Raw genomic sequence first — 247,709 nt, forward strand, 5'->3', positions numbered from 1 at the left:
TAGTAATATCATCTAGCTCCATGGCTCTAAATATTATCTATATGTTATTGAATCCTGTCTTAGTCTGTTTTATGTTGCTATAACAAATTATCACACACTGGGTAATCTGTGAAGAGAAGAAATTTAGAATTTAGATCTGGATGCTGGGAAGTTCAATATCAAGGTACAGGCATCTGGGGAGGGCCTTCTTGCTGGTCATAGCATCATACAGGGAATTACATGGCAAGAGAGCTACAGCATGTAAACTTAGGTCTCTCTTCTTATAAATCCACTAATCCCAGCATGGGGACTCCACCCTCATCACCTCCTCTAACCCTAATTACCTTCCCAAAATCCCACCTCCAAATACTATCAACATATGAATTCGAGACATTTTAGGGAGATGTATTCAAAGTAGAGCAGCAACGCCTGAAATATTTTCATTTATTTATTTTTCTTCTTTTTTGTGGTGCTGGGGATCAAACCCAGGGCTTTGTGCATGCTATGCACTCTACCACTGAGCTATATTCCTAAACCCTCAGAATGGCACTCAATGGACAGGGGTCTGAGGAGTTTCCTCCAAGGAGGCAAGGGAACCTTAACCAGATCCAGGGGGGTTCTTGATTTACACCCCTGAAGGGAATTTCAGGATACTTTAAAAGCAAGGCATGAATAACAATTTATTAAAGGACAGCAAAGCAAATGTAAACACACCCCAAAGGCATGGATGCCCTTCATCTTTCAGAGAAGACAAGTGACGCCCTCAGGGTTGAGCGTCTGACTGTATATATGATTTTCCTGGGAAGAAAAGTGCAGGTTCCCAGGCAAGCTTTTGTGAAAATCAAATCCCCTGTCAATCATTCAATATTTGGGGTTCAGAATGTTTCTTCTTGATTATTCAGTCTAGCCATAAATCAGTTGTGGGTACATTGAATCTGGTGACACTGAAATTGATTGTTTTTGTTCTAATTGATCTGGTACAAGCATATCTGGAGTTTTGTTTCTGTAACCAAAGAGACAAGCAGGGCTGGTCCTGCTCATAGATCTGGGTCTCCATCCAGAAAGGGTATCTTTCTCCCTGAAAGCCCACCTGTCTCAAAAGTGTATGTGTGTGTCTGTGTGTCTGTGTGTGTGTATACACACACATATATATTTTTTAATGTGGTGCTGAGGTTCAAACCCAGTGCCTCAAATGTGCTAGACAGGTGCTATATACCACTGAGCCACAATTCCAGCCCAAAAGTATATTTTTAGACCAATCTTTCTCCTGAATCTATTCTGTTATCTCTGTATCTACTCAGTTTCTTCATCTGGTCATGTAACAGGCACCTCAAAATTAATGTATTCAAAATGTACTACTAACCTTCTGCCCTAAGAACCTGTATCTATCAATGTCTCCTTCATCTTAATAAATGCCCACTTACTAATAAAGAAATATGGATAAAACTCTTTTCAGTTGCTCAAACCTGTTTTGAGTTTCCCCAAAAGCAAACCCTGAGATAAGGACTAATGTATAATAAGTTTATTTTAAAGATACAGAAGTCACTAACAGGAGAGTAAGGAAGTGATATGTGGGAGAGAAGGCAGCCAATAAGGAAGGGCTATTAAGCCAGCTACCACTGATTGACTAGATTTTTTTTTTTTTTTTAGTTGTAAATGGACACAATGCCTTTATTTTACTTATTTATTTTTATGTGGTATGGAGGATCGATCCCAGTGCCTCACACATGCTAGGCAAGTGCTCTACCACTGAGTTACAGCCCCAGTCCTTGACTGGATCTTAATCCTGCAGGGAAACAGTATAAAATTCATGCCTCGCCTGAGGAGGAAGGGAGCTGGAATATTTATACATCAACTCCAGAGAATTGCTGACTGAGAGTTTCTTCACGTCAGGATTAATTTCTCAGTACTTTCAGTCTAAAGTAGAAATTCTACTTCCGGGAAAGGCCTCAGAGATGCAGATAACTGTGGCATTGACAGACTGAAATTTTGGAACTATCCTTAATGGCTGTTCTTTTCTCATATGCCATATTTATCCCATCAGAAAATTCTGTCAGTTCTATGTTCAAAACATAGCCAGAATTTGCTGCTACCGTCTTTTTTCAGACCATCATTAATACTTCCTGAGTCATCACAATAGCCTGCTTCTTGGTCTTCCTGTTTCTACCCCTGCTTCCTGTATTGGTTTCTTAGAGTTGCTAAAACCAAGTGCCACAAAGTAGGTGGCTTTAAACAATAGAAATGTATTATCTCACATTTCTGGAGATCAGAAGTCTGAAATCAAGGTATTAGCAGGGTCACACTCCCTCTGAAGCCTGTAGAGAAAACTTTCCTTGCCTATTTCTACTTTCTGGTAGTTTGCCAGGAGTCTTTGGCATTTCTTGGCTTGCAGATCTATCACTCAATCCTCTGTCTTTAGATTTTGTTCTCTGTGTATTTCATCACATAGTCTTCCATGCATATCTGTGTTGATTTCAAATTTCCCTTTTTAAAAGACACATTGGATTAGGGCACACCTTAATGACCTTGTCTTTTTTTACTCTTTATTTGTTTTTTGTTGTACAAGGGATTGAACCCAGGGATTGAGCACTCTACCATTGAGCCACATCCCCAGACCTTGTTATTTTTTGTTGTTGTTGTTTTGTGACAAGGTCTCACTAATTGCCATGGCTATCCATGAAGGTGTGATCCTCCTGTCTCAGCCTCCCAAGTTGCTGGGATTATAGTTGTGTACCACCACACCTGGCCTCAACATACCTTTTTTGAGGGACACAGTTCAACCCATGACACTTTCACCCATCCCTAAAAAGTCTATTTTGATTCTTTTAAAATTCAAGTGATATTATGGTATGATACTTCTGCTCAAACCCTCTAGTGGTTTCTGAATTATTTAAAGTAAAAATCCTAGTTCTTAAAATGGTCTATAAAGCCTTAATTGTCAGCATGACCACCATCTCTTCTCCAACTTCATCTTTCATTATTCTCCTTGTTCAATCAGTTTCAATCTACAGCCCTCCTTCCTTCCTGTTCTTTACAATCCTCTGGTAAGCCATGCTCAGAGGATTAAGTGGAAGTCTGTATATCAAATGATGTTACCCTCAGCCACCTCACTCAGTTCTGAGGATAATAGCAGCCAAACGCATTTCTGCTTGGAAATTAGAGGATCCTCCCTAGGGAAATTGACTAAGTCAAGAGAAAAACTCAGATTGTTGTAGGCCTTCCAGTGAAAAGATTCAAACAGATCACCACATGAGTAAAGCCCACCAGAAAATAAGCCATGCCTTGTGTACATACAAAAATTCCAATTAAATTTATATAATTAAAACTTATATAAATAAAAATTATATATACTTATTTATCTCTTCAGCCCCAGTTAATTGCTTTACTCCAAAATTTAAACAAATAATGAAGTACCACCAAACATGTAAGAGAGGCAACTAAAATAGAAACAGATCACCCCCTAGGAGGAAATTAGAGTAAACAGAATCAGTGCAGGAAGCAGGAAAAACATTCAAAACTATGGTGGAGTACTGGGGTTGTGGCTCAGTGGTAGAGCACTTGACTAGCATGTGTGAGGTACTGGGTTCAACACTCAACACCACATATAAATAAATAAATTAAATAAAGGTTCATCAACAAATAAATTTTTTTAAAAAAATTATTTTAAAAAGATATTATACCCCTTAAAACTGGTACATGAAACTATAAACAAGCCCTTAAAAGTTGTATAGTGACTGAAATTCTAAAAAAATAAATAGAAATGTTGGAAGATACAGTTGAGGAAAATTCCTAAAGAGTAGAACAAAAACTTACAGAAAATATAAGAAAATGAAGATTAATCTAGCAAGTTTACTAATCAAGTAAAAGGAGGACCTGAAAGAGAAAAAGGATAAAAAATGGGACAAGAAATTATCAAAGAAATAATTTTTTTTTAATTCTGCAATTTAAGAATAAGATTTTTAGAATAATAGGGTTAGCCAAGTGGATGATTACTTTAAAAATAGAAATCCACAGCCAGGGATATTATATTGAAATTCCAGCACACCAGATCTAAAAAGAGGATTCTATAAAAAGTTCCAGAGAGGAAAATAGGTCACATACAAAGGATCAAGAATCAGAACGGCATCAGTTTTCTCAGCAGCAAAACTGGGAAACAGTGGAACAATGCCTTCTACATCCCTCAGGAAAATTATGTCTAACCTTGAATTCTATATCAAGCCAACTATCAGGCAAGCATGAGAATGGAATAAAGATTGAGAAGAGAAAAATGCTGAGATATCTTAACTTTAGTTTACAAGGGTCAGAGGATGTAGAGAGAGAAAGATAGGAAAGGTTAATAATTAACAAGCTATAGACTGGAAACAAAAGACCATTTCACATTCCTTTCTTGTTTTAAAATTTTTTTCTTGTCGTTGTTTCTTTCTTTTCTTTGGTTGCAGATGGACACAGTACCTTTATTTTATTTATGTATGTGGTGCTGAAAATCGAACCCAGTGCTTCACAAATGTGAGGCAAGCACTCTACCACTGAGCTACAACCCCAGCCTCACATTCCATTCTTGTCAAACTCAAGTCAGGTGCAGTAGCACATGCCTGTAATCCCAGTAGCATGGAAGGCTGAGGCAGGAGGATTGCAAGGTTGAGACTAGCCTTAGCAGTTTAATGAGGTTTAAACTTAGTGAGACCCTGTCTCAAAATAAAAAACAAAAAAGCATTGGGGACGTAGCTCCATGGTAAAGCACCCATGGGTTAAACACACACACACACACACACACACACACACACACACACACACACACAACTTAAATTCCATCATAATCACCTAGGTAGCACCACTTCCTGCTTACAATCCCAACCAATCCAGAAGCAACAATAAATTCTCCTTATGGACTTCACTCTTACCCCTAAACTTTCCCTGCCTTAGTATAATCCCACCCCTTATGTTTAACTAATGTGGGTTAATGTAAACAATATGTCTTCCTTCCTCAATTTCTCATTAAAAATTCTCTTGGCTCTTGTCTAGCAGACATATTTCCAACTGCTCACTAGCCCTGCTGCTGGTAGTTGTGGGAACTTGTCCTAGAACCTAGTCCTTCTGGCTAACATTTGCAATAGTCAATAAACCCTTTCACTTCAGAGATCCTTCAATCTTAAGAGTTTGGCTTAATGAGACATTTCCAGAATACAAAATTTAAAACAAAAGCAAGTCTTCTAACTTGCTCCCTTTTTCAGGTAGTTCATGAAAGATGTGCTCCAGATAAATAAAAGAATAATTCTAGACACAGGAAAGACAGGATTTAATAAACACTTGTTTATTATAAATAAATACAGGAGAGGTCCACAGTATGGCAGTACAGATTGGGGCAAGAAAATAGAGCTCTCGAAGGAATGTGCTGCCTAGAAATTCAACTAATCACTTATCAGATATTTCTGACCACAAGAAAATAGTATTAAGAGGAATTTTATTTTATTTTATTATGTTTTTATTTTATTTCTATTTTTTAGTATACAGGATTGAACCCAGGGATGCTTAACCACTGAGTCACATCCCCTACCCTTTTTATTTTTCATTTTGAGACAGGGTCTTGCTAAGTTACATAGCGCCTCGCTAAACTGTTGAGACTGCCTTGAATTTGTGATTCTCCTGCCTTTGAATTTGTGATCCTCCTGCCTTAGCCTTTCCAAGTCACTAAGATTACAGACATGTGCCACCATGTCCAGCTTAAGAGGAATTTTAAACATTGAGTGTATGGACTGACACTGACTTGTTTAAAGTGACTAATTTTCTGTTGTGTGAATGTCATCCCAATAAATGTTTTATTTATTTATTTTTTAGTGTTATTTCAAGTCAGGCACAGTGGCACATGCCTTTAATCCCAGCAACTCAGAAGGCTTAAGCAGGAGGATTGCAAGTTCAAGCCCAACCAGGGTGATTTAGTAAGACACTGTCTCAAAATTTAAAAATAAAATAAAAAAGGGCTGGGGATGTAGCTTGGTAGTAGAGTACCCTTGGGTTCAGTTCCCAGTACCCACCCCCCACACAAAGGTATCTTATAATTGTGTTGAACAGTTGGGAGGAATAGAAATTATTACATTGAAAACTATACAAATGAGGGGAAAGTGGGGATGGGAATGGGAAAGACATTAGAATGACTTGGACAACTTTCCTATGTTCATATACGAATACACGATCAGTGAGACTCCACATCATGTACAACCACAAAAATGGGAAGTTATATGCCACATATGTATGATATGCCAAATACATTCTACTGTCATGTATAACAAAAAAGAACAAATAAAAAAATAAAACTATACAAATGAAAAATAAGGCAATTATTAACTCTAACAACAAAAAGTTAAACAAGAAAGAAGATAAAACCATAGTAGATAGGTGACTTAGTCCATTTTGTGTTGCTATATAAGACCAGAGATTGAGTAATTTTTTTTTTTTTAAAGAAGTTTTTTTCTCAGTTTTAGATACAGGGAAGTCTAATATAAAGGTGCTGACATTGCTGACATCTTGAGAGGGCCTTCTTGCTTCTTTACCCCATGGTGGAAAGTGAGAAAAAAATCAAGGGATTAAGTATGCAACATTAATCCAATCATGAGTACAGAACCATCATGGCCTGTGGCCTCTCAGATGTCCCACCTCTTAACTATGAATCAAGTTTTCAATATACACATTTAGGTTACAGGACACATTCAAACAATAGCAGTAGGTAATTAGGCTAATGTAAAAAAATGAGGCAAAAATTTTAACAAAAAAACATGGTTTTCTTAGCCTGCTTTCTGTTGCTACAACAGAACACCCAAGACTGGGTGATTTTTAAAGAACAGAGGTTTATTTAACTCAGTTCTGGAGGCTGGGAAGTCATTTTGGTGCCAGCCTCTATGAGGGCCTGAGGCTACTTCATTTCATGTAAGACAAATAGAAATGCAAGTTGGGTACATGTGGAAGAGAAAAAAGAAAAGGAATAGCCTAGTGCTACAACTACTCACTCTTGAGATAACTAACCCACTCCTTCAAGAATTAATCCACTCCCTCAGGAAAGGCATTAATCCCTCTTAAAACCCCACAACCTCACCACCTCTCAATACTATTAACACTGGCAATTACATTTCAACATTTTGAAGGGGACAACCATATTCAAACCACAGCAGTGACATAACTGTAATGGGCAAATGGAAGGAGCAAGAGGGTAGTTAGTATTAAATTCACATCTTCCACAATGAGTCATTAGATAGGAATTAGTAGAAAAGTATTGTAAGTGCATTACTTCACAGTTCTTAGACATGATAACCAAAAAAGCAGACAGAAAGAAAATATAAACTGAACCTCATCTAAATTAGAAGCCTTTGTACTTCAAGAAACTGTTAAAATCATCATCATCATCATCATCATCATCCACAGAATGGAGAAACTTTTGCAAATCACACATCTGATAAAGGACTTGTATTTAGAATACATAAAGGACTCCTGTAATTCAAAAAAATTTTAAAAATATATAAACCAATTTTTAAAAGGCCAGATAATTTGAATAGACGAATAGCCAATAAGCACATAAACATAAATCCAACATCATTAGTTCCTAGGGAGATGCAGACATAAACCACAAAGAGATATCTCTTTGTACCCACAGGAATGGTTATACTAAAGGAAAAAAAAAAAAAAAAAACCCTAAAACTATCAAAGGTTGGCAAGAATGTGGAGAATTAGAACCCTCATTTATTGCCGGAGGGAACATAAAATTGTGTAGTCACTGAGAAAAACAATTGAGCAGTTCCTCAAAAAGTTAACATAGGGGCTGGAGTTGTGGCTCAGCGGTAGAGCCCTTGCCTAGCACATGTGAGGCACAGAGTTCGATCCTCAGCACACATAAAAATAAATTAAGACACTGTGTCCATACACAAATAAAAATATATATTAGAAAAAGCTAAACTTAGTTACTATATAACCCAGCAATTTTGACCTAAGTTTATACCCAAAATAATTGAAAATTTATGTCCACATAAAACTTAGTACAGAATATTCACAGCAGTATTATATTCAAAAAGTGTAAACAACTCAAGTGTTTACCAGCTGATGGATGGATAAACAAAATGTGGTATATCCATACAAATGGAATATTAGCTATAAAAAGCAATAAAGGGGCTTGGGTTGTGGCTCAGCAGTAAAGTGCTTACCTGGCACGTGAGGTACTGGGTTCCATTCTCAGCATCACATAAAAATAAATAAATAAAACAAAGGTATTGTGTCCATTTACAACTAAAAATATTTATTTAAAAGCAATAAAGTCCTGATACATTCTACAATATAGGTTAACCCTGAAAATATTATGCTAAATTGAAGAGAGCAAATACAAAAAGTCACATATTATATGATTCTATTTATATGAAATGACTGGAATAGACAGATCCACAGAGACAGAAAGTAGATGAGTGTTTTCCTGGGTTGGGAGGAGGAGAGAGTGGGCAGTGACTGCTACTGGATTCAGGTTTCTTTTTAGGGGAGATGAAAATATTCTAAAATTTGATAGTAATGATGGTTGCACCTTGTAAATACAATAAAAGTCACTAACTTGTAAACTTTAAAATGGTGCATTTTATGGTATGAGAATTATATCTCAATAAAAATTCAATGAGCTAGGTGTGGTGGCACATTCCTGTAGTCCCAGCAATTTAGGAGGCTGAGGCAGGAGGATTGCAAATTTAAGGTCACCCTCAGCAACTTAGTGAGGTCTTGTCTCAAAGAATAAAAAGGGTTTGGAATGTGGCTCTCTGGGCTAAATCCCCAGGAACAGAACAAAAAAATGGAAAGAAAAGAAAAAATTGCAAATGAGCAAGGCTGCCACTGCAATAGGAGCTGGTGGGCAGTAATTCCATTTAGATGTCAGGGAGTGGTTATTGGTAAGCTAACCTAGTTAGATAGTGTTCAGTATGGGTCCCTGTACTTCTAGCCAGAATAGCTTATCTTTAAGTTCCACTTAAATTTTTTTGTTTGTTTGAATAAGGGGTTCCCCAGCCAAAGAAGAGTGAAAGTTGTTGGATACAATGGCATACACCTGTAATCCCAGCAGTTTGGGAGGCTGAGGCAGGAGGATTGAGAGTTCAAGGCCAGCCTCAGCAACTTAGTAAGACCTTGTCTCTAAAACAGGGCTGGAGATGTGGCTCAGTGGTCAAGTGCCCCAGGGTTCAATCCCAGGTACCCCACCCTCAAAAAAAAGTGAAAGTCCATGGCCTGCAAAGAAGTTTTTCCTCAACTGTTAAGCACCAGACTTTGAGAATTCTGATGTGAAGAAGGGCTGGGGAGTCAAAGCACCAACAGACAGTAGCCCAGACAAGAAATGGAGGGCCACGGGCAGCACTGGTGGCCCAAGTCCTACCCTTTGACCCAAGCATCCACCAGTGAGGCTCCCCCTGGCACAACCTGGCCTCAAGACAGCACTGACACATTTGAGAAGTTCAGTTTCATTCATAAACTTTGACCAATCATGTTCTCTGTGTCTGGCTCTCACCTCCAGATCATGAGTTGAGTCTCTCTCTCAGGTGGTTCAGACACAGAATGTGTAAACATGATTAGTCCCTGATGGCTCTGCTCTCCTCTCTTGCACTGAGTAGAGATCACTAGCTCATTGTCTCTCAAGGGACAGCAAGACAGCAGCAGGGGAGCAGAGACATAGCACATTGTGGCTTTTAGCTGGGGGGAAGGGTGAGAAGGAAGGAGAACTAGTAACTATTGGGCACTTGCTTACTCTGTGCCAGACACACAAGAGCATGCACATATAGGATTTAATTTCCTTTTCAAGACATCCTTGAGCAGGTAAGGGAACATGCCCTAGGTACTTGGCAGGTGAGCTGTGGACCTGGGATTTAAACCCAGGACCATCTGATTCGAAAGTATGTGCTTAAAACAAGAAATAAAAGTAAGAATCAATAACTGGGATAGATTCAAACTAAATAGCTTTCTCTCAGCAAAGGAAACTATCAGCAATGCGAAGAGAGAGCCTACAGAGTGGGAGAATATCTTTGCCTCTCATACTTCAGATAGAGCACTAATTTCCAGAATATATAAAGAACTCAAAAAACTCTACACTAAGAATACAAATAACCCAATCAACAAATGGGCTAAGGAAATGAACAGACACTTCACAGAAGAAGATGTACAAGCAATCAACAGATATATGAAAAAATGTTCAACATCTTTAGTAATAAGAGAAATGCAAATCAAAACTACACTAAGATTCCATCTCACCCCAATTAGAATGGCGATTATCAAGAACACAAGCAACAATAGGTGTTGGAGAAGATGTGGGGAAAAAGGTACACTCATAAATTGCTGGTGGGACTGCAAACTAGTGCAGCCACTCTGGAAAGCAGTGTGGAGATTCCTTAGAAAACTTGGAATGAACCTACCATTTGACCCAGCTATCCCACTCCTCGGCCTATACCCAAAGGACTTAAAATCAGCACACTACAGAGATACAGCCACATCAATGTTCATAGCGGCTCAATTCACAATAGCCAGACTATGGAACCAAACTAGATGCCCTTCAATTGATGAATGGATAAAGAAACTGTGGTATATATATACAATGGAATATTACTCAGCTATAAAGAATAATAAAATTATGGCATTTGCAGGCAAATGGATGAAATTGGAGAATATCATGTTAAGTGAGATAAGCCAATCTCAAAAATCCAAAAGAGGAATGATTTCACTGATAAGTGGATGATGACACTTAATGGGGGGTGGGAGTGGGACAAGAATGGAGGAAGGAGGGACTGTATAGAGGGAAAAGAGAGGTGGGAGGGGTGGGGGGGAGAAAAAAATAATGGAATGAATCAAACATCATTACTCTATGTAAATTTATGAATATGCAAATGGTATGCTGTTACTCCATGTACAAACAGAAACAATATTTATCCCATTTGTTTACAATAAAAAATAAAATAATAAAAAAATAAAAATCCAAAAAAAAAAAAAAAAAGTATGTGCTTTAGAGATATTTGCACTTCACTCAGATGTTTTCACCTAGATCCCTCTACTGGACCATTTTTAGTTTCTACCATATACAAATTCACTTGCTCATACATTCATTTCATAAATGTCCCTCCCAAGGCATACAGTGCCTGGTAGGTTGTTAAGCAACAAACATGAATTTCTGAATAAAGCATGAGCCCTGCCATCAAGGATTTAAGGTACAACTGGAGTTGGGCCTGAACTGAGATATAAGACCAGGAGCTGAGTTAATTACACCACCAAGGGAGGCTCTGTGTTGGTTTGGCCAGGTGGCAAGTGGTTTAATATAAAAATAATGAGTCAACATTTGGCACACAGTGGGCAAATATACTGCCAATTTTCTACCCACCCCCTACCATATCCTGGAGGCATATGAGGTACAGAAGAATGAGCAGCCATAGTCAGAGAGAGCTGAAGAGGAAGTGGTATTCTGGGGCATGACTTCTTCTCAGCCACAGCAGGAAGTGGAGGGAGGGCTTGCTGAACAGACCAAGGAGCAGGGAAGTTTGTTGACTATACAACTTTGATCTGGGAGGGCTCAGTAAGGAAGGGTTTCCAGGAAAGGGGCAGTAGGTGCCCAAATAGGAGTGAGTTTGGGAATGAGAATGGAGATAGAGTGGTCAAGAATGACAGGACTGAGAGACATGGGTGAGTGACATTGTGGTCCTAACTGACACTACAGAATAAATACTGCACACTTCATGCTCTGGTTTCTGAAGCTAGTGGTAATGCTATTTTTAATCCAGAGAAGACTCTATGGTCTCTGCTCAGAGTACCAAAGAGAGGGCTGGGAATATGCTCAGTGGTAGAGCACTTGCTTAGCATGCATGAGGCCCTGGGTTCAATCCACAGTACTGGGATGGGATGGGAATAAGATAAGAGTACCAAACAGAATAAAGAGAAAATATGTTAGAAAGTGGGCCTGGGAAAGTCAGATTCAAACCAGGTTATTTGAGCCACCGACATTGTTAAAATTGTGTGAGGAACTTAGTGTGGGGTGAAGAAGGTTTAACTCAACACTTGAGCTCTAGCTGGCTGTTCTTTTCATCTTTAGTTGTATAGCAGTCTGTTCATTTAGTTAATACTTTCTCTCTTTTCAACTTTCTGTCCCCAACTATTGTTTCTAGTTAACCTTTGGTTTAGCAGAGATGCCCATGGTGCTTTGGAAAGAATATAGAGTATGGTATCAGTAGACTGAATGTCTACTAGATTAAAAGTCCCCATTCCATATCAGGGACAGAATCATCCAGGACTTGAATGCAGGATCTAGAACTCCAGTGTTTCCAGCTTCACTGAAGCATAATACATAATAAAGAATCTAACTTATTGTGCTTCCCTGAGCTTCTGTTTCCTCATGTGTATAAACACCTTCACTAATAATATCTATCCTACAGGTAGCTCTAAAGATTAATGGCTGAAGCCTCTAATACAGGGTCTGGCCATGGTGTGACCTTAATATTTTTAAATAATTCCATACAAAAATTATTGGTTGCACATGGCAGATGCTCAAATGAATATCTCACTACAAATGGAATGGCCTAAAGTGAGCCCCCAAGCTCATATGTTGAAGTCCTAATCTCAGTACTTCAGAAGGTGATTGCAATTGGAGACAGGGTATTTGAAGAAGTGTTAGGTTTAAGTGAGGTCATTAGGGTGGGCCCTAATTCAACACCACTGGTGTCCTTATAAGAAGAGGAAATTTGGACAGACAGTACAGAGGGAAGACTATGTGAAGACACAGGGAGAATACAGTCGTCTACAAGTAAAGGAAAGAAATCTCAGAAGAAACCAACCCTGCAGATGTTTTGATCTTAGATTGCTAGCTAGCCTCAAGAACTGCGAGAAAATAAATTTTTGTTGTTTAAGCCACACACTCTGTGATGCTTTGCTCTGGCAGCCCTAGAAAATTAATACAATAAGCATATACCATACTGTTTTAATTGGTGTACCAGGGCTCCCTTGTTCTACAGCTAGAAAACTGCTTCTTGACCTGTTATCCTGTTCTCCAACTCGAAGTCCCAACTGAAAGTCTTCCTGATGCTGGATCTGCTTGGGATGATCATACTGCCTTGGCGAGGTCTACTAGCTTGGCTCTTGGCTGCTGAGGTGACTGAAGACTTCCCGACCAGAGATGCTTGCCATGGGAACCTACCTACATGAGGAAAAGTAACAGGTGCGTGGTGTTGAATGAAGGAATGAAGGAGGACTGCTGTGTTTGAAGTGACCCAGTGTTCTCTGTCCCAGGAAAAGACAGGAGAAGGAAGAGATCTGGGGTGAGGAGAGAGAAGTACCCGAGGTGAATCTCGGGACACTTTCCACCAAGAGAAGTAGAGAACTGCCCCTGTGGATCAGCAGGGACTGGAATTCAGATCTTTTGAGGGTCGCTGCTCATCCTGACACTCAGATGGTGGTCCCATGTAGCCCCCAGAGCCGTTTGCCCGGATGACCGCCTCAAACGCACAGGGCAGAGCTGGCCGGCGGGCGCGTGCCCGACACGTCCTCTGGGCACTGCCCCTCCGGGCGCGCGCCCGTCCCCACCGCAACCCACCCCCTGCCCCGGCCGGCCTCGGCGGACCCCGCGCCCGGGGCCGCGCACGCCCCCTCGGCCAGCCGGGACCCCGGGCCGCGCGCGCCCGGCGCCCCCTCCCCGCCCGGCAGGCGCGCGCGCTGGCTCTGGCTCTCGCTCCCGCTCCCGCTGGCAGCGGCGGCGGCGGCGGGGATTGTTTTTGTTGTCGCTGAGGCCGGAAGAGCCGCGGAAGCCGGGTCCCTGTCCCCGGGCCGGGCGCCGCCGCCGCCCCCTGCCCAGCGCCCGCGTCTCCGCGGCGCCCCCCCAGCGCCAATATTCCGGAGATCAAGCGTTACGCGGCGGCGGCGGCGGCGGCGGCGGGGCCCGGAGCGGGAGGCGCCGGGGACCGGGGCGAGGCGGCCCCCGCCGCCGCCATGGAGGCGCTGGGACCCGGTGAGGAGCGCGCTCGGTCCAGGACCGGACACGGGGCCTGGGACAGGCGGACGGGCGGGAGGGCGGGACTGTCGCTGCCCCGTCGCCCTCGCCGGCCCGTGCATACCCGGGTTCGGGCCTCCAGGCCTTGGGGAAGGGGACCCCTGCCCTCCTGCTCAAGGCGGAGAGAGCTGACCCGGGCCTCGGGGGGCGGGGACCGCGCCCCAGCCTCGAGACTTGGGCCGGATCTCGAGGTCTAGGGGAGGGAGGCCCAGGAAGGTGACCCGTGCCCCCGGTGCAGTGGAGACCTGACCCAGTGTCAGGAGATGATCTGTGCTCCAGGGTTAGTTTGGGCCTCATGAGGGACAATCTGAACCTGGTGCATGCGGAGGCCTGGCCCAGTCCGGGAAGGGCCCCCCATCTACTACCAAGGATATTCTTGGTTCGGGCCGCACCCCTGTTTTTATTTCTGATGGGAGGTGGCCCAGAGCCCTCAGCTGAAGGAGAACTTCCCCAAAACACTTCTCATGACGCCTGAAGGCCAAGGGACAAAATGTCCAACCTGAAGTTTGGGTTCTGTCAGTCTGTGTCATTCTCAGAATGGTGGGGGTTAGCCCTTGAGTGACAGGAGAGTTTCTAACCAGCTTGCCCCAGCACTGGCATCAATAACCTGAGTTCCTTTTTAATTGGGTTATGAGTGGTTGTGAGGATCAAATAAAGGAGAAAGTGCTTTGGGAACTGTAGTTCCAGGTGGGTAGGGGTGGAGTCTGGTTATCGTCCTCACTCTGCCCCGAGAACCATTCCAGGCTGCCCTGTGTTTGGAGTCTGGTGCACCCACCTCAAACCCTCAACAGGTTTCTAATGCCTTGGCTAAGTAGGGCAGGGTTTAGGGCCCTGGTGGAATTAATTTTAATATTCAAACCCTATCTGCATAAATTGTAGAATATTTCATTTTTTTAGTGCATAGAAAATTAGGCTTAGGATTGGAGTTTAGAAACTTTGCACATTTGTTTACTTAGAACTTGTTTGCATAGCTGAATGATTAAACCACACCTTAATTTGTTGCTTAAGTTTACTTTTTTAAAGTCCCTCATAATAAAATTTCATATGCCTTTGAAAAATAAATTGGTTGCCACATTCACATTGTTTGATAAACTTCAGTGTGTTATGGTAAGTTACTTCACATATGACTCCCAGCTAAAGGCATGATCAGGACTTCAGGAATGTAACAGACCTCTGTACAAATTCAATCTAGTAATTTAATAGTTGTATGACCCTGGGCAAATTACTTAATTCCTTTGAACTTCCATTTCCTCATCTATAAAGCAAGGGTAATAATAATTATGTGCTGTAAAGTTGTTGTGAGAATGAAACGAGATAATGTACTTGAGAAATTTTATTGTAAAGACTAATGCATTAGAGATGCTCAACAAATGTTTCTTCTCTTCCTCCCATGAGTAACTCATAATTGAAACAACTGTTGCATTATGAGATGATATGGAAAGAGACTATGTAACTGTCACAAACTTGAGTTTCATGAAAAGAATCAGCCTAGTGATGTTAGAAACTGCCCAGGAGACATCCTTCCCTCTGTTTGATTTCAGCTGTTGTAGGTTTGAGAACTTATTCACCCAGGATTGTTAAAGTTGTGGAAAATTCTCACTAACCACATTTATTTATAAGACATGATTAAGCCAAAATGTTACACAAATTTAATTGGGTTGATTCAGTATGCCTATCGCTTCTGACATTATACAATGTTTACTTCTTACCTTGTTTCTTATCATACCCAAGGTAGATCCCCTCAAAAACCCAAAGGGGAACAACTCTAAGCAATAATGTTTTTAGGCTGGGCTCAGTTGTGCATGCCTGTAATCCAAGCGGCTTGGGAGGCTAAGACAGGAGGATGGAAAGTTCAGAGCCAGCCTCAGCAAAAGTGAGGTGCTAAGCAACTCAATAAGACCCTGTCTGTAAATAAATAAAATAGAAAATAGGGCTGGATTTGTGGCTCAGTGGTCAAGTGCCTCTGAGTTCAATCCCTTGTACCCCTTTCCCCCAAAATATGCTTTTAGTATAAGTGTCCCTGGGTTCAGTCCTCAGTAATATTTTACTATCTGCCAAGTAGCAGATGTCTTTTTTGGTTATCAATACCTCAGAAACCTAATTAATAATAAGAAACTGCTTGTTGAGCACAGAATCAGAACAAAGGCAGTTCAGAGTCTTGTGGGATATTTCATCCAGGCCATTTCAGAACCTAGAGAAGGCATTGCTGCTTCTTTGTTAGAGCATACCTAGACCCCATTACTTGAATCATCACTGAAGCCTACTTAGTCTTGCTCTTCCCACTCCCACCATGCAGATTTGGTTCCTAACAGTAACTCAGAAATACAATTAATTAGATTACCATTTATTTTGGTTCTATTGATTGTAACTTATTTTTGCAGTGCTTTTTGGAAAGTGCTTTCATAACTACTAGCTGTTTTGATCCTCTGGGAGGTAGAAAAGGCAGATATTTCCCCTATTTTACAGATGAGAAGAGTAAGGATGAGAGAGCATAAATGACTTCATCATTATCTGAAAGCTGAGTGGTGAAGTGAGGACCAGAGTGTGGGACATCTGACTCCTCTTTTAATACCCTCCTCATATAAGGTTGATCTCATCTATTCTGGGTTAAGTCATATGTGTTTCCCTTTTGGAGAATGTAATTATTTGACTGTTACCAAATTTTGGAAATGCCACTAATATAAAACACAGGAGCTTTGAGCATTAGCTATACCTTTATGCAAGTGCAATAATAATAGCTAACGTTTATTGAGCATTTACTGTTTAAGCCTTTTCTGTACATAATTTCATAGAATCCTCACTATATCCTTATGAGACAGATCCTAGTATCACACACCCCTATCTTATAGATGGGAAACTGAGGTACAGAGAAACCAAAATCTGGCCCCAGGTCATGAGTTAGGAAGTGGTAAAGCTAGAACTGAAACCCAGGTAATTTGGTGCCAGAGCCCACTATGCTTTATTGCATCGTTGAGTAGACAGTTTACCAATTTAAAAAAAAAAAAAAAAAATCAGATTTTGGAATAAAGATTTTAGCCAGGTGAGGTAGTGCACACCTGTAATTCAAGAGGCTGAGGCAGGAGGATCACAAGTTCAAATTCAGCATCAGCAATTTAATGAGATCCTTTCTCAAAATAAAAAAATAAAAAGGGCTGGGGATGTGGCTTAGTGATTAAGTGCCCTGGGTTCAATCCTCAGTACCCCCAAAAAATTTTTTTTTAAAAATACAATTTATAAATAAACCTTCCAAGTTTATTAAAAGAAATGATCATTCTCTAACTTTTCTCATTAAAAAAGGAAAACAACAGTGCAAGCGGTTGAACCCAGGGCCTCCTGTGTCCTAAGCAAACACTGTACTAAGGTATACCCTGACCCTCTACTTTTTTTTCTTTTTTTAGTTGTAGATGGACACAATACCTTTATCTGATTTATTTGTTTTTATGTGGTGCTGAATATCAAACCCAGTGCCTCACACATGCTAGGCAAGCACTCTACCACTCAGCCCCAGCCCCAGCCCTCAACCCTCTACTTAATTCCTTTTCTTTAAATCCCTCTGCCTCTGTCCCTTAGATATCAAGCACTTCAGAGAACTATCCAGAGGATTGTGAAGAATATTGGAGGGAAAATGCACTGATGATTGGAGTTAGGAGACCTAGATTCTAGTTATTATTTAAAATCAAAGTCATAGGCAAGTTTCTGTTTCCAAATGTCTATTATAAAGCTGAATTTCTTCTAATTTTATGTTACAATGATTGCTTAAATGTGTCTTGGAAAATGCAGGGCTGGCTTATCTGTCTGATTTAATTGGGTTGATTCAGTATGCCTGTCACCTCTGATATTATTTATGGTTTACTTCTTACCTTGTTTGCAGTCATCACACCCAAAATAGATCCCCTTGTACACCAAGAGTGGAACAATTTTAAGCAATAATGCTTTTAGTATAAGTTATGTGCTTTTGCTTTATTGAAAATTAACTCTTGTATGTTAGGGATGAGGTTTCTGTTTAGTTTCTATCTGGGATTATTGGTGTTGTTCAGTTTAACATTTATTGAGTTCTTACAACATGCTGGATGTTGAAGTAGGTGTTGAAGAGATTATGAACTGTAGCTCTATTTCTTCTAACAATTTACAGTCTAGAGGAGGATACAGGGTAATTTAACAAGTGGTTTCTTATGCTTGTGCTAAGTGCTTCCCTGTACAGAGAGACTTTGGAATGCAGAAGATGGAGCCTCTAGTGTAGTGCCATCAGGAAATAGTTTCTGAGGAGGTTGCACCTGAACTGTGTTTGTTTGTTTGTTTTGATTTGTGTTTTTGGCACTGGTGTGTAAACTCAGAATCACTCTAGCACTAAGCCACATCCCCAATCCTTTTTATTTTTATTTTGAGACAGGGTCTTGCTAATTGCTTCAGGCTTCACTAAATTGCTGAGGCTGGCCTTGAACTTGCAATCCTTCTGCCTCAGCCTCCCAAGTAGACAGGATTACAGACATGAACCACCACATCTAGCACCTGAACTGAATTTTGAAGAACAAGTAGAATTTAGGAGGAAAATGAGCAATGGATTTAATAGGTGAAAAGATTTCAGTACTTTCTTAGTATATTGTGATCAATCAATCACAAATTTAATTAAAATATTTGCTCTAATTTTCCTAAGAGTTGTTGGACCAGAACAGTTTATTCCATCAAAACCTTCTCTCCTTACTGAATTCTTTATTCTCAGTGAAATGTTATTGCAGAAAAACTCATATCTTTCCATTGTCACTGCAGCCCACTTTGCTCCACCCCTACTCATAGCAGAAAAGATGCTCCATTTTAAGGCCTGTGTTCACTTGATATTCTCATCAAAAGAAGTAAAGGTTTATCTAGACAAGTATTTCCCAGATTGTAACACAAAATCCTTTCCTGCTGAAAAGTTGTAGCTGTTCACTTAAGGCATGTGGTGGTGGTGGGGATTCTGTGGAGATGGGATGGTAGAAGCATACTAAATTATCATTTTCTATATAAACTAAGAACAAACATTACAAGCTGTTACTTCAATATTTAGAAGTAAATACCAGTAGACAGCAAAAATGGTTTAAAAGTTGATTTTTTTTTTTTTTTTTTTTTTTGTACCAGGGATTGTACCCAGGGGTACCTAACCACTTAGCAACATCCCCAGCCCTTTTTATTTTTTATTTTGAGGCAGGGTCTCACTAAGTTGCTTAGGGCCTCACTAAGTTGCTTAGGCTGGCCTTAAACTTGTGGTCCTTCTGCCTCAACCTACTGATCCACTAGGATTACAGGCAAGTGCCACCATGTCCAGATCTCTGTCTAATTTTGATGTCTCCTATATTCAAAATAGTAATATGGTAAAATATTTAGAAATCTGGAGAACCTCAGGTGGACAAACACCCTAAATCTGTATCAGAGTATATTCAGTGAATAGTAAGAGCTCAATAATTGCAACTATCATTATTTTGATGATGATGAAAGGCATATTCTCCTTGACAACTAAATAGCTCAGTAAATGTCTTTCTGTGTCTTTAGGACCTCCAGCCAGCCTCTTTCAGCCACCTCGTCGTCCTGGCCTTGGAACTGTTGGAAAACCAATTCGACTGTTAGCTAATCATTTTCAGGTTCAGATCCCTAAAATAGATGTGTATCACTATGATGTGGATATTAAGCCAGAAAAACGGCCTCGTAGAGTCAACAGGTAAGGATTAGAAAGAGTAGACCTCCATATATATAAGTGCATACGGTTTGTTTATTATCATCTTGCTATCTGAATTTTTTCAACAGATATGCTTTGTTCCTAATCCAGGATGGTAAATTTCTTAGGTAGTTATCCTCCTTGATTATTCTAACAAAGTGCTGGATATGTCATCAATCAATCAGAAAATACTTACTGAATGAAAAAGATCACTCTTTCTTTAACCAAGGATAGCAGAAACTTATTTTAATTTTTTTCTGTACTGGGGATTGAACCTAGAGGTACTTTACCACTAAATACATCCCAGTCCTTTTTAATTTTTATTGAGATAGGACCTTACAAAGTTGCCTAGGCTGACCTCGAACTTGTAAAATTCCTGCCTTAGCATCCCAGATCATTGGAATTACAAGTGTACACCACCATGCTTTACTTATTTTATCTTTTTATTTTGAGATGGTTCTTGCTAAATTGCTTAGATTGACCTTGAATTTATAATCCTCCTGCTTCAGTCACCCGAGCTGGGATTAGGAGTGTGTGCCACTGTGCCCAGCCTAGCAGAAATTTATAAAAAAATAGATGATGACAATCATGTCTGTGGGAAATAGCTATATCTAGAAATTCAAATTTTATTACTAAGTGTTTCATTGGACATGAGAAATATTAAGTGAAAGAGAATTATCTTGCAGCATTGAAAAAAGTAAGCTTACAGAGAACTCTATTTCTTGCATTATCCAAGAGGGGGGACTGATGAGGTGATATAAGTTTTCTTGTTGGTATATCATGAATTTACCAGATATGAATATATATGCTGTAGCAAAAGTGAATGTACACCCACTTTACTTTTCTCTATTTCCATGCAGTGATATTGAAGCAGTCTTTGATTTGTTGTCTTGCTTCTTAAGTATGCTTTTGCTGTCAAGTGAAATATTTTGTGCAGCTTAACTTTTTTTCTCATTATAGATTAATCATGTGGCTTTCTGGTACAGTTCAGTGTCATGTAAGACCATAATTATTCAACTATAGTATAGCTGAGATCAATGGTAATAGAAGTGATGATAATGGTTAACTTTGATTCATTCAACAAATATTGTTATGAGTGCTTGCTCTGTGCCAGATATTGTTTTGGGCTATGGGACTGCAACATGAATAAAATAGGCACGGACTGGGGATGAAGCTCAGTGGTACTGCGCTTACCTGGCATGTGTGAGGCCCTGGGTTCAATCCCCAGCATTGCAAAACAAATGAACAACAATCACCAGGACAAAAGTTTCTATTCTGCCTTTTGACCAGAGCTGTAGTGTTCCAGTAATTTGCTAAAGTGATGAACACAAAGGGAAAGAAGAGAGGTACCAGATATATGTTCTCTATCTAGGCTTTCTAGAAAACATGGCATTTTTCCTTTGGCCGCATACATGTGAATCTATAGAAAAGGTGTTTCTATAAACATCAAATTTGAATGGATACTGTTCAAAAAGGAATGCCCCAAAGTGTTTCCATGGTAAAACTGGACAAGTCCTCTGTGTTGGCCGGCATGCTCTTGGCATCGTTGTAAACAAACACGTTAAGAGCAGAATTCCTGCCAAGAGAACGAATGTGCATATTGAGCATATTAAGCACTCTATGAGCTGAAAATAGCCTCACAAAACGTGCGAAGGAAAATGATCACAAAAAGAAGGAAGCCAAAGAGAAAGAGACCTGGTTTCAGCTGAAGTGCCAGCCTGCACCATCCAGAGAAGCGCACTTTGTGAGAGCCAGTGGAAGACCTGAGCTGTTACAACTTATGCCCTATGAATCCATAGTGTAAAAGGTGTAGAGAAAAGCAAAAGACCCTGAGTCTGTAAAAAATATTATACCCTGGGGAAGTTTCTATTCAGTTTCTGTTCTGATGGGGAAGACCAAAAATAGATAAATAAGATGGTGATAAGTATGATGAAGAAAAATAAAGCAAGGGGGAGGATAGGAAAATAGGAATAAGGATGGAAGCGAGCCACTGAGATGTATTCATGTATGTGTATATATATATGCTAGAAGATAAGGTTAGAGAAGCTCTAGAAAGCTCCTTTTTGTGCATTCTTGTAGGCCATGCTCTACCACTGAGCTGCGTCCCAGCCTGAATTTTTCTTTTCTTTTTGTTTTTAAAGTGCTGAGGATTGAACCCAGGAATATTCTACCTCTGAGCTATATCCCCAGCTATTTTTTATTTTAATTTTTGAGATGGGCTCTTGCCAGTTACCCAGACTAGCCTTTTATATGCGATCCTCCTGCCTCAGACACCTGAGTTGCTGGGATTCTGGTGTGTGCCAGGGTGCCCAGCCTGAGTTAAGTTATTCTTTTTTTCTTTTCCTTTTCTTTTCTTTCTCTCTTTTTTTTAAAATATTTTGGTTTTTGATGGACACAATACCTTTATTTTATTGGTTTATTTTTATTTGGTGCTGAGGATCCAACCCAGTGCCTCATACATGCTAGGCAAGTGCTCCACTACTGAGCCACAACCCCAGCCCCTGAGTTAGGTTATTCTTGAAAGGTTGTTTGTCTCAGGAGAGGATTTGGGAAAGAGGAACTTGAGAGGATACAAAGAAGATTATACTTTTTTCCCTTTTATTCCCTCCCACTTGTGTTATCATCTTGCAGTTACCTTTGTTCACTTGTTGCTACCTTTCTTTAGTTAACTAATTTTTAAAAGTTATTTGAAGCTGGGTACAGTGGCACACACCTGTAATCCCAGCAGCTGGGGATGCTGAGGCAGGAGGATTGCAAGTTCAAAGCCAGCCCCAGCTACAGCGAGACACTAAGCCACTCATTGAGACCCTGTCTCTAAATAAAAATACAGAATAGGTCTGGGGATGTGGCTCAGTGGTCAAGAGCCCCTGAGTTCAATCCCCAGTACCAAAAAAAAAAAAAAAAAAAAAAAATTATTTGAATCAGTAGCGACTGACTCTTACATTTTCCAATTAGTATTAGCTGAATTTAGGTGATGAAGGTACAGTGATGCTTCCCTTACTGTTCACCCTTTCACAAAGCTAACTGCTGCTATCTCCATTACTGTTAAGGGAGGTAGTAGATACAATGGTGCGACACTTCAAGATGCAGATATTTGGTGATCGGCAGCCTGGCTACGATGGCAAAAGAAACATGTACACAGCACATCCACTGCCAATTGGACGGGATAGGGTAAGTGTTCACAGCAAGAAACACTTAGGTCAGGTAGTAGTAATTACATATGACAAAAATGTTTCCCTTTCTAATAACACTTCAGTTCTTAGAATTGTTTTTCATAGTAATGATGCATGTGTTATTCTGTCCATATTCTGTTATCTCTTGTTAACTGATAAATTGAAGATGAGATGAGCATTAGAATTTAGGTTGAAGCCAGGTGCAGTGGCACACACCTGTAATCCCAGCTGTCTAGGAGGCTAAGGCAGGAGGATTGCAAGTTCAAGTTCAGCCTCAGCAACTTAGCAAGACCCTGTATTAAAATATAAAGTATGAAAATGATTAGGGATGTAATTAGAGGTAGAATGCTCCTGGGTTCAGTCTCCAGTACTGCAAAATAACAATAACAACAACAATAATAATCTAATAATAATAATATAAATAATTTAGGTTGATTTTGTCTTTTCATCTTTACATATATTTTATTTCAAATTGGTCACATTAACAATGTACTTTAATGAAATACTACCTGTATCTGAACAATGGAGTTGTTATGAATAGATTCATAATACCACAGTACTTTTTTCAACATTTATTTTTTAAAATTAAAACAGCAATATGTGAATATATGCTCATTATAAGTTTATCTAGACAGTCTAGAAATGTTGGGGCTTCTTGCCTCTCCCACCTATTTCCACCCCTTAATTCCATTTTGGCATATATGTTTTTTAATATATATATTAGCTATTTGTGCATATTTATAGATATGCTTTTTTCACATATATTTGTGATTTATTTTTTCATTCAGCAATATGTCCATGAGGTCTTTCCATTCATATGCATTTAGATCTACCTTATTATTTTTTCAAATTAAATTATTTTTATTATGGTAAAATGTAGCTAACATAGACTTTATTATTTTAGCTATTTTTTAAGTGTACGATTCGCCATCATCTAGTATGCTCTCATTGTTGTGCAGTCATCACCTCCACCCCATCTCCAGAACTTTTTCTTCATCTCAAACATAAACTCAGCAAATGGCAACTCCCTAGACCCTACTGCCCCCAGTCCCCAGTAACCACCATTCTACTCTTTCTCTGTGAATTAGGTATTCTAGGTGCCTCATATAGGTAGAATTACATAGTATTTGTCTTTTTGTGTCTGACTTTTGTTGTTGTGGTGGTTGTTGTTACTAGGGTTTGAACCCAGGAATACTTCACCACTGAGCCACAACCCAGTCCTTTTTATTTTTCATTTTTAGTTTGTTTTAATATTTCTGAGTTGTAGATGAACACGAAACCTTTTGTTTTATTTATTTATTTTTATGTGGTGCTGAGGAACAAACTCCATGCATCACTGGTGCTAGGTGGGCACATTACTACCGAGCCACAATTCCAGCCCCTTTATTTTTTATTTTGAAACAGGGCCTCACTAAATTGTTAAGGGCCTTGCTGAATTGCTAAGGCTGGCCTTGCTCTTATAATCCTCTTGTCTCAACCTCCCTAGTTACTGGGATTATGGCGACACATGGCTGTGTCTGGCTTATTTCACTTAGCATAATATTTTCAGAGTTCATCCATGTTGTAGTGTCTCTTATTTTTAACTATTGTATAGTATTCCACATTAAATTTTGATGGACACTTACATTATTTCCGATGTTTTACAATTACATAAAATGTTAAAATAAATACACTTAAGCATGTATCATATTAAATATTCTTAGAATCTTTCCCACAGCCTTTGTGAACATGTATGTTTGTATATATGTATTTTTTCCTCTAGGTTGATATGGAGGTGACCCTCCCAGGTGAGGGTAAAGACCAAACCTTCAAAGTGTCTGTTCAATGGGTGTCAGTTGTGAGCCTTCAGTTGCTTTTAGAAGCTTTAGCTGGGCACTTGAATGAAGTCCCAGATGACTCAGTACAAGCACTTGATGTTATCACAAGACATCTTCCCTCTATGAGGTCAGTACCTTGGTTTGGATTCTTTCCTATAGATGTTTAGGCTTTTTGGTAGGTTACATTTAACCACTAAAAGGTTTCTGTGTAAGTCATAATTCAAACTTATTTTCAGTTCACAAAGTTCAGAGTGAAATGAAAGACCTTTCAAGTTTTTGTTATGAAACATGCACTCTTATTTCTCTAGGTACACTCCAGTGGGTCGTTCCTTCTTCTCACCTCCTGAAGGTTACTACCACCCTCTGGGAGGGGGCAGAGAGGTTTGGTTTGGTTTTCATCAGTCTGTAAGACCTGCTATGTGGAACATGATGCTCAACATTGATGGTAGGATGGCACTCTCTTTATTCATTAACTCTTTGGCTGTTTTTTCTTTGTTTGTTTGTTTGTTTTTCTTTTTGGTTCTTACCTTTTCCCTGAAGCTAAACATCTTTCCTCTCTGTTAGTATCTGCAACTGCTTTCTACCGAGCTCAGCCTATTATTGAGTTCATGTGTGAGGTTTTAGACATTCAGAACATCAATGAACAGACCAAACCTCTAACAGACTCCCAGCGTGTCAAGTTTACCAAAGAAATCAGAGGTAGGTGTTTCCATTAATGTAGTTTTGATGAGGCAGCTCAGCTTGGTGCAAGTGACCTTGGCTTTGAAGAAAGAAAGACTTGGGCTTGCATCCCAGCCTAGTTAGTTGTATAAATGGAACCTTAGGCAAGTTCCTTAACCACTCTTAAACACTGTGAGTCTTAGTTTATTTAAATTATTCATCTCAGAGGAACAGGAAATAATCTGCAGAGCTGTGAGAATTAAATGCAATTAGGTTTACAAAGTTCTCTGGTACAGTATCTGTCATATGTCAGTCTCTCAATAAATATTATCCTTGGGCTGGGGTTGTGGCTCAGTGTTACAGCACTTGCCTAGCATGTGATTCTCAGCACCACATATAAATAAATGTATAAAATAAGGGATTATCAACTCCTAAAAAATATATTATCCTTACCTACTTAAAAATTTCACCAGCTAGGTGCAGTGGCACACACCTCTAATTCCAGCAGCTCAGGAGACTGAGGCAGGAGGATCACAAATTCAAGCCAGCCTCAGCAACTTAGTGAGACCCTTTCTTAAAATAAAACACAGAAAAAGGGCTGGGGATGTGGTTTGATGGTTAGGCGCCCTTTAGTTCAATCCCTGGTACCCCCCCCCCAAAAAAAAAAAAAAAGTTACCTTTTAATAAAAAAATGCAAGTTCATTTGTTATCCTTTTGGAATTTCTTTTCTTCTTGTAATTAGCTATATTCTCTCACTAGAGTATAAACTTAATGAGGGTTGTCTCCAGAGCTGAGAATAAATGTCAGAACAAAGTTAATGCTTATTCAATGGATCAATGGATTAATAGAGTATGTTGAGCATCTTAGATCATCTGTTCTAATTTATTCTACTTAGTTGAGAGTTTTAGGTTGTTAAAGATTTTTATTTTTATTTGTTTATTTGATACCAGGGATTGAACCCAGGGATGCTTAACCACTGATCCACATCCCCAGTACTTTTTATTTTGTGTGACAGGGTCTCACTAAATTGCTTAGGGTTTTGCTAAATTGCCAAGTCTGGCCTCAAACGTGCAATTCTCCTGTCTCAGCCTCCTGAGTCTCTGGGATTGCAGGCGTATACCACCACCCTGCCAGGTAATGTCATGAATTTTTGAAAACATATTCGACAAGTTCTAGGCTAGCCTCTACAATTTAGTGAGACCTTGTTTCAAAAGAAAAATTGAAAAGGGCTGGAGATGCGACTCAGTAGTAAAAACAAAAGAAAACAAAAAATGCTCCTGGGTTTGATTCCTAATATAGCAAAAAATAAAACAACAATATTTGGATCTGTTTTTGTCATGTTTTGGTTTTTTTTTTTTTTTTTTTTTTTTTTTTTTTTTTAACTTTAGGTCTCAAAGTTGAAGTGACCCACTGTGGACAGATGAAACGCAAATATCGAGTTTGTAATGTGACTAGACGGCCAGCCAGTCATCAAACGTATGTTACTGACATAACATTTTTTGGTAACAGAGGAAGCTACTAAAATAATTTGTGAAAATTAGTATACTATAGTGTAATTTTCAACATCACCAGAATTTTCACTTCTAAAACCAAAACTTTAAAAAATGTTTGAAAAGTTTTTTAATAGATATATTTTTTGTTGTAGATGGACATAATACCTTTATTTTATTTATTTATGTGGTGTTGAGAATCAAACGCAGTGCCTCACACATGCTAGGCAGGCTCTCTACCACTGAGCCACAGCCCCAACCAACCCCTGATATATTTTTGATAGAGAACTTGTTTCTTTTTCTGTTCTTTTGAGCTAGATCTTACTCTTTTGCGCAGGCTGGCCTGGAACACTTGGACTTAATCAGTTCTCCAACCTCAGCCTCCCAAGTAGCTGGGACTATAGCTATGCACCATCATGCCAGCCTGGTACAGATTTTTGTAAAACACATTTCCTGCCTTCAATTCACCTTTTAAACTTAGTATGTTAAACACTGGTCAACTTGTATTTAATGATGCAGAGTCACCATTATCAGTATTATTTATCATACTGTTGTAATTCTATTGAAGTAGAACTTCAAGTTCTATTGAAGCCTAGAAGTCATACAGTGCTGTCATGGGAAGACATATATTTCTTTGTATTTTTGTGTAGATTTTTCTCCCTCCCTTTGCAGCTAGCTGTTCCTTCTCTTCCTCCTCCTCCTTATTCTTTTTTGGTACTGGGGATTAAACCCAGGGGCACTTAACCATTGAGCTACATATCCAGCTCTTTTTATTTTTTTTATTTTGAGACAGGGTCTCACTAAATTGCTGAGTCTGATCTTGCACTTGTGCTCCTCCTGCCACAGACTCCCAAATTCCTGGGATTACAGGGATGTGCCACCATGCCTGGCTGTATTGACCTCGTTTTCTAGGGAAAAAAAAATTACCAAACCTTAAGAAGTCGATTTTGAGAATTGTAACATTTATTTCAAGATCTGTACCTTTTTAATTATATAATTACTTTACAAAATCCTATCAGAATAATTAGATGTGTGGATCTATATTATCTTTGCTCAAAGGTTTAAACATATGGATTTAAATGTCACATAGGTGATCCTCACTGCATTGTTACTTTGGGGTCTGTAACAGTTAAGAAAGTGAGATTAAATTATCATTATGTACTTGAGATAATATACCCACTGAAACAGCCAATAGTCTAAATCATGCTCCCCTTTTATATCAAATATTCTAGCACAATCTCCACTTCATGTATTTGGTTGTATTGCCTCCACATCTGTATATATTTGTCCTGGCTTAGGGATCTTAAAATGTAGCCAAAATAACTGTAGTACAGTCATTTTATACAGAATTCTCTTAAGGAAAGAAAACTCCTTTGTGGATGATTCTAAATCCTTATTTGAATTCAATCATCTAAAAGAAACCCACAAGAGATTATATTTGTAGGTGTTAACTGACTTCAACTGAGTATTTAAAAAAATTTTTTTTGTAGTTGTAGATGAACAGCATGCCTTCTATTTGTTTATTTTTTTTTTAATGTATTGCTGAGGATCAAAACCAGGGCCTCACACATGCTAGGTAAACACTCTGCCACTGAGCTCCAGCCCCAGCCCTCAACTGAGTGTTTTTATTTTAGGTTTCTGTAGCTGCTCCTGTTGTTACTGCTTCTCTCTCCTTCTCTCTCTCTTTCTCTTTGATACCAGGGATTGAACCCAGAGGTGCTTAACCAGTGAGCCACATCTCCAGCCCCTTTTATTTTTTATTTTGAGATAGGCCTTCTCTAAGTTGCTGAGCTGGCCTCAAACTACCAATTCTGGGGCTGGGGTTGTGGCTCAGTGGTAGAGTGCTTGCCTGGCATGAGTGAGGCACTGGGTTCGATCCTCAACACACATAAAAATGAATAAATAAAATAAAGGTATTATGTCCATCTACAACTAAAAAAATATTTAAAAAACAAAAACTTGCAGTTCTGCCTCAGCCTTCCAAGTTGCTGGGATTATAGGTGTGCAATACCATATTCATCCTATAGCTTATTTTAATTTCTTTTTAAAAAATTCTTTCGATTTTTGAATCAGATTTTTTTTTCATCCTAGTTTCAACAAACAGAAAATTTCAATTTAATTGTTTTTTTCTGGTTCAAGACTAAAGAGATCTGGGTTAAGCCTGTAGCTCAGTGGCAGAGTGCTTGCCTCGCACGTGTGAGGCACTGGGTATGATCCTTAGCACCACATAAAAATAAACAAAATAAAGCTATTCTGTCCATCTACAACTACAAAATTAAAAAAAAAAAAAAGACAAGAGATTTAAGTGAAAACACTCAAAGATTGGTCTTGTTTGTTTTGGGCTAGGGGTTTGGTGATGCCGAGGTTTGAACCCAGGGCCTTATACAAGCTAAGCACATGCTCTGTCACTGAACCACACTCCCTGCACTGACCTTTGTTTTTTTAAGTGACTGATCAAAGTAGAAAATGTTAGTAGGTTCTGTTTGTTTAGTTCTTTAGAAAAAAAAAATAACTTATATTTCTAAAATTTGAATTTCTAAAATTCTCTTCTATAGTTTTCCTTTGCAGCTAGAAAATGGTCAAGCAATGGAATGTACAGTAGCTCAATATTTTAAGCAAAAGTATAGTCTACAGCTGAAATATCCCCATCTTCCCTGTCTCCAAGTGGGACAAGAACAAAAGCATACATACTTGCCACTTGAGGTAAGTTAAACTACATTTTCTTTTGCTAATATGCCAATCTCTTGAATTAGTTTTTTTTTTTTTAAGGGTAGCATTCTAAACTGATGGTAGAATTTAATCTTTCTGAATTATTTTGAGTAGATTATTTTACTGTTTCACAGTTTTTATTTTTTTCTGGAAATGGAGAATGTTACGATAATTTGGCAAAGGCTTACAATGCAGAAACCCATTACTGCACATAATTTCTCTTTGCCTCTTGGCAGGTCTGTAACATAGTGGCAGGACAGCGATGTATAAAGAAACTCACAGACAATCAGACTTCCACGATGATCAAAGCCACAGCAAGATCTGCTCCTGACAGACAGGAAGAGATCAGTAGACTGGTCAGTAAGGTCTGGTCTTCAAGATCAGCCAGCTAAGATGAAAGAAACGAAAGACTAGAAGATTCCCGATGGGGCACAGTTACGCTAGTTTTTATATATGCAAGCTTTCCTGTTTTTTTAGGTGAAGAGTAATAGTATGGTGGGTGGACCTGATCCTTACCTGAAAGAATTTGGGATTATTGTCCACAATGAAATGACAGAGCTCACAGGCAGGGTGCTTCCAGCACCAATGCTGCAATATGGAGGCCGGGTAAGCTTTTATTTATTTGTTTGTTTGTTTATTTATTTATTTTTTATCCCAGCAAGCTTCTGCCACACAGGTCAAAAGAAGATTATAATCCAGAATTTTTCCACTTCACCACATTGAATTTACCCATAGTTGTACTTACTGTTGCTTTTTGTCTTCTGGCTCATGCCAGATAGAATTTTGTTTATTCCCTCCTCAACATTAAAATGGCCTTAGATTGTAATGTCTTTCTCTTTTCTTTTGTTTCTTTTTTTTTCTTTTTTTTTTTTTAAAGAATAAAACAGTAGCCACACCCAACCAGGGTGTCTGGGACATGCGAGGAAAGCAGTTTTATGCTGGCATTGAAATTAAAGTTTGGGCAGTTGCTTGTTTTGCGCCTCAGAAACAATGTAGGGAAGATTTACTAAAGTGAGTATCTTCGTATTTTCAGCCTAGTAGTATCCCTTCCAGATATGAAAGTACCATCCTTATGTGAATGTGCTGTGTACACTGGCACTAAATCCCTGACTCCTGTAGTGATACCATCTGGCTCTGTGTAAAAGACCTTGCATTATAGTAAATTGCAATGTGGGAATTACGTTAAGAACCCGACTCAGTTTCCGTACATTGAGAGCAGAACTTTGTGAGTGACAAGGCTGAAGCAATGCTACTTGGCAAATTCTTAGTTCAGATTCCTTTCCTGTTAATTGTGTCTTTTTAGCCAAGATAAAAACTCATTTATTTTTAGCCATTATAAGTTACTAGTGATCCTGTTCTATGGCAAGGTCACTAGCTGGGAGCGTTGGCTCACATCTTACAGATGCTTCTATCTACATAAAGGAAGTTAAGAGGAAGGGTGAAAAGTCCAGAAAAGGGACCTGCGATGAAAGAAAGGAATCCTACAAGATATTGGCAAAGAATTTATTCTAAAATCTTTAGAAATTGAAGTAATGCCTTAAATCTGAAATTTAAAACTTCAAAGTGAATTTCATTTTTAAGTGATATCTTTTGATACTACAATTGAAACAAATCTGTTACAAATTTGACTGTAATCTTAAATACACTGGTTTTGTAATAGCAAGTTTCTGTGTTCTCAGTGGAGCACAAGCTTACCTAACTCTTCTTGTACCAGCCTTACCAAAATGTTTGTTACTTGAAATTTTGACCCTCTTTTCTTCTGAACAGAATTACTAATTTCAGTATTTTTAAAAAATATTTGAACAAGAGTGCTATTCCAGTCTTGGGGCCCAGCTGAACCATAATTATTGAAAAATTCAAAATGACGTAGCTGGCAGAGCATTTGTCTAGCAAGTACAAGGTTCAGTCAATCCCTGGGTTCAATGCTTGGGTTCAATCCCCAGCATTGAAAAAGTAAAAATAAAAATGATAATCTGATGGTTTTAATACAGATTCTTTTCTGTTATAATTGCAATAATATAACTGCCAGTCTATCTTTGGCAACCAGTTAAAATTTGTTTGTTTGTTTACTTGTTTGTTTCTAATTTTAACTAAGTATTTTAAGGGGATTTTCATGCTAAGAATGTGCACTAAAATGAAAGCACTGTGCCCCTGGTTTTTTTCTCAACAGAAGTTTCACTGACCAACTGCGTAAAATCTCCAAGGATGCAGGAATGCCCATCCAGGGTCAGCCATGTTTCTGCAAGTACGCACAAGGGGCAGACAGCGTGGAGCCCATGTTTAAGCACCTGAAAATGACATACGTGGGCCTACAGCTAATAGTGGTTATCTTGCCGGGAAAGACACCAGTATATGGTATGGATCCTAATGCTGGTTGAGGGATGATTTCAGGTAGTGGGTGTGACAGGCAGGATAAACTAGGTAGTGCTACAGTCCCAAAAAATCTCAAACTCTTGGTGATTCAAAACGACAAAATTGTGGGTAGGGCTATACTCAATGGTAGAGCCCTTGCCTAACATTCACAAGACCCTGGTTTCAATCCCCAACGCTGGGGGGAATCATTCTCTCTTGTTTCTGCTTTGTATTCATTGAGGGTAGATGGTGACTTCTGCTCCTTGCCATCATGTCATATTCACTCTGGGACCTGGATCAGCAGAGCAGTCACTATTTTTAATGTTGCTAGCCCACCCCTCTTTTCTGTCTGCATCTTCTTGGCCACAGTCAACCATATGTGTAAAAGGAAGACAAGTGGGGATGCAGGCAGGAAATGCAGTACAATCCTATCACAGCCTAGGAAGCTGGGAGAACTGGAATGCCTGGAGAAAAGCACTTGGGAATATCAGAGTGGGGATGAGCGGGGGAGCCCACCACTTCCAGAAGAGGATCTGCTTATTTTGTATCTATTTGATACAAAGTTCTTTTGGTTATCAACTAAGTGAAGGTTGTAGGAGTCACAGACCAGCCCTTAAACTTTATAAACTGTCTTCAACCTTCTCTGGATTAGCTTCTTTTGTTACTTTCTGTTTATCCCTAGTGTTGGGAGTGGGGAGCAGAAAAATAAAATTCAGAGGGCTGGGAGGGAGGAACAGGTGGGAGAGGATTGATTCCTTTGCCAGACCAGTCATGTGGGAGAAGAAACCTCAAGGGACTGAGCAAGTGGTGGCAGACAGCACCAAAGAATAAAGGAAGCAGGCTGTTATCAAGGCCTGCAAGAAAGAGAAAAGGAGCCCACAGGACCAATTCAAATGGGCGGCCCGGAAAACTGCGTTGGAGGATGAGCAGATGAAAGGACCATCTAGTTCAGCGCTAAGCATCTTAGCACTATTTACAGTGTATAATAGTTGCTCTGTTAATGTGTGGGGTCTTTTACTCCTGGTAAAGGAAATTAATTAAATTAACTTATTTTTGTAGCCGAGGTCAAACGTGTTGGAGATACCCTTCTAGGTATGGCCACACAGTGTGTCCAGGTGAAAAATGTAGTGAAGACTTCACCCCAAACCCTTTCCAATCTTTGCCTGAAGATAAATGCAAAGCTTGGAGGAATTAACAATGTACTTGTACCTCATCAAAGGTAAGATTCTAACTTCCTTAATTTCTACTTTTGCTTAAAATCTAACTTACATAATTTATGGTGAAGCACACATATCTCAAATATGCATCTCGATTACTGTTTATTTTATATGTGTACACCCATGTATCCACCACCCAGTTTTAATGTAGAACAGTTCCAGCACTTAGTTAGGCTTCCTATGGCCCCTCCAAATAGATAGGGGGTGTAGCTCAGTGTTAGAGAACATTTCAGACCCTGAGTTCAGTTTCCAGCACCACAAACAAAAAGCAAAGCAAAACAAAATATGTGTCCCCCCCACCCAAAGGTAACCACTCTTCTGAACTCTATCATTGTAGGTTAGTTTTGCCTGATTTTGACCTTGACATAAATGGAATCGTTTAGTATATACTGTATTGTGTATCTTCTTTTGCTCAACATTATGTCTATGAGATTCACTTATGTTGTTGCATTTTCATAGTAGTAGTATTCTTTCTCATTGCTGTGCATGATTTCGTTATATGAATAAATCACAAGATTTTTCTCTCTTCTACCATTGGATGACATTCTCATATATTCATATATATTCATATATGCAATTTTGGTGAATGTGAGCATTATTTCTTTTGTGTGAATTCTAGGTGTGGGATTGCTGAGTTAAAGAAAATACAGTTATAGGGCATACTTATGTTTTGCATCAATAGATACAATCAAGTCCTTTTCCAAGTTCCTATACCAGTTTACATTCTACTGAGAGTTCTAGTTGCTCCATATCCTTACCAACACAGGGAAGTACCAGTTCTTTTGATTTTAGCCATTTTGATTGGAGATCAAAATAGTATCTCATTATGTTTTTAATTTGCATATCCTTCATGACTAATGATGTTAAGCTTAATATGCTCCTAGGCCATTTGGACATCTTTTGTGATGGATCTGTTCTATCCTCCCCCCCCCCCCCTTTTTTTTTTGAAATGGGGTCTCTCGTTGTTGCCTGGGCTAACCCTAAATTCCTGTGCTTAAGAGATCCTCATCACCTCAGCCTCCTGAGTAGCTGTCACTACAAGTATTTCACTGTGCCTGGCTTCTTTTCCCATTTTTTAATATTGGGTTGTGAATCTTTTTCACTAGTAGGTCTTTGTGATTTCTGGAATATAAATCCTTGCTAGGATATATGTATTATGTAATGTCTTTTCCTATTCTGTGTTTTTCCCTTTTCACTCTGCTACAAAGTGACTTTTTTTTGTTTGTTTTCTTGTGGTACTGAAAATTAGATCTAGAGCCTCAGGTATACTAGGCAAGTACTCTATCTTTGAGCTACATCCTCTTCCCATTTTAAAAACTTTTATTTTAAAATCAGCTGCAGTTGACAGACACACACCTGTAATCCCAGGCACTCCGAAGACTGAGACAGGTGGATAACAAGTTTGAGGCCAGCCTCTTGTGCTAGTCAAGAGCTCTTCTACTGAGCTACATTCCCAACTTCCACAAATTCTCATGAAACTGAGTTTATTTTAATTTTTTAAATTTTTTGCAGTTCTGAGACCTAATGCATGGTAGGCAAGTACTTTACCACTGAGCTACATCCCCCAGCCCTGATCAACCTTTTTATGTCCTGTTAAGTAACAGCCTGAGGGCTGGGGCTATATATAACTCAGTGGTAGAGCATTTGCCTAGCATGCAAAAGGCTGTGGGTTTGATCCCTGGAACCTTAAAATTAAGAAGAAACCTTGCCTGTTCTTATCCCATAGGGTTTTCGTTCAAATTTGAATTTGTCAGACTCATTCTAGAGTAACCAAATGCCAAATAAAGATAGTGATATTATATGCAAAGTACTGGCTAAAAGTTAGGAGATTTAGCCAGTTGTGGTGGTGCATGCCTATAATCCCTGGTTTGGGAGTCTGAGGCAGGGAAATCACAAGTTCAAAGCCAGCCTCAGCAACTTAGCAAGGCCCTAACCAATTCAGTGAGACCCTGTCTCTAAATAAAATATAAAAAGGGATGGAGGTGTGGGTTAGTGGTTAAGTGTCCCTGGATTCAATCCCTGGTTAAAAAAAAAAAAAAAAAAAAAAAAAAAATATATATATATATATATATATATATATATATATATATATACACACACAACACACATATGGACATATGGGATTGGGGTTGTATCTCAGTGGTAGAGCACTTGCCTAACGTGTGAGTCACTGGGTTGGATTCTCAGCATTGCATATAAATAAATAAAAATAAAGGTCCATTGACAACTAAACAAAAATTTTTTTTGAGTATTGGTGCCCATGTGAACCTTTTTGTTCTTTCTTTTCCTTCTTTCTTACTTTTCTTCTCTTTTCTTTCTTTTTTTTTTTTTTTTTTTTTTTTTTTTTGGTATTACTGGGCAGCAAACCTCACATATGCCAGCAAGCTCTCTACCACTGAACTGTATAGCCCAGCCCCTGAATTTTTAAGACTTCTGGGACTCAGTTCCTTATCTATCAAGATAATAATATCTGCCTTATCAAGTCTAAAATGTTGTTTTTATATGAAATCCTACATGTGAAAATTATTTGAAAAGTTAAGTTTAGGACTGTAGCATTAGTCATTGCCATACTTGAAAAGAAGGTGAAGTTGTTGTGACTTGAGTTTATGCAATCTTATCACAATTCTCATTTTTGTTCTTGAATGAAACTTCTGGGTAAATAAATCCCTTTTGAAACACTGGTGATGAGGCATAGAGGTCATAGGGAAAGACAACCTAAGATCTAAAATCATTTGTTTTTCTTCAGTCATTTGAGATAATACAGTGGCTTAGAGTGCAAACTTTGGGGTCAATTTCTTGGGTTTGTATTCAGGCTTTATCACTCCTAAGTCTGTGATCTTGGGCACATTTTCTATTCTCTTATGCCTCGTTTTTTTTTTTTTTAATCTAGAAAATAGAGATAATTTTACCTCTCTCATAGAATTGTTGTCAAGACTAAATTAGTTAATATATGTAGAGTAGCAGGGTAGTTGTCACATAATATTCATGAGCTGATACTATGTTATTCATATGCATGACATATAGGTTTGTTGTCATTAACTGCTCTATGCTGGGCCTGTGTTTCCTGAAGATAGAGAAATACTACACAGCCTCTGCCTTCATGGAATCTCATCTTTAATACCTTTTACATGAGATTGTTAGATTTGTGATGGCTGCTAGATTATACTTTGAGAATGAATACTCTCAGTCCCAAGGCCTACATTTAAGAATTTAAAAAATTTTATATCATATTTTATCTTTTTTTTTTTAACCAGAGAAGCATGGAAGCCATTTTTTCTCCTTGTTTCCTTAGAGAAATTAGTACCAAATAAGTGAGTTCATTCTTTTGATAAATATTTAGTCAATGCCAAGTATGAGCTAAAGCAGCATTCTAAGGCACTAGGAAACAGCAGTCACCAAAACAAAACAAAACATCATTCTACCCTTATAGAGCTTACATTCACAAGTGTATTGACAAAAACATAAAATAAATAAGTAAAATATATGGCATAGGGGGCTGGGGAGATAGCTCAGTTGGTAGAGTGCTTGCCTTGTAAGCACAAGGCGCTGGGTTCGATCCCCCGCACCCAAAAAAATAAAAATAAAAAAATAATAAAATAAAATATATGGCATAAGTGATAAATACTATGGAGAAAAATAAAAACCAAGAAAAATATAGACTTGATTCTATTCCTGAGCCTTACATCTTAAGAGAATTGGGGTTTTGTATTTCGTGTTGTCTCCCAGTGGGCACAAATTCTCTCTTAAGATTATATCTGTGATTATCATCTAGTGATACAGTTTTTCTAGACCCAAACATTTTCACCCATATGTCAATGTGCTGCTATTTCTTTGTATCTGAGCAGGCCCTCGGTGTTCCAGCAGCCTGTCATCTTCTTGGGAGCAGATGTCACTCACCCTCCAGCGGGGGACGGGAAGAAGCCCTCCATAGCAGCTGTGGTGGGCAGTATGGATGGGCACCCCAGCAGGTACTGCGCCACAGTTCGTGTACAGACTTCCCGACAGGAGATCTCCCAGGAGCTCCTCTACAGTCAGGAGGTCATCCAGGACCTCACTAACATGGTTCGAGAACTTCTGATCCAGTTCTACAAATCCACGCGCTTCAAACCGACCCGCATCATCTATTACCGCGGAGGGGTGTCGGAGGGACAAATGAAACAGGTTCTCGGATTAGCCCACTATTGCCCTTTGGAGCTTCTAGGAATCTAAAGGAGCTTCCGCCCAATCCGCCCCTTAGTAAATCAGCTCTGAAACGTGATTGCTTTTCTGTCTCTTAGGTAGCTTGGCCGGAACTAATAGCAATTCGAAAGGCATGTATCAGTTTGGAGGAAGATTATCGGCCAGGAATAACATATATTGTAGTGCAAAAGAGACATCACACAAGACTGTTCTGTGCAGATAAAACAGAAAGGGTAAGAAGACGGTAGTGTAAATTTCATTATCTGACTCTGTGGCAAGGAAATGTGATTTTGGTTTTTGATTTTGGTTTTGGTTCTGGGGGTTGAAACTAAGGCTTTGTGCATACTAAGCATCTGCTCTACCATGGAGCTACACTCTCTGCCCCTGAATGTCTCCTCCCTCCCTCCCTCCCTCCTGTTTTTGTAGTACTGGGTATTGAAACCAGGGGCACTCTACCACTGAGTTACATTCCTAGCCCTTCTTATTTTTAATTCTGAGACAGGATCTCTCTAAATTGTCCTGGCTTGTCTTGAATTTCTGATTCTCTTACCTCAGCCTCCTGCCCCTGAGTTGCTGGGATTATAGGACTGTGCCATCACACCCTGCCTGAATCTTTTTGAAGTGGGGATATTTATATTTATTTTCCTCAAAAGCACAAATACCTAACAATAATTTAATAAACATAGTAATTGCAGTTGAGCTTACATGGCCAATTCTGAATAAGTTTCAGGAATGAATTTTCTTTTGGGTGATAGAAATGCTGTCTTCTAAAAAAAAAAAAAGAAAAAAGAAATGCTGTCTTCTAGGGCTTTATTGGGGGGTGGGGGTGGGGGGAAACACAACCAGGTACTAGGGTGATAAAGGCAACCTTTAAGGGAGAACTTTATCTATTTGAACTTCATTGCCATTTGCTACTTTTTACTGCCAATGATTGAGTCACAGTTGGAGATACAAAGAATTTCTCTCCCAAATTATTTTATATCAGTGCAAAGAATTCCTTATTTTAGTGTAGAGTTTTAAAATTGATACAAGGGTCTTGCTAAATTACCTAGGCTGCTTTTGAACTCCTAAGCTCAAGTGATCCTCCTGCCTCAGCCTCCTGACTTGCTGTGACTACAGGCCTGAACCACTGTGCCCCCATAATTTTGCTTCTTTGATATATTATGACGTTACTTGATCTTGTCCAGGCCCTCCCTGATCTATTCCTAGAGAGATCACACCTTTTTGTTCCTAATCGTGAAATCTGGCGACATTCCCATTATTTTCTAGTACAGCCTTTGCTTCTTGTCTTTAATCCAAGACTGAGGTCTCCTTTTCCTCTTTTTTTTTTTGGTGGCACTGGGGATTGATCCCAGGGCCGCTTACATGCTAGGCAAGTGCTCTACCACTGAGCTCCATCCCCAGCCTTTTTCATTTTGTTTTGAGACAGGGTCTCACTAAGTTGCTCATTTGGGCCTTGAACTTGTGATCCTCCTACCTCAGCCTCCTGACTAGCTGGGACTACAGGCCTGAACCACTTGTGCCCCCACAATTTTGAGTAGCTGGGATTACAGGTGTGAGCCACCACACCCCACTTGTTATTATTTCTGAATCTTTAAAGAATCAAGGTTCTTTTCTCTGTGGGCCTGACAATCAGTTTAGATTAAAAGTATTGTCTTACCAGGTACAGTGGCACAGGCCTGTAATCCCAGTGACTCAGGAGGCTGAGGCAGGAGGATGGCCAAGTTCAAGGCCAGCCTCGGCAACTTAGGAAGACTGTCAACAACTTAGTAAGACCTTGTCTCAAAATAAAGAGGTCTGGGGATTGGCTAAGTGGTTAAATGCCCCTGGGTTCAATCTCCAGTACCAAAAATAAAAAAAATGTAAAAAGGGCTAGGGATGGAACTCAGTGGTAGCGTGCCCCTGAGTTCAGTCCCCAGTACCTTAAAAATAAGTAAAGAAAATAAAAGTGTTATCAATTCCCCAAACTCTGACTCAACAGTACTTTTTAGATTTTGCTAGATTTTGTTAATACAAATTCTCTGAACACTTACCTGAATGCTGGGCACAAAATATCCTGCCACCCATCCTCAATAGCTGGGGTCGCCTCTCCATACCTCTATGCTCTTACTATCCTTGTAGCCTAAGGACTTTCTTAAGTCCCAGACTCTCTCCTACTTCTGTTCTTTACCATCCAGTGTCACTCTTCTCTTTTCAGTATCGGTAGTTGCAGTTCTTGGTTTACTTCATACACCTGATCTTTATCAACATCTCCAGTTCTCTGAACTTGCCTCTTGCCAGTCTCCAAATCTGAATTACTTCACTTGCCATTTCCTTTGCTTCTGCTCTCTGGCAGATAAGAGTTACTGGGGAGAGAAGATAATTTGTTCAATTGTGAACCATATTATAAGTACATGATAAATTGCAAATCTCAGCCAGGCCTTGGATTCTGTGATTTTTTAAAATGTATCCTGTTCTCCTTATCATCTGTTCCAAATCTTTAAACCCATGATGCCTTCACTGTCAACTATTTCGCCAGAAAACAAGATCTGGAAGATGTGAATCTCAGATGCCCTTATTGTATCTTAGTTAAATTTTGTGTTTTGTTTTTGTTGTTTTGTGGTGCTGGGGATCAAACCCAGGATCTAGCACATGCTAGGCAGGCATTCCACTACCAAGCCACATCCCCATCCCAAGTCTTGTGCTTTCTTATCTTCTTCCCATATCCCAGGCTGATTTCTCCATCTTTGCTTTTGACCCTAATTCTTTCTGTGTTCTCTAGAGACTCACTTCATTCATGACCCTCTCTGTTTTTAGAATTGCAGCCTTTCTCATTCTGTGACCTCCTTCTCACCCTATACACTCGCTCCAGTCTTCCTCGATTCTTCTATTAAACATCCTTCACTCTGCTTCTCCCTTAGTTTGCCTGAGTCCTTATTTTTTTTTTTTCTTTCGTGATGTAACTTGACTTAATCACCTGACTTTCTGCCTGTACTTTCTCACATCATATTCAATTCTCTAGACTGACTTTAATTTCAGGAAGTCCAGAGTTCAAGAGAAGTGTTTCCTTCCTGAGGTTGTCCCCTCAATGCCTTGTTCATCTCTAATGGGGTCGGATTCCCACAATGATCTCTTCTTACAATTTCAGGCAAGGTGTGCCTTTTTTGGAGTTAGCAGTCTGCCATTCCAGGTTTGCTACCCACCTGTATAATCAGGCTTTCTCTGACTCCTCTTTCTCCTGTATCCATGAAACTCTGCTGTTTCCTGGCATTTCATACTTCTCCCTCTTCTCTTCTCAACTTTAACTCTCTCTTTAGTCTTATCCCCTTTTCTGGATTCACTTATTTCCTTATCAGTTCCTAAGTATGTATTTCCCTCCCCCAAACACTCTATACAACTGCTGATCTGTATTTCTAATTATCTACCAGACATATTTGCTTAGATGCTTTGTAGGTGTTGTATCAGCCAAGATAACCTAGACTGTGCAGCAGTAACAAACAACAACAAAGCAATCTTGTGAGCTTACAAAGATTTATTTCTTGCTTACATTACACATTCACTGGTTCTGCTACAGCTGTGACCCTGCTGTACTCCCTTTGGAACCCAGGCTGGCAGAGATATGTCTATCTGGAACATTGCCAGTCATGGTGGCAGAGGGGGAAAAAGATATATGACAAGCCATGTGTGGCTCTTAAAGCTTCTGCCCAGTAGTAACACATTTCAGGACACACTTTCTCTGCCAAAGCAAATCACGTGGCCCCTCCTGAGATAATTGGGTGGGGATGTCTAATCTTTCCCCAGGGAGGGGCATAGGAATATTTGGCACTGGCAATACAACCTACCATAGGCATTTCAAGCAAAACACAAGTAAACCTTCCATGTACTGTTTCATCTCCATCCACAGCCTATTCCTCCCCCAGTTTTTTTTTTTTTTTTTTTTTTTAATTCTGTTACTTGGCATCACTGTGTATCAAATCAGCCAAACTGGAAAGCTTAGAGCTGTGTGTAAATGGTTCTCCTCCCTTGTTGTCCCTGTGTCCAGTAGGTCAAATAGCCCTCTGTGTTCTGCCCTAAGTTGTCTTCTTTCAGTTTTTCCTCTTGTGTATCCCTGCTGCCTTAGGCAGAACTTGTCTGTATCATAGGAGGCTCCTACCAGTCTCCCTGTCTACATTCCTCCTCACAAGTGTCTTTTCCACCCTGCTGTCAGGGCTAGGTTTTTAAAACACAGATCTTATTGTGCCACTCCACTACTCAAAAATCTTCAAGCATTCCCCCATTGCTTACAAACACGTTCCTCTGCTGTTCAGTGTTTTCCCAAAGGAGCCAAAACAACATTTAAAATTTTTTTTTTTTTAGTTGTCAATGGGTCTTTTATTTTATTTATTTATATGTGGTGCTAAGCATCGAACCCAGGGCCTCACACATGCCAGGCAAGCACTCTATTGCTGAACCACAGCTCCAGCCCTCGCAAAACAACATTTTCATTTCCTCTTTTGCCATGACTTCATGCACTTCTCATTTTCCATGTACACTGCACATTTTATTTTGTGTGTGTGGTGTTGTGGATTGAACCCAGAGCCTCACACATGCTAGATAGCCCTCTACCACTGAGCTACATACCTGGCCCTTTTTATTTTTACTTTTTTTTTTTTTTTTTGCGGTGCTGGGGATTGAACCCAGGGCCTTGTGCTTGCAAGGCAGGCACTCTACCAACTGAGCTATCTCCCCAGCCCTATTTTTACTTTTGAGACAAGATCTCACTAAGGAGCACAGGCTGGCCTTAAAATTGTAATCCTTCCTCAGCCTCCAGAGCAGCTGGGGTTATAGATGTGGGTCAGCATACCTGGCTACATTGTGCATTCTCATCCTTGGAATGACTATGTCCATTTTACCCCTCTTTCCATTATTTTGATTAAGACACAATATACATTTTGATTAAGGTATAATATATATACAGTAAAATTTACTTGGAGAATAGTTTTAGTTTAGTGTATAGTTTAGACACGTGTAGTTCTGTAACAACCACCACGATAAAGATTTATAAGTTCCTTCACACCAAAAAATTATCACATACCCTTCTGTAGTCTCCTTTCCATTATCCTTAACCCCTGGCAACTGCTGATATGAATTTTGTCCTATAACTTTACCTTTTCCAGAATGTCATATAACTAAAACATGAAGCCTTTGACCAAGTTTGTCTTCTTTAACTTAGCATAATGCATTTGAGATTCATCCAAGTTATTTTGTATATTGGTGTTTCTTTTTACTGCTGAGTAGTATTTCAGTATATGGACAAGCCACAGTTTATCTGTTTCTCATTTTAGGGATATTTGGAGTGGTTTGAGTCTTTATCCCAGCTCCCTTTGCAACTCCTACTTATCCTGTAAAGCATGGCTCAACACTCCTCTCCCCAACCTTTTCCCAGTGCCTTACACATGCCCTTATCACATTGCATTACTACTTGCATTGCATATTACTTTCAGGAAGGCAAGTTCATTAGTTCTTTTTGCCTCTGGCTCTCATCCCTAACATCTGTTGCAGAGCCTAGCACATGGGTGCTCAAGCAATAAGTGTTGAATTGAATGTTGCTGAATTGCCTTTTTCCCAAGGCATCATCTCTGGATTTTTATCTGTAAAACTTAAGACTTTTTTTTTAAGAGGCTCAATGGTGAAGTAATTTTGAGAAAAAACATATATTCTATCATCTTATTAAAGATTATACATGAATAAATAATGCTTCAGAAAAATTATACAGTAGAAAAGCCCCCCCCCCCCCTTGTCTCTTTCTGTGCTGGAGATCAAACCCAGGGCCTCACACATGCCAGGAAAGTGCCCTGCCACTGAGCTATATCCCTATAACTAAGAAGTAAAACTTTAAAAAAAAAAAAGTTTTTTTTTTTTTTTTTTTTTTTTGCAGTGCTGGGGATTGAACCCAGGGCCTTGTGCTTGCAAGGCAAGCACTCTACCAACTGAGCTATCTCCCCAGCCCCCCAAATTTTTTTTAAATTTATTTTTATTGTAAACAAATGGGATACATGTTGTTTCTGTTTGTACATGGAGTAACAGCATACCATTTGCGTAGTCATACCTTTACATAGGGTAATGATGTTTGATTCATTCTGTTATTTCCCCCCCACCCTTCCCACCCCTCTTTTCCCTCTATCCCTCCTTCCTCCATTCTTGCCCCCCTCCCTCCCCCCATTATGTGTCATCATCCGCTTATCAGCAAGATTATTCAGAAGTAAAACTTTTTAAAGTTTGATTTAACCCTTGTGAGGCTGAGGCAGAAGAATTGTATGTTTAAGGCCAGCCTGGACAACTTACCAAGATCCAGACTCAAAATAAAAAAATAAAAAAGGTTGGGGAGGGCTGGGACTGTAGCTCAGTGGCAGAGTGCTTTGCTAGCATGTGTGGGGTACTGGGTTTGATCCTTAGCACCGCATAAAAATAAATAAATAAAGGCATGTTGTGCATCTAACTACAAACAATTTTTTTTTAAAGGTGGGGATATAGCTTAGAGGTAGAGCACTTGCCTAACATTTGCCCAGCACCGCCAAAATAAATAAATAAATAAATAAAAATTAGCCACAGTAAGAGATTAATAACAACAATTACTAATTAAAGTAGAGCCATATACTGTAATAAAACTTATGTGAATGTGGTCTCTCTTTCAAATATCTTAATTGCTCATTGTACTTTAGTAATATTTTTGGATCCTGATTGACTTCAGACAACTGAAACTGTGGAAAGCAGAACATAGGATAAGGGGGAACTACCACAACTCAATTATACTAGGTATTCAAGTTTACACATGAATTTGATGGAAGGAGGTTTTTTTATACTCAGAATTATTGCATGCATTGTTGTATGGTCTTTAGCCCAAGGTCACAGCAGTTAGAATGGAGCCAAATAAACTCCTATCAGATTTTATACTTCTGTGCTAAATACACTTCCTCATATTGAACTCTACTATACAGCTGAAGAGGGTAACCAAATAGTAAGATTTAATTCCATTCCTTATAAATGCATGTCTGAATTTCCCTGCACTGCTTTCCTAGAAGTTTGAATTTAGTATTTTTACCATAGAAAAACCTTAGAATCTTAGTAGTGCAAAAGATCATTTCTAATTTCACAGCTGATTAGATTAAGGCAAAGAGATATGCTTTATTCAAAGTGCGTAGTTGCAAGGCTAATCCTAGATCTGAAACTGATTTCTTAATCCCCATTTCAGTTCTCTCTTGATGATAATTATTTACCAGTGACTTCTTTTAGTGATCCCATATAAGTATTAGTTTTGCTGAACCTGGTCAACCAGTTGAAAGATTCCTTCATTTTAACTTTTAATATTTCCCAAGTTTTTATTATTTCCCAAGTAAGGAATAAAACTTTTGATTTTTTTTCCTCAAGAAACTTATCTATCATTTTTTTATTTTTGTTTTGGTACTGGAGCATGAACCCAGGGGAGCTTTACCATTTAGCTACCCCAGTTCTTTTCACTTTTTAAGACAGGGTTGCTGAGACTGGTCTCTAACTTGGCAATTCTCCTTCCTCAGCTTCCCAAGTAGAATAGGTGTGTGCCACCATGCTTAGAATTATCCATTTTTTTTGTATTATTTGTTTTAGTTGTTGATGGACCTTTATTTTATTTATTTGTATGTGGTGGTGAGAATTAAACCCAGGTCCTCACACATGCTAGGCATGTGCTCTACCATTGAGCTACAACCCCAACCCACATTATCCATCTTGAATATTAATTTTTCCCCTAGTATGGGAGATGGAAACCAAGGCCTTGCGCATGCTAGGCAAGCGCTTTACTACAGAGCTACATCTCCAGCTCTTAAATGTTCATTTTCCTCCCTCACATCAGTATATCATCTATAAGTAGGTGATAGTATGAAGCACAGAGCCACAGGTAAACTAATTCTTTGTCAGGACTTCCCTAGAGAGATCCTGAATAGGTATTTGTTTCAGAAAATACTTCAGGATAAATGGTTGGGCTAAGAAAAAGGTAGGTGGAATTCAACATCTTGGATAAAACTGTTTTTCAAGACTTGACTCAAGAGCAGTTTACCAACTTGTTACCAGTTAACACATCAAAGAAGAAAATGGCCTGGGTGTAGCTTGGCATATTCTGACTAATTACTTTTTTTTATATATAGGTGGGGAAAAGTGGCAATGTACCAGCAGGCACTACAGTGGACAGTACCATCACACATCCATCTGAGTTTGACTTTTACCTCTGTAGTCATGCAGGAATTCAGGTAATTGGAAAGCTGGTTCAGATCATTGATCTGATAGGAAGATGTTTGCAAATTTAGCAACTAGCTTGAGTAGACTTGTTATTAAATACTGTGCTTAACTTTGTTAATGCTTATATCCTAAAATTGTTATTGTTTGGTCTAGATATCTGCTTGTAGGTATACTAGGGAGTAGTACTTCTGAGTGTAAGGATTCAGTTTCAGTTCTCTCAGGTAGTCCAACCATGTTAGAAATATATTAATCCTAAAACTCTCTCTCCAGGGAACCAGCCGTCCTTCACATTACCAGGTCTTGTGGGATGACAACTGCTTCACTGCAGATGAGCTCCAGCTACTGACTTATCAGCTGTGTCACACGTATGTGAGGTGCACACGCTCAGTCTCTATTCCAGCCCCTGCATATTATGCCCGGCTTGTAGCATTCAGGGCAAGGTATCATCTGGTGGATAAAGATCATGACAGGCAAGTTTCTTAGGCACAATAAAATCTTTTTCTATTTTATCAGCATGTTAAAAAAAAAAATGAGCTACTACAGAAAACTCTGGAAGATTTAAACTTCCTTTTAGGATTTAAATCACAAGGAACAGATAAAATTGCCTAAACCTGTGAGAGCTTATAATGTGACTTTTGGTCCAAGAAGGGCTCAGTCTTGTTTATACTTGTATTGTGTCTCTACAGGAGTCTAGTTTGGAGCAACCTGTGGTTTTCCCGTACAGTCAAATACATTTCAATTCTGCTTAGGTCTTGAGTAATCTCAAACAGTACCGCACGGTGCTCCTATCAGAGCAGTCACAAGCCTGTGGATTTCATTTCATGCAAGGGGGAGTCCTGACTAGTTCACTTTGCTTTCAATACCATCTGGAAGAATGCACCAGAGTGAATCTGGGTGTGTGTAGGAGAGGGGCCAGACCATTCTCACTCCCAATCAGGGATCTGAAGAGAATCAGACATTTTGACCTGTTACTGAGCTACTATTAAATATCTAAACAAGCTCTTTGCATTAATTTTCTTTTCCAAATGACCATCTGTGAAGTGTAGCCCTTTCTGGGCTCTCCCCCAAGTCTGAATTCAGCTGCTAAATAGTAGACATTCCACTGCAAGTCTATTTCTGTAAGAGTTGAAAACACACTGTTAGGGAAAATGTCCAGCTGTGGCTTTGTATCTTTCATTCTGTAACATACATTCATTCATTCAACATATTTATTAAGTATTGACTGTGTGCCTGGTACTCTGCTAGGTACTAGAAATACCAAGATGAGTAAGACAGGCTTCCTGTCCATGGGGATTTTATATTTCAGTATGGGAGACAATATAGGCAAATATAGAAGTGCAGCCAGCCTGAATCAGTATAGATAAAAGTGCAACAGGAGATTTATAGCTGGCTGGGTAGAATTTGGCTGTACAAAAAAGAGAAGAGGATTTTTCCAGGCAGTGAGAACAATGGATGTAAAGGAGAGAAATCAAGTGGCATGTTTGGACAATAGCAAGTTTTCTTTGTCTGGAGCATATTAGAGGGGAACAGCAAGCATGAGGCTGGAAAAACATGTTAGAGCAAGATTGTCTTTGTTAAATATAAAAAGGTCTTCCTGGGATAGAATACACAGGATTAATGGTATTGAGTATGAGTGACAGAAGAGAGGAAAAAATAAAAGATGATAAGATTTTGAACCAAAATGATAAGGATAATAATGTGAAGAGAAGTTAGAAGAAAGTTCTATATATCACATGATACTCTTAAGCAGTATATTTACAAGTTGTTATTGCCCCCAGAGACCAAATTTCAGAGGCATCTCTACTTGTCCAAGGTTGTGTAGCTAGTGAGGGGAAAGCAAGAAGAGACGGTGATGCAGTAACATTTGCAGTGTCTACTACGTTCCAGCACTGTGCTAGGCACACAGATTCATTCATTGAACAGTTATTGAGACTATATTATGTGCTAAGCACTAGGGATACAGTGGTGTGTAAAATGGACAAAGTTCCTACTTTCTTTGAGTTTACATTCCAGTGGATAAAGAAATAATTATCCAGTTAATTTCATTTCAATGGTGTTTAGTACTCTGAAAGAAAAGTACAGAATTCTGGAAAGGCATGTTCCAGATGACCCTGACCTGGACTTAAAAAGGCAGGAAAGATTACTTTGTAGAAAATGGCTTTTAACTGAAGTCTAGTCAGAATTAACCAGACATAGTGGTCATAGAAGTCCTTATATAGGTATTATTAAAGATTTGAGTCTTACAGACATTATTTTATTTAATTCTTGCAACCACCCACTAAATAAGTTGCATTGCATTTTTTTCAGTTGGTGTTTAGAGAGACATAAATTATTTAAAGAAGCCCAAGCTTGAGCCTAAGATCTTCTTGAACCTAGTGCCATTTGTGCTATTTGAAATAGGTGAAGTTTGAAGCAGTATTGTCATGTGTGTTTTTTTTTCCCTTTATTCTTGTTACAGCGCGGAAGGCAGTCATGTGTCAGGACAGAGCAACGGCCGGGATCCTCAAGCCTTGGCTAAGGCTGTGCAGATCCACCACGATACCCAGCACACAATGTATTTTGCTTGAAAGTCTCAGAAAAAAGAACTCAATCAGTTTGGCACTCCATACAGCCTCAAAATGTTTCAAATGCCTACCGCCTCTAGATAGAGCCAAGTTGACTTCAGTTGGTCTTCTACCAGCAGCTCGGAATAGTTGCACTGAATCTATACTTTGCAGCACTGTCTGATGCATCAACAAATTGAGCCATTTTTTTTAAAGTAATAGACACTCATAGATTATCTTTTTCTGATGCACTGGACAGAATCTTTACCTCAACGTGCAAAGGCTGATCAGCCTGAACTTTCTAAAGGACTTTACAAGAAAGGTTTCTATGGAATATTTTGCTAGCTGTGGTGTTCACCACATCCCTCTAGTCTTATAAGAGAAGACTATTCCTTTCTTTCTGTGTTCATTGAGTGGGGTGTATGCATAAGTGGGAGAGAAAAACCAAACAAACTACTTCAGTTCAGTGTAACTACTTAATTGGATGAGCCCATAGACTTTTTAATGGAGATTTCTGACTTTGCCACTGTAAATGCCTTTAACGAGCATTAATTTTTGAAAGTTTTACAGAGTTTTATTAGTTTTACTACTTTATCTTACTGATCTCTGCAGACTTGTGCTGGTGCAAGTATAGGCTGCTAGGCAATTGCACTATATTTGGCTGCAGATTCAAACAGGCAGTTCTCTTATTCAGTTGACTTTTGTGAATGTGTGACATAAACAGATGAAATGCATGTCACAGTGACAGATAACACTGCCATGGCAAAAGTACACATTTCTCCCTATTTGAAAAAAAAATTAGCTTTTAGTATTTTTCCAAGTTTTCAAAAGTGCCCATTTTATGCTGCTGTGTGATTTGTTAGATCTCAATGATTTTTAAACTTTTCTCATAGAAAGTTAACTTTGGCAATAAGCATTTTTTTAAGGTCCCTCCTCTTCTTCCCCCAATGATGTAGTTTTCTAGATGAGATTCCAGTATGATTTTATCAGCTATTTCTTATATATCATAATCTGGCAATTTCTGAAACCAGTCAGAAAAGACATATATTTCCATGCCTTTTGAAAGAATTGTTTTTACCTATTTTGTAATCACAGTTGGTGTCCTATCACTTTATTTTAAAATAAGGTAGAACCAGGATGCTTCCTTATTGGATAGGCTTTGCCAGTGATGCTGCACTTGCAAAAAAGTACCAGCATTTAACATTTCCCCCCGCCCCTGGGAATCAAGGTTATTTACACAGTTACTTGCAGTGCAATTTTTTTTTTCTTTTTGTTTCTCTTTTAACCTAAAATGTACTCGGATTTTTCTTCCTTTTATTCAACTAAAACTGTATAGAAAAGGTTGATTTTTCTCAACAGATTCTGGATTGCACTCACAGGGAGACAGGATAGGATTCCTTTCTTGTCCAAACAAAGGGAGTTTATCTAAATCAAGCATCAATTAAAATGTAAGGGAAAATATAGTCTGTATTTAGTGTAGATAATACTTTGTAATGGACAACAGTTACATAGAATCTTGGTAGTTCCAGCCAGTGTTTCCCAGCCCACGTTTTACTGACTTCTTATTCTCCACCCTGGAACCACAGGAGTGAGAGATAAAGGGCCCAGAGCCATACTCCATTGGCTAAGGAAGATGCTGGGGGAAGAGACAGACACAATGTGGTGAAAACAATTTTGCCGCTTGTTTGGAAACTGCTGGTGGGAAACACTGGATCAGATGGTGAAGGATGTTCGCTTGAACTCATTAGTTGGTCCAAATCTCTTAAACTGGCCTTCTCAAAATCCCAGCAATATAAAGCACTGTTTTTCTTCAATTTTTTAAACAAGCTTGTAAATACATTGACGTTTACATTTCCATATGCTGTTGCTCAGCGGCACCACCAGTGTTTGCTGAGACTGGTCTCCGAAAGCGTTTTATAATGTCTATCAAGTCCTATAGCTCATTACGATGAGTGCAGATGTCCTTAATCTCTGCAGATAGTGGGAAGAAAGCAAGTTCTGTGACTGAAGCACAACATAGGCAGGAGAGAAGAGATGGCAGATGTTAATTTCTTAAGATTTTCCTTTTTCGCAAATACCTCACTTGGATAATACAAATCAGGACATGTTGGTGAGGGGCTGGCTGCTGCTTTTATTCACACTTGTTCAGGGAGAGCACAGAAAATACCCTTCAGCATGGCCGCTCTGGACCCAAGAGGAGGAAAAAAAATGGAAGCTTTTTAGGAGAAGAAGGACTCTCTGGAGTCCAAGATACGAAGAACTCTTGGTGGCTGACTGGCTGGCCAGTGGGCACCACACCTGCACTTGAGTGCCTCGGGCTTGCTTGTTAAAAACGCACAGATCGCTCACCATCTCCTGGCATCTATGGAGCAGGGAGCAAGGCCGAGTGCCCAGAAGCCCTGATTCGCTTGCCTGCAGTTGGGCTCTATGCTCAACCTCGACCTATCCCCTTTGCAGACCTCAGTCAGTCCTGGTACACTGGGGCCAATCAGCGTGGTGGTGGAGGAAAAGCCGGGAGGCCTATTTTTATAGGAAAACAGTACCATTAAGGGTGCAATGCTGTCATTTTGGACAAAAGGAAGAAATAGGATTATTGGAAAAAAACTTGCTGAGGGGTGAATCTTTCAAAGATAATTACTGCACAATCAGAATTGCAGCAATACCATTGCAAGCAAGTCTGAATGCATAGTTTTAATTTAATTTGGCTTGACAAGCCAATAGGGAAACCCCCTTGGGACTGACTGAAACGTTATGCATGTGTCAATCAATGGGAGGTGTGCATTCTCTAGAAGTAGTGATAGGCTGTTTGGTTTTTTAAAAATGCAGCCTGGTTAGGCACTGTCATGTGGTGTGAAAGATTTAAATGTAGCAATGCTAAAGACATTTTGGGGATAAGGAACAGGACATTAAGAGAGTGGTGAAGACCCAAATGTTGAACCAATTATGTTTTGTTGTTGTTATTGTTAGCTGTTATAAAGTGAACCAGCTGGTGTAATGCAGCCAGCGTCTGGGCAGGCAGAACATATTCATTCTTACTGTAAATTCTATTTGCTGCTTCCAAAGGTGATGATTTACATGCAGACATGTTCTATATAGTCTGTATTTTAGGATCTGGTGCCCAGCCTGTATCAGAGCTTACCTACCTGGCAGAGGTACCTATCCCTTCCCATGGGAAAAGGTTTAACCAGGCTCACCCTCTCCACCCTGTCCTAGCAACACTTTGTGGATGTGCTGTAAGGTTTTCTTGCTCAATAGCAAGGTGGTAACTCTGCTTTCATTTTAAGAAGGTGGAGACTGAGGGCATTGTATCAATACTGCTTCAACTCCAAGAATTTTTCCTTGTAAAATTAAAGGAAAAAACTCGTTATCTACAAATTAACCATTTTCTTATCCCTTGCTATTGACATATTCATGCTCTTTCATGTCTAGTGGCTGAAAATGTTTGCATTGGTTCATTTGACTAATGGTGTGACTTTTGTTCTTCTGCTGTTAGACTTGTAATGTTTTAAAATGTATTTTATTAAATTTGGATCGGATGTATGTCTCTAGCAATACGAGGTACTTTCTAAGCTATTAAGGGAGTGGTTGTATTCCCATGTGGAGATAAGATAATGGTTGTTTAAATTTGCATTTTTTTTTTTTTTTTTGGCCTGCAGGGATATTTTGTGTTCATGTGTCCAAAAAAAAAGAATAAATTGGCATTCTTGTGCCAAAAGTTGTTTTTCTTGTCAGTTGTCTAATAACTATGAAGTACATTGTAAAGGTACACATGTTGCTTTTTTTTTTTTTGGGGGGTGCTGGGGATTGAACCCAGGGCCTTGTGCTTACAAGGCAAGCACTCTACCTACCGACTGAGCTATCTCCCCAGCCCCCACATGTTGCTTTTTAAAACCAATTTCCTCAGCTTGAGAAATTTGACAAAGAAGAAAAATGAGAAAACTTTGTTTTGAACTGCTGGGTTACCATATTTTAGGAATTGCTATATGAGAATTTTAGAAGAGTTTCTCAGCAACATTTCACAAATGGAAATTTCTATAAGATTCATCCGAATTCTAGATTCAGCTCTTAATGGGAAGATCTATTTCAGTGATGCTTTAAGAAAAATTTAAGTCCCAAGACGTGTTGTGTCCACATAGTTACATTTAAAAGACTAAGTTCTCTAGGAAGCTTCTAAATCCAGCCAACCTGAGGTTTTCCAGTCTCATGGCTTTTTAAAAATATTTTTTATAGTTGTAGAAGGACACAATACCTTTATTTATCTTATTTATTTATTTTCAAGTGGTTCTGAGGATCAAATCCACTGCCTCACACATGCTAGGTGAATGCTCTACCACTAAGTCACAATCCCAGCCCTCATGTCTTTTTTAAATTGATTAATTTACTTATTTATTTATGTTACCCTATGTTACCCTGTCTGACTTAAAACTCTCTACCCCCTGCCTCAGCCTCCCAAAGAGTGGGGATTATAAGCATGTACCACTCTGCCCAGTTCATTTCTTTTTTTTTTTTTAAGTATTTTTCAAAATATTTTTTATTTGTCAGTGGACCTTTCATTTTACTTATTTTTATTTTTATGTGGTGTTGAGTATCGAACCCAGCACCTCACACATGCTAGGTAAGCACTCTACCTCTGAGCTACAACTCCAGCCCTGCCTGGTTCATTTCTATTTAGAAGTTCTCACCAGAAAAACCCTTTTGCTAAATCATGGTAAGGACAATATGGCCCTTACTCTCAAGGAACTTTACAGTTTACCAGAGAAGAAAGTCCTGCATACAACTAACTAATAGAAGGTAGGTTTTCTTTTTTGTTTTCTGTCTCCTTCATATTTGTCATCTATCAAACATTTATCATGAACTTGGTACATGCCAAGCTCTACTTAGGTTCTGGAAATACTGAAGAATAAAAGCTCTTTTTTTATTTCTGTGTAATATTGAACACAGGGGGCATTATACCACAGTCGTTTTTTCATTTTTATTTTGAAACAGGGTCTGACTAAGTTGCCCCGTTTGGCCTTGAACTTGACATTCTCCTGCTTCTCAAGTATCTGTGATTACAGGTGTGTACCACCACACCCTGCTAAAAATCCCTAAGAGTTCATTCTAGCATTTTTCCGGCTATGGTGCTATGGGGTGAGAAGTTCTCTAAACGCCCAGCCATGCAGTCAAACTACCCACTGCAGTCAGTGCAAGTCTTTTGACATAAGAAGACTGTCACGATCATGGAGCACTACAAATTAGCAACTTGGCTCAGTAAGTTTAACTGAGGGCTGCTGGAGATGATCGAGCCACTGTGCTGCAGTTGGTTCCTGGAGCCTGTTCTGCTTCAGTGCAAGGAGCCATTTGCTGGCTGAACATCTGGTCCTGTGAAGGGTGGTGGTATGGTCCAGATTTACACTATAGGTCAGTTCATCTCCAAAGCTCTGATAGTCTATTACCAGAAATATGTGGATGAGACTTCCAAAGAGGAGATCGAAGACATCCTCATCCAGTATGATGGGACATGACAGTTGGCTGACCCCTGTTGCTATGAATCCAAAAAGTTAGGAGGCCCATTCTCCCTTCCAGAAATCCTACAGGTTAGCCCATCACAAGGATCAGGATTCACTTTTGTAATAATGTAGACTTTTAAGGTTAAAGAAAAAAAAGTTCATTCTAATATGATATGGGGTGGTGGAGAAGAAGCACTGAGATTAACAGTACTGGAGTACCTAGTACAGGTCAGTCACTTTATATTGACATCTTTAATACCAGCAACAGTCCTTTGAGACTGACAGTAGTATCCCCTTTTAAAGATAAGGAATCATGAGACCAGAGGTCTAGCTTGATGATAGAGCACTGGGCTCTCATCGGTCAAGCCCTGCCCAGCACCTCCAAAAAAAAAAAAAAAAAAAAATCTGAATTTTCAATAGGGAAGTTACAGGTGACCCTGCGGAAAGCAGTGCCTGTCGCTGGAGGGGACAGACCTTGACTTTAGAGATCTGAGGAAGCTATAGTACAGACCCGGTAGTTCATTTTTCAGAATGGGAGAAATTTGAGCACATGCTCACAACGGGGACGGAGCACATAAAGAAGTAGAAATCGGAAATACTGAAAAGGAAAAAAAATGATGGAGAACTTGAAGGAAGTTGGAGGGAAAGATCCAACACATAAGCAGAAAAAACTGGGAGAGAAAAAAGTGGGAGGAGACAACACATCATAGCATTTTCTAACTTTTTTGAAGTATAATGTACATACAATAAAGTATACAAATCTTAAGTGTGTCAGTTCAAATTTTTTCAAAGGAAAGACACTCATGTAATTCCCAGCCAAATTTAAAAAGAGAAACCTATTAGTGCTCCAGAAGGCCCCAGGACCACTTCTTAGTCACTACCTAAAACTTATTCTGCCTAATCACACTTAAAAACAATTTTAATGAGGTTAGTTGGTATACATAAGGCTGCACATATTTAATGTATACATTTTAGTGGGTTTGAACATATATGTACATCTAAGAAACAAACCCTGCAGCCAAGATTATAAACATATTCATCAATAGCCACTATCCTTTTGTCGTTGTTGTTTAGGTACTGGGGATTGAACCTAGAACCTGGTGCATGCTAGGGAAGTATTCTACCATTGAATTACATCCACAACCCTTTCAATGTTTTATTAAGAATCTTGCTAAGGGAGCTGGGGAAATAGCTCTGTTGGTAGAGTGCTTGCTTTGCAAGCACAAGGCCATGGGTTCGATTCCCCAGCACAAAAAAAAAAAAAAAAAAAAAGAATCTAAGTTGCCCAGGTTGGCCTCAAACTTGTGATATTCCTGCCTCATCCTCCTAAATTGCTGGGTGTACTGTTCAGGACTTTGTGTATTCCCTGCCATTAGAGCAAACAGGACTTGTGATTTGGCTTCGTACTGACAAATATGGCAAAGGAGCTGGGAGGCCCTTGTGATTACAGTGCGTTCTATGAGGCTCTGCCTTACTCTCTCTGGAGTCTCTCCTCTTCCTGTCTTTCTCCTTGCTGGCCACATTAGATAAGCCCATGTGGCAAGGACTTGTGGGGAGGCTCTAGGTGTTAAGGATGTCCCCCAGCTACCAACCAACAAAAAACAAGTTCCCGATTACACAGCTGCAGCAGACTGAATGCTGCTAACAACCATGTGAGCTGGAGAGTGGATTGTTTCCCAGTCAAGGCTCAGGTTGAGAACCAGTCCTGGTCTTTGACCACTTGATTTTCAACCCAAGTGCCAGGTTAAAGTGAGTGATCTTTTCTACAAATGATGCTGGAACAATTAAATAAAACTAGACCCTTATTTCTCACCACACTAAAACATTAGCTTTAAATGTATCATAGACCTAAATGTAAGAGCTAAAACTATAAAACTTCTGGAAGGAAATGAAAGAATATCTTAGTGATCTTGAGTTTGACAAAGATTTAAAAAATGTAACACAAAAGCATCAACTATAAAAGTAAAATATCAATAAATTGGATTTCATCAAAATTAGATTGTTTTCTTCAAGAGACCTGGTATGAGTTGGGCAAGGTGGCACACACCTATAATCCCAGCAACTCAGGTGGCTGAGGCAGGAGGATCATAAGTTCACAGCCAGCCTCAGCAATTTATGGAGAAGCCTTGAGCAACTTAGTGAGTCTGTGTCTTAAAATAAAAAATAAAAAGGACTAGGGACACGGCTCGTGGTTAAGTGCCTCTTAACCTCTTAAGGGTTCAGTCCCTGGTACAAAAAAAAAAAAAAAAAAAAAAAACAAAAACAGATTGAGTGGGGAGACCTATTATGATATTATGAGCTGGGAGTTAGCACAGGAAAGGGAGGGAGGGAGGGAAGAGAGGGGTAAGTGCTGGGGAGTGATATGGGCCAAATTATATTGTTATATTGTGTGCATGTATGAATATATAACAAATTCCATCCATCATTATGTATAACTATAAAACGGTCGTGGTGGCGCACGCCTGTAATCCCCAGCGGCTGGGGAGGCTGAGGCAGGAGGAGTTCAGTCAGCCTCGGCAAAAGCGAGGCGCTAAGCGATTCAGTGAGACCCTGTCTCTAAATAAAATACAAAATAGAGCTGGTTATGTGGCTCAGTGGTTGAGTGCCCCTGAGTTCAATCCCCGGTAGCCCCCCAAAAATGTGCAAAAATATTTTAAAAAGTTATGTGCTTACCCTAATACTCAAACATTTCCCTCCCTAGGTGTTTATCCAAAAGAAATTGAAATAAATATCCAAGACTTATAGACAAATGTTCAAAGCAGTTTTATTTGTAAGTCCGAGAGTCCATATGTCCATCAACATTGTGAAGTAAGTCCCAGAGTCCATGTGTCCATCAACATTCCATACAATGGAATACCACTCAGCAATAAAAAGGAACTACTAATACACCCAAGGGTGAATCACAGAGTAGTTGAAGAGAGTGAAAGAAGCCAGGTTTCCTTCCCCCGCAAAAATATTCCGGTAAGAAAACAAATCTATGGCAACAGAAAGTTTATCAGTGGTTGCAGAAGGGAAGACGAGGAGGGATGGGAGGTAGGAAGCAAAGGGGCGGGAGGAAACTTTAGGGGGCAATGTGTATGTTATTATCTTGATTTGGAAGTTGGTTGCATTGCATGTGTGCACACTTATGGAAAAACTCATCAGATTGTACACTTTAAATATGTCCTGTTTACCGAGTGGCAACTACAGCTCAATAGAATTGTGGGATTAGGGAAGAGTAGGAACTCCAGATGTCTGCAGACCGACTATCTCAAAGTAAGGGATGGAGGGAGGGACTAGGTCGCGCATGCTCAGTTCGACCTCTGCGTTCACCAATCAGATACCCGATGCGCGACACGGCGGGGCTGGCGTCGAATGCAAACCTGTGAGGACGCTACCGCGGAAGGCGAGCTCGCCCGACTCTCTGGTCCCTCTGCGTGCGCAAGGGTCCACCGGACTTTGCGGCTTTAATTCTGAGGGCACAGTGCAGGGGGCAGCGATTGAAGGACTGCATGCAGGCAAGTGATTTAATCTGCAAGTGATTTAATCTGGAGATCAGTTAGAAGCATTTTGGAAGCGTAGAAAACGGGCTCAGGAGGGTGGGAAAAGACCTCTAGGCAGGCTGCGGAGCTATCTATATATAATGAATTAATTATTGTCAGTCTTTCCATTCAACCGTGAGCCCTGCAGAGAAAGGACTATCTCATTCTTTTTTTTTTTTTTTTTTTTTTTGGCGGTGCTGGGGATTTGAACCCAGGGCCTTGCGAGGCAAGCACTCTACCAACTGAGCCCCCTAGGACTATCTCATTCTTAACCGCCGTAGCGTCCCTTCCCTACCTTTATCTCTCTGCCCCCGTCGGTAGTTCAGACTTTTTTGTCCACGGAGTTGGCTAATCTCAAGTCACACAGTTTGTAAAAATCAGGATTCAAATTCAGGTCTTTTTAGCACCAGAACTTTTTTTTTTTTTTTTTTTTTTTTAAATATTTTTTAGTTGCAGTCGGACACAGTACCTTTATTTTATGTATTTATTTTTATGTGGTGCTGAGAATTGACCCCAGTGCCTCTCATACCTGCCAGGCAAACGCTCCACCACTGAGCCAGTCCCAGTCCAACACCGAATCTTGACGTCTTTGGTTTGCCACTTGCTCAAACGAGAATCTAAAAAGATTTGGTATTTATTTTAGAATTCATCAGTTGGATCCATGCAATGATGTTAGCGCTAAAATAACTGCGGTAAGTAATGGAGGATTTCTGAGGGTACAGGGAGAACTTTGTGTTTTCAGAAACCACACAGGATCTATTGAATAAATGTGACCCACTCTTTTACAAGAACTATGCTTGGCACAGGATATATCATGTGAGGAGGTTGGACATTGTCCCTGCCCTTGCATAAAACAGACAACGAAAGGGTGTACTTAATGCTCTGATGGGAAACTTTGAGGTCTTCAGTTTTTATTTTTCCCAAAAGTTTTGATATTTTGGGATGGAGAGCTTGCCTAGCATGAAGGAGCCCTGGGTTTCATACCTAGTACCACAATGAAAAAATAAATAATAAAAATTTGAAATTTTATCACGATGAACTCTTATGTGTATTTGTGTATTTTTGTCTCAATGTACTAAGTGCAGAGTGGAGTCACTTTCTCTCTAGTTTGAGCAGATTTTTTTGTACTAGATCTTTGATAAATTTTTTTCCATTTTTCCCCCTCTGGTTAATTGGATATTGGGGTGGAGTGTACTTGGAATTGAACCCAGGAGAGCTTTACTATTGAGCTAAATCTCCAGCTGCCCCCTACTTTTTTGCTGGGGCACAGAATCTCCCTAAGTTGCTGAGGCTGGCCTGGACTGGTGATCCCCTGCCTCAGCCTCCCTAGTAGCTGTGATTAGTTGTGCACCACTGATCCAGACTCCAAACTGGATCTTCTGTTGGTCAGATGGGGCCTAGTGAATGGCTCCTCTGATTTTCTTTTATTTTCTTGTCTACATTTTCCATTTCTGCTTTTTGTCCTACTTTCTGGGATAATTTCCTCAATTTTGTTTTTCATCTCATATGTAAATTTAAAATTTTTGCTATTTTATTATTTTTCTTTAAATTTAAAATTTTATTATTTTCCTATTGTCATAGTCTCTTATTTAATGAAATCAGCATCTTTTATTATTATTATTTTTATTTCTTTGGCCTCTGCTAGAGTTGGATTCCTTTTTTTTTTTTTTTTTTTTTGGTATGGGGAATTGAACCCAGGGACGCTGATCCACTGATCACATCCCCCCTTTTTAAAATTTTTCACTTTGAGACAGGATCTCACTAAGTTGCTGAGGGCCTTGCTAAATTGCCAGGATTGGCTTTGAACCTGCAATCCTCCTAATCTTCCTGCCACTGCCTTCCAAACTGCTGGGATTGCAGGTATGTGTCACCACACCTGGCTTCTTTTTATATTTTTGAGGCTATAAAATATACTTTTGGGACAGGAAAAATATTTCTTATCTTTGAGTGGCCTGTATTTCATCTGAGTTGTATTAACTATTGATTTTGTCCTCTGACTTTCATGTTGGTTACTTTCCTCAAATAATAACAGCCAACATTTATTGAGCACTTATTATGTTATGGGCCAACATTTTTCAATATTAATTTATTTAATTCTTATAACTAATGAAGTAGGTGCTGCCTTCTCCAGTTTATAAATGCTGTAATGGAGGAAGTAGAGCTTGAATAATTTAACAAAGGTCGCACAAGCTCTAGAGTTGGTGAAGCCAACTAAGTGCAGTGACACATTCCTGTGGTCCCAATTACTTTGGAGGCTGAGGTGGGAGAATCATTTGAACCCAGAAATTGGTGATAAGACTGGACAATTTAGCAAGACCCCCTGTTTTAAGTAATATAAATAAATAAATTTAATAAATAAATAAATAAACTATTAACTGGTGTGATCTGAAACTAGGACATGGGATTTTAACCAGTATTCTTTCTACACTGCCTCATGTTGAAAAGTGAGACCTAGCTTCTGGTTAGAGGTGGTGGATTATACACCCACCTTTATTTTATCTATTTTACAACAATAATAAATGGATTTTTTAAAAGGCAGGGGGTGGGGGGACACAAACCCATCAGCAAAGGAAAGGAGAAAGCAGGAACAGATTTTTGGAAGTTGGAAAGTCTGTGGACCAGCAGTAACTGACTTAGCACATTCCAGAAAGCTAAGTCTTAAAATGACCTGGGAGAAAGCCAAAAGGCAAAACAGTTTTCCCTGTAGACTAACTCTCTCCTTTCTACTTCTCTCCGCCCCTCTCTTTCCCTTACCTAGACACAGTCTCAGACGTAGGCACAAATTCAGAACTGAGGCACCAAGAATCTCTGGACTCAGTCAAGAAGATAGGGCTTAAAACAGGAGAATAGATTGGAAGAATGATAAAAATCTGTTTGATTCTTAGATCCTCCATCTTTACAACATTCAGATCACAACACCCATCTCTGCTACATCTAACCTGTTAGAAGATTCAGTTTATTTTCTGGAGAGGATAAAAAAATATAAGAGATATTTAGCTGAGGTCAGGAGCACTGCACTAGAAATAGGTATTAAGTGAATTTTTTTTTTTCAGTACTGGGGACTCAATCTCAGGGCTCTCGACACTAAGGTACAATTTCCAACCCTTTCTATCTTTATATTGAGTCAGGGTCTTGCCAAGTTGCCCAAGTTGGGTGTAAATTTGTGGCCCTCATACCTCAGCCTCCTGAGTAGCTGGAATTAGAAGCCTGCAACACTAGGCCTGGTTAAATGACGGTTTCTACACTTAATGTTGAGGTACTGTTATAAGCACTTTATATGTGGGAAACAACTTAATTTTCCTAACAGTCCTATAGGGATAAGTACCATTTTTTGTTTTTGTTTTTTTTCTTCATGATTTATAGAGAGAAAATTGAGTTCTAAAGAGGCTAAATTAGTTATGTAAGGTCATATAGACAGCCACAAAAGAATATTATAACAAATGTGTATTATTAAGCAGAAAGATGTAACAAACAACTACAGTCTACCATTTACTCTACTCAAGGGGGGAAAAAAGAGAATATTTACTTTCACCTTTTTTTGTTTGTTTTATTGACTTTACCTTTTGAAGTATTCTGTATGTTCCTTCAATATCTAGTCCCATTCTTTTCCCTTCCAGGTATAACTACTATTTTGAAGTTTGGGTTTACCATGTCCTTGGTTTTCTACATTGTGGGGTGCCCCCCTACCTTGTGGTACTCGGGATTGAACCCAGGGGTGCTCTACCACTGGGCTTATACTGCAGCCCTTTATTATTTTTAAATTTTGAGATAGAGTCTCACTATGTTGCTGAGACTGGCCTTGAACTTTCCAGTCTTCCTGCCTTAGTCCCTTAAGTCTCTGGGATTATGGGTGTGTGCCACCCCCAGCCCTACTTGTATGTCATTTAATCCCTATGTTTGTATTCTTAAACCAAATTTACTTTTGCATATTTATTTTTAGTACTGGAGATTGAACCCAGCGGTAGTTTACCCCTGAGATATAATCCCAGTTCTTTTAATTTTTTATTTTGGGACAGGGTCTTGCTGAATTGTCCAGGGTGACCTTGAACTTTCAATCTTCCCACTTTAGCCTCCTGAGCAACTGGAATTGTAGGTATTTGCTAGCAAGTATTTTTGAATTTTATATAATTCAAGTCATACCATAAACATTTTTTTTGTTTTTGAGATTGATGTATCACAATATCATGTTTCTGAGATTGATATATATCACAAATTTCAGTTTTATTGTGAATGGGTGTATTGTTGTTCTCATGATCTTTGCAAACAGTGCTACTTAGATCATTTCCATGCACATCTCCTCCTGGCAATAGCAGAAGTTTCTTATAGTTTCTTTATAGAGCACATAGGGTATGTGAATCTTCAACTTTACAGAAGAATGTGTTGGTAGGGCCAACTTACTCTCTTACCAACAGTATCTAAGAATTCTTATTACTACATGTCCTTAATTTTTGTCTATTTTAATAGTTGATAGTGATGTCTAATTGTGGTCTCACTTTGTATCATTTTGGTAGTGAGATTGAACTTTTTTTTTTTTAACCAGGGATTGAGCCCAGGGGCACTTAACCACTGAGCCACATCCCCAGCTCTTTTTATTTTATTTTATTTTTTTAATCAAAATTTTTTATATTTTTACATACTGCATTTTGATTCATTGTACACAAATGGGGTACAACTTTTCATTTCTATGGTTGTACACAATGTAGATTCATACCATTCATGTAATCATACATATACATAGGATAATACTGTCTGTTTCATTCTACTATCTTTCTGTCCTCCACCTGCTTCCACCCCATTTTCCTCTACACCTTCCAAAGTTCCTTCATTCTTCTCTTCCCTCTGCCACCCCTGCTTGTTATATATTGTCATACACTTAACAGAGAAAACATTTGGCCTTTGGTTTTTTGGGCTTGGCATATTTCACTTAGCATGATATTCTCCAACTTCATCCATTTACCAGCAAATGCCATAATTTTATTCTTCTTTATGCCTGAGTAATATTCCATTGTGTATACATACCACAGTTTCTTTATCCATTTGTCAATTGAAGGGCGTCTAGTTGGTTCCAAAATCTAGCTATTGTGAATTGAGCTGCTATGAATATTGAAGTGGCTGCATCACTGTAGTATGCTGGTTTTAAGTCCTTTGGATATAAACCGAGGAGTGGGGTAGCTGGATCAAATAGTGGGTCCATTCCAAGCTATCTGAGGAATCTCCATACTGCTTTCCAGAGTGGCTACACCAATTTGCAAATCTACTAGCAATGTATGAGTGTGCCTTTTTCCCCACATCCACGCCAACACTTATTATTATTTGTGTTCTTGACAATACCCATTCTAATTGGAGTTAGATGAAATCTTAGGGTGGTTTTAATTTGCACTTCTGTAATTACTAGGGATGATGAGCACTTTTTCATGTATTTGTTGATCGCCTGTATTTATTCTTCTGGGAAGTGCCGTTTTCCTTAGCCCATTTATTGATTGGGTTCTTTGTATTTTTGGTGTAAAGTGTTTTAAGTTCTTTATAAACTTTGGAAATGAGTGCTCTTTCTGAAATGTGTGTGGAAAAGATTTTCTCCCACTCTGTAGGCTCTCTTTTCATATTATTGATTGTTTCCTATGCTGAGAAAAAAACTCTTTGGTTTGAATCTATCCCATTTATTGATTCTTGCTTTTATTTCTTGTGCTGTGGGGGTCTTGTTAAGGAAGTCTGGTCCTAAGCCAACATGATGGAGATTGGGGCCTACATTTTCTTCTATTTGGTGAAGGGTCTCAGGTCTAATTTCTAGATCCTTGTTCCATTTTGAGTTGAGTTTTATACAAGGAGAGAGATAGGGGTTTAATTTCATTTTACTGCATATGGATTTCCAGTTTTGCCAGCACCAATTGTTGAAGAGGCTATCTTTTCTCCATTCTAAGTTTTTGGCACCTTTGTCTAATATGAGATAACTGTACTTATGTGGGCATGTCTCCTTGTCTTCTATCATGTACCATTGGTCTACTTGTTTATTTTGGTGCTGATACCATGCCGTTTTTGTTACTATTGCTCTATAGTAGAGATTGAGGTCTGGTATTGTGATACCTCCTGTATCACTCTTCCTGCCCACGATTGCTTTAGGTATTCTGGGTCTTTTGTTCTTCCAGATGAATTTCATGATTGCTTTTTCTGTTTCTATGAGAAACATCATAGGGATTTTAATTGGAATTATGTTAAATCTTTATAGCGCCTTTGGAAGTATGGCCATTTTGATAATATTAATTCTGCCTATTCAAGAACTTGGGAGATCTTTCCATCTTCTAAGGTCTTCTTCAATTTCTTTCTTTAATGTTCTGTAGTTGTCATCGTAGAGATCTTTCACCTCTTTTCTTAGATTGATTCCCAAGTATTTTTTTTTTTTCTTGAGGCTATTGTGAATGGAGTTGTTTTCCTCATTTCCCTTTCAGATGATTCATCACTTATAATTAAAAGCATTAGACTTATGTGTGTTGATTTTATATCCTGCTATTTTGCTGAATTCATTGATTAGGTCTAGAAGTTTTCTGGTGGAGTTTTTTGGATCCTCTAAATATAGAATCATGTCATCATGATTGACGTGATATCAGCAAATAGTGACAGCTTGAGTTCTTCTTTTCCTATTTGTATTCCTTTAATTTCTTTGGTCTGTCTAATTGCTCTGGCTAGTATTTCAAGGGTGATGTTGAATAGAAGTGGTGAAAGAGGGCATCCCTGTCTTGTTCCAGTTTTTAAAGGGAATACTTTCAGTTTTTCTCCATTAGGAATGATGTTGGCTGGGGGCTTAGCATAAATAGCTTTTACAGTGTTTAGGTATGTTCCTACTATCCCTATTTTTTCTAGTGTTTTGAACATGAAGGGGTGTTGTATTTTGTTGAATGCTTTTTCTATGTCAGTTGAAATAACCATGATTTTTATCCGTAAGTTGTATTTTGTTGAACGCTTTTTCTATGTCAGTTGAAATAACCATGATTTTTATCCTTAAGTTTGTTGATATGATGGATTACATTTATTAATTTACAAATGTTGAACCAACCTTGCATTCCTTGGATGAACCCCACTTGATCATGGTGCCCTATCTTCCTAATGGATGCGGTTTGCCAGGATTTTGTTGAGGATTTTTGCGTCTATATTCATTAAAGATATTGGCCTAAAATTTTCTTTCCTTGGTGTGTCTTTGTCTGGTTTGGGTATGAGGGTGGTATTAACTTCATAAAATGAGTTTGGTAAGGTTCCCTCCTTTTCTATTTCCTGGAATACTTTGAGAAGTATTGGAATGAGTTCTTCTTTGAAGGTCTTATAGAACTCAGCTGAGAATCTGTCTGGTCCTGGGCTTTTCTTGGTTGGTAGGCTTTTGATGGCTTCTTCTATTTCATTGCTTGATATTGATCTGTTTAAATTGTGTGTGTCCTCCTGGTTCAGTTTGGGAAGATCATATGTCTCTAGAAATTTGTTGATGTCTTCAGTATTTTCTATTTTGTTGGAATATAGATTTTCAAAGTAGTTTCTCATTATATTATGTATTTCAGTGGTATCTGTTGTGATATTTCCTTTTGCATCACACATTTTAATAATTTGAATTTTTTCTCTCCTCTTTGTTAGTGTGGCTAAGGGTTTGTCTATTGTTTACTTTTTCAAAGAACAAATGTTTTTGTTTTGTCAGTTTTTTGAATTGTTTCTTTTGCTTCAATTTCATTGATTTCAGCTCTGATTTTAATTATTTCCTGTCTTCTACTACTTTTGGCATTGTTCTGTTCTTCTTTTTCTAGGGCTTGGGTGTAATGTTAGGTTATTATTTGTTGACTTTTTATTCTTTCATTGAATGCACTCCAGGCAATGAATTTTCCTCTTAGTACTGCTTTCATAGTGTCCCAGAGATTTTGATATGTTGTATCATCATTCTCATTTACCTCTAATAATTTTTTTATCTCCTCCCTGATGTTTTCTGTTATCCATGCTTCATTCAATAGCATATTATTTAGTCTCCAGGTGTTGGAGTAATTTCTGTTTTTTATTTTGTCATTGAGTTCTAATTTCATTCCATTATGATCTGATAGAACACAAGGTAGTATCTCTATTTTTTTGCATTTACCTAAGGGCTGCTTTGTGGCATAACAGATGGTCTGTTTTCGAGAAGGTTCCATGTGCTGCTGAGAAGAAAGTGAATTTGCTCGTTGATGGATGAAATATTCTATGTATGTCTGTTAAGTCTAAGTTATTGATTGTTATTGAGTTCTATGGTTTCTTTGGTTGGTTTTTGTTTGGAAGATCTATCCAGTGGTGACAGTAGTGTGTTAAAGTCACCCAGAATTATTGTGTTATGGTCTTTGTGATTCCTGAAATTGAGAAGGATTTGTTTGATGTACATGGATGCACTGTTGTTTGGGGCATAAATATTTACGATCCTTATGTCTTCCTGATTTATGGTTCCCTTAAGCAGTATGAAATGTCCTTCTTTATCCCTTTTGACTAACTTTGGCTTGAAGTCCACTTTATCTGAAATAAGGATGGAAACCCCCACATTTTTTTACTGAGTCCGTGTGTGTGGTAGGTTTTTTCCCATCCTTTCACCTTTAGTCTGTGAATGTGTTTTTCTATGAGATGAGTCTCTTGCAGGCAGCATATTGTTGGGTCTTTCTTTTTAATCCATTCTGCCAGTCTATGTCTTTTGATTGATGAGTTTAGGCCATTAACATTCAGGGTTATTATTGAGATATGATTTGTATTCCCAGTCATTTGGGCTTATTTTTGGTTTTTAACTTGACTTGGTTTCTCCTTTGAATGGTTTTTCTTTTAAGGTAGTTCCTCCCTTTGCTGACCTACATTGTTGTTTTTCATTTCTCCTCATGGAATATTTTGTTGAGAATATTCTGAAGTGCAGAACTTCTGTTTGTAAATTCTTTTGACTTTTGCTTGTCTTGGAAGGATTTTATTTCATCTTCAAATCTGAAGGTTAGTTTTGCTGGATATAGGATTCTTGGTTGGCAACCATGTTCTTTCAGAGCTTGAAATATGTCAGGCCCTCCTAGCTTTTAGGGTCTGTGCTGAGAAATCTGCTGCTATCCATATTGGTTTCCCCCTATATGTAATCTGATGCTTTCTCTCACAGCCTTCACAATCCTATCTTTATTTTGTATGTTAGGCATTTTCATTATAATGTTCCTTGCTGTGGATTTGTTGTGATTTTGTGCATTTGGTGTTCTGTAAGCCTTTGTATTTGACTTTCCATTTCATTCTTTAGGAAATTCTCTGACATTATTTCATTGAATAGGTTGTTCATTCCTTTGGTTTGTATCTCTGTGCCTTCCTCAATCCCAATAATTCTTAAATTTGGTCTTTTCATGAATGTCCCATAGTTCTTGGAGGTTCTGTTCATGATTTCTTACCATCTTCTCTGTTTGGACAACTTTATTTTCAAGATTGAATATTTTGTCTTCATTGTCTGAGGTTCTGTCTTCCAAGTGGTCTATTCTGTTGGTGATGCTTTCCATTGAGTTTTTTTATTTGGTTTATTTTTTTCCTTCATTTCAAGGAGTTCTGTTTTTTTTTTTTTTTTTTTGAGAATCTGTTTCTTTGTTGAAATGATCTTTTGCTTCCTGCAGTTGCTCTTTCAACTGCTTATTGGAATGATCATTCATTGCCTGCATTTGCTCTCTTATCTCATCCTTTGCTTCATGAATCATTTTAATTATGCATATTCTGAACTCCTTTTCTGACATTTCTTCTACCATACTGTCACTGGATTCTATTACTACAGAATCTAGGTTTATTTGGATCATTTTCTTCCCTTGTTTTTCCATGTTGTTCTTGTATCTTCCCCTCTAGCCGTGCAGATCTGGAATATTGCAGTTTACTCCCCTATAGTCTTACAGTGACCTTATAGGTTTCCAAAATCTTTTCTTTAAGGGAGAGATCAATATTAGCAGTGCCCAGTGCAGACAATGTGCAACCCTAAACCAAATAGTCCCTATGAGAATGCTAATAATATTGTCATAATAAACAGAATGAGTTCAATTATTATCTACAGTATAACAAATAGATTTGCAATAAGGTCTGCAGTTTCTAAGGAGGACAAAGAGGATGTGGAGGAGTGTAGGATATAGCTGTTAATGGAATAAGCAAAGAATATATAGAAGTTCTAGAAGTTCTAGATAATAGAAAGAGTGAGAGTGTAATCAAAAGAAGTTAGTTGTTAGCATGCGAAAAGGGAGAAAGAGATTCTGAGGGAACAGGTAAACAAAAGGAAAATAGAGCGAGAAAAGTAAAGAAATAAAAACTTAAAATTTTTCAGTAAGGAGAAAAAAAAAATCTACACTATAACAGTCATATAGTATTCAAACCTCCCCGTCTTCAGTAGCCTGATGTATGAGAGGTACCTGACAATGAGCTTCCAGTCTGCATCTCAGGATGATATTTGCCCCACCTAAAGATGGGAGATACGTTTCCAGGATTATCCAAGATGGCCTCTCTGGCTTCCAAATGTGTTGACAAATGGGGAGCTGCAGCTCAGGGTGTGGGCGTGGCCAGCTGGAAGTCCTGGAGGCGGGGTGCTGTTGGGTAGGCAGGGGTCCTGGTGGCAAGGCATGGTCAGTTGGTCTGGGGGTCCTGGAGGTGGGGAGCAGTCAGTCAGTCTGAGGGCCCGAGGGCCCTGGAGGCAGGGAGTGGTCGGTCGTGCTGAGGGGTCCTGGATATGGGGCTTAGTCAGTCTGGCCAGGGGTCTTACAAGTCCTGGCTATTGTCTCAAAATGGCGGCAGCCATGTATAACCAAACCTGCAGGTACTGTGACAACAGCAGGCTGCTAGTGCTCCACTGGCTGTCTGTGGTCAGTCTGCTGGCTGCTGTTGGACATTCAGCAGGTGAGCCTTGGGCAGTGGGTAATGGGTAGGTGAAAGGCAGGTGATGAAGATAGAAGAGGCAGGTAAATGGCAGATGGTAGGTGCCAGACAGTGAGCAATCTGCACTCAAAAAAACCTTTTTTATTTTAAAAATAATGTTATTATCTTTTATTTGTTTGTTTATTTATTTATTTAATGTGGTGCTGAGGATCAAACTCAGTGCCTCACACATGCTAGGCAAGTGCTCTACCATTGAGCTACAACTGCAGCCCACTTTTTTATTTTTTATTTTGAGTCAGGGTCTTACTAAATTTCTGAGGCTGGATTTGAACTTGCCATCCTCCTGCCTCAGCCTCTCAAGCTGCTGGGATTACAGGTGTGTACCATTGCACCCAGCAGAACTTTTTATTTTTTTGTACCTGGGTTTGAACCCAGGGGCACTTAACCACTGGGCTATATCCCCAGTCCTTTATTTTGAGACGGATCTCACTAATTGCTTAGGGTCTCGCTAAATTGCTGAGTCTGGCTTTGAACTCACAATCCTCCTGCCTCAGCTTCCCGAGTTGCTGGGATTACAGGTGTGCTACCACAACCAGCTATTTATAACATTTTTTGATGAATTTAAGTCCTCAATTTTAACCTAGTTGTATTAATAGTTGTTAATAGTCAGTCTCTCTCTCCCTGCCTCCCCCCCTCCCCTTCCCCCCCCCCCTCTCTTTCGTACTGGGATTGAACTCAGGGCGTTTTGCTACTGAGCCACATCCCCCAGCCCTTTTATTTATTTTTTTGTTCTGAGACAGGGTCTTACTAAATTGAAGAGGCTGACCTCAAACTTGGAATCTTTCTGCCTCAGCCTCAAGAGTCCCTGGGATCACAAGCATGTACCACCACTCCTGTCTTTTCGATGGTTACTATGTTTTGGTGCTTAAGAAATTCTTCCCTATCTCAAACCTTACATTTTTTTCCCTACATATATTTAAGACTGCCCACTCACAAGAGTTGGTTTTCATGTATGGGACGAGGTAGGGCTCCAACTAATTTTTTTTCCATATCAATAGCGAGTTGTGCCTAGGGCAGTGACATGTGCCTGGTAATCCCAACAACTCTGGAGGCTGTGGCAGGATTGCAAATTTGAGGACAGCCTCAAATTTGCAATTTAGTGAGACCCTGATTTAGAGTAAAGAATAAAAAGGGCTGGAGATGACAGTGTAGATTAGTGGTAGAGTGCCTCTGCTTTCAATCCCCAGTACTGCCAAAAAAAAAAAAAAAAAAAAAAGATAACCAGTTGTCCCAGTTCCACTATTGATTAGTCTGTACTTTGGTATCCTGCATTGCCACCTGTGTCATGCCAGTACTGTTTCCATACATATATAGGTTTATTTCTACAGTAGTACTCCCGTACCCTGGCCTCACTTTCCATGATATCAGTTAACCTGTCATCAACCATGGCCCAAAAATAATAAATGGAAAATTTCAGAATAAACAATTCATAGGTTTTATATTGCATGCCATTCTGAGTTGTGTGATGAAATCTCACACTGTGTTTCAATGTTTAGCCTGTGGTGTGAGTCATCTGTGTCCGACCCAGCATATCCTTGCTTATATGCTGTGTATATTAACTGCAAGGTAGTCACTTAGTGACTTTCTCCGTTATCAGACTGACCACAGTAGTATTGCAGGACTTATGTTCAAGTAATGCTTATTTTACTTAGTACTGTTTAGGATGTGTAGAATTGTGATTCTCACAATTCAGATATACCAGAGAAGTCATAAAGTGCTTCTTTGGTAGGAAAAAGTAAAAGTACACATATTTTGAAAGAGAGAGAAACTACATTCACATGACTTTTATTTCATATTTGTTATAATTATTCTATTTTATTATTAGTTATTGTTAGTCTCTTACTGTGCCTAATTTATATATATATGTATATATATATTAATTTCATCATAGGTATGTAGGTATAGGAAAAAAACAGTACATATAGGGTTTGATAATATCTGCAGTTTCCAGCATCCTCTGGAGACCTTGGAATCTATCTTCTGAGGATAAATGAGGACTACTATATTCTGTTATACTAGCCAATTTAGCACTAGGCCACTACTCCATTGTCTTAATTATTATAGGTGTATAATAGAATTTGATATTGAGTAAACATATTCATCTTATTCTCTTTCTTCATAAGTATCTACTATTCTTTGGGCTTTGGTTTATCTAGTTACATTTTAAATAAGTTTCTCAAGTTATGCATGCAAACCTGATCACACTGAATCTGTAAATGAATTTTAGAATACAGTAATGAGACATTACTTAGAAATTTTTCTCCATATATTTAGGTCTTCAATATTTTTCAATAAATTTTTATAATTTTTCTGTATAGGTATTGCACACCTTTGTCAAATTTATTCCTTATGCCTTATTTCTGAGACTACTGTAGATTATTTTTTAATGCAATGAATTTTTAAAAATATTAATCTCAGCCGGGTGCAGTGACACATGCCTGTAATCCCAGCGACATGGGAGGTTGAGGCAAGAGGATTGAGAATTCAAATCCAGCTTCAGCAATTTAGCAAGACTCTAAGTAACTCAGCAAGACCCTGACTCTTATAAAATATAAAAAATGGCTGAGGATATGGCTCTGTGTTTAAGTGCCCCTGGGTTCAATCCCATAAAAAATAAAATAATAATAATAATAATAATAAATTGTTTAAATAAATAAAAATGAAAAATATTAATCTCATTGTTCTCAATCTTGCTATACTGTCTTTTTAAATTTTTTAAAATTTTGTTTTTTGATTCATTGTACACAAATGGGGTACAACTTTTAATTTCTACCGTTGTACATGAAGTAGAGTCATATCGTTTATGTAATTGTACCTGTACAGAGGGTAATGATGTTTGTCTCATTCCATTATCTTTCCTTCCCCCGCCCCCTTCCCTCCCCTCACTTCCCTCTACGTAATCCGACGTTGCCCCATTCTTCCCTTACACCTTCCCACCCCATTGTGTATCATCATCCACTTATCAGAGAAAACATTTGGCCTTTGGTTTTTTGGGATTGGCTTATTTCACTTTTGCTGTACTTTCTTATTTCACATGTAATAATTTGTCTATAGATTACTTTGGGTTTTGTTTGTAGAGAATCTTATCATCTGTAAATAACAGTTGTATTTCTTTCCTTTCTAATCTTCTTTTTTTTCCCCCTCCACTGTGCGGGAGAAAAAAGTTCCTAATTTGTCTTGCTTCCAGTTTTGAAGAGAATGCTCCTAATGTTTTACTATTAAGAATAAAGGAGGCTGGGGAGATAGCTTAGTTGGTAGAGTGCTTGCCTTGCAAGTACAAGGTCCTGAGTTCAATCCCCAGCACCACAAACAAACAAACAAACAAAAAACCAAAACTACAAAAGAATAAATTTGTAGGCTGGGTGTGGTGGCGCATGCCTGTAATCCCTGCTAAATTGCTGAGGCTGGCTTTGAACTTGTGATCCTCCTGCCTTAGCCTCCCATGTGTCTGGGATTACAGGCATGTGCACCCATACTCTGCTCATTTACAAATTTTTCTAATGTTAAACTACTCTTGTATTCTTGGGAGAAATCAAATTTGATCAAATTTTATTTTTAATACTAGATTTGGTTTCCTGTTAATTCAGGATTTTTGCATCCTTATTCATGAGACTGGCCTGTAATGTAATTTTTTTTTTTTTGGAGGGGTACGAGGATTGAACTCAGGGGCACTCAACCACTGAGCCACATCTCTAGCCCTTTTTGTATTTTGTTTAGAGACAGGGTCTCACTGAGTTGCTTAGTGCCTTGCTCTTGCTGAATCTGCCTTTGCACTTACTATCTTCCTGCCTTAGGCTCCTGAGCCACTGGGATTACAGGCATGTGTCACCACGCCTGTCTAATATATCTTTCTTTATACAGTCCTTGTTGGTTTTGGTATGATGATTATGCTGACTTGAGAAATAGTTAATCTTCTGTTCCCTAGGAAAACTTGAACAAGATTGAAATGATCTATTATTTCTTCAACATTTGACAGAACTCACCTGTACATTTGACTTTTTTCAATGTGTGTATGGAACTGTCTTTAATCATCCTAGAGCTATTTTTAGATAATGATTTGAAAGTTGTAGTCCTGTTTTTTCTATTCTATTTATTCTCTTAATTGAATTTTTTTGACATTTTACCATGTATGCTTGCCAAAGTCTAAAGTGAATTAATACCTTTATCCTTGTCTGGAAAGTGTAAGAATCTTTAGGATACTTTAACTCTGATTACTCCTCCTCCCAATTAAATGTACCATTGACCAGTATTTTAGTTCTGTCCTATTAAAAAAACAAACCAAAACCAAAACCAAACAAACAAATAAAACCTGAGTGGGGCATAGTGGCACATGCCTGCAATCTCAACGATTTGGGAGACTGAGACAGGAGGATCACAAATTTGAGACTAGTCTAAGCAATTTAGTGAGGCCCTAAGCATCTTAGCAAGACCCTCTCTCAAATAAAACATAAAAAAAAGGACTGGGGATGTGGCTTAGTGCCCCTGGGTTCAGTCCCCAGTGCCATTAAAAAATTAAGTAAGTAATAAAAAATAAAAATAACCTCCACCCTTCTTTAATTTGTTTTTAGTCCTAGATGGACATGATACCTTTATTTAATTGATTAATTTATTTTTTTATGTGGTGCTGAGGATAGAACCCAGTGCCTCACGCATGCTAGGTGAGCATTCTACCACGGAGCTACAACCCCAGCCCCACCTCTACCCTTCTTGACCACTCATATCAAATAGTTGCCATCCCCAATTATTGTCTGTTTCTGTCTCACAGCAATCTATTATTTATTTTAAGATATATTTTATTTTTTACTTGTTATTGTCTGTATCCCCTGCTAGGGGTACTGTAGTCTTCCTGAGGGCAAAGGAAGTATCTGCTTTGTTCACTGATGGGAGTTCAGTGAATATTTGTTGAATGAATGGATGAGTATTTGTATTTTAGAAAGTCTTCCTTAGATGCAATTTTAGAATGGATCTGAAGGTGCAAAACTAGAGAGATAGGGAGTTAGGAGACTACATTGTATGTATGCTAGGAAGAGTTAGTGGTGACCTGGACTTGGGTAATAGCGGTAGGGTTGTAGAAAAGGAGTGAGGATTGAAAGATTTTTTTTTTTCTTTTTTCTTTCTTTCTTTTTGGTGCTGGGGATTGAACCCAGGGCCTTGTGCATGTGAGGTACTTAGTACTGAGCTATATCCCTATATCCCTAGCCCAGGATTGAAAGATATTAAGAGGCAGAACCCACAAAATTTTATTATCATTTTGATATGGAGATATGAGTTAAGTGATCCTGTTTTAGGCTTCAGTTGATGCCTATGTGATGTCTTGACCACATTCTCTGTTCATGCAATGCATCCTCTTTGAGGTTTCTCATCGATACCCTTGGTTTCAGTTACTACATGTATGTTTGAAACTCTTAAATATGGATCATTATGTGGGTTCTGTACTACATATCCAACCATGTAGACATCTATAATACTAGGATATCTTGCAAATACCCCAAGCTCAATATGTCAAAACCACATTTATTACCTTTCTTTCTAAACTTCCTCCTCTAGTGTTTTTAATCTCAAAAAATGCTACCATCAACCTTCTGTGTGTTAAGCCAGAATCTATTCAGGGTGGTTCATAGAGCCCAGCCTAGGAGGGAGTAGAGACATAATCACCAGCCCTTTAAAGAGTGACTAATTTGGCTGGGCATGGTGGTTCACACCTGTAATCCCAGCAACTCCGGAGGCTGAAGCAGGAGGATCATGAGTTCAAAGCCAGCCTCAGCATCTTGGCGAGGCCCTAAGCAACTTAGTGAGACCCTGTCTCAAAAAATACAAAGGACCTGGAATGTGGGCTCAGTTTCAATCCCTGGTACAAAAAAAAAAGTGACTAGTTTTCTTGGCGTGGTGGCACACACCTGTAATACCAGCTACTCAGAAGGCAGGAAGGATGATTTTAAGTGTGAGGCCAATGTCAGCAATTTAGTTTGAATTTGTCTCAAAAAATAAAATGGTTGTGGGGTGGACAGTGTGAAGAAATGGGGATGTAGCTCAGTGGTAGAGTGTCCCTGGGTTCAGTCCCTAGTACCACACACACACACACACACACACCCACACACAGAAAGAATGACTAGTTTGTTTTCCTCTTCATTTTATGTTTTTATTTACAGTTTTTAAAAGATGAAAGGAGAGCAAAGCCATGAGATTGAATGAGTTGATAAATAGAAAATAAAAGGACCTGCCCCAGGAACAGAGCAGAGGGCTGTGGGAATTATCATGTATATAGCACTTATAAGTGCTAAACTCTGGGCTTTACCTTTTCTATTCATTCATTAATTTAATCTTCCCACAACCCTTTGAGGTTCTTATAGATAGGAAATTACAGTTTGTATTAGGACTATGGCTTGCTTAAAGTCTGCATGTGGTAGAGCTGAGATTTTACCCAGGCTTGTCTGATTCCAAGTGTTTCAGTATGTAACAGAGTGCAACTATAAGTCCAAGAGCAGAAACATTGTTATGACTCTTGATAAATATTACCAAATTGCTTTATAGAGGAGCATACTGGTATAAAATGCCAGTGTACCAGTTCCATCTTGGTATCTTGATCACTAGTATGAAATAACAATTTTAAAATTATTATGAGTGAATGGTAATGATATGGTTGTACTTGTGCAGACTTCCCTTGTCCTTGGCCCATTGATAATACTGAGGCCTATACCTATCAAAAATATTTACCGTTTAGTTCCCTTAAAGATTTTTTCGGGGAATGATACTGGGGATTGAACCCAGGGATGCTCTACCACCTAGTTCCAACCCCAACTCTTTAAATTTTTTAAAAAATTTTTGATACAAGATCTCACCAAATTGCAGAGTCTGGTCTCAAACTTGTGATCCTTCTGCCTCAGCTTCCCAAATTGCTGGGGTTATTGGTGTGTGCCACCACACCCAGTGAGCCCCCTCTGAGATTAATAGACAGGAAAGAAGATAACAGGAGTTAATTCTGCACCTATCCTTTCCACTAGTCAGCATCTTGGTAGATTCTGGGTTGAAAGCTGAGTTGTTAATTCATGTTCTCTAAGAGGTCGAGGTTGACTACCATCTTTGCAGTTCATTTAGTATAGATCTACATGTATCTTTGTTTTAGGGAGGATGACTTTCTGACCATAGCTGACCTTAAATTTTAATATCCTAGAATTATGTTCCTAGATTTCAGTGTTCTTAAGATTCTCCAACCATTCAGGGATAGCCTGTCTGAAGCTTCTAGGTTATTCTGTTCTGCCATGCCAAATTTAGGGCATGGGGGCTTCCATGTGTGCTGCAGAAGATTCTGGAAAATAGGCTTGCTCTGGGTCAGTTCATTTCTAACCTGGGTGGAAGTTAACTGTGACTCTGGGTGGAACTATACTGTGAATCTGCCTTGGGTGTCAGAACCAGGGACAGCTCCCCCTGTTGCCTTTGCTGCCCCTCCCCTAACTTGGGCTAGGGAGAGAATGGGTGTATTTGGTTATAGAGTTCTGTAGTCTCTTTTCTCATTGCTTCTTGCTTCCATCTTTATACTAGAATATTGCTGATACTGACAGTTCTTGTCATGTGCTGTTTCTCACATTATACCCTATGTTAATGCTGCTTTGTAATACCTCTCTCTTCCATCCTTCCTTTGCCTGGCTGATTCTTGTTTATGCTCCCAGGCCTCTGGGATACCTATGCTGATTACCCAAATTAGATTAGACATCCCTCCTCATAGTTCTTGTGTCATCTGTGTGCATCTGTCATTACACTCAAAGCTGCATTGAAATTATCTGTGTACAGTGTTCAATAATCACACGTTTAAACCCTTGGAATGTGGGGAATGTGGCTGGTCTGAATTGAGGTGTATTATAAGTTTAAACACACACTAGACTTCAAAGATTAAAAATATTAATAATTTTTATACTGATGTTATTGAAATGATAACATTTTGGGGTGAAATAAAATTTTAAAATTAATTTCATCTGTTTTGTTTTTACTTTGTTTTTCTTTTTTCTTTAGGGATTGAACCCAGGGGTGTTTTACCATTGAGATACATCCCCAGTCCTTTTTTAATTTTTTATTTTAAGGCAGGGTCTCACTAAGTTGGTGAGATGGACCTCAAACTTGCAATCCTCCTGCCCCAACCTCCTGAGTCACTGGAATTGCAGAGATGTGCCACCATGTTTTTCATAATAAGGCTAATAGAAGTTCTAAAATTACATATGTGATACTCATGTGATATTTTGGTGAATAATGCTAATCTATGTATTTGTGTTTTCTTAGGGGTAGGGCTAGCTCAAATTCTTAGAGGAAAAAGAACCTGTTCCTTTCCTTAAAATTAAGGATCCTTGTATCTTTGTTTATCTAAAGTGCAGTACATGGTAATGAATGAAAATACCTGATGCTCATTCTCAGAATTTAGGGGGAATAGCAAAGACATTATATTATTTCACTTTTCCTTCAAGGAACTTGGCCTCTCTATGTCACTCAGGTTTTTTGTATGTTTTCTTATTGGTTCTTGTAGATTTTCTCATATAGACCACAAACATGTCATGAAATTTGTTTACTTTTTAAAAAATATTTTTAGTTGAAAATGGAAACAATACCTTTCTTTTATTTATTTATTTTTATGTGGTGCTGAGAATTGAGCCCAGGACCTCACAAATTCAAGGCAGGCACTCTGCCACTGAGCCATGACCTCAGCCCATGAAGTTTATTTTTAAGTATTTTAAATCAGTTTTTGTGTGTGTGTGTGTGTGTGTGTGTGTGTGTGTGTGTGTGTGTGTGGTACTAGTGATCAAACCCAGGGCTTCATGCATGTGAAGCAAGCACCCTACCTCTGAGCCACATCCCCAGCCCTAAATTAGTTTTATCATTGTCATTTCTAATTAGTTATACTGGTGTAAGTAGTGAATGCTATAGATTTTTGCTTATTTTCTCAAGTCTTTCCACTTAGTTTGTTAATTATATTATATTGGTTTCTTTGCTGTTTTTAATATTAAAAAGAGAAAAGTATAGATGGGGATACAACTTTTTTTCAAAAAAAGTGTTTTTAGTTGTTGATGGACATTCATTTATTTGTTTATATGTGATGCTGAGAATCGAGCCTGGTGCCTCACACATGCTAGGCGAGGGCTCTACCACTGAGCCACAACACTAGCTCTGGATGCAATTTTTTTTAGGACATTCTTATTAGTTGGCTCCAGAAAATTCTGGGTATAAAGATGTATATAGAGAAGGCTCTGATCTTCACAGCAAAAGCAGAGGCTTTTTGTAATATGGATTAGCTATGGACCAAAATGCAGCAATCATCTTCTCTTCCTTCCTTTGCTGCTGCCTCTTCCTCTTTCTCTTCTTTCTTTTTTCTTCTTTTTGATAGTAGGAATTGAACTCAGGGGTGCTTTACCACTGAACTAATTCCCAGCTTTTTTTTTTTTTTTTTTTTTTTTTTTTTTTACTTTTTTATTTTGAGACAGGTCTTGTTAAATCTTCCAGGCTGGCCTCAAACCTGTGATCCTCCTGCCTCAACCTCCAAAGTTGCTGGTGTTATAGGCATGTGCCATCACACCTGGCTTGAGCCAATAAGTTTCTGGGAACATCAAAAGTTATTGAAAGAAATCTGTTAGCCTCAAAAACAAAATCCTATCTGAATTTCACTTATACTCTGTCACTGCTTAATCAAATTCCTGATGATGGGGACACTTTCCAAAAGACCCTTAAAAACAGGGCCAGGCTTGACTCTAGTTGCCCTTTTCAAGATGGGTCAGAATAGTGACAGTTCCTTTCCTCAAAGTTAAGTAATGAGGCTAATTATTTAGAACAGAGGATTCAACCTCTTATGGAATGCTGAGCTTCCAGTTCACTTATACCAGGGCAGAGTTCTTGCTATTTCTGTGAGTTTTTAATGCCCTCTGTTTAATTCAGGTAAATCCAGATTTATAGATCATTCCAAGCACAGCTTGTTTCAGACAATAAAAAGGGACAAATACATCTGATATGGTCTCCATCTTTAAGGAACTTAGAAATTAAAGTATATAATGATTATGATAGCAGTTACACTTTGTGTTCATTCTTTCAGGTACTGTTCTAAAGCCTTTTATATATTAACTCTAATCTTTGTAAAATTCCAGTGAGGTTAGAACTATTATCACCACTATTTTACAAAAGAGGAAACAGATACAGAGATATTAAATAATTTGCCCAATGTTACACAGGTAGCAAATGACAGGGTCAGATTGAAACCAAGACAATCTTGCTCTAGAATCTTTGTTCTTAAACATTACTTTATTCTGTGGATCAGTAGTTCTAAAGTGTGGTCCCTAGGTCATCAACATCAACCTCATTTGGAAAATTGTTAGAAATGCACATTCTTGGGTCTAATGCAAGTTCTACTAATTATGAACTATGGAGGCAGGTCTCAGCAATGAGTGTTTTATCAAGCCCTCCAGGTGACTCTGAATGTTGCTGTTGGAGAATTTCTGCTGAAGAGAAGCTAGGCATGTTAAGATAAGTGTCAGAAGTTAATCTCCACATGGGTAAAGATTGGGTGTGATCCATCTGTTAAGCTCCCATATCCAGTATCTGGTGTGAAGCAGGCATCAAATAATATTTATTTATACTGGGATTTGAACCCAGGGCTTTCTACTTTCTAGAAAAGCACTTTGCCACTGAGCTACATCCCTAGACCTTTTAAAATTTTTATTTTGAAACAAGATCTTACTAAATTGCCCAGACTGGCCTCAAACCTGTGATCCTCCTGCCTCAGCCTCCTAACTGTCTGAGACTACGGTCGTGCACCAGTGTGTCTGGGAAAATACATATGAACGAGTACATATAAATGTGTATATGAGAAAGTGATGTTTGAGTAGATTCTCTATCACTATGCTCTCAGTGCAACCAAATGGCCAGGTAGGTGGTAGTGGTGGTGAACTTTCACAGACACTGTGAGACTAGCAAGGAAGTAGGTGTGATATTTTTAGCAAGATGTGGTAAGGGTCTGCACCAGCACAAGGAACCATCAGAATGGCAGGGGAATCATGTGGAAGTAGTTCAGGAGGTAAAGATGTCAAGATATGGTGAATAGCTTAATGGGGAAAGGAGCAAGACAGAGAAAGGAATTGTCATTTCTGGTGTGAAGATTCCATTCACTGAGACAGGAAGGACAAGTACATGTTTGTGGGCGAAAGATAAAGGGTTTGGTTTGGCCTCCTTAAATTTGAACTTGGTAGAATATCCAGGTGGAGCTGTCCAGCAGACACTTGGAAGTATGAATCTGAGATGTTGTTGGAAATAGATTTGGAAGGATAGTTGGGCCATAAGAATGGATGAGATCGTCAAGGGGAGGGTGGAGAATGGAATAAAAAGAGAACTGGGTTTGGAGCCACAGTGAACACTTGCTTAATGGAGCAAAAGCAAGAGGGACCTTTGAAGAAAACTGAAAAGGACTTAGGCATTAGGAGACTTCAGGAAATGTGAAAGCCAGTAGAAGTCTTTAAAAAAAAAAAAAAAAAAAAAAAAGAGGCACAGTGTTAGATGTGTCAGACGGAGAAATAACTGAACATTATTCTTTGGATTTGGACACAAAAAAAATCATTTAAGGGACATGGTGAGAGCAAAAGCAAATTGACAGGGAATGAGCTGTAGAGGCAGGTGCTTCCCAGGTCCAGCAGATAGAGCTCTGTAGCGGCGCTTAGGTTGAGACTGTGACATCTTACAGTCTTTCACATATCTGTGGTCTAAGCGCCCAGCACACGGCCTGGAAGAGAGGGTGGCGTCAGTGAGTTCAGTGCCTAGGGACGGAGAGACTTCGCGGAGCCTGTCTCTTTGCAGCCAAGGCTTGAAGAATGAGGGTGATTGGGAGGAGAGGTGGGAGGCAGGGCCCCTGGGTGATGGGGTGCTGGAACGTGAGAGGGTCCGGGAATGAGGTGGGGTTCCTGTAGTAAGCGCGCGGGCTCCGCGCGAAGGGTGGGGGCTGTGTGTAGGTTCAGAGGGACCTGCTTGGGGAAAAGACAGGGCCTGAGGCGGCTGTAGGGGGTGTCGCCACGCCCCGCCCCACTTACGCCGGCGCTGCGCGGTTCCCCGGCGCCTCTACCCAAGCCCTCCCGCCGGGCTGCACGGCGACGGGTGACCGCCAGGGGCCGCTGCCTCCGGTCCCGGTGCCCCCGCCCCTCTCCGTTGGCCTTTGTTGCCGTCGGAGCGCCCCGCTTGACTCGTTCCCGTCCGCCCCCTGGGCCTGGCGGTCGCGCCTGCGCACTGGCAGCTGGCCGGGCGCTCGCAGGGGGAGCTGCTGCAGGCTCCGCGGCGGCGGCGGCAACGGAGGCTGCGGGGGCGGCGGCGCGAGCGGCCGGGCTTGGTGGGGGAGCCGAGCCCGGCCCGGGAGCCCGAGCAGCGAGAGTGCAGGATACCTAGGCCCCTCACATTGGACTCCACAGTCTCCGGGCCGCCTGATCTCCGCACGGGTATATGGGATGGAAGCGGGACCCTCGGGAGCAGGTAAGGGCCCCCGGGAGGGGGGAACGGTGCGTGCCCCAAAGACCAGGGGGTTCCTGCGTGAAGAGAATGGTTCCTGAGTGTGGGATGAGCTCTTGAGTGAAAAGACGGTCTCTCATGGGATGAAGGGCCCAGTTTGAAGGGGGCTATGTGCAGTTCCGGGGGAGAACCATGTGAAGAGCCCTGAGATGGGGCTGTTTGTCCAAGGAGGCTGTATGCAGTCCTGGTGGTGGGAAGTAATCTGGGAGAAGGGCCTGAAAGCACGGAAGGACTCCTGGACAACCCAGGAGGCCTACAGAGAGGCCCGGCAGGTGGCAGGGGGCGGGTTCCAGGTGTCCAGGCGAGGAGGGGGGCCAACACAGATGGGCCTGGAGCTACCGCATGCCGGGGGCGGGGGCTTAGTCTGGTTGGGCTGGGCTAAGCTAATGTCTCTTGGGAGAAGGCGCCAGAGCTGGCTGTGAGCTCCGCCTCAGCCCGGCCTGACGCGGGGGCGAGGGTCAGGGGGCGGTGGGTGGGGATCCAGCCCTGGGATTTCCCCCCCGTGAGGCTGGGGATTCTGAGAGGTGGCGCCTGAGCATGCGCGGAGGTGGCAGCTGGAAGGGGCTGCCCGACGTGGTGGGGGCGTGGCTGCTTGAATACCCCTACCCCTCCCCCGCCCAGTTTGGCTTAGAAAACCCAGCGCGCTGATGGGGTGCATTCTCTCAGGTTGTGCGAGCGGAGTGCAAATGGAAATTTTCCCCTCCTCTACCGTGGGGGAGGGGCCTTATATTTGTCCCTGAAGCCCCTCTGATCACAATTTGCCAAGACTGGTTTGAGGGAAACTGCCAAAATGCCTTTTACTGCCACATAAGGAAAGACTGGGACTGAAGCCATGCTTCGGGGGCACGTTGTCTCTGAAGATAGGCCTCAGCAAAGGTGTTGGTTACTGAGGGACCAGGTCTACTTGTTTGCAGGTTTCTGGTCCAATTCTACAGAGATGGAAGTTTTTAAGCCAAGGATAATGACCTTTTCCATTGAATTGTTTCTTGAAGTTAGTCTAACTTCTTATACCGTAACATTTTCATGACTCCTGTCTTCCATTGGATATCTTTCCTTTTTCATCTCTACTTCCCAGAAACTGTCAGGGGCATGTCATTAGAACCAAGGTTGCCAAGCAAGTGTGTTACAGATGAGTAGTTTGGGAAGGGGAGAGCTTATCACCATTGCTTTGATGAGTCCCAGGTAGTAGCTTTAATTTTCTCTTTATATTCTCAGACAATCAAGAGAAAACCAACTAAGAACAGGAGAAACTGAGTCAGGGTTTTCCCCCAGAAGAGAAGTCCTTGGGGGTGAGCTGTTGGCTGCTAGTATCTCTTGTGTCTGAGGTCTCTTATCCTGTGATTAAAGAAGCAGTCTGGACCCAGGAATCCTTTGGGGACATCTCTCACCATTACCTTCCATTTGATTTGGGAATGGGAGTAGAATTTCTGTTTGGAACATGAACTTAATTACTGGTAGAAAAATCTTTTTCTAACTAGACTTGACAACCTCCCTCTATCCCTCCCCCCCCAGGTATTCCTCCTATTAACTCTCCAAATCACTCACTCAGTGATCTATAAGTACTTCATGACTAGTTTCCTCCAAACAAAAAAGCTCTAGGTCCTAAGGTGGACTGCAGAGATCAGCTGACCTAGTGCAAACTGCTTCCTCCCTCTCTCCATCCCAGAAACCCTTAGTTTTCTAGGCTGGAGAGTGTTTCCATCAACCTGTGGACTAGAATAGGGTGGGTAGGTCACTGAGGTCCAGATGGATTGCTGAGAACTGACACCCATTCCAGACTGTTAATGATTTTGTCCTGATGAATTCCTAATGTACTCTAGAGTAATGAAAAATTTGCTTTTTTCTTTGTTAAAATAAAGAAACTAGGGGAAGGGCTGGAACCTGGTGTTTGGAGTCAGACTTGGGAAAGTGGGATAGGCTTTGCCTCATCAAAGGATGTAATTGAATTTCAGTCTGAAAGCTGCTGATGGAGGGACCCCATAACTGCTTCCTTATTAGGCCTGGACTACTATTCTCTTGGAAGAGGTCAGAGTGATGTCCCAAGAAAGCCTAAGGATATAATACACAAAATGAAGGCATTGTTGCTTCTGTGCCTGTGTCTAGCACATGCACTAGACTGGGAGTTCCCTGAGGGTAGAGGTAGTATCCAGTTTATTTGCAGAATCAGCAGTTGCTTAGTGTATAGTCCCTGATATAGAATACATGTTTATTAATTCAAATTGAATCATGTTCAAGTGTGAACATATGGTTAAGCTCATATGTGCATATTTAATTACTTGTGTATACTCATGTGAGTATTTAATTTGTGGGGAAATCCTTTCTGGAGATATTTGCCTCTTAGTCTTTACTTATCCACTACCTAACCTAGCCTAAGTTCATGTCTTTTAAATAGGCAGTCTAGCTCCTTGGGAGGTGTGTAGGCCTCTGAACTGCAGGGAAGGAATCCTGAGCCAGAGCTTTGAGCTCTTGTTACTTTTCCTTCTCTGGGCTGGTTGAGGATAGGGGGAGGGGGAGTGTCCTTTGCAGGGCCCCTCCCTTCTTGCTTTTGTCTGGGATGTGTGTTAGGGGGTGCTGCCCCGCCCCTTTCCCTTTAGGCTGAGCTTTGTCCTCTGTGCTGGGGCCCTCATCTGCATCACAAAGTGGCCGTCTGTCCCTGTCTGAGTCTGAAGGGAAGTGTCTCCCTTTCTCAGACTAAAAGCTGGGGGAAGGGTTGGGTAGAGGGGGGACTTTGTACAGTTGTGTGGCTGTCGGGGATAGAGTGGGAGAGAGGTTCTTGCTTCCTTCTACCCTGCCTAGTTTGGGGATGAAGTGGATGTATGGGCTCCCCTATTTTTCTCAAAGCCTCCTTTGAGAGTAGGGTGCTCTAAAGGCTAAGTCTTGGTGTGTTGTCTGTCCTGTTTCTAGGGAAGAGAAGACTTTGAGGCTGGTGTGTGTCCCATTCGCTGCCCTTTCTACCCAGCTCCTAGCTCTAGGGGGATGTCTTTCTCCCAAGGCCCCTAAGATTAGGCATGGGAATCTAGGGATGTAAATAGAATCTAAGAACTTGGGGAGGGGAAATATGTCTCTTAAAATTTTCACCCACAGGGGTGCTCATTTGTCCTGTTCAGGGTTTATGGTGGTTTCTGAGCACTTGCAGATGTTTATATATTTGTGTGCTTGTGCATTCTTGTGCTGTGCCTGTGCATATGTTTATTCATTCATTTCATATCTGTATACTCAACACCTGTGTGTGTGTGTGTGTGTGTGTGTGTGTGCGCGCACACACACACGCATGCACATGCGCGACATAGGCACTGGAGATTCAACTGTGACCAAGGCAGGTGCAGACCCTGCCTTTGAAGAACTCAGAGTAGTGAGAGAGTAGTGAGGGAGATGTGTATAAAGGTAAACTGTCAAGGTCTAGGTTGTGTTTGGATGTATGTGACAGGAATGTATGTCTTTGTGGGCTTGTGTGAAATTTCTGTCCAGCTGTTTGCTGAGTAGATGGCCAGGGGTGTGTAGTTAGCTTCCCCTTTCCCTTGTAACCAAGTTCCGAAGGTCTTTTTCCTTCAGGCTGGGCCTACATTTCCCTGTCTGCAGAGTGGGGCTGGACTTGACAGGTGGTTAGAGGGAGACCAGCAGCTTAGCTCTAGGAAGTATACCCCTCCCACAAATGATTCTGACCTTTTCCTGACCTCCTAGCTGAAGATATACCCCATCCCCCCAGTCTCTCTGACTGTGAAAGCAGAGTTCTGATAATGGGAAGTTCTGGGCTGGTTTATCCGTTTCTCCTCCCACCTGGGCTGGTCTTCTACTGGCAAGAACAATAGTAGCTGAGGACAAAGACTTATCTTAGGCAGTTTCCCTTTTTCCTCCCTTTCCCCCCAACACTAGAAAATAAGACTGAGGGTAGCAATCAGGCTGGCTCTGCCCTAGACCTTTCCCAAGGGCCCCTTCTGTCTTGAAATTGATCCCTTCTGCTGTCTGGACCCTCTGTGTGGAAGGATTTGTGGGGCATGGAAAGAATCCTATGTTCTCTTTCCCAAGAGCCAGTGTCTCCTCCATGGCATTCTGATTGCTGTCTTTCCTTCCCAGCATCTTCGTTCTTTTTTATTCAAGTTTTTTTTTCATTGTCTTCTCAACTGCAACTTTCCTGAAGCTCCTTCCCTAGCCCCCAACTCTAACCTATCCTGCTCTGTCCCCCAAATCCATCTTTCCCTGGCCAATTCAAGCCTTTTTCTGTTGCAACCTCCAACTGTGGCTTTTTGTTCAGCCCTTATTTCATCCTTTCTCCTCTACTTAGTTATCTAACATGATCCTTTTAGACCCCCCCCCCCCCCTTTTTTTTTCTCCTAACCCTGGCCATTCAGTTGCCTTACTTTTGTCTCAAACCTGACCTTTCCCCCTCAGTCTGACCTTCTTGGGTCTTCCTCCTGCCTGCATTGTAGAAGAATATCAAAATATGTAGCTGAGCCTGGTGACACACACCTGTAATCTTAGCTACTTAGGAGGATCACAAGTTTGAGGTCATTCTGGGCAACTTAGCTAGACCCTGAGTCAAAAAAAAAAAAAGTGCCATCAGTGTTCAGGATGGTGTGGCGTGTGCATTCAGGTGGCATAGAATAGGACATTCTTGGTCTGCTAAATACCTGATAGAGATGGGTGTCTTAATTTAGTAGAAGGAAGGAGGAAGAATTTTGTTACTGGGAGCCAGAGTTTGCTTCTTCACTTAAATATGCAGTAGGAACTTATTAAGCATTGACTTGATGTATTTAATTTAGATATTTCCCTAACTGAAAGAGGTTTAAAAATGGGAAAGAGAGAGAGAGAGCACGCGCATGAGAGCATCTGAGAATGTTTGAGCTAGTGGAAGCCCTAGCTAGGTTAGGAAGCAGGAAAGAGGCTTCCCCTATACTCTTCTGTTCCTGTTCTGGGAGGCCTCATGTCTTCTCTGATCAGAATAGTTAGGAAATTGTCAGGCTCAGTTCTCACTGGCCTCTTTGTCTTATAGCTGCGGGCGCCTACCTGCCCCCCCTGCAGCAGGTGTTCCAGGCACCTCGCCGACCTGGCATTGGCACTGTGGGGAAACCAATCAAACTCTTGGCCAATTACTTTGAGGTGGACATTCCTAAGATCGACGTCTACCACTACGAGGTGGACATCAAGCCGGATAAGTGTCCCCGCAGAGTCAATCGGTAAGTGATTTATATCTTTGCCACCATGGGTCTTTGTTTTCCTGACTCCCAGAACCTTGAAAGAGGGACCAGAAAGGTAAAAGAAAAACCAGTTGAGTGTGGTATCACCAAATCCAAGAAAACGTTTTAAGGAGGAGATGCCAGGTAAGGTAAATGCTGAAAAACACTGTTGGATTTGGTTATTAGGAGATAATTGGTGACATTTTCCAAAGTAGTTTCAGAGAAGTAGTTGGGCTAGTTAACCCTAGCTACAGTGAATTAAAGAATATGTGGAAGGTAATGTGGTAGGAGAACAGATAGCTTTTTCCAGATAGCTTGGCAGTGAAATGAAAAAAGAGGGAATATATTAACTGGAGAGGACTATAGGGGCCAAATAAGTGCTAAGCACATTTCAGTATTTGTTGAAAATAATGAATGAGGAACTTTTAAGAATGAAGCATGGGTATGTTTGTAGATTAAGGTAAAGGAGTTAGTAAAGAAGGAGAGGTTAAAAGATATAACTCAGAGACAGGAGGAATGTGAGTGAGACGTCCTTGCTAAGGTAGGAGGACATTACAGGATGTGTATTTGGGCAATTAGCTGTAGACAGAAAAAGTAATACTTTTTTCTAAAATTAATTTATTACTATTTGAAAACCTTATGCACAATATAAAAATAAATCAAGACTTACAAAACAAGTAGCTATAAAAAAAGTCTCCTTTCTTTTTACCCTTGTTCCCAGAGGCATTGATCTTTACCTTTCCTGAGTATGCTTCCAGATAGTTTTCTGTGCACATGAAAGCATATATACATACGTAATATTTTTTAAAAGCACACAAAATATAGTGTCTTATATATCTTGTTATTCTATTTTTTCCACTAAACCATCTACTTTAGGAAATAGTGTGAATTAATACATGCAAATACAAATTTAAAACTGTATTTGGGCCTCATAACTCTATAGGTATTTCCTTGAATGACTATTTAACTTATTTAATCTATTGAGGAACTTTTAGGTTGTCTAAACTTCTACAAAAATGAAACTGTTTAATATTATTATATGTAGATACATATTTGCACTCAAATGTGAGTGTATCTGTAGGATAGATCCCTAGGAGTGGATTTGCTGGCACAACACATTTTAAAGTATTGAGATATAATCAGCTTTTAAAGGTAAGTTCTACCAATTTATGCTCCCATCAGCAATGTTTCAGAGTGCCTATTCCCCTTACCTGCACCAATTCAGTATATCCATTTGTTTTTGGTTTTGGCTTTCTGATAAGTAGATAATTATATCTTGGTCTAATTTAAAATTGTATTTTGACTGGAGTTGTGGCTCAGTGGTAGAGCGCTTGCCTAGCATGGGTTCAACGCTTAGCACCACATATAAATAAATGAATAAAATGTGTATCACCATCTAAAAATTTTTTAAAAAATAAAAAATAAAATGGTATTTCTTTAATGAATGAGGTTGAATAGATTTTTGTATGTTTAAACATGGAAGAGGCATTTCAAATGTGAGAGGAGAAAGATGCAAGCATGTATAAATATGTTTGTGTGTATGTCTGGGAACTCAAGAGTGCCCTTGTCTGCTCTTTTCAGAGATACTAGAACTGCTTTCTGATGGGAGGCAGGAGTGGATTTTGGAGTGAGAGTATAGTGGAGAAGGGTTGATATAGTCTATGAAGGATGGAAGTAATCAGGGACATGAAAAAGATTGCTGTGCAGCCCTGAGCCTAATTGGGATTAAAACTATGTGCTATTCCTAAGGTACCATTCTGGGTGTGTTTTATGCAGTAGTACTCAAGCTTTGATTTAGAAAGTGGAGAGATCAGGTGGTTGGATGGACTGGGATTTTGAAAGAATGAAATTTAAGCAGCAGAGATCAAGAAGTGAAATCAAGGAAGAGATGATAATGGGGAGAAAACAGTGTGGTGGGACTAAGTACATCAGAGAGAGAGGAGAGAGAGAGAGAGATATGAGGTTCTACAGTTTATTCTGTTCTAGTTCAGACCTTTTCCCTTTCTACCTTTTTCACTTATCAGACTGGGATTAGAGATTGGAGTGCTTGGATTCTGGATAGATCCTGGGATCAAAGCCCCTCTTCCCTCAGATTCCTTCTTCTCAGAAGGCATTCACACCTACTCTTTCAGGCCTTGGAGAAGCTCAGATCTGAAAGCCAGCAGGATCATCTGGGAGCATGTTAGAAATGCAGAATTGCAGTATGCACTCTAGACCTATTAAATCAGAAGCTGCATTTTAATAAAACCTCCAGGTGATTGATAGGAATATTGAAGTTGGAGAAGAACTGCCATAGACAAAGATGTTAGGAGTGAATATAGTTGATGGGACATTACCTGACTTTGAATGACTTCCAAAAGCTTGAAGTGGTAGTCTCTCAGCTTCCACAGGCCACTTCTATCCCCCACAGGGAAGTGGTGGAATACATGGTCCAGCATTTCAAGCCTCAGATCTTTGGTGATCGCAAGCCCGTGTATGATGGAAAGAAGAACATTTACACTGTCACAGCACTGCCCATTGGCAACGAACGGGTAAGGTTGGGAGTGAGACTAGGCCTGTGTCAGGGGTCTGGAGTGGAACAGCTCATGTAAACCCATTTGGAATCTGAAGTCCAGAGATCCTTTTTGTCTTTTGTGCTGAGAAAATGTGTTTTAGGTTGAGGGGTGGGTAGGTACTCATGTTTATTTGGCCTGTTGTATGTCTGTCCCCTAAACAAACTGAGATTAGAATTAAAGGAGACCTAAAGGACTTCCTACTAGGTTAAGAGGGATAGAAGCACCAGAGCAATGTAGCTAGAAACTGAGGGACTGGATTTACCCTGGGTTCTTTATTGTGAGCTCCTGTTAACTTAAGAGCAGATTCTTGGCAAATCTTGGGGAGCATTGGGGGCAGGGCAAGGAATGCAGGCCTGTGGGAAAGTGATGACAATCCTTCACTCCTTTCTCTCACCCTCCTGAAGGTCGACTTTGAGGTGACAATCCCTGGGGAAGGGAAGGATCGAATTTTTAAGGTCTCCATCAAGTGGCTAGCCATTGTGAGCTGGCGCATGCTGCATGAGGCCCTGGTCAGTGGCCAGATCCCTGTTCCCCTGGAATCTGTGCAAGCCTTGGATGTGGCCATGAGGCACCTGGCATCCATGAGGTACTGGGTGTAGTTGGTATCTGGGCTACTAGTGTTGACAGAATTGCTGTGGAGGGAGGAGGGAAGTGACCACATATTAAGGTCCCACAATGTGCCATTGAAAAAAAAACTGAAACCCTACCATGAGCCAGGCAGGTGTGCATATACATTTAGGTGGTTTAAAGCCCAGCCCTGTCCTTAGATATCTTTGGACCTCACCCCATCTGTCCCTGCAGTGCAGAGAAAAGGTAGAGACTTGCACAAGGTCAGTCATACAACTAGTAAAGGATCAGAACTGGCATTAAAGCCCTGGTGTCCTGCCTTCCAGGCCAGGGCTCCTCCGTGCCCAGGATGCCTCACAGGGTGGGGGCCTGTGCCCGAGGGACCAGTTCTCTGCCTGTCCCTGCCAGGTACACCCCTGTGGGCCGCTCCTTCTTCTCACCGCCTGAGGGCTACTACCACCCGCTGGGGGGTGGGCGCGAGGTCTGGTTCGGCTTTCACCAGTCTGTGCGCCCTGCCATGTGGAAGATGATGCTCAACATTGATGGTGAGTGGGGAGAGCTATGGAGCCAGGGGCACCCCAAGTCCAGTTGCCACACTCCCAGCCTCATCCCTCCCAGCTCTGCAACCACACTCCTAGTCTAATTCCTACAGCCCTGGCACCCCTTTGTCCCCCATCCCAGTACCCTATAAGGAAGAGGGTATAAATTACAATGCCTGCACTTAGTCTAGAAGACAGAACCTGAGCTGAGCTATCTCTACCCTGTCCCCACAGTCTCAGCCACTGCCTTCTACAAGGCACAGCCAGTGATTGAGTTCATGTGTGAGGTGTTGGACATCAGGAACATAGATGAGCAGCCCAAGCCCCTCACGGATTCTCAGCGTGTTCGCTTTACCAAGGAGATCAAGGGTGAGGACCCAGCCAGGTGGGGAAGGGAAATAGTGCTGCTTTTTCTTTAGCCCTAAGAGGAAATCCCTTTGGGAGATGCCAAGCCTGGGCACATGAGCAACCTATTCCAACTCTGACAAGTAGTGTGTGTATCTCAGGCCTGAAGGTGGAAGTGACCCACTGTGGACAGATGAAGAGGAAATACCGTGTGTGTAATGTTACCCGCCGCCCTGCTAGCCATCAGACGTAAGTTGGCAGGGTTGCTTAGTCATACTCCACTAGTGGAAGAGGGTTGAGATTTCAAACGTTCCCCCTGATCCCCTTCTCTCATTGACCCTGAGAATGAGTCTTGGACTTAGCCCTGTTTTTGAAGATAAGCTGTGGGAATTTGGCATCCCTCCTCGACCTTCCCAGATCCATTGATTGTCTACAATTTTCACTTTCTTAATCTTTCTTCCTTGGGCTTTTACGTAGAACACGTATATTCCACTGATTTCAGTTATTGTTCTATAAACATTAGAATCTTTCTCAACTTAATCTTCCTCCTAAAGAAAGCAATCCAGGCTCCTGGGCTTATCCTTGGGAAAACTGTACTTGATTTTAGCCCCCTTCCTGACTTCTGTCTATGCTGGACTACATCTATTCTGTGTCAGGCTTTATGCTCAATGTTAGAAATACATAAGGGTCAGATATGCTCCTGACTGTGGTGGATCTTGTCCCTGAAATCTTTGTCTGCCTCCGTGGTGCTAGCATTGCCTGCTTTTCCATGAGTGGCAGTGCTCAAAGAGGTTGTGTAGGAAGAAGCAATTTCTGAAACTTTCCATGGTTGTGGGTCTACAAAGGTGGGATCAAATGTTGGGTTATGATACCGCCTTCCTTTTCTTCAAACAGGTTTCCCTTGCAGTTGGAAAGTGGACAGACTGTGGAGTGCACAGTGGCACAATATTTCAAGCAGAAATACAACCTTCAGCTCAAGTATCCCCACCTGCCTTGCCTGCAAGTTGGCCAGGAACAAAAGCATACCTATTTGCCCCTAGAGGTGAGGCTGCCAAATAATGACTGGGCTGGGGAACAGGCATTGTACCAGAACACTGATTATTAGAGGTCTTTTGATCCATTCATCATCTCTCATTCTCATTTTCAAGTTTATAATATTGACATTCTGAGAAGGCATTAGGTAGGTCTGTGAAGTATAGGCCTTCGTCTTACCTGCTGAATTCTTTTCTTATCCCTAGTTCTATTCTTATGTTCTTTTAGGATTGCTAGGCAGAAGGACAAGGTGTATTTACTGTTTAATAAGTAATTAGTTCAGTTGGGTGCAGTGGCACATGCCTGTAATCCCAGCAACTCAGGAGGCTGAGGCTGATCACAAGTTCTAGGTTAGCCTGGGCAATTTGTGAGACTGTAAGTAACTGAGTGAGACCCTGTCTTAAAATAAAAATCAAAAGGACTGGGAATGTAGCTTAGTGATAAAGGGTCTCCCTCCCCCTGCAAAAAAAAGTAATTAGTTCATTCAAAACAGATTTTCAGATACTTATAATCATGTTATCTTTCTCTTATTATTTATGTTGTAAATGGACACAATACCTTTATTTTATTTATTTTTTATGTGGTGCTGAGAATTGAACCCAGTGCCTCACATGTGCTAGGCAAGCACTCTACCACTGAGCTATAACCCCTGCTCCTCATGTTATCCTAATTTCTTTTTTCCTGCTTTCTGGAGTTAGGGATCTTACTTGACCTCGCATACCTTATTCTACGAATGTGCATTATTCTAAATAAAATGGAGATGAATATTACTAAATTCTCTTTTCCCAGTAGTTAATGTGTTCCTTTTGAAAAAGTGTTTTCCCCAAGATTTTTTTTTTTTTTTTTTTTTTTGAAGTGCTGGGGATTGAACCCAGGGCCTTGTTTTTCTGAGGCAAGCACTCTACCAACTGAGCTATATTCCCAGTTCCTAGCCCCAAGATTTGTCATATTTTTATACTTTGTTAGAAAATTGAAATCCTGCAGTTAAATAAAAAATAGTAATGCTATTTAAGTCATAGAATTCAATGCAGAATCCCTGGGCTGTATTTGGTTTGGTATGTGCTAGACAAAATGTCTTCTGGAAAACTTCTTCTGACAGCTTCATTGTCTAGTCCAATGTTACTGAAAAAGTAAGATCAGTACACCAAGAGGATAGGCATCACCTGGGAGTTTTGTAAAATGCAGACTCTCTTTCCATACCTACTGAGTCAGAATCTGCCTTTTAACATCTAGAGGGAATTTATATTTATATTAAAGTTGGAGAGGCAGTAGCCTAGACTAATTTTTTGTTCCAGATAGCTGGAGTCAGATAACTCAGACCAAAGCTCAAGCTTTTGTGAGATTCTAGAATTGTGGAACTAACTCATGAAAATGAGACCGAAGGGGAAAGAGAAACCAAAACCTATAATTCTGACTTACTTATTAGCTGCTGATGCACAGAAAGTGGGTGGAAAGCATTATGTTCTTTAAAGAATAAACAGAGATTTTTAGGGATAGTTCTAGCTAAATTGATAGTGAGTGATAATATACTATAGGCTGAAATTTACTAGCAAATTAACATTTCTGTTATAGTTTTCAAGGAGAATAACTTTAATGATGTATATCTTAATCTTTATTGTTGTTTATTTAACAAGTAATTTATTGGGCTTTTACTATGTGTTGTATATTCATTTATATCCCAGGAATATAGAGATTAGCAAGACAGACAATGTCCCTGTTGTCATGAAACTTACATTCTGAAAGGGGAAGAATAATAAGTTGATAAACACATAAGGTAGTTTCAGATGGTAGAAAGTGCTGTAAAAATAATAAAACAAGTTAACTGGGCTCAGTGATGCATGCCTTTAGTCCCAGAGACTAGGGAGGCCAAGGCAGAAGGATCCCAAGTTCGAGGCCAGGGCTGGGGATGTGGCTCACTGGTAGAGTGTTTGCCCAGCATGCATGAGGCCCTGGGATTGATCTCAGCACCACAATAAATAAATAAAAATAAAAATCTTACATCTGGCATTGTCCAGGAAAAACAAACAAACAAAAAAAATTGGAAGTCAACCTCAGCAGCTTAGACCCTGTTTTAAAATAAAATATAAAGGACTGTTGGTAAAGCACGATTCAATCCCCATTACCAAAGATGGGGAAAAAATAATAATAAAGCAAGTTAAGGGCATAGAAGTAAGTGTGTGAGTGGGTAGGGAACTACTTTAGTTACTGCTGTCAGGAAGGCCTTTTTTTTAGGAGATATTGAACTAGGTCTTACCAGCCTGAGGGTGGGACTTTCCAGGCAAGGGGACTACCAAGTGCAAAGGCTCTAAAGTAAGGTGGAGTTTGGTCTCTTTTGAGGGTCAGACAGAAGACCCTAGTGGTGGGAAGGTATCGTTGAGGGGGAAAGTATTAGGAGATGATGCTGGAGAGAGGTGCAGAGTCAAATCATATAGGATATTGTAGCCAAGTGGGATTTTTTTGTTTGTTTTTTTTAGAATAGCTTCCTCAAGATATAACTAACATACCATAAAATTCATCCTCTTAAAATGTGCATTTAGTGGTTTCAGTGTATTCACAGTTATGCAACAATTACTACTAATTCCAGCTATTTTCTTCACCCCCCAGAAAGCCCATACTCAGTAGCAGTTATTCACCATCTTTTCTTTCCCCAACAGCTGCTGGTAACCACTACTCTATTTTCTGTCTCTGAATGTTCCTCATCTGAACATATCACATAAATAGAATTATACAATATGTGGCCTTTTGTGAATGGTTTCTTTCACTTAGCATAATTGTTTGAAGGCTCAGCTTGTTATTTTCAGGGTTTATCTCTGTTGTTTCATTGCATGGATATGTCACATGTCACATTTTGTTTCTCCTCCAGTTGATGGGTTGTTTCCACTTTTTGGCTATTATAAATAATGCTTCTGTGAACATTCATGTACATGTTTTTGTGTGTGAACATGTTTTCATTTCTCTTGGGTATGTAAGATTGAAATCATTTATAACTTTAACCTCTTGAGCTGCTGAGTGTTTCCATTATGGCTGTGCCATTTTATTCTTGTGAATGAGAATTCTAATTTCTGGTCAGTGCAATTTTATTCGAATTATAATAGGAATCAATTGGAAAGATGTTTGTTTGTTTTTGCAGTACAGGATATCAAATCCAGGGCCTTGTGCATACTAGGCAAATGCTCAACCACTGAGCTACATCTCCAGCCCTGAAAGATTTTAAGTAAAAGAAAAACATGAATTATTTGAATCACCACAGCTAGAAACTAGTAATAGCCACTTCCTCCAGTCCAAATGTTCAAATCATTATTCATTCCTGCTTTGGTTTTTTTTATTTCAAAATATGGTAAAATATATATAACATAAAATTTGCCATTTTAACTACTAAGTTTAGAGTTCCATAGCATTATATATACATATATTATTGTACAACTATCACCACTTTCTAGCTCCAGAAATTTTTCATCATCCCAGAATGTAGCCGTACCTATTTAATAACAACCTTTCCTTTGCTCTGTCCCCTTAGCTCTGGCAATTACCATTCTGCTTTCTATCTCTATGAATTTGACCATTCTAGAAACCTCCTATAAGTTGAATCATAATATCTGTCCTCTTATTGGCTTATTTCACTTAACATAATGTCTTCAAGATACATGTCATAGCATGTTAGAATTTCCTCTGTTAAGGTTGAATAATATTCCTTTGTGTATGCCACATTTTATGTGTTCATCCATTGATGGACACTTGAGTTAACTCTACATTTTGGCTATTATGAGTAAAACTACTGTGAAAAGGATGTACAAATACTTATTAAAGTCCTTGCTTTTACTTCTTTTGAATACATACCCAGAAGTAGATTGCTGGTTCATATGGTAATTCTGTGTTTAATTTCTTGAGGAATCACCATACCATTTTCCATAGTGATTGTACTATTTTGCATTCTCACCAGCAGTGGTTCTGGTTTCATCACTTTCCTGCTTTAGTTTTTGCTAGTGTTAATTCTGCAACACCAGAATCAATAGAAAGTGCTGTGACTCTAAAACATCTTTAAGACAGCAAGCAAACTCACACATTTTAACAATGCTGGACTTCATTAGGTAAATTGTGGATATTGTGTGTTTGTTAAAATACGGAACTTAAAAACAGGTGACCTTGACTTGGTTTTCCTTCCCATTGTTTAGCATGAACTTGAAAATTAGAATGAGAACCAGCATGTACAGAATGTTGGTATTAGGGAGCAAGTTAAACATTTCATGTCACCTAAATCTTCACAACAACATCATGAAACAGCTAGTGTTTTCCCCCATGTCTCAGATTAAAGAAGCTGAGTCTCAGGTTAAGAGACCTGCCAGAGGTAACATCACTTAGAAATGCCAAAGCTGGACTTTAAGCCCAAGTTTCTCAACCTACTTGCTCTCTATTCTGCTACAAGCCTTCCCATTCTTTCATGGCATCCTGAATATATTGGGCAGTGACAGTCTTATACATCACTACACATTCTTTTTTGGTCTTTATTGTTTTCTCTTGGAGCCAGAACAGATAAATCACATGGCAGGATGTTCCTCACAACAATAGTGGACACTGTTGACTGACAGATAGTGATTTCTGTAGTCTGGGGGCTCAAGCATTTAAAACCATACCTGGTCCTCCTCATTTGTCGTAGGATGGAACAACTGACTTCCTGCCATCAGTGGCAAGCTGCTGTGGGAATTTGTTTATGTTGAGTTTCAGTATTCAGAAGAGCTCTGTACTTGGTTCTTGGGTAAATAATCTATGTTACAATTTATTGAGGGTTTAATGTGTTCTAGAACTGTGCTCAGTCCTTTAAATGCTTTATTTCCTCTCCAGCCAGCCCTATCAGATTGATATTTTTCTCCTCATTTAACACATGCGACCTGAGCTCAGATCTGGCTCTGGATTCCAAGGTCCTAATCACAAAGTGGTATTATCTTTTGTTTTGCATGAGAATATTTTGTAACTTATGTATCAAGTAAAACTGGAGAGGCGAATACATGTATGCACAAGGGCTTCTTCCTACAGGTTTCTTATGGGGCGGATTGAATTCAAGCCAGAGCTGCCTATCCTTCTCATTTCCTCAGGTCTGCAACATTGTGGCTGGGCAGCGCTGCATTAAGAAGCTGACTGACAACCAGACTTCAACCATGATAAAGGCTACAGCTAGGTCAGCCCCAGACAGACAGGAGGAGATAAGTCGCCTGGTCAGTGGGGCTACAGAGAAATGCATGCTTATTTACTTAGTCATTGGGACCCTTGGTAACATAGATGTTTTAATGCCCCAAAAGACCCTCCTTCAAGAGAATCTAAGGTTGGATTTGGTTCCAGGGACTTGACAGGGCTGTTTTTGCTTCCTATTTTCCCCTCCTGATAACTTTACTGTTAGCCACTTCCTTCATTTTTTACTCCTCCCCCCACCTCCCTTTTAGGGCTATTTCTTGCCAACTTCAGCTTCTCTTCAGGGCTCTTTCCTTGGGACCCAAAGGGTGAGTGGTATTACCAAGTTGTTCTCCTGAGATCCCCTTCTTTTGCCTGCAGATGAAGAATGCCAGCTACAACCTAGATCCCTACATCCAGGAATTTGGAATCAAAGTGAAAGATGACATGACGGAGGTGACGGGGCGAGTGCTGCCGGCGCCCATCTTGCAGTACGGCGGCCGGGTGAGCAGGGTCAGGGCCACACAACATCTCTGGGGCATATGAGGGTGGTTGGGTTGTATAGCCAGGGGCTTTTGCTCCCTACCCACTTGGTTCTATTGAGGCTCACCAGGGTGCCCCCCTCTGCCTATCTGCAGAACCGGGCCATTGCCACACCTAATCAAGGTGTTTGGGACATGCGGGGGAAACAGTTCTACAATGGGATTGAGATCAAAGTCTGGGCCATCGCCTGCTTCGCACCCCAAAAACAGTGTCGAGAAGAGGTGCTCAAGTAAGGAGGGTTGGTATGTGGGGTTGAAAGGGTGGGAAGGACCCCAGAGCTACTGCTCCCTGCTGCCCAGAGGTCAAGATTGATCTATAGTCTGTTCTTTCTGTCTGCCTGCCTCATCCTTTCTGGCTGAGACTTCTGCCTGTTCCTTTTTTGTCCATCGGTGGTTAGGAGACTTCAGTAAGGAGCTATACCTATACTAGAGATGATGATTTTAGGATGTGAGTCTCTTAAGAGAGACCTTAATTACTTTAATGTTGCAATTGTTATTATTGGTAATAAATAGTGGTAGTGATGATTATGTTTATGACAACATTGTATTTAAATATCTAATTTATGTTCTCTCATTTCATTTTCACAGTGAGTAGATGGTGCTCTTTCCATTTTTAGGAGACTGAAGCTCAGAGAGGTTCATAAGTAACTTGTCTAAAGTTTACACATCAAGAAAGTGTCAGAGTTGGGATCAAATTCAGATCTGAGCTTCAAAACTTGTGTTCCTAATTGCAAGCAAACAAGCAGTTTGTTTAGCTGGTCATCTGAGTGGTCCTTCCCTATCCTTAGAATTTGTTCTGTGAGCTCCAAGTGACCTGCCTGAGTGACTGGGAGTAGATGGAAGCCGTGGGGAAAGTGAAATAGCCAAATGGCTTAAAGAAACAAGCTAGGGGAATAATGACTTGAATGACTAAGTGAAGTCACTGACCCTTTCTCTACAGTCTTTTTTTGTTTTTAAACAAAAAACCGTTTTGAGGTACGTTTCAAAAATCCCACAAAACTCATACTAAAAATATACACTTCAGAGATTTCTGCTATCTGTGTGTGTGTGTGTGTATGTGCGTGTGTGAGAGAGAGAGGTGGGGGAATGTATTTGTGGGTCCTAGGGGATTGAACCCAGGGGCGCTCTACCACTGAGCTACAACCCCAGTCCTTTTTATTTATTTTGAGACAGCGTCTCGCTAAGTTGCCAAGGCTGGCCTTGAACTTGCTATCCTGAGTTGCTGGGATTATAGGCATGTGCCACCACCAGGCCCAGTCCTTCTTATTTTTATTTTAAGACTGGGTCTCACTAAAATGCTAAGACTGGCCTCAAACTATGATCCTCGTGCCGCAAGCCTTCTGAGTTGCTGGGATTTACAGGTGTATGTCACCATGCCCAGCTTCTGCTGTCTTCACATGCAGCTTTCTGGAGGGCATCAGTGTACTCTGGGTATGAGTTACAGTCAGTTGAACTGGTCATATGGGGTTGTGATGAATATGATGGAGACATGTGCCTTCGTGGGTTCAGGTGACCTTGGAGTCTTCATAAGAATTAGTTCCAGCAGTTCCTGATGGATCCAGTGACCCTAGATCCTGCCCTTGTCCTTCTTCCCTCTACTTATTGCTTCCAGATAAACAACCACCACTCTTAGAGTTGTGGTTTCTCTTAAATAGTTTTTTTTTTTTTTTTTTTTTTTTTGTCCCCTTTCTTGGGTTCTTTGGATTTTAGCTCCATTTTGGATAAACTGCTCTTGTACGTGGCCTAGCATTGGAAGACTGGCTCTTAGCAGTATTGGAAGGGCTCCCAATTTTTTGCCTTTGAATCTGGTCATCTCATTGGTAGCTCTATTCTCTGGGTACTTCACTCTTGCTCCCATGTTCTTTCATTGTCTAGTTCTTTTGTGTGTGAAGTAGTCTATTGTTTGGGCCATTCTGGGATATCAGGAATTGGTAAAACTACAATCTCAGAGTTGGAAGGGATCAATTTCATTGGGCATTTTCTTCTCCAAGTGACCCCTGGGTATAGGGGATAGAATGTGATTTGTGCATCTGAATCAGTGATACCCAACTTATAGGTGATTTTGGGCTAAAGGTAAAGACTTCCAAGTCTTCAACCATGGCACTGGATGAGATTTGTCCAGGGAGAATGTGCATACTAATCAAGAGGCTGAAAATAGAACTCAGAGATTCTGGAAAGTAAACAGAACAATGCCTCCAAGTGTAGAGGAAGCAGTGAGATTCAGAGCACAAATAAAGAGCCTCCTTTTCACTGAGAATGTGGGAAGAAATGAAGTAGAGTTGGAGAAATTGGAAGTTAGGAATGGATAAGGAAGTTCTTTGCACTCTGGATTTTTCTTCTGGCTAAAGAGATTCTATCGCTGTTAGGACAGATTTCAGAATCTTCCCCCTCTTAGATGTTTCTCAATACTTTTTGGTCCCTAGGACTGGGTATAGTATTCCAAATGTAGTCTGCTAGTTTAGAGAAGATTGGGAATATCCGTTCCCTTGATGTAGGGAAACACTATTAATGAAATCTGGTAACACTGGCATTTTTGGTAGCTAAAGTGCAGTTCTGTGCAAGGCAGAGAAATGGAAGCAGTGATGTTAGTGGATCTGTGAAAGCCCTACCTCTTGTTACCATGAGACAATGCTTAGGTTGTATTTTTTTATTCTAACATTTATTCTGGAAAAAAATTAAATAATAAATATACAGAATAATATACCAAATGTTCATATGTCCATCATCCAGAGTTTTGTCATAGTTACCGTATCCTTTTTTCAAAAGTAAATGTAAATAAATCTGACATTTCTTTATGTCCTCCATTCTAGTCCCATTTCTCCCTTCTGATGTGGCCACTGCCATAAATTACTTAACCTTCCTACCTAATTCATATATTTTATAGACCTATAGTATATACATTGATTTTAAATTTTACATAAAAGTAACATACTGTACTTCCTATGTTTTAACTACATAGGTGAAAAAATACTTTTCTCACTATAGTATTGGTATTTACATGCTGTGTAATAACATCTAAACAATCATTTTTGTTCTCTATTTGTACATTATTGCATTTTGGTGTGCTGTGGATCAAACCCAGGACCTCTCACATGCTAGGCAAGCACTCTACCACTGAGTGTATTTAATTTAAATATAATATTTTTAAAAATTAAATTCCCTGCTGCCTGTCAGTTTATTTATGTAGATTGATTTTGTTTTTTCACTGTACTGCATGTGTATCCTCTCTGACCAACTTTGTTTTCCTTTCCCAGGGTAAAGCCCTAAACTAAAGGAAAGAAGCTTGCTTAATAATTAGCTTGAGGTATCAAATAACCAGTAGGGGAGGAAGAAACTCATTTTTACTGAGCATCTCTTGAGCTCCCATCACTGTGGAACCTCATTTATTTTGAGCAAAAGGCTTTATAATTAGACATATGCTGATTTCTTTGGACAAAAGAAGCACAGGTCTCAGCTGCTTGAATCAGGGACAAGGTGGGAGCCTTGGGAATACCTACAGGTCCTTTCTCTGGGGCTCTCTCCATTTTCTTGGTGTCCTCTCTGTTGAACACTTAGAAAGCTCTGTCTTGTCTTATTCAATGTATTTTTTTCACTGTCTGATCATGTCTCATTCATATGCCTCTCGTGAGTGGTTAACACCTAAGATGGAGACTATTCAGGTCGAGTTTTAAACTGTCTCCTATCATGATCATACTTGTTCTACAGGAACTTCACAGACCAGCTGCGGAAGATTTCCAAGGATGCAGGGATGCCCATCCAGGGTCAGCCTTGTTTCTGCAAATATGCGCAAGGGGCTGACAGCGTGGAGCCTATGTTCCGGCATCTCAAGAACACCTACTCAGGGCTGCAGCTTATTATCGTCATCTTGCCAGGGAAGACGCCCGTGTATGGTACAGTTCTCTTGGGACAGTGATACTCATGATAGGACACTTCTCAGGATAGTTCCTTGGGGAATTTTAGGGAAGAGTTAGTGGAGTTTTGACTTTGGCTAAAGGTGTTCCTTAATGTTAGTGTTCCTCTTATCAGAGAAATATCAGCTTGTATGAACTATTGGGTCATCTCAGATTTTATTTACCTGTTCACAGTCACTCCCAGTAACATTTACTGGGATCCTTGTGTGCTGGGTTTTTTTTTTTTGCCAGGCTCAGATGGCCAGATACAGAGATAGGTCAGTTGAGATTCCTGTCCTTCGGAGTGTGTTTCTTACTAGGATATTGTGCAGCTCAAGCAGAGGGTGCGGTAGTTCTGCTAATATTCTGTTGCCTGGTAATGGCATGAACTTTTTTTTTTTTTTTTTTTTTTTTGGTATTAGGGACACTCCACCACTGAGCCACATCCCCAACCCTATTTTGTATTTTCTTTAGAGACAGGGTCTCACTGAGTTGATTAGTGCCTCTCTATTGGTGAGGCTGGCTTTGAACTCGTGATCCTCCTGTCTCAGCTTTCTGAGCTACTGGGATTATAGGCATGTACCACTGCACCTGGTTGACGTGGACTTTTTGAGAGGTTACTCTCTGCTGTTTTTCTCTTTTACAGAAGAAATGACCATATATGTCTCTGTTAGCTCTTTTCTCTTACTCCTTTTGCTTAGCTGCTCTGTGTTCTTGCTCCCATCTAGTTCTGCTATCTTTGAGACTTCATACACCTTTCAAGCTTCAAACTTTTTTAGATTTCCTCCTCATGGAACACATTATTACAATCATTTTATTTTTATTTTTTTGGTGGTACTGGGGATTGAATCCACACCTTACGCATGCTAGGCAAGTACTCTACCACTGAGCTACATTCCTGGCCCTTTTTAAAGTTTTATTTTGAGATGGTCTCACTAAGTTACCCAGGCTGGCCTCCAACTTCCTGTCCTTCTGCCTCAGCTTCCCAAGCAGGTAGGGTTTCAGGTGTTTCCTTGTATGCCCAGCTATGTTACCACAATTTTGCCATCTCTTTCAGCTTTTGCCTTCCTATTTTCTTGCTCTTTTTCAAATGTTTTGAATGCGTTCTCTGCATTCTGTATGCCCACTTCCTCACCAGCCATGTACTTCTTCCTGTTTCATCTATCTTGTCTACTTTTCCACTCAGTCTCCTCTGTGAAGAGTCACCATGGATCTTTCCCAGTTTTCTTCTTCCTTTGACTTCTGGATATTTTCTCCTGTCTCATTTTTTTGTTATCAGGAATGTCTGGTATTGTCCAGGGTTCTGTCCTCTGCCCTTACATTCTGTTGATACTCCCATTCATTCCAGTTGCTTAGATTATCACCTCTTGTTTATAAGTTATAGTACTAAAATCTTGATCCAGCCCTTAATTCTCTGCAGTTACCCTCTGTCCTTTTGGCCTCTTTCTTCTGCAAGTTATTAATCACTTATTCTCACTTATTCTAGACTTTATTCACAAATCTTTCTTGAGTAGGTCACCAGATAAGACTTTTTGTGACTGTCCTACCAAAAACATCTTCATTGGTTCCCATTCACTACTACATGAAGGACTGTGTGGGTCCTGACCTTAGTTTAACTTCTTCAGCTTTATCTTACACTGCTTACTTGCTATACATACTAGAAAGATTGGGAATTGGAACTGAATTTTAAGTCTTGGATACACCAGTCCACTGGCTTAGACAAATTACCTAACTTTTCTGAGCTTCGTCAACTAATTATATAAAAAGCAGCATCTAGCAGTATGCTTGGCACATAGTAGACACATTTTAAATGCCCATTCCTTGTCCGTGCTATTTACTTTCTGGTTTTGCTCTCATCATTTTGTCTTTGCCTAACTATCTGACTACTCTTTTTTTTTTTTTTTTGCAGTACTGGGGATCGAACCCAGGGCCTTGTGCTTGCAATGACTACTCTTCTTCTTGTTCCTCTCTCTTGCCCTTAAAATTTTCTCTATCCTTTGAGACTCAATATAAATGCTATTTATTCCTTACTCCTGTCATTCCACCTGGAGGATGAACTTGTCTTTCTGGATTCTTCTGATTTTATCAGGCCAGTGATCATTTACTACCTTGCTTGAGTGTGGAATATATCTGACTGTGCTCTGAAACCTTCTTGCCTCTGCACATGTACACCTAAGATACTCTCTGTTGCTGCTATGGTACTCAGTAATTTCTTATGAAAGGAATTGGTTGATCTCCAGGCTATTTCTCTTTTGGACCTTAAATTGATAGCCCTTGAATGAAAGATAAGGGTGCTTTTTAGGATAACTGCCTTGAGTTAATTATCCCTGTTTGTGGTTACCTCTGTTACAGGAGAATCCATTGTTTTGGCTTACCTTGGGAATATAGTACAGCATGCTGGGGAGGCAGCACTTGTTCAGAATTTTCTCCTTGTTGGGCTCAGTAATATTACACTTCTCCCCAGCCTCATGCCTTTATTAGGTCCTTGGGTTTGTTCCATTTACATAGATTCCTTGATTATACTGGACCTGGGACTATCTGCCTGAAAATTAAGCCAGCAGATAAGAGAAGCATTCAGATTCTGCTAAAGACCCTTTACCCTCCCTCCTGGGAGACTGGATGAAATGACACTCTTCCTGTGATGGTCAGATCAAGGTCCTGTTGACATTGTAGTTGCTCTGAGAGTGTAGATGGACAGTGTCAAGATTTGCTTAGTTCTGATGTGGTACCATATATATCCAGTTTTCAATACATTTTACTTTTTTCTCTCCACAAAATTGATATCATTGACTTTTAAAAAATGCAACTTTTTACTTAATCATACTAGATACATAGAACTCTGAAGTGTTTAGCTCAATGAATTTTCACAAACTGTCACAATAGTGTAACCAGTACTTAGCAGAACATTATCACCACTCAAGTTACCAGTCATTACAACCCCTCCCAACCAAGGGAACCACTATTTTGATTTCTAACACTATAGATCAGTTTTGCATATTCTAAAATTTCTCATAAATGCAATCACACTGTATGTATTTTTTGTGTGTCTGACTTCTTTCAGGGCACATTAAATTTGTGAGATTCATTTGTATTGTTTAGTTGTAGTCTGTTATAGGTTTTCCATCATGTGAATTTAACACATTTTACATGTATTCTCCATTCTACTGTTAATACATATATTTGAATTGTCTTCAGTTTTGGTTGTTATAAATAATGCTTGTACATATCCTTTGAACATTTATGCATATTTCTGTTGTGTGTATATACCAGCTTATACTTGCACCAATAGCAGTGTGTGATAGTTCTAGGTGGTTCAAATCCTTACCAAACTTGGTATTGTCTTTTTCATTTTAGCCATTCTTTAGGGTTTTAATGATGTTATTTACATTTAATTTGATTTTCTAGTAACATAAATTTGAATATCTTTATGTCTTGACTAATCACTAATCTCTTTTGTAAAGTGCCTGTTTAAGTCTTTATATTCTATTTTTTTTCCTTTGATATCATTAACTCCAGAGGACATTTCTGGTCCTTGTTTTACCACTCTGTTAGATATATTTGACTTTAGCTTCTTTTTTTTTTTTTTTTGATAATGGGAATTGAACCCAGGAGCACTTAGACATTTCCCCATCTCCGTTTTATTTTATTTTTTTTAAGTTTGAGACAGAGTCTCGCTAAGTTGCTTAGGGCTTCAATAAGTTGCGTAGGTTGACTTTGAAATTGTGATCTTCCTGCATCACTGGAATTATAGGCATGCATCACCACACCTAGCTTGCATTTGACTTTCTTGTTTACTTATTCCTTCTTGACATACTATTTTCCCTTAGTGTTTACCATGTAACACCATCTTTTCCTTCCTTCTGACTCTGTGAATTTTTCTCCTTTGCAGACCCAACTTCCTGTTCTGCAAATTCTAGAAGTTCCTCAGGATTCAGATCTAAGTCCTCTTCTCTTTTCACTGATTTTAGTGATCTCATCAATATCATGTCTTCAGTTACTACTTATACTTAAATATTGCACACATTTCTTTTGAGCTTCCAACCTGTGTGCCCATTTGCCTAATTGATAACCTTAGTGGGATGACAAAAAACATTTCTAACTAAACATCTCTCTAAAAGAATTTGTGTTCTATTTCTGTTAGAAAAGTTAGAAACTTAAAATTTATTCTTATAATCTCTTCTGTTTTACATGCATCTTTTCTATAACTGAATTCCTCAAATCAAATGTTTCTTGAAAGCTCTCTTTAATTTTTTAAATTTTATTTTAAAAGTTTTTTTTTTTTTTTTTTTTTTTTTTTTGTGTGTGTGTGTGGTGGGGACCAGTGCTGGGAATTGAACCCAGGTCCTGGTGCATGCTAAGCAGAAGCTGTACCACGGTACTATGTCTCCAGCTCAACTGTCTCCTTAACCTCATAGGTCCCAAATTTTCAATTCTGTGAATATTTTAATGAAATTAACACAGGTACATTAAAATAGGTTGGAAATCATATAGATCTCATTATATAATTTATTATTTAGTATTAATGACAATAATATTAATGAATATTATCACTAATCATTCATTTACTACTTCTTTCAAAAGAATAGAACTCTAGAAACAAATATTTATTTCAAAGTTACCATGACACATTTTTTGCTCAATTTAAGTTTTTTGTTGTTCCACAAATGGGATGGTGGGACATAATAGGTTAATCTAAACTATCCTCATCTCTTCCATAGATTAGCCTAATCACCGCGTTTTTTTCTATTACAATATGGCCCCTTGCTCTCCTTTTTAGTCAATATGGCCTTTCAATTTCTCAAATATACCTGTATCTTACTTTCTCTAGCAGAGTACATTTTTGAATTCTGTTCCCTCTACCTGAAATGTTCCTCTCAAATCCCTCCTCTAAGCCCCTTGCTCCTTTCAGATTTCATTTCCATCATTATTCACTTGAGAATATTTTCCTGACCAGTATATTATCCCCTATAATGTTCTCTCATAGCTCCATGAGGTTTTCTGTTGTAGCATTTATCAATATTAGAATTTTCATGATTTTTAAAGTTAGTTGCTCCACAGTAAGCATTATAAGAGCAGTGTTTGTGATGTGTTTCTGGTCACCTTCATGTTCCTTAGCATTTCGTAACACTGCCTAGTATCCAGTAGGCACTCAGTAAATACTTGTTAAGTGTGCTAATCGTTTCTCTCCCTTCTTGTAGCTGAGGTGAAACGAGTTGGAGATACACTTTTGGGAATGGCAACTCAGTGTGTGCAGGTGAAGAACGTGGTCAAGACCTCACCTCAGACTCTGTCCAACCTCTGCCTCAAGATCAATGTCAAACTTGGTGGCATTAACAACATCCTAGTCCCACACCAGCGGTATGAACTCTGTTGACCATTTGATCTTGTCGAGTTACCCTGCTGGGGATTGGTGCCTTGGCCAGGCAGAGTTAATCAAACACAAGAGGGAGAAGAACAAAGTAGGTGCTGAATGGTGTAGACAGAGAAGATCCAATTCCTCACCATTTTGTTTTTTCTTCCTTGCTTAGCTCTGCTGTCTTTCAACAGCCAGTGATATTCCTGGGAGCAGATGTTACACACCCCCCAGCAGGGGATGGGAAAAAACCTTCTATCACAGCAGTGAGTTGTACTCTTCAGTTTCCTCAAAAGGTTCTCCTTTTAACTCTTCAGTCCTCAAGACTGCACATGATTTCCTTCCCTCAGCCTAGGCTCTTGACCCTTGATAAGACCCTGCAGCTCACCATCCCTGTTACCCTTAAAGCTCTGTGTGATATCTTATTTGGGGAAAGATTAGTGAGAATATGGTCTAGGGACAGAAACGGAACCAGCCAGTCTCCCATCACACTTGTTCTGCGTTTGAACTTTTCTCTTTCCACACTTGCTTTTAGGATGTGGGGAAGTATATATCTTCTCTGAAATCCCTCTTAAGGTAGTTATTTAGTTCCTGGGATTGTCCTTTCCTCTGTTCCTCCCCCACCACCCTTAATCTATATAGTTGATTAGATGTCTCTCCAATTCCTCTCCTGACTTTTTGGCTCCCTGTCCCTTAGGGGCTTCCAAATTGCTAGGGATCAGCAATTCCTTCTCACTTGTATTTCTTCAGCTTTCTTATTTCTTTAGGTAGACTTGTCTGAATTTGGTAAGACAGGCAAAACCCATAATGTGCTTATTCTTATTTTGCTTGTGGCCATCCCTCCTACACTGTGGTCATTGTCCCCTTTGAAATTGACATACTTTAATCAACTACAAGATGGTCGTAGTTCCTGGGTAGATGACATTAAATGGAGAAAAGGATAAACTTGCCCTGAATGTGGTCACTGGTTTAGTAGTGTCAAATCTTCACATGTTCTTCTGCAAGGGATAGGGCTGGGCTTTTTGTGAGATGCATTGTATGTACCACAACACCATTGAGAGCAGGTATTCTTATCAGATGGATTAAGTAAATTCTGAAAGTACAGTAGAACAGATCAAAACCAGGGCTTATTGAATCCTAGGCCCTACTCATTTTGTTGCACAGTTTTCTTGTTGAAAAGCCTTTCCTCAAACCCACATTCTGACAGTGAGGGAGGGTGATATATTGGCAGCTGACTGATCCTTTCTTCTTGATTGTCAGGTAGTAGGCAGCATGGATGCCCACCCCAGCCGATACTGTGCTACAGTGCGGGTGCAGAGACCACGGCAGGAGATCATTGAAGACTTGTCCTACATGGTGCGGGAGCTGCTCATCCAATTCTACAAGTCCACCCGCTTCAAACCTACACGCATCATCTTCTATCGAGATGGGGTCCCTGAAGGCCAGCTTCCCCAGGTAGGGCCCACGTTGAGGCCAGAGGGCTAGGTGCTTTTCTCAGCTGTTGGCACTGGGAGGTGTCCCAGTTCTTTGGGAGCTTTGCTAAACAGGGTAGGCTTGGGGGCAAGAATCACAACTGAGAGATGGAGTGTCTAAGCATCTATACACTTTTCTTATAACGGAAAGCTCTCAGTGCCTGTTTACTCATTGGTTCATGTTGGAGACTGCTTTAGACCAGTCTTTCTCATTCCAATTTGCCCCAGACCAATGGTCCTCAAATGTTAGCATATATCAGTGTAACCTGGAGGGCCTATTTAAACAGTTTGTGTCTCTACCCTTGCAATTTCTGTTTCAGTAAGTCTGGGATGCAACCCTAGAATTTGCAATTTTTTTTTTTTTTTTTTTTTTGGTACTGGGGCACTCAACCACTGAGCCACACCCCCAGCTCTGTTTTCTATTTTATTTAGAGACAGGGTCTCACTGAGTTGCTTAGCACTTTGCCATTGCTGAGGCTAGCTTTGAATTTGAGATCCTCCTGCCTTAGCCTCCATAACTCCTGGGATTATAGGCATGTGCCACTGTGCCAGGCTAAAATTTGTAATTTTGACAGGTTTCTAAATGATGCCACTGGGCTAGAGACGACACTTTGAGAACCATGTTGTTGATCTTTCTTCATAATGTTACTCCTGTTTATTCTCACTAGCAACCCTTCATATTCTGTTGCTTAGACTAGTGTACTGAACTGCTCTTCTTAATTACCGTGTGTGTGTGTGTGTGTGTGTGTGTGTGTATGTGGTTGTGGATCAAACCCAGGGCCTTATATATGGTATGCAGGTGCTGAACCACTGAAATATATCCCCAACCCTTGACTACTTTTGGATAGTATTATGACTATAGTATATTGGGCACATCTTATGCTGTGAATTGTGCTGAGCACTTCATGTATATTCTGTTTGAATGCTTACAATTGCCTGGGAGAAAGAATAATTTTATCATTCTCATTTAACAGATGGGAAAATTGAGGTTTAGAAATGTTAAATGAGTCTTCATTGTCAATCAAGCTGATAAGTAGTATTTGAATTCAGACACATTGTTCTGATTCCAAAGTCCATGCTCTTAACCATTACACTCAGTTTCTCCAAGTCATCCTTTATCTCCTAAATGCCAAATTTATCATAGCACTTTTTAGTTCAGAAATGTCTGGTAGCTTCACATAGCTATGAGTTAAGATTCAGTTGACTAGCAAAATTATCAGCTGTTATTAATTCATACTAGATTTTTTATGCCTTTACTTAATTATCTTAAGTCTTCACAATGGTTTTGTGAGATAATTCTTATTAGTAATAATATATGTATTGAAAGTGAGACTTAGAGGGGTTAAATAACTTGCTGAAAGTAATACAACTATATGAAGCTTGGGTTTTGGCTTAGTTCTAGTTGTTTCCAAGTTCTATCATTTTCTACTGTCTTGTGTTTGTGTATGTTTAGGGGTTGTTGTTGGGAATTGGATTGAAGGCCCTGGGCATACTAAGCTTGTGCTGTACCACTGAGTTATACTCCCAACCCCTTCCATACAATTTTCACTTCCTTTATCTGACATACATGGTCACAGGCAATATTATTGCACTGTGATGACTTCTTTACTTCATTCATTATCTTATAATCCTGCATCTTTATTGGACTGGATTCATCTACTCCCTCTGCACCCATTCAGAAACTTGTATGTCTGCTCTTCTTTGGTGGACCAAGCCCTGTCTGCTCTTGGAGCTCACAGAGGAATTCCCATTATCTTCTTGATCATGAAATCAACTAGGATTTTAGTGATTGCTCTGTGAACTTCGATTCTGTGTCTTGACATTGGGTCTTTTTACGCATGGGAACCAGGTGGGTACTGTCTTCCCAGCCAACGTGTTACTGAAACATATCAGGTATACTGAGTTTAAGGCTGATTTTGGCAGGAAAAACCCACCATCTCTTAACTGATAAGCATCTGTTTATAAAGGGAGACTGGGTAAAAAGCCATATTGGAAGTGACAGTCTTTTAGTTCAGGAAAGCACATGAACTCAAGAGGAGCTATGTGTCTTTGTCTCTCTCCTCACCCTGTGCCTAGATCCTCCACTATGAGCTACTGGCCATTCGCGATGCCTGCATCAAACTGGAAAAGGACTACCAGCCTGGGATCACTTATATTGTGGTGCAGAAACGTCATCACACCCGCCTTTTTTGTGCTGACAAGAATGAGCGAGTGAGTGAGGGATTGAGGAGACCACTGATACCCTCATCCTGTCTTCCTTGTCTTGAAAGGGGAGAAGCTCTTGAGTCTGGGGAGGATTTAGTCCTTGTCCTGTGCATCTCCCTAACTCATTCCTTTCCCCTGGCTCTTGTGGTCCATCCTCTACCACCTTTTTCCTTTGGTGTCCCCCATCTCCCCTCCTTCCCTTATACTTCCTCTCCATCCTCCTAGCTCCCTGGCCTAGACCCCATATATAGACAACTCCCAGAGAAAGGAAAGGGAACAACCATTTATTGAACTTCTCCTATGTGCCAGATACTGTACAAGGCGTCTTCCTCACAGCAGTCCTGTGAGGTAGGTACTATTATTATCTCCAGTTTAACCTCAGAAAGGTTAAATCTTACAGCTAAGATTACACAGGTAATAAATGGCAAAATCAGGACTTGAATACAGTTTTTGATTTTAGAAGCCTATTATTTCAAGAGATAGTACCCCCTGGGAACAGTAATTTCTGTCTTGCTCTTGGGGTTCTGGTAGAGTCAGTAGAATTCAGCCAAGGTCCTTGTTCGAGCCAGGCAGGTCTTGGGATCTTGGTTGTGTTTCTCTCTATACAGATTGGGAAGAGTGGTAACATCCCAGCTGGGACCACTGTGGACACCAACATCACCCATCCATTTGAGTTTGACTTCTATCTGTGCAGCCACGCAGGCATCCAGGTAGCTGGGCTGTGCCCTGGGGTTTCCACTGGGTCAAAGATTAGTTGGTAATTTCTACTGCCTACAGAATATGTGAGTTATCACTAAGTGGTGTTCAAATCAGGATTGCTTTCTTTTTTATAAATTTATTATTTTTTTTTGTAGATGGACACGGTAACTTTTTTAAATTATTTTATTTATTTTTATGTGGTGCTAAGGATTGAACTCATTGCCTCACACATACTAGGCAAGCACTCTACTATTGAGCAACAACCCACAGCTCCAGGATTGCTTTCTTAATAACCCTGAATATACTCGCAGGTTGCCCATAAAAGGGTGCTTTATGACACTGTTGGTTTTGTGTCTGCCTGTTCATGTGTGGGTCATCCATCCTAGCTACTCTTAGTAGTGATCCTGTTCTTATTATCAGCCAACCCCTTTACCCAACCTGGGGCCCCTCAACTTCCTATCTTCCTAGGGTACCAGCCGACCATCCCATTACTATGTCCTTTGGGATGACAACCGTTTCACAGCAGATGAGCTTCAGATCTTGACATACCAGCTGTGCCACACTTATGTACGATGCACACGTTCCGTCTCTATCCCAGCACCAGCCTACTATGCCCGCCTAGTGGCTTTCCGGGCACGATACCACCTGGTGGACAAGGAGCATGACAGGTGAGGCCTGGAATCAGCCTGGCTTCCTTTTTGTTTCAGCCTGTTCAGACTCTCCTAATTTTCCTTGGGTGGGTGCTGCTCAATTTGGTGTCCTTGAGCTCATTCGTCCAAACCTGGGTTGGGGTGTTCTCTTAAGTTGGTATGGGAATTGGCACCCCAGGGATGGGTGAGGGAATTAGCAGTAGCTCAGTGTACCAGGAAGGACTTCTTTCATTTTTTCCTTTTCAGTGGAGAGGGGAGCCACATATCGGGGCAGAGCAATGGGCGGGACCCCCAGGCCCTGGCCAAAGCCGTGCAGGTTCACCAGGATACTCTGCGCACCATGTACTTCGCTTGAAGGCAGAACGCTGTTACCTCACTGGATAGAAGAAAGCTTTCCAAGCCCCAGGAGCTGTGCCGCCCAAATCCAGAGGAAGCAAGGAGGAGGGAGGTGGGGTAGGGAGGAGTACAGGAGGCCTTGTTTCTTTCCTCAGAGGGGTTGTAACATGGGGAACAGGGCCAGCAAGACAGACCACCAGCCAGAAATCTCTGATATTAACCTCATACTCCCCACCCCTCACCTCATCTCGTCACATCTGGCCCTGACCCCACTGGACCAAGAAGGGCAGCACTGGTGCCCACCATATACACAGGTGTCTCATGTGACTCACAGTGCTAACTAAAGACTCATGCTTGACAGCTTGGTAAGGTCGGCTCTGCAGCCCTGTGGACAAAAGCTGGTAGGTTTGGGTTTGCTACTTTAGATGGGAAAGTAAAGGGCTTGAGAAAGTGGGTGGGAGGAGGGAAGGATTTTTTTAGGAGCCTTAATCAAAAAAGGTCTAGATTTGTCTAAGAAGAAAAATGAAACCAGACCCAGATCGATATTTTAGGATACTAGATGTTCAAAATCCAGTTTGTAGGAAGATTTTTAATGCTAATGGTTTTGGTTGCTCCTCCCCCAGCTGCCACCCCCACCCACCGCCCTTACTCCTCTCCACATTTTCTACCCCACCTTACACCTCCTTCCTGACAGTCATCCAGCCCCTCTAGCAACACTTAAGGCACTATGGCACTTAGCTCTGAAGTGACACTACCCTGTCTTCCTTCCGCCTGCTGGTGGGTAACCAGTGCCTTCCCTGTAATGGTAATGCTGCAGAACTGCAACCTTTTGTACCTTTCTTTGGGGGATGGGGTGGGGGTGGGAGAGGAGGTAGGTGGGGAATATCCTGAACACAACAAGCCTCCAGCCAGAATGCCAGCTATTTTGCATTTGAAGGAATTGACTTCCACATTCATTGAGCTTTTAAAAAGATCACAACCTCAAGATGGTTAAAATCCATTGACATTTGCACTTTCAGACGTGACAAGTCTTGGAGCTGCTGAGATGACTGGCCCTTGGCCTTTCCGCTTATGCCTCCTTTTTCCTCCTGTCCCCATACCTGCCACCCTGCCCTGGTCTGGAATTACTTTCATAGCATTTTTCATTCTTGGCTTCTTTTTTTTCCCCCCCCTGATGGTCAAGTCTCTTGTGTTTCAATATTTCTTAACTGGGGTGTCTTATAAAAGATCCTTAGGTTTAAAATAAGAAAAAGAAAACTAAATGTTATTTTTATACCATAACTTGAGTCTATTGCCAAAATCTGGAAATCGCTCCCATGCCTGATGAGTTTACATCCCGGAAACATTGAGCCATCAGAAGGAACTGTGTACCTGACTTGTTCTCTGGCCTGGCTAGGTAAGGGGTGGTGGTCTCCCCAAGGTGGGGCTCAGGCTCTGTCCTTCCTCTGTGCAGAAAATACCTTTTTCTTGCTGCAGGCTCCCTCCTCTGCACTGTTCTGCACTCTTTCCTGCAAGTGCATCTTCCCTTCCTTTGGACTGGACTGTCCTTTGACTCATCCCAGATTCTAGCATGTCCTGTGGACACACTAGGAATTTTGCTGCTCCCTAATGCTTCTGTTTACACAAAGGAATTTTTCCTGGTTTCCCACTAGGGCATGTGAGTGGGTGGCATGGGTTTTGGGGTTTTTTGTTTTGTTTTGTTTTGTTTTTGTTTTTGTTTTTGGTCTTGAGATATGGGATTTGGCTGTCTCGCAGGACTGGAAATGAAGGGGGTTCTTGTGCTGACCTTTAGCAAGGTCCCCTCTTTCCTCGACTGTTTTTTTTCCCCCCTCTGTCCTGAGGAGTTTCAGCTTCAATGGGGAAATTCCTCTTTTTGAGGATCTTGGGCTTGGGTGTCCCCCTCTGGTTGTGAAGCCATGATACCTTAAACCTAGCCCTGGCTTGGAGACCAGCTGGGGGAAGGAGGGTCTGAATCCTGGCCTGTGGAGTTAGAGCTACCCTTTTCTTTCCAAGGCAGCCCTTGTACAGACCCAGATTTGCTATGCAAAACAATTTATCCCAGGTTCTGTTCTGGTTGGCTATATTGTTCAACAACTTCATAAAACGTAGCACAAACATTCATTATGGAGAAAGCAACAGGACTGTTGAATAACTCCTCCTGTATTTTTTTCATGCTGGCTACAGCATGGGGTGCCCCATGGGCACAAGCCCAGCTGAGGAACAGAATGGAGGGCTCTGGGAGGAGGCAGCTTATTGGAGAGCCTACATTCCTTACACAAGTGCCTAAAGAGAGTGATGCCAACACTCCATCTGCCCTGTCCATCGCCTTCATATACAGTCTACTTCATGTTCCGTCACCCTTTGGGGAGGGAGCTCTCCTAGGACAATGGGCTCTGCATGTTCTCTATTTGGGTACATTTTGGGACTGTGATAAGGGCACTATTCCTGGAGGGTCTAGTCATTCACCAGCATTTGCAAATGTCCATAGGAAACAGGTGGCAGTCACTACTCACAGCAGCAAGTTTGTGTTCTCTCCTCTCTCTTTGCCTCACTCTCTCTAGTTGGGTTTTAAGCTGGGGCTTGAAAGGCATTTTTAGTCCTTTGGCATTGCACATACCTTTCAAGAAATAAAAGCAAGAGAAGCAGTTTGGGCAATGATAAGAAAATTACTTCTTGCCTAATGTAAGGGAAAAAAATGTTTGAGATTTGAAAAATACCCTTGACAATGTTGGTCATTCTAGTTGGAAGGGTGGTACACGCCCAGTGAGAAGTGGTATTGCAAGCAAGCCAAATTTCTTGATTTAAGCAGCGCTTCTTACCAAGCTCCAAGGAAGCACTGAGAGGGCCCTGGTTCGACTCATCCTCAGACAGGCCTCTCGCTCCCTTTGTTTCACTGTTTTGCCTTCCTTTTCCTATTCTCACTTTCCCTGGCTTCTTTTTCCTTTTTTCTGTTCACTCAGCTTGCTTGCTGGCCAGCCTGCTTGCCCGTCTGCCTATGTGATGATGAATTCTCTGCATGGCTGCAGTGATCTCACTGTTAGTTGACAAAGTCAGGCTTAACTCTTTGTCTACAGAAGACCAGGAACCTGCTCCTCACTCCGAGCGGTATTAACCCTGGGTTGGACTTTCCTCAAGCTTACCCTTGGGCAGATCAGCAGGCCTGCCCAACTGGCATGAAATCAGGAGGGCGTCAGTCAGTTCCATGTTTATCCACTTCTTGGAGCTGGTTTCTCTCATTGTTTCTAGTTCTGCTTCCTTTTCTCTCTACCTGAGATCTCCTTTTGCTGAGGATAGCCTCGGGTTGAGCTATTTGGGTATTTAGGGTTGGAGGGTTAGAGGATGGATGCAGAGGAAGAAGGGAGCGTACAGAAGAGAATGGAGAGAGTTTGGATAAAAGATGGGAAAGGAAAGCACTGCTCTTTGTTTATCCAGTCCAACATAACCCTTTGGTGTTGAGGTGCTACTGCTGGCTTCTGGGGTTAAACCTGGGGCTATTGTTGCTGGGAACACTGAGAATAAGGCTGAAGAAGAAGGTACCTAGAAGTTTGAAACCTCCCTAAAAAGCTCCTAGCCCCCACCTGTGAGATAGCTCCTTTCTGGTGTCCTCTTTGGCTGAGAAGCAATGTTTTTGGATAGTTTCTTTTTTTGTCCAGAATGATGTGAATGAGGCTGCATACATGATGAGCAGCCAAGAGGACGCTGTTTTCTTAGCTTGCAGCTTGCTGATGGGGTATCTGCAAGGCTAGACCTGGCATCCTGTGTGACAAAATAGGATGGAAGCTCCTTCCTTTTCAGGGTAGAAAAGTCATCTCAAACTAGCCAAAAGGCAGTTTTCAAAACTACGTTGGGGAAAGTAATTTTAATTTATTTACTGGGTTTGGGCAGATCCAGGATGGTAGCTGGGAGCCTTTCTTCTTCAAGTCTGATCATGGCAGGGATATGCAGGGCACTCTTCCCTCTTGGCCTTCTAAGCAGACTGGGGAGGAGAGATTCTCTGGTTTTCTCTTTCCCTCCACTTACTAGGACTTGCCTCCTCCCTGGGCTGGGAGAGAGGCTGGGTTGGTGCTCTCCCCTTATTCTACTCCTACTGATTTAGAACCTCTGGCTGCTGTTTGGGAGCCCAAGAAAAGGAGTGGAAGAAATGGACTCAAAACAAAACAATGATGTGGGGAAAGCAGATTTCCTACTTTAAAAAGGAAAATGGGAAACTCTCCAAGAATTGTGCAAGTAAAGACAATGTTGTCCAAATGCACTGAGTCCCCTGGTGTAGTAGCAATAAGGAAAAATGAAATGACTTTCCTGTACACACAGTCCAACCTGATTGGTGTGTGATGTTGCACTTAGCAGCCATGTGGTGGGCATGTGTGACTACTCTGGGTTTCACTTTAGTTTCTAAACTTTTTATCCCTCTCAAGTCCAGCATGGATGGGGAAGTGTCCCTGGAGCCCCACAGCTGTGTACTTGTTTGCATTTGTTTCTCTTTGAGACTTGTGTTTGTGTCCTGCTTTGAGCTGTACCTTGTCCAGTCCATTGTGAAATTATCCCAGCAGCTGTAATGTACAGTTCCTTCTGAAGCAAGCAACAGCAGCAGCACAATTCTGTGTTTTATAAAGACAACAGTGGCTTCTATTTCTAAAAGTGCAGTCTCTCTCTTTTTTTTCCCCACCAACCCCCCAAAAATCTTTGGGATTAATTACATCTCTGATAGGTTTTAGGATGGAGTAATAGATTGCTATGCAGTCATACTTCACAGGGCCTTCCTGTATTCATTCAGTAAACATGCAAAGCACTGTGACAGCAGTATTGTGGGAGAGAAGGCAGGCACAATTCAAGAATAAGGAAAATGGGTTGGGGGTGGAACTGAGTGGCACAGCACCTACCTAGCAAGCATGAGGCCCTGGGTTCATTTCCCAGCTCTGCACAGAAATTTTAAAAAACACAAAAAAGAGTAACATAGGATCTCCTTAAGGACCCTCAAGTTCAGTAGATGATTGTGATTAGCCATATAGTCCCCTGGTACAGGAGAAAGATATTACAGGACTGGAACAAGGCTGTGTATCAAAAGAGAGAAGAAAAGGCAGATTCGAGATAGGAGATAGGATTAGTGGGACACTGGCTGAGGAAAGGGGTAGAGCGGTAGAGGCTACTGCAGAGGTTCTACTGGAACATGTGAGTACATTGGGATGTTATTCTAATCCAGATGGGATGTTGTGATGAAAGACAGCTAGCTAGTATAGTCTGAGTTTTGAGGCACTTCTGAGGCAATGAGGTTCAAGTTTCCAGTAAATCTAGTTTTGGTGCCAGACAGAACTACAAAACACAGCTATAGATATTAGAGTCATACTTACATAAATGGTAGTTATAGTTAAAGTCATAGGCATGAAGAAGACAACTGAGAAGAAGTTGAGAAAAACAGTGTACAACCCTAGGAAAATTCATTTTAAGGGGTAGAAGAAACAGAAGCTAAGGTGACAGTCAAATCATTGTTAGACATCTTGGTGGGTGGGTAAGGGACTGGTTTAACAAGGTGGGAGAAAAGTCAAGAGAGAAGATGGTCCAAGAAGTGACTGACAACGTGAACTGCTGCAGAGGGGAGTATTTTTTTTTTTTCTTCCTCATTTTACTATCCTACTCTTTGAGACCTTAACAACAATATTACTTACTTAGGTCATTTTTCAGTAATTCTTAAAAGTGAACTTTGGGGGGGTGGAAAATTAAGACTAGGACTACCAAGTTGTTCACCACGACCAACGCCTCTCCCACCTCCACCTTCCTCCTGTCCTTAGGAGATACTTGTAAAAGAATAAATAAAACAAACAAAAATTGTTTTCCAACAGTATCTTAGATGATGTACTAGCGCACTGGATAACACTTAACTTGCTACATTTATTCTTATGACTTTTCTTCTCCAGAACCTATGAATTACTAGAAGTAGAAACTACATTCTGTTAATTTTTGTCATCTCAGAGTCGTAGCATATACAACCATTTGAGAATGGAAGTAAAATTAAAGAGAAATCTGTGTTTCATGAGTATGGGGTTGGGGTCAAGGAGTGATATTGAGTATTGCAGGATGGAGCAGCATTTCTGAGGCAGCATTCCTGAATCTTCAGGTAAGCAGAAACTTCACCAGCTTATCATTTCCCACTCTTGCCCCAACTTCAGAGGTTCTGTGGTTTTGTACCTTTTGCTGGAAGTACAGTTATCAAGCATGTTAGTTCTGGCATTTCTCCCTGGTACTGCATTGTTCTATTTGTACACTGGGGGAAGATGGTTCAAGGGAAGGATTCTGGCACAGAGCCCAATAAGAAATCATCACTGGCAGCCGGTGTGTGTATAATGGGCCTAGCATTCCTCTGGAGGCCAAGTGCTGTGACTTCAAATTGCAGAGCTAACCTGTGGCTACCACCTGCCAGATTCCCTTGGGAAAGAGCCAGTGAGACCCATGTTCTTTTTTAGCAGCAGGGGTTAGGGAAGTTGGTTGAACTGAAAGAGCAAATTGGAACATGGAACCGATTTTTCCCAGTTGAAATAAGACAAAATAAATTTATGATCTTGAGTGAAACAAAGAATTTGGCAGGACTGGTAGTATAGCTCAGTGGTAGAGTACTTGGCTAGTATGTGTGAGGCCTTAAGTTGAATCCCCAGCTCAGGTCAGGTGGGTTGGGAAGGATGATCATTATAACAAAATATTGCAATAAGCATCAGTTTTAGAAATGAGTGATTTTGAAAGGGCTCCAGTATTTGTCTATTGGTTGTTTCTCAAAGAGACTGGGAGCCCAGGGCCTATACTGTCTGGTCCTAGAGCCCAAGGTTTTGAGTGAAGTCTTGTCCCTGCACCCCTGGACATCCCTTTTCAGCATTGATTGAACAGGCTTGCTTCTGCCCTATGAATTGACAAAATATTACACAGCTCCATTCTTGTCTAGCAGATAGATGCCTTGTGGCAGAGTAAGGCTGGGTATTATTGGGTCTCTCTTGGCTTAGCAGACCCAAGAATCCTGTGGTAATTAGGGTTTGGGGGCTAAAGGAAAGGATTATAGTTTGAGAAGATGTTTAAAGTTGTGAATCTGGTCAGTCCCCAGGCTACTGTGTGTACTGCTTTAATAGAAAGTATTGTTCAGTTGGAAAGTTAGCTCTACCTTTTTGCTTCTAGCTTTCCATTTATTCTTCTTGTCTAGAAGCTGAGGAAAGCTTGCTGGCTTAGAAGGTATACACAGATGACAGAAGCAGTCTTTCAAAGCAGCAGTGTTGAGGAGGAGCTGGGAAGATGGAGTTGCTGGGGAATAAGGTACATTTAGAAATCCTCCTCTTATGTGACACACCTGCCTTGCCCAGGACACCATAGCAAGGTTTTTTAGGCCTTTGTGGCTTTCCCTGCAGGAACATACTGTTGTTCTAGACAAGTCTTCTACAATAGTGTCACCATCATCTTCTTAGCAACGTCTTTTGGGGACAAAGTAATGTTGAGAGCCCTTTCTAGGGAGTGAGCCCTTAGGCTCTCTCCCATCTTCCACAGGCTGGGAGATTTCCTCTCAAAAGGGGTGGTATTGGGCTTGCTTAGCACGTATGAGGCACTGGGTTCAATACTTAGCACCACATAAAAATAAATAAATAAAATGTTAAATTCTTGGGGGGGGGGGGATGGTGGGGTGATAGAATCTCCCAGTCAGTTCCCCACCTCCCCCAGTACTGGGGATCAAATTTGGTGCTTTAACCCTGAGCTATATTCCCCAGCACTTCATTTTTTATTTTGAGGCAGTGTTTCAAACTGGCCTTGAATTTGTGATCCTTCTACCTCAACTTTCCCAGTAGCTGGGATTGTAGGCCTGCTCCACTGTGCCAGTTTCTGACTAGGTTTTTGGAAAAGGTCTGTGGGCTGTTAATGGAAGTGAGCTGCAAAAAGAGGGACTTGAGTACTTTGAAGTATTTGCCTAATTTGTTTAAACAGTATCTTTTATATAACATATAACTGCATTTTCATAGTAATCACATAGTTTATCAATTATCTTTAATCATTACAAAATTCTGATTAAATTGGTACAAATCAGGAAACCATCATTTCACATGCCAAGAAGTCCTGATTTAAGTCCTCCAAGGGTTGGTTAACAAAGTGAATAAATGACCATATAACCAGATTGCAATCTTTTTGCTCTGCTACCCTTTGTCCTCATACTAGCAGTCCTAAGATGGCTACTATAATTCCAAGAAGATGCTAGCAAAACAATGTCTACCAGAAGAGGGACAAACTGTCACCAGTGTCACATTTCCAAAGCAAGAAAAATCTTTCACAGGAATCCCTAGCAGATCAGCCTCATGTCTTACTTACTAGAAATGGCTCATCTTCTTACTCCTATTCTGTCATTGGCAAAGCAAACAGGATCATCCTTCACAAGTGGCTTAGAGTAATCAGGAGTTAACCTTTGAATCATGTGGACTAGGAAGACTAATCGTGTCTAGTAGTAAGAAAGAAGGGATAAGGGATATTAGGCATCCAGGAGCATCTGCTCTCTATGTTCCTCTGCCTTTTGTAGACAAGGTACTTGAATCTCAGAGTGACTTTCCTAGAGTTCATTCACATTGAATAGAAGAGGGCCTTCAAGCTTAGCTGTCTGTCCCTGAAGTTCATGTTTTATATTGTGTTTGCTGTAGTACAAAGTTGCTTGCTTTCTGCCTTGCAGAAGATGCTGATGGATACCATCCTTATCAGTGATATTTCTTATCGAACACAGGAAGCCTAGGAGTATGAAAGTGCTGAGTGGAGTAGAATAATAGTGGCAGTGAGGAAGGAGATGGGCTTGTTGGACTTAGGACCTTAACATCTGTTAAAAGTAGGCATCAGGGCACCCTCTCTCCTGAGTGCACTGGGTAACTGGTTATCTTGTGCCTTTCCCTGATGACCACGTTTTTCTCATCTGCTTATTTGCTATCCTGATCTATTCATTAAAATTGTTCACATATTTTACTCTTTTAAAAATTGGGTTCATTCATCTTTTTTAGCTGTATTCTAGACACTTTTGTTGTTGGATATATGTTTTGCAAATATTTTCTCCCAATCTGTGGCTTGCCTTTTCATTTTGAAGAGCTGAAGTTTTCATTTTTCATATCTAATTTATTAATTTAAAGCTCAATTTATTGCCTTTTTAAACTTTTCTAGTTTGTGCTTTTTGTATCATATTTTAAGAAATTTTGCATTGGGTGACTGCAGAGGTACTCATTCAGAGGGCATTGACTTTCCTGCACTGAGATTTTTGTATCATTTTATAGTTTTTCCTTCTGAGAACACATCAGTGCCATCAGGAATAAGATCAGAATTTTAGCTTGCTTCCTGAGCTCTGTTCTTGAAACCCATTTATTTACTCATCCATCCATCCATTTGTCCAACAACTATTTATTAAATGCTGTTGTGTTCCAGGCACTAGCACTGTTTTAGGCACTGGGGCAATGGCAGTTAAGAAGAAACTGAAAAGACCTTCCTCTGTACCTCTATGAGCAGACTCAGTCCGAGAATGACTCATCCAAAACCAGGGTATATTGCCAGGAGAGAAACTCTTAAGCTTTGCCTTTGGCAGACTCATCCAAACCTTTTTGCTTTCCCACTTCTTGATGTTATAATTCATGAGCCTTTCATATGGACTTAATCTGAAGAGGAGGGATTCTGGAGAGCAGAAGTAGCCTAGGCATCAGAGTCTAAATCCTGTCCCATCAATGTCCAAAAAGAAGACAAGTTTCCTACGTTGAGAATTCACCATCATGTCTTTTCTGGGAGAAGGTAAATAAGGTTTGAGGATGTGATAGGCCCTTGCACAAGAGTTGGTGTTTACCCTGTCAGATCCTGCAACCAAGATTTGGATTGTGTACAGCCAAGGACTGAAAATGACTTTCAAAATGCGGTGTTTCATCTGGTGATATTTAATTTCATATTTTATAATTGGGGAGTGTATTTTCAGGGGTAGGGATGTGAAGGAAGAATAAAGTGAAGCAGAATCCAAGTCAGATGTGGTTAGTCCATTCCAGTTATTCAACATTTATTATACGGTTGGTCAACCTATTAAGAGCTTTAAGATTTTAACTATAGTGAATACTTTTGTTATTAACATTGAAGGAAGGGTTTCCCTGCTTTATGTACATTCCCTAACCTTAGAACTTTGAAAGGTACATGCGATTCTTTACATTTTTCAGATGAGAAAACTGAAGCCCAAAGAATCAAGTGACTAATCCCAAATCTCACTCTGTGTGTGTGTATGTGGGGAGGGGAGGTAATGCATACACTAAAATTAGGGTACTTTTTCTCATTTTCCAGAAATAATTTTGATTTTTTAAAAAGTTTAAACATTACTGATGCTTAGGGGCACAGGGAAAAAAATCATTAATCCTTGCTCAGCCTGCATAAAGTAATATCAGTTTTCACTAGAGCAATAAATATTTTTTTAAGGATCTATTATTTGCCTGACAATGTGCTGGACCTAGTTTACTTATAAAATTTACATTCTACTGGAGAGGGGGACATACAATGAAGTATTCAACTAAACGAGCTACAGACTGGGAGAAAGAAGGGTTACCAAGGAAATATAATAGCAGGGGCGCACCCCCATTGGCTGGTGGTCCAGAAATGGCTCTTCGAAGATGCCTTAGGTGGAGGTTTGAAAAGAAGGGGCTGCCGGACTTAGGGTGGTGAGTAAGGGGAATGGGGGGAGAAGGGGATTTCTGGTCAAGGGAGCCAAAAACAGCCTCCAAGTCGGCAAAGAGAAGCTCTTGGCCCGAGGGGGAATTGGAGGCTGACCAGTTACGAGAAGGGGTCTTTCTTGAGGAGAAAGGCAAGGGGCCCCTTTCCGCCAGACATTTTCATCCTGGAAAGGAGTTTGGGTTTTTCAGTGTGAGGAGCCGCTATTAAAGAGTTTGAAATGTGGAAATCATTCCATCTGATGTTTGTGTAATGTCCTGTTTCTTAATCATCTGTTTTCACACGATGTTGTGCACGCCTTCCCGGTGTTGCTAAAGCAACGCTTCGTAACTGGAGAGACCGCTCGCGGTGGTCACTCCCCAGCTCCGAGGTGGCCCACCCGGGGCAGTCTCGGCTCGCGGCCTCGGGCTGCAGCTCGCCTCCGCCGGCAGCCAGCGCCAGGTAGGCTGCCGCTCAGGTAGGCTCCGCTGGCCGGCCGCACTCCCGCCCGGGCGGCGCGGGAAGGCCGGCCCCTCGGGGCTGTCTCTGGCTGGCACCGCCGCGCGCGCCCGCGGCCCCGCCCCGGCTCGGCGCCGGCTCCCTGACACCTCCCCGGCGTCCTCCGCGCCGGCCGCGCCCGCACCGACGTCGCTCCCGCACGGCTCGGGGCCCAGAGGCGAGGCGCGGACGCCGGGAGAGCCGGGCAGCGGAACTGACGCCGGCGGGCTTCCGGGGCGGCCCCGCGGAGCTCGGCGGCGGCCCGCGGTGGTGGGGAGCGGCAGGAGCATCAGGGACCACGGGCGACGCAAGTTCCGGACGGGGCTCTCCTCTCCTCGCCTCACTCCTCTCCTTCCTCTCGCCTGGTCCGGGGCTGTCTCCCGACCGTGGCCCTTTCGGCCGAGCGCTTTCAGAGTGCGGTCGCGGAGGGGAAGCCGTCGTCATCCCCGCCTTGGGGCCGAGTGAGGCGCCCGTCGCGCCGCGTCGCCCCCTCGCCGCCTCCTTGCCCCTGTGGCGGGCGCCGTTCTCGTCCCAAGCACTCCCCCCAGCTCCATGAATGGAAATCGGCTCCGCAGGTGAGTCAGAGCTGCGGGGCCCGGTAGGTGAGGGTGTCACCCCGCTCTTGTCCCCTGAGCATCGTCGCTCCCTCCGCCCCAGGTGCGCGTCGTGCGGGCGTCGCTGGTCTTGCGGCCCCGCCGCAGCTCCCCAGGGGCCACTGAGTTGAGGACGTTGCTTGGAGGGCTTAAGTTTGGGGTTATCTGGGCGTCGTTACTTTTTCCGCCCCCTGGAGTGGTTTTTCCGGATCCTAGTGTGGTTTGCCTTAGCTTTTGTTATTCCAGTTGAAGGCGTAACGATGTGCGTGTCCTTTAACCGGGTTGTGTGCCCCCTGGAAGCTGGCCGGCCGGCCTTGTCGCTCACCTACCTGGTAAACTGCTGGCGAGGACGCTGAGATAGCGGGTGAGATTAAGTTTGAAATAGCTGTCAGTGCGACGTCAGATGCAAAATGGCATTGCGTTCGTCCCCGAGTTCTCTTCCGATCTCTGTGGTAGAGTGGTGTGTAGTTTCCGAGGAGCTTGGAAATGTCACGTCAACCTAGATCTCTGCTTATAATGAGAAGGTGGATCCTCAGTCTGCTGACAGTGGTTTGGTTTGGTTTGGTTTCCCATTCTCTATTTCCTAGAGAAGCAGTTGTCATAGTTCTGGAAATTTGGAATTTAGGAAAACTGCTCTTTGAGAAGAGGGGGAATGACAGTCTTGAAAAATGGCAACATGGACAATAGTGATCTTTGAAAAAAGGAAAAAATACTGTTTATGGTCCTAGAGAAATTAATTAAGAGACATAAAATAGGTGTTACATAACAATTTCCTTACCAGATGATTGTGATTGTATGTTAACTTTGCAAGTACACTTCATCCAGTCATTCATTTATACTTTTCAAAATATTGGGAGGAGTGGTGTCTTTTGTCACTGATATTACAAGTCCCAGAATTTCACATCTCTTTTTTGCCAATTTGAGATATACCTAAATACAAGAAAAACTTATATAAAAGTAAGACACTGAGATAGTGGGTGAGGTTACGTTTGAAATAGGTGACATAAGAATTTTGTTGAATAGGTTAGGAAGTGTAATTTTCACATGGATACAAAAGGGAACTCAGAAATTATGAATATGGATTTTTTTTAGAAGTTTTATTACATGGAATTTTCTCTACTCAATTTCAACCATTTCTCATTTTTGTGCTCCAGTTTTTGCCTTCACTATATCTTCTTAGAAACAAACGTTGGTCTAGTCTGTGAAGTTTTAGACTCTTCTTTATTATTATTTAAAAAAATTTTTTTGGTTGTAGATAGACACAGTACCTTTGTTTTATTTATTTATTTATTTTTATGTGGTGCGGAGGGTTGAACCCAGTGCCTCACACATTCTAGGCATTCTAGGCACATTTCTACCACACAGCCACAACCCCAGTACTTTTTATTTTTTAGTTTGAGAAATGGACTGCCTAAGTTGCTGAGACTGTCCTCAGATTTGTGATCCTCCTGTCTCAGCCTCCCCATTCACTGGGATTACAGGCAAGAGCCATTGTACATGGTTGCCTTTTTTTTTTTTTATTTACATTTTTTTACTCTTTGTTTTTATTGTACTGGAAATGTGATGATTTGGAGCTACAGGCAAATTTTACTTAACTGCCCTGTCATCAAGCCTGAAAAACTAAACATGAAAGTTAAATGTTTTACTAATCATCCTAAAACTTTTGAGGATATTTTAAAAAGTGTTTTTAAAGTTTTTTTTTTTCTTTTCATCCTTTAGATTTTCATATGAACATATGCCCAAGTATGTGGGCAATACCTTAGAAAATACTTGTGAACTGAGCATAGTAGCACATGCCTGTAATCCTAGCTGCTCTGTCAGCTGAGGCAGGAGGATTGCAAGTTCCAGTTGGGGCAATTTAGTAAGACCCTGTATCAAAACAAAAATTTTATTAAAGGGCCAGGAGTGCAGCTTAGTGATAGAGCTCTTGCCTAGCTTGCCTGAGGGCCTGGGTTCAAGCCCCAGTACTGCAAACAAAACAAACAAAAACTTATGACTTGAAACCGCCTAGTCAACTACTACAACTAGCTAAATATGGCCAGAAAATGAGTTTTACTTGTTCTTTTTAGGTGTTCTGTTGCTAAAATATGTATCCATTTAGCTGTCATCACATTGGGGGAAGTATAGTTAGATTCGACTGTACACTTGGCCATCTTTCATTGTAAAGTTCTTTCTTCAGTGCAGTTAGTGTGATTACAAAGTCTAATAACAAAGATAAGCTGTCATTTCACTCAGGATTTCACCATTACAAACAAAATTTTCTTTTCTTCCTGAGACCATATATATATTTGTATATATAATGCTTAATGCTGAATGTAAGGTTGAAAGCAAAGTAAAATGTGCAACTCTCTCTCTCTCTCTCTCTCTCTCTCTCTCTCTCTCTCTCTCTCTCTCTCTCTCACACACACACACACACACACACACTTACACCTAAAAATTTTTAGATGTTCTCTAATAGTCTATTGGGTTTTAATATTGAATCTTGGCTCTCCAATTCTGTTAGGTTTTTCATTTGGCTAGAGTCTCAGAAAAAAAAATCTTATGAGATAAGATTGTTTATTTTGCAGTGCTGGGGATCAACCCAGGGCCTTACTCAAGGAACTGTGTTGCCTTCCCAGAAATGTTCTTTTAGATGCCACATCTCCTGAAGACCTATTTTTTAGAACAGTACTACTCTAGTCTGTATTTTTTAGGTGCTCAGACTATTGTTTAGGAAGAATTTATACTCAATAATAGAAAGAAAACATTTACTTTTATCATAAATTAGTGATATACAAATTGGTTTGACATGTTTAATAGTAGTTTTATACAGTACTGCAAAAGTGAATAGACTGTTTCTTAAACTTTTAAATTCATTTCTGAATATAGTTGTCTTGGAGCTCTGCATTTTTTTAATAATGAAAATTTTAAAGTTATTTGGGATTAAGTTTCAAAGGAGCCAATGTTGCATGTATAGAAGCTAATACTAAACCAAGAATGAGGTTTACATGAGAAGGATTAAAGCTGTGGAATCAGAATATTAAAGCAAATAATGCCATCAGGTTCTCAATGTAGGATTTAGTATTTTTTTGTTTGTTTGCTTGTTTTGCAGGATTGAACCTGGGTCCTTATGCATGCTGGGCAAGCACTCTACCCCTAAGCCATATCCCGAGCCCCTTAGCATAGTACTTAAAACAAACAATCTTTATCACTTTGGAAGTCTTTTGTATTGAAGGAAAAAATGTCAAATTGCTGCTGTTTGGTGGACATGAATTTTGAAAGCAGTAAAGGATTTTCTACTTAGATTTGCTTAGATTTTAGCTTATGCTGCCCTGAAGTGGCCATTAAAACTTTTTTCCTTTCGTATATGTTTAGAAGTGGGACTTACAGAAATGTGCAAGATTATTTCGATTTTTATTTTAGAATTTAATTTCTGTCAGTGATGGAATGCTGTGAGGGAAAACTGAAAAGGAGATAAGAAACATTTTTTTCTTTCAAACAAAGACCTTAAAGAAAAGGAAAAAAAGAACATATAATTTGATTAACAAGACATTTTCAAAATGTCCGTGATTCCATCACTCTGGAGAACCATTTTTAAACAAAATTCCAAATTAATCTATTCCTTTTTTTTTTTTTTTTTTTTAAAGTAAGGAGTAGCTATTTTGGAAAGCAGTTAGAATGAATGAAAAGATCATCTGGATGCTACTTCCTTCTACTCTTTGGGAGAATTTTATGTAATAAGTTGGTAATTTAGAATTAATACATATTTGTTTGTAGTTTTCATTGGGAATAGTGCATTGTTTGGTTCTATAAGCCTAACCTGACAGCATGAAAATATACCTGGGGTCCTACAAAGGGGTATTTCCTGGAAGAGCTCTTTCCTGTATGTGGAAAAAAGCTAGGTTAGAGAAGAATTCTTGCCAAATTGTCTTAGGCTATTGGATTCTGGTTGAATAATACTATTTTACTTTAATGAAACTATGTAGTTTCAAATTGATTTCTATATTCTTTTTTAATTTTTAGTATTCCAATAAAACTTTTTTTTTTTTTTTTTTTTTTTTTGCAGTGCTGGGGATTGAACCCAGGGCCTTGTGCTTGAGAGGCAAGCACTCTACCAACTGAGCTATCGCCCCAGTCCAAAACTTTATTTTTTAATGTTACTTTTTTAAATAAAATTCTTTTCATACATGTATATAGGGTAATAATATCTGCCTCATCCTACTATCCTTCCCATTCCCACCGTTCCACCCCTCCCCTCTGCATAATCCAAAATTCCTTCATTCTCTCCTACCCCTCCCCCCACTATGGATCAGCATCTGCTTATCAGAGAAAACATTAAGCCTTTGGTTTCTTGGGATTGCTTATTTCAGTTAGCATGATATTCTGTAGTTCCATCCATTTACCTGCAAATACTTAATTTCATTCTTCTTTAAGACTGAGTAATATTCCATTGTGTATATGTACCATATTTTTTTTTATCCATTCATCTCTTGAAAGGCATCTAAGTTGATTCCATAGTCTAACTATTGTGAATTCAGCTGCTATAAACAGTGATGTGGCTGTGTCACTGTAATATGCTGATTTAAGTCTTTTGGGTATAAACCAAGGAGTGGGATAGCTGGGTCAAATGGTGGTTCCATTCCAGGTTTTCTTAGGAATCTCCATACTACTTTCCAAAGTGGTTGCACCAATCATCAGTCCCACCAACAATGTATAATTGTACCTTTTTCTCCATATCCTTGCCAACACTTATTATTGCTTGTATTCTTGATAATTGCCATTCTGACTGGAGTGAGATAAAATCTTAGTTTTGATTTGCATTTCTGTAATTGCAAGAGATGAATATTTTTTCATACGTTTATTGATTGATTATATTTTCTTATGTGAAGTCTCTGCTCAATTCCTTAGCCCATTTATTGATTGGGTTATTTGTTTTTCTGGTGTTTAGTTTTTTGAGTTCTTTGTATATCCTGGAGATTAGTGCTGTATCTGAGGTGTGTGTGGTAAAGATTTTTTCCCATTCTATAGACTTTATCTTCACGTTATTGTTTCCTTTGCTGAGAAGATGCTTTTTAGTTTGAATCCATTCCATTTATTGATCTTAATTTTATTTCTTGCATTTTCTTGTTAAGGAAGTCAGGTCCTAAGCCAACATGATGAAGATTTGGGTCTACTTTTTTCTTCTATTAGGCACAGGGTCTCTGTTCTAATGCCTAAGTCTTTGATCCACTTTGAGTTGAGTTTTGTACAGGGTGAAAGATAGAGGTTTAATTTAATTTCATGACCTGTGGATTTCCAATTTTCCTAGCACCATTTTTTAAATAGGCTATCTTTTCTCCAGTGAATGTTTTTGGTGCCTTTGTCTAGTATGAGAAAACTGTATTTATGTGCAATTGTCTCTGTGTCTTCTATTCTGTACCATTGGTCTATGTGTCTGTTTTGGTGTGACTACCATGCTGTTTTTGTTACTATGGCTCTAAGGTCTGGTATTGTGATGCCTTCTGCTTTATTCTTCTTGCTAAGTATTGCTTTGGCTATTCTACGTCTCTTATTTTTCCAAATGAATTTTGTGATTGCTTTTTCTATTCCTATGAAGAATGTCATTGGGATTTTTAGTAGGAATTGCATGAATCTGTATAGCACTTTGGGTAGGATGGCCATTTTGACAATATTAATTAATTAATATTAATTTTGACAATATTAACCTCTCTAAGACCATGGGAGATCTTTTCATCTTCTAAGGTCTTCTTCAAAAGTTTCTTTCTTTAGTGTTTTGTAGTTTTCATTGTAGAGGTTTTTTTTTCACCTTTTTTGTTAGATTGATTCCCAAGTCTTTTATTTTTTGGGGAGGGGCGCTATTGTGAATGGGGTAGTTTTCCTAATTTCTTTTGCAGTGGATTTGTCACTTATGTATAGAAATGCATTTGATTTATGGGTATTGATTTTATATCCTGCTACTTTGCTGAATTCATTTATGAGTTCTGCAAGTTTTCTGGTGGAATTTTTTTGGATCTTCTAAATATAGAATCATGTTGTCAGCAAATAGTGATAGTTTGAATTCTTCTTTTCCTATTTGTATCCCTTTAATTTTTTCTGTTTATCTGATTGCGCTGGCTAAAGTTTCAAGGACAATGTTGACTAAAAGTGGTGAAAGAGGGCGTCCCTGTCTTGTTCCAGTTTTTAGAGGGAATGCTTTCAATTTTTTTCCACTTAGAATGTTTATGGCCATGGGCTTAGCATAGATAACTTTTACAATGTTGGGTTATGTTCCTACTAGCCCTAGTTTTTCTAGTGTTTTGAACTTGAGAAAGTGCTGTATTTTGTTAAATGCTTTTTCTACATCTATTCAGATAATCACATGATTCTTGTCTTTAAGTCTATTGATGTGATGAATTACGTTTATTGATTTCCGTACGTTGAACCAACCTTGCATTTCAGGGATGAACCCCATTTGATCATGGTGCACTATTTTTTTAATATGTTTTGTATGCGATTTGCCAGAATTTATTGAGAATTTTTGTATATATGTTCATCAGGGATATTGGTCTGAAGTTTTCTTTCCTTGATGTGCCTTTGTCTGGTTTTTGTATAAGGGTAATACTAGCCTCATAGAATGAGTTTGGAAGGATTCCCTCCTTGTCTATTTCATGGAATAATTTTGAGCAGTATTGGTGTTAATTCTTTGAAGGTCTTGTTGAACTTGGCTGAGAATCCATCTGATCCTGGACTTTTCTTGGTTAGTAGGCTTTTGATGGTGTCTTCTATTTCATTGCTTGTAATTGACCTGTTTAAATTGTGTATGTCCTCCTGCATCATTTGGTAGATCATATGTCTGTAGAAATTTGTTGATGTCTCCAAGATTTTGTTTTATTTGCATATAAATTTTCAAAATAGTTTCTAACGTGCTGTGTTTCAGTAGTATCCATTGTGATATTTCCTTTTTCATCACATATTTTAGTAATTTGGGTTTTCTCTCTTGTTCTCTAGTGTGGCTAGGGGTTTATCAATTGTATTGATTTTTTCAAAGAACCAATTTTTGGGGAATTTTTTCAGTTGTTTCTTTTGTTTAAATTTCATTGATTTCAGCTCTGATTTTAATTATTTCCTGTCTTCTACTGTTTTTGGTGTTAATTTGTTCTTCTTTCTCTAGGACTTTGCGATGTAATGTTAGGTCAATCATTTGTTGACTTTTTTATTATTTTAATAAATGAGCTCAATGCAATGATCTTTCTTTCCTCTTAGCAGTGCCTTCATAGCCTCCCACAGATTTTGATATGTTCTATCAGTGTTCTCATTTACCTCTAAGTATTTTTTTTATTTCCTCCTTGATTTCTTCTTTTATCCATTCATTGTTCAATAGCATGCTATTAAGTCTCCAGGTATTGGAGTAGCTTCTATTTTTTATTTTATTGTTGATTTCTAATTTCATTCCTTTTTGATCTGATAGAATGCAGGGTAGTATTTCTTTTTTTTTTTTTTTTTTTTTTTTTTTTTTGCATTTGCTGAGAGTTACTTTGTGCCATAACATATGGTCTGTTTTAGAGAAGGATCCATGTGCTTCTGAGAAGAAAGTGTATTCGCTTGATGATGGATGAAATACTCTATGTCCTTAGTTAAGTCTAAATCATTGATTGTATTGTTTAATTCTGTAATTTCTTTGTTTAGTTTTTGTTTGGAAGATCTATCCAGTGGTGAGAGAGATGTGTTAAAGTCACCCTGTATTATTGTGTTGTGGTCTGTTTGGTTCTTGAAATTGAGAAGGGTTGGTTTGATGTACGTTGATGCTCCATTGTTTGGGATATATAAACGTTGTTATGTCTTTTGGTATATGATTCCCTTCAGCTGTATGAAATGTCCTTCTTTATCCCTTTGGACTAACTTTGGTTTGAAGTTCACTTTGTCTGATGTGAGGATGGAAACCCCTGCTTGTTTATGTAGTCCATGTGAGTGATATGTTGTTTTCCAACCTTTCACCTTCATTCTGTGGATGTCTTGTCCTAGGAGATGAGTCTCTTGAAGACAGCATATTGTTGGGTCTTTGTTTAAAATCCAATCTGCCAGTCTGTGTCTTTTGATTGATGAGTTTAGTCCATTAACATTCAGGGTTATTATTGAGATATGATTTGTATGCCTTGTCATTTTGACTTATTTTTGGTTTTTAACTTGACTCAGTTTCTCCTTTGATTGATCTTTCATTTGGTGTAGTTCCTCCCTTTGCTGGTTTTCACTGTTTTTTTTTTTTTTCCATCTCCTCCTCTTGGAATATTTTGCTGAGAATGTTCTATAATGCAGCCTTTTTAGTTGTGAAATCTTTTAACTTTTGTTTATCATGGAAGGTTTTTATTTCATCTTAAAACCTGGAGCTTAATTTTGCTGGATATAAAATTTTCAATTGGCATCCATTTTCTTTTGGAGCTTGATATATGTTATTCCAGGACCTTCTGGCGTTCAGGATCTGGGTTGAGAAATCAGCTGAGATCTGAATTGGTTTCCCCCAATATGTAATTTTTTTTTCTCTTGCAGCCTTTAAAATTCTATTTATTCTGTATGTTAGTCATTCTCATTATAATGTGTCTTAGTGTGGGTCTGCTGTAATTTTGTACATTTGGGGTTCTATAAGCCTCTTGTAGTTGGTTTTCTATTTCATTGTTTAGATTTGGGAAATTTCCGATATCATGTCATTGAAAAGATTGTGCATTCCTTTGGTTTTATCTCCACACCTTTGTGTATTCTGATAAATCTTGAATTTGGTCTTTTCATGTTATCCCATATTTCCTGGAAGTTCTGTTCATGGTTTTTTACCATTTCTCTGTGTGGTCAACCTTGTTTTCAAGGATATATATTTTGTCTTCAGTGTCTGAGGTTCTATCTTCCAAGTGGCCTAGTCGGTTGGTGATACTTTCCATTGAATTTTTAATTTGACTTATTGTTTCCTTTATTTGGAGGATTTCTGCTTGATTCATTTTTTATGATCTCTACCTCTTTATTAAAGTGATCTTTCACTTCCTGTTCGTTCTTTCCAAAACCATCCTTTTTGAATATCAATCTATGTATTTTCTAAACTCCTTCTCTGACATTTCTTCTACTGTGTTGTCTATGGATTCTATTGTTGGAACATCTTGGTTTGTTTGAGGCACTTTGTTCCCTTGTTTTTTGTTTGTTTTGTTGAGGTGGCCAAGCCCTGAGATAGTGGTAGCTGCATTGGCAAACCTGCAGGTCCTGACTGTTGTCCCAAAATGGTGATGACTGCATGTAACCGAACCTGCGGGCACTGTGACTATGGACTGCAGGCAGCAGCCGATCTACTGGAGGTCTGTGGACTGTCTGCAGGCTAATGGTGGACAATAGGTGGGTAAACATTTAGTGGTGAAAGGCAGGCAAGAAGTGGCAAATGGGGAAATGGCAGATGATAGGTGGTGGTCAGTGAGCAATTCACACTCAAAAGGCAGGCGATATGCTGGCAGATGGCAGGTGATCATGACAGATCAGTGGGGTAAACAGCAGAGGATTGGTGGACAGTGATGACTGCCTCACAGAGAAACAGTATTTCCCCTGCTTGAATCCCAAGTTATGGAGGGATAAGGAATGCAGCCTTCCTCTAGTCCACTATCTTGGACTTCCTGATTTCTGTATTCTTAAGATACTTAAGGTTCTACCTGAAAGGTGAATAAAAGTCTCTTATAGTACTTAAAACTGAATGTTAAAGAGAAGTTTATGCTGGGTGAGTTGATGCATTCCTATCCAACTCATCCAGCAGCTCTGAAGACTGAGGCAGGAGGATCATGAATTTGAGGCTAACCTGGCCAACTTAGCGAGATCCTATTTTAAAAAATAAATAACTGGGCATGGTGACGCATACCTGTTCCCAGTGGCTCAGGAGGCTGAGGCAGGAGGATTGCTATTTCAAAGCCAAACTCAGAAATTTAGCGAGGACCTAAGCAACTTGGCAAGACCCTGTCTCTAAATAAAATACAAAAAAGAGCTGGGGGGTAGCTTAGTGGTTAAACACCCCCACCCAGTTCAATCCCTGGTATTAAAAAAAAAAAGCGGAGGGCTGGGGTTGTGGCTCAGTGGTAGAGCCTACTTGCCTAGCACATGTGAGGCACTGCGTTTGATTCTCAGCACCACATATAAATAAATGAATAAAATAAAGGTCTATCAACATCTAAAAACATTTAAAAAATAAATAAATAAATAAAGCAGGGGAGGAGTAAGGTGGAGCTGAGGATGTAGCTCAGTGATAGAGTGCCCCTGGATTCATTCCCCGTTACCACACATAAAATGAATAATGACTAGGAGAAAAAAGGCTGAAATGATAGTTGTTTTCAGGAAGATAAAATTAAAAAGATAATTTATTTAAGAACAATATATTTTTCCAGACCTCTTTAGTCTCAGAATGTTTGGATAAACAGAATTTACCAGACAGTTTTACTTTCAAATTCAGTTGGGCATACTCAATAGACCCTCCTTCTTGGCTCATTAACAAAACAGATGTGAGAAAGAATAGTTTGTGGTTTTTCAACCATAATGGTTATTCTGTTAGGATACATGAACAGCCTTTCTGTACTTGGAATTTGTGGTTTTCTGCCATTATCTATATTAATATTAATGACTTTGTTTGGCTAGCCACTGCTTTAAAAAAAAGACTTGAGATTCAGAAAAACTTTGTCACACAACTAATGCTTTCTCTTATTAGTGTTATATTATAAAATGTTTTATTATAAAAATTATGTGCATTTGTCAGTTTAATAAAATAATCTGGAAGAAATTTTTTGTGTTATATCAACCATTTATTTATTTATTTATTTTGGTATTGGGGATTGAACTCAGGGGTTTTTTGTTTTTTTTTTTTTAATTTAGAGACAGGATCTTGCTGAATTGCTTCTGGCCTTGCTAAGTTTAGTATTCTGTGAGTACTAAAGCAAAAGTTCCCAGGGCAAATTCATAATTTGTTAATAGGCTGTAGTTGAATGTGATTTATTCACTGCTTATTTTTCATCATTCATATTTGTTCTAAGCTGTTATTTACTTCTGACTGAGAGCTAGTACATATTAACTTGTTAGGTCTGTGAACAATATAGACCAGGCATACGCTTTGAAATTGCATGGTTTTATAGTTGAAATTTAGTTTGATTAATTGACATTTCTTCCTATAGTTACTGAAAGGAATTTTGAGATAGAGAGAAAAACCACATACTGCCTTGTATTTCTCTGTAATAACATTTTCAATTCTAGTGGGTAGTATAGGTATTTTGTTAAATAACTGAAATGTACTTCATTGGAAGTATAATGCTTTGTATTGACAGTGTTTCCTCTATTAGTAACTGTAGAGTTCTGTTCATTGCTAACTCCTGAAACAAAATACTGGTTTTTGTCAGATTGTACAAAAAGTACCAAGCAGGGCTGGGGTTGTGGCGCAGTGGTAAGAGCACTTGCCTAGCATGTATGAGGCTCTGGGTTTGATTCTCAGCACTGCATACAAATAAATAAATATAGTCCATTGACAACTAAGAAACATTTTTAAAAAGCACCAAGCAAGATACAAATAATGGAGAAAAATTTGGCAAAAAAGTGTGATATAGTATAAAAAGCATGAGTTTTAGAGACTCTGGCTCTCACATTAGCTGTGATTTATTAATGCTATGTCACTGTAGGTTCAATTGTAACAAATGTGAGGGATGTTGACAGAAAGAAGGCTTTGTGGATGAGGAGACAGGGGACATATGGAAAATCTAACCTTCTGTCCATTTTGCTGTGAGCTTAAAATTGCTCTAAAAGATAAAGTCTATTTAAAAAGTTAACTTTAGTTTTAGGCAATGCATTTAGTCTATCTTTAATTTCCTTATCTGTACAATGGAATGATAAAAACGTTAAGTATAAAAAAGAAATAAATCTTTCTTCCTATTCCTTTTTTTTTTGAAAAAAGACGTAAATATGTCTTTATTTGCTGAGGACATGATTTTTTTTTCCATTTTATCCTATTCTTTAAGACATTTTTATTGTAGAGAGTTTAGGATATATACAGAATTGTGTAATCCATTCCACGTACATAATCACCCAAATCCAAAGAATCATCAATCCCTGTCTGATCATGTTCCTTCTACTTTTCCCTCCTCTGTATCTTTTGAAGCACATTCTAGATATATGATTTCACTAATAAATATTAAGTATATATAAAAGATACTTTTTAAATATAGACTACTATCATTAGCAGCAGCAGCATAACAACAGACCTTTATAACAAATAGTCATTGTTCTAACTTCTACTTATCTCAAATACTATACCTTTTTCAAAATTTTGCTTTTTTTTTTTTTTTTTTTTTTTTCTTTTCTTTTTTTGTGATAGGGATTGAACCACTGGCTTCCTATGGCTAAGCACATCTCTCATTCCACATCTAGGCTGTCTGTCCTTTAAGGATCTTACTGGGTTCCTGAGGCTGGCTTGAATTTGCAATCCTATAAACATTGTGATTAATTGATATGTCTTTTAAATATCTGTTAATCTATAACTTTTCTTCCCCCCCCTGCAATTTATGGATTTATTTGTCCTATACAGTTTCTCAAAATTTGTACTTTCCTGTTTCCATCTTCATAATGTAATTTAAAACATTTCTTTGATGTGAAACCTTGACTGGATTCAAGCTATTTTTAAAATTTACATTAGATTTAATTTTAATTGATACTTAAAAACTTAAAAATTATACATATTTGCTATATATTTATGGAATACCATGTGATATTTGGATACAAAGCTAACGGTATCCATCTCCTCAAATGTGTAATATTTCTTTAAGGTAAAGACATTAAAAGTCCTTTTTCTAGATTTTTTTTTAATTTTTTTTTTTTTTTTTTTTTTTTAAGTTCTTTATTTTGAGATATGGTCTTGCTAAATTGCCAAGACTGGCCTCAAACTTGTCATACTCCTGCCTCAAACTCCTGAGTAGCTAGGATTATAGGCATGAACCACTGCACCCAGTTCTTTCAGTTTATTGACACGTTATTCTTTTGGAATTGACTCCTGTAGGATTCTCTGAAGTTATTTTTATTAAGGTCAGCGAAAAATTTTCAAAATCAAATAGTTCCTAAGTCTTCATTTTATTTGACTTTTCAGTCACATTTGATTCAATTGTTTTCTTCTTGAAACTTTTTTTCTCCACTTAGTCTTTAGGGATGGCTCTCTCTGGGTTCTCCTCCAACCTTGTTGGTGATTACTTTTCTAGTTCTTCAGCTATTTTATTTACATCTCCCCACTTTTCTCTAAACAACTTGGGAGAATCCTAGAATTTAGTATTCTGTATATATGCCATAGTCTGGATGATGTCCCCTACCAGTGGTATTAAATACCACTTAACGTGCAAGGACACCCACCACTTACATGTCCAGCCTGGATCTCTGTCCTGAAGTCCACATTCATCTATCTTCTAGACATCTGCTTGTGTAAATACCTTGAACTTAACATGTTCTGAAACTCTTCTTGATTTCTTATTCAAAATTGAGTCTTCTCTCAGTAAATGACACTTCTTTTCTTTCAGTTACTTTAGATCAAAAAACCTCAAGAGTGCTTTTTTCTTTTATCCCACATCTATTCTACTAACAGTTCTTGTCAGGCCTACCTTCTAAATATTTTTCTACCACCACATCACTCCTAGTTACTGCTGCTGCTTTTAGTTCTAGCAAATATTAGCCTTTGCCCATACTATTAAATAACTTGCTAGCTGGTGTCCTTGCTTGTAATTTTACATACAATTTTTCATAGAACAGCTAAAATTTTAAATCAGGTCATAACACGTTTTGGCATAGTACCTAGAGAACTCAGAAGATTGGAACTACCTGACTTCAAGACTTAATACATTGGTAGGGTAAGCACGACATTTTGATGTTGGTGAAAGAATAGACAGATTATTGGAACACAATAGAATCCAGCAAAGTAGGTTACAGTTCCATATTCTACTAATAACTAGCTATAAAGCTTTAGGCAAATCATTTGTTTACCTTTTCTGTAAAATGATTCCTTCTTTGTAAGGTTGGTTTAAAGATTAAATCAATCCAGGCTTGGTGGCATAATCCCAGCAGTTGAGGATGAGACGGGGGGATGGCAAGTTTGAGGCCAGCCTCAGCAGTTTAGTGAGACCCTGTCTCAAAATAAAAAAGGGTAGGAGATGTTGCTCAGTGATGACTACCCCTGGGTTCAATTAGATGAGATAAGAAGATAATGTATATAAAGCATTTAACACATAGTTAAGAGCTAAATTTTAGCTATTATACATTCTCCAATTTGGTCCTTCAAGATTCATAAGATAAAAGAATCTAAGTTATTCCCTATTCCCACTTTTCCCCCATCTTTTTGGGGGTAGGTTTCTGGGAATTGAACCCTGGGGCACTTCACCACTGAGCTACATCCTCAGCCCTATCTGTAGAATAGGTAGACTCTTCTGTAACATAGCAGGAAAGATTATGTTCTTGGAAGAGATTTTTAAAAATACATGAAAGTAAATTCAGAAACAAATGATTGGGGGAGCCCTTTATGTACTTGTATCCACATTAATAAACATTTGTTCTTAACTTTTTATTCCTAATATAAATTCATTCTTTTAATATATATATTGCTGGTTTTAATTTGTTAACATTTTGTTTGGATTTTTGCATGTGTTCATGAATGAGATTGGCCCATGGTTTTCCTTTCTCACCTTTTTTCATGTGTTAGCATCAAAATTTTTTAGGCATCATAAATTGAATTGGGGTGTGTTTCCTTTTTTCCTATTCTCTGGAAGAGTTTATATAAGATTGGTGTTATTTTTTTCCTTAAATGTTTAATATAATTCTCTAGAGAAGCCATTTGGATCTTCAGTCTTTTTGTATGTATAAAAGTAGTTATAATTGTGAGTTTAACTTTTTCAGATAGTTACAGGACTTTTTAGATTTTTAATGTAATTTTTAATTTATTTATATCATAGTTATTAACTGAATTTGTTTGAACTACAACAGCTACAACATTAATAGCTACAGCAATTTAAGCTTTAAAAATTTAATATCACAAAGCAAAATGAATTGTTAAAATTTTTTAAAAGATTAATTTAATGGTAGACAATAGGTTTTTAAAATTTGGGACAAAATACACATACGATTAAATTTATTATCTTAACACTTTCAAATGTGTAGCTCAGTATGGTTAAATACATTTCATATCGTTGGCCAACAGTCTCTGGAACTCTTCATCTTTCAAAACTGAAACTGTACCCATTAAACAACTCCCCATTAGCTCTTGCTATAGCCCTAGAGACCACTTTTTTATTTTGTACTGGAGATTGTTCAGCCCAGAAGCACTGTACTGCTGAGATATATCCCCAGTTGTTTTCATTTTTTATATCAAGACATGGTCTCGCTACCTCAGCTTCCTGAGTAACGGGGACGATAGGTATGCACTACTGTGCCCAACTCCATCAACCACACTTCCACTTGCTTGCTTCTGTGAAATTGTGCTCTAGGTACTTCAAATAAGGGGAATGGCAGTTTTTGTCTTTTTGTAACTACTTCATTTAGCATTATATCCTCAGTGTTAATCTGTGTTGTAGCAATTGTCAGAATTTCTTCCTTTTTAAGGTTGGATAATTTTCTGTTGTGTGTGTGTGTGTGTGTATACATATATATATATGTGCATATATATGTATATATATACATATCACATTTAGCTTATGATTCATGCATCTGTGACCATTTCAGTTGTTTCTACTTTTTGAGTGTTATCAGTAATGCTTCTGTGAACATGTGTGTCTTTTTGTTCAATTCTCTTTGCTTTTAATTCATTTGAGTATATGTAGATCCAGTAACAGAATTACTTGAGAATGTGGTAATTCTACTTTTAGGGGTTTTGTTTTGTTTTGTTTGGGGACTGGTATTGAACCCAAATATGCCCAGTCTTTTTTTTTTTTTTTTCATTTTGAGACAGGGTCTTGTGCTAAAATGTTGAGGCTGATAGTGAACTTCTGATCTTCCTGCCTCAGCCTCCTGAGTTGCTGGGATTACAGGCATGTGCCACCACACACGTGTGCCACTTTAGTTTTTGAGGAACCACTGTATTCTATTTTACGTTCCCAGAGGCCTTTTCGAATTTTATATACTTTTATGTGTCAGCTAGATTTTTCTAGGAATTTGTCTGTTTCATCAAACCATAAACTTATTGGCATAAGTATTTGTAATGCCTCAGAATCTGTAGTATCAGTTTTTTCATTTCTGACATTGGTTACTTAAGTCCTTTTCTTCCGTTTTAAAAAAAATCAGTATTGCCTAGAACTTACCAATTTTATTTCTTCAAATCTATTTAAAAAAAATCTATTTCATGCTTTTTGATCCTTTTATTGCACATTGTTTTTAGTTTGTTAATATTTGCCTTTTTTCTTCTCATTTACTTTGCTATTGTTCTCACACTCATTTTGTAACATACTCTAGTTGACAGGGTTATCAAATGCAGATTGTAACTGTGTAACTTTTTTTTCCTCCTGACAGGACCTGTTGGGGCCCAGCCCCTACTCATGGTGCCCAGAAGACCTGGCTATGGCACCATGGGCAAACCCATTAAACTGTTGGCTAACTGTTTTCAAGTTGAAATCCCAAAGATTGATGTCTACCTCTATGAGGTAGATATTAAACCAGACAAGTGTCCTAGGAGAGTGAACAGGTAAGTCATTAAGCTGTAGAGATCGTTTGCTATTTATATATGCTTTAGTAATTATTTATGTTTATCTTATGTAACTGAATAACAGTGATAATATGTAACAACAGTTTGACCAAGAACACATGGTAATTTGTTTTGAAATTGTACTTTAGAGGTGTGAAATTGAGAAAAATCTACAAACTGCTTGAAATTATTCCATTATAAATGAGCCCACATGTTTCTCATGTGATAATAGAAAAGTTCCAAGTAATTTTTATATGCTTTTGAAATTGGACTGAGCTTCCTAAGCATGTCATTTTATTGCTGTTAAATAACATATGTGTGCTTTTTTTGGAGGAGGGGAGTACAAGGGATCGAACTTGGGGCACTCGACCACTGAGCTACAACCCCAGCCCTATTTTGTATTTTATTTAGAGACAGTCTCACTGAGTTGCCTAGGACCTCGCTAAGTTGCTGAGGCTGTCTTTGAACTCGCAATCCTCCAGTGTAAGCCTCGTGAGCCCTGGGATTACAGGAATGTGCCACCATACCTGGCATGTGTCTTTGTCTTTCCCACCCTACTTTACCACTTTTATGAGTTCCCTTTAAGATGACAATGAGAATGAGGGTGATGATGATGATGGTGATAATAGTGGTGGGTAGAAATGGTGATTGTAATGATTTCTTGCTTTCTGTTCTTCTATCCCAGCTCCTGACTATTCCTTAGAGTATATAAAGATTGTATCAGTCTGCTTTCAGTAAGCTTCCTCAGCCCTCCCCCAAATATTATGTAAATATTCCTGGTTGTGGTTTAGGTAATGCAGAAAATGTATAAAGGAATTTATGATGTGCATGGTGTTACCAAGTGTATTCTAATTTTTAAAATTGACAACACATTTACAAAACAATGACATTTAATTTGACCTTTTGGTTTGTCATGTCCTAGCCTTTTCTTATTTAATTAGTATTATTATTTTAAAAAATATTTTTAGTTGTAGATGGACATATTTATTTTATTTATTTATGTAATACTGAGGATCAAACCTCAAATATGCTAGGCAAGCACTCTACCACTGAGCCATAACCCCAGCTTTAATAAGTATTATTAAGAGCATTCATTTATTAAGGTATAGGTGTCAGTTTATTAAGGTATTGATGTCAATAAATTTGAAATTTTAAAAATGAGTAATAAAATAAAAAATTAGGACTGGGGTTGTAGTCCAGTGGTAGAACACTTGCCTAGCATGTGTGAGGCCCTGGGTTCGAGTCTCAGCACCACATATAAAATAAAGGTCCATCAACAACTTAAAAAAATATTTAAAATAAAAACAAAATTAAAATTAAAAGAAATATGTAATTTAGTAGAGGTAACAGGCATGTATTTCTTATGTGTGCTTGCCTGTAATCTCAGCAGCATGGGTGGCTAAGGCAGGAAGATCACGAGTTTAAATCCAGCCTCAGCAATTTATCAAGGCACAAAGCAACTTAGCAAGACTGTATCTCTAAATAAAATGTAAAAAAGGGTTAGGGAGCTGGGGTTGTGACTCAGTGGTAGAGAATTGCCTAGCATGTGTGAAGCACTGGGTTCAATCCTTAGCACCACATAAGAAGTTGAATGTGGGCTGAAGTTGTGGCTCAGTGGTAGAGCACTTGCTTGGCATGTATGAGGCTCTGGGTTCAATACTCAGCACCACATATAAATAAATAAAATAAAAGATCTATTGACAACTAAAATAAAAAAGTATTTAAAAAAAAGTTGAATGAAATAGAGGCATTGTGTCCATCTATAACTAAAAATATTTTTAAAAGGGGGTGCTGGAGATGAGGTTCAGTGGGTAAGCATCCCTGGTACCAAAAAAAAAAAAAAAAAAGAAAAAGAAAAAGGAAGAAAGAAAGAAAGAAAAGAAAAAAGAAAGAAAGAAAGAAAGAAAGAAAGAAAGAAAGAAAGAAAGAAAGAAAGAAAGAAAGAAAGAAAGAGAAAGAAAGAAAGAAAGAAAGAAAGAAAGAAAATGTGAAAGTCTAACTGAGTGTGGTGGCACATACCTGTCAGCCTAGCTACTCAGGAGGCCAAGGCAAGAAGATTGCAAGTTCACAATTTAGGAAGACCCTGTCTTAAAATAAAAAGGTGCTCGCTTTGGTGCCACATATACTAAAATTGGAAGGATACAGAGAAGATTAAGATGGCCCCTGCACAAGGATGACATGCAAATTCATGAAGAGTTCTGTGTTTTTGGTATTTATCCTAAAGAATTAAAGTCATCCTGTAGTGAAACATGCATACCCATGTTCATAGCAGTACAATTCACACTAGTCAAACTTTGGAATCGGCGTAGGTATTCATCAAAGGATGAATGGATAAAGAAATTGTGGTACATATACACAGTGGAGTTTTATTCAGCCAAAAAGAAAAATGAAGTTATGTCATTTGCAGGAAAATGGACGAAACCCTAGAGACCATTGTGTTAAATGAAATATGACAAATACAGAAGGTCAGGGTCATATGTTTTCTGTCATATGTGGAAGCTAGAGAGGAAAAGAGGAAAAGAAAGGTATGGGGTACAGAGTATCTCATGAAAATCAAAGGGAGATTAGTAGAGGAAAGGGACCTGAGGTTGGGAGGGGAGGCGGGGAAGGGAAAGGTGCTAGGGAATGATAGTGGCCAAATAATATTGTTATTATATTTTGTGCATGTATGAATATATAACAGTAAATCCCATCTTTATATACAAGTATAATGCACCAATAAAAAATGGAAACACTTGTTAAATCTATGAATAAGAATTTTCAGTAAGGAAAAAATAATAGTAATAAAATAAAAAGGACTGGGGATGTAACTAAGTGATAGAGTGCCCTTGAATTCAATCCCTAGTACTACCAAAAAAATACCTTTTTTCTCAAAACTGCATTGTATTGTTTGGTAGTACTGGGAATTGGATTTAGGGGCACTCTGACCCTCAGCTACATCCCCAGCACCCCCACTTGTTTTGGGCAGTACTGAGGATAGAACCCAGGGTGCTTCACTGTTGAGCTACCTCCCCAGCCCTTTTCATTTTGAGACATGGTCTCTCTAAATTGCCTAGGCTGTCCTCAAACTTGCAGTTTTCCTGCCTCAACCTTCTGAGTTGCTGGGATTACAGGTGTGTACTACCATGCCTGACTTAATGTGTAAATTTGAGTGAAGGATAATCCTGACCCTTGTGATAGATTTTTGCATTTTTTTAAAAATATTTTTTAGTTGTTGATGAACCATTAATCCAAGTAAATCTCTTAATTGATAGAATGTCTAAGGCGGAATTTCTGAACTGGATTCCTTTGTAATGCCTCTTCAACTTGTCAGGACACAAGAATCACCTCTGACATTAACTATATAATCATATATATGTGTGTGTGTATATTAAAGACATATAACATAATTATATAATAGAGAATTATGGGTTGTTGAATAGAGGAATTACATGATGAAAATGTTAGGAAAACAAAATGTATTGGAAATGAGGGAATGGTGGGGGATTGAGACTTAGGGCTCCTCAGTTAAGGTTTTTTTTTTAGTATTCCTGGTGAGTTATCAAGAACTGGTGCAAAGGCAATAATACTAGGATACCAATAAGAACTGTTTATAATATTTGTTTATTATTATATTTGTTCCTTCTACCTAATGTTTTTGTTTTGTTTTGTGAGTACAGGAGAATTTGTGTATTATATACATGTTTAAGAAGTTGCATAGCATGGAGTTTCACATATAAGTACTCAGTGTATTGATTAAGTTTGGGAGAAAAATGTATAATAAGTTAGCATGATACATTCTGACTTTAACATATGATCCTGTTGACATTGTTAGTTATATTTTTGTCTTTAGTTTGGTTTGCTTTGATATATTATTTGCCAGTATGATTGATTTGATCTGTAATTTAGATGTTTCAAATGAAAAAAATTTATGTGCCTTTTATTTGAGTGTTTTTGTTGCTAGGGATTGAACCCAGGGCCTTGTCCATTCTAATTATTTGAGTTTTGATAGAAACTAAAGACTTCTTTGGTACTCTAAAAATAATCAGTCGTCCCTTGCTTGGTATACTTGGTGTTGGTTTTAGGACCCTCCACTGATAGAAAAATCCTCATGTGCTCAAGTCCCTATATAAGATATGTAGTGTTTTTGTCAAATAACCTTCACATGTCCTCCCATGTACTTTAAATCACCTCTAGATTACTGATATGACTATAATGAACATACTATATAAGTACTTGTTTGACTACATTGTTTAAGAGAAATGACAAGGAAAAAAATCTGTACTTGTTCAGTATAAGTGCATTTTTAAAAAAAAAAATATTTCAACCTGAGGCTGGTTGAATTTGCAGAAGCAGAATTGACTGATTTGGGAGGGCCAATTGTGCTTGGTTGATATTTCTTGATTCAGGGTCAACATCTCCATTTATTTTCTTTAGCAGACCTGCTTTTGTCTTAAGTCATCCTAATATTACTCCATGACTAGTCAGTTAACACTGGTGGTGGAATACACCTGTAATGCCTGCAACTCCAAAGGCTGAACCAGGAGGATCACAAGTTCAAAGCAATTTAGCAAGACCTTGCCTCAAAATACTAAATGTACCTTAATGGGTAGAGCACCATGGGTTCAATCTCTAGTCCTCCTTCAAACAAACAAACAAACAAACAAAAACTGTTGGTGGCCTTCTGAAATTGTTGGTTCAGTTTCTACAGTTTAACAGCTGGAATTCTAGAAATTAGAAGGAACAGTATACAACTTTGCAGTTCCTTTTCAACATTAGCAAAACAGTTAAGGTTCAAAATGGAGCAGTTCGTTACATCTAATTTAACTTTACTGAAACGGTTAAAGTCACAACAAATTGTTTTATTATTAGTGTAAAATGTTTTCGTTATTGCCTTCCACAATGTTATAGTGATTCTTTTCTAAGTTACTTAAGTTTTTAAATACTTAAATTAATGCATATGAGATTTATCTTGTCCATATGCCACATGAACAAATATTTGGCTCTAAGGCATTAATCATAATAATAGAATGAGGTATTTTAGCCAAACAAATTTCCACTTCAGTCAGAGGAGTTTTCTTGGACAAAATATCCAGGAAATGCTTGTGAAACATTTTATGAGTCAGCCTCTCTACCAATTTATTCTTAGCTTTTTTTTCTATTGCTTTTTTTTTTTTTTCCTTTCTGCAGGAAATGGGGTTCTCCCCTTCCTTCTTTTCCTGTTAAGTGCTTTTGATTGAAAATAATCATTTGGTAAAAGAACAGATTTGTTCAAGGAAAGAATGTAATTTTTCATTTGCTTAAAAAAAAAGAACAGGTTTATTAAATAGATTTCAAATATTACTAGTTCTTCAGAGTTTGTTTTGTACATTCTGATTTTAACATATGATCCTATTGACATTGTTAGTTATATTTTTGTCTTTAGTTTGGTTTGCTTTGATATATTATTTGCCAGTATAATTTCACCATCTAGTGATTTTGAATATGTACCTAAATAATGTCTATTCAAAGACATTTTATTTGTCTTATTTGTTTTGTGTACTGGGAATTAAACTCAGGGGCATTCCACTGAGGCACATCCCCAACACTATTTTGTGTTTTTATTTAGAGACAGGGTCTCACTGAGTTGCTTAGTGGCTCGCTTTTGCTGAGACTGGCTTTGAACTCAGAATCCTCCTGCCTCAGTCTCCCGAGCTGCTGGGATTACAGGCATGCGCCACTGTGCCAGCTTGTTTGTTCTTTTAACAGATGACTGTCACAGTAACTAAAAGACAAGTAGTTTTAGAAATATTATGGTATACATTTTCTAACTTAAGATTTTATGCTAGTTTGTCCAACTACTAAATATGCATGGGGATAAACTTTGAATAGACATTTAGGTACATATTCAAAATCACTAGATGGTGAAATTATATACATTTGCATAGGCAATATGAGTATAATGTAAGGTGTATTTTAAACATGAATAAAAATTTGAAGGAATCTTGAAATGGTGATTGTGATCGAATTTTTTGGTTCAATTTTACAAATTGAATATTTTATGATCATTGTTCTATTATTGATATTACTATTCTGTTATGAATAAAAACAATGCTAAATATTTGTGCATATGGCACATGGAGGCAATAAAATACTAATCATTGACTTTTAGAAGGAAAAAAATAAATCTAGCGATACCATTTTGACCTTTTAAATAGAAATCTCAGATTAACAGAAGGAATTCTGTTGTTATTAAGAATAGTGTTGGCATAGTGTTAGAGTTGGATAGTATGCCAACAGAAAGGCATAATAACTTTCTTGATATATAATTCACATACCCTAAACTTCACTAAGTATACAACTCAATGATTTTTAGTGTAGTCAATCACAGAGATGAGGTACTCTGCTATCTAATTGTAGAACATATCATCCTCCCAAAAGAAAATCTGTCTTCATTTGCGATTACACCATTGCCTCCATCCTCAAGTCCCCACCAACCACTATTCTACTTTCTATCTCAATAGATTTCCTCTTGTGAACATCTAATGTACATGGAATCATATAAATGTGGCTTTTGTGACTGACTTCTTTGTCTTTGTATAACGTTTTCAGGTTTCATTCATGTTGTAGCTTGTGTCATTAGTGTACTTCATTCATTTTTACTGGTGAGTCGTATTCCATTAATTGATACAGTACATTATGCTTATCCATTCATCAGTTAAATGTTTTAGGTTGTTTACATTTTTAGACTGCTGTGAATAAAGTTGTTATAAACATTCATGTGTAGGATTCTATGTGGGACATATATTTTCATTTTTCTTGGGTATATACTTAAGAGTGGAATTGTGATAATTCTGTGTTTACCCTTTGAAAAACTTTTAGACCTTTTTCCAAAGTGATTGTACCCTTTTATTGTATATTTTAAATTTATTTATTTTTCACTGGGGAACACAGGGAAGCTTTGCATCCTCAGTCCTTCTTATATTTTTATTTTGATATAGTGTCTTGCTAAGTTGCTGAGGCTTAACTTGAACTTGCAATTCTCCTGTCTTAGCCTCCTCAGTTGCTGTGATTACAGACATGCACCACTACTACTTTTAGTGAACAAGAATTCCATTTTATCCACATCTTCACCAATAATTGTTATTATCTCTTTTTTATTTTTGTCATCCTGATGAGTATGAAGTAGTGTCTCATTGTCACTTTGATAACAATTTTCCTAGTGGCGGCTGATATTTCTCATCTTTTCATATACTTATTGACCATTTGCATATTTTCTTTTAAAGAAATATCTTTTTAGGTGTTTTGTCTGTTTTTAAAATTGGGTCATTTGTCTTTAGAGTGTAGACTGTAGGACTTCATTATACATTCTAGATGAAAATCTCTTATCAGATATATGATTGACAAATTGTTCTCCCTTTCTCCATGTTGGGTTTTTCATTTTCTTGATGGTATCCTTTGAAGCACATTTTCAATTTTGTTTTCTTGTGTCACTTTTGCCTTTTTGGTCTTATCTATAGATGGGTGTACTTCTGATTAAAGTGATTGAGAGGGCATATCTCTGAAAATACAGCACTGAAAATCAAATTGTTTCATTTTTAGTGTTAAATATCTTGGGGAAACTATACTATGCAAAATGTCAGCTAATAAAGCAAGTTTTATTTTTCTTATTAGTTACTTGAAAGATAGGAAAACTAACAGATGGTAATGATTTCACATCTCAAAATTCTTTTAAAGTAGTATCTAAATACTCTAGGAATTAGTCTTTTGGGCTTATATTCCTATGGTATATTTGAAATTGAAGGTACTTTTATAAATAAACATGTCTAAACATCATGAACTGTCCAATAAGTATTATTACTAATACTCATTTGTATAGATTTAAATTATAATAACAGCTGTATTGTATTTTATTGTGTGAATGTACCTTGATTTGTTTACTTTTAGTCTGTTGCAGTTTTTTTCTTAGGTTAGAGTAAATCAATTTAACCCAGTTCTCTTAATTTACCACAAGGATATCTATACCAAGGTAAAATGCTATTGGTACTAAATTTAAAGACTAGAATTATAATTCTAAATCCTGGAGTAACTTTTTTAAAACTTAAGAATTATTTTTGGATCTTCTGTATGGTTTAATTAATCATTAATTTATTGTGCCCCTGTTTTGTGTCAGACACTATGGTAGGTTCTGGAGCTAACAAGATAGAAAAGACATGACTCCTCCTAAAGATTTTGTCATTTGTATGGAGTGACTAGTTAATTCTGAGAGATGCATGTTATGTACTGTGATGTACTACCTTTACCTAAGGGGGAGGATGGGACATATGACATTGTGTCTGAGCAGAATAGTTGAACAGTAGTGGACAAGAAAGAAGAATCCATATATAGAGAGCATGAGCAAAGGCTTGACATGTTTGTGCAACAGAAATAGGCCAAGATAAATAGAACAGCTAGAGATGAGTCTGAAAAATTAGCCAGGGAGTAGGTTATGAAGGATCTTTAGACTATGCTAAAGCTTATAAATCCAGAAATAATGGAGAGCTCTTGGAGGCTTCCAAGCAGATGAGCCATATCTGAATTTAAAACCATAAGCGATGGCAGTGTGGAGAATGAATTATAGAGGAGAAAGACTGGAGGCTAGAAAACAGTTGGAAAGCTGTTGAGCAATGGTCTTCAAACCACTGATCAAATATTTTCAATAAGTGAAATTTGTTTGACCTTGTAGGCAACTGTAAATAGATAAATACACATATACATATTTTTAAAATTATGTAGACATGTACTACTATTCTAATATGTAATCATAGACAAAGGTGAGAACATTTTTTGAAATAAATTATTAAAAATATATTTAAATAATTTGAAATTTTCAGATTAACCACTGTACCAAGTAGCACATACTTGATGGAAATAGAACCCAGGGCCTTGCACATTGTTAGCAAGAGCTCTACCACTGAACTAACACCCTAGCTCTGCTATTAACTCTTTTTTTTTTCCACATATGGGAGTTTATTAAGCAAACAGTGTCTCCCTGCAGGGTAAGCGAGAAAATGAGAGGAAAAGAAAGGGAATGAGAAAGGGCGCGTGCTAGAGAGAGTGTGAAAGCGAGGAGAATAGATAAAGTGAGGAGGAGAGACAGAAGGATGAGAAAAGATGATGGGGTAGCTACAGTAAAGCCTGCTATTAACTCTTGTTTGTTGCAAAACTCTTATTTCTCAGGATTCCTGGTGTATCATGTGTGACATCTGACCATCTGACATGGACTAAGTGAGAGTTCCCATGATAATCCATATTCATGAATGTTCACAAATCCTAATTTCCTCTTTCTCTGTTCCTTCCTCTCTCCCTCCCTTGCTTCCTTTTTTTTTTTTTTTTTTTTTGAAATACTGGGGATTAAATCCAGTGGCACTCTATCACTGAGCTATATCCCTAGCTCTTTTTTTAAAGACATGTCTTTTTATTTTTAATTTGTTCTTTTTAGATATACATGACAATAGAGTGTATTTTGACATGCATGGAGTACAACTTATTAGGATCCCGTTTTTGTGGTTATACGTGATTTGGAGTTTCACTGGTGGTGTATTCATATATGAACATAGGAAAGTTATGTCTAATTCATTCTACTCTCTTTTCTATTCCCATCCTCCCTCCCTTCCCTTTATTCCCCTTTTTCTAATCCATTGAACTCCAATCCCACCCCTTTGTGTGTTAGCATCTGCATATTAGAGAGGACATTTAACCCTTGGTTTTTTGGGGGATTGGCTTATTTCACTTAGCTTGTTAGCCTCCAGATCCATCCATTTAACAGCAAATGTCATAAAGTCATTCTTTTTTATCAGTAATATTGAATTGTGTATTTAATACCACATTTTCTTTATCCATTCATCTGTTGAAGGGCATCCAGACTGGTTCCAGAGCTTAGCTATTGTAAATTGAGCTATTATAAACATTGATGTGGCTGTGTCACTGTAGTATGCTGATTTTAAGTCCTTTGTGTATATACTGAGGAGTGGAATAACTGGGTCAAATGGTGGTTCCATTCCAAGTTTTCTGAGGAATCTCCCTACTGCTTTCCAGAGTGGTTGCACCAATTTGTAACCCCCCAGCAATGTATGAGTGTACCCCTTTCCCCACATCCTTGCCCACATTTACTATTACTTGTATTCTTGATAATTACCATTCTGACTGGAGTGAGGTGGAATCTCAGTGTAGGTTTTTTTGGGGGTAGGGAGCACTGGACATTGAACTCAGGAGCACTTGACCACTGAGTCACAACCCCAGCCCTATTTTGTATTTTATTTAGAGGGTTTCCCTGAGTTGCTTAGGGGGCTCTGCTAAGTGGCTGAGGCTGGCTTTGAACTCGAAATCCTTCGGCCCCAGCCTCCCTAGCCACTGGGATTACAGGTGTGTGCCACTACACCTGGCTCAGTGTAGTTTTAATTTGCATTTCCCTAAGTGCTAGAGATGTTGAACATTTTTTCATGTATTTGTTGACCTGTTATATTTCTTTTTCTTTGAATAGCCTATTCACTTCCTTTGCCCATTTATTTATTGGGTTATTTGTTTTTTTGGTGTTAAGTTTTTTTATTTCTTTATATATCCTGGAGATTAATGCTCTATCTTAGGTGCATAAGGTAGAGATTTTCTCCTGAAGCTCTTGTTTTTTTTCCTTTGCTGTGAAGATGTTTTTTAGTTTGATACCATTCCATTTGTTGATTCTTGATTTTACTTCTTGTGCTTTAAGAGTCTTGTTGAGGAAGTCAGTTCCTAAACTGACATGATGGAAAGCTGGGCCTACATTTTCTTCTAGTAGGTGTGGGATCTCTGGTATACTGCCTTGGTCTTTGTTCTATTTTGAGTTGAGTTTTGTGCAGGGTGAGAGGGGATAAATTTCATTCTGCTACATATGGATTTCCAGTTTTCCCAGCACCATTTGTTGAAGAGGCTATCTTTTCTCCAATGTATGTTTATGGTGCCTTTGTCTAGTATGAGATATTTGTATTTATGGGGTGAGATAGGGTCTTGCTAAGTTGCCCAGACTGGCCTTGAACTTGATCTTTTTGCCTTAACCTCCAGAGGAGCAGGGATTATAGGCATGCACTATCATGTTGGGCTACAAATCTTAATTTCTAATTGTTAGATGAAAATTAAACATAAATATCCCCTATCATCTCTGGTACATACTTTAAGTTTTTCTTGATTAGCAGTGATAGTTCTAAGATACAGTGGCAACAGTGGGGTAAAAGGAGAGCATAGATGCTTTTGGGGCAGTGCTGGGTTTACAACCGAGGACTCCTCACATGCTATGCAAGTGCTCTACCACTGACCCATATCCCCAGCCCCTGGGTGCGATATTTAGAAAAAGAAAGAACAATTTAACTCTGAAGGGAAAAGGAAGAAATATAAATGGCTTCATAGTTCCTAGCTTGTGCAATGGTGATGGCTTTAACAGAAATACGATTGTGAAAGGACCAGTTTTTAAAATATTCTTCTTTGGATATGTAGAGGTCGAATTGCATAAGGAACATTGAAATGGAGCAGTTCACTTGGAAATAAGTGCCAAGAGTTCAGGAGATAAGTCAAGTGGAGTTTGAGATTTGAAGCATGTCAGCATGAAGTGATAGTTAGAAGCTAAGGAAATGTGTAAAGTCAAGATAAGAGGACTGAGAACAGATTTCTGGGGATAGCATTCTTTCTCTTTGGAAGACACAAATTGGAAAGGTAGGAGACTTGGGACAGAGTAGAAGCTATTTCAAAGAATGCAGAACCCAGATGGTCATTTTTAGGGAACAATGTTTGATCATAATGGCAAATGCCAAAAGAAGCCAGGAGTGTAAAGGCTGAAAAGAGACCATTAAGACATCGTGGCCTGAAGGAGAAGTGTTCTAGAGAGAAGAGTTGTTGGTGTAACCCCAGTACTGCAAATAAAATAAAACAAAACAAAAACATTTTTTTTTTCTCAATCTGAAGTAATCTGTTACAGTAATACAGTACTAGAAATGTTTACCACACGGTGGGTTATTAAAGAATTCACATGTGAAATTACTATAGAAATATTTGTCTTAAAATGCTCCAGTTTGCTGTAGATTTTATTGCAAAATTAAACATTTGATCTGAGACCAGGGGGTGTAGCTCAGTGGTAAGGCTCATGCTTAGCATGTGCAAGACCCTGGGTTCAATCCCCAGCACCCCCCTCCCCACTACACCGCCACAAAAAAGAAAAAAATTGATCTAAAGTATAGCCCCTTTCTTCTCTGTACTGTATCTCTTAAACTTCATCTTTATAAATTTTTTTTTCTAGTAGACATAATACCTTTATTTTATTTATTTTATTTTTAATGTGGTGCTGAGGATCAAACCCAGTGCCTCACATGTGCTAGGCAAGTGCTATACTGAGCTACAATTCCAACCCCTTAAACTTAATCTTGATAACAAAATTATTCATTAACTACCTTCTATGCTACTTACCACAGTTTTGAAGATAAATTATAGATTGGAACAATACAAAGAGAGACTGCCAGCAGTTTTAGTTATGTTTTATAAACCTCTGGATGATTTTAGCATTTTGTTATAGCTTAGCAAAAGTTCATACTATAGTGATAGATTAGTTTATAGCTGGGGAAAATAAATTAATGTGAATAGACCTTTAGGGAAAATACTCTTTCATGTCATCTTCAATAAACTAGAGTAATATTTCCCATTTTAACTTTGGGGAGCAGAGAATTAAGAAATACCTAAAAATGAGATGAAGGTGGATCTCTGAGCCTGTAGTAAAAACACAAAAATAATTTCTTCTCTTCCTCTTTACATTGAAGTTTCCCTCTCCTACCATTTTGCTGCTGTATGAGCCAGGTGGTAAATGGGAACTTACTGAAATTGCTATTAAATTTTACTTTACAGTCTATGCACCAGAGCATGATGGAGTCAAAAGACTTGGTACCAGAATGTAGGAATTGGTGGTTGAGGTAAGAGTGGGGAGGTCGGCTATAGCCCTTTATAAGACCTAACATACTCAGATAGGTTCCATTTTTGGAGTAATTACTAGATGAATCCTTAAGGATTCTTAATGTCTAAGAGAATGCATTATGTTATAATCTGCAAGAATTCTTCCCTCCTTAGATCAAGGCTGTTAATAAAAAGAAGAGACTAAAGATTGATTAAAAGTTATCATCCCCATTTACTTAAATTTTCTTTCCCAAATTACTTCCCTAAATTACTGTTTTAGAAGTTAAACTATTTTAGGACTGGGGGTGTAGTTCAGTATTAGAGTGCCTACCATTCATGAGACCCTGGGTGCAACCCCAGTACTACAAATAAAATAAAACAAAAACAGAAGTTAAAATATTTTAGCCAACTACAGTGATGCACACCTTTTTGTTCTGTTTACTGTGTTAATGTTAAAAATTATTATTAAAAGACTAATGTTCCACAATTACAATGTAAAGAAAACTCAGTTAACAGTTTGTTAATTACTAGAATTAATTCTTGGTGTTAATTTATTATAGTTGATCCTAATGCATTATGAAATATCCATTTGTTATTGATATTGGGAAAACTTTTTCTTTCCCCTCTGGGCTGAGGACTGGACTTAGGGCCTTGTGTACGCTAAGCAAGCACTCTGCTACATCCCCAACCCCTTGTTATTAGGAAAATTTTGATATACTTCTTGAAGTGTATTTGTGAGATAGTCATGCTTAAATTTTTATGTAAAAGTAGTATCATACATATTTGATTCTTACCCATCCCCAAAATGAGTTCACTGATATCCCCTTTGTTCCCTGAAACTAGTGTCCCATTTTTACTTTCATTTTTATTTTATTTATTTATTGGTACTAGGAATTTTAACCTAGGGGGGCTCTACCACTGAGTCATATTCCCAGCCCTTTTTTATTTTTTTATTTTGAAACAGGATCTTGCTGAGTTGCTTAAGGCCTTGCTAAATTGCTGAGGCTGGCCTTGACATCATGATCTTCCTGCTTGAGTTCCTGGGATTATAGACACCACTACTAACTGGCACATTTTTATATATAAAGAAACTCAAATCAGATTGAATAACATATCAATTGAGTGACAAAGTGGAACTAAAAACTGATGTCTATTTATTGATTCTGTAGTGCTTATGTTACCACATGTTTTAAGGGTTTCTCAAGTGGGCAATTTCCCAGTTCAAACTTTCTTCATAATACAATAGTAATTCTGCTGCTGTAGTTTACTGGGTGACTGGATACATGACTGTTGTAGAGAAGTTTTCCTCTCATTCCCTATGCCTGCCTGATGAATATTTCAATAATAGTATTTTTTAAATAAGGATTAAGAATTTGAAGTTCCTGGTTTTGACACTTGGTTGACTTGCATAATAAACTTCACCAAAATTCTAAATATGTCAATTAATTTTACCATACTAGTAAGGGGTTAAAGTGGAGACATACTAACTGTTGATCCTCATGAAAAAGCTAATTGATTCCCTTTGTAGAGTAGGTTTTGGCAGTTACTTTTACCTGTTTACTTTTTTTTAATACTGGGGAGTAAATCTAGGTCTGCACACATTCTAACACTGAATTATATCCCTGTTTCTATTATGAACTTTAAATAGTTGAGTGTTAAAATTTACAAGCATACTGTAGAATTGAGGCTCTGTAGTAAATTTTCATATGTCAATGTAATTATTTGTGAAGAGTTTCTGTATCTGATCCTGTGATGAAATCTTCAGTGTTTTGTTATTTAGTATTCTCATAATTAAGTTTTGCTATCAGAGAGGATTATGAAAATTTTTGTAATCTTTATATCTTCCCCAACAATTGGTTACATAGATGCTTTTTGAATAGTTATAGCAAGGACGAACTCGGGAGTAGTATAATCCACTTTTGAATAACTATGATGGTTAGAAAACTAGAAGTTTTTGTTCCAAAATTTAGCTTCCTATATTTTTCTGGATACTTTTCTTAATCCTGTCCTCTCATACAAGATAGATTTCTATTTAGTTTTGCACATGACATTCCATTAAAATAGCCAGACTTCCATAATTTTGAGTCTTTCCTATTTCAGACTACAAGTCCCTAATTTGATTTATTTTTAATCATATCACATGAGTTTCTATCAGGAGTCCTGCCTTCTAGTTATGTTTCAGTGTTTAGGGTTTAACCGTTTTCCCAGATTGAACAGAGTACTCCAAAATATAAAATGGCTTGTGTAATATTTGTCTTATTATCTGGGTACTTAAATATGTGCAGTGTGAAGTCTTTAATTTTGAGGAAGTCACCGCATACTATTAGTTCATTTTGGACTTGTAGTCATCTAAATCTTCTTTCTACAAAAGCATTGGATAAATTGAGATCCTCTAATTTATTCTTTTATTACAATTGAAGTTTTCAAACATAAAAGTGTTTCAATAGTATAGTGGCTCTTATTGTGTTTCTTCATTTAGTTCATTGATGTAGTTTGTCAGAAGCTTTTAACACACTGATTTATGTTTTTAGCATGTTCGTCGTGTGGGTAGAAAATTATTCCAAAATAAAAGTTTCCATCAAAGTTCAAGTTAACTTCGAAAAAGTGAAGGAACTTGTCCTGCCCAACATGACAACATAATAAAGCACACTAATAAAAGTGAAAACATGGCACCAGTGCAAGAACAGACAAGTAGACCACTGGAACAATATAGAGAACTTGGAGCCAGCCACTCACATATGAGAATTTAGTAAGATAAAAATGCCATTGATTGGTTAAGTATTGACTGTTTAGAAGATGGTATGGGGAAACTGGCTCTCACTATATGAAAGAAAGTAAAATTGGCTACTCTTTATAAAGAAGAACCTCAGAGATTAATGGCAAAATAGTATCGATAAAACTATAAAGTTAATAAAATGTAAGTTATCTTGTAACTTAGTACACATTTAGCATCCCTAATCTAAACATCCAAAATGTGCCAAAATTCAAAACTTTTTAAGCACCAGTGTGATGCCACAAATAGAAAATTCCAAACCAAGTGACTTAGTTTTGTTTTTTTTTTAAATATTTTTAGGTATAGATGGACAAATACCTTTATTTTATTTATGTATCTTTATGTGGTACTGAGGATCGAACCCAGTGATTCACACATAAGAGGCAAGTGCTCCACCGCTGAGCCACAACCCTGGCCCGTGACTTAGTTTTATGCACAAAATTATTAATAATATGTGAAATTACCTTCAGTTTATATGTATAAAGTATATATGAAATGTAAATGAATTTTGTGTTTAGATTTGGGTCCCCTCCCCAACATATCTTATTATGTATTTGCAAAGATTCCAAAATCTGAAATCTGAAATTCTTCTGGTTCTAAGCATTTCAGATAAGTGATTCTCAGCCTTTAGGAAAGCACTTCTTTAATCAGCAGCACCTCAGTCGCATGAACCCATAAGATGAAAAAAATGATTAATTTTATGTTACAAAATTACATGTTTCAGTTCAACAGATACATGGATATTGTTAATGGACAGTTAAAATTGTGGCAGAAGATATATTTACAAATAACTAAACGTCTATATGAACTAATATTTAGAATGTAAATGGAACTCCTTCAATCCAACAAGAAGACAGAAACCCTAACAGAAACATGGGCAAAGGAAACAGAATTCGTACAGAAGGAAACACAAAACACATGAAGAATGCTGCAATTCATTAGTAATAAGAGAAATCTAAATTATTAAACAAGGTTTTAGTTTATGTCCATTAGGCTAGCACATGTTAGAAATCAAAGCTGGTTAATGCCAAGTCTTGGCTGGGACACAGGAAAATAGGAACATCAAGGAGTGTAGATTAGTGTAGTGGTTCTAGAGAACAGTTTAACACTTCATCATTTAGTTGATAATCTTCATTTTGAAACAGTCTATTTTCCAAATATGCAAATAGAGATTAATTCTCATACAGGTTCAGAGGGATATGTAGTAAGATAATGAATTGCAGTATTGTTTGGGTGACTGCAATTAAAGGCACTCTGAGTCTACCTGCTAGAGGAGTGGATAGATCACATGTGTATTATTTCACATCAATCAAAAAAAGTGAGTTAAGTGACTTCTAAATTATTTACAACTGTTCTTCATTGATAAAACTTTTGAAAATAATTTTTGTTGTTGTTGTTGTTGTGCTGGGGATCAAACCCAGGGCCTTGGATATGCTAGGTAAGCACTTCACCACTGAGCTATATCCCCAGCCCAAATAATAAATAATTTTTTTAAAAGAATGAACTAAGCCTGCTATAACAACATGAATAGATTTTTAAAATCCTTTGTAGAAGGTAAAGATTGGAATACATACAAACAGGATGATGTTCATCAAGTACATTAGAAGGAATAAATTGTTAGGAAAAAGAATGGGAATAGGAAATGGAGATTGAAGGAAAGAAAACGATTATAAGAGGGATCTTGTTGGGTGTGGTGCTGCACACCTATGATCCCTAATCCTATAATCCTTGGAGGCTGAGGCAGGAGGGTTGCAAATTCAAGGCCAGCCTGGGCAACTTTGCTTAACCCTGTCTTAAAATTTAAAAACTTAAAAGAGTTGGGGATGTAGCTTAGTGGTGGAGCACCTCTGGCTTCAAAAAAGTGGGGGGTCTTATATAAATGATGATAATGTGCCACAAACTGAGAAGTATAATTAATCAGCTCTTGTACCTGAGATATAAACAGTGGTATGTAAATTGGGATGGAGAAGAAAAAGGTAAACACATAAAAACCAATAAACTTAAAATAATTCAGGTACAAGGAGTAGTATAAGAAATATTGCAAGAGATGGAGTCACCAACTAATTGGGTAAAGAGATGAGCCAGGTGTTAAATCTGGGTAACTAAGAAGATGGAGACATCATTATTTAAACAGCAGTAAAAAAACATAATCAAATTTAACTTGGGGGAGATATGTTGGGTTTAACTTTAGATACATTCCGTTGGAAGTTCTGGCAGTTCATTCAAGTATATTATCCACCATGAGGACATTTATTGAGGACATAACTGTGTGCTAAGAATCGAAGCAAAGTATTTTTTAATCCCCGAAATGTTTTAGCTCTACCATTTTGATCCATAGATGATTTGACTGGGTTGCCAGGAGTTGGTAAACTCACAGTTACACCACTTCAGTGTTGAGTAAAAAAGTGACAAAATACTTAAAACATCCTGACAAATTATATTTGTATAATTTCACCTGAAAACTGGTCTTAGTAATAGTAGCCACAAAAGAAAACAAGGTGGAAGAAAATCATTTAAATTTGTTTTGAATCAAAAACCAATCAAGGCTATTGTCAGATTTACTCCAGTAAAACTTAATGTAGATTTAAATAGTTTCAGTAAAATAAAATTAGAAAAGGAGGGAGATAGAAATTTCCAAAATTGAAAAGCGGGGAATAGAATTTCAGTTAAACAAAATTGAAAAGAGGGGAAATAGAAATTTTGTGCTGGGGAGAAAATTGTTATTAGTATTAAGTCAGATTGATTTTTTTTTTTTTTCTGGAAAATGCTGATTTGTTTCTTTCCTTTCCCCACTTGCTTGGGTTAGATTTGAATCTTTGTTTATGTTTTGCCATGCTAGTGGTAGAACCCAGGGCCTTGTGCATGGTGGGGCAAGTAAGTACTCTACCACCAAGACACACCCCCAACTCTTTAATTTTATTTTAACTCATATTCTGTAAGTGCACTCTCATTTTAATATATGTAGATTATATATATAAAATAAGTCACCCTGTGACCCTGTCACTTCCCTCTCCAAAGGTAAGCACTGAATGAATCTCTTTGGTACTTATCTTCCCAGATATATTTAAACTGCTCTTATGAATATGTATGTACAAAAATGAATATTGATTTATGGATATTTGCTGTCATTTTCAACGGCCTGTAATTTTTTTAAAAAGTGTAAGCCTTCAATATCTTTCCATGTCAGTATATTGATTCAAAATTGCTGCATAAAAATAGAGGTTTCATAGTAGCCTTACTGATTGGATACTGTTATAAGCAGGGGGAAGGAAAACAATGTGTTTCTTTGCCTTTGAAACTCACAGAAGTAAAGTATACACTAATTATAATACAATAGACTGAGGGTTCTGATAGAGGTATGTACATGGTGCTATTTTAATACAGTAGAAAGAGCATTTTACTCTTGAGAAAGAGAGAGATAAATATGTCAGGGAGTACTTAGAGATGATGAAAGGGATTTCAAGTTAGTTTCTAAGGAGACTATTTTTGCAGGTCAGCTGTTTCCTGGAATGATTAAGTAGTTTACTGGATTCCTTCTTCTCTGACTTTGAGAAATGCATGTCATCATTTGCCAGCAATCAATCTTTTTGCTATCCTAAGCCATGGTTCTGAAGGCAAAATTTTTATTCAATGAATTTTAGAATTGTGACAGTTTTAAACAGTGCCAGAAATTATTTCAGGTAATATTTTTGTATTTCATCTTGCAGAGGATTTATGTGAATGTATTTTTTACTTCTTTAGGGAAGTAGTTGACTCAATGGTTCAGCATTTTAAAGTAACTATATTTGGAGACCGTAGACCAGTTTATGATGGGAAAAGAAGCCTTTACACAGCCAATCCACTTCCTGTGGCAACTACTGGGGTAAGATATACATTACTTTATTGTAAAACTATACTTTTGCTATGTTTCTTTTTGAATGAATTTATTACCACCTTAAAATTATAATCCATGGGCTGGGGTTGTGGCTTAGTGGTAGAGCACTTGCCTAGCATGTGTGAGGCACTGGGTTCAGTTGACAACACTGCATATAAATAAATGAATAAAATAAATATCCATCAACTAAAAACAAATTTTAAATTATAATCCCATAATCCATATAAATGTAAATATGTATATCTTTTTTAACTTTTCATGTTGAAATAATTTCAGATATACAAGAAAGTTACAAAAATCATGCAGAGAACTCCCATGCCTTTTATCCAGATTCACCAACATCCTTAATGTTTATTACCACATTAGTTTTATCATCTTCTTCTTACTTTTTTAATAGCTATAGATATAGCTATATAGACATACATACATACATCCACAATTAAGTTGCATGTCCTTTTTTAAAAAAATATTTTTAGTTATAGGTGGACACAATACCTTTATTTTATTTTTATGTGGTATTGAGGATCGAACCCAGGGCCTCACACATGCTAGGCTAGCACTCTAGCACTGAGCCACAACCCCAGCCCCTATGTCATGTCCTTTTTTTTTTTTTTTTTTTTTTTTTTTTTTTTTTTTTTTTTTTTTTTGTAGTTGTAGATGGACAGAATGCCTTCATTTGTTTATTCTTATGTGGTGCTAAGGATCAGACCCAGTGCCTCATATGTGCTAGACAAGTGCTCTGCCACTGGGCTATAGCCCTGTCCCCTATCATGTCCTTTTAATGTTTAACCCTTTAATGTGGCTTTCTTAAGAATAAGGATAAAAGCTGTACTATAGTTATCCACTTCCTTTAATTTAATATTGAAAATGATAATTTTGTCTAATCAACAATTCATAGACCAGTCCAGTTTTGTCAGTTCTTTCAATTTCTTTAGCATTCCCCCCCTCTAGTACAGAATCCAATTCATGAATACAATGTAGATATCATGTCTATGTAGTGTTTATTATGGAGCAGTTCTCCATCCCCTTTTTTTTCATGTCATTAACTTGATTGAAGACTATAGGCAGATTATAGAATGTCCCTCAGCCTGGGTTTGTCTCATACTTCTCCTTGATTACATTCTAGTCACATAGTTTTGGCACACATTACATAAGTGTTCTTTCCTTATCAGTGCATTCAGAAGGCACGTGTGTGTATTTGTTCCATTAATGGTGATTTTTAACTTTGATAACTTGGTTAAATTGATTTCTACCATTTATTTCTTCTCTATCAAGATATTTTTTTTCTTTTTTTTTTTTTTTTTTTTTGGCACTGGGGATTGAACCCAGGGGTGCTTAACCACTGAGCTGCAACCCCAGCCTTTTTTTTTTTTTTTTTTTTTTTTTTAATTTAGAGACAGAATCTCCCTGAGTTGCTTAGGGTCTTGCTAAGTTGCTGAGGCTGGCTCTGAACTCACAATCCTCCTACCTCAGCCTCCTGAGCCACTGGGATTACAGGTGTGTAGCACTCTTCACCTTGCAAGATAACTCTTATTCTTGTAGTTCAAAAGTATCTCATAGGAAGCTACTATTTTGGGGGGAGTGAGATGTACCAGGGAATGATCCCAGGGGCTCTCAATCTCTGAGCCACATCCCCAGTCTTTTTTTGTATTTTATTTAGAGACAGGGTCTCACTGACTTGCTTAGGGTCTGCTGAATTGCTAAGGCTGGCTTTGAACTTGCACTCTTGCCTTGGACTCCTGAGCCGCTGGGAGGATTAAGTATTAAGTAGATTCTCATTGTTATATAATCATCACCATCCATCTGCAGAACCATCTTTATCTTGCTAAACTGAAAGTCTATCCATCAAACCATAACTCTTCATTGCCCCTGGAAATCACCATTCTCCTTTCTGTCTCTATGAATTTGACTAATTCATATAAGTAGAATCATGCAGTATTTGCCTTTTTGTAACTTGCTTATTTCACTTAGTATGTTGTCCTCAAGGTTTATTTATGTTGTAGCATATGTTGGAATTTCCTTTCTTTTCAAGGCTGAATAATATTCTGTTGTACATATATAGCATTTTATTCATTCATTTATCTGTTGTATATACTCTTTGGCTATTGAAAATAATCCTCCTCCAAACATGGGTGTGTGTGTGTGTGTGTGTATATATATATATATGTATATCTTTGAAACTCTGCTTTCAGTTCTTTTGGTCATATAACCACAAGTAAAATTGCTAGATCATAGTAATTATTATTTGAAGAAAAAATTTTTTAAGTCTACCATACTAACAGATGTGATGGCATATATCTATAATCCTTTGACTCTGGAGGCTAAAGCAGGAAGAGTGCAAGTTTGAGGCTGGCCTGGGAAACTTAGTGAGGCTGTCTTAAAATAAAATATAAGAGGAACTAGGGATGTAGCTTATTGGTAGAGTGCGTCTGGGTTCAATCCCCAGTACCACCCCTCCAAAAAAAAAAAAAAAAAACACCTCTACCTTACTGTTTACCAAAGCAACTGTATTTTTACATTCCTACCAACAGTACATAAGGGTTCCAAATTCTTAATATACATGCCAACACTTAGTATTTGGTTTTTTGATAGTACCTATTCTAATGGGCACAAGATGATACCTTACTGTGGTTTTGATTTGTGTCCTTTGCCCATTTTTTAAAATTGGGTTGTTTGTTAGTGGAATTATAGGAGTTTTGTTTTTTTTTTAAATGGGGTAGCGGGTAAGTACTAGGTATTGAACCCAGGGGTGCTTTACCACTGAGCTACATTCTCTGTTCTATTTTTTTATTTTTATTTTTGTTTCATTTTGTTATATTTTGTTTTGTTTTGTTTTGTTTTGGTAATGCTGGGGATTAAACACAGGGCCTTGTACTTGTTAGGCAAATACTATACCACTGAGCTATATCCCCAGTCGTTTTTCTGTTTTTGTTTTTTTTTTTTTTTTTTTTTTTTTGAGACAGTGTCTAAGCTGCTGAGCCTGGCCTCAGACTGGCAATCCTCCTGCCTCAGCTTCCTGAGTTGCTGGAATTATAAGCATGTACCTCATGCCATAATACAGGAATTCTTTATACATTGTAGATATTAATCTCTTATCAGATGTCTGATTTACAAATATTTTCTCAAATTCCATGGGCTGCCTTTTTACCCTGTTGATTGTGTCTTTTGATGCTCAGAAGTTTTAAATTTTGATATGGGAGTTATTAAGGATTCTGTTTCTTTTATACTTTTTAGCAACTGATGATTCTTTTTTTAAAATATTTTTTTAGTTGTCAATGGACCTTTATTTTATTTTTTTATATGTGGTGCTGAGGATCGAACCGAGTGCCTCACACATCCTAGGCAAGTGCTCTACCAGAGCCACAACCCCAGCCTAGCAACTGATGATTCTTGCTTGAAAGGATTATTGCTGTATAATAATGGTGATTTTTTTAACCTGTCATTCTTTATACATTTATTAGTTGGTTTTCTGCTGTAAAGAACATTTTCTTCTACTCTGTTGATTGCTCTGACTATCCTTTGTCCCAAATCTGACCAGTAGAAACCCTCTTCATCGAATTTATTTGTTTGTGGCTCATGCTTCCTATGTTTCCTTTTGCAAAAGTAAGCAGATATGTGAATATTTTCTTATTTCTCCCTTACATACCAAGTATATCATGTATTTTTGATCTTTTGTACTTTGGTTAATGTTGTAGCTTAGAAATTATTCTGTGGCATTTGCAAGAGATCTTCTTCATTCTTTCTTTTTTTAGTTGCTAAGACTGGCCTTGAATTTGTAATCCTTCTGCCTCAGCCTGCCTAGTGGCTGGAATTACAGGCTGTGCCACTGTACCCAGCTTCATATGTTCTTTTTTAGCCACCTAAATGTTAGGGCATTTAGGTGTTTTCAGTATTTTGCTATGTTGAATTAATGCTAGCATGAATAACTTTGTTATTTAAATTTTAGTTTATCAATTTGACTTTGAGATTAATTTTATTTTGCCTGTTTTTTCTTATGATATTTTTAAAAGTTAAACTTCAAATAATTATATTTATCTTTTTAAACATTTACCACATGACTTTTGTCCCATAAACAGGTAGATTTAGATGTTACATTACCTGGGGAAGGTGGAAAAGATCGTCCTTTCAAGGTGTCAATCAAATTTGTCTCTCGGGTGAGTTGGCACCTACTGCATGAAGTACTGACAGGACGGACCTTGCCTGAGCCACTGGAATTAGACAAGCCAATCAGCACTAACCCTGTCCATGCTGTTGATGTGGTGCTACGACATCTGCCCTCCATGAAGTGGGTGCTTCTGGCTTTTTTCCTCTTTAGATTTTAAATGTGAAGTTTTTACTCCTAAGAGTTGTATAGACCTTCCTTGGCTAATTCTCATATGTTGTATATTTTTATTATTTCAGTTGAATAAGAATAGAATACATAAAGTTTGACAGAAGTATTAACAAAAAATTCTCTGATTTTTGCAAATAAATATACATCATTAGATAATATAGTAAATTATCTTATAGAAAAATGCCCAACCCTTCCTCCTAGGAGCTAGTAAGTCTTGAATAATTGTTATATTTTCAGATACATTCCTATTAAGTCACCTTGTTTTAAAAGTAATTTCACTATTTAGAGAATAGAATCAGATTGTACTGAAGTTGCTACTATTTTATGTGTGTAGACATGTACATATACTGGTCATATATGTCTTTTTACAAAAATAGTGTGTCTTGAAACAGGCATAACTTTTTGATCAATTATTATTTTTACTCTAGCATTTTAAGTTTGAAACTGTTTAACTTTTTAAACCTGTCTATAAGAAAGTATTTTAAATAAAATTTGTTATGTAAACTAGTGATTCTGAGAATGGAGAATTTCAGTGAAAGATGCAGATAGATTTGGCTACTTTTTTGCTTTCACAAACTTGGAAAATGTTTAGTTAATACAGTCATAATTTTAAGCATCATTATGATAAATTAATTGTGTTTGCTTTAGTCTCTTCTGTTCTACAGATTTAAATACTTGCATAGAAAGGAAAGAATTGAACATACCATTTTAATTTTTGTAGATATACGCCTGTGGGGCGTTCCTTTTTCTCAGCTCCAGAAGGATATGACCACCCTCTGGGAGGGGGCAGGGAAGTATGGTTTGGATTCCATCAGTCTGTTCGACCTGCCATGTGGAAAATGATGCTTAATATCGATGGTAAGGGAACTAAAACCATATTCTGAATTGGATAGTTGATTTCTATGTGGCATGTGTGTATAAATTTTATGTATATAATTACATGTACTGATGTCTTGAAGTAATATTCAGGCATGTATTATGACAAACTGGGAAAACACTTTATTTTTATTACATTTTATTTAGAAAGCTTTTGTGTAGAACTTGTCCTGGAATGCTGCTTAACATGAAGCAAGCACATGAAAACAAATACAAAAGCCCTGATAAGATCATCTGAGAAATTTTCTTACAACTAATTTACCTTTGTCCTCTTAACTCTTAAGTCAGCGTTTTATTACAAAATACATACATTAAAGAAAATCTGTTGGTCATGGTAACCCCAGGTGTTATGTCTGCCTCTGGTACTTAATGCATTGCTAATTGCATTCTCATTTTTAAGGAGTTCTCTTACAAATCTTTTCTTTTGAGGGGGTGTTAGGGGTAGAACCCACAGACACTGTACCTCTGAGCTACATCCCCAGTCCTTTTTAACCATTTATTTTGAGATAGGGTCTTACTAAGTTGCCCAGGCTGGCCTTGAACTCAGCCTCCTGAGTTACTGGGATTACAGATGTGCACTTCTGTGCCCAACTCTTACAAACATTTTCAAGTTTATATAAAACTCAAGAGAATAACATGATAACTGCTGTATATGTAACCATTATCCAAAAAGTCAGGATTTTTCTACTTTTGCTTAATCTGTCTCCATTTCTTCCTATAAAGTTTTAAATCAGATTATGGACAGCATGTTATTTTGCCCCCACTACTTTGGTACGTACCTCTGCAAATTTGAATATTTTCTTACATAGCAAAATTGTCATTTTCATATGTGAAAAAAATGAAAAGCAATCATTGTTTCGTACTCTCTAATACTCTGAAATACGTCTTTTTCTAGTTGATTCTTTTTTTTTTTTTTTTTTTTTTTTTTTTTATACTGGGGATTAAACCCAGGGTCACTTAACCCCTGAGCTGCATCTCCAGCCCTTTTTTATATTTTATTTAGAGACAAGGTCTCACTAAGTTGTTTAGGGCCTTTCTAAGTAAAAGTAAAGTCTCAGTAAAGACTGACTTTGAATTTGCAGTCCTCCTGCCTCAGCCTCCCAAGCTGCTGGGATTACAGGCATGTGCCACAGCACCTGGCTTAGGTGCTTAGTTGATTCTAATCAGAATCCAAACAAGATCCACCCATCACATTTGCTTATTATGGGTTTTTTTTTTTTTGTTTTTTTTTGTTTTTTTTTGTTTTTTTGTGGTACCGGGGGTCGAACCCAGGGCCTTGTGCTTGCAAGGCAAGCAATCTACCAACTGAGCTATCTCCCCAGCCCCGTATTTTTAAATTAGTAGTCCCGTTTCCTTCCCTCTTGTGTGCTTGGGTTTTTTTCTTTTTTCTTTTTAATGTCATGAACTTGTTGCAGAAATTTGATCACTTGTCCTATAGAATATCCCAAAATCTGAGTTTGTCTTTTTGTTTTCTTATGTTATTACCTTGTTTCTCTATCCCCCCTATTTCCTAAAAATGAACGACCTGAAAGTGATTCAATTTGGATTCAGAATATTTAAAAAATGCTTCATATTGTGTCATGCTTGATGGCACTCAGTACTAGTGGTCCTAATTTTAGTGATGCAAAGATTAATCTATAGATTAATCACAAGATTAACCAGCAGATTCAGAGATCTATCTATTGTAAATTTCCTAGCCTTTCAGTTATTAGTGTTCTGTTCATTGATCATAGTTCCCCAAGTCATTTATTTCACTAGATATTACCAACTGTTAATTTTTCTAATTTCATTATTCTTATGTGGAGAAGTATAGTGTCCTGTTGATAATTCATTCATGTTTGTTAGCTTTGTGGTACAACAGAATATTCCAGACTCATCTTGTATTTCCTGCCTAGTACCTGGAATTAGCCATTCCTCCAAGGATCCTTGATCTTTCCTGATGGGTACAGAGTTTCCTCATTTATTTCAGCAGTGTCTGCCATCGTAAAAATAATGAGGAAGGATATGTTTAACCACTCCCCTTTAGATGTATAGTAGGGCTATTTTTAATGATTTGCCATTTCAGAACATCATCTCATATATATTTAGATGTATTTGTGATTTTGATCATATTTGTACTTCCAGTCGTTATTGCCAGATTGTCCTCCATAGAGGTTTTAAATATTTTGCATCAGTGGGTGAGAGTACCTGTTTCCTTATATCTTTGCCACCAGAATTGTCAAACTCTTAGATTTTTGTCAATCAGATTTGTAAGAAATAGTTTCCTTCTGTACTTTTAATGTGCATTGATCACCTTTTCACTTATGTAAGGCTACTTGTGTTTCTTTTCCTCACTTTTTTTTTTTTTTTTTTTTTTCTTCCAGTGCTGGGAATTGAACCCAGGGCCTTGTTCATGCTAGACAAACACTCTAACACTGAGCTTATGTTTCTTTTTTTTTTAGGGGTCAGGGGATTGTAACAGGGATTGAACCCAGGGGCACTTAACCTGAGCCACATCCCCAGCCCTGTGTTCCTTTTTTAATGAACTGATTGTTTATGTCTTTTTTACCCTTTTTTTTTTTCCTATTGGACTTTTTCTTCTCATTTACTTAGGGTGCTTTATAAATCGAGGAGATTAACCCCTTGTAATATGAGTTGTAGATACCTTGTCTTTTGGACTTTGGTGTGGTGAAATTTTTTGTTGGTTTTTCAAACCTTTTGGTGTATATATGCACACACTTATTGATCAATAATATTTCTTATGACATTTTCCCCCCAGTGCAGGGAAGTGAACTCAGGGTCTTAAGCATGCCACATCTGTAGCCCACTTTTATGACTTTGAATATCTGATAGGGCTGACCATTTTTACCTATTTTACTACCCAATCTTTATAAATACCTTGTACAGGTGAGGAAAGGACAGGTTGTTATTTTATTGAGATTTCATTATTTTATAAATTAAGTTAGTCTAAATTGTCATCTTTAAGATGTTGAGTCCTATGGGACTGGAGATATAGCTCAGTTGATAGAGTGCTTGCTTAGCATGTGCAGGGCCCTGGGTTCAATCCCCAGCACCACCACCAAAAAAGTGAAAAAAAAAAAAAAAAAAAAAAAAAATGTTGAGTCCTTATATTCAGTAACATATTACATCCTTCTATTTGTTTCCTAAAGGAGAGTTTTTAAACTTTCCTCAGTTAAAATTTGCACATTTCATATTATTGCTAGATATTTTCTGCCTTTTGTTGCTATTAAATAGGTTTATAGATTATAACTGGTTATGGTTTATATACATGAAGTCTTTTAATTTCTGTGTACTTTTTATTGCTATCTTACTGAATTCCATTATATAGTATTTTTTAATTTTTTTCAAGTGATTTTCTTGAAATTTCTAGGTTATCATTGTGATAGGTTTATCTCTTTCAGGTTTTTATACCTTTGATTTTTTTCTTATCAGATTATATTGACTAATTTAGGCAGGATATATCTTTTTAGTCAGATATATCCTTTGCAGGGGTGAGAATCAAAGCCAAACATGTTAGACAGGTGCTGTGCCACTGAACTGTATCCCCAGTCCATAGATTTATCTTGATGACAACATAGGATAGTTTTTACTTTGAGTCAGCTGCTGCTGCTGCTGCTTCCCCGCCCCCCCCCCCCTTATTTAATAGGTGAATTAAGCCAGATAAATAAGAAGGTATTGATGTCTTGGTTTTGTCAAATTGTTTTATGTCATTCTTTCTAATTGTATATGTTTTTGAACCTTTACATGGTATGTTTTTTGTGCTTTTAAAATGATAGTTCTAATGCTAGAAAAGTTTCCTCCCACCCTGTGGTTCCTTTGTGCCCTATGGGATACTCATATTTTCTTTTTTTTAAAGCAGTGTCTTTTGTTTCCCTTAATGAGTAACATTATTTCTCTTTATTAACTAGTTTTAGACAACATAGTATTATTTTATTACCCCTTATGATTTAATTTTTAAATTTTGCTTATGTTTGTACTGTTTGGCTCTCAACTTTGTTACATATAAGTACAATTGTTGAATTTATTTTATGTTATTTCCTAATCCTATCAGTCATTTATTTTGTATATATTATCACATTCTTAGAGTGCATAACATTCTGTCGTCTGTATGTATATTTGTTTTCATCTTAAATCTATAATTGAACATATTGGTGCTCACTACCAGTCTTTTTGGTGAAATGGTTTCAGTTTGTTCTCAAGTTGTTTCTTTAAGATTTCATATGGATAAATGCTACGATTTTGCAGGGTCTGTAGCCTTATTTATGAAAGAATGTTTGGCTAGACACAAAATTATTGACTTTCCTTGAGTATCTTATAGAAATTTGTCCACTATCTTCTAACATTGAATGCCCAGTAGAGAAGTATGATGCCATTGTACTTTATTTTTCTTTGGAGGATTCTGCTTTAAGCCGGGTGAGGCAGTTTATGCCTGTAATCCCAGCAGCTCAGGAGGCTGAGGCAGGAGGATCTCAAATTCAAAGTCAGCCTCAGCAACTTTGCAGGGCCCTAAGTAACTTCATGAGACCCTGTCTCAAAATAAAAAATAGAAAGCACTAGGGATATAGCTCAGTGGTTAAGTGCCCCTGTGTTCAGTGCTTGGTACCAGAAGAAAAGGAATCTGTTTGTTTTGTTTTGTTTTCCTTTTTGAGACAGTGTCTTGCTGATTTGCCCAGGATGGTCTTAAACTCATGATCTTCCTGCCTTTGTCTCATAAGTAGTGGATTACAGGCACATGCCACCATGCTTGACTTTAGGGATTTGCTTTTTTTGTCTTGTTGCTAAAAGTATTTTTTCTACCTCTTTTATTAGATATTTTTTCTTAGTTGATTATTTGGGGTCAATCTCAACATGAGATTCCCTTTGAAAATATAGGTAGGTACAAATCATATCTATTTTAAAAAAATAAATATCAGTTTATTTTCACTTTAAAAATTTCCATTCAACATGTATACTTTACCAAGTGTTCATGGCAGTTTAGTCTTCATTTTTTAAAAAAACTTTTAGTTGTAGACGAACACAGTACCTTTATTTTATTTATTTATTTTTATGTCATGCTGAGAATTGAACCCAGTGCCTCAATATGTGCTAGGAAAGCACTCTACCACTGAGCTACACCCCCAGCCCTAGTTTTCATTTTTTAATTAAAAACAAATTTTCTTCCATTTCTTTGCTGAGTTCTCTTTCATCACCTCCTGTTGATAGACAGCCTCTTCCTTGAGTTCTTATATGTCTTCTGTGAGATCTTTCTTCGTAGCTACATTATGAATTTTTGAACACATGTTAAAAAGTAGGGTTTAATTTTCATCTACTTTGTGATATTGTCTGTTGATTTTTTTTTTTTTTTTTTTTTTTTTTTTTTTGTCAAAGATGTTACACTTCCTTTTTACAATTTTTACCTGGTATCTTTGTGTGGATACTTCATGGGGTTTTGTTGTTCATATTTGATCAAGGTGCATTTTCTCACACTACCTTATTAAGAGGGATGATACAGGTGTGGCAAGAACATTAGTTGCATCTGAGGTGCAAGATAGTTTTCCAAGTTTCTCTGCTCAGTACTCCTGTCCCTCTTTTGTGCCGATGGATTTGTTCTTTTAAAATATAGCCATATCTTCTGGGCCTCTCAGTAACTTAAGTGATTTAATTAGTGTAAACTACTAGCCTGAGTTCCCATAGGTTCTTATAGCTTCTACTATCAAAGGATATGACTTCTGCCTTTTAAATTTCATGCTTCATATGTTAACAATTAGAATTTGTGAAATTATATAGAAGTTTTTGTACAACTTTCCTATAAGTTTGAAACTATTTCAAAATTTAAAAATTACAAAAGAAAAAGACATACCTCACTTTTAGAAGGATAGTTTTTTCTGAGACTGAAACTTTTCCCTCTACTTACTCACATGACACTTTCTATGCCTCGTTTCTCTACTTGCTTCTGAGATTCCCCTATCCAGTCTCAATTCTAAATGTTGCAGTTCTAACTTCAGAGAGGATCCTTTTCTTCTGGGAGTGAAAATTTGTTGTTTCCCCACTAGACTCCTTTATACTTATTGTCATTCTCCCCTGCCCAGATGTGGCTTCTTGTATACTTTCTAGTAGTCCCAGGTACTTTGGGCCGCCTTTATTTGGTATTTTCTGCTTTTTATTATCTTCTAGTTTTACTGAAGATACATGGGTTTGTTTTGTTTCCTTCTTTTTCTTAACTTTCTCTGTTGCTCTACACAGGTCTTAGGAGAAAGGGGAAAATTTGGAAATTGTTATTATGTTCCTACTGGAACATGAAGTCTAGCTTTGGAAATTATTAAGAATAATTTCTAAATAACCTATCAGTCAAAGAAATCACAAAGGAAATTTGAATTTCAAATTGAGTAATTAATAGTACATATCAAAACTGGCATAATTGGCTAAAGCAATGCTTAGAGAGAATTTAAAAATTTAAATGCCTGTTAAAAAAAAGAAAAGCATCAGTGACCTGAGCATTCATCTGAACAAGTTAGAAAAATAAACAGAAAATTAAATACAAAGAGAATAGAAGGAAATAAGAGATAAAAACAGAAACCAATGGGGGGAAAACTTTTTTCCTTTAGGTAGGGAGACTTCAAAGATTCTTAAGAAGGATAGTGACATGATCATATTTGTTTTCCAGAAAGAGACCTCTGGCAGCAGTGTGGAGAATAGATAGAGGAGAAAAAACTAATCTGAGAAGCCAGTTAGGAGGCTTTTCAATCACTAGTTCAGGTAAGAGATGGTGATGGTCTGATGTGGGATGGAGAGGAAGGAGCATATTCCAAGGATTAAGCTCAAAACAAAAACAAAACAAATAGGTTTAAAAACCATGTCCAGAAAAAAACTTTGGGTATAGTTACTGGTGCATGGAACTAATGAGAACAAAGATTAGAAGTTTTACTAGGTTTTTGAAGGAATTGCCTTTGCAAGTAGACTACAAACCTGGTATATTAATCAGGGTTCAACCAGAGAAGCAGAACCAGTAGTAGATACATAAAGATTTGGTTTATGTAGTTGTAGGGGCTAGTAAAGCCAGTCTGAAGTCAAAGGGCAGGCTAGAAAGATTGGGCATAGTCTGAATCTGTTTTTTATAGGTGGTGTTTGTTCTCTGTCTTAGGGAAGCCTCAGTTCTTCCTTTAAGTCATTTCAACTAATTGAATCAGGCCCATCCACATTATCCAGAATAATCTCCCTTACTTAAAGTCAACTGATGATGGACTTCAATTACATCTACAAAGTAGGCTTCACACAACACTTAGTTTAGTATTTGAATAAATGGCAAATAGTAGCCTCGCCAAATGTGACATGTTAAGGGGAAAAAAATTTTTTTTAAACAACAATACTTGCCCTGAAAATTTCTGTGATTATTTAATCCTTGAAACAACCTTTGGTTGTAGTGACTGTGCTCTAACATAAACTGATTTCCAAAAAGGACATACTCTCCAACACACATTCAGATTAATAACTCTAAAGGTGTGAATAGCGATGCTGTCCACTGAATATGGGAGGTATGTCTGCTGGTGTTAGTTAGTTGGTAGTATATACCATATGTAGATAGGTCATATGTTAACATGTTCATAGAGAAAGAATTCTATAGAACATATGAATAGAGACATGTAGTATGTAGTTAGAAATTTAGGTCTGAAAATCTGTAGTGGTAGGAGCTAAAAGTAAGAACATTGCGACTCCTCTGTGTCTAAGTCCATATTTGAAACAGAAGTGGAAAAAGTCTCTAGGATTAGTGCCTAAATTAAAACAAGAAAGAGAAAGATGAAACCATGAGCAATACCAACATTTAAAGAGGGAAATAGAATCAATGAACAAGTGATGATTATTACAGAGTGTATGAGAGCCAAAAATAGTGCTAAGAAGCCAAGGGAGGAAATATGTTCAAAATATAGATGATTTAAAGTTAAACAATGAGAGCTTTTTCAGTAAAGTCAAGGGCAAGACAAGGATAGCATTACTATGATTTAGTTACTATCGTGTTTTCTAATTTCTGTTCTTCTTACAGGTTTCAGTCTACATGTTACTTCCTTGAGAAGCATTGTTTGACAGACACCCTTCTCCCCCCATCCAGCCATCCCCCAAGTCTGAGTTAGGTATTTCTCATATGTATTCCCATAGCATAGTGTACTTCCCCTATACTAGGAGGTGTCACCCTGAATTGAAAGTGTTTATTGTTCTGTGTCTCCAGTTAGAATGAGAGCCCCTTGAAACTAGGCACTGTCCATGTTATTCCCCAGTGTAACTCTTGGTCATATTAGGCGGGAAAAAAAAAAAAAGAAAGAAAGAAAGAAGAGAAAAGAAATAAATTCAAGAAAGTGGAGGAGGATCTTTCTAATGAGCCTGAAAAGTCAGAAGTATTTGTAGAAGTAAGTGATGTCTTAGCTGTGATTTAACAATGTAATGAGACTAAGAATTTGGATTAAAAAGCAGGTGTCCAGGAATAAACATTTTTTTGAGAAGTCTCTAAACTCCAAAATTTTTTCAAAAGACATGAGAGAAAAAATATAAATAAATGAAATATATTAGCCTATTAAGAAATCCTAAAATGTTAGTTTTCCCAAAATTAATATATAAATGCAATTTTAATTAAAATACCAATAGGGTAAGAGGTTTGGTTGAGTCAATATTAGCAGTGGCACACACCTATAATCCCAGCAGCTCTGGAGGATCATGAGTTCAAAGCTACCCTCAGCAATTTAGTGAGATTCTAAGCAACTCACTGAGACCCTGTCTCTAACTAAAATCCAAAAGGGCTGAGGTTGTGGCTCAGTGGTTAAGTGCCCCTGAGTCTAATCCCCGGTACACCCCACCCCCCAAAAAAAGATTTACGAGAAAGAATAAATGATCAAGAATAGCCAGTACGATTTTAAGGAAAAACAAAGAGGAATTGCCATACTTGTTAGAAAATTGTAACAGTATATCACAGTGATTTAAGTGTAGGAACAGGCATATTAATAAAGCAAAAAAGTGCCTAGAAGCAAGGCAGATGTAAGTGTTTGTAAAAACTTTGTAAATGGCTGAGGTGGCATTTCAAAATGGGGGAAATAGCAAAATGTTCATTAAATCGTATTTATGAATTTTGTTAACAATTTAAAAGAGTAATTGGATTTATCTCACATTTTATACAAAATTTATTTCTAGGGATGGAAATCTTAAGTGTGAAAGAGAATAGTCCTAACACTGAACAAAATACAAAGTGTAAAATATAAAGGAAAATACTGATAAACTTGACTATGTCCAAATTTAAAACTCTGTACTACAAATGACACCATGAACAAAGTTAAAATACTTGAATATTTGCAGCTTATTTAATTGAGAGTTTTATAAAATATAAGGCAGATGAATAGAAAAATGAGCATTTCTCCAAAGAGGAAGCCTAGTTCCACAGTTGTAATTCCAGCAATTCTAGAGGTGATCCACAGTTGTAATTCCAGCAGTTCTAGAGGGTGAGGCAGGAAGATCACAGGTTCAAGGCCAGCCTGGGCAATGTAGTGAGAGCCTGTCCTGAAATAAAAAGGGCTGGGGATGTAGCTTAGTGGTAGAGCACTTACTTCTGGGTTCAATCCCCTATACTTGAGAAGAAACAGAAAAAGAGAAAACCCCAGTGGCCCATAAATACATGAAAAAAGATTCTCAAATTCATTAATAAATAGGAAATTACAAATGGAATCAATAAAGTACCATTTCACACTCTTCAGATTTATAAAATTAAAAAGCCTTATAAAATACCAAATGTTAGTGATGAGGTAAAAGGAACACACACACTGTTGGAGAAGTGTGATTTGGTACAACTACTTGGGAAAACAAAGCAAAAATGAAACTGTACTTAAATCAAGAGATATCTTGCATGTGTGATTGACACATTACATGTAATGGCAGAAATTTGGAAACAGCCTAAATTCCTATCAATAGCAAAATGAATAAATAGTATATAAATTGTTACTGTGATATATTACATAACAGCCAAGTGAGTGAACACATCTGTATGTATCAGTATAGATCAGCAAAATAGCATTGGGGGCTGGGATTGTGGCTCAGTGGTAGAGCACTTGTCTAGCACACATGTGGCACTAGGTTCGATCCCCAGCACCACATAAAAAAACTAAATAAACAAAATAAAGCTATTGGGTCCACCTACAACTAAAAATTTTAAAAAACAACATTGGAAGGGCAAGTAAATAGCAAAAGGATGTGTTATTTATTTAAATTTAAACCCACACAAAAGTATATGGTGGGTATATACAAATTGAGAAAAATTATAAAAACAGATGGGACAAACACATACCAACTTCAGGGTTGTGGTTCCCTTTAGGAAGAAAAATGGAATAGTCTGCGTATGGTACGGAGAAGATACCCATAGGCTGCATGTTTCAAGAAAGATATGGATATGTTTATTTATGTGAATGAAGTGTAACTTGTGCCATTGTAAAGCAAAGAAAATCTTGATCTTTTTTTAAAAAAGATTATAATATCTTAATGAAATGAAACTAACACCTAAAAATTTCAATGGTTTTGTTCCCCTCTCCAACTTTATTGAGTTAGGATTGACAAAAATTTTGTATGTTTAAGATATACATGATTTTTGATAATATATTTGCATTGTGAAATGATTACCACAATTCAGATCATTAACATAGCCATCATCTCACAAGTTACGTGTGTGTATGCGTGTATGTGAGAGAGAGAGAGAACATTTGAAACCTTCTCTCAGTAAATTTCAGGTATATAACACCTTATTACCTATATTCACCATAGTACATTAGGTCTCTAGAACATGTTTTATAACTGAAAGTTTGGTCCCTTTGACCAACATTTCCCCATTTCTTTCTCCTCCCAGCCCATTAGAATGATAACCATCTGAGATTAGAGTGGTAGTTACCATCCTAGATTAAAGTGGTAACTACCATTCTCATCTCTTGTTAGATATTTTTAGATTCCATGTGTAAGTAGGATTATGCTGTATTTGTCTTTCTATGTCTGGCTTATTTTACTTAACAAGTCCTCCATGTTTATCCATGTTGTTATAAGTGATAGGACTTTATTATTTTCAAGGCTGAATAATACTTGCTTACACATGTATACATTTTCTTTATCTATTGATCTGTCAGTGGGCACTTAGGTTATTTCTTATCTTGGCCTTTGTGAGTACTGCTGCAGTGAACATGAGAGTGCAAATATCTCTTCAGGATTGTGATTTTATTTCCTTTGGATACAAAACCAGAAGATCCATTCTGGTCTCATTGTTTGAGGAACATTCCCAAGAAAATGACAGATGGGAGCCAGGTGAAATTGGTGGTGGAGATAATCATGGACAATTACTCCTTAAGAAAGAAAACATTTCAGTTCTTTCTAATTGTATTATAGACTTGTCTTGAAAATAATTGTCTTAATGATGTTTAATATCTGTGTAGTTAAACTTTATTTAACTCATCTAAAATTTAAAAATTTTTCTCACTTTTCAGTGTCTCTGAAGTTGGGAAATATCTTATAATTAAAGATTTAATCAGAGTTTAATTGTTGGGTTTCTTTTTATTCATTTAATTTTTAAGAAAAATTTTGGTACCTGGGACTGAACCCAGGGGTCCTTACCCATTGACCCACATCCCCAACCTTTTTTAGTTTTTGTGACAGGGTCTTAACAAAATTGCTTAGGACCTCGCTAAGTTGCTGAGTCTGGCCTTGAACTTTTGATCTTTCTACCTCAGCCTCCCAAGCCACTGGGATTACAGGTATGCACCACCTTATCTGGCTATCAGGTTTCTTTTAGGAGATACATAGTAGCATCAATAATACCTTAGATTTTAATGAAATGGAGAATGTTTCTTTATTTTAGTCTTCTTTGAGGCCAAACCCATTTGCAATTTTAATTTTATTATTTTAATTCATACATCACAGAGTATCACAGTAAATCTGATGTTTGTTAGTTGTATATCACTTAAGAGGGGGGTTTTGTTTCATTTTTGAAATTTTCATTTTTGGATTCATTTTGAACACAGGGTCTTGCATATACTAAGGACGAATACTACCTCTAGTTGCCCCTACAACCCCCTCTCTTAAGATGTTTTTATTGGGGGCTGGAGTTGTGACTCAGTAGTAGAACGCTTGTCTGGTGTGTGTGAGGCCCTAGGTTTGATACTCAGCACCATATACAAATAAGTGAAATGAAAAAGATCCATTGACAGCTTAAAAAAATAAAAAGATTTTTTATTTACCACTTACTGTGTGCCAGATAGAATCCTAAGCATTTTACATTATTACCTCATAAAACTGCACCACAGAGCCAGGCAAGGTGGAACACTCCTGTAGACCCAGCCATTTGTAAAGCTGAGGTGGGAGGATCATTCAAATCTATAAGCTTAAGACCAGCCTGGGCAACACAACAAGACTCCATCTCAAAAGAACAAAACAAAACAAAAAACTTCACCACAGTTGTATGAGTTAATTGGTACTCCAGCCGAAGTTTAGAAACAGTCATTTATTTGCCCAAGAACACGTTCTTTATTTAAATGGTAGAGATCAACTCTTCTGTCTCCAAAGTTTATACCTTTAACAGTCACAAGTTTTATAGTTCATCCCTCAAGAAGCAAGGTTCTTGGCAGGCAAATCTCTCTTTAAATTTCAGTTTAAAAAAAAAAAAACAACAAAACAGTTATTTTTGAACTGGAGTGTAGCTTAGTGATAGAGTGCTTCCTAGCATGCACAAATCCCTGGGTTTGATCCACAGCACCACACACACCAAAAAAAAATTTTTTATTTGCCGTCTTATTCTTTTCAATAAAAAGTAGCTTGCTATAAAGCATTCAAGGTAAAAAGTAGTCAGACTATATAAATGTAGAATTTAATCATTGTAATTTATTTTTGCTTACAAGTTAGAAGTTTACTGAAATACTTTTTTAGCATGGAAAACAGATTTATGGTAATCACAATATTAGTGTTGCTTCTTTCATTTATTTTTTTGAGTTCAAGTTCAAGCTTGCTGGGCATGGTGGTGTGCACCTATAACCCCAGTTAATTGGGAAGTTGAGGTATAAGGATTCCAAATTTGAGGCCAGCTTCTGTCAGATTTTAAAAATAAATACATAAAAGGGGTTGGGAATATAGCCCAATGGTAGAGCACACCTGGTTTCAGTCCTTACCACCACCACCACCACACACACACACACAAGATTGTGAAGATTAAGAAAGAATTTTATAATATTCAAATTAGTCCTTTCAGAAGTAAATTGAAACAGTATTTCTTTAGGGTATAATGCAGATTATCAGCTGATTCAAGTAACAAACCAGGAACTTCAACATGAGGTCAAACAAGGCCAACTAAAGAGATCTGGGTCAGATTGGACCAGGCAGTCTATTCTCATGTAGCAGGAATCCTAGTGGTGGCCTTTATCAGATTTTTTTATTTCTTTTTTCCTAATACAGCCTTGATTCAGATCTCTTTCTTGATTCATACTGTTTCGGTCTGGTTGACTGTGCCTTTCATATTTGGTGCACTGTCCCCTTTAGATCATACTTTTCATTATCTTGGAAATCTTTGGGTGAATTCTTTTTGTGTTGCTCCTATATTAATCTCACATCCTTTCCTTCCTCTTCCCATGAACTCCAGGAGCTTCGTGAAAAAGTACATTTGGGACAAAATTTTTTGACACATATTAAAAACTGTACTTTATCATCAAACCTAATTGATAGTTACTCAGGAGACTGAGACAGGAGGATTGCTTGAGCCAGGAGTTTGAGGCCAACTTGTGCAACATAGCAAACCCTACCTCAAAAATAAAAGTTAGCTGCGTTTCTTTGTTAGAATTAGTTTTTCTTTAGAAATTTGAAAGCATTGCTCCATTTAAAAAAAATTTTTTTTTTTGTTCTTTTGTTTTTACTTTTAATCTTTTTGTGGTACTGGAGATTGCTTGAACCCAGGTCTTTAACATTATATCCCCAGCCTGCTCCATTTTTAAAATAACTATAATGAGGTTTAATTTATATACTGTAGAATTTACCCATGTTAAGTGTGTATCTGTTCCCTTTTACCTCCTAAATTTTCCTTTACTTTCTAGAAAATTTCCTCAACTTTATCTTCCAGTTCTTTTTTTCTTCTTCTTCCAGTTCTTTTATTTACTTTTTGATTTTTTTATTGTAATTTTTATTCTAACTGTTCATTTTATATTTCCTAAATAATATATATTTAATATCATGCAGTTCTTGTTTCACAAGTTGCAATATCCTTTCTTAGCTTTCTGAACATAATATCTTATTTTGGATTTCTTCTCCTATGTACCCAAATTCCTTTTTGTTTGTTTTGTGCTGTCTTTCATTTTGAGGGATTTTCCCAAGTATCTAGTATCCTTGATTATCTACTCATTCGATGGGAGTCCAAAACACTGACCGGAAACTCTGAATACAGGGAACAGGCTTGTTGACTGAGCTTCATCATGAGATGATTTCAGTGGATTGAGGTTGGAGAATCTTTAGGCTTCTTCTCTTGGCTGGTCAAGTTGCCCAAAGATGAGTCTTCCAAGACTCCTGTCTGAAGGGTAACAGTCTGGTGGCCTACATTCTGGAAGCCAAGTTGGGGTTCTAGCTGGGGGAATTCCTACATTCAGCATTTAATGTTAAAGTCATTTAATCCTTTGTTTATAGTACAGTCCTATGCCTTCAACTGTTCCTGGCATCTTCATCCTTAAAGTCTTTGTTTTGCCTTTTTCAGAGAATAAACCTCTAGGCTGATGAAAGAGGAAGAAGGGGCAGCTCTTTAGAGATGTGGATCTAGATAGGGGATCTAGAACTTCACCTTCGCAAACTGCTTTTCCTCTTTATTTTTCTGTACCATCCACATCCTTTTATCACCAGTTTCAGAGGTACCTTATACAGCCACTTCTGCATTTTGAGGACTTGGTAGTGTAAATGCAGTTGGTTTTTACCTTTTAGCAAAACAGCTGGCTGTGATTTCATTTTCTTGGGTCTACTATATCAGTTACAACTCACTTTTCATCTTCTAAAATGTTGATGTAGTTTCTCTTTGTTCCTCTCTCCTTCTAGATTTTTGTCTTTTTTCTTTTTTCCCTTACCATGTTTTTAGTGGAGTTTTAGAAAAAAATGAAACAAGGTGCTCCTGCCATCTTAATCAAGGTTCTGTGTTTAAGGATTGGATTCATCTCTGAAGTTCCAAACCATAAAGGAGAGATTTAATAAATATTTGAATAGATGATTAAGTCCTATTTTACATCTGTATTATCAATCACTGCTTTTCAAATTATAAAACTTATAGACAACAATAAACATTATCTTATGTAGTTTCTATCAGGAATTAAGGGATGGCTTAACTGGTTGGTTCAGGTTCAGGGACTCTCATGAGGCTGCAGTCAATCTTAAGACTTTACTGGAACTGGGGAATCCAGTTCAGGATGACTCACTTAATTAATGATGACTTATTTCTGAAGACATGAGTTCCTTGCCATGTGAACATCTCCTTAAGTTGCATAAGTATTCTCACAGCATTGTGACTGGCTTATTCCAGGGTGAGTAATCCATGAGAGAACAAGACAGAAGCTCTAAAACATTAAGACCTAGCATGGAAAGTTACATCGTCATTTCCATAACATCCTATTGGTTACACAGATCAGTTATATTCAGTGTAGGAAGAAACTACACAAAGCTTGGAATCCCATGAATCAGAACTCACTAGGGACCATCTTGGAGACAGGCTATTACAGTTTCCTTAAGCTAGAAAAATAAGAGCAAATTAAACCCAAAGTAAGTAGAAGGTAAAATGTAATAAAGATGGGAGCAAAAATTAATTAAATAGAAAATTAAGGAAGCCAACTCTTGGTTTTTTAAATTTTTTAATAAAATTAGTGGGGCACAGTGCTGTATGCCTGTGATCCCAGACAAATTTAAGGCCAACTCAGACAACTTAGCAAGACCCTGTCACAAAATTTTACAAGGATGGCAGAGGGGGAAGGGAGATGTTAGGGATGTAACTTAGTGGTAAAATACCCAGGATTCAGTCCCTTGTACCAGGGGGGAAAATTGATAAAATTAATAAACTTATCACAAGACTAATCAAGAAAAATAGGAAAAAGATTACCAGTATCAGGAATGAAAAGTACTACTAAAGAGCTTTTAGAATTTAATATTGTCTTAAAAGGGAATGTTATGGGCCTGGGGCTGTGGCTCAGCTGTGGAGCCCTTGCCTCACATGCATGAGGCATTGGGTTCACTCCTCAGCACCACATAAAAATAAATAAAGGTATTGTGTCCATCTACAACTAAAAAAAAATATTTTTTTAAAAAAGAATGTTATGAATAACTTTATGCCAATTTGGTAACTTAATTGAATCAAATTCCTCAGTAGACAACTTTACCAAAATTGGAATAACCCTGTATCAAATAAATTGAATTTATAATCACTTCTCACAAGGAAAACACCAGTCATAAATGATTTCACTGATGAATTTTACCTAACACTTAAGGAAAAAAAAAAATCCTAGTTTTTCATGCATTCTTTCAGAAAACAGAAGAGGAAAAAAGACTTTCTAACTAAATTTTTATTATACCTAATACACCTGACAAAGACAACAGAATCCTCTCAGAAGCCAGAAAAATCATCAAAATATTTTAATATTCTCATGCTAAAAATTTACTACAAACTGCAATAATAGAAAACTTATAAAAGCATTTAGAAAAAGATATAGGGATCATCATACATGTATGATGAAAATATCAAACACTCGCCCTAAAATCAAGAACAAAGCAAGTGTGCTTAGGTCCCAGCCAGTACCACATCCCCATCCCTATTTTGTATTTTATTTAGAGACATGGTCTTAACACCTCACCATTGTTGAGGCTAGCTTTGAACTTGAGATCCTCCTGCCTCAGCCTTCTGAGCCGCTGGAATTATAGGTGTATGCCACCACACTAGTGTATTATAAAACAACAATGAATACTAGCAATATATCAGTATTCAACAATTAGAAAAATGAAAAAATTTACCATATGTAACATCAAAAGTACATGCAATATACTGGAATAAATTTAAAGAAAGATGTAGCAGGCCCCTACACTGAAAGCTGCAATGGATTATTAAGAAAGTTAAAAAGGTAACTGGGTGCTGTGGCACACACCTGTAATCTCAGCAGCTTGGGAGGCCAAGATGGGAAGACCATTCAAAGTCAGCCTTCACAACTTAATGAGACCCTGAGCAACTCAGTGAGACCCTATCTCTAAATAAAATATAAAAAAGGGCTAGGGAGGTGGCTCAGTGGTTAAGCATCCCTGGGTTCAATCCCCAGTACCAAAAAACAAACAGTTAAAAAGGCATAAATAAAAGGGTTATATCATTTTCTCGTACCAGAAGCCTCTAATTTTTAAAATAACCCATTCTTCGAGAAACAAAATCAGAGAATTTGTGCTACATGGTTTGAAGACATGCTATATATAGCTGTAGAAAGTGAAACTGTGATATTTGGGCAAAGACACATAAGTTATAAAAGAGCTACAGGAATGGACCCACTCAGAATTGATTAATTTTGCCAAACAGCCAATGTAATTCAATGGGAGAAAGGATAATCTTTTCAGTAAATAATATAGGAATAACTGAATATTTGTATACTAAAAAAATTAATTCTTTATAATATAAAATTTAATTTAAATTATATTCCAGACCAAAACAAGAAACTAATACTGAGAAATATCTAAGAAAAAAACGGGAAAAATATTCACAACCCTGAAGTAAGCAAAGATTTCTTAATAAATGGGAAACCATCTAAGTTAAACTACTGTTAAGAACACTTGGAAAACATATCTGAGCAAAAGCCTTGTATCTGAAATGTCTGAAAAACTTAAAAGACAACAGATCAAAATGTAGTCAAAAGCATATACTTGTGACTGGGACTATACAGGGCAGTATTATAGTGTCTGCAAGCACAAGACCTGGGTTTGATCACCAGTGCCCCCACAAAAAAAGAAAAAAGAAAAATTTTTCACAAAAGAAGATATGTGAGGGGCTGGGATTGTGGCTCAGTTGTAGAGCACTTACCTGGCATGTGTGAGGCACTGGGTTCGATTGTTGCTACCTATATAAATAAATAAAATAAAGGTCCATTGGCAACTAAAAATAAAATATTTATTTATTTATTTATATATACCCCCCAAATTTATAAAACATCAATGGATACATTGTTTAATATATTTATGCACACATATTTTAAAAAAAAAAAGATATGTGGGACTGGGATTGTGGCCCAGTGGCAAAACACTTGCCTAGCATATGTGAGGCACTGGGTTCTATCCTTAGCACCACATAAAAATAAACAAATAAAATAAAGGCATACTGTCCATCTACAACTACAAAAAAAAAATTTTTTTTAAAGATATGAGGGGCTGGAGTTGTAGCTCAGTGGTAGAATGCTTGCCTAGCACATGTGAAGCACTGGTTTTGAGCCTCAGCACCACATTTAAAAAATTAAATAAAGGTGTCCATCTACAACTAGAAAATATTTTAGAAAAAGATGTGAAATAAATCCTTGAAAAGATTCTAATTATCATTGGTTATGCAGGATATGCAAGTAAGCACAACAATATACTTTATAATCTATAAACTCAAAACAATTGATGTATAAATTCAGTGTAATCAAAATCCCATCCAGTTTTTTAAATATACATTGATAATTGACTAAATTTAAAAGACTGACAGTACCAAGTGATAACAGATGTGGAACATCTACTAATAGGAATATAAAATAATACAACTGCGTTAAAAAATAGTTTGGCAGTTTTTTAAAGTTAAAGGTTCTCAGGATGGGTGCAGTGGTGCATACCTGTAATCCCAGCAAATCAAGATGCTGATGCAGGAGGATCATGGATTGAAAGACAGCCTCAGCAACTTGGACCCTGTCTCATGGTCTAAGTGTTAGGGATATAACTCAGTGGTAGAACACTCCTATGTTCAATCCCCAGCACTGTGAAAAAAATAAAAATTAAAGCCAGGTATGGTGGCACATGCCTGTAAACCCAGTGACTTGGGAGGCTGAGAGGAGGATTGCAAGTTTGAAGCCAGCCTTAGCAACTTAGATCCTAAGCAATCTAGAGAGAGACCCTGTCTCAAAACAAAAAGCACTGGAGATATGGCTTAGTGGTAAAATGCCCCTGAATTATAGCCCTTGTACAAAAATAAGTAAAGTTAAATGCCTGAAGTCCTGAGCTCCATCCTCAGCACCTAAAAAAAAAAAGGGTAAATGTTCTCTTGCCATATGGCCTGCCAATTGTAATTCTACATCTTTGCGCAAGAAAAACAAAAATATATGCCTGTGCAAAGATTTGTTCATTTATTCATGTATGTTTGTATGTTGATAATAACTTGAAACTGGAAACAACCCAAATGGCCAATAAGAAGTAAATGAAGAAAGAGATTGTGATCTGTTTGTTCTAATGAAGTACTTATCCAGTGATTAAAAAGAACAATCTAATTAATAAAACAGTGGGAATCAGTCTCAAAGAAGATGTACAAGAGAACTGAGCTGTAGCTCAATGGTGGAGTGCTTACCTCACGTGTGTGAGGCACTAGGTTTGATCCTAGGACCACATTAAAAAAATAAATGTATAAAAAATATATTAAAAAGATGTACAAGAGAAGCTAAATGCAAAATAGTCTGTACAGTATAATTCCATTTATATAGAATTCTTATTTTTAAATTTATCTATTTATATGTGGTGCTGAGAATTGAACCCAGTGCCTCACACTGCCAGGCAAGTGCTCTAACAGAACCACAACCCCAGTCCCCATTTATATGAAATTCTGAACCAGTTGATTATGAAAGAAATCAAATGAGTTGTTGCTTGGGGGAGATAGGAAGGACCTTTTTACAAAGGGGTGATGGAAATGTTCTTTCTTAATTAGAGAGGGGGTAATAACATAGATGTATATATTTATCAAAATCATTGAATTTGCACTTTGAAGTTTGTTGTATGTAAGATATATTTCAAAACATAATTTTTTTTCAAAAATGAGAGATCACTGCACACCCATCATAATGGCTGAAAGTCAAGTCTGACAGTGCTAACAGCTGATGAGAACTTGGCACAGCAGTGACTCTTACACACTATTACAGGGTCAATTGTTAACACCTCTGTGAAAATTTGGCATTGTCTAAGAAATTTAGACATGCATCCCTCATGACCCAGCAGTTTCACTCACAGATATAGCCTATAGTAGAGGAATTTGTGTATGACATACAAAGATGTTCTGTCACTATTCATACATTATTCATAGTAGCCAAAGAAAGATACCAACAGCAATGTCTACCAGCAGAGTGGATAAATTGTATATTTCTTCAACAGAGTATGCACCAATGAAAATGAAAAAACTAGTTACATTGAATTAATATGGCAAATTTAGAAACAATCTTAAGTGAAAGTCTCAAAAGGTCATATACATTATGTTTCCATAAAATTCAAAACCAAGGAAAACTAATACGGTACTTATGGATATGTGTGTATTTGGGAAGTCATTACTGTAGAAGACAGAATTTCGATTACCTTTAGAGGAGAGAAAGGTTTCTGGGATACTGGTTACAGCAGGCCTTTACTTTATTTATTTCTATGTGGTGCTAAGGATTGAACCCAGTGCCTCCTACATGCTAGGCAAGTGCTCTGCCACTGAACTACAGCCCCTGGTAATAGTTCTTAATCTAAATGGTCGCTACACAGATACTCACTTTATAATAATTTGCTAAGTGACACATTTATGTGTTAGGCCCTTAGGTAAGTAGGTGGTATTTAACATTTAAAAATTAGAGCAATTCTTTAACCTATCAATGAATAAATATTTCCTGAGTATTCCATGTATTTTACTAGATGATATAGAAAATACAGAGATTTCTTTTATTATGACCTCCAAAGATTAAATACTAATTATTACCATGAAAATCATTGTATAATAAGTGATTTTAATTTCCGTTCTTATAAATTTGGACGCAAGGAAGTAAACTTAAATTGGGGCAAATAATAACCATAGTATCTTCCTGTTAACTTACCTCCCAGCAATATGTGTACAGCATCAATGTATTCTATTTTGTGGGACCCAACTTTACGTACTATACTTTTTTGGGGAATGGGTACTGGGGATTGAACTCAACCACTGAACTACATCCCCAATTCTATTTTGTATTTTATTTAGAGACAGCGTCTCTCACTGTGTTGCTGGAATTAAGATATCAGGAGGGGCTGGGGTTGTAGCTCAGTGGTAGAGCACTTGCCTAGCACTTGTGAGGCACTATGTTCAGTCCTCAGCACCACATAAAAATAAAGGTATTGTGTCCATCTACAACTAAAAAAAATATTAGGAGACCAGTGAACCCATGACATGTTCTTCAAAAATGAGAAGAGGGACTGGGGTTGTGGCTCAGTAGTAGAGTGCTTGCCTAGCACATGTGAGGCACTGGGTTTGATCCTTAGCACCACATAAAAATAAATAAATAAAGCTATTGTATTCATCTACAACTAATAAAAATATTTTTAAAAAATTAGAAAAGGGCCAACACAGTGGCACACACCTATAATCCCAGCTATTTCGGAGGCTAAGGTAGGAGGATCACAAGTTCCAGGACAGCCTGGGGAAACTTTTTTTTTTTTTTTTTTTTTAAAGCAGCTCCATAAACTTGCTTTCCTGGCACAAGTAGGTTCTTCCCAATGCGCTGAGAAATAGGGGGTTTCCTTTTTTTTTTTCTTTCCTCTAACAGATGAATAAAGACTAGTAAGTATTGAGCTAGGATTAAAATCTAAGTCTTTTTGATTTCCAAATCTATCCTTTTTTCATTATTCTAACACTGCTACCCATGAAAAGAAGAAACCTAGTTAAAAAATGAACAAAGTCTAGGGATATAGTTGAGTGAATGTGTAAAGCATGTACTTAGTATGTGTGAGGCTGTAGGTTTAATCCCCAGCACCAAAAATGAATGAATAAATAAATATAAAGAATGAACGAACATGCAATCGTTGATAAATGAAAAAAACAGATTTCCAACAGAACAAAATTTTAGTGATTATTTATGAATAAATTCAATAAAAGATATATGAATTTTAGGTTATAAAACCATAATAAAATGAAAATGTCCTTAATAAATTTGGAGATACTCTATGTTCATGCATTAAAAAACTATTAAAGTGGTATTCTGGATATCTAGTCTATTTTGGTGAATTTTGTTTCCCTTGTTTGTTTATCGCTATACTGGCAATTAATAATGTCTCATTTCTTGGGGCACTGGAGTTGTGGCTCAGTGGTAGAGCACTTGCCTGGCATGTGTGAGGCACTGGGTTCGATTCTCAGCACCACATATAAATAAATGAATAAAGGTCTATCAACATCTAAAAAAAAAAAGTTAAAAAATAATGTCTCATTTTTCCCCAACGCCTCTCAATATTTGTACTTTATTTCTCACTTTTATTTATCTAAATTTTAGTGCCTTTTCATTCTTCAATTGGCTTTTCAACTTATATTACCAGCCTTGAAATTTTTTATAAATCTAGGTTGGTATGAAATCAGTCTTGGTAATTTGCTTGACACTTTTTACTCACTTCGATAACTTGTTGTTGTTCTTATCTGTATTTCCTTATTGCAAATCACATAATTAGTAAAATTGTATGGTTTTTTGCTATTTAGATTTTCCCTTCTGTGAAATGTCTGCTAATATACTTTGCCACTTTTTATCCTTTTACCTTGATTTGTAAGAACTCTTTATATGTTCTGGATTGTAATTATTTGTTATACATATTTTACATATTCTCTACTAACCTATAACTTTGTTTTTCTAAGTTTTGCTTATTGGTGTCTTCTTTCTTACAGTTTTCATAGTTTGTCATTTTAGGGGTTTTTTTTTTTGTTTGTTTGTTTGAGGTTTGTTTTTTGTTTTTTGGGGTTTTTTTGGTACTGAGGAATGAATCAAGGGATCCTATACCACTGAACTACATTCCTAGCCTTTTTATTTATTTTGGAAAAGGATCTCACTAAATTGCCCAGACAGCTCTTGAACTTAAAATCCTTCTGCCTCAGCCTTCTAAGTTGCTAGGATTACATGTACACACCAACATACCTAGCTTATTTTTTAAGTTTGTTTAAGAAATTCTTCCTTACCTACAAGATTATAAAGATATTTTACATTTCCAACTAATATTTGTTTTCCTCTTCATATTTAGTTCTTTGAATGTAAGTTTGGTTTTGCATATAGTATGAGTTAGGCTTTTAAGTCTGTTCTGTTGGTCTACATGTCTGTCTTCGCAGTTTCTTGATTGGAAGAATTATAACAAATCTTGATGAACAAATCGTATTAATTATCTTGGCTATTCTGATATCATTGCTTTTATGTTAATGATAGATAGCAGTTTCCTAATTTCCAGGGGGAGAAAGTATTGCATCCTGTTGGATATGTTCATTCCTGTTAGAATTAAATTCCTATGAATTTGCCCATCAGTTTGGAGAAAATTTACATGAATAGGGTATATTGCTCCATTTATTTACTCATCTGTAAAATCTTCCAAAAATAAGATATGTATTACTTCTATAGGTCTTACATATCTTTTGTTTAGACTTTATTCCAAAAGCTCCTTAAATTTTTTGTTGTGATTGTAAGTAGTATCTTTTTAAAACTGCATGTTAAATTGGTTGCTAGGTTATATAAATATAATTTAATTTTGTATGTTAATCTTAGATCTAGCATCATTTCTGAACTATTAGTTATTCTGTAATTTATCTCTAGATTTGTGTTTTTCCATATAGGCAGTCATATCATGACATGCAATGGATTTGTTTTCCCTTTTCCAAAACCTTTTGACCTTTTATTTCTCTTAATTTGCTTTACTGTGCTAGCTAGGACTTTCTATTAAGTAAAGTTGAATTTACCATAGAGTTCTGGTAGATGACATTGATCAAATTAAGGGAAGTTCCCTTCTGGTCTTAGTATAGTAAGAGTATTTGCTACAGTGCTGGATTTTATCAGATACTTTCTTAGGAACATTATCATCTTCATTTTCTTTAATATTTAATATGGTATATTGGATAAGTAGATTTTTAAAAATCTAAACATTTCTTTTTCAGTAAAGATTAACTAATGTGGGGAAGCAAAAGAAGGAATACATGTATACGTAGCTTTATTAAATATTAAAGATTTATTCAAGCAGCGGAGAAGCAGATCTTTGATCATTGAAATTCACTCCTAATTCAAAAGTGTAGTCACTGATTTCAACCCATTCTTTTTTAATTTTTTTTAATCTTTTTATTTGTTCTAATTAGTTGTACATGACAGAATGCATTTATACATTATGATAAATCATATAAATGGAATGTAATTTCTCATTTTTCTGATAATACATATTGTAGGATCTTATCAGTCAGGCAGTCATATATGTACATGAGGTAATAATGTCTGTTTCACTCTACTTTCCTTTCTACCCCTACACCCCTTCCACTCTCTTCATTCCCCTCTACCTAATATCAACCCTTACTTTTATACAGATGGTTTTTTCACAAAATTTAATTTTTACCTCAAATGCCCGCCTTCCTATGGAGAGGTTGGTCAACAATGAAATGATACACTAAGAGTGTAGTGAAAGTAATGGAGGGCTGGGGATATAGCTCAGTTGGTAGAGTGTTTGCCTTGCAAGCACATTGGGTTCAATCCCCAGCACTGCAAAAAAAAAAAAAAAAAAGAAAGAAAGAAAAGAAAGTAATGGAAAAATAGAAGAGGGTTATACAGGAGAAATAATTCTGTCCTGTTTATTCACTAGTTACAACTCTCTAATGTGTGAAATACTAGTTGCAAATGACAATATTATAGTAATCTAGTAAAGAAAATTTACCTGTAAGATTAAAGGAAGAGCAAAATAATATTAGTTACTATATATTTATTTCCCTTTGTCTATTTACTTTTAAAATTAATCCAGATCAATATGTGTTTAAACTTAAATTTGGTTTGTATCCTGACAGCCTTTGTGGGTTTTTTGTTTTGTTTGTGGTACTGGGCATAGAACCCAGAGCCTTGCACATGCTAGGCAAGTATTCTACCACTGAGCTACATCCCAGCCACTCACACCTGCTTTGTTTCTTTTTCCCCCAAGGCAGGCCTTGAACTTATGATCCTACTGCTTTAGGCTTCTGAATAGCTGGGATTACAGTATGTGCTACCATGCTCAACTCTGCCCGCCTCTTTTCTTACGCACAACAATATTCTCACATTTTTCTACAGAAGAATATAATGTTTACACTTAAACTATTTTGGATTTGAGTAAGATATCTAGAATACTATTACAACCTTATCAATCTTTTTTTCTTTTTTGTGATGCTGGGGATCAAATTAGAACTTCACACATGCTAAGAATGCCCCCCCCTTTTTTTAATGAGTTGGAAATTAGTGTTTCTAAAGTTTATTTGGATGGAAGGTTAGCAGTGAATATTAATTCCTCTTAAGTTTTTCCCACAGACACATTCACGAATGTGTGTGTGTGTGTGCACACACACATATATATATATATGTAGATATATATATTTGTGTGCAAAAAATATATATGTATGTGTATATGTGTGTGTGTGTGTGTGTGTGTGTATGTATAGTTTGTAATAGAGAAAAAACCAACATGTCCATCTTTAAGGACATAAAGCATATCCATGCATTGGGATATCCTACAGCTATTTAAAAAAAAGATATAATTCCATATTAGTCCATATAGATCTTCTGTAAGATCTATATGAGAAAAATATCAAAGTCCAGGCTAGTGTTTCAAATATTTTATCATTTGTGTTCTTTTTATTATGAGGGGAAAGGAATATATATTCAGTTATCATGGAATAATATGGAATAATATATAGTCATTAAAAAATGTACTGACACATGTATAATCCCAGCTACTCTGTTTTTGTTTTTGGTACTAAAGATTGAACCCAGGAGTTTACCACTGAGCTACATCCTCAACCCTATTTATTTATTTTTATTTGGAGACAGGGTCTCCCTAAATTGCTTAGGCTTCACTAAATTGCTGAGTCTTGCCTTGAACTTGCAATTCTCCTGCCTCAGCCTCCCAAGTTGCTGGGATTACAGGCGTGAAACACAGGGCCTGGTATTCTGTAGGCTGAGACAGGAGGATCACAAGTTTGAGGCCACCCTCTGCCATTTAATGAGACCCAAAAAGGATGAGGATGTATCTCGAAGGTAGAGTGTCCCTGAGTTCAATCCTCAGTACAAAAAAAAAAAAAGTACTGACATAAAAAGATCTCTAAGACATGTTAACTTTTTAATGAAATAAGAACATAGAGCATTTATCATCTGATCTCACCTAAAAATTATACCTACATTTTTATCTTTGTAAGTGCATGTAAAAGGAGAAAATGTATACATATCTAACCACAAATGGTTAAATTTTTTTTAGAGCTACTTGGAGAAGGTTCAGACTGGGGAAAGTCTTTACTATGTATATCTCTATATTGTTTTCAGTTTTTATGATGAAACTTCATATATTATTTCTATGATTAAGAAAGTTAAAATAATATGTGCATACTACAAAATTAATATTTTAAAGACAAAAATCTTCCTAATAACATTAAAAAATACCCACAGCCTCACCAACTTACAAATATCCTGAGAAAATTACTGTTAAAGCCTTGATAAATATATTTCCAAAGGTGAGGGACATTTTATGGAGGACATTTAATCCTAAATGAAGGAGAGGAAAAGAAAGAGTACTACATAAAAAGTTCACACTTAACAAACTGTGGGCATGTCTTTTTTTGTTGTTTGGTTGGTTTTTACAGTACTGGGGATTGAACCCAGAGCCTTGTACATGCTAGGCAAGCACCCTGCCATAGAGCCACATCTCCAGCTCTTGTGGGCATGTTTGTAGTTGTTCTGTTTTGTTTTTGGAGACAGACTACCACTAAGGTGCTGAAACTGGTTTCAAATTTACTATCCTTCCTGCCTCAGTCTCCTGAGTAGCTGGGATTATAGACATGCATTGTCATACCCAACAAGGGCATGTTTTTTGAATAATATATAACATGGTAAGCATGAAGCTTATTGTCTATTTCAGTTTTGCCTTTCATTGTATTCCTAATGCCTTTATAGCACCATAATAATCATCAGTATTTAAGAAATGAGTGATAGTGGTTTAACCATTGGTGAAGCTCTTCTAGTTCCAAAATCCAAGGTTAATAAATCATGCTGATAGACTATCGTAATAATATTGGACAGATACTCCTTTGTATCTGTAGCTTGAATTTAAGACCACTATCTTCTTAAATCATTATAAGACGGGAAACTCATTAACATAAACAGTGTAGTGGGGTATAGAAATTTCTAGTTTAAGAAAGAATGTGGTATGGTAGTGCACACCTGTAATCAGTCCTAACTCAGAAGGCCGAGGCAGTAGGATCACAAATTTAAGACCAGCCTGGGCAACTTAGCAAGACTGTTTCAGAATAAAAAGGACTGGGGATATAACTCAGTGGTAGAGCACTGGGTTCAGTCAGTACTACCAGGGGAAAAAAAAAGAAAGAGAGAGAGAGAGAGGGAGAGGGAGAGGGAGAGGGAGAGGGAGAGGGAGAGGGAGGGAGGGAGGGAGGAAGGAAGGAAGGAAGGAGGGAGGGAGGGAGGGAGGGAGGGAGGGAGGGAGGGAGGAAGGAAGGAAAGGAAGGAAAAGCCTTCCTACAGAAGGCTACAGACCTTGTTTCATGCCTTACACACTTCTCTGTACATGAATTAGAGAATGGAGTAATTCAGTGACCCATGATGAAAGAAATAGTTTATAAAAGCTATAGTGACCTTTCTGTTCTTATGCCCTGACCAGAGGTCAAAGCTGCTTATTTTCAGAAAATTTTATATGTAAAATAGTTTACTTTTTATTTCTATTCATTTGCTTTCCTATGCTAACTAGGACTTCCTATTAAGTGAAATTTAATTTGCCATAGAATTTTGGTAGATGACTTTGATCAGATTAAGGATGCTTTATATCTGGTAAAATTCACCAAAGATATAAAACCTGAATTAATTAGCATTTAGAACAACCTAACTATAAAATACATGGATATAGCAATAATTTATTGAATTGTTTTTATAGTTAGAATTTAGGTAACATCAGTAAAAATAAAGTTATAAACTGTTATATATATGTGTATATAAAGTTTACACTTAGTTCAACAGCATGTTTTTTTTAGAAAATATTTTTAGTTGTAGATGGACACAATATCTTTATTTTATTTATTTTTATGTGGTGCTGAGGATCGAACCCCTAGTGCCTCATGCATTCGAGGCAGCGATCCACTGCTGAGCCCCCAGCCCCAACCCAACAGCATGGTTTTTGAATAGGAAGAAATAACATGGTCGTATGTAGTCATAGTTTTCATCATTTCTCCATTGTTTTTATTAGCACATAGTAACCATCTATATATACATATTTATATACACATTCACATATACACACATACAAATGTGCAGAAGGGATCATTTTTAACTCTGTAGATATTATTTAGCCTGGAACCTAAGATGAAGTTTCTGAATTTTTTAGGGAAACATTAATTTGTACTATTTGTGTTTTTTTTTCTTTAGTTTCTGCCACTGCCTTCTACAAAGCACAACCTGTAATTCAGTTCATGTGTGAAGTTCTTGATATTCACAATATTGATGAGCACCAAGGACCTCTGGACTGATTCTCATCGGGTAAAATTCACCAAAGAGATAAAAGGTGAATTCATTTTCATTTAGAACAACTTGACTATAAAACATATGGCTATGCCAACCTTTATTGAAATTTTCTTTATAATTAAAATTTATTTGTGTAATATCAGCCGTAAAAATATACATAATTTATAAAATGTTACATTAAATTTATCTTAGTGTTTGAATGAAAATTAAGCCAAGTAATGCAACTAGTATAGATACCAGCTAATTTGTTAATACTTTCCCTTACTGGCTGAAAGGAATAATACTGTCTTATGGGAAAGTGCTTCCATAATATTGTTAAAATCATTATTTAAACATATTCTAATATATTGACTTGTTTATTTTTCTTAATAGTTCTTAATTTCATTCCTTTGAAAATTTATGAATAAGGGGATAGCCTATTTCATGTATTGTTCTAGAGTTGTAAGTTAGCTATTTAATGTACATTACAGAGCTGACTATTACTAGCCTATTTTACCTCGTAGCTAAAATATACAGTGGTGTTATATATACATTTAACTCACATAAATTTATCCCTATTTGGTCTCCCAAGAAAAAAATACCTTTAATAGTGGTCTAAGATTTATATTTTGTGTATATATTTACTCTCCATATATGTACAGTTTTAAATGCATTTAAATATATGCATACATTTTGTGTCCAAAGTATGCTGTACTTTATCAGAAATTTAAGGAGTTTTTAAGAGTAATTTTGATCATGTACAATTATTGCCTTGCTCATGACTTTAGAATCAAATCCTCATGTAAGATATGACTCCACTGTATTTAGTTTTTTATTTAGACATGAAGGAAAGTTATTTTCTAATTAGAATGAGTAACATAAATTCTGTTTATATTAAATGTAGATCTTAAATAGCCAGAAATAACTACATTGTTTTTAAGATTTTACCTATTTGTTGCAGATAATTTTCAGCTTGTGGTTTGAATGAAGCATTCAAGTTTATTCACTGAACATCTTTCAGTTCCCCAAATCAATTAGAGTAGCTGAATATACATCTGCTTGCTCCAGTTATCATTCATTCTTTACCATTCAGTAGCCAGGAAAAAGATAGTCATTGCAATAAAACATTAAAAAGAAAATCCTGCTTTGAAAATAAGCATCCATTTTTCTCAAATTATTTAAGTGCCGAAATAAGAACTATTAACTATAACTGTTTTGTAACCATACCATTGTCCTTTCATAATCTGTATTAACTGCACAGTTAGCATTGTCAGGAGGTTAGTGCATTACCTGCCATTATATATGTGATCATCTAAATGCCATGGTTTCCAGTGGAGTTGCTGCTTAGTTACCACCTCTGATATCATGAAGTCACTTACATTATTTTGCGGTAACTATGCAATCAACTCATATCACCACTCTATCACAGAAAATACAAGATCTGTACAGAACAAGGATTCAACTGCTGCCCGAAGAGCATGGACTCGATCTTAACTTCAACTGCTCAGGGGCCCAAAGAAATGACTGAAAAAATGACTAGAAAGCATTATAAAGTTGATGTTATAGTGAAGGTAAAGCCAAGTTTATAGGTTAAATATTTATTAAAGCCAAAAAAATTTTTTTGTTGGATGGAGGGTTTGGGGAGGGACCTTGGCAGAGAATTATCTAGTCCATTTTTTAAAATTGCAACTTTTTGCTAGTTCCCTGGAGTTTGGTCTAATTCTTAGATACCCATGATCCTAGATCTGGGGTAAAAACAATCTGGGTTAGATCTAATTGACAAACCAATGATTTTTTTTTTTTTTTTCTCCTAAGTGAAGAAAGCTTTTTTTTTTTTTTTTTTTTTTTTTTAAAGGCTATTTAAAGTACATGATGTTTTTCTACCATAGTAAGTCAAGAGTCAAAAGAGTTTTGTGTTCTGTGCTACTTGGATTTAATTTTTAGTTGTCATGAGAAATTTGATGGTAACTGTTAAATATGGATACAAACTGTGCTATATTGAATATTTTTAGCATATTCATTATATTCCACTTGAACTTTCCCCCAAATGTTTGATAATAACTTAGGGTTTTGTTGTTTTGTTTTGGTTTGGTTTTTTGTTCAGTAATTTGTAGTAAACAGTAGAAATATTGAGGAAAATATATGGTAAAACTGTAACAGGTATTTAAAAGTACCATTTTACTTTTGGTAAAGCTTTTTTGATAGGTATGTAGACATTAGTAATATTTTTTTTAATTCAGGGGAAAGACAAAAACAAATTGTTAAGTGGTGAAAATAACTGAAATGTTTTAAACTTTTTTGTTGTTTTCCCCTAAACACATTTTTATATCTTGTTTACTTCATATTATTGGTATTTCCTTCTTATAAGGCTTTCCCTTACATTTTGTAGTCTCCTTTATAATATAAAGGCATAGGAGATTCTGTGCCTGATCAGAACTTTCAGTCTCATAAAGGTAGCTATAATGAAAAAGTACTTCTCCCTGATACAGTTAGGAGTACTTTTCAAGAAAAACCCATACCAATCTGGTACAGGAACACTGTGTCCACTTAACATTTTACTTTGTGTTCCTATGTCAGAAGAAAATATTGCTTATTAATATGAGTGAATTTTATATTTGGTACTACAGTAGAAATTAGATAAGAAAACAAATTATATTGTATCAGGGTTTCTCAGACTTGTCCCTGTTGACATTGTGGGCTGGATAATTCTTTGTTGGAATGGGAGGTGCTGTTCTGTACATTGTAAGATATTTAGGAGTATCCCTGGCCTCTACTGACTAGTTGCTAATAGCACCCCCAATTTATACTAGTCAAAAGTGTCTCCTTATGCTGGGCGTGGTGGTACAGGCCTGTAATCCCAACAGCTCAGGAGGCCGAGGCAGGAGGATTACAAGTTCAAAGCTAGCCTCAGCAACTTAGCAAGGACCTGTCTCAAAATAAAAAAGGTCTAGGAATATAGCTCAGTGGTAAGCACCCCTGGGTTCAATCCCAGGATACCCGCCCGCCCCCCCCCCCAAATTTTTTTTAAAGTCTCCTTAGATAATGGGATGTGACTTAGTGGTAAAATGCTTGCCTAGGATGCATAAGGCCCTGGGTTTGGTCCCCAGCACTCCCTCTCCCCACAAAAAAGTCTCCAGACATTGCCAACTGTTCACTGAGGGGGCAAAATCACCCTCAGCTGAGAACCACTACATATAGGAACTACAAATATGAAAGAGAAATAATACAAAAAGGAATAAGCAAGAATTCTGTCTGAGATCTAAAAATTGTCTTCTATCTATCCCTTTTTAGATTTTTGCCCCTGGAGTCTAGGCCAAACTTTAAAAATGGAGTTGTTCATCTGTAACCAATGGCCACTATTTGTCTTGTTTGTTAACATTCCTGTAGGTTGCTCTAAAACTTCATTGGCCAATGATAACTAATAGTGAGGTGTAACTATTTAAATTAAAATTAATGGTAATGGAAATAAAATTAAAATTGCAGTTTTTCAGGCACACGAGCCACATTGCATGTGCTCAGTAACACATTACTAATGATTACCATATTAAGAACACAGATGTAGAACATTGCATCATCTCAGAAAATTCTATTGATCCCAAAGAGACAAAGACTTATAAACAGATGCAAAATATAAATCCTCTTTTGCAACCCAGAACTCATTGTTCAGTATGAGTTTTGATATATATAGGAAGGAATATTAAGATATCTAAAAAAAAAAAAAAAAAAAAAAATTCATACCAAAGAATTTCAGTTGATGATTTAACACCCATTTCTTCACTTTCTAGAGTTGGCATTGGAGCCTTGAATTCCACACCCCCCCCCCCCCCCCCCCCCCCAGTTCATAGGTGGATTGCCCCCACCCAGGAATGCCTAAAATCATTGCTTAATTTTGTGTATGTACATTTTTCTGAGAGTTTATTGCTTTCATCAGATATTCTAAGGGGTCAGTGACTCTATAAGAAGGTAGGAACCACCTGGTTTCAGAATTATTTTGGTTGCATTTGATTGCTTCTAGTCAATATGGTAGAAGTGCTGTGTCACTATATTACCCTTCAATAAAATGATCATTACACTTCTGTTTAAAGGGCCTGTCATTTTTTCTTTCTTGCTTTATACATCTTTGAAGGGCTTCCTTCTTGAGCTTTATGAAATTCTGATCTTCAATCAGTATGTGATGACTGGACTACTTAAATACACATACTTTGAAGATTATAAACTATCTTGAGAATTACTGCAACTCCTCTTTCATTCCTTCTTCCCTTTCCTAGCATGATAGACCAAATTTATTATTAACTGGGTTTTTATTAATGGAGTGCTTTGTCCCTTGACCTTTGGGCTTTGAAATTTTTATGATTCTATGTATTATGAGTGGAGCTTGATAGGGTAGAGAAAAGGTTTGACATTAGGTCTACCATGGTAGTAACCATTATTGGCAATGTTTATGTATAAAATTATGTAAATATCACATTGTATCACAGATTTTGTTTGCTCAGAATTGAATTTTTATAGTAGTGAACAGGCTTTATAAGTATAAATATTTTTCATGTGACAGTTCTGTAACCTGCATTTTTCTTGTTGGGAACAGGTCTGAAGGTTGAAGTGACTCATTGTGGAACAATGAGACGGAAATACCGTGTTTGTAATGTAACAAGAAGACCTGCCAGTCATCAAACGTAAGAAAAGCAGTGGTGATATGAGGCAGCTCACTCTAGGTAGTGGGTTGGGAGTTTTGCTGGCTTGTAGTGGAATAAGAGTTATTCATATCTCCTTTTTTTCCTCTCTGCCCCACCAGCTTTCCCTTACAGCTAGAAAATGGCCAAACTGTGGAGAGAACAGTAGCTCAGTATTTCAGAGAAAAGTACACTCTTCAGCTGAAATACCCACACCTTCCCTGTCTGCAAGTGGGACAAGAGCAGAAACATACCTACCTGCCGCTGGAAGTAATGTCTTTTTGCTACTTATGAATATCTTCCTGTTCATCATTCTTTTGGGGTCTTTTATGACCTATAACTTACCTCATACTCTGTTACCTATTTTGGAACTTAAATTCTTCTTAAAATTTATTTTAAATTTTCATTAAATGAAAGAATATAGAAATTAAAAAATAAATAAATAAAAAAAAAAGAAAAAATATAGAAAAGTTCAACAGTAATGCTACCACTCTAGTCTAACCACTGTTAGCAGTTTAGATACTTCTTTCAATCTTTTTATCCTGTATACATTTTCCCAAATTAAAATAATATTTTAAAGTAGTTTTGTTTACTACTTTTTTATTAAACATATTAAAAATAAGCAATTTAATGATATAGATTTAAAAGTTTTATTTTACATGTAATTGTCACTGAGAGCTAACAAAAAGATACTTGTACATCTAGTATAAAACTTTTTTCTATTTGTAGGTCTGTAATATTGTGGCAGGACAACGATGTATCAAGAAGCTAACAGACAATCAGACTTCGACTATGATCAAGGCAACAGCAAGATCTGCACCAGATAGACAAGAAGAAATTAGCAGATTGGTTAGTTCTTAATCCTAGAAAATGGGAATTTAAAACATGTTAGGATGAGTTTCTAAAAAAATGCCCTTACCAGCCTATATCTTATTGCCATTTCTTCGACCATCAGAATTAAAAATAAATAAATTTGATAGAATAGGCAAAATTAAAAGTATAAGGCTGCCCAGACCTTAACTCACCCTGCTCTTGAGTACCATTTAAACTGCCTAAGCATAGAGAAGAAAATCTGGAAATATGAATATTCCCCAGAACAACTCAGTAACATTTTCAAAAGCAATATTAAAGATTATTAGAAAAGGGATTCAGAACTGGCTTTTTTTGTTTTGTAAGCCAATTACAAAAAAAAAAAGACCATTTTTTCCTTACAAAGTTGTAAAGAGTGAATAAAAGTTATTATATAACATTAAATTAGGAAAATGCATGCTGGTTCTCATCCTAGAATTTTCTCTAATTCTACTCTAATAAGGTTTTAAAAACTTTCTCAAAAACCTTTAAGAGATATTGACACTTCTGTTTCTATAAAGTCTCAGTAACTAGCAATTCTAAATTATTTATTCAGAAAGACAGTATTGTGTAGTGGCTAAAAGAACAGACTTTGGAGTCTAATAGCCATGGATTTGAAGTTTTGCTTTTTTCACTTAATTTATTATCATAATATGTTTATAGCTTCTAGTCATTTAACTTTACTTAGTCATTTAACTTTACTAAGCTTTAGTTTAAATTTTCTGTAAAACACAGATTATAAAATACCTACTTTTATAACTGTAACATAATTGTGAAAATTAATTATTAAGAACTTAGCTCTAAGCAGGTTTACAGCAGGTCTTCATAAATAGTAGTTATTTTTTATAACCTTACTGTGGAGATAAACCAGCACACAACAGAAATAAATGGCAGTTAGGTTTGAAGAAAAAGATATATTATTGTCTGTTTTAGAAAATTACTTTTCCTGCTTATTTTAGGGAGATTCTGTTCACATATTTAGATTATGTAGTTCTTTAATAGATTTCTACTTGGAGTTGAACAGCATCTTTTTTTTTTGTAACTTTGACCTTCACCCTGAGAACAAGTAAATGTGTTTTGAAAAACAGCTAATATCCAACACTGAATTCTCTTTGTATGTAAGGATATATTAAGAAAAATTTATAAACTATAACTCATTCTGACTTCTTACCATTTCCAGTGTACCCTATTAAATAAACTTTATAATATAGTACTATTTGTCTGAAAATACTGAAGTAAACTTATATAAATCATAAAGTAGTTTTTAAAAGTATTAAGATTTTTAATATTTCTATCAAACTTTATAGGAAATAAATTTTAATAATATGTCTGGGTTCTCTATAATCAGAGATTCTTAATGAAAGATGAGGTAAAAATTCTTCCCTCCCAAAACATATTAGGTTCAATCATTAAAAATTACCATTTTCATGGATCAAAAATAGTTGAAATCTCGGGCTGGGGTTGTGACTTAGTGGTAGATAGAGTGCTTGCCTAGCACATGTGAGGCACTGGGTTCGATTCTCAGCACCACATAAAAAAAAATTAATTAATTAAAGTTACTATGTCCAACTACAACTAAAAGTATTTTTTAAAATAGTTCAATCTTATTATTCAATCTAATACATACATTTAACCACACAATCTAATACATACATTTAAATCTGTATGAATTACCCAGGGGTTCACAGACTTCCTACAGTCTATTCATGACCCATAATCCCTAGTTTAAGATTCTCTACTCTTTGGTTAGGGCACCATTGATTAGACCTATTGCAAAACATATTGATGACAGAAAAAGGAAAAAAAAAAGAGAGGGAGAGGGCTCTAATGAGTAAAGTATGGGATCTAGGGGAATTTTGAGAGTAACTACAAATTTTTCTTATTTTTTTTTTCTTTTTTTTTTTTTCTTTTTTATTTTTTTTTTATTGTAAACAAATGGGATACATGTTGTTTCTCCGTTTGTACATGGCATAAAGGCATAATTTTTCTTATTGTTAGGTAAGAAGTGCAAATTATGAAACAGATCCATTTGTTCAGGAGTTTCAATTTAAAGTTCGAGATGAAATGGCCCATGTAACCGGACGTGTACTTCCGGCACCTATGCTCCAGTATGGAGGACGGGTAAGGCCTCTTGATATCTTAATCAAACATAGGTACTTTGTAAGAATGGAGAGAAGGGCATAATAGCTAAGTGTGGAATTTAGCAAGTTTTTAACTGTTCCAACAATATATTTTTTTTAATTTCAAAGTAAATGTCCTTGCTTGAATTTAGTGGAATTTTTTAATGTTAAAAGTATAAACAATATTGATTTTAAAACAGCCAATTTCATATAAAATATCAGACTTATATCAGTTCAGTAATTTGAAATACTTATTCTTGACTCATTCACATACATTATAAAGTTTTTGTTCTTTCTTGCCATGTTGTTTCTCTTTTCCTTCTGTAGAATCGGACAGTGGCAACACCGAGCCATGGAGTATGGGATATGCGAGGGAAACAGTTCCACACAGGAGTTGAAATCAAAATGTGGGCTATAGCTTGTTTTGCCACACAGAGGCAGTGCAGAGAAGAAATACTGAAGTAAGGAATGTCATTACTTTAGTTTCAGGGCCTTTTTGTATTTAGATTTTAAATTACTCATCTCTTATTCTAACAAATGTTCCCTACATGGAGTATATTTAATCACTGAATTTTTCTTCTTCTTTGGTGATGATGTAAATTGAATCTATGATTTCACCCATATCACTGAGCTTTTAAAAATGTTTTTTCTTGATACTTTGATGAAGATTCCTGAGTGTGTTAGTCATAGTAAAGGCTTTGATTCATGGTCATGGATACCCTAACAAGTAGCTTATGTGGTATAGTAGCAGCATTATTGTCTTTTAATGGCAGGTAGAATAAGTTCAATTCCCAGCTTTGACACTTGCTCACTTTATTACCATGAATAATTTATTTAATCTATTTCCAGAGGCTGAGGCAGGAGGATTGCAAATTTACGGCCAGCCTCGGCAACTTAGTGAGGCCCTGAACAACATCACCCTGTCTCAAAATTTGAAAAATAATAAAAATGGGCTGGGAGGTGGTTCAATGTTAAGCATCCCTGGGTTCAATCCCTTACCAAAAACAAACAAACAAAACAAATGAAGTTCATTGCCCCCATCATTACTCATTTATGCTAACTACAGAATTTTCTTAAATATGATATTGGGTTTTTTTTCCAGTGTAGATGAAAATACATTAAAATGCCTTCTGTATTTGTTTTTAAATTTTTCTTTTCATGTTTTTCATCTCCTCTCAGGGCAAAATCTTTCCTGTTATCTTAGTCTGAGATAGATAATACTATAGAAGTTCTAGACTATATCACGGTTATGGTTCTACCATTTAGCTAACCATTTAAAAACCTTAATATCCCTAAAACTGTTTTCTTCTTTTTTTAATATTTTTTAAAATATTATTTTCATTGTTGATGGACCTTTATTTAATTTGTTTATTTATTTATTTTTTTAAATTTATTTTTATTGTAAACAAATGGGACACATGTTGTTTCTGTTTGTACATGGAGTAACAGCATGCCATTTGCGTAATCATACGTTTACATAGGGTAATGGTGTTTGAATCATTATGTTATTTTTTCCTTGGCCCCCATCCCTCCCACCCCTCTTTTCCCACTATACAGTCCCTCCTTCCTCCATTCTTGCACCCCTCCCACCCCCCATTATGTATCATCATCCACTTATCAGTGAGATCGTTCGCCCTTTGGTTTTTTGAGATTGGCTTATCTCACTTAGCAGGATGTTCTCCAGTTTCATCCATTTACCTGCAAATGCCATAATTTTATTATTCTTTATAGCTGAGTAATATTCCATTGTATATATATATATACTATATATATATACAATAGATATACATACAATATATATACACACACATACATATATATACATACTATATATATACATACAATATATATACATACTATATATATTATATATATATATATATACAGTATATATATATATATATATACACACACACACACCACAGTTTCTTTATCCATTCATCAATTGAGGGACAACCAGGTTGGTTCCACAGTCTGGCTATTGTGAATTGAGCAGCTATGAACATTGATGTGGCTGTATCTCTGAAGTATGCTGATTTTAAGTCCTTTGGGTATAGGCCGAGGAGTTGGGATAGCTGGGTCAAATGGTAGTTCCAAGTTTTCTAAGGAATCTCCACACTGCTTTCCAGAGTGGCTGCACTGATTTGCAGCCCCACCAGCAATGTATGAGTGTACCTTTTCCCCCACATCCTCTCCAACACCTATTGTTGCTTGTATTGATAATCGCCATTCTAATTGGTATGAGATGGAATCTTAGTGTAGTTTTGATTTGTATTTCTCTTATTACTAAAGATGGTGAACATTTTTTCATATGTTTGTTGATTGCTTGTAGATCTTCTTCTGTGAATCGTCTGTTCATAACCTTAGCCCATTTGTTGATTGGGTTATTTGTATTCTTGGTGTAGAGTTTTTTGAGTTCTTTATATATTCTGGAAATTAGTGCTCTATCTGAAGTATGAGAGATATTCTCCCACTCTGTAGGCTCTCTCTTCACATTGCTGGTAGTTTCCTTTGCTGAGAGAAAGCTATTTAGTTTGAATCTGTCCCAGTTGTTGATTCTTGCTTTTATTTCTTGTGCTATGGGAGTCCTGTTAAGGAAGTCTGATCCTAAGTCAACAAGTTGAAGATTTGGACCTACTTTTTCTTCTATAAGATTCAGGGTCTCTGGTCTGATTTCAAGGTCCTTGATCCATTGTGAGTTGATTTTTGTGCAGGGTGAGAGATAGGGGTTTAGTTTCATTCTGTTGCATATGGATTTCCAGTTTTCCCAGCACTCTTCTTTGTTGAAAAGGCTATCTTTTCTCTATTGCATATTTTTGGCACCTTTGTCTAGTATGAGAAAAATGTATTTATTTGGGTTTGTGTCCATGTCCTCTATTCTGTACCATTGATCTACCTGTCTATTTTGGTGCCAATACCATGCCGTTTTTGTTACTATTGCTTTGTAGTATAGTTGAAGGTGTGGTATTGCGATACCCCCTGTTTCATTCTTCCTGCTAAGGATTGCTTTAGCTATTCTGGGTTTCTTATTCTTCCAGATGAATTTCATGATTGCTTGCTCTATTTCTGTAAGGTACATCATTGGGATTTTAATTGGAATTGCATTGAATCTGTATAGCACTTTTGGTAGTATGGCCATTTTGACAATATTAATTCTGCCTATCCAAGAACATAGGAGATCTTTCCATCTTCTAAGGTCTTCCTCAATTTCTTTCTTCAATGTTTTGTAGTTTTCATTGTAGAGATCTTTTACCTCTTTGGTTAGATTGATACCCAAGTATTTTATTTTTTTGAGGCTATTGCAAATAGAGTTGTTTTCCTCATTTCCCTTTCAGTTGTTTCGTCACTTGCATATAAAAATGCTTTAGATTTATGCGTGTTGATTTTATAGCCTGCTATTTTGCTGAATTCATTGATGAGGTCTAGAAGTTTTCTGGAGGAGGTTTTTAGATCCTCTAAATACAGAATCATGTCATCAGCAAATAGTGACAGCTTAAGTTCCTCTTTTCCTATTCGTATCCCTTTAATTTTTTTAGTCTGCCTAATTGCTCTGGCTAGAGTTTCAAGGACAATGTTGAATAGAAGTGGTGAAAGAGGACATCCCTGTTTTGTTCCCATTTTTAAAGGGAATGGTTTCAGTTTTTCTCTATTAAGAATGATGTTGGCCATGGGCTTAGCATAAATAGCCTTTACAATGTTGAGGTATGTTCCTACTATCCCTATTTTTTCTAGTGTTTTGAGCATGAAGTGGTGTTGTATTTTGTGAACGCTTCTTCTGCATCAATTGAAATAACCATATGATTCTTATCCTTAAGTCTGTTGACATGATGGATTAAGTTTATTGATTTACGGATGTTAAACCATCCTTGCATTCCAAGGATGAACCCCACTTGATCGTGGTGCACAAGTTTCTTAATATGTTTTTGGATACGGTTTGCCAATATTTTGTTAAGGATCTTTGCATCTATATTCATCAAGGATATTGGTCTAAAATTTTCTTTCCTTGATGAGTCTTTGCCTGGTTTGGGTATGAGGGTGATATTAGCTTCATAGAATGAGTTCGGTAGGGTACCCTCCTTTTCTATTTCCTGGAATACTTTGAGAAGTATTGGAATAAGTTCTTCTTTGAAGGTCTTGTAGAACTTGGCTGAGAATCTGTCTGGTCCTGGGCTTTTCTTGGATGGTAGATTTTTAATGGCTTCTTCTATTTCATTGCTTGATATTGATCTGTTTAAATTGTGTATGTCCTCCTGGTTCAGTTTGGGAGGAGCATATGTCTCTAGAAATTTGTCAGTGTCTTTGGTAGTTTCTATTTTGTTGGAATACAGATTTTCAAAGTAGCTTCTGATTATATTCTGTATCTCAGTGGTGTCTGTTGTGATATTTCCTTTTTCATCATGAATTTTAGTAATTTGAGTTTTCTCTCTCCTTCTCTTTGTTAGTGTGGCTAAGGGTTTGTCTATTTTGTTTACTTTCTCAAAGAACCAACTTTTTGTTTTGTCAATTTTTTGAATTGTTTCTTTTGTTTCAATTTCATTGATTTCAGCTCTGATTTTAATGATTTCCTGTCTTCTACTACTTTTGCTGTTATTCTGTTCTTCTTTTTCTAGGGCTTTGAGCTGTAATGTTAGATCATTTAATTGTTGACTTTTCATTCTTTTCTAGAATGCACTACAGGCAATGAATTTTCCTCTTAGTACTGCTTTCATAGTGTCCCAGAGATTTTGATATGTTGTATCATCATTCTCATTTACCTCTAATAATTTTTTTATCTCCTCCCTGATGTTTTCTGTTATCCATGCTTCATTCAATAGCATATTATTTAGTCTCCAGGTGTTGGAGTAATTTCTGTTTTTTATTTTGTCATTGATTTCTAGTTTCAGTCCATTATGATCTGATAGAACACAAGGGAGTATCTCTATTTTTTTTTTTGCATTTCCTAAGGGCTGCTTTGTGGCATAACATATGGTCTGTTTTCAAGAAGGTTCCATATGCTGCTGAGAAGAAAGTGAATCCACTCATTGATGGATAGAATATTCTATATATGTCTATTAAGTCTAGGTTATTGATTGTGTTATTGAGTTCTATGGTTTCTTTGGTTGGTTTTTGTTTGGAAGATCTATCTAGTGGTGACAGTGGTGCATTAAAGTCACCCAGAATTATTGTGTTGTGGTCTATGTGATTCCTGAAATTGAGAAGGATTTGTTTGATGTACAGGGATGCACCATTGTTTGAGGCATAAATATTTACTATCGTTATGTCTTCCTGATTTAGGGTTCCCTTAAGCCGTATGAAATGTCCTTCTTTATCCCTTCTGACTAACTTTGGCTTGAAGTCCACTTTATCTGATATAAGGATGGAAACCCCCGCTTTTTTACTGAGTCCATGTGCGTGGTAGGTTTTTTCCCATCCTTTCACCTTTAGTCTGTGGATGTCTTTTTCTATGAGAGGAGTCTCTTGCAGGCAGCATATTGTTGGGTCTTTCTTTTTAATCCATTCTGCCAGTCTATGTCTTTTGATTGATGAGTTTAGGCCATTAACGTTCAGGGTTATTATTGAGATATGATTTGTATTCCCAGTCATTTGGCTTATTTTTGGTTTTTAAGTTGGCTTGGTTTCTCCTTTGAGTGAGTGGTTTTTCTCTAAGGTAGTTCCTCCCTTTGCTGACCTCCATTGTTGTTTTTCATTTCCTCCTCATGGAATATTTTGTTGAGAACATTCTGTAGCGCAGGCTTTCTATTTGTAAACTCTTTTAACTTTTGTTTATCATGGAAGGATTTTATTTCATCTTCAAATCTGAAGGTTAGTTTTGCTGGGTATAGGATTCTTGGTTGGCAACCATGTTCTTTCAGAGCTTGAAATATGTTGGTCCAGGCCCTTCTAACTTTTAGAGTCTGGTTTGGCAAGTCGGCTGCTATCCGTATTGGTCTCCCCCTATATGTAATCTGATGCTTTTTTCTCGCAGCCTTCAAAATCCTATCTTTATTTTGAATGTTAGGTATTTTCATTATAATGTGCCTTGGTGTGAATCTGTTGTGATTTTGTGCATTTGGTGTTCTGTAGGCCTCTTATATTTGATTTTCCATTTCATTCTTCAGGTTTGGGAAATTTTCTGCTATTATTTCATTGAATAGGTTGTTCATTCCTTTGGTTTGTATCTCTGTGCCTTCCTCAATCCCAATAATTCTTAAATTTGGTCTTTTCATAACGTCCCATAGTTCTTGGAGATTCTGTTCATGATTTCTTACCATCTTCTCTGTTTGGGCAACTTTATTTTCAAGATTCAATATTTTGTCTTCATTGTCTGAGGTTCTGTCTTCCAAGTGGTCTAGTCTTTTATTGTTTCCTTCATTTCAAGGATTTCCGTTTGGTTTTTTTTTTTTTTTTTTTTTTTTTTTTTTTGAGAATCTCTATCTCTTTGTTGAAAAGATCTTTTGCTTCCTGCACTTGCTCTTTCAGCTTATTGATATTATCATTCATTGCCTGCATTTGCTCTCTTATCTCATCCTTTGCTTCGCGAATCATCTTAATCATGTATAATCTGAAGTCCTTTTCTGACATTTCTTCTAACATACTGTCATTGCATTCTTTTAATATAGAATCTAGATGTGTTTGGATGATTTTCTTCCCTTGTTTTTTCATGTTGTTCATGTATCTTCCCCTCTAGCAGTGCAGATCTGTGGTATTGCAGATTTCCCCCTATAGGCTTATAGTGGCCCCTATAGGTTTCCAAAACCCTTTCTTTAAGGGGAGATCAATATTAGCAGTACCCAATTCAGACACTATGCAATCCTAGACCAAATAGCCCCTATGAGGACAATAACAAAATTGTCATAATAAACAGAATGAGTCCAAATATTATCTTCAGTAAAACAAACAGATTTGCAATAAGGTCTGCAGTTTCAAATGGAGGACAAAGAGGATGCAGAGGGATGTAGAATGTGGCTGTTAATGGGATAAGAAAAGAATATACAGAAGTTCTAGATAATAGAAAGGGTGAGAGTGTAATCAAAAGAAATTGGATGTTAGCATGCAAAAAAGGGAGAAAGAGGCTCTGAGGGAACAGGTAAACAAAAGGAAAAGAGAGCAAGAAAAGTAAAGAAATAAAAACAAATTTTTTCAATAAGGAGAAAAAAAAATCTACAGTGTAACAGTCATATAGTAATGAAACCTCCCAGAGTTCAGTAGCCTGATGCATGAGAGGTACCTGACAATGAGCTTCAAGCCTCCAGCAGGCGTCTCAGGATGGGATTTGCCCCACCTAAAGATTGGAGCTATGACTTCCAGGATTATCCAAGATGGCTGCTCTGGCTTCGAAATGTGTTGGCAAATGGGGAGCTGCAGCTCAGGGTATGGACGTGGTCAGCTGGAGGTCCTGGAGTCGGGATGCAGTTGGTCAGGCAGGGGTCCTGGAGGTCGGGTGTGTTTGGTGTGGTTGTGGGATCCTGGAGGCCAGGTGCAATCAGTCGGTCTGGGGTCCCGATGAAAGGGCGCAGTCAGTTGGTCTGGGGGTCCTGGCGGTAGGGAGCAGTCAGTTGATGTGAGGGCCCCAGAGGCAGGGAATGATTGGTTGGGCTGAGGGATCCTGGAGACGGGGTTCAGTCAGTCCAGCCAGGGGTCCTACAGGGCCTGGCTGTTGTCTCAAAATGGCCTAATTTGTTTATTTATATGTGGTGCTGAGAATGGAACCCAGTGCCTCACACATGCTAGGCAAGTGCTCTACCACTGAGCCATGACCCCAGTCCCTAAAACTGTTTCTAATCCATGAAATGAAAATAATACCTAACCTGTCTCTCTCAATGGATCTTGCCAAGATTACATTAGAAAACATACAGTAGCTGAAATTTTCAAACTTACCAGTGGTCTTGGGCAATGTGCTAAGTACTTTCCATGTATTATCTCATTGAGTCTTCATGCCAGTTCTGTAATGTGAATAATTGTTTCACAAATGACAGGGGAAATGTGTCTGAAATTTCGTAACTAGTAAGTAGCAGAACTACATTGAAACTCTCCATGCTGACTCTAGAACTGAGCTCTTAACCAGCATACTCTGTTCCTAATGTACCTTTTAAACAACAAAATACGTATAACTGTGTAGTATGCTTTTAGTTTGTAAATTACAAGATTCCCCACTTATGTATGGTTTCACTTTCCATAGTTTCAATTTCGTACCATCAAATGTAGTTCAAATATATTAGATGGAAAATTCCAGAAATTAATAGTTCAGTACATAAGTTTTAATACATAGGTTTTATTCTGAGGAGTATAATAAAATTTTGCACTGCCCTGCACCATTCCATCATACCTCACCTGGGATATAAACATCCCTTTGTCCAATGTACTCTGCTATATATGGATAGTCACTTAGTAGCCATCTAGGTTATCAGTTTGACTGCTCTGGTATTATAGTTCTTGTGTTTAGGTAACCATATTTTATGCTACAGTATTTAAAATCATGTCTTGTCTTTGTAGTAATAGGGATTGGATTCAAGGGCTCTACCATTGAGCTACATCCCAAGTTCTGTTTATTTTTATTTTGAGTTAACAAGGCTGACCTCTAACTTTTGATCCCCCTGCCTCAGCCTCCTGAGTGACTGTGGTTACAGCATGTACCACTGTGCCCACCTTGCTTTTTCATAATAATATCCCCAAAGTGCAAGAATATTGATGCTGGCAATTGGGATACGCCAAAGAAAAGCTGTAACCAGGTATGGTGGCATATGCCTGTAATCTCAGCAACTCAGGAGACTAAATAAAGCAGGATGATCACAAGTTTGAGGCCAGCATCAGCAATTTAGCAAGACCCTATCTCAAAATAAAAGATGAAATAGAGTAGAAATATAGCTCAGTGGTAAAGTGTCCCTGGGTTCAATCCCCAGTACAAAAAAAAAAAAAAGACCGTAAGTGTTCTCTTTAAGTGAAAAAGTGAAATTTCTCAGTGAGTAGAGGAAAAAAAAAATCATATGCTAAGGTTGCTAAGCAATAAGAACTAATTTTCTTTTCTTTTTCTTTTTTTTTTTTTTTTGCGGTGCTGAGGGTTGAACCCAGGGCCTTGTACTTGCAAGGCAGGCACTCTACCAACTGAGCTACATCCCCAGCCCAAGAACTAATATTCTGTCCTTGAAAGAACAGAAAGAAAAAACTGCAGAAGTTACACCCTCTGTGCATAAGTACTTAGTTAAGGTCAAAAGGCATTAAATTATAAGGTTTGTACTATCCATAGAGTCAAACATCCACCGAAGGCCTTGGAACATATTCCCAAGGATTATGTAGATTTCTGGCCTAATGTTGCCCTAAACATCAGTAATCTGATGATTATGTATATATGGAACACACAGATCTTCACTTCTTCCTCCATTTTCCAAACTTTCCATTACTATTTTATAGGTATTGATGACTAGACAAAAGTTTTATATTTAATGATTTCTTCTTTCAGGGGTTTCACAGACCAACTGCGTAAGATTTCCAAGGATGCGGGAATGCCCATCCAGGGCCAGCCATGCTTCTGCAAATATGCACAAGGTGCAGACAGTGTAGAGCCCATGTTTCGACATCTCAAGAATACATATTCTGGGTTACAGCTCATTATTGTCATCCTGCCAGGAAAGACACCAGTGTATGGTAAGGATATATTAAAACTGCATTTTTCAGGGCTGGGAGTATAACTCAGTGGTAGAGTGTTGCCTAGCATAAAAGGTCCTGGATTTGAGCTAAAATACCATAAAAGAAAAAGTCTGCATTTTTTTTAGGCACTGAATATTCATTTTAGGTTTATGTATCCTATAGCTTTCAAATACTAAAACGAATTTTATGCCACTGTATTTAAAGTCTTGCATTGTTACTTTTAAATCAGTAAACTAAATTGTTCAAGAAGGGACCTGAGAAAATAATTTTGTAGCTAAACAGGACATGGTGGCACACACCTATAGTCCCAGCTGCTTGGGAAGTTGAGGCAGGAGGATCACTTGAGCTCATGAATTCAAGACCAGACTGAGCAACATAGCAAGAACTTGTCTCAGAGGAAGGAAGGGAGGGAGGGAGGGGAAAAGGAAGGAGAAAAGGAAGAACAGTATATGTTCTCATATAGTTGTTTTTTTTTTTTTTTTTTCTCAGAACTGAGGATTGAACTCAGGGGCACTTTACCACTGAGCTACATTCCCAATTCTTTTTATTTTTTATTTCAAGACAGGTTTTAGCTGACTCAAACTTGCAATCTTCCTGCCTCAGCCTCCAAGTCACTGGTATTACAGGCGTGTGCCACCATACAAGGTTTCTCATACACTATTGACGGGAGCAAAATATTTTCATAGCCTCCTAATTTGCTTATTTGTGTCTTACTTGCATTCCATGTATTAGCTTCCTCTCCAGTCTCTACTCTGCTTCTAGAGTGATTTCTGTTTTTTGAATGAACAGACTTAACTTTTTAGAATAGTTTTATATTTACAGAAAAGTTGAGTAGATAGTGTAGAGAATTCGCATATACCACCCTGTTCCCTGCGCATGGTTTTTCCTACACAGATATTATTAACTTCTTCCTCTAAATGGTACATTTAATAAACCAACAGTTTACATTATGGTTCACTTTTTGTGTTGTATAGTTCTATGGGTTCTGACAAATACATTACAATTACAGTATCATACAGAATAGAGTCACTGTGCTAACAATCCCCTGTTCATCTCTCTCCTCCTGAATTCCTGAAGCCACTGATATTTTTGTATCTCTACAGTTTTTACGTTTTCTAGAATATCATGTAATTGAAGTATGTAGCCTTTTCAGATTGACTTCTTTGGCTTAGCAGTATGCATTTAAGTTTCCTCCACCTCTTAGCACTTGATAGCTCATTCCTTTGCTGAATTAATGCTTCCTTGTATGGATGTACCACTGTTGGTTTATCCACTCACCTATTGAAAGACATCTTGGTTGCTTCCAGATCAATAAAAGATAAAGAAAAGAAAGTATAAACAGAATGGAAATGACCATAAAACAAGAGTCTGATAATAGCTTCTTAATCTCATGCTTCCGAGCACAATGTAATTAGTCTGATTGATTAGGTATTTCTGTCATTCGGCCAAATGATGGAGGTGACCAGAGTTCATAATCTAGGTAGCAGCTGGAATTGTTTGTAAATCCTGTTTCCTTAGTTGCCTCCCAATTCTATTTTGAGATGCTCTTTTAATGTTGCTTTCATTATAATTTTCCTTTTATTTTCACATCCTCATAGGGACTCTGTTTATCTTCTTTCTTCTGTATTGTTTCTCATATCTCACTTCCCAGCCTTCAGAAGTAAATGAATGCACATTCTTCCTTTGAATTTTAGTTTAGACATTCCTTCTGAGGGGAGACTTTGCCTGACCTTGACAAATCAAATTCTTTCTCTTTTATTGTCCTCTGTAGCACCTTGTCCCTCTCCTTACTGTTGCTTTCACAGTTGTATTGTTAAATTTGAGCAGTTATTTAATTAAAAGTCTATTTATCTAACTAGAAATGAACTCTTTGGGGACAGGAATAGTGTCTGTGTCAACTCATATATACAGATCTTTGTACAGTACCAGTATTTATATAATAGGTGCTCATTAAAAATTTTGGATGAATAAAACTGTTTGTAAGGCAGTGTGTTACTATTTAAAAAATTTTTGTACATTTGTTTGGAAGGCAATGTGTTAGTATTATAAATATGTTTTATACACACATACACACACACACACACACACACACACACACACACACACACATACACACACAGAGGTAAATAGCAGAAATTTATCCAGAAAAATCTATAATGAAATTAAGAATGTTATTCATACATTGTTTGAAATAGTGAAAACCTGGAACAACCTAAAAATATATTGAGTCTGGTTAGATCCATTATGGCATTGGAAAACAGAATAACTGCTACTGCTATTAATAATAAGAGCAATCTGTATACTGAGATTGATAACCATACTATGTCAAGTGAAAATGACAGATTGTTAGACAATGTGTAGTATGTTCTCAGTTTTAATTTTAAAGAGTTTTCCATATATCTATATATGTATATAAAGTTACTGTACTAGGTGTGGTGGTGCTGTTACAGAGAGCTAAGGTTTTCCAGGAAACTGGGGTAACACAATGGTTCCCTCTTCAAACCTTGATTCTTTCAATCAAGTCAGAAAGATTTCAGACACTTCACTCAGAATAACAGGCATGAGTTCATTAGAAAGGATAGGATAGGGGAAACAGGGAGCTTCTTAAGGGAAAGAGTGTGTCCTCTCAGAGAGGAGAGGAACAACACGATCTCTCTTGCCCTCTGGTTTTACTGGGGATCCCAGGAAAGTTTCAGAGAGTCCCTCCCAGGACCACTTCTTGACTTTTCACTGACAGCATGATGACAACAGACTTTCAGGTTCCCACTACCATGAAACTCTAAGTCACTTTAGCCCTTGATGACCTTTTCAAATTGGAACCTCTTCTTATGGATTTTATGGTTAGGGAGAATTATTTCCTTATCTCCCTGATGTTCAGGATCTGGTCTGTACAAGAGTCACAGAAATAACCCCCTTCAGGGTAACTTGTGTTCTTCTTATCTGCATTTCGGCCTGCTTTTCTCCTACAGATAACAGGTAGTTTGCTGAGGAATGTAACATATCCCGTGGACTTAAGCCAGGAAGGGCTGCAGGTAAATTGCTTTTTAAAAGTGAAAGTATGTGGGGGGTCAGCACAGTAGGCCTATGTTATAGACTTACTTCTTGAACTCATGTTCCCACAACCCATATCTGTCTGTCCCCTACCTGCGCATGCCTGTAATCCCAACTACTCAGGAGGCTGAGCCAGGAGGATCCCAAGTTCAAGGTCAGCCTGGGCAATTTAGCAAGATTCTGTCTCAAAAATTTAAAAAGGTTGGGAAAGTAACTGAGTGGTAAAGCATTGCCTAGTGTGTTTGAGGCTCTGGGTTCAATTCCCTCATGCTGAGGAAAAAGAAAAAGAAATTATGTACACTGTAATCTTTATTGGAAAAGATTTAGACTTAGATTTCCTTTATGAAAAAAGAACAGGAAGCTTTTATTATTTATGCTGTAATGCCTCAGCACTTTTAAACTAAAGATTGGAGATTAAAACTGATAACTGTAAACAAACTTTGACAATAAGTACAATTAGTATAAATGAGAAAATTAATGGAAAAGAATACAATAAAATGATAAAGGATTAGGTTTTTTTTGCTTTATACTTTTTTTTCAGTTAATTGTAGTTATACTATTTTATACTCTTTTTATGATGAAGAGAGGAAAATTATTTTCCTTAGTCTCTTAAGTTTATAGTTGAGAAAGACTACTCTAACAAAAGACAGATTAACAGGAGACAACCATGCAAGTTTATTAATGTATACACTGCATATCACATGGAACAAAAGTAGTTTACAGTAGTATTTATGAGGTCTGGTCTTATATAGAATATCTAACCAAGAGCATTATGTTTTGGGGAACTGACCAAAAAATAAATGAAAAGGAAAGTAGGGGCAGGGATTGTGGCTCCACATTAGAACACTTGCCTAGCATGTGTGAGGCACTGAGTTTGATTCTCAGCACCACATATAAATAAATAAACATCCATCGACAACTAAAAAAAAGGAAAGCCTTCCCAGAGTTCCAGAGGTGGGAAACTGTGGAGAGATAAGTACATGGAAAACACAAGTGGAGGAAACTCCACTCACATATTCCTCTGGCACTATCTCAGAGATTCTGAGAGTTGTAAAGGAAAATTTACAACTTGTCTTTAGGCAGGAAAGTGAGGGAGGATAGACCATTGGTATTTGTAATCTCTCAAAGGAAAGGCAGGGAGCTCCTCTGCATCTTAATTGTCTCCAGCTCAACAGTCTTTTGTCTTTGGAAGAGACATGTTTTTTGTTTTCCTCAATGCTAAAAATATACTTTTTTATACAAAGAAGAAAACAACCAGAAAAATTACCACTATATACTTAATCTTTAAGGTAATACACTTCACATTTTAATAGCATTATTGTAGTATTGGCATAATTTGGAGTATCCTGTAATACAAGGATGTATTGCAGGGGGGGAAGCATAATAACTTTATTTCTCAGTAAGTGGATTTATTTTCAGGCCTTTTTTTAACTAGAGGTATTTTATTTATTCCATAGCGGAGGTGAAACGTGTAGGAGATACACTTTTGGGTATGGCTACACAATGTGTGCAAGTCAAGAATGTAATAAAAACATCTCCTCAAACTCTCTCAAATTTGTGCCTAAAGATTAATGTTAAACTCGGAGGGATCAATAATATTCTTGTACCTCATCAAAGGTAAGCTAATCACTTATGAAAATATTTGTTTTTCATATCTTCATTTTTCTGTATATGTCCATATCTAATTACTGTGAGATCTGTCTTAGAGACAACCTTGATGATTTCTGCCATGGGATATGTAGACATTCTAGCAAAAAAATTATAATGGTTTGAATTGGCCCACCCGGGCCCCCTGTTTTCATTTAGTGTGCAAACTGCCTCTTGCCTTGTCAGAAAACATTGAGAACTTTGTTTTTCACTAGAGAGCCCAGTTTAGATCTTTTCCTTTATTTAATAGTCATCTTCATTCTGGTTTCATGACTTATATGCATACATAAACTTTAGAACAAGTTTGGTTCATTTGTATTTGGGAAAAAACAAAACCAACTCTTTTTTTTTTTTTCTCTATTTTTCCATGCTACCCTCTACCTTCTTATCCCTGTTAAATATGCAATGAGATTTATAAATAAGAGGGATATTGAGTTTTATCAACAAGTCCAGTAACTAAAAAAGTCTTTTGAATTTTAAAGGATGTAGTTTATGACTATTATATGTTACTCAAATTTATACATTTGGCAACTCTTTTTCTCCTTGTTGTGTAAGCAGATTTTTAAAAATTGAGAAAAACTGATGGATTCATATTTATAATTGTACTCCTATTATAGAGAACATTAGCATCAATCACCCTTTGCAACCACCAACACTACTACTTAAGACAAAAAACTGTTCTCACAAGACATTGGGCAGCCCTGTTGTGATAGCTTCTGCTTTATTGACTAGGAATTCATGAATTAAGAGGATAAAGCACTTGGTAGTCAAGGCCTATGAAGCTGTCTGTACAGTACTTCCTCTGTGCTGACAGTAGCTTGCAGTTGTGTTGCAATCATGTGAAACAGATAAATAGATGATGAATTATCTAACCCCTTTAAAAAATGTGTTTAAGACCTTCTGTGTTCCAGCAACCAGTGATCTTTTTGGGAGCAGATGTCACTCATCCACCTGCTGGTGATGGAAAGAAGCCTTCTATTGCTGCTGTGAGTATCATTAGGAGGCGTGTGTGTGTGTCTCTCTCTCTCTCTCTCTCTTTCTCTTTTGGGTCAAACCCAAGGGCACTTAACCAGTGAGTCTCATCCCCAGCCCTTTTTATTTTTTATTTTGAGACAGGATCTCACAAGGTTGCTTACATCCTTACTTATTTGTTGAGGCTGGCTTTAAACCTATGATCCTCCTTAGGTAGGTTTCTCTTATCTAAAATTTAGGCCCATATCAACATTTTGGTTTCAGCTTTTTGAGTTTTAATGATATTTTCTTTGTAGCCAACTTTCATAAATGTTCCTTGAGTTTTTGAAAAGAATGATTATTCTGGTTTGAGGACTACAAGTTCTATATATATTAAGTCAAGTTGTTAATTATATTAGTCAGTTATGGTGGCACAAGCCTGTAATCCCAGGGGCTTAGGAGGCTGAGGCAGGAGATAATTCAAAGCCAGCCTCAGCACCTTAGTGAGGCCCTAAACAACTTAGTGAGACACTGTCTCAAAATAAAAAATAAAAAGGGCTAGGGATGTGGTTAAGTGCCCCTGGGTTCTATCCCTGATACCACCCCCCCAAATATTATATTACTGTATCCTATTTTAATTTGTCTGTGTGATCTCTCTGTTACTGTGCATTTATTTTTATGGTTCAAAGAGTTTGTATATATCAGTATTTTCTTTGTTACAGAAAGATGCATTACAGGGCTAAGGATATAGCTCAAGGGAATGAAATGGTTTAAGTTCTGTTTTTGAAGCATGAATTTAATATAGACTATCTTGGAAGAAACAGAGTATGGAGACAAAGTAACTAGCTTGAGAGTGTGATCTAAATAATGTTTTAAGTTCATACTTTAAGGTCTCCTTTGCTCCAAACACATAACAATATCTAACAGGACACAGAAAGGGACAATTGAGATATCTAGTCTGAAAACTAAGATTAAACGTCTCTGAAGACCCAATACAGAACACAACTAGAGCCCAAAAAGACGGACTACAGATTCAGGATGTCTAATCTAGGACTTTGCAGTAAAAGAGAGAAACTCCCCTTTTTTTAAAAATTTGTTCTTTTTAGATGTACATGACAGGAGAGTGTATTTTAACATATTATACATACTTGGAGTATAACTTTCCGATCTCATGATTGTACATGATGCAGTTACACTGATTATGTATTCATATATGAACATAGGAAAGTTTTGTCCAGTTTATTTCTACTGTCTTTCCTATTCCTATCTTCCCTCCCTTCCCTTTATTCTCCTTTGTCTAATCCAGTGAACTTCTATTCTTCCCTCCCACCCCCCTTATTGTGTATTAGCATGTACATATCAGAGAAAGCATTCGGCCTTTGGTTTTTTGGGATTGGCTTATTTCACTTAATGATAATCTCCAGTTCCATCTATTTACTGCCAAATGGCATAATTTCATATTTTTTATGGCTGAGTAATATTCCATTATGTATATATGCCACGTTTTCTTTTTTTCTTCTTCTTCTTCTTCTTTTTTTTTTTTGCAGTGCTGGGAATGGAACCCAGGGCTTTGTGCTTGTGAGGCAAGCACTCTACCAACTAAACTATATCCCCAGCCCCACCACATATTCTTATCCATTCATCTGTTGAAGGGCACCTCATTTTCTTTATCCATTCGTCTGTTGAAGGGCACCTAGGTTGATTTCATAGTTAAGCTATTGTGAATTGAGCTGCTATGAACATTGATGTGACCGCGTCATTATAGTGTGCTTATTTTAAGTCCTTTTGGTATATGCCAAGGAGTGGGATAGCAGGGTCAAATGTTGGTTCCATTCCATGTGTTTTGGGGACTCTCCATAGTGCTTTCCAGAGTGGTTGAACCAATTTGCAGTCCCACCAGCAATGTATGAGTGAACCTTTTTCCCCATATCCTCACCACCATTTATTGTTACTTGTATTCTTGATAATTGCCATTCTGACTGTAGTAAGATAGAATCCCAGCATAGCTTTAATTTGCATTTTCTTATTGCTAGAGATGTTGAACATTTTTTCATGTTTGTTAACCAGTTGTATTTCTTCTTCTGTGAAGTGCCTATTCAGTTCCTTTGCTCATTTATGGATTGGGTTATTTGGTTTTTTGGTGTTGTTTTGGGGAAACTTGATTTTAAAATATATGAAACCAAACAGTTCTAAGATAATACTAAAATCTTAAGTCTGACTTCTAGAATGGGTTGTTAAAGTGGAAGCGATATAAAAAGAAGTCAGTAATTTGAAATGATCCCCCTTTTTACTTATTTTCTTTCTCTTATTCTCTTTATGCATGTCTTTCTTTTTCTTTCTTGACTAATCTTTACCAAAACAGTTAGAATCTAATTGTTAGACCAGGCATAGTGGTGTACATCTGTTATTCCAGTAACTTGGGAGGCTGAGGTAGGAGAATTGCAAGTTCAAGGCCAACCTCAGCAATTTAGTAAAAACCTGTCACAAAAATAAAACAGACAACTTGGAATGGAACCACCATTTGACCCAGCTATCCCACTCCTTGGCCTATACCCAAAGGACTTAAAATCAGCATACTACAGAGATACAACCACATCAATGTTCATAGCTGCTCAATTCACAATAGCCAGATTGTGGAACCAACCTAGATGCCCTTCAGTTGATGAATGGATAAAGAAACTGTGGCATATATATACAATGGAATATTACTCCACCATAAAGAATGATAAAATTATGGCATTTGCAGGCAAATGGATGAAATTGGAGAATATCATGTTAAGTGAGATAAGCCAATCTCAAAAAACCAAAGGATAAATGATCTCACTGATAAGCGGATGATGACACATAATGGGAGGGGTGGGAGGGGTTAGTGTTAGGGTTAGGTTTAGGGTGAAGGTTAGAGAGGGTGGTAAGAATGGAGGAAGAAAGGACTGTATAGAGGGAAAAGAAGGGTAGGAGGGGTGGGGGGGGAGGGAAAAAATAACAGAATGAATCAAACAACATTACCCTATGTAAATGTATGATTACACAAACGGTATGCCTTTACTCCATGTACAAACAGAGAAACAACATGTATTCCATTTGTTTACAATTAAAAAAAAAAAAAAAAGTCTGGTGATGTGACTCAGTGGTAGAGACCCTCTGGGTTCAATCCCCAATACTACAAAGTGCAGCCTACTTACAGGAAAATAGGTTTTGACACTGCAGTGTGTCTTTTACTTTTTTTATTCAGTAGGAATTAACCAATTTTTATTATTCTCAAAGAAAACAGTGATACATAATAAGGTTATAGTAAAATGCAAACGAACATGAAATCCACATAGTTTTCATTATTTTACTTTCTATTTTTCTTTCCTTTTTCCAACCTAGGTTGTAGGTAGTATGGATGCCCACCCAAGCAGATACTGTGCCACAGTAAGAGTTCAGAGACCACGGCAGGAGATCATCCAGGACTTGGCATCAATGGTCCGGGAACTTCTCATTCAATTTTATAAGTCAACTCGGTTCAAACCTACTCGTATCATCTTTTATCGGGATGGTGTTTCAGAGGGACAATTTAGACAGGTTGGTTGCCTGGGATCTCCTCATACTATGGTGTAATCAGATGCTATGCTTATAATATGGTATCTGGTTCTGAAGTTGAAGTCTTTCAGTTGAGAGTTACTAAAATCAAAATTTGATTCTTCAGTAGACTTTCCCTTTTAATATGTTCACTATGGATGTGTAATATTTGATTATGTTGCTAATAGTTAAATGGAATAGAGAAATGTCTTAACTATAAATTGATAAAATTAAGAAATCCTAAATCTAAATCATTATTTTACTTTGAAGGATATAAAAAAGAAGAGCTGACTATGTTGGATCTTTCCGTCACATCTTCTCTAGGTGTTATATTATGAACTACTAGCAATTCGAGAAGCCTGCATCAGTTTGGAGAAAGACTATCAACCTGGAATAACCTACATTGTAGTGCAGAAGAGACATCACACTCGACTATTTTGTGCTGATAGGACAGAAAGGGTAATCTTATATCTATCATAATATTGTTATAAGCCAATATCCAGCATAGCTCACAGAGCACTTAATTAGGGACCTCTGCCAACAGCAGGGCTTAGCCATTAAATTTTGAATATAGAAATATCAAGATAGCTTAATTATTACTTAACTTTCTAGAATTTCTAGTAACTTCAAATGTTTGAAATATCATTTAATTTGTTGTTATGAAGAAACTCATAGAAAAAAAGGTACATTTATTTATCTGTTAATTTTGTAGTACTAGGGATTGGACCTAGGGCTTTGCATATGCTAGGCTGAGCATTCTACCCACATCCACAGCATTCATCCCCAGCCTTTTTATTTTGAGACAGGGTTTGGCTAAGTTGCACATGCTGGAACTTGCAATCCTCATGCCTCAACCTCCTCAGTAGCTGGGATTACAGACATGTGCCATCATACCCAGCTTTTTTACTTTTTTCTTTTCTTTTTCTTTTTGTGCTGGGGATCAAATCCAGGGCCTCTTCCATGCTAGGCAAGTACTCTATCGTTGAGCTATATCCCCAAGCCCTCTCTTTTTAAAATATCTTATAAAAATTTGTTTTTTTAAGAAGTAAAAATTAATATAAACTAAATTTTGAACGTTTCCTTTAAAATTCACAGAATAATCATCTGTATTTTATAGTGTGATAAGTATTTTTTATAATTAGGAAGGAAATAAAGATGTAGACACCTAGGGAAATGTGTCTTCTTATCTGTGTGTGGTGTAGGCAAGTAGCAATCTTGATGCCCTGATTTCATCTGTCCCCATCCTACAAACCTTGGGACAAGAGAAACCTGAGGGTGGCAAATATCACTGTACCATTGGGAAAGGACTTTAATAGAAAGAACTAAGAGAAGTATTGTCCTGTGTACATATACTTATTGTATATTTTGGACAAGAGCTTAACACCTTTAAACCTGTTTCCTTCTCAACAAGGTTGAATAATATTAATATCTACCTTTTTTGGATTGTTGAGGAGATTGAATAAAATATGTCATGTATTTAGAACAGCGTTTGGCACATTCTGAGTCCTCAGTGAAGTGTTAGCTAGCTGTATAGTGGTAGTGATGATGGTAGTAATAGAGAAGAAGAAATGATAAGAGCAATAACAGTCATTGTTCTAAACTTTTTCATTCACTCTGGTTGATTGATTGTAATGCTGGGAATCAAACCCAGGGCCTTGTACATGTTAGGCAAGTATCCTACCACTAAGCTACGTCCCTAGCCTAAGTGTTTTTCATAAATTTAACTGATTTAATCCTGACAAACATTATAAGATAGTTATTATTAATATCATCCCTCATCTTGTATAAGAGAAAACTGACACATGGAGGTTAAATAATTTCCCAAGATTATAAAGAGGTAACAGTTAAGTCAAGGCGATCTGACTCTAGAGTGCTCTTAACCATTGTTCTCTATACCACCTCTCTAATAGCAGTAGTAATAGTTTTATTAGGGCCTCCAAGTTGTTAAAGACCTTTGATCCAAAGTTAGTAGGTATATATGTATACCTAGAAATTTAAATTAAATTGAATGTTTATGAATATCTGATGTTTAGTCCTGCCATTCATTTGTTTGCTTTTCTTTACTATAAATAATACTACTAGTAACAGCTGGAAGCTAATTACACTTGAGGATACAGATATAGAAAGGTAAAATACCATGATGATCATACATCTAGAAACTGATGGAACAATGATATAAACCCAGACATTCTGCTTTCTTTCAAAATGGAGGAACACTTTTTATATATTATGTGTTGCTGATTTATTGTAATTAGAGTTAATTTTGGGTTTTGTTGTTTTGGGTTTGGGTTGTTGTTTTTGTTTTGTTGTTGTCGTTTTCCCATACTGGGGATTGAACCCAAGGGTGTTCTACCACTAAGCTACATTCCCAACCCTTTTTTTAGAATGTTGAGATAGGGTCTCACTAAGTTGCTGAGACTGGCCTTGAACAACCATTTTCCTGCTTCAGCCTCCCAAGTAGCTGGGATTATAGGCATTTGCCACCCAGCTAGAGTTAATTTTTTTTCAGTATTAGGAAAAACTGAGTAGATTAAAACTGTTTTCTTTCTTTTGTGTTTGATAAGGGTTAGCTGGTTGATCCATACAACTGTTAATTCAATCTCCTGATAACAGTCCTTCATGTAGCAAAAATAATGTTTGAGTCAGTAGAATAGTTTCTGATTTGCTAGCCGTATAATCTTAGACTTATAGTTAACAATTTTAAATGTGTTGGAGATAAGGAGATATAGTGGATATAACATGCATTTAGAGTGTTTTATTAAGAGTTTTTCATTATCAGGAATTTTGAAAAATTTTAGTTATATCAAAGCCACTTAGAGAAAATGATGGTGTCTCTTCTCTAAGAAAATGTTGAAACTGATACCATGAAATTTTAAAAATTGTGCCTTTGCAGTGTTTACGTGTTTTAATCCCAGTTCTTCCCCCTTTATTATGTGCTGTTGGGCATTATTTTATATCCCTGAACCTTAGTTTCCCCAAATGGTAAAACCCTTGACTTGCACAATTATCAGGATTTAGAAGTAATGTATTTAAAGTACCTGACACCTACGTGGTTAACAGTTAGTGCCTGTTGTTGATGTTATTGTCAGTATTTTTTTTTTCTCTAAATATATAGTTTCTCCAAGGAAAATGCTAACTTTCCATAAATTATGTGCCCAAGAGTACCCACTATGTACAGGTACCAAAATTGGAGGACTAAAAGTTAACTTAAATTTTTAAAAAAATGTTTTCCATCCCTATTGGAATCAACTCCTGGGTAAGCAGTAATAGACTATATAACTCTTTGTTGTTTATCAGCACTTATTTGAACATTCAAGAACAGGAACTAAGGGAAATGCAGCTCCATGGTAGAATGTGTACTTGACATGCACAAGGCACTGGGTACTGAAAAGAAAAAGAAACAGAAAACCTAGGAATGGCTTGTAAGGTCTGCCCTATGGCTGCTTAAATAATATTTCAAGCCAAAAGTAGTAAAACATGAAATCAGCATATGTGTATATACACACACACACATTTTTAAAGGTGCTTTTAGATAAATAGATAAATTTTTTTACCTTTCTCTTGTTTGTTTAAACTTTGACCAAAAAAATCTAGGTTGGAAGAAGTGGCAATATCCCAGCTGGAACAACAGTCGATACAGACATTACACACCCATATGAGTTTGATTTTTACCTCTGTAGCCATGCTGGAATACAGGTAAGCCTATATACATCTTGGGTAAAATTATTTAATTCAAAACTTCAGTTCTTATATATATTTCTTATTTCTTATATTTCAGCAAAAAGAGAAAGAAATACTTTTCTCTGTATTTGAAGTTGTTTCCACGTGAAATTAGATGGAACTTTCAATAAATAAATTTCTTCCTTTCCCTTACTTTGAGAGAGACATTTTTGTGAATATACCAAAATATAATTAGTTTGATAGAATGACTTTCCCTATAGTGGGTCCTTAATTTAACCTAAACTTCAAAAAAACTTTAAAGTACCTGATTTTCCTTTGACATATGCCTCTTTTTGGTGATCATATTTTATAGAAAAAAAATTCACTGGTATAGTTTGAGCATGTAAGAGAATTTAATTATAGAATTCCCACTTTTCAGTTAGATCATTTTAAGTCTTTTTTTTTTTTTCTTTTCAGAAAATCTTTTCATTAGTTTGTTCATTTATTAGAACAGAAGCTTTAATTCAGTGCTTCTCAAACTTTCCAACAGCAGAGAGTAAACCCACATTCCCAGGATATTTGAGCAAACCTAGGCCAAAACTATTTTCAGTTTCTTCCCATTTATTAAGTAGAAATTTTAAGATGTGGGACTGCAGTTGTAGCTCAGTGGTAGAGTACTTGCCTAGCATGTGTGAGACACTGGGTTTGATCTTCAGCACCTTTTAAAAAGATATTTTTAAAAATGAGGGTTTGTGGTGGAGGTGGGAATTTGCTTTTAGATAGCAAAAACAATTTAAAATAAAGAAATTTCAAGATGTACCTTACTGTACAGCTGTGTCTTACACCCTTATTTGTCTCATATACATTAACCTATTTCAGACTCCTGCCTTTAAAGTATTGGCCTACTCATTTACCCATGTTCTTTGTTTTTGTTTTTATGGTACTGAGAGATTGAATCCCGGGCCTCATACATACTAGTCAAGCACTCTACCATGGAGGGGTATCCCCAGCCCTTTTTAAAATTCTTTTGCTATGTACTTAGCCCAGGATGACTTTAAACTAGTAATCCTTCTGGTTCAACCTCCCAAGTAACTGGAATTATAGGTGTGTGACACCAAACTTAGTTTATCCATGTTCTTAAATCTGCTCCTCTTTATAGTAAGTCTTGTATATTTTCAAGTTGAGTGATAACAGTCAATAAGCAAAAAGTTAATACCTTCCAGGGATAAAAATTGTGTCACTAGCATACATATTTTAGCCTAATGTTTGGCTTTATAGTAACTGTTGTTGTGTCTTTTAAATAAATATCATAGATGAGGGAAAAAAATTCTCTGTTCATATACCTTTTAGAAATACTGATTTGACAGGTTTTTTTTTTTTCCAGAACTTTTAGAGACCATTGATATGCGTATGGTCATTATAAGTCTTTAAGACAGGAATTTCTCCAGTATATTTAACCAGAAACTGTAGGGAACATTTTTTCCTTTGGGACACCAATTTGAAACTTCTGTTCTAGTTCACAGGAACTAAACACTGCTCTTTACATATCTTCCCAGCTTTATTACAATTTTCAAACTAATCTGAGATCAAAAAAGCCTTGGCCAGGCTTTTTGGTGCATACCTAGAGGTTGAGGCAGGAGGCTTACAAGTTTGTGGCCAGCTGCGGCAACTTTGTGAGACTGTTCCAAAATAAAATTTTAAAAAGGGTTTGGGATGTAGTCGACAGGCAGAATGCTCCTTAAATACCTAGAACCACCCACACAATCTTGGTTTTTACTCACTAAAATTAAAATCCCAATCATTTTTATCCATATAAGAATTTTATATATATATATATATATATATATATATATATCCCCCCCCCCCCCCCCCCCCCCGGGTACTGGGGATTGAACTCAGGGCCTTGTGCTTACAAGGCAAGCACTCTACCAACTGAGCTATCTCCCCAGCCCAAGAAATATATTTTTCTAATCACTACTTTTAAATTCAACTGTAACAGATCCTTTAATGACATTTTAGCCAAATTTCATAACTTCTTGACACTTTAAGTTATTAACATAAGTGGTGTTTGCAGATCAGTCCCATCCTGCTCCCTTTCTTCCCATTTTCCTTTGAAGTAAAATTTCAGTTTGTTTTTAAAACTTGAATTTAGGCACTGGGTATATAGCAAGAGTGCTTGCCTGGTATGCAGTAGGGCCTGGGTTCAACCCCAAGTACCGCAAAAATTTAAATTAAAAAAAAAAAAAACTTGGCTTCTCTCTTCCACCCTCTACCTACCCAGCACAGGCTAGGGCTTTACTCCCAACAGTTTTAAGAAGAGGAAATCGTGACCTGACTCAGATACCACTTTCCCCTACTCCTTCTAGGGCTCTTAACTCATCTGATATTATTGACTTTCAACACATTATTAGCAGGGAGGTAGCACTGGCATTTTTGTAATCCATTCTGGTTCTTTCTTGATTCTGTAGCCACTGTGGAACTGAGAACCCTCAGGGGCAGCATTGTCTTTTTTTTGACTCCATCAGTGATAATATGCCCCAACTCCTTTAGATTAGCAATCATATAACAAAAACTCCTCCCAGAAGCCTTCTTGACTGCTTCTCCAGGACACGTGCTTCCTCTGCACTGTTTGAGTACCCTATCCCTACCTCTTTGCTATACTTACTAAATAACATTGTAACTATGTTTGTGTCGCCCCCACCCCCCGAGTCTGTAAAGTCCCAAAAGGCAAAGGCTATTCAATTAACAGATATTTATTGCATACATCCTGAGATGGTATACAGAGTGAACAAATAAACCCAATCCCTTCCTCTTTTAGGTTAGGGGACGGATTAATTGCTTAATCTCACAAATACGTATTTATGAATTGGGATAAATGCAAAAAAGAAAAAGTGAAGAATAGGAAGAAAACATTTAGTAGGGACCTAATTTAGTTTGGGAAATCACAAAAAGTTTGTTTAAGGAATGACATTTAAGGTAAGATCTTGAGGAATGAATAGGAATTAACCAAGCCAAGAACCTGGAAGAGAATTCCCATCAGAGGCACATGTATAGGTCCTTTTGGTGCAAAAATGTTTGTTGAAGGAAGTAAATAGAGGCTACTACTATAGCATGTGAGTAGGTTAGAGGTAGGCTGGGCTGAATCATATAGGCTTTGTTGGACAAAAGTAAGATGTTATGATTTAGATATCAGGTATCCCCCAAAAGTTCGTGTGTGACAATTCCAGAAAGTTTAGAGGCAAAATGATTGGGTTATGGGAACCTTAATCTAATCAGTACATTGATCCACTGATGAATTAATTGGGTGGTAACTACAGGCAGATAGGATGTGAATGGAGGAAGTAGGTCACTGGGAGTGTGACTTTGGGGTATGTATTTTTTCCCTGGTAAATAGAGCTCTCTCTTCTTCCTGATGGCCTTATTCTGTACTGTTTTCCTCCACTACACCTTTCTGCCATGATATTCTGCCTCACTCACCTTGGACCCAGAACAATGGAGTTGGTCATCTATGGACTGAAACCTGAAACCCTGAGCCCCATGTAAACTTTTCCTCCTCTACATTGTTCTTGTCAGGTTTTTTGGTCACAGTCATGAAAAAGCAACTACAACATAAAGATTTAGATTCTATTCTCCAAGTGCATTAAAAGCAGAACATTAAAATAATTTTTAAAATTATTGTTCTTGTTTTTTAATTCACTCTTACTGAAGTATAGATTATACTAGGGAGTACTATTGGTATTGGGAACGTTAGGTGGAGTCTGTGATCATAGTCAGGCAAAAGATGATGGTGTTTGGGACTAGAATGGTGATGGGAGAAAACGGAATGAATTCCATATACCGCAGCTGGAGCTTTTGCCCTACCTCTTCTGTGTGCCTAAAATGTTCTCCCAATCATACAAGCCCTCCTGAATCCTCCAAAACTCGCTTTTGTTTTCTCAGAGAGATGACATTTCATGATCAACCTTCGAATATAGTCTTCCATACTAGCCTACATTTTAATTCTCTTTATAGATCAATTTCTGATGGTTTAATATATGATTATGTCTCTCATCACCGTAATGTATGTCTTACTCATAACTCTGTGCTCAGCACCTGCTATAGGATGTGTTTAGTAAATATTGAATATATGAATATATAATATATATAAGTATATAATTTGGAGGAGGTAGGATTTGTTAATAATTTGAACTTTATCCCCTCTAAATCTTGCATATTGTATAACAAATGATACTCACAAATATTTGTTGAAATAGGTGCTAGCTTCTCTCTTGCCCCATGGCCACCACCTTTTTCCATATTTTATATCTTCATCATCTCTCACCAGAACTGATTCAACAGCATTCTGTCTGCTTCTGTGCTTCCAGTCTCTTTTTATTTCTAATCATTCCTCCATATTATTGCTGATTTTTTTTTATTAAACCCCATCTCATTCTACCTAAAAACTCTCCTAACTGCAATACTTTCCCTGCCACCTGTTGATGAAAATCCAAATTCCTAAGCTTATCCTTCAATTGGATTCTAAACTTGAAACTTTATCCTTTTTCCCTCATGCCCCGTGCTCTGTTCATGCTAGTCTATTAGCTATCCTTCAAATACGCCATGAAATGTTATGTCCCTTGTGCTTTTTTTTTCCCTCCAATATTGGGGGTTGAAGCCAATGGTGCCTCCAACCCTTTTTATTTTTTTATTTTGAGACAGGGTCTCATTAAGTTGCTGAGACTGGCCTTGAATTTGAAATCCTCCTTCCTCAGCCTCCTGAGTAGCTATGGTTACAGACATGTGCCACCATGCCCAGCTCCCTATGCTTTTTTTAAGGCTACTTATTCTGTAATGTCTCCTCTCCCTAACTGCTTAAAAAAAGGGGAAGAGGGTCAAATCTCACATTCGTACCTGGTGAAGCATCCCCATGTTCTCCCCTTTATTTAGTTTCTTTGGTATTCCCATATAGGACTACATATGACCAGTAATACTTGGTTATACTCTCTCTCCTACTCTAATAAATTATATTTTCTAAAAGAAAAGAAATTTTTTACTTTGTTGACAGTTTTTCTTTGAATACATAGTAATTGGCACAGAGGAGCTCAACTAAATGGTTTGTGTGTGTGAATGTTAAAATGTACCTGAATTTAGCTGGGTGTGGTGGCACACACCTGTAATCCCATCTGCTCAGGAGGCTGAGGCAGGAGGATTGTGAGTTCAAAGCCAGCCTCAGCAACTTAGCAAGGCCCTAAGAAACTCAGTGAGACCCTGTCTCTAAATAAAATTTTAAAAAGGGTTGGGGATGTGCCTCAGTGGTTGGGTGCCCCTGAGTTCAAACCTTGGTACCAAAAAAAAAAAAAAGTGTACCTAAACTTAGATTTACCATTTTGGCCACTTGTAAGCCTATAGTTCTATGGTATTAGGTATATTCACATTGTTGTGTAACCATTAGCATCATCTATCTGCAGAACTTTTTCACTTTCCCTAAATGACACATTACACCCACTAAATCCCAACTCCCCATTCCTTCCTACCCCCAGCCTTGGTAACCACCATTCTACTTTCTGTCTCTATTAATTTTATTAATTTAGGTACTACATATAAGTGAATCATACAATATTTCTGTTGTTATGACTGGTTTATTTCATTGAGCATGTCTTTAGGTCCCATCCATGTTGTAGCATGTGTTGAATTTTCTTCCTTTTTCAGGTTGAATAATGTTTTCCATTGTATGTATGTAACACATTTTGTTTACCCATTCCTCCACTGAGGGACACTTGGGTAGCTTCCCCTTTTTGGTTATTGTCCATATGTGCTATGAACATAGATACACAAACATCCATTTGAGTCCTCACTTTCACTTCTTTTCAGTATATATCCGAATCAACTAAAATTCTTAATTGATTGTTAAATTATAATACATTTTACTAATTAATTTGCAAATCTTTTTTATATAACATAGTCTGTGCTAAAGATTTATTTTAAAGTTTAGAAATAACAGAATATACCCTTGTCTTCTTCAAAGGGTACCAGCCGTCCTTCACACTATCATGTTTTGTGGGATGATAACTGCTTTACTGCAGATGAACTTCAGCTGCTAACTTACCAGCTCTGCCACACTTATGTACGCTGTACACGATCTGTTTCTATACCTGCACCAGCGTATTATGCTCACCTGGTAGCATTCAGAGCCAGATATCATCTTGTGGACAAAGAACATGACAGGTAATATAAAACCATAGTAAATATACATTCTGACCCATATCCAAATGTGACCTGATTTCTTAGGAAATGTCTTTAACTTTTCATGTATAAGCATCTCTGTTTATCATAAGGTACTGCCATTTAGAATTGAAGTTCACAAGTCATCAGAGAGGAGTCAGTGAGCCATGTGAAAAGTGACAATCAAATTGATTGCCCAAGATAAGGTTTTCTATTGAAATATGATGTTTATACAGTGATTTAGTTGATTTATCATGTTAATCCGAGAGAGAGATTATTGGTAATAATAAATGTGACATATATATGTAGATAAAATGAAATGATGTCTGGGATTTGTTTCTAACTAATTCTGGGAAAATAAGAGAAGTAAGGCAAAATTAGCCGTAAGTTAATTACTGAAGTTAAGTGATGGACACAGAGTTCATTATTTTTTACACATAGTCTTCCATTTTTAGTATTTCTGAAATATTCTAAAAGTAATGTTTTTCAAAATTATTATATCAGAATAGGTTCGTTGTTTTTGTGTTCATTGCCACTTCTCTTATAGCGCCGAAGGAAGCCACGTTTCAGGACAGAGCAATGGGCGAGATCCACAAGCTCTTGCCAAGGCTGTACAGATTCACCAAGATACCTTACGCACAATGTACTTTGCTTAAGTCCAAGGAAGAACTGAAAGATGCATCGACACACAGCGTATGTTTTGAGTGAGGCGATTGAGTAGGGACACCTACAGCCATACAAAAGCCAGCGCTGTGTGGATGTCTGCTTCTTATGTTGATAGAAGGAAAATTGTTTACTTCATCAAGGAACGCAGCACCATTATGCAATATGAAACCAGCCAGCTGCTTTTTGTGCGGTCTCCTGTAGGAAGTATCGCGATTGTTTTGTTTTCACTTCTTATAGTCTAACCCTTTTAATGCCTTTACCTCAAGTTGCTTGGCAGCACAACTATCTTTGCAAAAAAAGTAAAGAAAAAGTGAATGATGGTTTAAAAAACACACACCTACATGAATAATCAAAGTGATTGTTCACAATTATGTGTGCAAAAAAATTAATGTGCATTCATATATTCTTGTAAAAGGAGTCCGTGTATTTTTTAAATATATATGTGTATATGCATATATATCTGAATCTAGATAATAGATATATATGTGTCTGTGTATATATTTTATAGTTCATTCCACTGGGGAGCTTTCTTTCCCTTTTATCCTCCCCTCACTACCACCTTTATTTCCCTCTCTGCCTTCCTTGCCTTCATCATCTACATTTTTTTCCTTAATGCTACCAGTGACATTCAGATGTTCATATGTATGATTCATTTGAATGTGAAGCATGGCAAACTATAGATTTCTAGTTTATTTTGCACACCTTATACCTGTCTCCTATCTCATACACAATTCTGAGTCCTCAACTCTTGACACTGCGTTTCGTATGAGTGTATGTCTGCTCCCTCCTGCTCTGAACTTATATTTGCCATTCGTGCAATGTGTACATAAGCAGTAGCAACCTAAATGATTCTTTTTCTTTAGTGAGTTTGTTGAAGCTGCTATAAATATAAAACCTTGTCAAAAGTTGTAACTTTTTCTCTCTGATAAGTCATAAATAATTCTAAAATCTTCTGTTTCTATGAGTTACACATGGAAATCCCTTAAATCTTTTATAAACAGTAAGTATTTTCAAAGATTGCAACTCTGTAGGGTTGAGGCCTCTGAAATTGGGTGGAGAGAGAGAGAGAAGGGATTGTTGGGGGGGTATTTTGTTTTTTGCTACTTTACTTGCTGCCTCTCATACCTTAATGTGATTTTCATATATATATTTTTATATATATGTATGTGTGTATATATAAACATATATGTATGTGTTTTGAAGTACAGCTTCCTTTTCTTTTATATTTATTAGGATAGTGCTTTAATAATTATAGAACTGTATTGGCAGCATCTTTTATAGAAATATAATCATGTTTATTTTAAGAACTGACAACTTGTTTTTGCTATCTTTTAGTGCAATAAGCAGTTTTAAAGGACAGTGTGTCTGTTTGACATCTTTACCACAGATAGTAGGAGAAACAGGCACCTCCATTATTTTAAAAGGGCAAAGTAATACAGCCTTAATTTCAGAAGGAAAGTTTCGTAATTTTCAATTTTAATGCATGTATTTTAAAATTTATAATGAAAATGAAGGAAGTAAAATTACCTAAATGAATCTGACCTTGAATATTAGAAATAAAGTTGCACTTTGATTTAAGAAATAATAATGAAAAACTTAAGATTTAAAGGTTTTTTAATTATTTGAAAATAGATCATGTTTATTGAAGAATCATATGGGCAAAGTACCCATTTTATTTACTAAAATGAGTCAGGAAAATACAGAATGGTATTTTTAAAAGATTTTTTTGCTGATTTATCTCTAGTGTAACTTTCTTTTTAAAATTAAGGTGATGATAACAAAGAAATTTAAGACTTTGATCATTTTTAATGAGTTAAATCACTGAAATGTGAGGAAAACCTTAACAGAACTTTTGTTTTATTGATTTTACTTCAAGGTATTAAAAGTACTATTAATCTGTCAAAACCAAGTTTATCAGTAACGTTGGAGTCAGGGGAGCTTTGCACTTTGTAACTCATAAAAATTGCATTTTGAGGGTTTTTTGTTTTGTTTTGTTTTTTAACACTGGTTCAAAGTGTAGATATTATAGATTGTTTCCAGTGGGCATTGGTGCAGCCTTTCAGAATTCCATCTGCACATGAAAACTAATGGATTTAGACCTTTAGTTTCTCTCAGACCTGTAATCCACTATTATTGCCAATTTACTGTATTTTGAGCCTAAAATCTGAGCCCATGTCCTCCTACAGGCATGAAATCTTTTGTCCCTTTGCCAGAAAACTAAAAAAGTACTGTATTTTGTATGATTATTATTTTGAAGTATCTGAAATGCAATTTACAACACTGTTTCAAAGCACTTTACATAAGATAATATTTGTATAGTATATACATTTTTTTCTTCCAGCCTTCTCTCATCTTCTCTCCCCCAGATTCCTTTAATTCATGTTTGGGTTTTTGTTTGCTTAATTTTTGTTTTGTCTTGGTTTGTTTTATGAGACAGGGTCTCACTGTGTTGCCCAGACTATTTTTAAAGTCGGGGACTCAAGTGATCCTCCCACCTGAGCCTCCCCAGTAGCTGTGACTACAGGTATGCACCACCTGGCTGTTATTTTATACTGAAGTTTCACTGAATATAGTCAGGAACATAGGAAAGAGAAGAAAATAGTATATCCTAAAGGTAAAAACTTGAGTGGTCCGTGCTTGCTCAGTATAATGAAGCCATCTTCCTTTGTCTGTGGCATCTGTACATATTCATGTGAGAGACTTTAGGGAGCAACTGTGGATACCATGTCCCTATTTACTACTTTTCCTAATTTTCAGTCACTTAGGCTCACATCAGCTAAGTGAAACCCTTAACTTAAATCTATTTGGAAGGAGTTTTTTAAGAAGAGAAATATTTTTTCTAAAATGTAAAGTTTTACCTTTTGAGTGATTTCTTTTTTAGAGTACTCTTAAAACTCTTCAGCACTGTTGGTTTAAGATTATTAACTTGGAAGACTATGTCTAGTAAATTTCTATTTTGCTTACTAATAAGTTGGTATACCAAACTTAATTATAAGAAACCTGTGCTTTGAATTTTAAGATAAAAGACTAAGTGGCAATTGCCTCTTGAAAATTGTTCTAATTATTTTTGCACTCTGGATAGAATTCCTAATAATTTTGTTTAAAAAAAAAAAAAAAAACTTTTGTTTTTAATTTAAACATCATGAAACTCAACAGTGATGTTTCTACCCTTACCCTTACTAACTATAAGATGAATGCTAAATTTTGGTCTGCTGTTTTCTGTGACGTATCTCATAAGAGTAACTTTAAAATGTCAGTCACAGAAACTTTTATAATTGATTTTCATGTGAAGAAATAGGAGTTTGGTGTGAGGGTGTAGCTCAGTGGTAGAGTACTTGCTGAGCATGTGCGAGGCTCAATTCCAGCAATGCAAACAAAAACAGAACAGTTGGGGATTTGATGTATCTTCTTGATGGTAAATTCATCTATGTAAAGTGCCCCATACATGTTATATTATTACAGTATCAAGTTACTGGCATTGAGGACCACACATTTATAATACTGTAGCTGCTATATTTATTCAAGTTGACAGTTACTGCACTAAAGAAGAAGGAGATGAGGATTCAAGGCTATTGTTGTTTTTCTAAGGTTAAGGACATGAGATATCAAGGTAACAAAGGGTGCTGCCATTTTAGTTTCAATTTATTGTCAGAATATCCCTGTTTTAGGAATGTAGATTTTTACTTTTACACTTTGAAGAAGGGTACCTCAGCCTCCTCAGTACTGGTTTTGGCATATTTTCACAGAAATACGGATGCCCTTTCTTAATAGTTACCTTTTAACAAGTTTCTTGGAAAAACTATATAACAAGTTCCATGAAAATATTCTTGTTTATAATCTTTTAATTTATTTCTCTGCTTAGAAGAGAGTAGAAGGGATTCTAGTAGGATGTATTGGGTGTTTTGGAAGGCCCCTCAACAAAGATTCATCTCTACCCAGCCTTCTAGACCAATGGGAGTTTTCTAAGCTAGATCATCTGTGACCCACCATGACCTAATGTTGACTTGGATCTTCTCTGATGGATCTTAGGATAATAGGCATGACTGACTGGGGATCATGATAAGACTTATGGCATGCCTAGGGAAATAAAAGCTGAGCTGCTATTCAGTAGAAAGGGCTAGCAGGGGATCCCAGTGTCAGAGGAAGGAGTGAGCAAGCACTCCGTGCCAGCAGTGAATCTGAAGGCCAAAATGGACACCAAGAAATGGGTGAGTCTTTCCAGAGGCTCATGACTTTGCCAAAGGCAGTGATTTTTATGAAATTCAATAGCCTTTTGGACGTCACTAGAATATTTTGTAGTCTCCCTATTTGACACTTGATAATAATGGTTTGTCACAAAATTTAACTGAAAACTCTGCATAATTTTCATTCAGTGACATTAGACCTGAGGTAAATGTCTAAATCATCCTCTTAGCTTTTCTCCAATTGAAGAAAAAAGACTACCTTTAACAGTACCTTGCCACTTAAATTATGAGTTCAAGCTACAAAAAGACATCATTAGTCCACCATATTTATATCAGCTTTTTTATTCATACAAGTTGTTAGTCCTTTTCATTCTTTCTGAGAATTTGTGGATATCTTAAAGCTTCAATAGTAATAGTTGAAAAAAAATAGTAATAGTTGGGGACTTCATATCAAGTGAAGTAGGCCGTCCTGACTAGTAGTAGTATAACCTTCATTTAGGGCATGTCTTTGTTTTGCTATTTCCCTCTCATTTGATCATATAAAGCACTTTTGTGATTCCATAGAAGTCAAAAAATAGGCCAAGCATCGATTGTAAAATCAGTACAGAAATCAGAGAATTTTCTTAAAACAAATTTTAAATGGAATTTTTTAAAATTTCTGTTTATACTAGGAACATTCTTGTTCAGTGACAGTGTTAGAAATTATACTGTGATTAATGAAAGGCAATCTGAGTCCCAGAAAGGGGAGAGGGAGAGGGAGAGGGAGAGGGCTGGAGAGGTGAAAGAGAGAGATCGCTCTCACAAAGGGAAAAATATTTTTACTTTTTTCCTACTTTTAAAAATGGTACATTTAATGGGCTGGGGATATAGCTCAGTTGGTAGAGTGCTTGCCTTTCGAGCACAAGGCCCTGGGTTCAATCCCCAGCACCACAAAAAAAAAAAAAAAAAAAAAATGGTACATTTAAATTTATAATTTGCAGTATTTCATTTTAACCATTTGGCCTATAATCAACATAATTTTTAATAGTCAAGACTTATTCTAATATTTTCTGCTGCTAGTTTAAATTTTTTTCCTTTACCCATCAAAAACAGTGCTCTAGATTTTTACACTGTTGATTAACTCTCAAGGATCTTTTGTTCTTAAAAGTATAGAAGTTAAAGATTTTTATTTGAATTAAAGATAGAAAAATAATAAATTTAATATGGAGGGTTGAAATTTACCCATGACAAACCCTGTTGAAGTATTAGGTAACAAACATGACAAAATTAGGGTCTCCTCAAATCATCTGTCCAATCATTGGGTTCCCTTCCTTTTTTTTTTTTTTTTTTTTTTTTTTTGGCAGTACTGGGGATTGAACTCAGGGCCTTGTGCTTTCAAGACAAGCACTCTACCAGCTGAGCTATCTCCCCAGCCCTCTCCTCCTTTTGAAACCAATGTCTGAGGTAACCAAAATCTAATGTATCTATGTTATGTTCTCAGTAAAATCACTTTTTAAAACAAGGAGGTTCTTAGAAAGTGCCTTTCAGAAGATGGTGCTGTAGAATTTTATTTTTCAGATCTCATGAGGCTAAAAATTTTGAAGACATATTATTTTAGAACTTCAAGAGTATAACAGTTTCATATAAATGTTATTCATTGTCCTAAATCTGGTCAGGGGAACAAGAAATGCTTTTATGCAGTAAAATATCTAGGTAAATGCTCACCAAATTTATCATGTAAATTTGAAAATAAAAATTTTAACAGTTGACCCTCTTAATTCTCAACTGTGTTTAAAGTAACCTCTAATGCATATAAAACAGCAAATCTACTTAACTTTTTAACAAAATAATGAGTATTATAGCAAGTACCCTAAAGAAAAGAACCTTGCCGGGATTGTATGTCAGAAGCTACCTTTCCCATTTTTTTTCAGCACAGATTGCTGAAAAAAAAATCAAACTTTATTAAGGAAGAATGCTTATACAGGGAGAGCTAAGTCATCACTGAGATCGGTTTAAGAAAGCAAGCAAAATGATTATGTCTCTAGAGAAATTTTCTTTTTTTACACTAAAATGGACTTTTTTATTGTTGTTTTGTTTTGTTTTGTTTTGTGGTACTGGAGATTGAACTCAGGACCTTGAGCATGCTAAGCAAGTGCTCTGCCACTGAGCTACATCCCAGCTCCATGCTAAAAATTCCTTCTGTTCACCCCATCACACCTAGCATGGGGGAACTATGAAAAATGACTACAGTACATTTAAAGGGGCATGATGATAAGTTATTTAAAAATAGAACATGGGACTGAGAATAGAGGTCAGTTGTAGAATTCATTTGTAGAAGCATGTTTAGCATGCTTGAGTCCCTGGGTACATTCCCCAGGGCACTGAGGCAGGGGAATGTACACACACACACATTTTTTTTAATGTATATATATATATATATATATATATATATATATATATATAGTGTGTATACACACAAGTGCAAATTAGGACTTTGGAAAAGATAAGGAAAATAGGAGGACCATTTATACTTATTAGAAGTTTGATAATCTGCCAGAAAGCAATTTTTCCCTGTATTAGGAAACAATGAACAGTAGTAAATGATCAATTAACAAGTTCTGGTGAGTTTGGTGAGCATTCCTCTATAAAATAAGTAGACTAAAAATAAACATAAATACCACACCTCAGTAACCTTATATGCTGCATTATATAATGACAGTAAATCTACACTGACCGTTTGGAGTGTACTGTGTCTCTTTGCAAATATACATGCACATTAAACTTTTTCATTTTTATAATGTCTTAATAGCAATTATGAGTTTATTTTTTTAAGATTAATTTTTCTATTGTGATGATTATATTTATTGGCAATTTGTGTGCAACTTTTACATTTTGCTTAGATGTTGATTTAAGGTATTTTATTTTTATAGATATTTCTAGCTTTCCTCTTTCTTTGTAATATTAGCAAAAATTAAGATGACGTGTTAATATACCAACCAAACTACTAATTCCATAAAGTATAGAGTTTGGATTTTTACCAATAAAACCATTAACACTATTTTCTAACTTAGACTATTTAATGTTATTTATATAGTGGGCATTAAAGACAGTCTTTAGATAGATTTCTATATGTGGAGGGCAAGTGGGACTTTTAGATTTTTTTTTTTTTTCTTTTAGTAGTAAACTAACACTAACATATTGCATTTATTTACCTGTTTGCAGTTTTTGGAAAAGTTGTTGAGTAAATCATTGTTAAATTTCTTTTTTTAACTTCAGGTATGTTGTTCAGCATTAGGATTATGATACCATTTTTATAGGCCAGGAAAACAAATAGCAAATGATCCTGAAGTCATTAATAATTAACTTTGAAATGGGATTTTTCCCTCCATAATTATATGGAAGATTTGCTACTCAGTTCTTTTCCTACCATACTTTTTTTCCCTACTTGGTATTGAGAACTGAACCCAGGAGTGCTTTACCACTGAGCTATATCCTCAGTTTCTTTTATTTTTTTATTTTGAGATAACCTCACTTAGTTATTGAGGGCCTTGCTATATTGCCAAGGCTGGCCTGGAACTTGGAATCCTCCTGTCTTGTCCTTCCCAGTCACTAAGATTATAGGCAGAACCCTGGCTCCTAGCATACTTTTTTTTTTTTTTTTTTTTTTTTTGTACCAGGAATTGAATCCAGGGGCACTTAACCACTGAGCCACATTCCCAGACCCCCTTTTTTTAAATTTTTTTTTAGATGTTGATAGACCTTTATTTTATTCATTTATTTATGTGTGGTGCTGAGAATCAAACTGTGCCTCACACATGCTATAGGCAAGTGCTCTACCACTGAGCTGCAACCCCAGCCCTGTCCCCCGCCAGCTCTTTTTATTTTTTATTTTGAGACAGAGTCTTGCTAAGTTGCTTAGGGCCCCTCTAAGTTGCTGAGACTGGCTTTGAACTCACCATCCTCCTGTCTCAGGCTTCCCAGTCACTGGGATTACAGGTGAGCCTAGCCTAGCTCCTGGCATGCTTTTTTTAAAGTTGATTCAGACAGTTGTAGTGGCACATGCCTATGATCCCAGCAACTGGGAAGGCTGAGGTAGGAGGATCGTAAGTTGGAGGCAATTTAGGGAAACCCTGTCTCAAAAAATTTAAAAAATAATAAAGGCTGGGTATGTCAATCAGTGGTAAAGTACCCCTGGGTTCGATCTCCAGTACCAAAAAAAAGTTGATTCAACCCCTGAGTACCAGTTTACATAACTAGGGAGAGTCACAGATATAGCCTGATTATATGGAATATTTCAGCTAATTAAAATATTTACTAGTACTATATGAATATGAATTAATCAGAAGGCAGTGAAAATATGATTATAGAATATTAATTTCAAGCTTATATAGTCACTCCAGAGTCCTAGTGAACAAATTAGCATTATTTGTATTGGCATATAAACTTTTTTAATAAAAGTGCATGAAAAGAATATATTCCTTTAAGAAGTTAAAATATTTTCATTGTATTTTTGCACTATGAATTTGCTTGGCAAGGAATTTTTTTCTGTAAGAATTTAAAAGATAACTTTGGGGCTAGGAGTCTAGCTTATTGGCAGAGCACTTGCCTAACACACATGAGTCCCTGGTTCCAACCCTAGCACCACCAAAAAGTTTTTTCAAAAATAATTTTTATCTCATCCTCTTTAAGTTTTAAATTCCAAATTACTGGGTCTGAATGTATGACATTGTACTGTACTATATTCTATTCTTCCATTGAGAGGGAGAGAAATGGGAAGGTTTCATGGGAAAATTTTATTTTTATATTATATAAAATGTTACAGCTTAAAATGAGAGTCAGCATATCATCTCATTTTGCATTTTTCCCAGTTACATAATTTACTTTTTAATATACTATTCTGAGTTATTTCCTTCACCTCCACATCAAGTGCTCATTGAAGACTGGGACTCTGATTATAGGAATTTATAACTACTAAGTATAAAAACTAAATATGTTTCAAGCAGATATATTTTTGCTACAAGCATTAAGTCTCGGTTTTAAGGATATTGATTGCACTTATAATTTCAATAGTTTTATTCATTACATTTCAACATCATCTTAGGTTGACAGGCATATAATTTCGGTAAACCAACTGCCTCTGTTCCTTTGTTTTCTCATTTCCTTCTGCAAGTTCATGGAAACCTGGCACACAGAGTTTAACTGGTTGGCTCCATAAATCCAGATACCTGGCATCAGTACTATATAAACATAGGGAAGTATTGGATGGCTTGTTTATGTTTAAAGCTCACCTCTTCAGAAAGAAGTATTTGTGCAGTAAGTAATAGGTCACCCAAAAATATAACTGCCATGAAGTCTCATAAGTAGAAAACAGATGGGAGAGTTGATCATTAGAACTTTGCATTTGTTGTATTCTTTCCAGAAATTGACCACATGGACATCTATAACTTTGAAGTTTAAGACACTACAGCAGAAACTAGAGAGGGAAATTATTCTGGTATTTAGTGTCTAAAACTTTCATCTTTACTTCATGACTTTTGGTTGGAAGAACAAACAATCCCTGAATTTAGCTCTTTAATAATCTTTTCAAACCAAAGAAAGAAAGAAAGTCTTTCTTCAAAAATGTTGCATATGTGTCTCTACCTTTCTCTATTATAAGAACCTGTGACCAAAAAAAAATCTGTGAAGACAGGGGGCCTTTGTAAAGAAACAGACTAATGGAACTGAGAGTAGAAACTGTGAGGAAGAAATGAGGAGGTTTCTTGAACAGAAACCTTAAACAGTTGTTTAGTATTTGCCTAATTCACATCCACATTTTAATAGAGCAACTTTTGCTATGTGAATCAATAGAAAAGACCTAAGAAGAGAGCCTCTAAACTCTAAACCAGGGTTAAGTGGTTGTCTCAGACCCATAGCTGCATCTGGTCTTGGCAAGTTAGATAAGTCTCAGAAGATGCTTCTGAATTATTATGAAGGAATTAAATGAAGTACTGATTCTTAGGTAGAACCATGGCATCACTATCAATGTAACTTTCCTTTCCTTAAAAGAAACACCAGTCTGGGCCTTTCCAGACAAGGAAGTCTTACCTGGATAGAAAGTGTTTCTGGCAAAGGATCTGGGGAACACTGGTAGGCTGTAATGAAGAAGGAATTTGGGGGTCAACAGTCCCACTAGGCTAATGTATACAGTTTGATCCCAGGGAGTTAAGAGGAGTAAGCTTTGGTTTTAGTGGCAACAAATTTGATTTCCAGTGGTAATTAATTGCAGAGCTCTCCCTGTTTCACAGACTGGAAATGATCTCATGTTATTGATGATGACCTTCCAAATTTGCATGTGTTCTTTTTCAAATTCAAAAGCCAGAAATACAGGGGCCTGGGAGTACAGCTCAATGGTAAAGCACATGCTTTTTAGCATGTCAGAGAGGCCCTGGGTTCCATCCCTAGGACCCAAAAACTAAACACACAAAGAACAAAACCAGGGACAGCAAGCACTAACTGTTCTATTAGTCTATCCCTACAAGATTCCCTGAAGTTTTCCAGGAGCTTTCTCATTTTTCAGCCCAGGCTGCAACAACTCTCTCATTAGGGGGGAAAAAAAAAGATGAAAAGAAAAAGGATTTAGAGGCAGTTTATGTGGAATTCTACTATAGGTAGAATTAAAGACAATAATAGTCTTTAAAATACTCTGGGAATGGGGATCACATGCCAGGAGTTACAACTTCATAGACTATTTTAACACTTTTATTTGTTTGTTTCCCAATACTGGGGATTGAACCCAGGGGTGCTCTACCTCTGAGCTAATTCCCAGTGCTTTTATTTTTTTATTTTGAGACAGGGTCTCACTAGGTTGCCCAGGCTGGCCTTGAACTTGAGATCCTCAGGCCTCAGCCTCCTGAGTCACTAGGATCAGGTGTGTTGATTTACTTAAGTGCCACTTCTTATTTGTGATACTATAAGTGTTTTTAATGCCATTTATGAATCATAAAGTTCTTTGTCTCTCCCCTCCTTACATACACTCACATAGACATATAAAGTTAAACATAAAAGGGACAAAATGTAAAACAAAGACATAATAAGAATCATTAGCATGTAACCATAGTTAATATAGACAAAAAGAAATCCTAACTCAGTTAAGTAAGAATTAAGGGGCTGGGGAGATAGCTCAATTGGTAGAGTGCTTGCCTTGCAAGCACAAGGCCCTGGGTTCAATCCCCAGCACCACCAAAAAAAAAAAAGAATTAAGATTGAAAGTATTAATGCTGCAGGTATTGTCTCTAGCCATATGATTTTTTTGCTAGCTATAGTGATAATGTAATGAGAATATATCCAGAATATAATATTTTATAGCAAAGTGGTAAAATTATTCTCAATTCTTTTCAGTACTTGAGGTTGAACCAAGGGGTGCTCTATCATTGAGCTACATTTTTATTTTGACACAGGGTCTCACCAAATTGTCAAGCCTGGCCTTGAACTTATGACCTTCCTGTCTCAGCCTCCCAAGTAGCTGGGATGTCAGGCCTGTGCCATCATGCAGGCTAACTTATGCTTCTAATAAAATCTTACTCTAACTTAAACTTTTAAAAGTTTATGACTTATATTTTGATACATTACATTTTAAATGTATATAAACTATAATGAATGCATTAATATTTAGCCTTTTCATTCCTCTTACCTTACATATTCTGACTTTAGTTGTATAGGTACTCAACCCATTTCTTAGTCATCCTAGAGCTGTAAAGGAGAAGGCCTAAGTGTTTTCAAATACAGAAATATTTAAAAGGTGACAGTTACGGGCTGGGAGTATAGCTCAGTGGTAGAATGCTTGCCTATCTTGTGTGAAGCTGTGGTTTCAATCTCCAGCACTACAAAATTAAAAAGTAAATAAAAATAGAAGGTCACAATTAGGAAAAAAGCTATGGAGATCTTATGCCTTTGCTTGGAATTTTATCATAGCTCTACCACTGACTTGCTGTGTCCTTAGGCAAGCAGTTTCCTTAATCTTGTGCCTGTTTCCCCTGGTAAATGGTAGTGATAATACCTGCCCTCACCTACCTCACTAAATTATTGTGAGTATAAGATGATGTTTGTGAAATGCTTGGGATCTCCAAAAGAATAGCTTCTCCGAAGTTCAGAATGATAGAGTAGTGTGCAGAGGTTGTAGAGAGTTCTTTTCCAGTTTGACTCTGTGAAAGTGTCGTCTTTAATGTGGATCATTTTATGAAACATGTAAAAGAGAAACATAGGCCTTATCATGGTGTGGTGTTCCCTTATAAATGTGTCATGTTCTGTTTCTTCCCTGCCAGATACCTAGCACACAAACTGAATTTTTCTTTGTAATCATCCTTGGCAAAAGCATAACTTTTCAAAAACCAAACTCCTTATAGTGGTGCTATGGCAGCTGCAGTTTTGAGTTAGAGATGTGGTGAGACCATCAGAGACCCAAATATGGACTTGGCCTGTTGTCTTCAGGCACTTTTGCTACACGGTGACCTCACAGGCTGTTGTACAACCAGATGGTTATCCTTCTGTTTCTTGGTAGATTTTTGGTACCTTTATTTGGAATAGAGGGTCCATTTTAAGAAAGTGTGCTAACTCTGTTGCTTTGCAGAATTGAACTTTGCTTTAATCTAAAAATTCCAATCATCATGTATCTGTGAACGTTAAAAAATATATAGTGAACAGTTTTTTCTTTCTATTAATTTAATTCTTATCACCTTCAGGTGATATCAGGTGTCTGATCCAGTTATCTTTATGGATCATGGGCAGGGCCTTACATTTCAACAGGTTTTACTTTTCTTTGTGGGGAGTGGGATCCTGTTTCTAGGAAGTTATAAAGGGCACATCACTGCAGATGTAAGCAATTCCTTGTTGCAAGGGACAAGTTTTTTTTTGTTGTTTTTTTGTTATTTTTTTAGAGCAAAAAGGATGCATTTTTGGTACACAGGGTAAGGACACATTCAGCATTTAGGCTTATCTCTAGAAATAGCCTCCCCTTGCTGCAGGCAGTTGGGCTTTTGCAACTCATTGCTAACAACCGTGATACCTGTGATTAGTTTTATAGGACAATGGGAGTTTCAAGTACTAGAGATGAAAAGTTGGGGAGTTTTATGCTTGAAAAATGAACAAAAGTCCATCTTGTGCAGTGAATAGCTAATGTTGATAGATCAGGAATACTATTCAACACCTTTTGCTGTAGTGAGTAGCTTCAATGTCTCTTTTCAGTTATGGACCCATAAAAGTATTACTATATGTTCTGAATAAAGACCATTTGTGTGAACAGTATATGGATGCATTTTTAGGTTGTGGAAAGCAGTGGTGTGTGTATGTGTGTATATATAAATATTTTATGTTTAAAACACTATGTCTATTACTTAAATTTATATGGAAATAATAATGTGTTGTTTGTTTAGTGTTTTGAAAATTAAGAATGCAATAGGACCATTTGTTGTAATCTGCTCACTCTAGAGACCATTTTATTATACACCACGCACACACAAACGCACACCCAAAAGCATTACCAACTGCTCCCACTTCAGATAACTGCTGCTTTTTTAAAAAAACTTAAGTAATGGAGGAAAATATCATTCTCTTTAAAGAGGCTTTTCTGAAGAGTAAAATGTAAATATAGGACATGTGGGGAGGGTGGAGCCACTTGCAAAATGTCCTACAGAGGGACAAGTAGCCTTTTAAATTTTACTTTTTAATCATCTTGACCGTGTGTGCCTATTTGTATTGCAGATGTGAACTACTACTATGGGGGGTCTATAACAGTATGTTTTGAAACTTAATTACTACATGAAATCAGAGTAACCTCTTTCTCCACCCACCTTTTTCACACTAAATATTCTTGCCAAATATTTCTACTGATACGAAGGCAAAATGATGGGACCTCAAATCTCCTTCCTCATCTGCTATAGCTCTGTCTTATGCCTGGCCTAGCCTTATAATTTTTGTTGGCTTTTCATAAGTAAGAACAATTTATTATAGTATTTAAAGACTGCATAATTTCAAAATGTTTGTAAGCCTTCTTTTTTAAGTGTTTGGTTACACAGTACCATCAGTTAAGACCATGGAGTGAGTCTACATCTGTAATATGCTGTGGGACCAGATAAGATATGGAATGATACTAAACTTGGCTACATTTTAAGAGGAATTGTAACTTTTTAGAAGTGAGTGGGAAAGCAAGTCTATAATATATATGTAATCACTGTATAATTAGAAAAACCAAATGCTGAATTCTATCACTGTGTACTTGGGGGCCAGGCTATGGATTTGGCTGTCATTTTAACCCTTGAAGATTGTAATTATGATAAGAAGACAAATAAAGTTTTTAAACAAAAGTGCTTGTTTTCAGTATTTAAGATTTGGTAGTAACTTTTCTACTTTCAATTAAACTATCTTCCCAAAAAAATTACTACAAAAAAAATCTTATGGGTGAGGCTGAGAAGGTTGAGAAAACTAATTTTTTAGAAGTTCGGTCTCTTGTAATAATTTGTTAAATAAGTAGTCATGATTCCTTCTGAGCCAAACTATCACTAAAATGTCCCATGACAGAACAACTCCTCTTTTTTCTGACATTCTGCATAATGGAAGAATTCTGTGTTGTATTTGTTTTTCATCCTTAACTCATAAAAAAATTAATGATTTTAGTGTTGCCTAGCTTGAGTTTAAAGTGTAACTTCCACTAACAACTGCAATAAAAAGAAAAGCTTTGCTCCAAACTTTCTATTGTGTGGTCATCATTACAGTTGTTCAGACCTAGGTAAGGGGAACCCATGTGAGACAATGGAAAGAACTAGGCTTTAAAAGAGTCCTGAAGTCCTGCATTCAAACCTTGACTATATGACATTCTGGGCAAGTTTCTTGATACTTCTGTTTCCTCTAATATGAAATAATATAATAGAGCCATTGGGGCATTAAATGAGATAATATATGAAAAGTATTTTAGCAGTTCTGGATATGTGGGTGGAGCTCAAGTTTTAAAGAGGTTCCCTATCAAACTGGAGTCAATTCAAGTTGTGCTGATTGTAAGAAACATGGGATCTGGGATCCTGCGGTCATGAACTGGAACCCAAATGACTAGGATTATAGTCAGGGCTCCAGTCATACCATCCACAGGGACATCCAAGAGCTACAGGAAGTGGGAACCTAGCAGGAAGCTGAGAAAGAGGCAGCTCCCAACCTCAGCAGCTTCGTTGATGACCTCCAGTTCCAGGACAGAGTCCTCTGCAGTGGACAGGAAAGAAATTTGAGGAGATACCAATTACACAAGTGTCCTACACAACACACAGTTCCAGATAGTGGAACTAACCTCCTTGCCCATGCTTCCTTTGGCACTAGGGGCTTCAGAATGCCAAGGGGTCAGGCATTGCAGCAAGGACTACAGGCACAGTCGGAGCCGCAAAAGTCTCAGGGTGTGACTGACATCCAAAAGATGATGAAAGGCTCGGGCCCTGGTCTGCCATCTAGGGACTGGCCATGGGGATCTAGAAGCCCTAGGAAGCATCAAACCAGACCTAGTCTGGCCTGCTGTGAAGTGGGGCAGAAGACGTACATAGGTAGAAAGGAGACATACAGAACAAAAGAGGGGCCATGATTTAAAGTCCAGATTTCAAAGTCACAAACAACACTATTAAATAAGTTATTAGTATTGTTTGCATGTACAAATATGTTAAAAAAATCCCACCATTATGTACAACTATAATGCACCAATAAAAAAATATGGAACGAAAATAATCTAAACTTACCAACCTATCAAATGTTCAAATTTTACATGTAGTTTTTGCCATTTACAAAATGCTAATTTTAATTAAAATTTATAAATGTTCAAAAAAGTTTAAAGATAAATCAATTATTACACTTTATCTACAGGTACACCAATGTAGAACAAAAGAACAAGAAAAGAAACTCTATCAGAAGGTAAAAGAATTTAAGAACATAAGAGCTGGAGGTCCAGCTCAGCACTCGTCCAGCATGCTCAAGGCCCCTGATCCAGTCCCCAGCATGTCAAAAAAACAAAACAGAACAAAACAGGTGGGCTGGGGTTGTAGCTCAGTGGCAGAGCACTTTCCTGGCACAGGTGACAGGTGAGGCTCTGGATTCAATCCTCAGCACCACATAAAAAAATGAATAAATAAAAAATAAAGGTTATTTTTTTAAAAAAATAGATAAAAGAGGAACCATTGAACTGGAAGAACTTAACAGATTCAGAAGTGCATACATAGCACAGGAGTTATATGCAAGAAAACACTGATTTGGGAAAATGACTCTCAGTCTGCATAACTATAGAATTCCGGTAATATCAGTTCCCTTCATTTTTTTTTTATGCTCTACCACTGATCTACATTCCCAGCCCTTTTAATTTTTTTTTTTTTTTAATTTTGACACAGTGTCCTGCAAAGTTGCTGAGGCTGGCCTTTAATTTGCAATCTTCCTGACTCAGCCTCCCAAGTCACTGGAATTACAGGTGTGTGCCACCACGCCCAGCTTACATCTCTTCATACTATAATTGAAGTTGTTGGACTAAAACCAGAAGTCTCAAGTTGGCAGAATAATTTCAGTCTCCAAATAATTCTTGTCTGGTGTTCAAAATATTATTAGTTGCCAATGTTTAAAAAACCAGATCTCATAAAAATCCAGATCGTGTCTTCTGTTGAAAAACGAAGCTCTGGCAACTCCACAGTATTTCATCGGTATTCCTTCACGCCTGCCATCAGGGAACTCCTGATAAGATGCAGACATGCTCCTTGCTGGGGGTTACTCACTACTTCAAAGCAGTCCAGGCTAGAGAGCCTTCTGAACCAGGCATGATACCTGTAGGCCCAGCTGCACCAGAGGCTGAGACAGAAAGGTCCCCTGAGTCTAGGAGTTTCAAGACCAGCCTGGACAATGTAGTGAGACCTTGCCTCAAAAAAAAAAAAAAAAAAAAAAAAATCAGTGCTTGGGGCTGGAGAGATAGCTCAGTTGGTAGAATGCTTGCCTCACAAGCACAAGGCCCTGGGTTCAATCCCCAGCACTGCAAAAAAAAGAAAAAAAAAGTCCTGGAAAGGACAGAACATATTGCTGTGCTCAGCCTGATGCAATGTCGGTTTCTCAACTGAAACATACCTTAGTAGATGTTTCACTCAACAGCTTGTAAGAGAAAAGGGTGCTCAGAGCGCTACACGTAAGCATCAGAAATTAAGAGGTAAGGGCTGGGGTTGTAGCTCAGTGGCAGTATCCTTGCCTAAGTTGTGTGAGGTTCCATCCTCAGCACCACATAAAAATAAAAGTATTGTGTCCACCTACAACTAAAATATATATATTTTATAAATATACATATATATGAAAGAGCTCATGTCTTTAAAAAAAGAAATTAAGGGGGCTGGGGAGATGGCTCAGTCCGTACAGTGCTTGCCTTGTAAGCATAAGGCCCTGGGTTCCATCCCCAGCCCCCCCCCCCCCCAAAAAAAAAAAGAAATTAAGAGGTAAAACTTCAGGATCCCGGGTGTTGTTATTTGCGGGGAGGAGGGATGGCAAGGGGCATACATCTTGAAGTAGTTTACGTGGTTTCCTGGTTTCAGCTGTCTGATCATTTAACATTCCTCTTGGCTGCTGAAACTTGCATACATTGCAGATTCTTTTAAGAAATTAATTACTCTGGTAATGCCAGGAAAGAATGTAATCATTTTTACAATGTTGTAGAAAACATCCTAGGGCCAGGG

At 37.7% G+C, this 247,709-nt stretch overlaps 3 protein-coding genes across 8 annotated transcripts; all 3 read left to right on the forward strand.

Moving 5' to 3' along the window:
• The first annotated feature begins 13,560 nt into the window (after positions 1 to 13,560).
• AGO4 (argonaute RISC component 4) lies at positions 13,561 to 51,779 on the forward strand. Of its 2 annotated transcripts, none has more exons than XM_079130109.1 (18): positions 13,561 to 13,960; positions 19,529 to 19,694; positions 22,742 to 22,862; positions 24,627 to 24,808; positions 24,990 to 25,126; positions 25,246 to 25,380; positions 26,730 to 26,817; positions 29,387 to 29,534; positions 29,777 to 29,896; positions 30,018 to 30,146; positions 30,418 to 30,551; positions 31,711 to 31,895; positions 32,952 to 33,111; positions 36,955 to 37,270; positions 37,387 to 37,521; positions 45,427 to 45,528; positions 45,788 to 45,882; positions 47,976 to 51,779. In XM_079130109.1, exons 1-18 carry the CDS (start codon positions 13,942 to 13,944, stop codon positions 48,082 to 48,084), a joined length of 2,481 nt encoding a protein of 826 aa, XP_078986235.1. In that variant the 5' UTR covers positions 13,561 to 13,941; the 3' UTR covers positions 48,085 to 51,779. The 2 variants fall into 2 exon arrangements, with proteins under 2 accessions (XP_078986235.1, XP_078986234.1); XM_079130108.1 differs by having other exon boundaries at positions 13,562 to 13,960; positions 45,788 to 45,987.
• A 5,163-nt stretch (positions 51,780 to 56,942) lies between these two features.
• LOC306655547 (protein argonaute-1) lies at positions 56,943 to 118,652 on the forward strand. 5 transcript variants are annotated; one of them, XM_079130133.1, is made up of 19 exons: positions 56,943 to 57,046; positions 85,485 to 85,668; positions 88,079 to 88,199; positions 88,628 to 88,809; positions 89,199 to 89,335; positions 89,564 to 89,698; positions 89,836 to 89,923; positions 90,569 to 90,716; positions 95,797 to 95,916; positions 96,251 to 96,382; positions 96,508 to 96,641; positions 100,117 to 100,301; positions 105,500 to 105,659; positions 105,830 to 105,920; positions 106,915 to 107,109; positions 109,203 to 109,337; positions 109,940 to 110,041; positions 110,499 to 110,698; positions 110,927 to 118,652. In XM_079130133.1, exons 3-19 carry the CDS (start codon positions 88,095 to 88,097, stop codon positions 111,033 to 111,035), a joined length of 2,358 nt encoding a protein of 785 aa, XP_078986259.1. In that variant the 5' UTR covers positions 56,943 to 57,046; positions 85,485 to 85,668; positions 88,079 to 88,094; the 3' UTR covers positions 111,036 to 118,652. The 5 variants fall into 5 exon arrangements, with proteins under 5 accessions (XP_078986259.1, XP_078986255.1, XP_078986256.1 ...); XM_079130129.1 differs by lacking the exon at positions 56,943 to 57,046 and adding an exon at positions 80,286 to 80,458; XM_079130130.1 differs by lacking the exon at positions 56,943 to 57,046 and adding an exon at positions 80,289 to 80,458 and having other exon boundaries at positions 96,251 to 96,373.
• Positions 118,653 to 122,423: 3,771 nt separating this feature from the next.
• On the forward strand, positions 122,424 to 236,440 carry LOC306655585 (protein argonaute-3-like). The gene is given in 20 exon segments (XM_079130147.1): positions 122,424 to 122,751; positions 139,252 to 139,423; positions 158,841 to 158,961; positions 163,050 to 163,258; positions 164,028 to 164,164; positions 192,772 to 192,866; positions 192,868 to 192,907; positions 197,432 to 197,519; positions 197,639 to 197,786; positions 198,246 to 198,365; positions 200,364 to 200,486; positions 200,813 to 200,946; positions 209,922 to 210,106; positions 214,618 to 214,777; positions 215,703 to 215,793; positions 219,128 to 219,322; positions 219,644 to 219,778; positions 222,914 to 223,015; positions 228,984 to 229,183; positions 229,728 to 236,440. Coding segments are annotated over 20 exon segments (2,583 nt in total). The 5' UTR covers positions 122,424 to 122,732; the 3' UTR covers positions 229,837 to 236,440.
• The last annotated feature ends 11,269 nt before the right edge of the window (positions 236,441 to 247,709 follow it).

The sequence above is a fragment of the Sciurus vulgaris genome, assembly GCF_902686455.1.
Source record: "Sciurus vulgaris genome assembly, chromosome: 1".
NCBI lineage: Eukaryota > Metazoa > Chordata > Mammalia > Rodentia > Sciuridae > Sciurus > Sciurus vulgaris.

Coding starts and splice junctions, on each gene's coding strand:
- AGO4 (XM_079130108.1), top strand. Junction 26,818..29,386: donor CGGCCAGCCAGTCATCAAAC/GTATGTTACTGA, acceptor TCTCTTCTATAG/TTTTCCTTTGCAGCTAGAAA. Junction 45,988..47,975: donor GTGGATAAAGATCATGACAG/GCAAGTTTCTTA, acceptor TTCTTGTTACAG/CGCGGAAGGCAGTCATGTGT.
- LOC306655547 (XM_079130129.1), top strand. CDS start 80,434: ATGGAAGCGGGACCCTCGGGAGCAG. Junction 80,459..85,484: donor AGCGGGACCCTCGGGAGCAG/GTAAGGGCCCCC, acceptor TTTGTCTTATAG/CTGCGGGCGCCTACCTGCCC. Junction 88,200..88,627: donor TGCCCATTGGCAACGAACGG/GTAAGGTTGGGA, acceptor ACCCTCCTGAAG/GTCGACTTTGAGGTGACAAT.